We start from the raw sequence: 288,358 nt of genomic DNA on the forward strand, positions 1-288,358 counted from the left end.
AACTTATTGGTGGGATCTAAAACTCAAAACGATTGAACTCATGGTCATAGAGAGTAGAAGAATGGTTAGAAGGGTGAGAAGGGTGGTGGGGAGTTGGTGGGGGGAGGTGGGGATGGTTAGTGGGTAAAAAAATAGAATGAATAAGACCTACTATTTAACAGCACAATAGAGTGACTATAGTCAATAACTTAATTGTATATTTTTAAATACCTTAAAGAATGTAATTGGATTGTTTGTAATTCAAAGGATAAATTCTTGGGTACTCCATTCTCCACGATGTGATTAATATGCATTGCATGCCTATATCAAAACATGTCATGTACTCCATAAATATATACAACTACTATGTACCCACAAAAAAATTTACAAATAAATTTTTAAAAAAGAATACACTGATGAAATGAATGGAATTAATTAAAAGTTTCCTAGGATGTGGTAGCAAGTCTCTGAAAATGGTCCCCCAGTGAGCCACTGCTACTGGTACCAGAAAGGGAATGTAGTTCCTTCCCTTTGAATCTGGACTGGCCCTGTGACTCATTCTGCACCAGTAGGATATGATGAAAGTGATGCTATGTGACTTTCCATTCTGTGCAGCTTTAACCTGGTGTGAATGCTCACTTTAAGGCAAGGCAGCTGCTCTGTAAGAAGTCCAAATATGCTGAGATGCCATGTTTTGAGGAAGCCCAACCTAGCCAGGTACAAAGGTCATAGGGCAAAGGTGTAGAGAGAGGCCCAGTCAGCCCCTGTTCTTCCAGCTATTCCAGCTGAGGCATCAGATGTGTGGGTGAAGAAACCATCCTGGACATTCAGTCTTATCTGATGGCAACCATAAGAGAGATCAAAGTAGGGACCACCTAACTGAGCCCTGTCCACCACAGAATCAGGACAGATAATAAACTATTGTTTTAAGATACTAAGTGTTAGGATGGTTTGTTTTGCAGCAATGGATAACTGGAATATAGGATGATTTTGTTTCTTCATTTTCTTGTAAGGCTTTTTGAGTTAATTAGTATAGAATTTTATGAGATACCTAGGACAAAGTCACCGATCTATATCAGGAGCAATTTCAGTTGATTTTCTATTTCTTGCTAAACGTGCCTTGTTTCTAAAAAGTGCATTTCCAGGGGGCCCTGGGAAGAAAATGACTGGTGAATCAAATACCATAATAGAAAGTTAGAAGAGGAAAAACATCTTCTACTTTCTGGCTTTATTTTTATCACTCTCATAAATGACTGCTCTGGAAAAAAAATTACACAAGTTATATTAGTTTTTCAAAGCACAGACTTTTGAAATTTGTGGGGAATTTATTGAAATTCTCTTTATGGTTTAATTTATGGCTAACTAGAACTATCCTATTAATTCTTTTTTATTAAAGTCTTATTTATTTATTTAGAGACAGGGTTTCTCTAAATTTATTTATTTATTTAGAGACAGGTTGGAGTGCAGTGGCTCAATCACTGCTCACTGTAGCCTCCACCTTCTGGGCTCAAGCAATCCTCCCACCTCAGCCTCCCAAGTAGCTGGGACTACAGGTGCACCATACCTGGCTAATTTTTTTATGGTTTTTTTTTTTGTAGAGACAGGGTCTCCCTACATTGCCCAGGCTGGTCTCAAACTCCTGGGCTCAAGCGATCTTCCTGCCTTGGCCTCCCAAAGTACTGGGATTACAGGCATGAGCCACCGTGCTCCGCCTAAAAGTCACGTTTATTGAGGTATAATTTATATGTAGTAAAATTCACACTCTATAGGTGTACAGATTTATGAGATTTGACAAATGTGAAAGGTCGTATAAGCCCACCAGAGTCTTAGCAATCTCTTAATAGAGTGTTTCAATAGCCCCCAAAAGGGTCCTCCTGCCCCTCTGTCATCAATTCCTTCCTTCTGTCTCTTTTTCCTGGTAACCAGGGATCAGATTTGTGTCCCTATAGCTTTGTCTTCGCAATGTCATGTAAATGGAATCATACAGGATTGGTCATCTTGTGTCTGGCTTCTTTCACTTAGCATAATGCCTTTGAGATCCATCCATATTGTTTCAGATTTTTACCTTTAGTACTGTACCAATTATATCAACTTCTTTATGTGTATTCTAAGGGCCTGCAGAGTTTTGAATAAGCTAAATAAGCCATAGGGCCATGGCAATGTTTCTCAAAGCTCTGTCAGAGGAACACCTGCAGAATCACCTGGGGTCCTTGTTGGATTCTCAGATTGAGATCTTCTGAGTCAGTGTGTCTAAGCTACTACTCAGTAATGTGTGTTAACAAACACCCCCGTGTGACTTTTACACATGACTAAAGTAAGAGACCCTCAGCTATTCCAGAATGAACAAGAATATCAGATGGTCCTGAGTTAGAATGTGGCTTTGCCACTTATTAGCTGTATGAAGTTGGGCAAATTATTTAAGATCCCTCTGCACCTGTCTCTTCCTTTTTACTTGGAAACAGTTAATTTATTCACCAAATATTTTTTGAGCACCTATTTTTAATTCCAGGTACAGTTCTAAAAACTAAGCTTGCAGCAGCTGATAAGACAAAGTCCATGCCTTCGTGAAGCACATATTCTGTCACGGCAAGATAGACAAGCATTTTAGCACATAAATATATGAGATAATTTCAGATCATTGATAAATACTCTGTAGAAAATGAAACAATGTTTTGACATCGAGGGTACCTTAGTTAAGGTACAGCCTAGGCTACTTGTAACAAAGAGACTGGAAAATACATTTAAACAAGATGGAAGTGGGTTCCTCCTCTTTTCTCCTTAACTGTCTGAAGGAGGTGGTGAAATACACATGTAGAATGCCTCTGTCACCCACATCTCTACAACCTTTCATTTTTCTGTTGTCTAGTTGCTTCAATTCCTATCATCTTGCCTGTATTCCAACTAGGAGAAAGGAGAAAAAGGTTGTGGGGAATATGTGCCCATTTTTTTAAGGGCGCATCACTTCTGTTCACATTCTATTGATTAGAACTTCTAGTCCATGACACATCTATCTGCAAGGGAAGCTGGGCAATGTAGTCTCTATCTCTGTGGCCATGTGTTCAGCTAAAATTCCCGAAGAAGAGAATGGCTATAGGTGGACAACAGCAATCCCTGCCAGAGTGCAACTGGATGAGACTACATTAACCACAGTAGTCAAACGAAGCCTCTTTTATAAGAAAGTGATAGCTGAAGCAACCAAATGGTAGAGAAGGCTAAATTTCAATTCCTGCTTGTGACCCTCGGTCGGGCACTTTCACATAGTCACAGCCTATCTGCCCTCATGCAGCAGGGAGGTAATTTACTGTGTCTGCACTACCTTAGAGTAGATTAAGAACAGGGTAACTGGGACAAGATCTTCCCATAGAGAAAGTGTGAAATTGAGAAGGAAGTTTCCATCTCCTTTGTCAAGAGTTTTTAGGGTTTTTATTTTTATTTTTTCTGTTTTTTTATTATACTTTAAGTTTTAGGGTACATGTGCACAACATGCAGGTTTGTTACATATGTATACATGTGCCATGTTGGTGTGCTGCACCCATTAACTCGTCATTTAACATTAGGTATATTTCCTAATGCTATCCCTCCCCCCTCCCCCAACCCCACAACAGGCCCCAGTGTGCGATGTTCCCCTTCCTGTGTCCATGAGTTCTCATTGTTCAATTCCCACCTATGAGTGAGAACATGCGGTGTTTGGTTTTTTGTCCTTGCGATAGTTTGCTGAGAATGATGGTTTCCAGCTTCATCCATGTCCCTACAAAGGACATGAACTCATCCTTTTTTGTGGCTGCATAGTATTCCATAGTGTATATGTGCCACATTTTCTTAATCCAGTCTATCATTGTTGGACATTTCAGTTGGTTCCAAGTCTTTGCTGTTGTGAATAGTGCCGCAATAAACATACGTGTGCATGTGTCTTTATAGCAGTGTGATTTATAATCCTTTGGGTATATACCCAGTAATGGGATGGCTGGGTCAAATGTATTTCTAGTTCTAGATCCCTGAGGAATTGCCATACTGACTTCCACAATGGTTGAACTAGTTTACAGTCCCACCTACAGTGTAAAAGTGTTCCAATTTCTCCACATCCTCTCCAGCACCTGTTGTTTCCTGACTTTTTAATGATTGCCATTCTATCTGGTGTGAGATGGTATCTCATTGTGGTTTTGATTTGCATTTCTCTGATGGCCAGTGATGATGAGCATTTTTTCATGTGTCTTTTGGCTGCATAAATGTCTTCTTTTGAGAAGTGTCTGTTCATATCCTTTGCCCACTTGTTGATGGGGTTGTTTGTTTTTTTTTCTTGTAAATTTGTTTGAGTTCTTTGTAGATTCTGGATATTAGCCCTTTGTCAGATGAGTAGGTTGCAAAAATTTTCTCCCATTCAGTAGGTTTCCTGTTCACTCTGATGGTAGTTTCTTTTGCTGTGCAGAAGCTCTTTAGTTTCATTAGATCCCATTTGTCAATTTTGGCTTTTGTTGCCATTGCTTTTGGTGTTTTAGATATGAAGTCCTTGCCCATGCCTATGTCCTGAATGGTATTGCCTAGGTTTTCTTCTAGGGTTTTTATGGTTTTAGGTCTAACATTTAAGTCTTTAATCCATCTTGAATTAATTTTTGTATAAGGTGTAAGGAAGAGATCCAGTTTCAGCTTTCTACCTATGGCTAGCCAGTTTTCCCAGCACCATTTATTAAATAGGGAATCCTTTCCCCATTTCTTGTTTTTGTCAGGTTTGTCAAAGATCAGATGGTTGTAGATATGTGGCATTATTTCTGAGGCTCCGTTCTGTTTCATTGGTCTATATCTCTGTTTTGGTACCAGTACCATGCTGTTTTGGTTACTGTAGCCTTGTAGTATGGTTTGAAGTCAGGTAGCATCAAATAGATGCAATAAAAAATGATAAAGGGGATATCACCACCGATCCCACAGAAATACAAACTACCATCAGAGAATACTATAAACACCTCTATGCAAATAAACTAGAAAATCTAGAAGAAATGGATAAATTCCTCGACACATACACCCTCCCAAGACTAAACCGGGAAGAAGTTGAATCTCTGAATAGACCAGTAACAGGCTCTGAAATTGAGGCAATAATTAATAGCTTACCAACCAAAAAAAGTCCAGGACCAGATGGATTCACAGTCGAATTCTACCAGAGGTACAAGGAGGAGCTGGTACCATTCTTCTGAAATTATTCCAATCAATAGAAAAAAAGGGAATCCTCCCTAACTCATTTTATGAGGCCAACATCATCCTGATACCAAAGCCTGGCAGAGACACAACAAAAAAAGAGAATTTTAGACCAATATCTCCGATGAACATCGATGCAAAAATCCTCAATAAAATACTGGCAAACTGAATCCAGCAGCACATCAAAAAGCTTATCCACCGTGATCAAGTGGGCTTCATCCCTGGGATGCAAGGCTGGTTCAACATACGCAAATCAATAAACGTAATCCGGCATATAAACAGAACAAACTACAAAAACCATATGATTATCTCAATAGATGCAGAAAATGCCTTTAACAAAATTCAGCAACCCTTCATGTTAAAAACTGTCAATAAATTAGGTATTGATGGGACGTATCTCAAAATAATAAGAGCTATCTATGACAGACCCACAGCCAACATCATACTGAATGGGCAAAAACTGGAAGCATTCCCTTTGAAAACTGGCACAAGACAGGGATGCCCTCTCTCACCACTCCTATTCAACATAGTGTTGGAAGTTCTGGCCAGGGCAATCAGGCAGGAGAAGGAAATAAAGGGTATTCAATCAGGAAAAGGGGAAGTCCGATTGTCCCTGTTTGCAGATGACGTGATCGTATATCTAGAAAACCCCATCGTCTCAGCCCAAAATCTCCTTAAGCTGATAGGCAACTTCTGCAAAGTCTCAGGATACAAAATCAATGTGCAAAAATCACAAGCATTCTTATACACCAGTAACAGACAAACAGAGAGTCAAATCATGAGTGAAGTCCCATTCACAATTGCTTCAAAGAAAATAAAATACTTAGGAATCCAACTTACAAGGGACGTGAAGGACCTCTTCAAGGAGAACTACAAACCACTGCTCAATGAAATAAAAGAGGATACAAACAAATGGAAGAACATTCCATGCTCATGGGTAGGAAGAATTGATATCGTGAAAATGGCCATACTGCCCAAGGTAATTTATAGATTCAATGCCATCCCCATCAAGCTACCAAATGACTTTCTTCACAGAATTGGAAAAAACTACTTTAAACTTCATATGGAACCAAAAAAGAGCCCGCATCGCCAAGTCAATCCTAAACCAAAAGAACAAAGCTGGAAGCATCACACTACCTGACTTCAAATATACTAGGAGTTTTTAGGGTTTTTAAATACCCATTAGAAGGATATTATAAGAAATTGAAAAAAGATGAAGTAACTATTAAATGTGATCCAGATGGACTGCTTAGTGTACTCAAGAATGGATTTTCCACTGGGTATCAAGTGATATCAAGAAACGTGTGCCCTATTGCTAATATTATGTGTATCGATCCACGTGGCGGTTTATATGGGTGAATTAACTCTGTGATCATTCCTTAAACACATTTTTGGTTAGGTGCGGTGGCTCATGCCTGTAATCCCTGCACTTTGGGAGGATCACCTGAGGTCAGGAGTTCCGACCAGCCTGGCCAACATGGTGAAACCATGTCTCTACTAAAAATGTAAAAATTAGCCAGGCGTGGTGGCACATGCCTCCCAGCTACTTGGGAGGCTAGGGCAGGAGAATCGCTTGAACTTGGGAGGTGGAGGTTGCAGTGAGCTGAGATTGCACCATTGCACTCCAGCCTGGGTGACAGAGAAAGACTCCATCTCAAAAATAACAAAAATACATTTTCATCAACATATTTATAATTCATGTACTTTTCTGTATTGAAGTTGTTAAAGTTTATAGGAGGCCGTAGTCTTGGACAAGCTTCCTGTACTAGCCCGCAGCACACCAGACCAAAGAAGAATAGTCGCTTGTGCTGAATGCCAAGTAATCAAACTGAACTTTGAAATGGGGTGCAGTTTTCCAAAGGCAGGAGATTCACAGCACCAATCAGAGGGGGTCTAGTTTACCTGAGACAACACAACGATAAGTAAATCCCCTCTGTTTTAACCCTATAAGGAAGGTAACTTCGAAATGACCAATCTGATTTTTGTTCCCTGTTTCTATTTTCTTCAACTCTTTTGTGCCTATAAAGCCAAACCCCTCTGCTCAACTCACTAGAACACTCATTTTATTTTACCGAATGAGATGTTGCCCTATTCTAGAATCAAAAATTAAAGCCAATTAAACTAAATTTGCTGTAATTTTGTCTTTTGATGAAGTTACGCTTCAATTTTTTTTAGAAGTTTATATACAAGTAAAATAAAGTAAGCATCCCCAAGTGTACTGTGTAGAGCATTCAGTCACAAAGTTTCTATTAGTGTTAGTGGATCTCAGGAAGATCTGCTCAATGTAAGCTGTGTTTTAGCATCACAAAAGCTCACCTCCCCACCTTGATTATTTTTTGAGAGGACAGGAAATTGTTGATGTAAACTTGGGAATGCCTTTATGGAATTTTAGGCTAGTGGTTCCCATGTGTGCTATTAGCCAACATTTCCCACCAGATTTATTCTCATGCCCTTCCAAGTTTGGGAACCCCACATCTCTTCTGGGGTCATGGTTCCCCATTTCATGAAGGACAGGTAAAAGCGCACTTGTATCTTTTTTTTTTGAGACCAGGTCTCACTCTGTTGCTCAGGCTGTAGTGCAATGGTGAGATCTCAGCTCACTGCAGCCTCCACTTCCTGGGTTCAAGCGATTCTCCTGTCTCAGCCCCTCGAGTAGCTGGGATTATAGGCACTCGCCACCACGCCAGGCTAATTTTTGCATTTTTAATAGAGTTGGGGTTTCACCATGTTGGCCAGGCTGGTCTCGAACCCCTGGCCTCAAGTGATCCTCTCACCTTGGCTTCCCAAAGTGCTGGGATTACAGGCGTGAGCCACCGCGCACCGGCCTAAATTCTTATGTGTTTTTTTTTTCTTGAGTCTCACTCCGATAAGAGTCTCACTCTGTCGCCCAGGCTGAAGTGCAGTGGCACAATCTCGGCTCACTGCAGCCCCCACCTCCCAAGTTCAATTGATTATTCTGCCTCAGCCTCCTGAGCAGCTGGGATTACAGGCACCCGCCAGCACGCCTGGCTAATTTTTTTTGTGTTTTTTTAGTAGAGACGGGGTTTCACCATGTTGGCCAGGCTGGTCTCAAGCTCCTGACCTCAAGTGATCACCCGCCTCTGCCTCCTGAAGTGTTGGGATTACAGGCGTAAGCCACCGTGCCTGGCCATAAGGCCATTTTTGAAAAATGAAACCTATGTCTCATTTTGATTCTACATCAGTAATAAAGACTGAAAGGAAACACAGGTTTTTTTTTTTTTTTTTTTTTTTTTGAGACAGAGTCTCACTCTTTTGCCTAGTCTGGAGTGCAGTGGTGCGATCTCGGCTCACTGCAACCTCCGCCTCCAGGGTTTAAGTGATTCTCCTGCCTCAGCCTTCCGAGTAGCTGAGACTGCAGGCGTGCATCACCACACCTGGCTAATTTTTTGTACTTTTTGTAGAGACAGGGTTTCATTGTGTTAGCCAAGATGGTCTCGATCTCCTGACCTCGTGATCTCCCCGCCTCGGCCTCCCTCAGTGCTGGGATTACAGGCGTGAGCCACCGCGCCAGGCCAGGATTAAGTAACTACATAGCTACTGTAATGTGTTCCTCTGACCAGCAGCATTAGCATCGCCTGGGAGTTCGTTAGAAATGCAAATTTTCAAGTGTCTCCTGGACAAAACTGCTGAATTAGAATTCTTTGGTGGGAAATAATCTGTGTTTTTAGCAAGGAGCATAGATAATTTCTATGGGCCAGGTATGGTGGCTCTTGCCTTGTAATCCCAACACTTTGGGAGGTGGGTGGATCTCTTGAGCCTAGGAGTTTGAGACCAGCCTGGGCAACATGGTGAAACCCTGTCTCTACAAAAAATTAGTCCCAGTTACTCAGGAGGCTGAGGTGGGAGGATCACCTGAGCCTGGGGAGGTCAAGGCTGCAGTGAGCCGAGATCACACCACTGCACTCCAGCCTATTCGACAGAGTGAGACCCTGCCTCAAAGAAAAAAAAAATTCTATGCATAATTAAAGTTTGAGAAGCAGTGCTGTATCACATCAGCTTCATAAAGGCAGGGACAATGAAATTCTTACTAATATATTGTAAGTACCTAGTATAGTGCCCACCACAGAGTAGATAGTCACTATATTTAATGAATGATTTTTTAAATATATTATACCCTCTTACTGAAACTAACACATTCAGAGTTTTAAAAGTTCTTCAATAATCAAATACCAAAAGAGGTTTTTAACCCCACAGAATAAAATTGGGTAGTTGGATTACTTAGAATTAGGAGGTCTTTTGCATGAGTCTAATATAGATGTAATCATTTGTGTTGTTCTTTTTCATAAATGTATCTAATGAAGAAAGCAAAAATGACATTTCTAGCCATCGACTGTTCTGTTTCTGTTCCATTTTAGCTTACCTTACAAATGGTTATGGGTTACGTGGCATGTAGCTTGATGAGAATGTTGACCAGATTAGAATAAACACCCACTCAAAGCTTTTCTGAAATAATATTTTTTATTGATAGAAATTTATTTTGTATTGTTTAATTATAACTTTTAAAAGAGAATACTATGTTAAGAGCAAGGACTTGCAGTTAGTCAGATTTGGGTTTGAGAATAATAAATTGTCACTTATTAACCATGTCAGTGTTTTTCTACTGAATCCTGGGGTAAATGGAGGGAGGGAACAGACTTGGGAGTACCAGCACCCCCAGACCTCCCCTGGCCACCCCAAGGACCAGGCGATCAATATCTCAGCACACCTCTACTTATTTGTAGCACACAGTGTGTCTTAGTTCTTAGTGAGCTATGAGCTACATGACTTTGAGTAAGTTACTTCTCTTATTTTCATTTTCCTTATTTACAAAATGGAGACCTTAGGGAGTTAATGTGGGTATGAGAAACATACATAAAGTATATTGCACAAGATGAGGCATGTAGTGTATGCTAATAAATGGTAAGTTGCTGCTGTTATGATTGTTAACAATAATTATAAAAAGCAAATGGAAAGGGCTTGAATTGAAAAAAATTTTAGATACACAGTTTTTTACTTTATTAGCCTGCATTGTGTTTTTCATTTTTTTCTTTAATGCATCTTTCCAGGACAAAAAATAATATCTAAAGATATTTTGGCACTAACAGCGTGATCTGTAGCAAGAAAGATGAGCAGTCTGTTCAAACTGATGAGACTTTCAAGGAGACTTCAGAGAGCCAAGACAGTGTAAAGGAAAATATGAAAAAAGACTTGTTAAACATTATTAAGGGTATGAAATTTAATTAAGCACAGTAAATGTACAAACAGCAAAGCTCCCCAACAGAAGACCCCTTAAAAGTTTGCAAGCTACACTTGGCAGGCTTCAAAGAGCTACATAACGTGCTCCAAAGAAGAGGTAAATTTAACTGTAATTTGAATGTTGTTTGAAACTCCAGTAAGCTTTTTCTTTTGGTAAAAAATATTTTTAATATGAATACTTGGGAAATGTTGAATTAATGAAGAATAAATATCAGCTTGTAAACACAGGGACTCTAATAATTACTCAAGGCTGGACGTGGTGGCTCACACCTGTAATCCTGGCACTTTGGGAGGCTGAGGCGGGTGGATCACTTGAGGTCAGGAGTTTGAGACCGGCCTGACCAATATGGTGAAACCCCGTCTCTACTAAAAATACAAAAACTAGCTGGGCATGGTGGTGCATGCTTGTAATCCCAGCTACTTGGGAGGCTGAGGCAGGAGGACCTCTTGAACCCAGGAGGTGGAGGTTGCAGTGAGCCGAGATTGTGCCACTGCACTCCAGCCTGGGGGACAGAGCGAGACTCTGTCTCAAATAACAACAAGAACAACATAATTCCTTGAGAAATACTGTTATTGTATTATATTTAAATAACAAGAGGATATCGGTACACAATCCAGAGAAAGGAAAACAGAAGTGACCTCACTGAAAATTTCACGCTCTTACATCTTTATCAGTGTTATTAACTGCCACTTAATTCCCTCTTTAAGCTGTTAATTAACAATATCATTGACATCTTGATTTGAAGGTAGCTTCATGTCTGTAAAGGTCTTGCTTATTCAAAATTTTCAATTTTAAAGATTTCTGGAATAAAGTTTTAGCATGTTGATTACAACTGCTTTATATGACTTCTTTTGACCAATACCTATCAGTGCTGTCAGCTTTCTTGGTGGTTTCCTCAGAGTATTATAATTACTTGTGTTTGTCAAAACAGTATTATATTTAGTTTGAAGTGCAATCAGTGATATCTTGGCATTGTGCGCTAGGTTAAGTGGCAGTATTTTTTTTAGTGCTATGTAATGATGTATTTCAATGACGTCATTAATTCATAGTAGTAAGTTATGTGGCTTTAGGATAGCCATCACTGACTTCTTTTACCAGAACAAACAGATTTTAGTAGAGTCTTCTGTTTCCCAGAATGATTTAACATTTAAATGGAACTTCTTGGTTTCTACATTATATCAAAAATACCTCTAGAAAGTATGATTGGGTGGTAGAGTAGGCTAATTCAGATAATCAGTACCCATAATAGGTACTTCCTCCTCCTCCTGCTTCTAGAAACAAAATGGTTATATATGAATATATGGAAATAAATAATACAAACACATATAAATACTTATCAAGAATGGCATTTTAAAGCTCCTAGACCTGTTTATGACTCCTAATGCTCTTTATTATAATTATAATTGAATTAACTATTACATAAATGGTAAATTGAGTTGAATGCTTTGGAAAGAGTCAGTAATGGTCATTTAAAATTTTTCTTTCCAATTAGGCTTGAGTGAGGCAAAAATACATACGCAGGAGGATCATACACTTAGATTGCTTTGTAAGCTTTTTTACATTCTTGCTCCACTTTTCTACTTAAACCAAAATTGAAAATATTGGAGGATGGGTGTGATGTATATAAAAGATGTCTTGGAACCTCTATCAGTGGTCCTATGTTCAAAGAAGAGGCTTTGATCCTACATCAAAAGACTGGTGAATGAGGTACATTTGTTTTGAGGTTTTTTTTTTTTTTTTTTTTTGAGACGGAGTCTCCCTCGGTCGCCCAGGCTGGAGTGCAGGGGTGCGATCTCTGTTCACTACAAGCCCCGCCTCCTGGGTTCACGCCATTCTTCTGCCTCAGCCTCCCGAGTAGCTGGGACTACAGGGGCCCGCCACCACACCCGGCTAATTTTTTTGTATTTTTAGTAGAGACAGGATTTCACCGTGTTGGCCAGGATGGTCTCCATTTCCTGACCTTGTGATCCGCCCGCCTCGGCCTCCCAAAGTGCTGGGATTACAGGTGTGAGCCACCATGCCCAGCCTGTTTTGAGTTTTAAAAAGGTGTCTTTTAATGATTTTTGCCTCCCCTCCCCCTTTTTCAAGGACTCCAAGGTGGATTAGGTTAGTCATGATCTTTGCTTCATAAGGCACTGTCATCATTGCTTCACACATAGCCTGCTTTTCTTTCTTTGTATTATATATTGAACCTTCATTGATATGGTTTCCATAGCTACACTACCTCCCAAACATAGTGGCATGAAACATTCATTCATTATGCTCACAGATTCTGTGGGTTAGCAATTTGGCTAGAACACAGTGGGGAAGGCCAGTCTGTGCTCTGTGATGTCTGGGGCCTCAGCTGGAAGGCTTAGAAGTCTGAGGCTGGAATCATCTGAAGTTTGCTCACTCATAGGTCTGGCAGTTTTTGCTGGCTGTCAGCTGAGACCTTAGCTGAGGTCGTTAGCAGAAACACCTACATGTGGCTTTCCTTGTGGCCTGGGCTTTCTCACTACATGGTTGCTGGGTTCTGGAGCAGGTGTCTCAAGAGAAAGTGAGCCAAGAGAAAGTTGTATTTTCTTTTTAATGACCTAGCCTTGTAATAAGATTGGACATTACTGTGTTCACCCCTGTTCCACATTGATTTTCCTGGGATATTTGTTTTTATCACAACCACTCCCGAGAAGCCATCTTAACAAAGATATAATGTTATTGATAGGAATGGGGCAATATACAGTTGGCCCTCTGTATGTGCAGGTTCTGCATCCACAGATTCAACCAACATCGGATTGAAAATGTAAAAAAAAATACAGTATAAAAACTACTAACATAATTAGGTATTATAAGTAATCTAGAGATGATTTAAAAGTATTCAGGAGGATGTGTATTACTTATATGCAGGTACTCTGCCTTTTTATATAAGGGGCTTGTGCATCCATCCTGGGGGTGGCCAGAGCTGTTCCTGGAAATAATGCCCGTGTCCCACCTCCCCCAACCCCTGCAGATATGGACTGCTGTAATGTCACTGTGAACTGCTTAGTTCACATCATTATTGACAGACGTGGTTGTATTTTCCTGTGGTGCCCCAGAGTGCCTTAGGGCACAGTTTGGGAAGCAGGGTCCCAAGTGGAGAGCTTATGTCTTCTCCGCTCATCTTTAGCTAAGATAGATTCAAGGCTGGGATCTGGAATCGTCTGAAGGCACTTTTCCAGTAGTTGATACTGGTTGTTGGCTGAGGCTTTAGCTAGGGCTCTTGGCCAATACACTAATCCATGGCTTTTCAATGTGGCCTGGGCTTCTTGCCTGGTAGCTGGGTTTCAAAGACAAATGTCTTGAGGGATCAAACTGAAAGCTGTATCACATTATTTGATCTAGCCTCAGAAGTCACAGTATGTTACTTCTATCTGACAGTCACAAAGTTTCCCCTGGTTTTGAGGGAGGGAAGATAGAGTCTTTCTCAATGGATATGTGGCAATGTTTTGGAAGAGCCATGTGGGACCAGAAGTAATGCTGTCACTGTTTTCTGAAAGTATAATCTACTTTGATTATACATCTGGTACCTGATAACTGTAGAGTGTCAGCTATATTGTAGACAACATTTTCATGACAAAATTGACCCCTAATTGATAGACTGCATCTGGCCTGGGAGAACTATGGGTACCTGATGGGGATATCATATTTAGGACTTAATGCAGAGATTCTTCTTTTTTTTTTTTTTTGAGATGGAGTCTCGCTCTGTCACCCAGGCTGGAGTGCAGTGGTGCGATCTCATCTCACTGCAAGCTCTGCCTCATGGGTTCATGCGATTCTCCTGCCTCAGCCTCCCAGGTAGCTGGGACTACAGGCATGTGCCACCACACCTGGCTAATTTTTTGGTATTTTTTTTTTTTTAGTAGAGATGGTGTTTCACCGTGTTAGCCAGGCTGGTCTCGAACTCCTGACCTCAAGTGATCCACCCGCCTTGGCCTCCCAAAGTGCTGAGATTACAGGTGTGAGCCACCGTACCCGGCTAAAAGCTTTTTCTTATGAAAAATTTGAAACATATGCAAAGAACACAAAATGGTATAACCTCTTTCTACCATTGCCCAGCTTCAACAGTGATCAACATTTTGCCATTCTTGTATCATCTATGCCTTCACCCAGTTTCTATCTCCTGCTTGATAATGATTTATGGCCCTTTTTTTTCAGGTAAAATTTACATATATTAAAGTGTACAAATCTTAGCTGTAGGATTTTGACAAACGGTAAGCCCCTGTGACCCACATACTCACCAAGACACTATGTTTTTCATTTTCACCTTCCCAGGCAATAGCCATCTGTCCTGAGGCAATTGCTGTTTGGATTTTTTTTTTTTTCACCTCAGATTGGTGTTGCCTATTCTGGAACTTGATATAAAAGGAATCATACAGAATTTTATTTATTTATTTATTTTTAAGAGAGAGTCTAGCTCTGTCGCTCAGGCTGGAGTGCAGTGGTACAGTCTCGGCTTGCTGCAACCTCCATCTCCTAGGTTCAAGTGATTCTCATGTCTCCGGAGTAGCTGGGATTACAAGCACGTGCCACCACGCCCGGCTAATTTTTGTATTTTATATTCTTTGTGTCCAGCTTCTTTCACTTGATCTAATGTTTATGAAAGTCATTCATGTTGGCATGAGCTGAGTACTCTTCCATTGTATGGATATATCACAATTTGTTTTTCTATTCTAATGATAGACCTTTAGGTTGGTTCCAGTAAAGCTTCTGTGAACTGGTTAACCTGCCTTAATATTTGCTTGCAATATGTATTGCTTTTGAAATACAATAGCACTTAATTAAAAATTCCACTAATTTATAATTTTTGAGGCTGATCTGTCCCTTACCCCTCCACCTTAATATATTGTTCTGAGTTAGTGTTGTACTTCAGCAAATATCTATTAATTTTAACATTTAACATTTCAAAGTTTATTTCAAAGTTTATATAAAACCGGTACATAATAGTTGAGAATTCTTACTTTTGTCAGAAATTGAATTGAATACTTTTTTGAACACCAAAGTTTTCCCCCAAAAATCATTTTACCTTTCACTAAACTAATGAACTAATGGCATAATAAGCAATCTCTCTTTTTCTTTCTTTCTTTTTTTTTTTTTTTTTTTTTTGAGATGGAGTCTCGATCTGTCTCCCAGGCTAGAGTGCAGTGGCATGATCTTGGTTCACTGCAACTTCCACCTCCCGGGTTCAAGTAATTCTCTTGCCTCAGCCTCCCGAGTGAGTAGCTGTCACTACAGGTGCACACTACCACACCTGGCTAATTTTTGTATTTTTAGTAGAAACGAGGTTTCACCATGTTGGCCAGGCTGGTCTCGAACTCCTCACCTCAAGGGATCCACCTGCCTCAGCTTCCCAAAGTGCTGGGATTACAGGTGTGAGCCACCGTGCCTGGCCAATCTCTTTTTTTTATTTCTCATTTGTTTTCCATTTTATTTTTCAGAATTGAGCCCCTAAGTCCTGAGTTGGAGGCAGCTGCATCTGCTGTGGCAGATTCTCTCCCTTTTGACAAGCAAACAACCAAGTCAGAGTTGTTGAGGCAGCTCCAGCAGCATGAGGAAGAGTCAAGGGCACAGAGAGATGCAGAGAGACATAAAATTAGGTGAGTGAATCAAACCTTTAAGTCAGTAATGTTTATATCTCAAAATGGGCCATTTCTATGTGGCTAGTGGGTAATACACATAGTATATACTACATAAGTGGAATTTGTATATAAAATGTATGGCATAATTTTAGCAATTCAATTTTTTTTAAAACTTAAGACATAAGTATGACTATAGTTTTTAAGAAACCAATTGAATAAAGTTTCCTTTTAGGAAGTTACAGTTTCTTGTCCATGAAAATAGAAATGGTAAATTCAGTAATGTTATTAAAAATAAATAACAGAATAAGGTAGCTTCTCTGAGAAAAGTAATTTTTTTCAGTTAAGTAGCTTGTTGGTTTTATGCACAGTATGATAATCTTCAGGTCTGTTTCCTTCTCTTTTTCCTCCTATTCTTATGTACCAGCTGACATCTTTCCACTTATTCTCTTCGTCTCTCATTATTTTATGCCATGTTATACTACTTGCTGCCTACTTTATAGTAAGTGGTAACACTGCTTTATTTTGTAGAGTGATCTAAATCAGTTGTTCTCAATGAGCATGTGTACCAGATTTATTTCAAGAAGTGAAAAGAATTGGCCATATGCGCTGGCTCATGCCCATGATCCCAGCACTTTGGGAGGCTGAGGCAAGAGGATCACTTGAGGCCAGGAATTTGAGACCAGCCTGAGCAACAAAGCAAGACCCCATCTCTACAAAACATAAAAAATTAGCTGGGCACAGTGGCTTGTGCCTGTAGTTCTAGCTACTTTGGAGGCTGTGGCAGGAGGATCACTTAAGTCCAGGGTTTGAAGCTGCATTGAGCTGTGATCTCACCACTGCACTCCAGCCTGGGCGATAGAGTGAGACCCTATCTCTAAAAGAAACAGTACTTTTTTAAAAAAGGAAGACATAGATATCTGGACTGTCAGTTCAGTGACTCATTTTATTTGTGTTTGAACAAATACAAAGCAGCAAATAAATATGGTTAACTCTTGGTTTCAATTTAGTTATCAAATGTAGATGATAGGTATACAGATACTGATTTTACTTTCCTATCATTTTCTCTGAATAATTTTTCATGAGACACTTATGATTTAAATGAAGATTTCTGAAGAACGTCTTTAAAAGATGAAAGTAAACATGAATTGTAATGTTCTGTGTTATGTGAATGTTAATAGGTGACATTTTTTATTTAAACATTTTTATGCTGTATAATTAGTACATAAAAATGAAATAAGAATTAAATGATATCAGTCTCCTGTTGAAGAAAGTTTTTACTGTTCTGTAGCTAAGATTTCTAATACACTTGACCTTTTTATTATTTCAGTTTCAGTAACATAATATCAGATATGAATGTTGCCAGATCTGCTACAGCTAGAGTTCGTTCAAGACCAGAGCATCAGATTCAGTTTGACAAAGGCTATGACAATTATCCTGGCCAGGAGAAGACTGCTGATCTTACAAAAAGGTATCAGGCTTTGTAATCTTCTGGGTTTTGTTTGTGTAGTTTGTTTTTACCTTAACTGTAGACTTTTACCTTATTGCGTGTATTATTGCTGTTGGATATCTGAGTATTATGAATGCATTTACATCTGTGTTCTTACTCTCTGTATACCACTTCCTAGAGAGGGAACCATGTGCTGGATTTAGCCAGTCCTGCAGTTTTCCATACCTGAAATCAAAGTGGGCCATGCTTCACATCTACCCACGATGAATAGTGATCCTTTGATTTAGAATAAGAGGAGCTGACTGAATTCTGAACAAATAAGTATTTTGCGAGAAACACTATTTTCCATTTTGAATATAAGTGACTAATACTGTGTATTCATATCCCCTTTATATCTCAATACATGCTTATCTTTTGGTGTACCTTAGAGAAATAACCCACCATCAATGAAAAGAAGGAAAGGCAAGAGGAAAAAAGTTTATATAGTACCTTAAAGTGGTAGATTATTTGTGGCCATTTGAATTTACTGATTCGAAGTCCTTAAAGATGTTGAGCCATGCCTTACATAGTTATTTTAGAATCTAAAGTTGTTCTGTATTTGCATAAAGTTTCTGTTCTTTCTCACCTTTAAACCCTGAAAGTGATGGCTGGGAAGGAGGAACCTGATATTTGGCATGGTCTGCAAAAATTAACTTGTCTTTACAGCAGCATATGCTCACAATTGGAGTGTTTTTTTTTTGTTTTTTTTTGTTTTTTTTTTTGAGACAGAGTCTTGCTCTGTCGCCCAGGCTGGAGTGCAGTGGCGCAATCTCGGCTCACTGCAAGCTTCGCCTCCCGGGTTCACGCCATTCTCCTGCCTCAGCCTCTCCGAGTAGCTGGGACTACAGGCGCCTGCCACCACGCCTGGCTAATTTTTTTGTATTTTTAGTAGAGACGGGGTTTCACCGTGGTCTTGATCTCCTGACCTCGTGATCCACCCGCCTCGGCCTCCCAAAGTGCTGGGATTATAAGCGTGAGCCACCGCGCCCGGCCAATTGGAGTCTTTTCAATGCATTATGTATTCTGTGGATTTAAGTGAAATCAGAAACTTGAGTTAACTCCTTCCAGGTGTTAAATTACTGATTTATACAGGGAAGTTGGAAAAGGTGGTCAGCAGTTAACACAGGGAGTTCAAGAGGTAATGGTGACTTTGGAAGATTATTTGAATTACTAATTTAAAGTGATTTAGTATCTGTTACATATTATTGAATACAGGAGAGGTCTACTTGGAATTTTACTTAATAATATTTAACTGAGTCAGTTAATCCTTGAGAATATTTAACTGAATCATTCATCTTGGACATGATTCTGTGCAACTACATTAGGATGGTATATTATAATTTGATTTTTAATATTATATTTGATATTTAATATTTTTTTAAAAAATTAGAAGCTAAAATAGGAAAGGGGTTTCTGTGCCTTCAATGTGTTAAAAAGCCAGGGAGTAAGGGGAAGCGATGATGAGACACCAAGTTGTTCACCCTGCTGTGACTGGGGTAGGATCTTGGGTGTCAACCCCAGACAACCCAGGCCTGGACTGATTCCTTCTGTTGGAGATTGACAGTTCACACTGGCCTGCCTCAGAATGTTGGCACTGCCACTGACTATTCTGTGACTGGGCACCTTGTATAGCCTCCAGCAACCTGTTTCCCCAGCTATAAAATGCTGAAAGTGAAACCTAGCTTAAATGGCTTTCTTGAGGAATAGATCTGGTACACAGTAGGTGCTCAGCAAATGTCCATTCCCTTTCTTTATAGTGCATTACTCTTTTGAAATTCAATACTTTACCAAGACATTCCCCCTCTGCTGTGACTTGCTTTAATCCACCATCCTATTTGCCAGACATGCGGTTGAGGGAGAAGAAGGCAAGGCAGTGAAGAGAGTTCTGGAGCATAAAAGCCTTTGTTTATAAATAACTTGGGAACCTGCTAGAGGAAAGATTATATGTTTGAGCTCACGTTATTTAACGTTCATATGGTATTTGCATTTTTTCCAGTTATTTCTATTTAGTAGAGAGAAGTAATTTAGTTTATTAAAAAAACAAGAATTCGTTTTTTTTTTTTTTTAGACAGAGTCTTGCTCTGTTGCCCAGACTGGAGTGCAGTGGCGTGATCTTGGCTCACTGCAAACTCCACCTCCTGGGGTCAAGCGATTCTCCTGCCTCAGCCTCCCAAGTAGCTGGGACTCAGCTTCCCAAGTAGCTAGGATTACAGGCATGTGCCACCATGCCCAGCTAATTTTTTTGTGTGTTTTTAGTAGAGACAGGATTTCACCATGCTGGCCAGGCTGGTCTTGAACTCCTGACCTCGTGATCTGCCCGCCTTGGCCTCCCAAAGTGCTGGGATTACAGGCACGAGCCACCACGCCCAGCCTCAAAATTATTTTTAAAACTAACCCCCCACTTTATTTTATTTTTTATTTTTATTTTTTGAGATGGGGTTTCTCTCTTATTGCTCAGCCTGGAGTGCAGTGGCACAATCTCAGCTCACTGCAACCTCTGCCTCCTGGGTTCAAGGGATTCTCTTGCCTCAGCCTCCTGAGCAGCTGGAATTACAGGCACCTGCCATCACACCTGGCTAATTTTTTTGTATTTTTAGTAGAGATGGGGTTTTACCATGTTGGCCAGGCTGGTCTCAAACTCCTGACCTCAGGTGATCCACCCACGTCGGTCTCCCAAAGTGCTGGGATTATAGGCGTGAGCCACCTTGCCTGGCCAACCCTCCAGTTTATAAACTGGATTTTAACCTGCCAGTAAATTTATTCAAGTAAATATATGAACCGATGCATAAAGCAGTTGATTATCAAATGTGCAAGAAAATGTCACCTATTAACTCTCTGATATTAATTTCAATAGCTAATTAAAAATAGTCATGTAAAGAAAGTTAATAATTATTTTAAAATTACAGAATGATTGCTTTATGAAAGGGAATGTTGTGATTTGCCTATGCAATTTTTTATAATTATGATTTATAATTAAACATTGCAGTGTTTTCTGCCCTTAAAGACAAATGTTGACTTTAACAGCTTCTATTTTAGCATAGTTTTATAGTTTTTCACAACATGGAGTTTTTAAAACCTTAATATAAGTGGGAAAAAATAAAAATTATGGCAAATTAAGCTAATCTTTTCAATTAGGTATTTTGGAAATTAAATTGCTTTAACTAATTTGTTGTATATGAAGCAAAACTTCAAGTGCACATTTCTGTTTTTAGTTTATCGGTCCTAAAAATGTGGCAATTTAGCTAAAGATTTTTGATGTGGGTCAGTGGAATTATTTTTAATTTCTACACAGAATATTTCACTTAAGATATTTTCTCATAATTTTTGTTGACAGTTTAAAATATATTCATTAAAATGTTATTTTCTTTTTTTTTAGACTTAGGAAAAATATATTCGGGGGGAAAAGACAACATTTTTGACCTGACGGCAGTTACTAAAGACACACCTGAAAAAGGTTTGTTAAGAGTAACACTATTGGAGGTGTTGGGTTCGGGGCGCGGGCAGCTGGGTTCTCCCTGTCCCCTTGGGCAGGTGCAGGGTCGAGGGGGTTCAAAGCCTCCCGAACGCGTTTTGGCCTCAGTTGGGGAGCAGAGTGGGGAGGGACCTGTGGCTTGCGGCCCCGCCCCCTTCTCCGGCTCGCCTCAGACCGATAAGCCCGCCTCCTCCCTCAGCCGGCCCTGGGGCCGTGTCCCCCGGGCAACTCCAGCCGAGGCCTGGGCTTCTGCCTGTAGGTGTCTGCGGCGAGGCCTCTAGGGTACAGCCCGATTTGGCCTCATGGTGGGTTTCGGGGCCAACCGGCCGGCTGGCCGCCTGCCTTCTCTCGTGCTGGTGGTGCTGCTGGTAGTGACCGTCGTCCTCACCTTCAACTGCTGGAGCATCTCTTCCTGCCACGTCCTGCTTCAGGAGGAGGTGGCCGAGCTGCAGGGCCAGGTCCAGCGCATCGAAGTGGCCCGCGAGCGGCTGGAAAAGCGCAGTTCGGACCTCTTGCTGTTGGTGGACAAGCACAAGAAACATCACCAGAAGGAGGCTGACTACGGCCGCCTCAACAGCCGGCTGCAGGTCAGAGAGGGCCTGGGGAAGAGATGCGAGGATGACAAAGTTAAACTACAGAAAAACATATCATTATCAGATGGCAGACATACATCATTTAAAGGAGCACCTTGCCGAGCTTCGTCAGGAGTTTCTTCGACAAGAAGACCAGCTTCAGGACTATAGGAAGAACAATACTTACCTTGTGAAGAGGTTAGAATATGAAAGTTTTCAGTGTGGACAGCAGATCAAGGAATTGAGAGCACAGTATGAAGAAAATATTAAAAAGTTAGCAGACCAGTTTTTACAGTAACAAAAGGAAGAGGCCCTCAAGATTCAATCAAATGACGGAAAAGAACTGGGTGTAAACGATCAAGTAGTACCTAAAAATATTCCAAAAGTAGCTGAGAATGTTGCAGATAAGAATGAAGAACCCTCAAGCAATCATATTCTACATGGGAAAGAACAAATCAAGAGGTGGTGATGCAGGGATGCCTGGAATAGAAAAGAATGACCTAGCAAAAGTTGATGATCTTCCCCCTGCTTTAAGGAAGGCTCCTATTTCAGTTTCTCAACATGAAATTCATCAAGCCATCTCCCATCTTCCAACTGGACAACCTCTCTCCCCAGGTATGCCTCCAGATTCACACGTAAACCACAATGGAAACCCTGGTACTTCAAAACAGAAGCCTTCCGGTCCTCTTCAGCATTTAATTCCAGGCTCAAACTTGGACAGTGAACCTAGAATTCAAACAGATATACTAAAGCAGGCTTCCAAGGATAGAGTCAGTGAGTTACATAAATTGAAGCAAAGCCAATTCTTTGATGAGAATGAATCCCCTCTTGATCTGCAGCATGGCTCTAAACTGGCGGATTATAATGGGGATGATGGTAACGTAGGTGAGTATGAGGTAGACAAGCAGGCTGAGCTGGATTACAATGAGGAAGAAGATGATGATGGTGGAGCGAAAGATGTCCAAGATGATGAAGAACGAGAGCTTCAAATGGATCCTGCAGACTATGGAAAGCAACATTTCAATGATGTCCTTTAAGTCCTAAAGGAACACTTTAGAAAACCTAAAGTGCTGTAAAATGAAATCATTTTCTACTTTGTCCTTTCTGACTTTTGTTGTAAAGATGAGTTGTATCAGTTGTAAAAATACATTGAGATAGAATTAAGGAAAAACTTTAATGAATGAATGTACCCATGTACATATGTGAGCTTTTTCATATTGTATTATCAAGGCATAGACTTTTTTGGTTATGATACAGTTAAGCCAAAAACAGTTAATCTTTGCATGTAAAGCAAACTAATGTATATTTCACATTTTATTGAGCTGACTTATTTCCACAAATAAACAAGAAAAAATGGTTGTACAGGTTATATGTTGCACAGCATAACCATAGTAAGAACAGAACAGATATTCAGCAGAAAACTTTTTATACACTAATTCTTTTTTTTTTTTTTTGAGACGGAGTTTTAGTCTTGTTGCCTAGGCTGGAGTGCAATGGCACAATCTTGGCTCACTGCAACCTCTGCCTCCTGGGTTCAGGTGATTCTCCTGCCTCAGCCTCCCAAGTAACTGGGATTACAGGCACCCGCCACCACACCCAGCTAATTTTTGTATTTTTACTTTTGTATTTTTTTTTAGATGAGTCTCGCTCTGTCCCCCAGGCTGGAGTGCAGTGGTGCCATCTCGGCTCATTGCAAGCTCCGCCTCCCGGGTTCAAGCAGTTCTCTGCCTCAGCCTTCTGAGTGGCTGGGATTACAGGCGCCCGCCACCACGCCTGGCTAGTTTTTTTGTATTTTTAGTAGAGACGGGGTTTCAGCATCTTGGCCAGGCTGGTCTTGAACTCCTGACCTCGTGATCCACCTGCCTTGGCCTCCCAAAGTGCTGGGATTACAGGCATGAGCCACCGCGCCCAGCGTAATTTTTGTATTTTTAATAGAGAGCTAATAATTGTATATTTAATAGAGACATGGTTTCACCATGTTGGCTAGGCTGGTCTTGAACTCCTGACCTCAGGTGATCCTCCTGCCTTGGCCTCCCAAAGTGCTGGGACTACACGGGTGAGCAACTGCGCCCAGTCTACACACTAATTCTTGTTAGCCCAACAGCTGTGCTGTTCTATCTACCCCCTCATTTCATGCTCAAGGAGTCATACCTCGAATAGTTACACACAAGAGGGAAACTGGAAGCCAAACACTGGACAATATGTGTACAAAGTCACCTCCCTACTCCTTTTATTTTACATGAGTGCTGATGCGTTTTGGCAGATGAGCTTTCAGCTGAGGCCTGATGGAAGTTGAGATAACCTGCAAAGACATAACAATATTTATAGTTACATATCTTAGTTGTTTTGTTTTGTTTTGTTTTTTTGAGACAGAGCCTCGCTCTGTCGCCCAGGCTGGAGTGCAGTGGCGCGATCTCGGCTCACTGCAAGCTCCGCCTCCCGGGTTCACGCCATTCTCCTGCCTCAGCATCCCGAGTAGCTGGGACTACAGGTGCCCGCCACCACGCCCAGCTTTTTTTTTTTTTTTTTTTTTTTTGTATTTTTAGTAGAGACAAGGTTTCACCGTGTTAGCCAGGATGGTCTCGATTTCCTGACCTCGTGATCCGCCCACCTCGGCCTGCTGGGATTACCGGCGTGAGCCACCGCTTCCGGCCACTTAGTTCTTGAAATTGTCGAATGCGGCGGCAGGGAGGCGGGCGGGGCGGGCTGCAGGCGGGGTCCGGCTCTGGGGCCAGTCTGGGCCACGGTCTGGACCCAGTCGAGGGCCGGACTGGTCAGGGTTCAGGCGGGATCCGGCGTCCGAGTCCTGGTGGGCCGGCCTGGGGCAGGATCTGGCTCTGGCTGCGGGTCCTGGCCCGGGTCAGGGTTGGGCCTCCGATCCAGCCCGCCCCGGGGCAGGGTTCAATCCCGCCCTTGCCGAAGTCCCTGGGGTGGGCCTGGGTGGAAGACGCGGAGGGCTCTATGTCGGGGAAGGGGGTCTGAAGACCACGTGGGGGCGTTCCAAGGGGCCTGGGGCCACCCTCCTCTCTGGGTCAAAGGTCACCGCAATGGCCGGGGAGAACTTCCTCTTCCTTGGCTCATCCCACTTACTGCCTGATGACCTGGTAGAGCTCTCCGCGGGCTTCGAGGCTGGGGGGAGGCGTAGCAACTTTAGGCAACTTCCCAAAGATGTGCGCAGGTTGAGGGGCGGGGGGCGGCGCCCCGGAGGTGGCGGCCTCTGCGACAGCGGAAGTATAAGAGCGGACCTGCAGGCCGGTCGCGAGGAGGTGGAGCGGGCGGCGCCCGCCGTGTGCCTGGGATCCGCATGCTGGGCCAGGAGGGCAGCCGCGTGTCAGGTGACCAGCGCCATGTCCAGCCAGGTTGTGGGCAGTGAGCCTCTGTACATCATGGCAGAGCCGGCCAGGCCTGACAGTCCAAAGGGTTCCTCGGAGACGGAGACCCGAGCCTCCTGTGGCCCTGGTCTCTGGTCCAGCTCCCACCCACTGCCTCCCAGGCCACAAGGAATAGGAGGATGGGGAGGGGCTGGGCCTGGCGAGCAGGGCGGTGGGAAGCTTGTGCTCAGCTCCCTGCCCAAGCGCCTCTGCCTGGTCTGTGGGGACGTGGCTTCCGGCTACCACAACGGTGTGGCATCCTGTGAGGACTGCAAAACCTTCTTCAAGAGGACCATCCAGGGGAGCATCAAGTACAGCTGTCTGGCCTGCAACGAGTGAGAGATCACCAAGCGGAGACGCAAGGCCTGTCAGGCCTGCCTTCACCAAGTGCCTGCGGGAGTGCGCCTGGATTGCCTCCGGGGTGGGCGGCAGAAGTACAAGCGGCGCCAGAGGGTGGACCCGCTGCCCTTCCCGGGCCCCTTCCCTAATGGGGCCCCTGGCAGTCGCTGGAGGCCCCCGGAAGACAGCCCCAGTGAATGCACTGGTGTCTCATCTAATGGTGGTTGAGCCTGAGAAGCTGTATGCCTTGCCCGACCCTCCTGGCCCTGATGGGCACCTTCCAGCCGTGGCTACCCTCTGTGACCTCTTTAATCGAGAGATCGTGGTCACCATCAGCTGGGCCAAGAGCATCCCAGGCTTCTCATCGCTGTCGCTGTCTGACCAGATGTCAGTACTGCAGAGCGTGTGGATGGAGGTGCTGGTGCCGGGTGTGGCCCAGCGCTCACTGCCACTGCAGGATGAGCTGGCCTTCGCCGAGGACTGAGTCCTGGATGAAGAGGGGGCACCGGCAGCTGGCCTGGGGGAACGGGGGGGTTGCCCTGCTGCAACTGGTGCGGCGGCTGCAGGCCCTGCGGCTGGAGCGAGGGGAGTACGTTCTACTGAAGGTCCTGGCCCTTGCCAGTTCAGACTGTGCACATTGAAGATGCCGAGGCTGTGGAGCAGCTGCCAGAAGCTCCGCACGAGGCCCTGCTGGAGTATGAAGCCGCCCGGGCTGGCCCTGGAGGGGGTGCTGAGCAGCTGCCAGGCAGGCTGCTGCTCACGCTACCGCTCCTCTGCCAGACAGCGGGCAAAGTGCTGGCCCATTTCTATGGGGTGAAGCTGGAGGGCAAGGTGCCCATGCACAAGCTGTTCTTGGAGATGCTCGAGGCCATGATGGACTGAGGCAAGGGGTGGGACTGGTGGGGGTTCTGGCAGGACCTGCCCAGCATGGGGTCAGCCCCAAGGGCTGGGGCGGAGCTGGGGTCTGGGCAGTGCCACAGCCTGCTGACAGGGCCAGGGCAATGCCATCAGTCCCTGGGAGCAGGCCCCACACCCTCCCCTTTCCCCCGTCCTAGGGGGTGTCAGAAGCTGGGAACCTGTATCCAGGCTCTGGGCACAGTGTTGCCGCTTGCAAGCCATAACGTGTCCCCAGAGTGTAGGGGGCATGCCGAAGCCATAGGGGGCTGCAGGGGATGTGTGGGAGGCAGAAGCCTATCTCAGGGAGGGAAGGGGATGCAGGCCACAGTCTCCCAGTGGTTGATGCTTTTGCTGCTACTTAATCCTGCCGCGTCTTCAGAGCCGAGTGGGACTTGGAGAGCAAAGGCCCATGCCCCCTTTGCTCCTCCTCTGATCATTTGCATTGGGCATTAGTTCCCCCCCTTGAAGCAATAACTCCAAGCAGGCTCCAGCCCCTGGACCCCTGGGGTGGCCAGGGCTTCCCCATCAGCTCCCACCCAGCCTCCTCAGGGGGTAGGAGAGCACTGCCTCTATGCCATTCAGAACAATAACACTATATTTATTTTTGGGTTTGGCCAGGGAGGCGCAGGGACATGGGGCAAGCCAGGGCCCAGAGCCCTTGGCTGTATGGAGACTCTATTTTAATGTATATTTGCTGCAAAGAGAAACCGCTTTTGGTTTTGAATCTTTAATGAGAAAAAATATATATACTATTGAGCTCAAAAAAAAAAAAAAGAAATTGTGGAATGCATGATTGACAATATATTTTTTCTTTTTTCTTTTTCTTTTTTTTTTTTTTTTGAGACGGAGTCTCGCTCTGTCGCCCAGGCTGGAGTGCAGTGGCGCAATCTCGGCTCACTGCAAGCTCTGCCTCCCGGGTTCACGCCATTCTCCTGCCTCAGCCTCTCCGAGTAGCTGGGACTACAGGCACCCGCCACTACGCCTGGCTAATTTTTTGTATTTTTAGTAGAGACGGGGTTTCACCGTGGTCTCGATCTCCTGACTTCGTGATCCGCCCGCCTCGGCCTCCCAAAGTGTTGGGATTACAAGCGTGAGCCACCGCGCCCGGCCTTATTTTTTATTTTTTCAAGTAATGCCAGTACTGTTATAGCCAGCACTGGCTAAAATTTTTATATTTTCAGAGTTGACGCTGGTGAAGACATTCATGATTTAAACACCAGATCCTGAAATGGGTTAAATCTACTTTGAAATGAATCTGCAATCAGTATTTCAAAGCTTTTCTGGTAATTTTAGTGATCTTATTTGACTAGACTTTTTCAGAAGTACTAAATAAGGAATTTTAACAGGTTTTTATTAATGCACAGATAAATAGAAGTACAGTGAAGTCTATAGCCATTTTATTAAAATAGTTTAAAAGTTTGTAAAAAAATGAATCTTTGTAATTACTTAATATGTTAGTTAAGAACCCATCAAGCTTATATTTGCTGGACTTACAAGTTATTTTAAATGCATTTATCTTTTTTGACATTATTCAGTGGAATGTGTAAGCTAGCTAATTCTTGTTTTCTGATTTAAAGCACTTTTAAATCTTATGCTGCTCCCTAAAAACAAAAGGTTTGGATCACAAGGGGAAATGTAAGATTGTTAACCCTGTTTTTCAGAAGGGCTACTGTTAATTGCACATAAACATGAAATATGTTTTCCCACTGTCTCACAGAATGCAATATTCCACAGGAGAAACCTGACCAAAACTAGCAATATTGACAACTCTAACAGATTCTAGTCAAAATTCAAACTTAATAGTGGTAAAGAAGCAGGTTGTTCACTTGTCGAGGTGCAACAATTCTTAAGACTTCTGTTTGAAATTGCTTAATGACTAGGAAAAGATGCAGTAGTTTACCAAAATTGTTCTTCCACCATATCAAAGTAAACAATTCATGCCTTTATAGGGTCAGGCCTACAATGAATAGGTATGGTGGTTCACAGAATTTTAAAAATAGAGTTAAAGGGAAGTGATGTACATTCTGGGTGCATTAGGATAGGGAGATGAATCAAAAAATACCCCTAGTAATACTTTAATACTGTAAAAGCTTTACAAATAGAAACCATGTAATTACCTGCCTTAGTTCTTTTGTCATAAAAAAAAATCACTTGGTTGGTTGGATTGTAGCTATTACTTATACAGCAACACTTCTTCAATTAGTAGTCTAGACATTTTATAAACAAATATTGGACCAATTGATAATATTTCTGACTATTAGTATTTTAGTGCTATAAAATACTATGTGAATCTCTTAAAAATATGACATTTTACAGTCTGTATTAGACATACTGTTTTCATAATGTTTTACTTCTGCCTTAAGATTTAGGTTTTTTAAGTGTACTTTTGCCATGAATTAGGTGTTAATTTGATGGAAACTCTGCTTTTAAAATCATTATTTGCTGGGTTCTAATAAATTAATAATTAAACTTGAAAAAAAAGAGAATAAGTATTTGTCAGGTGGAGAAACATGCCATCTTTCCAAGATGTCCTTCCTTAGTGTTCTGATGGTATCATAGTTGAATATTTTAATATTCCATCCTGTCATTGGCCTGGATCCTGCTTACGAATGTGGTGGTCGTTATAAGGAAAACTTGGCACTGTAACATCCCCGCAAACTGGGAAGGCATCGAGAGACCAAAGAATAATTTGGGCAAGTCCAGCTTGATGAATAGACGAGTTTACTAGGACTTACATACTGGACATTCCTGAGCAGCTCTAGAGTCACCCTGCCTCCCATCTCTAAGCTGCCTTTCAGCTGATGTTCTGACTGTCTACTCTGTGTGCACAATGACAGTGTTTTCTTCGACATGTTCTCAGGTATGCCCTGGGATGTCTGGGTTCTCAGGGATCCGTGCTCCTCTGCTGGGCACCAGGGCCTTGGCTCCCTGCCCAGCCTTCAGGATCCAAGCAACACACATACACTCTTAAGTAACCTGGTGGGGGACATATCACACTACAGTTGTCGATATTGCTAGTTTTTGTCAGGTTTCCCCCATGAAATGTTGCATTCTGTGAGACTGTGGGAGGTAAGTACCGAATCCAGAGGTTCAGATTAGCTACTAATTTGGGTTAGAACATTAATAATCAGCTACCATTTACAGTGTATCTCTATGCTATTACATAAAGTATACTGGTTCCTGCCCTTAGGCAGCTTACTGCCTAGAAGAGGAGATAGCATTTATAAAAAAACTCACTGAAGTGACTTAGTGATTGTTCAGGAGATGGGAAGAACATTCAAGGAATATATTTAACAGACTTGTAGTGTTTTCTTTGGGTAAGAAATTTGCCATTTTAAGTCTAAAAGAGAAATAAGAGTGTCCTCTTGCTTGACATTAAATTTGGTTTACTAGTAAAATCAATGAAGAAACTCAATACAAATGGTCTCCAGCGTATTAAGTGATGAGCATTTCTAAAGAATGGAAGTTAGTTTTATGGATCTTATAGAAATAATGTTGTATATGGACTTGGGAGGCTGAGACAACAGGATGGCTTGCGACTAGGAGTTCAAGAGCAGCCTGGGCAACATAGTGAGCCCCTTTCTCTAAAAATAGAAAAAAATTATCCAGGCATGGTGGTACATGCCTGTAATCCTAGCGACTTGGGAGGTTGAGGTGGCAGGATCACTGGAGCCCAGAATTTGAGGCTGCAGTGAGCCACGATTATGCCATAACACTCCATCCTAAGCAACAGAGTGAGATTCCATCTCAAAGGTTGGGGAAAAAAGAATGTTGTTTATGATAGATGAGTTCCTAGGCTGGCCTCCGAGGGCTCATTTAATCTTTCTACCAGTTACTTATACAAACTTTTGATTTTCCCCCTATTTAATGTACCATTAGGGGCTATATCTCATTCATGTAGCACCTACTCATGTGGCTTACAGATCATAGGAACTAGTTATCTTAAATCTTAAATTCTTTTTTTGAACAAATTGTACTATAAAATATGCATCTGTAGAGGAAAGAAGTTAATTCAGTGTTTGTTCATTTGAACTGAAAGTGAAGCTGAAAGAACAACCCCCTTCTTGTATTGCAAAAACTACATTCTCTTGTGTATGATAAAAAGGACGTGCAAAATGCATAGGGACAATGAATCGCCTCTCCCCAGCTCAAATGGTTAAGCATGCATCGGAAAGGAATTTGTTGGCTGGGCGCGGTGGCTCATGCCTGTAATCCCAGCACTTTGGGAGGCTGAGGTAGGTAGATCACCTGAGGTCAAGAGTTCAAGACCAGCCTGACCAACATGGTGAAACCCCGTCTCTATTAAAAATACAAAAATTGGCTGCGCATGGTGGTGGGCGCCTGTAATCCCAGCTACTCGGGAGGCTGAGGCAGAAGAATCACTTAAACCCAGGAGGCGGAGGTTGCAGTGAGCCAAAATTGCACCATTACACTCCAGCCTGGGCAACCAGCAAAACTCCGTCTCAAAAAAAAAAGAAAGAAAGAAAGAAAGAAATTTGTTGTTGTCAAGGCAGCTGCTATTGTCCAGCCAAAACAGACGCTTGAAGATAATTGAGATTCTTGAAGGAGCCAGCTTACTTTTTAAAATAAAAAAATCTTATTTCTAAAACTGAAGTTAGTTGGCAAGGAAGCATTGAAGTTTTATGTATTCTATCAAACAGTATCGAATGATTATACTCTAGTATTTCCTCTAGTGAGGAAAATAGCATACAAGTTTATGTAATAATTTACTCTAATGAAGGTACTGTTTGAATATGCTACACTTGCATGAGTCTGAAGAATGGTTTTTGTTCCCAATGAAGTACAAGAATAGCAAAATGTGGAAATGTAAATTTAGCGATTGTTCACTGTTGTTTTCCCACCACATCAAATAATGCTGGAAATATAGTTGGCATTCAGTAATTTTTTTTAATTGATTGATTGAATGAGTTATTCTGTTCCATGATTCCCACGTCTTGTTCCACACTAAGTTCTTACCACTGCTACAGAGGATATAGTCATAGGCCCTACTGGTTATCTTAGAGTCGACAGGTAATATAGCTTAACAGAAAGAGTGTTGGTGTTGTGTAGAACTGGATTCAAATTCAGATTCTGCCACACTAACTTTTCCCCACCTATAAAATGAGGGCCAGTACATACATCTCAAGGATTAAATGAGGTAATCTGAGAAAGCGTCAGGCGTAGTGCTTGGAACATAGTACATATTTAATAAATGCTTGAGGTGCCTAGAACATAGTACATATTTAATAAATGCTTGCAACTATTAGCAAGTGTAAAAATATAGTGAGGATCCTAATGATGGTGGAAAAGGCATAGGTCAGTCAGTGACCACCAAGTAGAAGATAACTGAGACAATTAAGTTATTTTAGTGGTGTGATTGCTCTGGAAATGTGGCTAGTTAAGGCTAACAACTGATTGTTTCCCAGTATCAGATGATCTAGGCCAAAATACTAAAATCTAGCAGTGAGTGTGTGGTTAGACACATTTCTGCACATAAAGGCTCAGAAACAGATTCAGAAAAGCAAAATAGATAAAATAAGGCTTACACAGTTAGAAGAATAAATGAGCAATTTGTTGATATGCTTTAGTGGGCTTGGCAAGAGTGAGTAAAGAGGTAAGCTGGAGGACAGATCATATGCAATCTATGCCTCTAACCCAGAAATTGTGTTCCTAGGAATTTGTTCTAAGGAAATATTACAGATATTACAGATATGCACAAAAGTGTAACTACAAAGTTACTTGTCATTATAGTATTTAAAAGAGAAAATATAAATGATCAAAATATTCAACAGTAGGGGATTGTGAGATATATATATATATATATATATAAAAATATATATATATAAATATAAATATATATATATATAAAATGGGATACTGATGCAAGCATTCAGTGAAAAAAGTATATTACCAAACCATACAATCCTCATTTATTTTATTTTACTTTTTATATTTATTTATTTATTTTTTGAGACAGAATCTTGCTCTGTCACCTAGGTTGGAGTGCAGTGGCATGATCTCAGCTCACTGCAAGCTCTGCCTCCTGGGTTCACGCCATTCTCCTGCCTCAGCCTCCCGAGTAGCTGGGACTACAGGCGCCTGCCACCATGCCTGGCTAATTTTTTGTATTTTTAGTAGAGACGGGTTTTCACCGTGTTAGCCAGGATGGTCTCGATCTCCTGACCTTGTGATGCACCCGCCTCAGCCTCCCAAAGGGCTGGGATTACAGGCGTGAGCCACCACGCCCGGCCGATCCTCATTTATTTTAAAAAGTGAGATCACAGAAAAAAATAAGAAAGATCAAAAATGTTGGTAAAAATAACTAAAGAATAAAAATATAGGGAAAAAGGTAGCCAATGGATAGATATTGTTATTCATTTTCTTTTTACAACTTTATTAAGGTATAATTTGTGTGCAACAAACTGCACATATTTAAAGTATATAAATTGACTAGTTTTGACAAATATATACACCCATGAAACTGCCAGTTATAATTTTGAACATTTTCATGACCCTCCAAAGTTTCCTTGTGTCTATTTGCAATACACACACACACACACACACACACACACACACACACACACACACACACACACAGTATGCAGGCAACCATTGATCTACTGTTACAATAGATTAGTTTGCATCTTTTAGAATTGTACATAACTGAAATCACACAGTATGTACTCCTTTGCATCTGGCTTCTTTCACTCAGCATAATGATTTGAGATTCATCCATGCTGTTACATGTACTAGTAACACATTTTTATTACTGAGTAGTATACAATTGTATGAATGTGTCACATTTTTGTACCTATTCACCTGTTAGTGGACATTTGGGTTGTTTCCCAGATTACAACCCACATTTGGCTATTACAAAGAAAGCTGCCATTAACTTTTGTGTACAAATCTCTGTGTGGACATGTATTATCTCTTGGGTGAATATCCAGGAGTGAAATGGCTATGTTGAATAATAGATATATTTTTAACTTTTTAAGAAGCCATCAAACTGTTTTCCAAGGTGATAGTACCATTTTACATTCCCAGCAGCAGTAACTGGTGGGAATATGGCTCATTCTCAAAAGATGATCTGAAGTTTCAAAAGTAAATAAGTTATTGAAACACGTAATATGATGGTGGTAATTAGCCAACATGATAATGCGTTACTCATAGGGTTGGTTGTGAGAATGACATGCACTAATGCATAAAAAGCACTTAAGCACAGAGGAAGTACTCGGTATTCATTAGCAGTTTTATCATCATTCTGTTAATTTAACTTCTTTGGTTGTTAGCAGTAGTACATTAGTGACTAATTTTGATAGACTAAAAATAAAGATGAACAGGCTAGACTTTAAAAACCAGAGTCACATATTGTACAACAAACATTCACATTCATAAAAATACCCTGAAAGAAAATACAAATTTATTTTTTTCTTTCCAGTAGAGGGGGCAGTGATTACCTGGCATTGTTGTAAAACAAAAGTTAAGCTTGCCATTATTGTAGTTACAATTTTTAATATAATTTTTGCAGTTATCTCTTAGTAACTTTTTATTATATACCATTTAATTATGAGTGTCAAGGTCTGAAAAATATGTGATCAATTCAGGATTGGTTATAACTTTTTTAAGAAAGATATTTACATTGACTTGTTCTTACTTAAAATTCTTTATTATACAGACACATCACCTTCACTTTGGGATGTGGAATTTGCTAAGCAGTTAGCCACAGTAAATGAACAACCCCTTCAGAATGGGTTTGAAGAGCTGATCCCGTGGACAAAAGAGGGGAAACCGTGGGAGTTCCCAATTAACAATGAAGCAGGTAAGTGTTAATTTCAGGGGGTTATAAAATTTATTGATTGAAATTATTTCTGCCAGATATTCACTTTCAGAGTGTAGATACTTACATGAATTTCAAAACACTTCGTAGATATCTTCATGGTGTCCTAAAAGAAATCTGACAAGGTTTTTTAAAAAAGATGTTAGAATTTCACTTATTTTTAGATGCTCGATAAGGAAAATGAAGAAGTAAAACTATATGGCAAAAATGCATCATGAATTTCTATGACATAAAAGGACTGAGAACTGCAGATGATTGCAGTTTTCTCATCGCTCCACAGGATATTAGTTGGTGAATCTTCTATATATTAAATAAGGGGTATGAGATTATACTTCAATTTTGGAGAATATTACAACTCTTAAAGTCTCACGCTGGTGTCCTTTAGTCATAAAACCATTGCATTAATGAGATGCAGGGAACTTGTATGAGCCACTCAAAGCAAAAACATTAGTAGGCTTTGGAAATCTTTGCCTGCATAATATAGAGGCTTTGAACTGGTAACAGAATATCATCTATTTTACTGGGTAGTTGTTGGAGATGTTACCTCTTCCTAAATCAAAAGGAAAACAGTATTACTATGCTATTTATTTTTTATGATACCCATGTTCTCATCAGTTAAACATTTTAATTGAATTTATAGAAGTATTTTGAATTAGAAAAGATTGATTTACTTTTAGGGTAAGATTAGCTAGAAGTTAGAAGAGCCTGAAGAAGTCTTAGGAAAATGTAGTCCATATTTTAACCTTTATAATGTTGTGGTATCATTGTAATTATCTTAATTTTTGATAATCTTTTATTTGTTGGATGAATAGGTGGAACAGAAGCTTAAATATCAGAAATATTTAGTCTTATATGTAAATAATATAATTAACATAAAGTGTTGCTTTTTATAGGAAAACTTTAGAGACACAGATTCTTTTAGCAAATTCTTAATATTTTGTATATTCATATATTTTTGCTTTTGTTTTTTGAGAGGGATTCTCTCTCTGTCTCCCAGGCTGGAGTGCAGTGGCATGATCTCAGCTCACTGCAACCTTCGCCTCCTGGGTTCAAGCAATTCTCATCCCCCAGCCAAGTAGCTGGGATTACAGGCGTGTGTCACTACACCCAGCTAATTTTTGTATTTTTAGTAGAGACGGGGTTTCGCAGTGTTGGCCAGGCTGGTCTCAAACTCCTGACCTCAGGTAATCTGCCTGCCTTGGCCTCCCAAAGTGCTGGGATTACAGGCGTGAACCACCATACCCGGCCTGTATATTCGTATTGCACCTGCAATAATACAGCATACTGTGTTTCATGTATTATATAACGTATGTAGTGCTTAAAGTATGGTTCTGTGTTCTGGAAGGTATCAGGGTAAGGTAAAAAGACCAACACCTTTTTAAGTTGTACCAACGTGAGTACCAACTCTTTCCATTATTGGCCATTTGCCTTTGAGGAAATTATTTAAGCTCCTAGGCCTCAGTTTCCTCTTCTGCAAAATAATATCTGATATTAAGGAAAGATTTGGTCTACTCTTACAACATGTTTGGATTTCATTATTTGAAGAAACTTGGATGTTCCAAGTCCTCATGGTTAAAAACTTGATTTGAAAACCCAGTATTAGGCCGGGCACAGTGGCTCAGGCCTGTAATCATAGTTACTTGGGAGGCTGAGGCAGGAGAATCACTTGAACCCAGGAGGCAGAGGTTGCAGCCAAAATTGCGCCACTGCGCTCTAGCCAGGGCAACAGAGTGAAACTCTGTCTCAAGAAAAAATAAAAAAAAAAAAAAAAAGGAAGAAAGAAAAAAAAATAGTATTTAGGTATAATAATGTGACTTTATTCAGGAGAGTCAGTGAAGCATAGTGGTTAGAAGTTCAAGATCCTGAGTGAGTTACAGAATTGATCTCTCCAAGCCTCACTTCCTTCATCTCTAAAATGATGGGAATAATAATAATAGGACTTATTATATGAGATTGGTGTGAGGAGTAAGTGACGTTAACCAGTAAAGCATCATCACCATCATCATCCCTGTTTCTACAGCAACAACATTGTGAGGGGGTTTGCTTCTGTTAACTATTTTCTGTTGTATACAGTAACATTTTATTTTTCAAAATTTTACTTTATAGTGTAACATTTTAAATCTTAGAATATTAACAAGGATAGTATGTATTATCTGGGAACCACCAAACAGGGTGCTAGGAAAGCACGAACTCGTGGTATATTGTCATCAGCAGTGAAACACTTAAGAGCATCAAAATCATGAGTGATCAAACTCCAATGGAATTTATCTTAAATTTGACCTGGTTTCTGAGAAAATTTAATTTCTAAATAGCTAAATTTTCACTTTTTAATTTATGTCTTCTTTTTAAAACTCTCATTTATTTGTGTCTCTAATTTTTGTTTTCTTCCTATTTTTTTTATTTCCAACTTTCAGGTTCAGGGGTACATGTGCAAGTTTGTTACATGGATAACTTGAGTGTCATGGGGGTTTGGTGTACAGATAATTTTGTCACCCAGGTAATCAGCATAATACCTGATAGGTAGTTTCCCAATATTCATTCTCCTCCCACCCTCCACCCTCAAATAGGCCCCAGTGCCTGTTGTTCCTTTGTGTCTGTACGTACTCCGTGTTTAGCTCCCACTTATAAGTGAGGACATGGAGTATTTGGTTTTCTGTTTCTGCATTAATTCACTTAGGATAATGACCTCCAGCTCCATCCATGTTGCAGCAAAGGCCATGATCTCATTATTTTTGTAGCTGCATAGTATTCCATGGTGTATATATACCCCATTTTCCTTATCCAATCTACCATTCATGGGCACCTAGATTGATTCCATGTCTTTGTTATTGTGAATAGTGCTGCAATGAACATACATATGCATGTATCTTTATGATAGAATAATTTATATTCATTTGGGCATATACCCAGTAATGGGGTTGCTGGGTCGAATGGTAGTCCTGTTTTAAGTTCTTTGAGAAATCTCCAGACTGCTTTCCACAGTGCCTGAACTAATTTACATTTCCACCAACAGTGTATAAGCATTCCCCTTCCTCTGCAACCTCACCAGCATCTGTTGTTTTCGATTTTTTAGTAATAGTCATTCAGACTGGTGTGAATTCACAGTGGTATCTTGTTGTGGTTTTGATTTGCATTTCCTGGATGATTCATGACATTGAGCATTTTTCATGTTTGCTGACCATGTGTATGTCTTTTTTTGAGAAGTGTCTGTTCATGTCCTTTGCCCACTTTTTAATAGGGTTGATTGTTTTTTGCTTCTTCAGTTGTTTTGAGTTATAGATTCTGGATATTAGACCTTTGTTGGTTGCATAGTTTGCAGATATTTTCTCTCATTCTGTAGGTTATCTTTATTGAAATTTCTTTTGTTGTGCAGAAGCTCATTAGTTTTATTAGATTGCATTTGTCAATTTTTATTTTTGTTACAGTTGCTTTTTTATTTTGAGACAGAGTTTTCGCTCTTTTTGTGGAGGGGAGTGCAGTGGGGCGATCTCAGCTCACTGCAACCTCTGCCTCCCGGGCTTAAGTGATTCTCCTGCCTCAGCCTCCCAAGTAGCTGGGATACAGGTGCCCGCCACCATGCCCAGCTAATTTTTTTGTATTTTTCATGTAGACGGGGTTTTGCCATGTTGGCCAGGCTGGTCTTGAACTCCTGATCTCAGGTGATTTGCCGGCCTTGGCCTCCCAAAGTGCTGGGATTACAGGAGTAAGTCACCCCACCTGGCCTACAGTTGCTTTTTGACTTTGTCATGAAGTCCTTGCCTGGGCTGTTGTCTAGAATGGTATTTCCTAGATCTTCTTGTAGGGTTTTTATAGTTTTAGGTTTCACATTTAAGCCTTTAATCCATCTCGAGTTGATTTTTGTATATGGTCAAAGGTGGGGATCCAATTTCAGTCTTCTGCATATGGTTAGTCTAAGGCTGTTTTCGATATGCTTTCCTAGAGTAACTCTCAATTTAGAGGCTTCAGTGGCGAAAGAAGGTCAGGATGGATGTTAATCATACTTTTGTTTCTATTCTTTAGTTGGTTTAAACCTTTTCACTTCTTACATGTCCTCTCTGGTATCTGGAATATATACTATAATGTGAGCCAAGAAGAACAGTGAGATAAGTTCAAATTACCATAAAACCCTAAAGAAGGGCACTGTTATTTGGGTAAGTATAGTGTGGAGAAAATTAGGGGAAGTGTAAAGATTATTAGGTATGTGCTAACTGAAAGGTAGCAGGATCTGTTTGTTGTTTTAGATGAGATTATGGCCTGTGAACAAGAGCCTTAAAGTACTGACAGAAAAAGAAATAATAGTTTTGATAATACATAGAAGTGGAAACAACAATTCAAAGTGAAAATGACTGAATTTGGTTCACTGCTCTACTATGCCCTTCTCAAAAAGAATTGGTCATTGCTATTAACTGCAATTCACCCTTTATTTGTTGTACCGTATTTTAAAAGTGTATTCAATATTTAAAGCAGAATTAGACACAATTAACCTGTCACCTTATTTGATTGTGCATCATATAGAATTTCCTTCTTACGTTTAATGTTTCACTATCTCTTATGTTTTCTTTACTGTATTGTGCTTCTTTGGTTTATTAAACATATTTTAAATTACATAAATAATAATGAAAGTTTACTTGCAAAAAAGTCAAATGGTGTAAAAGAATATTATATTTTACCCCGCATTTCTCTTCTTTTTTCCTGAAATAACCATTGTCGATAGTTTGATATATATTCTCTCAATCCACATTAAATGGCAGTTACACATTTATCTGCTGTTTTATTTGACTTGTATGGGACCATACTATACATATATTGTCCTGCAGTGTGCATATATATATATATATATATATATATATGTATATTTATTACTTAGCAGTATGTCTTGAAAGCATTTCCTTGTCAGTACATAGAGATAGACCTTATTCATTTTATAGTTCTGTATGTCCCATTGTTATGAACGCAGACCATAATTTCTGTTACCATTTTCCTTTTGAATAATGGAGCTATAGTAGATCCTTTTACACATGTTCTTGTGTACATGTTTGAATAGTTTCAATTCCTAGAAGGGTCAAAGAATAGGTGTATTTTAAATTGCCATAAATACTTACAAATTCTCTTCTGAAATGGTAGCCAGTTGACCCACTCCAACCAATTATGTACAAATCCTATTTTTCCACAGTCTAACTAGTACTGGATATTGTTAATCTTTCAATGTTCTGGATAAAAACTGATATCAATGGTGTTTTCATTTGCATTTCGCCGATTGATAACCAGATTACACGTCTTTTCATATGTTTTTTTTTTTTTTTTGAGACAGGGTCTCGCTCTTTCACCCAGACCGGAGTGCAGTGGCACAATCTCGGCTCACTGCAAGCTCCGCCTCCCGGTTCACGCCATTCTCCTGCCTCAGCCTCTCCGAGTAGCTGGAACTACAGGCGCCCGCCACCACGCCTGGCTAATTTTTTTGTATTTTTAGTAGAGACGGGGTTTCACCGTGGTCTCGATCTCCTGACCTCGTGATCCGCCCGCCTTGGCCTCCCAAAGTGCTGGGATTACAAGCGTGAGCCACCGCACCAGGCCGTCTTTTCATGTGTTTATTGGCTATTTGTACTTCCTCTGTGACTTATCTTTTTACATCCTTTGACTGTTTCTGTTGGGATCTTTGTTAATTGTGTTTGTAGGAACTCAATATATTATGGGCTTTAATTCTTAAACTCTTACATGTGTTGGAAATATGTTTCCCAGTCTGTCTCTTTGCCTTCTTTTAAAATAATTGGACTTTAAAAATCATAGTAAGCATTTGGTTTAATATAAAAGGTGATAATATAAAGCACAAGCCTTATGAAGCAGTTCTTTTTATCACCTATTAGGCCTGTTCTCAGAGGCCAACGTCTTTTAATCTTTTAGATATATTTTACTTTTTATATTTCTAAATTATATGCTTCTATCTATTTTAGATATCATCTAGTGTATATATCTTCTCCTCATCCTTCCAATATAGATACATCACGATTTTTTGTTAGACCTGTATTCATTGTTTATACTAATATGACTATGGACAAATGTGTGGGTGTTTTTTTTGTTTTGTTTTTTGGTGTTTTTTGAGACAGAGTCTCACTCTGTCACCTGGGCTCCAGCCTACGTGCAGTGGCAGGATCATGGCTCACTGCAGCCTTGAATTCCTGGGCTCAAGTGATCTTCCCATGTCATCCTTTCTAGTAAGGAGGACCACAGGCACTTTGTTTTTTTTTTTTTTTGGAGACGAGGTCTCACTATGTTGCCCAGGCTGGCCTCAAACTCCTGGGCTCAAGTGATCTTCCTACCTTGGCCTCCCAAAGTGCTGGGATTACAGGTGTGAGAGCCAGTGTGCCCAGCCTGGAAAATTGTTTAATGGTAAGACAAAAAATATTCTATGAGTATATATTCTTTTTTCTTTCTTTTCTTTTTTTGAGATGGAGTCTGCTCTGTCACCCAGGCTAGAGTGTAGTGGCATGATCTTGGCTCACTGCAACCTCCGCTTCCTGGGTTCAAGCAATTCTCCTGCCTCAGCCTCCTAAGTAGCTGGGATTATAGGTGCCCACCACTATGCCCAGCTAATTTTTGTATTTTTAGTAGAGATGGGGTTTTCCCATCTTGGCCAGGCTGTTCTCGAACTCTTGACCTTGTGATCCACCCACCTTGGCCTCCCAAAATGCTGGGATTACAGGCGTGAGCCACTGCACCTGGCTGAGTATATTTTCTTTCCTGTTCCCCTGTTCCCACCCAAAGTTAACAATTGCTTTATTTTTTTTCCTATTTGTTTTTCCTACATTTCATACAGCCTCTCAAATTCACATACACAAAAATATTGGATTACCTGTTAATTCGTTTTTTGTCCATGGGTACCAGGAGCTCTCTGTCTGTAGCTGTCACCTATACCTAGGTTTTCTGGCACAACTCTCTTCTTATCATTTTGCCCTCCTCTTGGGACTTCTTTCTCTTCTATGTTGGATACCCTTTCTTTTTGGACCACATATTTTCTTCTCTATCTCATTTTGTTGGAGCACATGCTGTGAGATCCTTGTCTATAAAAACATCTTTCTTCTGTCTTGTTACTTTTTTAATGGTTTACTTGAGGATAAAATTCAAGATTGGAAATAGTTTTATTTCACATTAAGCCTTTGCTCCATGGTCTTTCTTGCTCTGTCACCCAGGCTGGAGTGCAGTGGCGCGATCTCAGCTCACTGCAACACTCACCTCTCGGGTTCAGGTGATTCTCCTGCCTCATCCTCCCAAGTAGCTGGAATTACAGATGTGAGCCACTGTGCTTGGCCATTTTTGTTTTTTTTAGACAGAGTCTCACTCTGGTTGTCCAGGCTGGAGTGCGGTGGTGCGTTCTCGGCTCACTGCAGCCTCGACCTCCCAGGCTCATGTGATTCTCCCACCTTGGCCTCCCGTACAGGCGCTCGCCACCACGCCTGGCTAATTTTTTACATTTTTATTAGGGATAGGATTTCTCTATGTTGCCCAGGCTGGTCTTGAACTCCTGGACTCAAGCAATCCACCCGCCTCAGCCTCCCAGAGTGTTGGGATTACAGGCGTGAGCCATGTTCCTGGCTACTCCACTGTCTTATGTTGTTGAGAATGCTTTTGCCATTTTTTTTCCGTTCTTATCCTAGATTCATTGTATGTGATCTCTCTTCTTTTTTTTTTTTGGTAACTTTTAGCATCTTCTCTTCATAATATTAATAAGTTTCAGGAGGGCTATCCTTGGTAAGGGATTTTATTTGTTTACAATCATTGTTCTAGGCATTATTAGGTAATTTTAAGTAACTTCATTTTTCGATTCTGGCTACATTTTCTTGTTTTATTTGATAATTTCAGCCTCCCATTTTTTTTCTTTTTCTCCTATTGTTCTGTGCTCTGGGGACATTCCTTAACTATCATCTTACAACCTCTCCATTGGGTTTTTTGTTTCTGATGCGATATTTTTAACTTCCACATGCTTCGTTGGGCTGGGTGTGGTGGCTCATGCCTGTAGTCCCAGCACTTTGGGAGGCTGAGGCGAGTAGATCACCTGAGGTCAGGAGCTCAAGACCAGCCTGGCCAACATGTCGAAACCCCATCTCTACTAAAAATACAAAAATTAGCCGGGTGTGGTGGTGCATGCCTGTAATCCCAGCTAGCTGGGAGGCTGAGGCAGGATAATTGCTTGAACTGAGGAGGCAGAGGTTGCAGTGAGCCGAGATTGTGCTATTGCACTCCAGCCTGGGCAACGAGAGTGAAACTCCCTCTCAAAAAAAAAAAAAAAAAAAAAAAAAGGAAAAAAAGAAAAGAAAAAAAAAACCCAAAAAACTAACTAACTAAATGCTTTGTTGTTGTTCTTCTTTTTAGTATTTTTTTTTTTCCCCCAAAGTGTTGGGATTACAGGCATGAGCTACTGTGCCTGGCCCAGTAGCCCCAGCTCTGGGCTATAAATGTCACACATCACCTCTGTTTAGGTTCTGCTGGTGATAATTTAAACATATGCCCATGCCTAACCCAGTAGGGGCTGGGAAATGTAATGTTGCTGAACAGCCGTGCACAGGTTTTTTTTCTTTTCTTTTAAGAGGTGTGGTGTCACTCTGTCTTCCAGGCTGGAGTGCAGTGGTGTGATCACAGCTTATTGCAGCCTCAAACTCCTGGGCTCAAGTGATTGATCCTCCTGCCCCCAGCCTTCCAGGTACTAAGGCTACAGGTGCATGCCACAACACCTCGCTACTTTTTAAATGTTCTGTAGAGATGGGGTCTCACTTTGTTGCTCAGGCTGATCTTAAACTCCTGGCTTCAAACTATCCTCCTGCCTCAGCCTCCCAAAGTGCTGAGATAACAGGCATGAGCCACCATCCCCTGCCCATGGACAGATTTTTAATTCATTTACCAAGATAAAAAGCAAGAGTGGATTTTGAGAGATAGGTATGAGTTCCTGCCAAGGAGTCTGTCACTTGTGTTAGACACTTTCTTAAAATGTCTACTGTTCTTTGAATGTTTATTTATACTTGAGAGGAAGGCCATGAAAAGCTGTTTGTTAGATGCATGAATGGACGGGACTAGTTAACCGGCGGCTTCATTTAAGAGGAATCGGGAAAGAATCTCTTCATGTAGGGACTTCTGTAACTCCCTACTTATAATTTTTCTCACGAGTTTCTCCAATGAGAGCTCTTCCAACCACCTGACTTGAGGCTATAGGCTTTGGCTGCATGCTGAGAACTGGGTGGGGGAAAAGGATTGGGGTGACGGGGCTGTCTCACCATTCAGCATACAGACTTTCACTTAATTCTCCTCTTATAAATCCAACAACTTATTTCCTCTTTCCATTTTAATTTCTCCAAAAAGCAAACTGCCCATCTTCTTCAGGAATGGAGGAGGATACACATCTAGAAGTACATGTGGGAGGTGGGACACGGGAGATGTAACTGTTCCCTAAACCTATTTTCAATTAATCCTCCTGTTTTTTGTTCCTTATCCCCACTCATAACTTCAATGGTACCTGATTCCTCTATTCTTAAGACTTTTTGAAGCCTTTTTGCTTCTTGTCTTCCCCTTTTACAGATAGTTTTAGTATCTTCTCCTCTGCTAAGTCAGTTACTACTCATTTGTGCACTTTTCATCTTTTACAGTTTTACTCCCATCTCTTGTCTGTTCTTTTTCTTTTCATCTTTGTGCTTTTGTACTTTTTCCTCTTTTCTGGCCATTTGGTGGGTGTTACAAGGGAGCAGAGATTTAAGCATGGATTCAATTTGCCACAGTTTAAGTCCTTGCTGCCTATCGTGTGTGTGTGTGTGTTTGTGTGCGTGTGCATGTGTGTGTTTTGTTTTTTGTTTTTGAGACAGAGTCTCACTCTATCACCTGGGCTGGACTGCAGTAGCACAATCACAGTTCACCACAGCCTTGAAGTCCAGGCTTAAATGATCCTGCCACCTCAGCCTCTTAAGTATGATAGCGGGGTGACAGGCGCATGCCACCATGCCCGATTAATTTTTTTGCATATTTGGTAGAGATGGGGTTTCGTCAGGTTCCCCAGGCTAGTCTTGAACTCCTGGGCTCAAGCAGTCTATCTTCCTTGGCCTCCCAAATTGCTGGAATTACAGGCATGAGCCACCGTGCCTGGCCTGGCTGCTTATCTTTTAATATGATAACTTAGAATGTTTAGAATGTTTTTAATGAATAGAGATTTAATTTGTACATAGCTCCATAGCCTTTTTCTATTTAATCCATCTAGAACTTATTTTTGTATATAGTATACCCTCTTTATTGCTCTCTTTTTTTCCTTTGCATTATATGTGCCAGTACCACTTGGCTGTCATTCATTCATTGATTCATTCCAGAAGGATCTATTCATTCTGCCCTCCTGGAGCATTCTAAGTTAAAAAGACTGTTGATCTATGTTATCTTATATTCATATAGCCAATTATACTTTTGAAAAAAATATAATGTTACCAAGATAACAATAACCATCCTTTTCACTTTCAATCTACCTGTGTTGTGTTTAAGGTGAATTTCTTAAGAACAGCACATAGTTGTTTCATGTTTTTGTATCCACTGTGCCAATCTCTGTCTTTTAATTGGTATACTTAGATTATTTACATTTAAAGTATTATTTTCTGTTCATTTTCTCTGCTTCTCATTTCTCTGTCTTTTCTTGGCTTTTTTTTTTTTTTTTTTTTTTTGAGACAGGTTCTCACTCTTCACCCAGGCTGGAGTGCAGTGGTGTGATCACAGCTCACTACAGCTTCGATCTCCCAGGCTCAGGTGATCCTCCCACCTCGCCTTTCAAGTAGCCGGGCCTACGGGCATTGCCATCACACCTAGCTAAATGTTGTATATTTTGTAGAGACAGGGTTTCGCCATATTGCCCGGTCTGGTCTTGAACTCCTGGGCTCAAGCAATCCTCCTGTCTCAGCCTCCCAAAGTGCTGGGATTATAGGTGTGAGCCATGGCGCCTGGCCTCTTGGCTTCTTGTGAGCTGCCTGAACGTTTTTCACAATTCCATCTTGTTTCATTTATATATTTAAAAATATAATTTGTATAGTATTCTTGATGGTTGCGATTATTTGTGAAAATATTCATTAGTGGCTGGGCGTGGTGGCTTATGCCTGTAATCCCAGCGCTTTGGGAGGCTGAGGCAGGTGGATTACCTGAGGTCAGGAGTTCGAGACCAGCCTGACCAACATGGTGAAACCCTGTCTCTACTAAAAATACAAAAATTAGCCAGAGTGCTGGCAGGTACTTACAGTCCCAGCTACACGGTGGCCTGAGGCAGGAGATCACTTGAACCCAGGTGCAGAGGTTGCAGTGAGCCTAGATGGCCCATTGCACTCTAGCCTAGAAGACAAGAGTGAAACTTTCTCTCAAGAAAAAAAAAAAAAAAAGAGGCTGGGTGTGGTGGTTTATGCCTGTAATCCCAGCACTTTGGGAGGCTGAGGCAGGCAGATCACCTGAGATCAGGAGTTTGAGACTAGCCTGGCCAATGTGGTGAAACCTTGTCTCTACTAAAAATTACAAAAATTAGCCAGGTGTGATGGCACACTCCTATAGTCCCAGCTACTTGGGAGGTGGGACAATCGCTGGAACCCAGAAGGTGGAGGTTGCAGTGAGCTGAGATCGTGCCACTGCACTCCAGCCTGGGTGACAGAGCAAGACTCTGTCTTAATTTAAAAAAAAAAGAAAAAGAATGAAAGACTGAAAATCAATGAAGTAAATTTATAATCCTAAGATATGAGAAAAGCAACAAGTGTTTTTTTTGTTGTTGTTGTTGTTTTTTGAGACAGAGTCTTGCCCAGACTAGAGTACAGTGGCACGTAGCTCACTGCTGCCTTGACCTCCTGGGCTCAAGTGATCCTCCCACCACAGCCTTCCATGTAGCTGGGACCACAGGCTCACACCACTATGCCTAGCTAATGTTTTTATTTGTAGAGACAGGGTCTCACCATGTTGCCCAGGCTGGTCTTGAACTCCTGGGCTCAAACTATTTTCCTACTCAGCCCCCCAAAGTGTTGGGATTACAGGCATGAACCACCATGCCTGGCCTACATGAAATATATGCTTATTTGGTTTTGATTTTTATGCTTTTATGAGGCCAAGATGAACCCCCATTACCCCCCAAAAAGGAACATCCTACTAGCTTCACATTAGAGATGGAATATTTACACAATATAAACAGAGAAAACTGAGATGGGGTGATTAGGAGATTTAATAAGTCAGAGTAAATCTTAAAGGGAAATAGAATGAAATGTCTGAGGTAAAGGCAGAAATTAATAGAAATAGTATAATAGGATCCATAAAGTCAAACACTAATTCATTTAAAAAAACTGATAAATTTCTGTCCAGATTTATTTTTTAAAAAAGCTAAGTTTTGAAAAGGACCACGGTATGGCTGTCACCTTGATTACAGCCTTGTGAGACCCTGAGCAGGAGACTCTCAGAAACTGTGAGGGTTGCTCATGTCTGTAATCCCAGTGACTTTGGAGGGAAATGGAAGGATTGCCTAAGCCCAGGAATTGGAGGCTGCAGTGAGCTATGATCGTGCCACTGTACTCCATCCTGAGTGACAGAGAAAGACCCGTATCTAAAAAAATATTTAAAATGTGAATAACTATTGATGTTGTAAAGATTAAGAGATTTATTTTTAAAGAAGCTATTATGAACAATTTCATGGCTACAAATTTGAAAATTTCATGGGCAAATTACTCAAAACTATGTTATCAAAATAATTTTAAGGAAAAACTGAATAATCATTAAACAAATTGGTATTTTAAAATCTTCCCAGAAAACAAACCCTAAACTCAGAGAAGTTTTCATGAATGTTCAACTGAACATTCAGGAAAAAAATAATTCCAATCTTATATAAATTATTCCAAAACATAGAAAAAGAGGAAGCACTCACCAATTAATCTCAATCATGGAGACAAATTTGAAAAATCCAAAGCAAGATAGTAAAGCAAATTCAGCAATGACTGGAAATCATTATCAAGTTGAGTTTGTTCCACAATGTCAGGGCAATTTAACAGTGGAGGAAAAAGATCACACATTATCTCAAAAGATGCAGAAAAAAAAGCTTGGTAAACCTTGGCAGCCATTTATATTTTTTTAAAAAATAAATCTTAGAAAACTTGGAGTAGAAGAGAACTTTTTAAACCTGATAAGTGGCATTTACAAAAAGCCTACAGCAAATATCTTACTTTATGCTGAATTACTAAATGATTTCCTTTAAGATTATAAATAAGAGCAGGATAATCACTATCATGATTTCAGCATTGTACTGGGGGCCTAGCCTATGCAGTATAGCAATAAAAAAAGTGATTAGGATTGGAAATCCACTCTATAGTAACTCCAAGTAAATCACAACCTCTCTTTGAGTGTGGATGAGACCTGAGACTTGCCTCCAACAACAGAATATGGCTAAGGTGATGGGGGTGGTCACTCCTTTGATTGGTTCATGTTATATGGCAAAAGTAATGGAATAGTTACTCTTGTGATTATGTTGTGTTATAGAAGACTGCTTGTTAGCAGACTAGAGTGCGCTTTCATGTTGTAAGAAGGCCTGTGAATGAGCTACCTGGCAAGAAACCTTGGGGACCACTAGGAGCTGATGGAAACCCCCAGCTGACAGCCAGAACAAGGCAGGGACCTCCATCCTACGGCTTCAGATAACTGAATCCTGCCAACAACCACCTGAGCTTAGAAGAGGACGCTAAGTTTTAAAAAGGACCACAGTCTGGCTGTCACCTTGATTATAGCCTTGTGAGACCCTGAGCAGGAGACTCTCAGAAACTGTGAGAAAATAAGTGCATGTTTTAAGCCACTAAGTGTGAGGTTATTCATTATGCACCAGTAGATAGCTAATAAAGGCAGAAAGAAACAAACCTGTTATTAGGGACTAGATTACATAGAAAACAAAAGAATCTATGGCTAAATCATAAGAATTAACAGAATTTATTTGGCACTTTTACAGTTGCATTTCTATATGCCAGCAACAAAAGTAAAAATATAATTTATAAAAAGTTAACATTTACAATAGCATCAAAAATATAAATAAATAAAATCTTAATAAAATATATGCAAGAAGATTTTGAGTGAGATGTTTTAAAACTTTAATGAAACACAGATTAGTAATAAAAATAATAAAGAGATATAGGCTGGGTGCAGTGGCTCACGACTGTAATCCCAGCACTTTGGAAAGCTGAAGCCAACAGATCACCTGAGGTCAGGAGTTCAAGACCAGACTGGCCAACATGGCGACACCCCATCTCTACTAAAAATACAAAAGTTAGTTGGGTGTGGTGGCACACGCCTGTAGTCATAGCTACTTGAGAGGCCGGGGTGGGAGGATCGCTTGAACCTGGGAGGTTGAGGTTGCAATGAGCTGAGATTATGCCACTGCACTGCAGCCTGGCTGACAGAGCTAGACTTTGTCTCAAAAAAAAAAACCAAACCATAATAATAATAATAATAAAGAGATTTAATTGGGTAGATAAGTTCTAGAATAAAGAGGCTCAATATCTTGAAGATGTTAATTCTTTCCATATTAATCTCTAGATTTAATGCAGTTTCATACAAAATTCCAATAGGATTTATTTTATTTTATTTTTTGAGATGGTGTTTTGCTCTTGCTGCTCAGGCTGTAGTGCAATGGCACAAGCTCAGCTCACTGCAACCTCCATCTCCTGGGTTCAAGCAATTCTCCTGCCTCAGCCTCCCGAGTAGCTGGGATTACAGGTACTTGCCACCACACCCGGCTAATTTTGCACTTTTAGTAGAGGTGGGGTTTCAGCATGTTGGTCAGGCTGGTCTTGAACTCCTGACCTCAGGTGATTCACCCACTTTGGCTTCCCAAACTGCTGGGATTACAGGCGTGAGCCACCATGCCTGGCCCCAATAGGGTTTGTCATGGAACTTCATAAATGTATTGTAAAATCATCATAGGGAGAAGCAAAGAACCAAGAAGAGCCAAAATACTCTTGAAAAAGAGGACAAAGTGAAGGAGTTTCCCTAATTTGGAAGCTATCAAGATTTATTATAAAGCTATAATAATTAGACATGTTACACACAGATAGTTAAATGGACTGATGGAACAGAATAGAGAACACAGAAATAGAACATTAGTATATGGAAATTTGACACGTGATAAAGTCAGTGCTATGGTTTTGTATTAGTCCATTTTCATACTGCTATGAAGAAATACCCAAGACTGGGTAATTTATAAAGAAAAAGAGGTTTAATGGACTCACAGTTCCACATGGCTGGGGAGGCCTCACAATCAGAAAGCAAAGGAGAAGCAAAGGCACATCTTACACAGTGGCAGGCAAGAGAGCGTGTGCAGGGGAACTGCCCTTTATAAAACCATCAGATCTCGTAAGACTTACTCACTATCACAAGAATAGCATGGGAAAAACCCACCCCCATGATTCAGTTACCTCCCATCAGGTCCCTCCTACTTCATGTGGAGATTATGGGAGCTACAACTCAAAGGTGAGATTTGGATGGGGACACAGCCAAACCATATCAAGTTTGAATGTCCCCTCCAAAACTCATGTTGACCCTTAATCCCCAATGTGGCAGTATTGAGAGGTGGGGCATTTAAGAGTTCATTGGATCATGAGTGCTGTGCCCTCAATGGATTAATCCACACATGGATTAATGGATTAATGGGCTATCATGGGAGGGCACTTGTGGCTTTATAAGAGGGAGAATCTAGCATAGCACCTGAGCATGCTCAGCCACTTCAGAACTCTGTAGAGAGTCCCTACCAGTAAGAAGTCTCTCACCAGACGTGGCCCCTTGACCTTGACATCTCAGCTTCCATAACTAAGAAATAAGTTCATTTCTTTATAAGTTCTCTGCTTCATACCATACATACAAAAAATCCAATTCTGTCGGATTTATGATTTAAATGACAAACAAAATTTAAAATGTTTGAAGCAGGCTGGGTGCATTGGCTCATACCTGTAATCCCAGCACTTTGGGAGGTCGAGGTGGGTGGATCACTTGAGGTCAGGAGTTCAAGACCAGCTTAGCCAACATGGTGAAACCCTGTCTCCACTAAAAATACAAAAAATTAGCCAGGTGTGGTGGCGCACACCTGTAATCCCAGTTATTTGGGAGGCTGTGGCAGGAGAATCACTTGAACCTGCGAGGTGGAGGTTGCAGTTAGCCAAGATTGCGCCACTGCACTCCATCCTGGGCAACAGAGGGAGACTCCATCTAAAAAAATAAAAAAGAAAAAAAATGGCTGGGCGCAGTGGCTCACACCTGTAATCTCAGCACTTTGGGAGGCCCAGGCGGGCACGTCACGAGGTCAGGAGACTGAGACCATCCTGGCTAACATGGTGAAACCCTGTCTCTACTAAAAACACAACAAATTAGCCAGGCGTGGTGGCGGGCGCCTGTAGTCCCAGCTACTCAGGAGGCTGAGGCAGGAGAATGGCGTGAACCCGGGAGGCAGAGCTTGCAGTGAGCTGAGCTGGTGCCACTGCACTCCAGCCTGGGTGACAGAGTGAGACTCCGTCTCAAAAAAAAAAAAACAAAAGTTTGAAGCAAAATATAGAAGAATATCTTTATGGCTCTGGTGTAGGCAAGGATTTAAGATATCAAAAGCATAATCTCTGAATAAATTTGACTATGTTAAAATTGAGAACTTCTTTTAAGCAAAAAGGCAAAACCAAGAGTGAAAAGATAAGCATTGAACTTGGAGAAATATTCACATATAATTGCTAAATGGTTAGTATTCAGAAAATATAAAGAACTTCTGTAGCCAAAAGTATCATTTATGAATCTACTTATTGATGGATGTTTTCTGAAGGTCTTTTGCCCAGAGAAAAAATAGTGCATTAAAAAGCTTCTGTCCGGCCGGGTGTGGCGGCTCACACCTGTAATTCCAGCACTTCGGGAGGCCGAGATGGGTGGATCACCTGAGGTCAGGAGTTCGAGACCAGCCTGGCCAACATGGTGAAACCCCATCTCTACTAAAAATATTAAAAACCTAGCTGGGCGTGGTGGTGGGCACCTGTAATCCCAGTTACTCGGAAGGCTGAGGCAGGAGAATTGCTTGAACCCAGGAGACAGAGGTTGCAGTGAGCTAACACAGTGCCACTGCACTCCAGCCTCGGCAACAGAGTGAGACTCTGTCTAAAAAAAAAAAAAAAAAAAAAAAAAAAGCTTCTGTCCCAAACAAGCAAACTTCTCAAAATCAAATAGAAGGCCTGGGCACAGTGGCTCACGCCTGTAATCCCAGCACTTTGGGAGGCTGAGGTGGGCAGATCACCTGAGGTCAGAAGTTTGAGACCAGCCTGGCCAAAAAGGTGAAACCCTGTCTCTACTAAAAATCAAAATTTAGCTGGGCATGGTGGCAGGTGCCTGTAATCCCAGCTACTTGGGAGGCTGAGGCAGGAGAATAGCTTGAACCTGGCAAGTGGAGGTTGCAGTGAGCCAAGATCACACCACTGCACTCCAGCCTGGGTGGCAAGAGCAAAACTTCATCTCAAAAAAAAAAAATCAAGTAGAAGACAACCCCCAACAATAGTGGGCAAATGCCATAGCATTTCATACATTTCATAGAAGAAAAAATATAAGTGGCTAATAAAGATATGAAAGAATGCTCAGGGAAATGCAAATTAAAACCATATTGAAGTAGCATTTGTACCCCTTAGATGGCCAAAAAATTAAAAGTTAGGTGGTATTACTTTCACACTGTTGGTGGCAGTGTAAATTGGCAACCCCTTTTTGGAATTACATAATTATATTTATAATATATGTTCTATATAATTATATAACATTTATTTCATATTCATATTAAACAAGTATATGAATACATAATTGTGTATACGTATTATATATATTTATATATGTTATTACATAATTTATGAAAATCAATCCTATTCCTGGAGAACCTACCCCCCAAGAAAACCTCTTGCAGATAAGGACTGGGAAGCAAGTACAGAAATGATCGAAACAGTACAGATCAGGGGAGAACGTGCCCAAGACCTGGAGAACTGATACTAAATTGTGGTTTATCCTTGCAATGGAACACTATATGGAAGTGAAAATGATTGAAATAGAGCTGTACACATCATCATAGATGAATTTCAGAAACAACGCTGAGTGAAAAAGTAAGTTGCAGCAGAATACATGCAATATAATAGTATTTTATAAAATTCAGAAGCCAAATTTTGAATATACTTTCTTAGCTATAAATGTGATAAAACTATAAAGAAAGGCACAGGAATGATCAACATAACACGGTGACTGAGGAGGGACACTCAGGGGCGTCGACAGTACTGTCATTCTGTTCCTCAAGTTGGATGGCAGGTTCACAGGTGGCCATTTCCTCATGCTTTCATGTTATACTCATTACATGATGACTATGTTATAATCATACTATAATATATGTTATGCATATTATACATTATATTATACATATTTTATATGTAACAGTGTTTCATAATATTTTAAGGAATGAGAGGAAATGGGCACATAATGTAGATATGCAGTGCCTAGCCATTAGTAGAGTCTCAGAATTATCAGATTCCAAGATAATTCCTACACAAAACAAGCAAACAAAGGGCATATTATCTAGAATGAAAAGACCATCCATATTCTAATAAACTGAGACAATCAAATAGAGAATCCCTCTTTTAAGGTTGGCATTTGTTATATGTTTGGAAGTGATTTGAAGCAGAAACTGGTTGTGAATAAATCTTCTCCTTATTAATAAAACAGAAGCTTGTTTTTAATGTCATATTATCCCTGCTGAGAAATTAAAAATCCTGGAGGTAGGCTGGGCATGGTGGCTCACACCTGTAATCCCAGCACTTTGGGAGGCCAAGGCAGGCAGATCACTTGAGGCCAGGAGTTCGAGACCAACCTGGCCAACATAGCGAAACCTCGTCTCTACTAAAAATACAAAAAATAGCTGGGCATGATGGCAGGCACCTGTATGTAGTCCCAGCTACTTGGGAGGCTGAGGCAGGAGAATCACTTGAACCTGGTAGGTGGAAGTTGCAGTGAGCTGAGGTCACATCATTGCACTCCAGCCTGGGCAACAGAGTGAGACTCCATCTCAAAATAAAAAAATAATAAATAAATAAATAAAAAATATTAAAATCCTGGAGATAGTATTACTTATAACCTCAATCATTTATTAATAAACCTAAATTTAATCCTTGATTTTATAATATCTTTCTATAGAGTTTCGTTTTGGTTTTGCTTTGTTTTTAGAAAAGACAGGTGCATTTACCCTCTTAGGGGATGACCATTGGTATTTTAAAAAAGACATTTGCTGAGAATTCCTTAAATTTTTCTAATTTTCACTAGCTAGTGATGACATTGTCCCTTTTTTGCAGATAGCTTTGGAAGATGACAATACCTCCACAGTTGGCACCGTGTTGTTAAAAACATCCTTCGTTTGACCATTTATACATTTGGTTCTAAAGAAGGTGTTACCCTTAGATTCTTGGATCTAAGGAATATATTTTATTCCTTAAAATACATTACAAAATACATTATTCCTACGTTAAAATTTAAATTATGTAAATACAGTTAACAAAACTCTCTTAATCCTAAAGGTGCTTTTAAAATTCATGCATTTATACATGGCATGCAAATTGGCTACAAATTGGGAAGATTTTATTCTAAGTAACCAAATCTTAAGGCGCTAAAGCAAACCTGCTTTATAAAATACATTAATTCAAGGACTAAGCAATTCCTGAAAACAGACTGATTTACTGTGCTTCTTAATGTTTCCTCAAACTAGAATATGAGTGATGGTGGTAGAAGGAGGAAGTAGCTCATACTTGGAGGAACAAACAGTTGCTGGAATATGCTTGTGGTTTAGAGCTTCTTTCAAAAATCCTGTTAACTGCAAAAGAAAGGAAGGACTAATATTTTCCATGATTTCAGTAACATCTTTATGAAGATGCTCCTTTTGAATGTGGTGCAGAAAGTTAGAAAACACTTAGGCATGGTATCCGGCATAGTGCCCCCAAGGGAGCGTTTCATATACAGGCGGTCTGGGGCTTATGATGCTTTGACTTAAAATTTCTCAACTTTATGATGGTTCCAAAGGCGATGCACATTCAGTAGAAACCGTACTTCAAGTCCCCATACAACCATTCTGTTTTTCATGTTCAGGATGTTGTTCCCATAAATTACATGAGCTATTCAACACTTCATAATAAAATAGGATTTATGTTAGATGATTTTGCCCAACTGTAGGCTGATGTAGTGTTCTGAGTATGTTTAAGGTATGCTAGGCTGAGCTCTGATGTTCAGTAGGTTAGGTGTATTAAAGGCACTTGACTTATGGTATTTTCCCTTCCTAATAAACCCATCGTAAGTCAAGAAGCACCTGTTTCTGATAGAGGTCTACCTTTACCAATTTAAATGGACAAATTTAATGTTCCTGTCTTGTTTTTAAATTGAAGAGCAACAGCAGATCTGAAATAAATACCACAGTTAGCTTTGCATTCTTCACTATTTATTGAACAGTTCAGAGGGCAAGGAAGCAAAGAGAAACGCTCTCAGTGTGTCTTTGCTTGCCAGCTTCTTAATTGTCAACAGTTCTACAGTGGCTTTCCTGTATTTTTCTGTGCTTTTTTCTGTTCCCTTCTCTGCTTTGGAGTCAGAAACTTCAGTTCAAATCCCTGCCATGACAACATAACAATCTATCAGCCTGTTTCCTTCTTCATAAATGATGGATATAATTTCCATCTCACAGGTTTTGTAAGCGTTAGAATTGATGTAATGAGGTAATGTATTAATACATACCACTTGCTTCAAAAATAATATGTGTCTCTTTCCACATGCTTCTCAGAACTCCAGTGCCACGATGGACAGAGTGAGCCACTTTCTTCACTGTCCAATATCAATTTGGGAATGGCAGCTTGCTGCGTTTGTATTTTCAGATTTAGTTAACATTACCTTCCATCAGTGAAACAGAATACTTAATCTTTATTATGTATTTCTCTCATTTTCCAATATCTTTAAAGTCATTTTATCACTATTTTAAAAATCAATTTTGTGACCTCTTGCTTTTGCATGGAGGAAAATGGGATTGGTCAAACATTGAAATGGGATGATTGGTTCTCTAATTTCTCTGTATTTAGTCCTACAGCTAATAGCTTCAAGCTCTCTCCTAGGAAGACAGGACTCTGGGTATGTCCAAATGAGTAGACACTCTTAATGAGTTTTCTCTGTTGTATGCTATAATATCTTTTTGAGTGTTCCAGAGAACTGAATAAAAGTAGAGCTCTCCATATTAACTAAATGATAATGGCTAACATCTATGTGGTACTTTGCATATAAAGTGTTTTCACATATAACACTCATTCATTAATTTGTTAAGCATTTACTGAGCTCTGCTACATGCTATGCCTCTACTAGACATCAGAGTATAGTATACTGAAGTACTCCTTGACCTTGAGGTGTCATCATAAATTGACTTCCCAAGAAAGCCTTCTCCTCCTGCTTTGTTAAGTCACTCCACCCTTCTTATTGTCTAGTACCATACTCTGTCTCCTTTACGATATTTTCTGTCCTGATTTCCTTAAAGGTAGGGGTTGTGTCAGTTTCTGCCACTTCTGTGAGGTCCTGACTGTAAGACCTAGCAATTGCTACGCCTCAAATGGGCACTCAATAAAACCAGCTGAGTCAGTGGAAGAATGGATGAAGGCAACATGCTCATAGGAAAGAGATAGGCTACAGATTCATTGCTACAGAATGTGATGGGTACTAAGGCAGAGAGGTGGGTTGAGGGCATTGTGTTCATCTGTTTTGAGCTGCTGTAACAGAATACCACAGACTGGGTAATGTATAAAGAACAGGAATTTGTTTTCTCACAGGTCTGGACGCTAGGAAGTCCGAGATGAAGGCACTCGCAGGTCCATTTATCTGGTGAGGGTCTAGTCTCTGCTTCCAAGATGGCGCCTTGACTGTTGCATCCTTGAGGAGGGGGGGAAGAACGCTGTGTCCTCATAACAGAAGGCAGAAGAAAAAAGAGGGATGAACTCCCTCTTTCAAGCCCTTTTATAAGGGCATCTAATCCCATTCACAAGATAGGAGCCCTCGTGGCCTAATCACCTTTTAAAGGTCCCACCTCTTAATACCATCACATTAGCAACACCTAAATTTTGGAGGAGACACATTCAAACCATAGCAGGTATAAAAGACAAGCATTTAATCAGACTGTTTGTCAGTTGATAATTTTTCCTTCCCTGCAGGAGACCTGTCTATGAGTAGCTGGGAGACCTGTTTAATTCTGGGGTTTAGAATTAAAATGGCCATCTGCCTGCAAGTAGAGATAAGCTGCATTCTCCCAAATCAGCTTTGTTCATAATAAAAGTAGCATTTTGGCCTCCATATTCTATACTCTTTATTGTCTGTTTCTTAAACAGTTCACAACTTGGTTAGAAAGAGGCAGGCTATCTATTGCCCCATCCTCTACTTTTTTTTTTTCTTTTTTTGAGATAGAGTCTTGCTCTGTCACCCAGGCTGGAGTGCAGTGGTGTGATCTTGGCTCACTGCAACCTCTGCCTCCCAGGTTCAAGCAATTCTTCTGCCTCAGCCTCCCAAGTAGCTGGGATTACAGGTGTGTGCCACCATGCCTGGCTAATTTTTGTATTTTTAGTAGAGAGGGGGTTTCACCATGTTGGCTAGGCTGGTCTTGAACTCCTGACCTCAGGTGATCTGTCTGCCTTGGCCTCCCAAAGTGCTGGGATTACAGGCGTGAGCCACTGCACCTGGCTTACTTTTTTTTTAACTAAATACCTAATCGTTATGTTATTATTTTGTCTATTATTGCTTTCCTTAACACATGTAAAAATAGACCAAACTGACATGATCATATTTTAGAAAAATACTATTTTCTTTCTTTGAAAAGGAAACAGAAAAAAAAGATAAATGACTTAAATTGTCTACTTATAACAGAATTAGAAATCCCAGTCTTTGTGGCTGCCAAAAAAAGGATAAATGACCAAAAAATGAAATCAAATAAAAACCTTTCATGACTCTTTTCCTATGAGTATTAATATGAGGAAACTTAATAGTTCTGAAAATAAAGATGTAAATTGCTGCAGAATGTAAAACAGGATAAAGTCACAATAGCCAAAATGTGGAAACAACCCAAATGTTCATCCATGGATGAATGGATAAACAAAATGAGGTATAGATGTACAATGGAATATGATTCAGCCTTGAAAGAAGTGCAATTCTTATATATGCTACAACATAGATGAACCTTGAGGACATTATACTGAGTGAAATAAGCCAGTCACAGAAGAACCAATATTATATGATTCCACTTATGTGAGACAGCTAGAATAGGCAAATTCATAGAGACAGAAAGTAGTTTCCCGGGGGTGGGGGTAGGGGAGAGTAGAGAGTTAGTGTTTAATGGGTATAGACTTTCGTTTGGGATGATTTTTTTTGAAGTTCAGAGGATGGATAGTAGTGATAGCTACATAACAATGTGAATGTACTTCACACCACTGAATTGCACACTTAAACATGGTTAAGATGGTACATTTTTTGGTATTTTACCATAAGAAAAAAAAATTGAAGGCCAGGCAAGGTGGCCTACATCTGTAATCTCAACACATTGGGATGCCGAGGCGGGAGAATCACTTGAGCCCAGGAGTTTGAGACCAGCCTGGGCAACATAGTGAGACCCCATCTCTTAAAAACAAATGGTGTGTGCCTATGGTCCCAGCTACTCAGGGGGCTGAGGTGGGAGGATCACGTGAGCCCATGAGTTCAGGTTGCAGTGATCTGTGATCATGCCACTGCACTCCAACCTGGACAACAGAGTGAGACCCTGCCTCAAAAAAAAATTAGTATGATAAAGCACAGACCATGTATATAATAAAGACACTTCAACCATTTGAAGGAGTGTTCTGTTCTCAAGCCAGAGAGAAGCACATATTATCCCCAAAAAATGCACAGTTAGCAAAGCATCCAGGGAAGCTGAAAGGGTTGGTGTTTGGTGGCTGAGGTCAGTAGATGTGACTGCTCTGTTCATGGCACCCCATGGGTACTTATCATCATCTTCTTAGCCACCACTGACAGGGTCCTGCTTGACAGACTGACCCTGTGATGTGTATATCACATACATTATCACTGGATTTTTGAAACACCTTATAAAGTAGACATTATTCCAATTTATATGAATTTAATACCTTTCTGAAATTTGCTAAGTAAGTGGTGCAGCCAGCACGTAAACCCTAGATCAGCAGATTCCAATAGTGAAGTACTTTTCTCAGTATATCCCAAGGATAGCTTTTAAGAATAATTGTGTGGATAATCTGGAGTAAAAGGAATAAGAATTTCTTCATTTAGGTTCAGTGAGATGCACTGACAAGATGACCACAAATGCAGGAATGTGGGAGTGGTAGTTAATATGTAGATGAGAAACCATTAAAGAGTGGAATAGCAATGTGAGTTTCTGGGGCTACTTCAGTAGGGCTTTTGGAGCTGATTGAGGGGGCAAAAATTAAAGCCAGAAAGCTCAGTGGAGCAAATTTCATAGTGGCCACAGAGAAACAAAGTTTCAACATGAGATGTTAAGTGAGAAACAGCAACTGAGGAGAGAAGTAATGTTTCCAGGATCACGAAGGGCGTAAGGAGAATTGTTCCTTTAGACTCTAGGTGAGCTTGCAGTAATCCAAGGATTGGTGATTTAGGCTACTGAATTCTGGCTCTGAGTACATCTCTAATCCCTAAACCTTCCCCAAGAGGGATCAGGAGAAGAAAGGGGAGGAAGGGAGTCAGATGTGCCACATATCTGCTACTGAAAAATGCCTAGATGGGAAAGGAGTTTGAAATGTTGTCCTAAAATGAAGTTTCTGAGTTAGATGGGCTGAATTTTACCATGTGTTCACTGTTACTACTGTGTAAAATCAAGAGATTTAAATGAGATTAAGATCTAATTGGCTTTCTGAGATATCGAAAACTAAGAACCCGGCTGGGCATGGTGGCTGACACCTGTAATCTCAGCACTTTGGGAGGCTGAGGCGGGCGGATGACCTGAGGTCAGGAGTTCGAGACCAGCCTGGCTAACATGGTGAAACTCTGTCTCTCTTATCAGTGAGAACCAAACCTGAGTCTGCAGGCTTAGGGCAGGGGCCCAGACAATGAGAGGGGCTCTTCTCTTTGAGACTTGTCATCTAGAACTCATTGTCACTGGAAGCCAGAGCCTAAATGAGCCTATCAGTTGCCTTGGGTTACAAGAACAAGTTTTCCTTAATTAATTAATTAATTATTTATTTTGAGACAGACTCTTGCTGTGTTGCCTAGGGGCTGGAGTACAGTGGCACGATCTTGGCTCACTGCAACCTCCGCCTCTGGGTTCAAGTGATTCTCCTGCCTCAGCCTCCCGAGTAGCTGGTACTATAGGCACATGCCACCACACCTGGCTAATTTTTTAATTTTTAGTAGAGACAGGGTTTCGCCATGTTTCCAGGCTGGTCTTGAACTCCTGACCTCAGGTGATCTGCCCACCTCAGCCTCCCAAAGTGCTGGGATTACAGGCATGAGCCACCACGCCTGACCAAATCTTTTTACTGGGGAAGCCAAGTAGCAGTTCAGGGACTTGTGGCCACCAACCGTCTCTGAAATTCAAGGTCTGTTCTTTCTACTGGGGACAGAGATGGGCGGATAACCATGCAGACTTAAGGAGGAGCCATATCGATGGTTCAGCCTGGGAGGAAGTCTGAGCTAGCAGGAACTGGAGGAATACTTTCTCTCTGTAGGAATTCCTGCTCTACCTACTTACTATAGGAGTAAAGTGCTCATGATTTAAACCGTCTTGTCTGTACCTGTTATGTTATAAGGATGTGTTCATGGCCCTATCTGCTAAGAGTGAGTTGTTCTTATAAATAAAATAAAAATTAGTAAATTTATACACACACTATTTGTTATGCAAATCCTAAGAGTGATGTTCCAAAAAAAACAAATTTTGGAAGTAAATAAGTATATAAATAGGCTTTTTTTTTTTTTTTTTGAGATGGAGTTTCGCTCTTGTTGCCTAGGCTGGAGTGCAGTCATGCAATCTTGGCTCACTGCAACCTCTGCCTCTTGGGTTCAAGTGATTCTGTTACCTCAGCCTCCTCAGTAGCTGGGATTACAGGTGTCTGTCACCACGCCCAGCTAATTTTTTGTATTTTTTTTTTTTTAGTAGAGAAGGGGTTTCACCACGTAGGCTAGGCTGGTCTTGAACTCCTGACCTCAGGTAATCCACCTGCCTCAGCCTCCCAAAGTGCTGAGATTACAGGCGTGAGCCACCACACCCAGCCAAGAAAGGTACTTTAGATAGTGCCAGAGTTGAGGATTTGGCCTGTGACTTACTGCAGTTGCCACACTGCAGTTTTCACACTGTGGCCTTAGAACAGTCTTATCCAGTCCTGAAACCCCAGTGCCTTGGAAACATCAGGACTGGTCAGAAGGACAGTAAGTCCTCAAGGCGCCAGCCTCTGCTCCTCCCCACAGATTGAGGGGTAAGTATTCCAAGCTCTCTGCAGGACCCATAACCTGGATGTGGACACCAAGTCCTGCTAGGACCTGCTCCCAGAAGAGTTGATCCCAGTCATGAAACTGCCCTGATGCCTTCATCCTGTATCAGCCTCGTGAGTAGCCGGTAGCTGGGACCACAGGGGCGCACCAACACACCTGCCTAATTTTTTTTGTTGAGACGGGTTTTGTCATGTTGCCCAGGCTGGTCTGGAACTCTTGAGCTCAAGTGATGTGCCTGCCTTGGTCTCCCAAAGTGCTGGGATTACAGGCGTGAGCCACCACATGCAGCCCAATTTGTGATCTTTTATGCATTGTTTCTCTCATGTGGCGTGTTTTCAAGGTTTATCCAACTTGCAGTGTATTAATGCTGAATAATACTCCATTGTGTAGATATACTGTATTTTTGTTTTTAAAATTTTATTTTTAATTGGTACACAACAAATATTTGTACATATTTATGGGGTACAGATGATATGTTGTTACATGCATAGAATGTGTAATGACCAATCAGGGTATTAAAGGTATCTGCCACTTTGAGTATTTGTCATTTTTGTATGTTGGGAACATTTCAAGACCTCTCTTAGAGCCATTTTGAAATACGCAATACATTGTTGTTAACTGTAGTCACCCTACTCTGCTGTAGAACATTAGAACTTATTCCTTCTGTCTAACTGTATTAACCAACCACTCTTCCCTGCCACACTTCCCAGCCTCTGGTATCTGGTATTTTTGTAGAGATGGGGTTTTGCCATGTTGGCCAGGCTGGTCCTGAACTCCCGACCTCAGGTGATCCGCCTGCTTTAGCCTCCCAAAGTGCTGGGATTACAGGCATGAGCCACCACGCCCGGCCTTTTTTTAATGTTTATTCCACATTGTGTCAGTCCTTGCATGTCTCCTGGGATCCATCTGACATGTAATCTGTTAGTTTTCCAGCAGTAATAATTTCACGTAAAATCTTAAATCTGACCTGAAATATTTTCTCTTCTCTTATTGATTATCTTTACATCAATATTAACCATTTTGATATACTGAGATATAATTCAGTTGGTTCATGACTGTGCCAATAGCTCCATTTTTATATACAAATAGACATGCCTAAATCCAGTTTTTTTTTTGTAGGCACATTTTATTTAATTAATTTTTAACTTTTAGGTTCAAGGTTGTATGTGCAGGTTTGTTATATATGTAAATTTTGTGTCATGGGGGTTTGATGTACGGATTGTTTTGTCACTCAGATGATAAGCATAGTACCTGATAGGTAGCTTTTTGATACCCTCCTCCCAGCCTCCAACCCTCAAGTAGGCCCCAATGTCTGTTGTTCCCATATTTGTGCCCATGTGTACTCAATGTTTAACTCCCACTTATAAGTGAGAACATGAGGTATTTGGTTTCCTGTTCCTGTGTTAATTTGCTTAGAATAATTTTTAAGCTGGAACTGGATGGCCTCCAGGCTTTTAGGCTTTTAGGCTGGATTGCTGCAAAGGACATGATCTTGTTTTTATTTTATGGCTGCATAGTATTCCATGGTGTATGTATGCCACATTTTTTTAATTCATTTCACCATTGATGGGCACCTAGGTCAATTCTGTGTCTTTGCTACTGTGCATAGTGCTGCGATGAACATATGCGTGTGTGTGTCTTCATGGTAGAATGATATTTATATTCCTGTGGGTATATACTCAGTAATAGGATTGCTGGGTCACAGGGTAATTCTCAAGTTCTTTGAGAAATCACCAAACTACTTTCCATAATGGCTGAACTAATTTACATATCCACCAGTAGTGTGTAAGCATTCCCTTTCCTCTGCAACTTTGTCAGCATCTATTTTTTGGCTTTTTAATAATAGCTATTCTGACTGGTATGAGATGGTATCTCATTGTAGTTTTGATTTGCATTTCTCTAGGATTAGTGATGTTGAGCATTTTTTCATGTTTGTTAGCTGTGTGTATGTCTTTTGAGAAGTCTGTTCATGTCCTTTGCCCCTCCCTTTTTTTTTTAGTGAGGTTGTTTGTTTTTTGCTTGTAAATTTGTTTCAGTTCCTTATAGATTCTGGATATTAGACTGTTGTCAGATGCATAATCTGTAAATATTTTTTCTCATTCTGTAGGCTGTCCAGTCTGTTGATAGTTTCTTTTGCTGTGCAGAAGCTCTTTAATTAGGTTCTACTTGTCTGTTTTTGTTTTTGTTGCAATTGCTTTTGGCATCTTCGTCATGAAATCTTCACAAGGTCCTATGTCAGAATGGTATTTCCTAGCTTATCTTCCGGGGATTTTATAGTTTTAGGTTTTACATTTAAGCCTTTTATCCATCATGGGTTGATTTTTGTTTGTGGTGAAAGGAAGGGGTCCAGTTTCAATCTTCTGCATATGGCTGGTCAGTTATGCCAGCACCATTTGTTGAGTAGGAAGTCCTTTCTCCATTGCTTGTTTTCGTTGGCTTTGTTGAAGATCAGATGGCTGTAGCTGTGCAGCTTTATTTCTGGGTTCTTTAACCTGTTCCATTGGCCTGTGTGTCTGTTTTTGTACCAGTGCCATGCTGTTTTGCTCACTGTAGCCTTGTAGATGGTTTGAAGTCGGGTAGTGTGGCATCTCCAGCTTCATTCTTTTTGTGCAGGATTTCTTTGGCTGTCCTCCACATAGCTAGTCAATCACAAGTTGTGCTAATTTTTTCTGCTGTTTCTCAAATCTGCCTCTCCTCTCAATTCTTACTACCACCCTGGTTTTTCAGGCCCTCAACATCTCTCACCTAAGCTGTGTAGTAGCCTCCTGACTGATCCCTGAGACTTCAGTGTTGCCCTCCCTCCTCACCACTGAAAGAAAGACCACCTAGAACAAAATTATCAGGAGACTTCCCTTCTTAAAATCCCTTTTTCACTCTCTATTGCCTATTAAATAATGCCTGTACTTCTTAATATACTGTACAGGCATCTCCTGTTACTCCCTGCTCTACATTTGTTACTGCAGTAATAGGTAAATGTTTATAATTTCCCCTGAAGTCCCTCTGCTATTCAATGCTTCCATGTATTTATACATTATGATCTTTTTCTCTGAAACTCGCTCACCACTTTTTCTCCTGGTTTATTATTTATTGTCCTTCACGCCCAAGCTCAAGCATCGTCTTTTTCAGAAAACCTACTTTGAAGTTCCAGAGTGGACCAAGGGCCACTTTTAATTCTCCCTACAGTGTTGATCTCTATCTTTTCACTTTAAACATACTTTTAAACCTGCTTCCTGAGTATAAAGTTTGTTATAATTTTAATATTTGTATTTTTCTATGTCTTTTTCTTCTCTTTATGGTTTCTGTTGACTCCTGCTTATGGTCTTCAACTCTGTTAAATTTTAGAAATACCTCATATTTGTCTAAACTTTAACTTTGGGTATCCTGAGAGACTGGAATCGAGATGATTTGCCTGGTTTGTGCTTGGTTTTGGAAGTAGTACCAATCAGGAACCATTCCAGTTAGATTTATTGGTTTGAGGTTTCTTGGACTATGAATGTGGCGTAAATTCACATTCCAGCCTAAGAGTAAAGCTGGTTAGAAAACATTGGGGAAGACTTAAAATTATTAATGTTTTAAAATCCAGTGCCTGCAGACTGATTTGCTTATTGGTTCACTTGTCATATCCTTCCAACTTTGTCTTTTCTACTAAATATATAGCCGATTTTGGTCCCTGGATTTATATGGAGGTCTCAGACTCAGTTCCCTGCTTTGTCAGGTTTAAATCCTATGAGTCAGTTAACCAGAAAAATTCTAGATCCCAGCATTGCTGAACAGATTCCCAGGAATGTGTCAGAGTATTTCAAAGTCCCCTATTGACATCTCATTCCCAGCTTTTTAAAAAAGAAAGTATTTTGACGTTCCTATTGATTGCCCCAATTCCTATTTACTACCTCAGGCGGCCACAATGTTAACTAACAAAGCTCTAGGTTTTTGGTTTTGGCACACTTCCAGGGCATCTCTGGCTTCTATGTTGACTGATGACTTTAGTTTCACCTCTAGACTGTGTGTGCATGTGTGTAATCATTTTGTACTTCCTTCACATTTTGCGAGTTCAGAAATATATTTAAAAGTGTATTTGGGGCTAGGCATGGTAGTTCATGCCTGTAATCCCTTTGGGAGGCTGAGGTGGGAGGATAACCTGAGGTCAGGAGTTTGAGACCAGCCTGACCAACATGGTGAAACCCCGTCTCTACTAAAAATACAAAAGTTAGCTGGGCATGGTGGCATGCACCTGTGATCCCAGCTACTAGGGAGGCTGAGGCAGGAGAATCACTTGAATTTGGGAGGCAGAGGTTGCAGTGAGCCAAGATTGCACCACTGCACTCCAGCCTGGGCAACACAGCGAGACTCTGTTTCAAAAAAATAAATAAAAAATAAAAATAAAAATAAAAATAAAAGTTATTTGGAAGTGATGTCACTAAAAATGGCAAGCTAGGAACCTTCAAAAATTCCTTTATTCATAAAAGCAGCTGGGAAAAATAAAAGCAACTTTTTCAGATCTCTGGAAAATATCCAAAGGCTTCCTGCAATCTTGGGAGCATTTATTCAAGAATGTAAGCTGAATTTTGGTGGGAATAGTGAGCTTTGTAGTGTTCTTACTTTATGCTTATTATATCCTCCCAGCTCCATGGTAGCCTTGAAAACCAACATCCTACAATCTTGGTGAAAAACAAGCTCCTGGGAGCCATAGAAAGGAACAAAAGGGGGTTGGGACTCATTCAAAGCCTTATTCCCAGAGAAATGTCATTATGTGACCTGACTAGGAGGTCCAAGGAAGACCCCACGCACAAGGCTATGTTTATTTGGCCTGACTTAGAGCTCCCCCAGCCTTTGTTCATATTTGTTGAAGACAATCAGAGGCAATTGCTGAACATAATGGCTACCTGGGTATAGATAAGTTGAGATACACAATATGCTAACAAAAAATGTAAACAAAGGCTGGGCGCAGTGGCTCATGCCTGTAATGTCAGCACTTTGGGAGGCCGAGGCAGGCAGATCATGAGGTCAGGAGATCGATACCATCCTGGCTAACGTGGTGAAACCCCGTCTCTACTAAAAAAAATACAAAAAAATTAGCTGGACGTGGTGGCGGGTGCCTGCAGTCCTAGCTACTTGGGAGGCTGAGGCAGGAGAATGGCGTGAACCTGGGAGGCAGAGCTTGTAGTGAGCCGAGATCACACCACTGCACTCTAGCCTGGGTGACGGAGCGAGACTCCGTCTAAAAAAAAAAAAAAAAGTAAGCAAAACAAAACAAAGAAAAAAACAAATGCTGAGAGTACTAAACCTGCTTGCTGTCAGAAGACATTTCTGTTCATGTCTTCCACCTACAAATTTAATGTCTTTTCCATCTCAACTAAGTACTTATGCACTGTAGCTGTAACTTTTGCAGCTTTTGACAGCAAAACTGGCACAAATTTCTTTGTTCTTCTTCACAATTTTATGAGTAGAGGATTTTTCCTTACTGTAAATCTTAGCAACCTCAGCCTATAATATTTTTCTTTTCTTATGATGTCAGAGACTTTCACCTTTTCACTTGAAGGAAGCACAACTGTGGCTTCTCTGGCATATCCAAATTGCCAGGATAATTACCATTGCATATTGGGCCAATTATGAAGTGAAATAAGGGTTACGTGTATACCACCCCTGTGATGCCATGACAGTTGGTGTGATAATCAAGATGGCTACTAAGGGTCTAATGAGACTTATTAATCAAGAATTCTGTATGTAGCAAAAATATCCTTCAACATTGAAGGAGAAACATAAGGCATTAAGTATCTTAGGACATTTAAGACATTCCTTGGTAAACAAAACTAAAAAAATTTGTTGCTTGAAGACATCTCTATAAGAAATACTAATGGGAGTCATTTAGGCTGAAAGGAAAGAATACTAGGTAGTAACTCAAATCCACATGAGGAAATAAAGAGCTGAGAAAGATAACTATATGAGTAAATATAAAAGGCAGTATAAGCATAAAGCGGTTCTCATAAATGGGTTGATGAACATAGAGCATATGAAGATATGGTTTATAAGGCATTAACAGCACAATGGAAGAGAGAGGGAATGGAGCTACATAGGAAAAAGTTTATGTATACTCTTGTAATTAAGTTGGTATTAATATGAACTACATAGTTATAAATCAACATGTTAATTGCAATATCCAGGGCAACCACTAAGAAAACAACTCAAAAATGTAGTAAAAGAAATGACAAAGAAATAAAAATTGTACACTACAAAACTATTTAGCATAAATCTTACTTTATCAATTATTGTATTAAATGGAAATTTCTCTCCATTTAAAAGGAAGAAATTTGCAGAATGAATTAAAGGACACGATCCTACTATATGCTGTCTATAAGAGACATGTTTTAGACCAAAACTCAAATAGGTTAAAAGTAAAAGTATAGAAAAAGATATAACAAGCAAACAGTAACCAAGAAACTAACTAACTAAATAAAGAGATGGAATCATGATAAAAAATCAGAAAAAGAAGACTTAAAGGCAAAAATTTTTATTAAAAACAAAGAACATTTTATAATAATAAGAGGATCAATCCATCAAAAACATATAACAGAGCCCCAAAGTACATGAAGAAAGAATTGACAGAATTGAAGGGAGAAACAATTCAGCAATAATAGTTGAGGACTTCAATTCCCCACTTTCATTAATAGCTAGACAATTGGGCAGAAAATCAATAAGAAAATGTAAGACTTGAATAATACTGTAAACCAACTAGATTTAACAGATATCTATAGCATTCTCCATCCCCCAGCAACAACAGCGTATACAGTCTTTATAAGTGCACATGGAACATTCCCTAGGAAAGACCATATGCTAGGCAATAAAAGAACTCTCAATAAATTTTAAAAGATTTAAATCATACAAAGCATGTTCTCAACTGCAATAAAATGAAGTTAGAATAGTAAGAGAAGGAAATTTGGGAAGTTCACAAATATATGGAAATGAAACAATGTACTCTTAAATAATCAATTGGTCATAGAAGAAATCCAAGAGAAATCAGAATATATTTTGAGATAAATGAAAACAAAAATTCCACATCTCAAAACTTATGGAATGCAGCTAATGCCATGCTTAAAGGGAAATTTATAGGTGTAAATTCTTACATTAGAACGGAAGAAAGATCTCAATCAATAATTTAACTTTCCACCTAAAGAAACTAGAAGAGCAAACTGAAACCAAAGCAAGTAAAGCAAGGGTATAATAAATGTTAGAGTGAAAATAAATAAAATAGCAAGCAGAAAAACAATAGAGAAAATAAACAAAACCAAAAGTTATTTGAAAAGATCAACAAAATTGATAGCTTAGCTAGCCTGAAAAAGAAAAAAAAAGAACTCAAAAATGTGGTAAATAACTTAGGTAAATAACAACAACAACAACAAAAAACCTAAACCCTTAGATAATCTGGTAAAGATTATGAAAAACCAACAGCTAACATTAAACTTAGTGGTGAAAGTCTTAAATCTTTTCTCCTAAGACGAGGAACAAGACAAGGATACCTGCTTGCTTTTTCTGTTCAACATTGTACTGGAGATTCTAAACAGGATAATTAGACAAAAAACAAAACAAAACAAAACCAGCTACAAAAAAGAAATAAAAAGCATCTAGATTGGAATGGAAAAAGTGAAACTCTATTTTTTGCTGATAAATAATGTTGTATATAGAAAATCAAAGGAACCCACAACAACAACAAACCTGCTGGAGCAACAATTGAGTTCACAAAAGATATAAGATCAATGTGCAAAAAATTAGTTATATTTAGAAACATTAGCAATGAGTAGGCTCAAAATGAAATTAAGAAAGTAATTTTATTTACAATAGCATTAAAAAATAAGACTAAAACAAAAGAAATGTAAGACTACAAAACGTTATTGAAAGTGATTAAGACCTAAATAAATGGATACACATTCTGTATTTATTGAATGGAAGACATTACTATTAAGATGACAGCACTCCACAAATTGATCTACATATTCAACTCAGTTCCTATCAAAATCCTAGCTTCTCTTTTTGCAGAAATTGACTTGCTGATCTAAGATTCATTTGAAAATGCAAGGGACTCTGAATAACCAAAACAATCTTGAAGAAGAACAATGAAGTTGCAGAGTCCACACTTGATTATTTCAAAACTTACTATAAAGCTATAGTGGTTAAAATTGTGTAGTACTGGAATAAGGACAGATATGTAGATCAATGGAATAGAATTGAGAGTCCAGAAGTAAATCCATACATTTAAGGTCAATTGATTTTCCACAAGGGTACCAAGACTATTCAGTGGACATGAACATCTCTTCAGCAAGTGGTGCTGGAACAACGGGATATCCACATACAAATGAATGAAGTTAGAACTTTTTGTCATGTCATACAGAAAAATTAACCTCAAATGGAAGAAATATCTAAATGTAAGATCCCAAACTATGCTCTTAGACAAAAACATAGGTGTACATTTTTTATGATATTGAATTAGTTATGATTTCTTTTTTTGCCTTTCCGTTTATGTGGAACAGGAAAGCTAGAGGGGTTTAGAGTTGTCTTACTGCTTTTCCCCTATGTCAGACAAGGCCCTGATAAAGAAGTTTTTCTCTAGAGCAGGTCTTTCACACAGAGAATAGAATGCTCTGGGCATATTTCAAAATGGTTGCTGTACCCACTCACTCTCCCTATCCTCCAATTAGGGTATATTTTGAAATGGTTGCTTTTCCCTTTTCCTTGTGTAAAGAGCCTGAGGAAATTTTCTTCAGCCTTCATCATGAGAACCTGGTGGGGTTTCTGGAAGTAAAATTCATGAAAGTATAAGGGGCCCCCAAGACGGGACTCCAACAAGTTTTTAACTCTCAAGAGAGTTCACACTCAGCCACCAGTAAATTTATTGATTACCATTGAAGTGTTCTCACCAATTACTGGCTCTGTGGCTTCTGCTCTCAGGTAAACTGTGATTTTCTATAGTCACCCATCTCTCTAGTTTTTGAGGAAGTGGTTTCCCTGTGACCTCTATTCTCGGACAGATCTAAGAAAAGTTGTTGATTTTCAGTTTGACTATCTTTTTTTCTGTTGTAAAGATGGGAGTGATGACTTCCAAGTTCTCTACATGTTGGAGTGGGAAGACCTAATTAACTTCTTAAGAAACTGTCAAACTATTTTCCAAAGTGGATCTAGCACTATACATTCCTGGCATTGTATGAGAGTTTCAGTTTCTCTCTATCTTTGTCAACACGCCATCTTTCTAATTGTAGATATTCTAATAGTATCTAGTGGTTTCTTATTGTAGTTTTAATCTGCATTTCTCTAATAGCTAGTGATGATGACCATTTTTTCATTTGCTTATTTGCCAGTTGCAAATCTTTATTAGTGAAGTATCTGTTCACATATTTTGCCCATTTTTTAAAAGTTGGGTTGTTTTCTTACAATTGAAGTTTATTTTTTCTTATACTCAAAATTTTAATTGACACATAATGAATTGTACATATTTATGAGGTACAATGTGATGTTTCAGTACGTTTTACATTGCATAATGATCAAATCATGGTAATTAGCATATCCATTGCCTTAAACATTTACTATTTCTTTGATATAAGAATATTCAAAATCCTCTCTTCTAGCTAGAATATAAGTGTATTTTAAATGTACAACTATTTGTTTTCTCACAGTCCTATAAAATGATAGCTTGAGTCAATGAGGTATCCCCCCAAGTCCTATCAACCTCGTCTATTTTAGTGAAATTGAATATTGTCTAGAAAACACTAAACATAGTTATTCAGAGAGGATAACTGAGCCCTCTGGTTATTCTCTCTAACCCACAAAGGAAGCTAAACACTTGATGTAAACTTCTTCATCAGAGTAAATAAGAAGAATCCCCTCCATTACATACAAAAGAAAAAATAACTGGAGAGATAGTCTCTGCTGTGAGGTTATTATCCTGTGGTCTTTGGTTTTGGTACATTATCCCCCACCCCATGCCCTTCTCCCTCATCTTTAATGAATATCTGTATATATGGCAGAACAGCATGTTTTTAAGTCTCTGCAGTCTTGGACCAAGCTCCTTCTATTCCCTACTCTACAAGAATCACAAGAGCACCAGGATTCTGTTTGGGGTTGCCATGGACACAGAGTTCGTATTACATAACTGACTTATTCTCAATACGAGGTAAAGACCTAGAGGTGAGGTCTCTGAGCAAGGGAGTCCCATCCCATCCTCTGGCCTCTCTGTTGGCTAATGCTGTCCTCTCATCCTCATCAGGAGAATTAAAATCATGTAAAGTTTTGGTGGGGGAACTAGATGGTGGTCTCTGGGGCCTATAGACAGGAAAGTTTGCTTATACCCCGCTGGGGGGACCACTAATTGACATTCCTTTCCCCTCCCAGGGACCTTACAGAGTCCTCTTACCCTCAGGGTACTGGGGGACAACCAGTGAGTGTAAGGCCAAATAGCAATAACCTTGTTACTTGCCAGGAATTGGATCAAGATTTGATTTAACAAGCTTGGTTTTGGGAACTAAAAAATGAAAAAAGGAAAAGCCATAATCTTGAAAGTCAACAAGAGAGAAAACTGCTAACAGGATCTTGATTAAATTTCTCCCTCTTAGAGAATGTTGTACTGAAGACACAAGACCTCAGACTTGTGTTATTCTAGCAGCTGAACTGACCCCAGGCTCTTCTGACTGGCAATGGCGCTGGAAGCAGTCTGATCTATAGGTAAGCAGGTCCAGGGCTTACAGGGAGAAACTCCCAGAAATCCAGCTCTGCCTTGGGTTGCCCTGGTTCACATCCAAAGATGTGCTTGGGACACGTCTCTGGAGCACAAGGTGGTAGACTGAGAGCTTTGATATTTCTGCTCCTACTGCAGGTGAGCTGGTATAACTCTGAAGGTATGGAATTTGCTGTTGTCTGTGACCCAGCAAATAAAAATAGAAAAATAATTAGATAGAAAAATAATAGAAATAGAAAAAATTTAGAAAACAAACCAAGTCTCATTCTATGCCTGTTAATGTCCTTAAAAATATGACATTTTAGGCAGTGTGATAATATGCATATACTGGTCACTTTAATCTTTCCTACAGGGGCGGCTGGTTGCCCTAATGGTGGATGCTTTGTTCAAGGATGGTGAGCTAGTGTTCAGCTCAGGAAGCCACTCCATAGAGATGGCCACCAAAAGGGCTTCTGTGGTCCCATCTCAATTAACCCCTGAAACATTGTCAGTTATTACCGTGACGGTCACAAATGGGTTTTTATTAGTGAGATTGGTGGCTTACAAAGCAGCATGATGGATGTTACAATTATATGACATTTTAAGATCTGTGAATCAACTAAAGTGTTTTGGAGACAGCCCACCCTCACATAAACAGGATAAAGGTGTATGAGGGTGGCCTGTAGTGTATATTTAGAGACGACACCCAAGGCTTGATCCTCATATGGTCCTATCTCCAGGAAGGTTTAGGAAGATTTTGACCTCTGGAACATTAGGAATCTGTTGAGAATGAAGCTTTCATGCTTGGAGCACCTAAAGTACAGAAAGCTTACAGAAGCTTATGTACTGTGCCTGCTTGCTACTGAATGTTTTGTTAAATGAATATCTGTATGTGTGGCAGATTTGATCGGAGACCTACTTTTCATTATAACCTGGTAGCATGATTATAAAGGTGTAGCTAACCTTCACCTAACTCAGACTTCTGTGGTTGCTCCTATCTACCAAAAAGCGTTTAAGAATTCTGCATGACCACTTCAGTTTAGGACAGTTTGCAATTCTCACCTTCCTTAGAGGGTAATTTAGCTAGCTACTTATTCATGTCCCATGAGGGGAGTAATTCTGTGCCCCAAAGCAGCTTATCAAAGTATTATTTCATACCATTTGACCCAGCCATCCCATTACTGGGTATATACCCAAAGGACTATAAATCATGCTGCTATAAAGACACATGCACACGTATGTTTATTGCGGCACTATTCACAATAGCAAAGAGTTGGAACCAACCCAAATGTCCAACAACGATAGACTGGATTAAGAAAATGTGGCACATATACACCATGGAATACTATGCAGCCATAAAAAATGATGAGTTCGTGTCCTTTGTAGGGACATGGATGAAACTGGAAAACATCATGCTCAGTAAACTATCGCAAGGACAAAAAACCAAACACCGCATGTTCTCACTCATAGGTGGGAATTGAACAGTGAGAACTCATGGACACAGGAAGGGGAACATCACATTCCAGGGACTGTTGTGGGTTGGGGGGAGGGGGGAGGGACAGCATTAGGAGATATACCTAATGCTAAATGACGAGTTAATGGGTGCAGGAAATCAACATGGCACATGGATACATATGTAACAAACCTGCACATTGTGCACATGTACCCTAAAACCTAAAGTATAATAAAAAAAAAAGAAAGACTAAAAAAAAAAAAAACAAAGTATTATTTCAGACTTCATGCAATACTCTCCCTGAAAGGAGTTCGGGTAACATCTGTGGATGTCTCGTGCCCTTTTTGGAGATTAGTTTCCCAAGGAACTTGCTTAGCAATCCTGGCTTGTCACCTGAATCTGGAATAATTTGAGTATCTTCCAGTTCTTTTCCTCAGTAGAGGATGTCTGAAAAACCCAGTAATCATTTAATAAGGCTGCTTATGTCAGAAACTCAAATTCTTACCTTTTTGGTGTTTTGAACATTTTCCCCTGTTATGATTTATTAGTGTATTCTGCATAGACAATCCAATTATTCATCCTGCTGAAAAATAGCGGATGCCTATAGATGCCTTTCTTTTTGTAAAAGGTATTGTTTTTCCTGAGACCTGGATGAATTTCCATGAGCCATTCAAGGACATGAGAACACCCACTTAGAACTTAAAAGGTTCCCCTCATGGCCCTCAGACCAGGCTAACGAGATTTGGTAATTTGAACTCTGGCACTCCTTTCCTCACAGGCTGAAAGATGAGCACAATATTAGTGTCTATCTATGCTTAAAGGTTTGAGCTATTGATCAGAGTCCAAAATTAGTTTGTGTAGGAGAACTTTTCTTAAAGACATAAAAAGATACCATTTAATATATTGTTTCCAAAATGTGTTTCTCACACATTTCCACTGTGAGAAAGAGGTTCTGTGGTCAAATAAGAAACCTTAGCACACTCTTAGAGAATCCCAGTTTTTATCAGCAGCAAAAAAAGGTATGTGATCAGTTTCTTAAACTTATTTAAACATTTGAAAAGTTAGAAAATTGTGGTGAAGAGCATTAATTCTTGAGTCTTGGGAGTGTATTACCTTGATGAGAATGTTTGTATATTTGAAACTAAAAATATGTATCAGTTTATATTGCCACATACTGATTTTTATGGCATAATATATGGTGTAGAGAGCAGGTTGTCTAAAAACCAATATTTGCAAAATGCTGAATATTCAGCATGGTTTTATGAAGTTGACAGAAGTGGAGTGTATTTTGCATGTGTCTTAACTAACAGATGAGGAAATGAAGTTGCAGAGAGATTAAATCAGCCAAGCCAGGGGTTTCAGTGCTAGGAAGTCTTGATATTGGAAAATATAGCCATATAACTTTAAAAAAATGAATCCAGGCAAAAAGAAAACAAAATCATTGTAAACATATAATCCACTTTAAGTTCATAAAATGTTTTAAACATAATTAAGGCTATGCTTGACTTACCTACTTGTTTATTTCCTACCAAGGGTGACCAGGAACTAGCCATTGATATCGAAACATTCATTATTCTTACATTTTCTTTCTTTTTTCTGTGTCCTCTCTCTCTCTCTCTCTCTCCTCACACACACACACACACACACACACACACACACACACACAGTCTCAGAAGTACTAGTGCTGTATCCTGAAATTGTTTCTTTAGTTCTTGTCAAAATTCCTCCGATTTTATTTTTTGTGTCCTGAAATACTGTTGAGATTAACATCCTGATTGCCTTCCAAAATATCTGACTTTATTTTTTGTATGTGCTTTTTTACTCTTTGGTAGAGTTATGGATTCACTAACAGATTCTACTGTATACTCTGACAACTGTGACCACAATGGGTGAGTTGACTGATCTAAGTAGTGAAAAATACTGGGAGCATCAATGGCAATAACAGCTTTCTATCAGAGACTTTAAGCATCTTTGGTAACATTGTTTTTGAACCAGAGTGGAAAAAATAAGATTAGGTCAGAAGAGGGATGCTTGGTACTCAAAGATTGTTTGTGACCCCAAGTAATTAGCAGCCAAAACCTTAGGAAACTATCAGAATGCCTGTGTATGAGACTCTCTCAAGGGTGATCCAAGAGAGGAGAGAATCCTACTTGGAGAAAGAGGGTGGTAGCATTGGACAGGCAGCAGAGGAGCCCTCAGCAGAAAGAAAGGAGCTAAGAGACCCTGTAGCTGTCCCTCACCCTTCAGAGCTGGTGCCCCAAACTCAAAGCCATCATCACATTGGATGGAGCCCCTGCCTCAGGTTTAGTCACTTGGTCCTATTTGATGGAAAGCAAAGATATCTGTGACTCATGAAGAGCATGAAGGTGGTGGAGGGACTTGATAATTAGGAAATCAAAATAGGCAAGAATAATGTGTGCCTACAAATGGGACATGAATTTGAAGCAAATTTAAGTTAAATTTGCTGTCACACGTGATGATCAGGTTCAGTAATAAAGAATTGTATTTAAATCTTGATTCATTAAACTTTTTTGAGAGAGCTGAACAATTTTTATTACCAACACATAAAGACGTCTTTCTAGAGAAAAATGAAGTACCAGGTGCCAAATAACGGATTTACATGAGAATTTTTAGGGACATTGTAATTTGTAGCACAATCATAGCCAATGTGAACCCAAAAAAAAGTCATGTATGCATTTATGTTGTTTCCTACTATTTACCTTTCAATCCTTTGCACTGACTCCAATGAATTGACATCAGAAATCTGTGCTGGAGTCAACAATGAAAGGTGATGTCATCATATATATTGGAGATGGGAGGAATTCAGGTTTGTGAAATTCAGTCTCAGAATTATTCATGGGAAAATAGTTTTCTGGACACTGATTCTAAAATTCTTTCTAAAAAGTTAGGTCTTAAATAAGCTAAGTCATATTTACCATATCTTTTAGATTCAAGGAATTTTGTTGTTCAAATAAATTGGTCATATCACCGCTCCATGTGGCAAATCTCTAATATATTTTTGCATTTGATGTTTGAAGTAAAATACAGCAACCTTACATAGAGCTTCATAATAAGCTTCATGTGTTCAAATATAATTGGTACTTTTATAACTGATGCTGTTTGTGTTATACTCAGAAAGTTATTTCTTATCATAAGATTACCAATATAGTCACCAAAATATTTTTTTATATTTTGAATTAATTTTCTACATTTAAATAAAACAAGCGCTGCTGCTGTTGTTACTATTCCCTTTTAATGTCTCCCCAAATTAGTGTTTTATTCTGTACACTTTATGAGATGCCAGCTTAACAATACCCTTAATATGGCCCAAGGATTCTACAAAAGGAAATGCTGATGTGTTTGTCAAAAGTGTTTTCTGGCTGGGCATCGTGGCTCAAGCCTGTAATCCCAGCACTTTGGGAGGCTGAGGCAGGTGGACCACGAGGTCAGGAGTTTGAGATCAGCCTGGCCAATATGGTAAAACCCCGTCTCTACTAAAAATACAAAAATTAGCTGGGCGTGGTGGTGCACCCCTGTGGTCCCAGCTACTCGGGAGGCTGAGGCAGAAGAGTCACTTGAATCCGGGAGGCAGAGGTTGCAGTGAGCTGAGACAGCGCCACTGCACTGCAGCCTGGGTGACAGAGTGAAACTCTGTCTCACAAAAAAAAGAGAAAAAGTGTTTCCTGTGCAGATTATCTATTCACCACTTGCAGATTTGAAGTTTACTAAGCATGTGTGATATCCAAAAGTTCATTTGAAGCATAATTTTCAATGCCAACAATGTTTAAAAGTGGGATATAGGAAGATGATGCAAAGATGGAATCTCCAAACATTTCCGTTTTCACCAGGAGGACTTAATAGAATGTCTAACAGCTACTTTTAGATATTTTTGAAATGTGAGAGGGGTGAGTTACTTAACAAAAAGTAGACTATGAGATTAAAATGTCTATTCACTCTAAAATCTCAGCATTCACTTTCTTATTGTCAAGTTATTCATCAGACTCTTTTCAGAGACAACCTAAATGCAAGCTCTTAGAATATTACAACGTCTTTTATATGGGATGACAGGAAATAATTTCATGGCCTTTTAAAGGATAGATGAGGGATTTGAATACCACTTTCAGATTAAGTAACTCCTCTATTGAATATTACACTGTTTTTTGATTCATATCTCTATTGTGTTTGAGAGGTATTGCCAGATTTATTCACTGACAAGTAAATATTATTCAGTTTATAATTAATATCCACTTTTGGGGGGAGATACTTTCAGTCTATGTTAAAACTATCTTCAATATTCAGTATCCTGTTCCACATAAAACTTTCATGCACTAGTTTTAGCATTCACTGACTTTTATGTAAATCAGTTATAACTGTGATCATTACAAAATGGTGATTTTTTTTTAAAAATGTAGTTTTTCTCTGTTTAGTAAGTATCATTCTAAGAAGAGCTGTTCCTACCCCTATTTATTCACTATTACCATGAACTTATAAATTCTTACATTATTTCAATGAATTACAATCCTTTCTGTCATTATTTATTTTGATGTTTAAATGGTCCCATATTTGGCCACTGGGACTCCCTAAAAGCTAGCCCCTGTGTCCTTTTGACTCGACATGTTCCCATCACTTTTTGAGCATTTCCCCAGCCCTGGAATCAACCATTTACCCAAAGAACCTGATGCCCTTTAGAAACCAATATTTTGCATTTGGTATGCTCATTGCCATTGGCTCATTGCTACTTATAGGCCTTTTTAATATATAGATGAGAGTACAGATATACATACTGACATATACAGATATATGCATATATGCAACAATTTTAATATGTTTAATATACAGTATATACATTTATATGTGTTCCGTAAACTATGTATTATTGTTTTGCCTATATGTTTTTAAATTTACTTCAATGGTATTAAGTTGTATCTCATTTTGTTAGTTTTTTGCTTAGTAACATAAGATTCTTCTTCTTTTTTTTTTTATTATTATACTTCAGGTTTTAGGGTACATGTACACAATGTGCAGGTTTGTTACATATGTATCCATGTGCCGTGTTGGTTTGCTGCACCCATTAACTCGTCATTTAGCATTAGGTATATCCCCTAATGCTGCCCCTCCCCCCTCCCCCCAACCCACAACAGTCCCCGGAGTGTGATGTTCCCCTTGCTGTGTCCATGAGTTCTCATTGTTCAATTCCCACCTATGAGTGAGAACATGCGGTGTTTGGTTTTTTGTCCTTGCGATAGTTTACTGAGAATGATGTTTTCCAGTTTCATCCATGTCCCTACAAAGGACATGAACTCATCATTTTTTATGGCTGCATAGTATTCCATGGTGTATATGTGCCACATTTTCTTAATCCAGTCTATTGTTGTTGGACATTTGGGTTGGTTCCAAGTCTTTGCTATTGTGAATAGTGCCGCAACAAACATACGTGTGCATGTGTCTTTACAGCAGCATGATTTATAGTCCTTTGGGTATATACCCAGTAATGGGATGGCTGGGTCAAATGGTATTTCTAGTTCTAGATCCCTGAGGAATCGCCACACTGACTTCCACAATGGTTGAACTAGTTTACAGTCCCACCAACAGTGTAAAAGTGTTCCTATTTCTCCACATCGTCTCCAGCACCTGTTGTTTCCTGACTTTTTAATGATGGCCATTCCAACTGCTGTGAGATGGTATCACATTGTGGTTTTGATTTGCATTTCTCTGATGGCCAGTGATGATGAGCATTTTTTCATGTGTTTTTTGGCTGCATAAATGTCTTCTTTTGAGAAGTGTCTGTTCATGTCCTTCACCCACTTTTTGATGGGGTTGTTTGTTTTTTTCTTGTAAATTTGTTTGAGTTCATTGTAGATTCTGGATATTAGCCCTTTGTCAGATGAGTAGGATGCAAAAATTTTCTCCCATTCTGTAGGTTTCCTGTTCACTCTGATGGTAGTTTCTTTTGCTGTGCAGAAGCTCTTTAGTTTAATTAGATCCCATTTGTCAATTTTAGCTTTTGTTGCCATTGCTTTTGGTGTTTTAGACATGAAGTCTTTGCCCACGCCTATGTCCTGAATGGTATTGCCTAGGCTTTCTTCTAGGGTTTTTATGGTTTTAGGTCTAACATGTAAGTCTTTAATCCACCTTGAATTAATTTTTGTATAAGGTGTAAGGAAGGGATCCAGTTTCAGCTTTCTACATATGGCTAGCCAGTTTTCCCAGCACCATTTATTAAATAGGGAATCCTTTCCCCATTTCTTGTCTTTGTCAGGTTTGTCAAAGATCAGATAGTTGTAGATATGCGGCATCATTTCTGAGGGCTCTGTTCTGTTCCGTTGATCTATGTCTCTGTTGTGGTACCAGTACCATGCTGTTTTGATTACTGTAGCCTTGTAGTATAGTTTGAAGTCAGGTAGCGTGTTGCCTCCAGCTTTGTTCTTTTGGCTTAGGATTGACTTGGTGATGCGGGCTCTTTTTTGGTTCCATATGAACTTTAAAGTAGTTTTTTCCAATTCTGTGAAGAAAGTCATTGGTAGCTTGATGGGGATGGCATTGAATCTATAAATTACCTTGGGCAGTATGGCCATTTTCACGATATTGATTCTTCCAACCCATGAGCATGGAATGTTCTTCCATTTGTTTGTATCCTCTTTTATTTCATTGAGAAGTGGTTTGTAGTTCTCCTTGAAGAGGTCCTTCATGTCCCTTGTAAGTTGGATTCCCAGGTATTTTATTCTCTTTGAAGCAATTGTGAATGGGAGTTCACTCATGATATGGCTCTCTGTTTGTCTGTTATTGGTGTATAAGAATGCTTGTGATTTTTGTACATTGATTTTGTATCCTGAGACTTTGCTGAAGTTGCTAATCAGCTTAAGGAGGTTTTGGGCTGAGACAATGGGGTTTTCTAGATATACAATCATGTCATCTGCAAACAGGGACAATTTGACTTCCTCTTTTCCTAATTGAATAGCCTTTATTTCCTTCTCCTGCCTGATTGCCCTGGCCAGAACTTCCAGCACTATGTTGAATAGGAGTGGTGAGAGAGGTCATCCCTGTCTTGTGCCAGTTTTCAAAGTGAATGCTTCCAGTTTTTGCCCATTCAGTATGATATTGGCTGTGGGTTTGTCATAGATAGCTCTTATTATTTCAAGATACATCCCATCAATACCTAATTTATTGAGAGTTTTTAGCATGAAGGGTTGTTGAATTTTGTCAAAGGCCTTTTCTGCATCTATTGAGATAATCATGTGGTTTTTGTCTTTGGTTCTGTTTATATACTGGATTACATTTATTGATTTGCGTATGTTGAACCAGCCTTGCATCCCAGGGATGAAGCCCACTTGATCATGGTGTATAAGCTTTTTGATGTGCTGCTGGATTCGGTTTGCCAGTATTTTATTGAGGATTTTTGCATCAATGTTCATCAAGGATATTGGTCTGAAATTCTCTTTTTTGGTTATGTCTCTGCGAGGCTTTGGTATCAGGATGATGCTGGCCTCATCAAATGTGTTAGGGAGGATTCCCTCTCTTTCTATCAATTGGAATAGTTTCAGAAGGAATGGTACCAGTTCCTCCTTGTACCTCTGGTAGAATTCGGCTGTGAATCCATCAGGTCCTGGACTCTTTTTGGTTGGTAAGCTATTGATTACTGCCACAATTTCAGAGCCTGTTATTGGTCTATTCAGAGATTCAACTTCTTCCTGGTTTAGTCTTGGGAGGGTGTATTTGTCGAGGAATTTATCCATTTCTTCTAGATTTTCTAGTTTATTTGCATAGAGGTGTTTGTAGTATTCTCTGATGGTAGATTGTATTTCTGTGGGATCGGTTGTGATACCCCCTTTTTCATTTTTTATTGCATCTATTTGATTCTTCTCTCTTTTCTTCTTTATTAGTCTTGCTAGCGGTCTATCAATTTTGTTGATCTTTTCAAAAAATCAGCTCCTGGATTCATTAATTTTTTGAAGCGTTTTTTGTGTCTCTATTTCCTTCAGTTCTGCTCTGATTTTAGCTATTTCTAGCCTTCTGCTAGCTTTTGAATGTGTTTGCTCTTGCTTTTCTAGTTCTTTTAATTGTGATATTAGGGTGTCAATTTTGGATCTTTCCTGCTTTATCTGGTGGGCATTTAGTGCTATAAATTTCCCTCTACACACTGCTTTGAATGTGTCCCAGAGATTCTGGTATGTTGTGTCTTTGTTCTTGTTGGTTTCAAAGAACATCTGTATTTCTGCCTTCATTTCATTATGTACCCAGTAGTCATTCAGGAGCAGGTTGTTCAGTTTCCATGTAGTTGAGTGGTTTTGAGTGAGTTTCTGAATCCAGAGTTCTAGTTTGATTGCACTGTGGTCTGAGAGACAGTTTGTTATAATTTCTGTTCTTTTACATTTGCTGAGGAGAGCTTTACTTCCAACTATGTGGTCAATTTTGGAATAGGTGTGGTGTGGTGCTGAAAAAAATGTATATTCTGTTGATTTGGGGTGGAGAGTTCTGTAGATGTCTATTAGGTGCACTTTGTGCAGAGCTGAGTTCAATTCCTGGATATCCTTGTTAACTTTCTGTCTCGTTGATCTGTCTAATGTTGACAGTGGGGTGTTAAAATCTCCCATTATTATTGTGTGGGAGTTTAAGTCCCTTTGTAGGTCACTGAGGACTTGCTTTATGAATCTGGGTGCTCCTGTGTTAGGTGCATATATATTTAGGATAGTTAGCTCTTCTTGTTGAATTGATCCCTTTACCATTATGTAATGGCCTTCTTTGTCTCTTTTGATCTTTGTTGGTTTAAAGTCTGTTTTATCAGAGACTAGGATTGCAACCCCTGCCTTTTTTTGTTTTCCATTTGCTTGATAGATCTTTCCTCCATCCCTTTATTTTGAGTCTATGCGTGTCTCTGCACGTGAGATGGGTTTCCTGAATACAGCACACTGATGGGTCTTGACTCCTTATCCAGTTTGCCAGTCTGTGTCTTTTAATTGGAGCATTTAGCCCATTTACATTTAAAGTTAATATTGTTATGTGTGAATTTGATCCTGTCATTATGATGTTAGTTGGTTATTTTGCTTGTTAGTTGATGCAGTTTCTTCCTAGCCTCAATGGTCTTTACAATTTGGCATGTATTTGCAGGGGCTGGTACCGGTTGTTCCTTTCCATGTTTAGTGCTTCCTTCAGGAGCTCTTTTAGGGCAGGCCTGGTGGTGACAAAATCACTCAGCATTTGCTTTTCTGTAAAGGATTTTATTTCTCCTTCACTTATGAAGCTTAGTTTGGCTGGATATGAAATTCTGGGTTGAAAATTCTTTTCTTTAAGAATGTTGAATATCGGCCCCCACTCTCTTCTGGCTTGTAGAGTTTCTGCTGAGAGATCAGCTGTTAGTCTGATGGGCTTCCCTTTGTGGGTAACCCGACCTTTCTCTCTGGCTGCCCTTAACATTTTTTCCTTCATTTCAACTTTGGTGAATCTGACAATTATGTGTCTTGGAGTTGCTCTTCTCGAATAGTATCTTTGTGGCGTTCTCTGTATTTCCTGAATCTGAATATTGGCCTGCCTTGCTAGATTGGGTAAGTTCTCCTGGATAATATCTTGCAGAGTGTTTTCCAACTTGGTTCCATTCTCCCCGTCATTTTCAGGTACACCAATCAGACGTAGGTTTGGTCTTTTCACGTAGTCCCAAATTTCTTGGAGGCTTTGTTTGTTTCTTTTTATTCTTTTTTCTCTAAACTTCCCTTCTTGCTTCATTTCATTCATTTCATCTTCCATCACTGGTACCCTTTCTTCCAGTTGATCGTATCAGCTCCCGAGGCTTCTGCGATCTTCGTGTAGTTCTCGATACTTGGCTTTCAGCTCCATCAGCTCCTTTAAGCCCTTCTCTCCATTGGTTATTCTAGTTATTGATTCGTCTAATTTTTTTTTCAAAGTTTTTAACTTCTTTGCTATTGTTTTGGATTTCCTCCCATAGCTCGGAGTAGTTTGATCGTCTGAAGCCTTCTTCTCTCAACTCGTCAAAGCCGTCCTCCATTCAGCTTTGTTCCCTTGCTGGTGAGGAACTGCGTTCCTTTGGAGGAGGAGAGGTGCTCTGCTTTTTAGAGTTTCCAGTTTTTCTGCTCTGTTTTTTCCCCATCTTTGTAGTTTTATCTACTTTTGGTCTTTGATGATGATGATGTACAGATGGGTTTTTGGTGTAGATGTCCTTTCTGTTTGTTAGTTTTCCTTCTACCGGACAGGACCTTCAGCTGCAGGTCTGTTGGAGTTTGCTAGAGGTCTACTCCAGACCCTGTTTGGCTGAGTGTCAGCAGCGGTGGCTGCAGAACAGTGGATTTTTGTGAGACCACAAATTCAGCTGTCTGATAGTTCCTCTGGAAGTTTTGTCTCAGAGGAGTACCTGGCTGAGTGAGGTGTCAGTCTGTCCCTACTGGGGGGGTGCCTCCCAGTTAGGCTGCTCGGGGGTCAGGGACCCACTTTAGGAGGCAGTCTGTCCATTCTCAAATATCCAGCTGCATGCTGGGAGAACCACTACTCTCTTCAAAGCTGTCAGATAAGGACATTTAAGTCTGCAGAGGTTCCTGCTGAATTTTGGTTGTCTGTGCCCTGCCCCCAGAGGTGGAGCCTACAGAGGCAGGCAGGCTTCCTTGAGCTGTGGTGGGCTCCACCCAGTTTGAGGTTCCTGGCTGCTTTGTTTTCCTAAGCAAGCCTGGGCAATGGTGGGCGCCCCTCCCCCAGCCTCGCTGCCGCTTTGCAGTTTGATCTCAGACTGCCGTGCTAGCAATCAGCAAGATTCCGTGGGCATAGGACCCTCCGAGCCAGGTGCGGGACACAATCTCCTGGTGTGCCGCTTTCCAAGCCCATTGGAAAAGCGCAGTGTTAGGGTGGGACTGATCAGATTTTCCAGGTGCTGTCTGTTACCCCTTTCTTTGACTAGGAAGGGGAACTCCCTGACCCCTTGCACTTCCCGAGTGAGGCAATGCCTCGCCCTGCTTTGGGTCGCGCACAGTGTGCTGCAGCAACTGTCCTGCACCCACTGTTTGGCACTCCCTAGTGAGATGAACCCGGTACCTCAAATGGAAATGCAGAAATCACCCGTCTTCTGTGCCGCTCACGCTGGGAGCTGTAGACAGGAGCTGTTCCTATTCGGCCATCTTGGCTCCACCCCCCAGATTATTCTTCTTGTGCATACCTTTTGTTGTTGCTTTTAACTGGTATGAAAAATTCCATGACATGCATTCCCTAGTGAGGAACACATATATTGCTTCCTACCATTTGCCTTCACAAAGATAGCCACCAAATGATTATCCTTATGCCAGACCCCTATAGACCTGTTTGAGTATTTCTGTAGGAATATGAAACAGGACTTGATGGGCCATGGGATTGCATATTTTGAATTTGACTGAATACTGCCTATTGCTCTCACAATGGTTATACCAGTCTGCATCTCATCAACAATGCATGATTGTGCCTACACATACACATTCACAACAACACTTGACATAATCAAACTTTCTAATTTATATAATCAATCTAATAGATGGTAACATATTACATTATGTTTTACTTTGAATTTATGTGATAACTGATGAATTTGAGCATCATTTTATGTTCTTACAGCATTTGGGATTTCTTCTGTAATGGTCCATTCATGAACTTAGCCCATTTTTCCACTAGTGTTCCTATCTTTGTCTTGTTAATTTACATGGGCTGTTTTTGAGTATTTTATATTTTAGAATAAGTTAATCAAATTTCCTTTAAAATTATGTTTAATTTTCAAAGTGATTATGTTACATTTGTAAACAATATAGCAAGAATTTACTCTTTGTAGTAACATTAAAAACATGGTGCTATTGTTTAGAGGTTTGTACCCCCAAACCTCATGTTGAAATTTGATCCCCAGTGTTGGAGGTGGGGCCTAATGGAAGGTGTTTGGAAGATGAATAGATTAATTTCCTCCCTGGGGTGAGGGTGAGTGAGTACTCACTCTATTAGTTCTTGCAAGAGCTGGTGGTTTAAAAAGAGACCGGCAGCTTCCCCCACGTTGCTTCCCCTCTTGCCATTTGATCTCTGCACGTGTCAGTTCCCCTTCATCTTCCACTATAAATGGGAGCAGCCTCAGAAGCAGATGTTGGCATCAGGCTTCTTGTGCAGCACACAACTGTGAGCCAAATAAACCTTTCTTCTTTATAAATTACCCAGCCTCAGGTATCCCTTATGGCAACACTAAACAGACTCAGATGCATGGAATCCCATTCAAAAGTTTTGACTATCGCTTTATGTATTCAAATCATGCTTCATGTCAGTTTTAGACATTGAAGTTATGTTCTCCAGTAGGTCATCTGCCTGTTAGCTTTGGCATTGTTGTTCTTCATTCTCTTCATGACAGAACTTTTTGCCTTATTGTTTTACTTTTGAAGTTTGAAATTTTCCCACTTTCAGTCTACAAAGGTAATTTCTAATCCTCATAGTTTTAATTTACACATTTAATGCTTCAATCTACTTAGAGTTTACCCTTAAATATGGTGTTAGGTAGGGATTTGGTTTCATTTCTCTCCCAATGGTAGGCTGATTTTCCAAATACCATCTATGAAACAGTTCATCCTTTTTCCTTGTTTATATAATCATCATCCATGACATATATCTACATAGGTTTATCTCTGAGCTCAATATTTTGCTCCATTGATACTTATGGCATCCCTACACCTTTTTTTATTACTATGATTAGTTGTTATTAATGGAGCCTTTATATGTTGACATAGATTTTGTAGTAAGTATGTCAGTATTCTAAAAAATTTTGACAAATACCTATGTGGGCCCCGTGGTGTTTGGGAGAGGGAAGGGCTTTAAATACTAGGTTGATTTCTTTGTTACTTGAGTATTCTATTTCTATATAAATAAAGTTTCTTGCACTAATGTTAGTGTTTTATATTTGTCTAGGAATTTTTCCATTCCATCTAAGTTTTCACATTTATTAGCATATAATTGAATAATCTCATTTTAAAAAATTTTAGTTGTGTTATAGTTATGCTCCCTTCTGGTACATTTTATTTGGATATTCACTCTGTTTGTTCTTGATTATTATTGCCACAGGTCTATTGTAATAATCTTTTCAAAAAGACACACTTTTGTTTTGTTAATCTTCTCCACGGTTTTTTCTTCTCCAGTTCAGTGACTTACGCTTACCTCCTTATGTTTTGCTTCCTTATTACTCCATAGACTTTGCCCTGTGCTCCTTTTCCAGCCTCTCTACTTAAATGTGTACTCTTTGCTTTTAACCGTCTTGACTTCTTATTAATGCTTATATATCAGTAAATTTTCTTCCAAGTATTGCTTCATTGTATCCTACAAACTTTGTCATGTTATTATCAATCAGTTCTTAGTATTTAAAATATTTCGTGATTTCCCTTTTAACATAAGAGGTATTCAGTAATGTGTAATTTAGTTTCAAATGTGGGCTTTTTAAAAAAAGCGAATCATATTACAATATATTCAGAGAACAGCAATATGATATTGATCCTGTGGACTTTATCCTGTGGAAGCTTTCTTTATGATACAGAGAGCTATGATGTTGGTCTGTCCTTGTGCCCTCATAGGTCTTTTGGTCTTTCTAGAAGGTGTTAGAATTTTCTCTTTGTCTCCATTAGATACTTAAAGCTGATTTATTTCTTCTTTCTTGAATTCTGGGAAATTTATCATCGTAAATTTTCACGTTTTATTTTGCATTTTTAGTTTTCATTTCTTCTTAGATTTCCATATTCTAGATGTTAGATAGCTGTTTTTATCCTCCATAACTTTCGTCTTTTCTTTAGTATGTTCTGTTTATTCTTCTCTACTATTTTCTGGGTAAGTTCTGTTAGTTAACACACTAGATTAGGTTGCAGTTTGTTGCATAAGGACTCAAGTACAGAGGCAACCTCAGGGAAAATTTCGTTTAATTAAACAACTATATCACCTTGAAGCTCCTGAACAAAGCAGCATTGGAGGAGACAATCTCTCTGGTTTGTAACCTGGGCTTTGGAGATGGAGGCGGGTGGAGGAGTGAAGGCCCAAGGATTGCTCTTCAGCCCTTCCCTGTTTTCATCAGCTGGTCTAATGCGCTCCTAATTTTACCGTAACTACTCCTGGGTAGTTGCTGTTGTTGTCTATGGAGACAGGCAAGGATGGTCACTATTGTTTCCAAATGGCTAAATTGCATGTGTTTTTTTTTTTTTTTTAGAACAGCTAGTTTATTAGTTGTAAGGTTATTGTAGCTAATTTGAATAAAAATTAAGCCTACAAATTCACATGGTATTTGATTATGTACAATTTAGTTTAATTCTTTAGCTCTGACCCAAATGAAGTGATATCACTAACCCATGATGAAGTCCTCAGTGAAAGTGAAGTGATATCACTAGCCTATAATGGAGTCATCAGTAAAAGATGATGTGTGTGTGTATGTTCATAAAGATACACACAAATGTTAACTATAGAGTTTCTTGGACACTGTTTCTAAAGTACTGGTAGTTTCAGCTTCTGTATGTAACATCCTTTTCTTTTTGGGTCTAGTTGGATACAAGATAAATAGATCACAAGAAGTCTACTTCTTCCTAGCTGAGTTGACTAGTAGCCAAAACTTTTAGAAAACTGTTGGATTGCCTGTGTATGAGATTCTACCAGGTTGGGCTATATTAGTTTCTAGGGCTGCTTTAACAAAGTATCACAAACCAAGTGGTTTAAACAAAAATTAATCATCTCATAGCCCTAGAGACTAGAAATCTGAAATTGAGGTTGTCAGTAGGGTTGGCTTTTTATGAAGGCTATAAAGAAGAATCTGCTTGATACCTCTTTGCTAGCTTTTGCTGGTTGCTGGCAATCTTTGGCATTCCTTGGCAGGTAGACTCATGTCTAGAGTAACTGCAGCTATTTGACCAAAAGTGTAAGTCCAAATTATGTTTGTATCTGAATAACATGCTTTTATAATTCCTCAGCCCACAGCCAATTGAGTTGAGAGTAGTAACCTATGATAGAGCCACCCATGAAATGTGAGTTAAAAACAAAGATTTATATACACGTAAGTGTATATCTACATATATACACATAACATACACGCATGCCTACACATACACACACAGAAACATAAAACAATGAAAGAGAAAGAGAAGTTGATATTTGTAAAATTCACTGTCAGGCATATCCTTGGAAATACAGAGTATCTTTGACACTATGTCTAAATCTTCTCTATGACACTATGTCTAAATCCTAAATCTGTAGGATCTATAGATAACTTTCTATTGTTTTTTTCAGACCAAATTGGATAAAAGAGGACGAAGTCATGAAAGGGGTGCTTCTTCCTCTTAGTATATTTGTCACTCTAAGTTAGTAGTATCCAATCCCTTAGGAACCTCTGAGGTTTTCCATTTATGGGACTCTCCTACTACCACAGTGGGCCAAAGGGAGAGAGAATCCTATTTGGAGCAATGGGGAGGTAACAGGTGACAGGGAGGAGTGAAGCACTCAGCAAAAATAACAGAGTTCATGAAACCTTAATGGGTTCCTCACCCTCTAGAGTTCTACACCATGTGAGGCTGGTGCCCCAAACCAAACCCAAACCCACAATCATTTTGTAGGGAGTTCCTGACTCAGGCCTACAGCTACATGGTCATATCTTCTGGGCAGGAAAGACAGCCATGATGGGTGAAAGTAAAGAAGTGACAGAAGGACTTAGGAATCAAGAATTTAGATGGGGTAAGAGGCATGTTTCCTTACAGACTGCAGTTACATTAGAAATAAATGCCACTGGCCAGGCATGGTGGCTCATATCTGTAATCCCTGCACTTTGGGAGGCCAAGACAGCTAGATCACTTGAGGCCAGGAATTTGAGACCAGCCTGACCAACATGGCAAAACCCTGTCTCTACTAAAAATACAAAAATTAGCCAGGTGTGGTGGTTCATGCCTGTAATCCCATCTACTCAGGAGGCTGAGGAAGGAGAATTGCTCGAACCTGGGAGGTGGAGGTTGCAGTGAGCCAAGATCACACCATTGCACTCCAGCCTCGGTGAGAGTGAGACTCCGCCTAAAAAAAAAGATACTCCTAGTTCAAATTAGTGATATACACATGAATATTTAAATATCAACCAGATGGTACATTATAGAGTAACTGTAGCTGTTTCATCCAAAAAGTAAGTTTAGGATTACATGTGTGTCCAACTATCTACTCTTATATTCCTTTAGCCTGCATACAGATAAATTGACATCAATAACCTATGATAGAACCACCAATGAAATGTGAATTATAAAACATATACACAAATATGGAAAGAAATATATATGCAGATATACTACTTCTGTCTATCTAGACACACAAACACAGGGAGAGAGAGAAAGGGAGAGAAAGAGAAAAGAGAGAGAGAAACAACAGAGAGAAAGATGAAGATTATGTGCTTTACTGTCAGGATCATCCATGGCCATACAGGATGTCTTTTACACTGTTTATAAATCTCCTCACTACAGGCCCTGCAGGTCCCTTATCCAACTTTTTGATTAAATTGGATAAAAAAGGAACAGGGCAAAAAAGCGAAACTTCTTGTTATTGTCTTGTCCCCCTTCGTAGCCGGCACGTACTTAGGAAAGTCAGGTTTCCTGTGTATGAGACACACTAGAGTGTGCAAGAGAAGAAAATGCCATGCGGAGCAATGAGTGAGAAGCAGTGGGCAGGGAGCAGCGCAGCCCTTAGGAAAAACAACACAAAACAGAGCGAATGGCCCCGGCAGGGCTCCTCACACCCAGAGTTCCACCACCACGTGAGCCTAGCACTACAAGCCCACACCGTCATCACACTGTACGGAGCAGTTTCTTGACCCTGTGTGAGAGCAGAGAAGACACCTATGATGGTGAAAAGAAGGCACTGATGAAGGGATTTTAGTATCAGGAAATGAGATGAGGTCAAGGTGATTTGTACATAGAAACTGCAGCTGAATTTGAAATAAAGTAAACCACCAAACGCTTAGTTTGTGCTTCATTCAATTGTAAAGAACTAAACATCACTTGTGAGTAATTCAAACCAGAAAGTGAAGTCCAGGATGTCATATTGGTGTTGGACGATACATATATATATTTAAATTCTGTAGCACTGCCAAGTCTAAATTCAAATCAGTACCCTGCAATGGAGCTATCAGTGAACTGTGAGACAGAAATAAATCAATATAGAGGCCAGGCACGGTGGCTCACGCCTGTAATCCCAGCACTTTGGGAGGCTGAGGTGGGTGGATCACGAGGTCAGGAGATCGAGACCATCCTGGCTAACACAATGAAACCCCGTCTCTACTAAAAATAGAAAAAATTAACCGGGCGTGGTGGTGGGCGCCTGTAGTCCCAGCTACTCGGGAGGCTGAGGCAGGAGAATGGCGTGAACCCGGGAGGCAGAGCTTGCAGTGAGCTGAGATCGCACCACTGCACTCCAGCCTGGGCAACAGAGCGAGACTCCGTCTCAAAAAAAAAAAAAGAAAGAAATCAATATAGATACAAGGATATATGAACAAGGGAGGAAACAATTATATACCATTTATATATACCTATATGCATTCATATTAAATCAAGGCATGCACCCACATGTACTGCAGAGAAATATAAAGGTTGAGATTAGGGAAGTTCCCATTCAAGGGCATTAATGGAAAAACAAAAAACTTTGACACATGTGTCTACGTGACCTCACTATAGGATATGAAGGTGACTTTATGTCTTGTTGAATGAATTTAGATAAAAGATGACCACATAAAAAGAAGAATGATTTTTCTTACCAGTCTGTTTGATACTCTGAGTAAAAATAAAAAATAATTTTCAGACTGCCTATATGTGAGTCCTTACCATAATGGCTGAGGACAGCAGAGAATCCTCTTTGGAAACAGGAAAGGACAGCAGGGACAGAGATTAGTGAAGACCTCAGAGAAGAGAAAAAAGCTAACAACCCTAGAAATGTTTTCAACCCTGCAGAACTCTGCCACAATACAGGGTGGTACTCCAAACCCCAAATACCATCATATTGGATTGTGTCCTTGACTCAGACCTGCAGTGACTTTGCCCTACTGTGGACCAAGAGAGACAATCAAGTGAAGAAGTAATGGAGGACTTTCGAGGCAGCACATTTAGTGCAATAAGAGGGCTGACTACCTCCACACAAAAGTTTAGTTTGAAATAACTGCCACCACAAAGGCTGTCACGCATTGGGACTGAGGTCATAATAAAGAGGTTTATTTAAATCTGAAAGCATTACTATTTTCCCCAGCCTAAGATGTTGGTTGCCATCATATAAATCCTCCTTTCTAATAAAAAAATGACATTTCAGAACCAAATAGTGCTATACACACAAATAGTCAGAACTTAACTGGTTTATGTGCAGAGTAATGAAAGCTAGTTTTACCAGAAAAGTAAATTTTGAATTGTGTCTCCTGTCTGACTGTATTCTTTTGTCATCCTCTAGCCCACCCACAAATGAATTACCAGGAGTGAACCCAGGGGCACGTATGAATGAAAGGTGAGTTACGCATACGTGTGTCTTTATTTATCTAATTATAACTGAGCATAGAAGTATTCACACACACAGGCACATAAACAAATATATCCATCCATCCATCCATACACACTTCTCTGAAACACATCCGCTAACAAACCCATGCACACAGTGGAAACATACAACAAGGAGACAGATGGACGGACATTTGTGGAGTTTATTCTGAGAAGCCTGTGTGGCCATAGAGAGTGGTTTTTAACAGGGTTTCCAATTCTTCTCATCGCAGCCTTTGTAGGTAACATTGCATCCTTTTGTAATGGAGTCATATAAAAAGGAGCAGGTCATAGGAGAGCTGCTGCTTCCTGTTAGTGTATTTGTCACGTTAGTTCCTAGTAAGCAGCTTCTTAAAGGACTCAGATTTCCTGAGTTTGAGAGCCTACCAGATTGACAGAAGGGAGGAGAAAATCCTATTTGCAACATGGAGGAGATAGCAGCTGACAAGGAGCAGTGAAGCCCTGGGCAGAAAAGAACAGAGCTAATGGAACATAGACTTGTCCCTCACTCTCCAGAGCTCTGTCAACATATGAGGTTGGTGCTAAAACACAAACACAAGCACACCACCTCATTGGATGCAGCCCTTCCTTAGGCCCACAGCTACTTGCCTGTGTCCCATGGACAGGAAAGACTAGCATGATGGGTGAAAGGAAAGACATGATGGAGAGACCCAGGAAGTGGGCCATAGATGGGATTAGAGGGAGGAATGTCTACACAGTAGAGTTGAATTTAAAAGAAATTCACCCACAAAAGGCTGTCGTGCATTGGCCAGCTCCAGTGGTAGAGAGTTTTGGTGAACTCTTGAGTCAGTGAGTCTTAGATAGGTGTAAAGTATGTGCTGCAATCATATAAAGTATGATGTGTAGGGTAAATGGCATGGCAGATTCCAAAGAACCAAATACACACATGACTTCTGTAAGGGTAAGGCAATTTACAGGTTGAAAAGTAGTTGGAAGGTCGGGTGCGGTGGCTCAGGCCTGCAGTCCCAGCACTTTGGGAGGCCAGGGCGAGTGGATAACGAGATCAGTAGTTCAAGGCCAGCCTGGCCAACATGGTGAAACCCCATCTCTACTAAAAATACAGAATTAGTCAGGTGTGGTGGCGGGCGCCTGTAGTCCCTGCTACTCGGAAGGCTGAGGCAGGAGAATTGCTTGAACCTGGGAGGCAGAGGTTGCAGTGAGCCGAGATCATGCCACTGCACTCCAGCTTGGGTGACAGAGTGAGACTCTGTCTCAAAAAACAACAACAACAACAAACAAAAACAAAAAAACAAAACAAAAGCAATTGGAATTATTTTGAACGGAAAATCTTAAGTCTAGGAAGTTACATGTTGTCTTACTATGTACATGTTAAGTTCTTTGGCACTGCCCTGTGTGTGAATTGAGAGTATCTTCTAGTAGGCTGGCCAATGCACTGTGTGATATCAAGGAATACAGTTGTACATGTATCTATGCATATACAAACACATACATACATGCATTCATACACACAAGAGAGACTGAGTAGGGCTATTGAGTGTGACAAGCATCCACGGGAACAAGGAGTTCCCTTGAAACTATTTCTAGAGTCCTCTCAGAATGAGCTTTGTATGGGATATTCTTTTGTTTTTTGGATGGAGGTAGGAAAATGGGGAGGAACTCATAGAGGGAGGCTTTTTATGTTAGTGTTTGTCACATTACCTTTCTGTGAGAATGAGACTGTGCTAGTAGTGTGGACCAAGGGAGAAGTGAATCCTGCTTGGAGTGAGAAGGAGTTAGGAGTGGACAAAGATCAGAGAAATCCCAGCCAAAACAAAGAACAGAGCTAATAACCCTGGAATTATTTCACCCCCTCCAGAGCTCTGCCACTATGTGAGGCTGACTGCTTTGCCCATACCCACCCTCACACGGGGTGGAGCCCTTGCTTGAGGCCTCCAGCTACTTGGCTGCAACTCTTGGGCAGGAAAGACAACTAGGATGGGTGAAAAGTGAGGAGGTGATTGGAGGTGATAGAGAATGAGGAACTCAGATGGGATTATAAGAAGGGGGACTCAAACTAAATTTGAAGTAGAATTAAATGCTCTCCAAAAATGCTGGTACACATTGAGGTGTAGATACCCTTACTTAATCTGGATTCATTGCTATGTTCACAGCCTAAGATATTCACTGTTGGCATATAAAACCTCGTTTCTAATTAAAAAAAGTCATACCAGGTCAATTTAGTGATATAAGTACATGTGAATATTTAAAGTGTAACCAGAGAATAACTCATAGAGTAACTGTAGCTATTTGGTGCAAAACATTTAGAATTAGGCATCGTGTCTGTTTCTGACCATAATTGTTCTTTAGTCCCCATCCAGATGAGCTGACGGCAGTCATCATTGATGGAGGCATCAAGGACATGTGAGTTATAAAAGATGTACACACAAACACACACACAAACATAACTATGACAGAGAGAGAGAGAAACAGACAGAGAGAGAGGTTGAGATTAGTGGGATTTAGTCTGAGGAGTGTCCACAGCAATACAGAGTGTCTTTGACACAGTTTTTTTATCTTCTCACTGTAGCAGGTGTAGGTAAACTTCCACATTTTTACAGTTGTTTTGGAAAAAAGAGAAACAGACTACAGAGGGAGGCTTCTGTCTGTTAGTGTCTTGTCACCCTTAGTAAGTAGCAGGCAAACACCTTGGAAAGACAGATTTCTGTGTATGAGACATACCAGAGCAGGCCGAGGGAAGAGAGAATCCTGTTTGGAGTGAGGAGGAGGTAGGAGTACTTGGGGAACTGTGCAGCCTTCAGCAGAAAGCAACAGAGCTAAGAGCCTTGGAGGTGTTCTCCACCCTCCAGAACTCTGTCACCATGGAGGCTGGTGCTCCAAACCTCAAATCACCATCCTGTTGGATTGTGCCCCTGTGTCAGACCTCTAGTTACCTGACCCTTTTTGTGGGGTAAGAGGAACCACTGTGCTGGGTGAACGTAAGGAGCTAATGGAGGGCCTTTTAAGCAGGACATTGAATGGAGTAAGAGGGCTGACTACCTGCAAACTGGAGTTGAGTTTGAAATAACTGCCACCACAAAGTCTGTCACACATTGGGACTGAGGTCATAATAAAGAGGTTTACTTAAATCGGGAAGCATTACTATTTTCCCCAGCCTAAGATTTTAGTTGTCGCCATAGAAATCCTCATTCCTAAGAAAGAAAAAAAGACATTCCAGGTTCCAATAGTGCTATACACATGAATAGTCAGAAATTAATTGGTTTCTGTCTAGAGTAATGAAAGGTAATTTTTCCAAAATATAAATTCAGAATTATGTCTCCTCTCTGACTGTATTCTCTTATCATCCGCTAGTCCACAGACAAATGAATTTAAAGGAGCAACCGAGGAGGCACCTGGGAAAGAAAGGTGAGTAATAAATAGTTAAATAAAGTCACCCATCAGCATAAGTGTGCATAGAACTATACACACACACAGGCACATGAGCAAATGTATCCATCCATCCATCCATCCATCCATCCATCCATCCATCCATCCACACTTCTCTTCAACACGGGTACACAAACTAATCCATGCACGTGATGGAAACATAGACCAAGGAGAAAGGAGACTGATGGACGTTTGTGGAATTTACTCTCAGGAGCCTGCATGGCCATATAGATTTTTTTTTTTTAACAGAGTTTCCAATGCGTCTCACTGTAGCATTTGTTAGTAACTTTGCATCCTTCTTTGATGGAGTTGTATAAAGAGGAGCAGGTCATAGGAGAGTTGCTTCTTCCTGTTAGTGTATTTGCCACGCTTAGTTCCTACTAAGCAGTTTTTTTATGGGACTGAGATTTCTGACAAATTAATCAGTTTCTGTCTACAGTAATAAAAGCTAATTTTCCAAAAAAGTAAGTTTAGAATCGTGTCTCCTATCTGACTGTATTCTTTTATCATCCTCTAGCCCATACACAAGTGAATTTAAAGGAGCAGCCCTGGTGTCACCTATCAGTGAAAGGTGAGTTGTAAATACATGAAGACACATGTATGCATAAGAGTGCATGGAGCTATACACACACCAAGCACATACACAAATATATCCATCCATCTTCATCCATACACACTTTTGTCAACACATTTACACAAACAAACCCATGCACAAAATGGAAACACAAAACAGGAGACAGATGGACATTTGTGGAATTTACTCTCAGGAGCCTGCATGGCCATACAGAGTGTTTCTTAACAGGGTTTGCAATTCTTCTCATTGTAGCATTTGTAGGTAACTTTGCATCCTTTTTTGATGGAGTTGTATAAGGAGGTCAGTTCGTAGGAGAGCTGCTTCTTCCTGTTAGTGTATTTGTCACCCTCAATTTCTAGTAGGCAATTTTTTAAGGGATTCAGGTTTCCTAAGTTTGAGACCCTACCATAGTGTTCCAAGAAAGGAGAGAATCCTATTTGCAACATGGAGGAGATAGCAGCCAATAAGGAGTAGTGAAGCCCTGGGAAAAAAAGAACGGAGCTAATGGAACGTGGACTTGTCCCACACCATCCAGAGCTCTGTCCACATGTGAGGTTGGTGCCTAGACCCAGCGCAAACCCACCACCTCATTGGATGCTGCTTTCCTCAGGTGCGCGGGTACTTCACTGTGTCTCATGGGCAGGAGAGACTAGCATGAGCAGTGAAAGGAAGGAGGTGGTGGAGGGTTTTCCCAGTCATGTGAAAACCTCTCCTGGAAATAAATCCTAAAGGTGTAAGTAATATGGAAAACCTGATTCAAGTTAATTATAGTGTAATGCTCAAGAAACCTTGCAAAGTGAATGAGATTTTACAGAAGGAATAAAAGGATTTTGTTTAATCAGTGACTGATTAAAGAAACATCTAGGTGAGAATTCTGTAGTTGCTCATTAAGCAATAGCATGTGAGTTTTGTATGTAGTATTGATTTTTAAGCCAATAAATAAATTTTTAAAAGAATTTATTTTATAGGACGCTGGAGGCATGGGCAAATTAAAATGTATTTCTATTATTAATATTATTTTTTGAGATGAAGTCTCGCTGTTGCCCAAGCTGGAGTTCAGTGGCGCGATCTTGGCTCACTGTAACCTCCATCTCCCGGGTTCAAGCGATTTTCCTGCCTCAGCCTCATGAGTAGCTGGGACTGCAGTCACGTGCCACCATGCCCGACTAATTTTTTGTATTTTTGGTAGTGGGGGGGTTTCACTATATTGGCCAGGCTGGTCTTGAACTCCTGCCCTTGTGATCCACCCACCTCAGCCTCCCAAACTGCTGGGTTTATAGTCATGAGCCACTGTGCCTGGCTAAAATGTATTTCTAATATGTACATAGGTTTAATTTATATATAATTTAATTAATCTCTGATTAACTGACCATTGATAAATGAGTCTTTGTTAATTGTTGGGCTTTACTTACTGGGCTTATGTGGTAGGATTTGCATACCCTCACTTATATATGTATGTATATCATATTTATGGAAAATCTACTCCTTTTGGTGCAAAAAATGTATTTGCCAATAGTGTCAAAAAAGAGAAATTCATTATATGTCTATGTACCTTTTTACTCCATCAGCACTGCCTTCATTGAAATGACAACAATAACACATGAAGGGACCTTCCACAAAATTTGAGGTTTAAGTAAATAAAAAGCTAGATGTAAACATATATATGTAAATACACACATAGACACACACAAAAGTATACATGTAGAAAAGAGAGGTTCAGATTTGGGAAGTTCATTGTCTGGAGCATCCATAACAATACAGAGTGTTTTAGACACTGTTTTCTAAAGTCTTATTACTGTAGTATCTGCAGGTATGTTTCTTTCTTCGATCTAGTTGGATAAAAGAGGAATAGGTCTTAAGAGGAATGCTTCTTATTCCTATTCCATTGGTCAATCTTATTTAGCAGCAGCACCCTGAAACCTTAGGAAAACATGAGAACGTGTGTATTGTATGACACTCTACTAGAGTGAGCCAAAAGAGGCAACAGTCCTATTTGGAGCAAGGAGGAGGTAACAGTGGGCAGGGAGCTGAGGAGCTCTCAATAGAAAAGAGCAAAGCTAACAGACCCCGGTCTCTTCGTCTGTTACCACATGAGGCTACTGCCCCAAAGGTAAACCCACCATCAGATTGTATGGAGGCCCTGCTTTTGGTCTGTAGTTACTTAACCCTATCTGAGGGGCAAGAAAGACATCCATGATTGGTGAAGAGTTACTGGTGGTATTTGAACGTGAGAAGGCAGAAAATTACAAGGGCAAGCAAGGTGGATATTTACAAACTGAAGTTGATTTTATGTAAATTTTGCCAGAAACAGTAACTTGGGGATTAGGTGTAGGAGTAAAGAAATGTATATAAACTTGATTCAGTAAGTTTTTTTCACAGGCTGAAAAATTTCCTTACAAACATTTAAAACCTCATTTCCAGAGAAAAATTAAATACCATGTTTCAAATAAATAACTGATTAATATCCATTTTTCAGGGTAACTAGATTATAAATTGTAGAATAATTATTGCTAATTTGTATCAGAAAATTAAGTCTAGGATAACATGTGGAGTCTTGCTATGTTCATTTTTAATCCTTTAGCTATTACCCCATTGAATTAAAAAGAGTAATGTGTGGTAGAGTCATCGATGATGGGTGAGATTTCAAAATACGGAGAGAAAGAAGAGAGGGATATATTAAGATTGGTAAAATTCACCCACGAAGTAATAAAGAACTGCAGTTAAATTGTGATTCATTAGATTGTTTGTTAAGTACCAAGAGCACCTTTACATAATATAAGGTTTTCTTCTAGGAAAAAATGATATATTAATAGTAGATTACAAATCATTGATATATACATTTTCAGAGTTCAGCCAGTTTATAAATGTAGAGCAATTGTACATAACTTCAACCAGCAAAGTATGTCTCTGAAGTCACTTGACCTGATGTGTACATTTTTTTTTTTTTTTTTTTTTTTTTTTGAGACGGAGTCTCGCCCTGTCGCCCAGGCTGGAGTGCAGTGGCGCAATCTCGGCTCACTGCAAGCTCCGCCTCCCGGGTTCACGCCATTCTCCTGCCTCAGCCTCTCCAAGTAGCTGGGACTACAGGCGTCCGCCACCACGCCCGGCTAATTTTTTGTATTTTTTTTAGTAGAGACGGGGTTTCACTGTGTTAGCCAGGATGGCCTCGATCTCCTGACCTCGTGATCTGCCCGCCTCGGCCTCCCAAAGTGCTGGGATTATAAGCGTGAGCCACCGTGCCTGGCCGATGTGTACATTTTTAATCCTTAGCACTGGCCCGGATAAAATGACATCAGTAGTCTTTCACTACTTTGATATATCTTTGATATAACTCACCTTTCAATGGTGGTGTCATTGAAAACTACTGATGTTATTAATTTGGGTCAGTGCTAAAGGATATATCTACACACACACACACACACACACATATAACACACATGTAAATATGTGTGTGTGTATATATATATACAGATATATCTTTTAGCTATATATAGTATATATAGATAAATAAATATGTATTTGTGTATATATAGATATACACATATCTATATACGTATGTCTACATATGTGCATATTTAAATGTGTGTATATATATCTATATATACATATCTATATATAGATATATTCTTTAGCACTGACCCAAATTAATAACATCAGTAGTCATATATATATCCTTTAATATATATATGAGCATATGTAAACATATATGTATATATCCTTTAGCATATATATGTATATATACACATATAATTTATGTATACATATATGTGTGTGTATATGCAGGTATATCTTGTTATATTGTGCTTTACTTTATTGCCCCTCAGATATTACTTTTTTATAAACTGAAGGTTTGTAGCAACCCTGCATTGAGCAAGACTCCTGGTTTTATTTTTCCAACAGCATGTTCTCACTTTGTGTCTCTGTCACATTTTAATAATTCTTGCAATATTCCAAACTTTTTATTATCATATCTGTTATGGTGATCTGTGATCAGTGATCTTTGATGTTACTATTGTAATTGTTTTGGGGCAACACAAACCATGCCCATATTAAGATGACAAGCCTAATCAATGACATGTTTGTTCCGACTGCTCCACTGACTAGCCGTTCCCCCATCTCTCTCCTTCTCCTTGGGCCTCCCTATTCCCTGAGACACAACAATATTGAAAGTAGCCATTTAATAAGCCTATGATGGTCTCTGAGTGTCCTAGTGAAAGGAAGAGTCACATGGCTCTCACTTTAAACCAAAAGCTAGAAATGATTGTGAGGAAGGCTAGACTTCTTGCACCAGTTCAGCCAAGTTGTGAATGTAAAACAAAAACAAAAACAAAACAAAACAAAACAGAAAAGCCAAAAAACTTCTTGAAGAAAATTAAGACTGCTACTTCAGTGAACATACAAATGATGAGAAAGCAAAGCAGTCTGATTGCTAATATGGAGAATGTTTTAGTGGTCTGGATAAAGGATCAAACCAGCCACAGCATTCCCTTAAGCCAAAGCCTAATCCAGGACAAGGCCCTCACTCTCTTCGATTCAATGAAGCCTGGGAGAGGTAAGGAAGGTGCAGAAGAAAAGCTTGAAGCTAAAAGGTTGGTTCATGAGGTTTAAGGAAAGAAGCCATCTCCATAACATAAAAGTGTGAGGTAAACAGCAAGTGCCAATGCAGAAGCAGCAGCAAGTTATCCAGAAGATCTAGCTGAGATAACTGATGAAGGTGGCCAAACTAAACAACAGATTTTCAGTGTAGACAAGATAGCCTTTTATTGGAAGAAGACGCCATCTAGCACTTTTATATTTAGAGAGGAGATGTCAATGCATGGTTTCAAATCTTCAAAGCACAGGCCAATTCTTTTCTTAGGGGCTAATGAAGCTGGTGACTTTAAGTTGAAGCCAACAATCATTGACTATTCTGAAAATCCTAGGGCCCTTACAAATTATGCTAAATCAAGCAAGATGGGTGACTAGAGATGCCTGGTGCTCATCTCCCCTACAAGAAAGAACCTAGGCAAGAAATACATATCTAAGATTTGATTAGAGTGTCAAAGGGATAGTCCTGGAGTGCAGCAAAGGAGTGGAGACACATCTGTGGTGACTGGAAGTCGCGACAGCATGGAAGCACTCAGCCTGTGCAGCCCCTTCTCCCCCATCTGGATTGAATTGGCCCAGAGACAGGAGGGACTTCTCATTGCAGGGTGAAGGTAAGCAGAAGATCCCTATCACCCCACTGCCATCACAAACACAAAGTCTTTACAACAGGAGAATCTCACAGTCTTTGCAAGCCCTGAGGCCAGTTTGGAGTACTGCCAAGAATTGACACAGCTGCATGTCCTGGACTAGGAGTACAAGGTGAAGACTTCCCACCCCCAGAGACTTAAGCTGCAGCAACACAGCACCATCTTGAGACCAGAGTCATCTCTTGAGTGTGCCCTTCTCTGGGGGCCAGTAGCCACTGTGCCTCTCCAGCACTGGAGCTTTATCTTCAGTACACCAAGCCCACATGGGTGGGTTAAAGCCACAATCCCAGCTGTGTGGAGGTTGGTCCCAGGACTGGCTGTAACTCAAGTAATGCAGAGCAGGGAGATCAACCCCCACCACCACACTTCCAGACAGAGGAATAATCTGCAGTCCCATCCAGGGTAAACTCACTCTTAAGACAGCCAAACCACTACATGCCCTCTCCCAAGTGGGAGAGGCCCCTAAGCCTCTGAGCAGCTGATACACCCCCAGGTCAACAGAGTGACTATGAGCTCATGCCCAGGACCTGAGAAACAGCCTTGCAGGCCCCATCCACCACAGACATGCCCCTGGCCTGCCCAGGAACCCTCTGCCTTTAATAAGGGCCTGAGAAATAGTCCCACAGTCTGCCCCCAGCAGGCACACCGCCGAGTGGGGCTTGCACCTGTGTCTCAGACCTGAGAGACAAGCAGCTGTGTATGCCCAAGTCTCAGGGCCGAGAAACAACCCTGGGAGCTTACTCTGGCCAGCATACCCTCAGGCCAACTAAGCAGCCACATACCTATGTCCCAGGTGGAGGAACATCCCTTTAGGCCACCCCCCACAGAAACACTCCCAGGCCAACTAAGCAGCTGTGCAACCTTGCATGAGCCTGAGAAATAGTCCTGTATCCATTCCCAGCAGATGCATCTCCAGACCAGCCAATCAGCCATGAATGCCCATGTCCTGGACCTAAGAAAGAGATCCATGGACTACTCCCAGAAGACATGCCCCTAGGCCAGCTGAGCAGCCTCGTGTCCACATCCTGGGTCATAGAAGCAGTTCCCTGGGTTTCCCCTGGCAGGCACCATCCAGGCCAGCTGAGCAGCAGTGTGCCCCCATCTTGAGCTAGAATAGCTCTATGGAGTACCCCCAGCAGACACACATCCAGGACAGCTGAGAAGTCATTCGACTGTATCCCAGGCCTGAGAAACACCCCCTCTTGGCCAGCCCTGGCAAAGATACCTTCAGTCCAGCTTAGCAGCTATGCAGCTCTGTATTTGGCCCATGAGTTTTCCCCAGCAGACTGGCCCCAGGCCAGATGAGCAGCTGTGTACCCACATACCAGGTTTGGGAAACAGCCCTTCAGGCCACTCCTGGAGTGCATGCTTCCAGGCCAGGCAAACAGCTGTGTGCCTGCATCCTGGGCCTGAGAAACTGTCCTGTGAAGCACATCTGGCAGTCATGCCCTGGTTGAGCAACTGCATCCCCATGCTGCTGGCTAGAGTGACAGCACCATGGCCAGCTGCATAAAGCCATACTCCACGTTTTCTGACCCACTGTATGCCTGCACACACCCCTCCCCTGAGAAACAGTCCAGTGAGCCCACCCCTGGCAAGGCTGCACCACCATCACCACAAACTTCCTTAGCCTAGGCCACTGAGTAACTTGCAAATGTTACTAGTGTGGATCACAGCTGAATAAACTACATGGAGACTACACTTACTGCATCCATGTAGAACCAAGGCCAGTATACCCCAATGAACTGACATCCAAGACCCATTCATAGAAATAAATTCATACAAGTAAACCTACTCCATAAAACTGGAAAAGGTGACTTTTTCACCAGATGCATGGAAATCAATTTAGAAACACAGCAACCATGAAAATGCAAGAAAACATGTCACCTACAAAGGGAAATAATAATTATCCAGTAATAGAACCCAATCATAAACATATGAAATGACAGAAAAAAGAATAATCTTAAGGAAAACTCCGTGAGATATAAGGTAATACAGACAAACAAGTCAATGAAATCAGGAAAACATGATTTGAAAGAGAAATTCAGTAAAGATACAGATATCATAAAAATAACCAAACAGAAGCCCTAAGAGCTAAACAGTTCAATGGATGAAATGAAAAAATACAATCAATGGCTTTACAGACAAGAACAAGCAGAAGAAATAATTTCTGAACTTGAAGACAAGTCTTTTGAAATAACACAGGCAGGCAAAAAAGGATAAAAAAGGATGAAAAAAGCCTACAGGACTTATGGGACACCATTAATTTGATCAAATATTCATATTATGGGCATTCCAGAAGGAAAAGTGAAAAGAAAATATGAGGAAAACATATTTAATAAAATGAGAGCATAAAACTTCCTACCTCTTGAGAGAGAGCTAGACATCTAGTTCCAGGAACATCAAAGAACCCCAAATACATTCAACCCAGACATTATAGTCAAATTGTGAAAAATCAAAGACAAAGATTTTTTAAAATAGCAAGAGAAAAGTAACACACTTATAATGGAATCCCCATTAGACTAACAGCTGATTTCCCAGCAGAAACCTTGGGCTAGAAGAGAATGGGATGATATATTCGAAGTTCTGAAAGAAAAAAAATCTTTTAGTCAAGAATATTATACCCAGCACAGCTATCCTTTACAAATGAAGAAGACATAAAATCTGTCATAGATAAACAAAAACCAAGATAATTCATCACCACTAGACCAGCCTTACAAGAAATGCCCAAGGGAGTCTTACATCTGGAAGTAAAAAGATGATAACCACCATCACAAAAACATGCAAAACTTTAAAAGTCACTGTTAGAGTCAATACATAAAGGAGAAAGAGAAAGGAATGAAACCTTATCACTACAGAAAACTACCCAACTTCAAAAGTAAACAGGAAGAAAGGAATAAAACATATACAAAACAACCAGAAAACAATGAAACGCTGGAAGTAACTCCTCACCTACCAATAATAACTTTGAATGTTAATAGATTAAATACCCCATGAAGGATATAGACTTACTGAGTGGATTAAAAAATAAGACCCAACTATATTTTATCTAAAAGAAACTCACTTTACTGGTAAAGAAACACATAGACTGATAATGAAGGGATGGAAAAAGATATTCTATGCAAATGAAAGGCAAAAGTGAGCAGGAATAGCTATACTTGTATCAGACAAAACAGAGTTCAAGTTAAAAACCATAAAAATTGACAAACAAGATTATTATGTAATAATTAAGGGTTCAATTCAGCAAGAAATATAATTGTAATATGTGTATAATTGTAAATATATATGCACTCAAACACCAGCGCACCTAGATATATAAAGCAAATATTACTAGATCTAAAGAGGGAGATAGACCCCATTACAGTATGAGTTGGGCACTTCCATATCCCACCCTCGGCATTGGACAAATCATCTAGACAGAAAATCAACAAAGAAACATCAGACTTAAACTCCACCGTAGACCAAATGGACGTAAATAACAAACATATACAGAACATCTCACCTAACAGCTGCAGAATACACATTCTTTTCATCAGCACATGAAACATTATCCAAGATAGACCATATGTTAGGCTGCAAAACAAGTCTCAACAAATTTTTAAAAATTGAAATTCTATCAGGTATCTTATCTTACCACAATGGAATAAAACTAGACATTCACAACAAGAGGAACATTCAAAACTATACAGACATATGGAAATTAAACAACATGCCCTTGAGTTACAATGAGTGAAGAAAGAAATTAAGAATGAAATTTAAGAATTCCTTGAAACAAATGTAACTAGAAACACAATATACCAAAACAGGGGACACATCAAAAGCAGTTATTAAGAAGTATGTTTTTAGCTTCACCCATGTCCCTACAAAGGACATGAACTCATCATTTTTTCAGCAAACTATTGCAAGGACAAAACACCAAACATCGCATGTTCTCACTCATAGGTGGGAATTGAACAATGAGAACACTTGGACACAGCATCTGATACTATGATTATAGTATCATACAGAGTATCTGATAGATCTGAATCATAGGTTCACTCTGATCAGTCAGCAGCCATGAACATGGAGGCAACGCCCTCCACCAGCAAAAAGACTATGACTTTTACTTGCTAAAAGCTCAGGTGATCATTAGCATTTTTTAGCCAATAAAGTAGTTTTTAATTAAGGTATGTACATAAGTTTTTTGAACATAACGCCATTGCAAACTTAACAGGCTACAGTGTAGGGTAAGCATAACTTTTATATGCACAGGGGAACCAAAACATTTGTGTGAGTTGCTTAATGCAGTTTTTGCTTTATTGCAGTGGTCTGGAATGAAACCCACAATGTCTTTGAGATATGTCTATACACATATTATTTATATATTATATATCTGTATACATATTCTTTTATATATCTTTATATACATATATATAGAAAGAGACAGAGAAAAGAAGATAAAAATATGCAAAATTCAGTGTTGGGAGTATCCATGAGGAAAGAGTTTCTGGTTAATGATTGTAATTTTCTTTCTTAAATATTAGGTCTTCCAGTGAGCTAAGTCATGTTTACTATATCCTTTAGATTCATGGGATTCTTGTTATTCAAATATATTTTTCATCACTATTTTGTGTAGCAAATATCTAATGATATATTTTTGCATTTTTTTTTGGTGGCTAAAGTATGTTAGAACGACTTTCCAAGTTTGAAGTCGAAGATGCTGAAAATGTTGCTTCATATGAGTAAGTCAGTTTGCAGTTTGAAAGGAGGGAGCCATTGCTGGATCTCTTACCTTTAGTGAAACAGGGCTTCCGCTGAGGCAAGAAGGAAAAAGGGAAACTATGGAAAGATATCAAAATGTATGGGTGGGAGGGTACACCGTATGTACTCCAGTTGAATTCTTAGACAAGTATTATTTTGAAAAAAAATTCCATCCATTCAGAAATAAATGTTCTTCTAGCTTGCAAATGTAAAAAGTATTCTTAGAGGAAATTAATTCCATTAAAAGTTTTTTTTTAAAAAAAAACAGGAATGCAGAATGCTACTTAATTCATCAATAGTGAATGTTTCTCATTTTTACTGGATATGGTGTGATTCCCAATTTTGTAGATTTTGCCTATGAGCAAATGGTATTGATAGCAAAAGCAAACATGTTTTGCTGACTAAAGACCTCTTTATGCTCATTGGGATTTTATTCTTATTTGTTTCTAATCTCACTAGACTATTTCCTGTTGCACTGACCTGAAGGCATTTTATCATGTACTCACTGAAATGAAACAATACATTCTTAAACTGGCTTGTGTCTGAACTGCAGACATATTCAGGAGATTTTTCTTCTGCTTCTTTCTTGCCCAGTTGTATAACCATTCACCAGCTTGTGTCAATGCTGGAGAGGAAGTTAACTCACCACGGTTGTAAGCTGTTGGTGTCTAAACAAAGACTGGAAACAAAGAGGGCAAATACGAATAGTTCTTCAAATTACCCTGAATTTGCCACTGAATTAAACTGTGTGTCTGCAAATTAGCTATACATTTTCTGTAATGGAGCTGCCCAGGGCTGAAACAAAATTAGATTAAGCAAGGCAAGCATTTCCTTCTTTCCCCACTCCAAACAAAATAAAGCAGGTTTTCATTTTATTTTATTTTTAAATTACAAAGTCTCATTACATAGATATAGGAGGAATTTTCAGTAGCCCCTGTGAGAAATGCTGGTGTTTCATACCTGGGGGATGATACTGGATTTATAGTAAAAGCTGGAATCAGTGCTTGGCTTTGACACCATATATTCATTCACCTGATACTCAGCAAGTCACTAACCCTCTTTAACTTTCAGATTATTCAAATGTAAACTGGCTATAATGCAATCTATGTACTGGATATTGTATTGTAAAAAATTAGTAATAAAACAAAAATAACATGCAAAAATACTTTGAAAACTTTGTAGTTCTGTAAATAGGTTTTATTCTAAAAACTGAAAATAACGTAAGAGTTCATTAAAGGAAAATCAGAAAATACAATCAACAAATCTACCCACATATAGTCATTCTTAAACTTTGATGCATGCACTTCTAAGTTCTTTAAGCATATACTTTTTTATTTACAGATATGAGACCATACTTATTCTTTTGTAAATAACCTTATTACTTAATGACATCATGACTATATTTTTTTGTTAATATATATTCATGTGCACTTACAACATTATTTGTAACAGTTGTGTAATATTTCATGGTATAGATGTGCTATAATTCATTTAATAGTCAGATATTGCTGAACAATTAAGTTTCTTACAAGTTTTTAACTGTTACAAAAATGAATATATTTGAGGCTAAATCTCTGTATATTGTTGGTTATTTGCTTGTTATAAATTCTCAGAAGTGGAAATTCTGTGTCAAAGGGAATGATTGTGACGCTATTGATATTGATGTGTGCTTTAACATCAAGATGCAAAGTGTACATTTCTCCCTTCCCACACTTAACACTAGCCATCATTGATTTCTCTGATATTAGTAAATATATTTGTTCTAATGCACATTCTTTGACACACCTTCATTTATCCTTTTCTGTCTTTGGACTGAAAAGTTAAATCTATTGATCCTTTTTCTATTTTATGTAAGATAAGCAATTTCTCCCAGGTCGTCTTGCTTTTCACTATATAAAAGCATTTAATCCTCATGTAATCAAATGTATCTATACTTTTCTTTGTGATTTTGCCTTTAATGTTATTCTCAGAAAGTCCTTCTTACCCCAAGATTTTAAATATATTCACCAAAATTTCTGTTTTGAATTTATTTTCTTCATTTAAATAAAATATCTGCCCTGAATTTACTTTGTCTTAAGGTATAAAGTGTAGAAATTTACTTTTCTCCTAAGTGACTCGTAGTTTTCTCAGCATGAAAGTGTCATCCCCCTGTATTGTCCTTACCCTGTTTTAGTGATCTAGAGTGAGCAGGAAGACCAGAGTCACTGCAGTGTTTTTCGTGCTTTACATCGTGGCCATCTCGCTACCCCCCGAGTCTGTACCAGAGAAAAATGTGTCCAGTGGGAGAGATAGCACCTGCCTTCAATACAAATCCCATTTCATTAAACATGGTCTTGTTAGTGTCATGCAGCTTCCACCTTCTATTGATAAAAAATGAGGCATGTTCATAGTTAATATTTGTGCTTTTAATTCAACTTTGATATTAATATTGGAACTTTTAGTGTTTTAAGGTTTAGTATCTCATATCTTTTTCTATCTCTTTTTTTTTTTTTTTTTGAGCTGGAATCTCGCCCTGTCACCAGGCTGGAGTACAGTGGCGCCACTCAGCTCACTGCAACCTGCGCCTCCCAGGTTCAAGCGATTCTCCTGCCTCAGCCTCTGGAGTAGCTGGGACTACAGTCACGCACCACCACGCCCAGCTAATTTTTTGTATTTTTAGTAGAGATGGAGTTTCACCATGTTGGCCAGGATGGTCTCGATCTCTTGACCTCATGATCCGCCCACCTTGGCCACCCAAAGTGCTGGGATTACAGGCGTGAGCCACTGTGCCTGGCCTCTATCTCTTTATTTTTGAATTCTCATTTAAATTTAGTTTTTGTCTCTCGTGTATAGCATGTAATGCCTTTAATTTCAAAGTTATCTGAGATTATTTCTCAATATGCAATATGAGAGTAATATGTATTTATGATTTCTGGTATGTTTGGTTTTATTTATCATCTTTCTCTTTATTAGAGATACTTTGATATTTTCTTTGTAAATTTGTATATATTTTGCTATTAATTGATTTGTTTTCATCCCTTGCATTTTTTATTGATATGCAAGTCAGAAGCCCATTTCTAGTCTATCAATGTTTATATTTAAATGTTTAGAAAACATAATTATACCATTTTTTCCATCAATATCGAGAATAAAACTGGACTTGTACTTGTGAAAGATAAGAAATGCAACCTGCCTTTACTTCTATCTTCTTCCACACCTTGAATCCTAGTGTAAGAATGCCTAAAAATTCAAATCAATACTATTATTCATGATTTTATATTATTTATCTCTTAGAATCATTTATTTACATTTTCACCTGCTACTTTTTTTTATTATTATACTTTAAGTTCTAGGGTACATGTGCACAACGTGCAGGTTTGTTACATATGTATGCATGTGCCATGTTGGTGTGCTGTACCCATTAATTCATCATTTACATTAGGTATATCTCTTAATGCTATCCCTCCCCCATCCCCCCACCCCATGACAGGCCCCAGTGTGTGATGTTCCCCTTCCTGTGTCCAAGGGTTCTCATTGTTCAATTCCCACCTATGAGTGAGAACATGCAGTGTTTGGTTTTCTGACCTTGTGATAGTTTGCTGATAACGATGGTTTCCAGCTTCATCCATGTCCTTACAAAGAACATGAACTCATCCTTTTTTATGGCTGCATAGTATTCCATGGTGTATATGTGCCATATTTTCTTAATCCAGTGAACATTCATATGCATATATCTTTATAGTAGAATGATTTATATTCCTCTGGGTATCTACTCAGTAATGGGATTGCTCAGTCAAATAGTTCTGCTTTTAGCTCTTCAAGGTATTGCCATACTGCTTTTTACAGTGGTTGAACTAATTTACACTCCCACCAACAATGTGTAAGTGTTCCCTTTTCTCTGCAACCTTGCCAGCATCTGTTATTTTTTGGCTTTTTAGTAGTAGCCATTCTGACTGGTGTGAAATGGTATCTCATTGTGGTTTTGATTTGCATTTCTCTAATCTGTGATATTGAGCTTTTCTTCATATGCTTGTTGGCCACATTGATGGCCATTTGGGTTGGTTCCAAGTCTTTGCTATTGTGAATAGTGCCTCAATAAACATACATGTGCATGTGTCTTTATAGCAGCATGATTTATAATCCTCTGGGTATATACACAGTAATGGGATGGCTGGGTCAAATGGTATTTCTAGTTTTAGATCCTTGAGGAATTGCCACACTGTCTTCCACAATGGTTGAACTAGTTTACAGTCCCACCAACAGTGTAAAAGTGTTCAATTTCTCCACATCCTCTCCAGCACCTGTTGTTTCTTGACTTTTTAATGATCACCATTCTAACTGGTGTGAGATGGTATGTCATTGTTGTTTTGATTTGCATTTCTCTGATGGCCAGTGAGGATGAGCATTTTTTCATGTGTCTGTTGGCTGCATAAAGGTCTTCTTTTCAGAAGTGTCTGTTCATATCCTTTGCCCACTTTTTGATGGGGTTGTTTGTTTTTTCTTGTAAATTTGTTTGAGTTCTTTGTAGATTCCGGATATTAGCCCTTTGTCAGATGAGTAGATTGCAAAAATTTTCTCCCATTCTGTAGGTTGCCTGTTCACTCTGATGGTAGTTTCTTTTGCCGTGCAGAAGCTCTTTAGTTTAATTAGATTCTGTTTGTCAATTTTGGTTTTTGTTGCCATTGCTTTTGTTCACCTGCTACATTTTTATGCTGCATTAACAATTATTATTTAGACTTACCTAATTTTGAGTTTATATTATTTACCATCTTTTCTCTGTAAGTCATCTTCCCTATTTCTGTGTTCTTCATTTTGATTCATTGCTCAGCTGACTCAAGCACTTTGAGTAATTGTTTTTAGGAAAGGTACACGGAGGCTGTGCTTCGTGTTGCTTCATGTTGGAGTGTCTGCTGCTCCCGAGTGTGAACAGTACTTGTCCTGGATATGCATTTACTGAGTCATAGTTATTTCCCTGCAAACTCTGCACGTAACTGCTTGAAGCTGCATTTACATAGTGCACTTTTTTTAACCAAAAAAGTCTCAATTGTGTATTTACTTGGTATAATTTCAGGGGACACTGAAACAGATTCAGGGGCTAAAGCCACCCAAGCCACTTCTTCATGCCTTTGTAATCTGTCAGACTTGGTTCTGTATAGTGACATTGTCAAGTGAGTTCAGATTTATGACATTTCCTTGATACCCAGAAATCCAGTAGACTGTGTGGGATCAGAGGTTCTTGTAGTAAGGGAATGGCAACTTGAGGAGAGAATTCATCTCTTTTGGCCAATTGATCCTCCATCTACATCAGCCTTAACTCTCCAAGCCTGGGTGGAGGTGGTGGGTCCAGGTGGAGAGGGGAAGATTAGAAGGATTGGGGATTTCCTTTATCTCAGGTTAACCTAATAACATTCATCAAAGGCCAATTTTGTTTTTTTTAACTTTTATTTTAGGTTTGGAGGTACACGTGAGGTTTGTTACATAGGTAAACTTGTGTCAGGGAGGTTTTTTTTTTTTTACATATTATTTCATCATCCAGGTATTAAGCTTAGTACCCAAATAGTTATCTTTTCTGCTCCTCTCTCTCCTCCTACCCTCCCCCTTAAGTAGACCCCAGTGTCTATTTCCTTCTTTGTGCTCATAAGTCCTTATGATTTAGCTACCACTGATAGGTGAGAACATTCAGTATTTGGTTTTCTGTTTCTGCACTAGTTTGCTAAGGATAAGAGCCTCCAGCTCCATCCATGTTCCCACAAAATACATGATCTCATTCTTTTATTATGGCTGCATAGCATTCCATGGTATATATGTACCACATTTTCTTTATCCAATCTGTCATTGATGGGTACCTAGGTTTATTCCATGTCTTTGCTATTGTAAATAGTGCTGCAGTGAACATTCATATGCATATATCTTTATAGTAGAATGATTTATATTCCTCTGGGTATCTACTCAGTAATGGGATTGCTCAGTCAAATAGTTCTGCTTTTAGCTCTTCAAGGTATTGCCATACTGCTTTTTACAGTGGTTGAACTAATTTACACTCCCACCAACAATGTGTAAGTGTTCCCTTTTCTCTGCAACCTTGCCAGCATCTGTTATTTTTTGGCTTTTTAGTACTAGCCATTCTGACTGGTGTGAAATGGTATCTCATTGTGGTTTTGATTTGCATTTCTCTAATCTGTGATATTGAGCTTTTCTTCGTATGCTTGTTGGCCACATGTATGTCTTCTTTTGAGAAATGTCTGTTCATGTCAAAGGCCAATTTTGTCAGTGCCCCTGTTCTGCTCAGTATCTGCCCTCTTTGTTCTCCAGTCTTAGGCACAGGCTGTGAGCATTGTCTTAGGATTCATGGCTCTCGGGATGGAATTTGAGTCCTGTGTTGGAGGCTTCAGTATGACAGAAACTTCCTGAAGACTTCTCCTACTGAAGCCTCCTGTGTTGGAGGCTTCTCGTCCTGAAGAGCCTCCAACACAGGAGGCTTCAGTAGGACAAAAAAAATTGTTCTTCATCAGCTACCTTGTCTCCAGCCATTAAGTAAAATGAGGCATTATTGGAGGCTCCATCAAACAGGTTCTCCTTCCTCTGATTAATGGAAGGAGCCCAGTCTTTCGGGTGTTTGTCCTTTGAAGTATATCTTACTAAAATGTCTTACCTCTGAAGTTCATTTGCAACCTCATATGCGACTCTTGCTAATGTGTATCTGTTCACTAGATGTCTAGTTTGAGGAGATGACAAGAGCATCATTTACTCCCTATGCTCATTCCTGAAACACCTTATTTTATTGCAGTGGAAACTGAGATCTGGCCAAAGTTTGATGACTTGCCCAGGCTGGCATTAAAATACAGTTCTCTTCTACCACCCTTTTCTGTCTTCATGCTGTACTCCTTGAGTTGATGACCACAAGTTTAAGTTTAGTATTGCCATAAAGTTGGGGTTGGGGCTTTGCGTGCAATGGAAATGTTACTAAACATCCAAAGTTTACTGTCTTCTGGATAGCAGAGTAAACAAGTAAAATACTCATGGAGCAGGAAGAATAAAATTTTAGCTATTAGTAAAAAGCATTTTGTTATACAACTTCTGAATAATTTTCTTTTAAAATTATATTTATAAAGCCCTTTGTTTTTTGGTTAAATTTACAATATGTTAGAAGAAATCTGATTAATTTTATTTTTACTTCTTTTTGCAGCAGCAAGATTAAGAAAATTGTGCGTTCAATTGTATCATCCTTTGCATTTGGGTATGTGAGACATAGAAAACACCATGTATTAAATATATCTGAGACTTGGCTGGGCGTGGTGGCTCACACCTGTAATCCCAGCACTCTGGGAGGCCGAGGTGGGCAGATCACATGAAGTCAGGAGTTCAAGACCAGCCTGGCTAACATGGTGAAACCCCATCTCTACTAAAAATACAAAAATTAGCCAAGCATAATGGCAGGTGCCTGTAATCCCAGCTACTCAGGAGGCTGAGGCAGAAGAATCGCTTGAACCGAGGAGGCATAGATTGCAGTGAGCTGAAATTGCACCATTGCACTGCAGCCTTGGCGACACAGCAAGACTCCATGTAAAAAAAAAAAAAAGAAAAAATATATGAGTCTCATATATATCTATACATATATATAATATATATAAGACTTAATACTTCAATGAGAAACACTGAAGTAAAATAACCAAAAAGCATTTCCACTGTCCATCAGTTGCTAAATAGCCATGTGCCCCATCTAATGTAATCTAATTTATCATGGAATTTTGGTTTAAGCTGGACATTAAGAATTGCAAATAAATGGCTTTTGCCTAAGATTAATAGTAATGTATTAATAGTGTTTTTCTTCCATCTGCAAAAGTAACATTAATGAAAATCAAATGTTAAAATTCTATAATTATTAGTAAAGTGTTTTATTAAGTACCTTATACATCTAGAATTACTCTTTAATTCTGGAAACAATTTACTTAGACTCTTCTCTACATAATAGTAAGATTTCATACTATGATAATAGATTTATGCAATAGTTTCCTTTTGAATTAGTAATATTTGAATTTGAGCTGCAAGTTTTTAAAAAAGTACTTCAAAGACTAATTCGTCTTCATAGATTAGGCAAATAGTCTAATCAATTTATGAAGAATATATTTAGAATATGTAACAGCAAGTGGCAGGAGGTACTTTAGAGTTCAAGACTCATGTGCCCATCACTATGCTAGAATTATCCAGATTAATGAGGGTTTATTTTTTATGAGAAATTGGTATAAACTTCTTATGAAATTCTCAAATTTTAAGAAGAGTTTGTAAACAGACACAGGTGATTTTAATTCAGTTTTACTTTTCTCTCTTGAGGTGTTGGTCTGATGTGTCTACTATAAAAGGCCATGATAATATCTTGTGAAGTGGTTTGGTGAGAATTTTGTTTATTAAGAACGGCTTCTATTGGGTGAAAACAGTGATTTTTCTGAGATTCGAAGGCATTACAGTTTTTCCTGCCACTGGGCAGCTTAATACTAAATAATAACATTTTGGTACCTGATCAGTGGCTTAAATATAGTATAGCTATAGGGACAAATGCCCCTTTATCTTTGTATTTATTTATTTATTTATTTATTTTAGAATATTTGGAGTTTTCCTGGTCTTACTGGATGTCACTCTCCTCCTTGCCGACCTAATTTTCACTGATAGCAAACTTTATATTCCTTTGGAGTATTGTTCTATTTCTCTAGCTATTGCCTTATTTTTTCTCATGGATGTTCTTCTTCGAGTATTTGTAGAAGGGTAAGTTTGATTATTTTTATAATGCATTAAGCTATTTTGTACTTTTATAAGAAGCACTTTGGGAGGCTGAGGTGGGAGGATCCCAAGGTCAGGAGTTTGAGACAATCCTGGCCAACATGGTGAAACCCCGTCACTACTAAAAATACAAAAATTAGCTGGGCATGGTGGTGGTTGCCTGTAATCCCAGCTGCTTGGGAGGCTGAGGCAGGAGAATCATTTGAACCTGGGAGGCAGAAGTTGCATTGAGCCGAGATCACGCCATTGCACTCTAGCCTGGGTGACAGGGTGCACAGGGCGAGACTCCATCTCAAAAAAAATAAAAAAAAATTTAAAAAAAGAAGCATTTTAAAATAATTAACAGGAGCATTCACCACAAACTGACTTAAGAGCCTTTGGGCCTTATGAGAACATTGGTGGTAGTCTGGCAGTACCCCCCCATGGCCTGTGTTTGAGGTGGCCATGGATTGCTGCTCCTCTGCCTTTGGACAGGGGTGGAAAGAGTGGGAGGGACTGCATGTTGTGGTTTGAGTGACAGCTCAGCCATAGCACAATAAAACACTAGGTAGACTTTTAAAGTTTTTGATCTAGGCCCTGATTCCCAGATAGCACCTTTGGATCCACCTGGAGGCTAGGAGAACTTGCCATCCTGAAGGGAAGGACACAGGCCTGGCTATTTTTACCATGTGATGACTGTAGAGCCCCAAGGCCTTCAGCAAAGTTCTGCAATAGCCAAGGAGTGGTTATAGCAGGTCTTGGGCAAGACCCAGTGCTGTGCTGGCCTCAGGTCTGACCCAATGCAGTCACAGTAGTGGTGGCCACAGGGGTGCTTGTGTCACTCAACCCCAAGCTTTAGGTGCCTCAGAACAGAGAGAGAGAGACTCTGTTTGTTTGGGAGAAAGTAAGGGAAGAAAACAAGAGTCTCTTTTTGGTAATGCAGAGAATTATCCTGGATCTTGTCCAAGACCATTAAGACAGTACCACTGTGAGTCTGCAAGAACCACAGAGTTTAGGAGGCTTGGGGTGCCCCCTAAAGCAGATACAGCTTAGATCACAATATCCAAGTTCTTTCAAATATCTGGAAAGCCTTCCCAAGAAAGGTGGGTACAAACAAGCCCTGACAGTGAAAACTACAATAAATACAGTGAAAACTACAATAAATACCTAACTCTTCAATGCTCAGACACCAAAGAACATCTGCTAGCATCAACACTATCCAGGAAAACATGACCTCACCAAATGAACTAAATAAGACACCAGGGGCCAATCCTGTAGAAACAGAGATATGTGACCTTTTAGACAAAGAAATCAAAATAGCTGTGTTGAGGAAACTCAAAGAAATTCAAGATAACACAGAGAAGGAATTCATAATTCTATTAGATAAGTTTAACAAAGAGATTGAAATAATTTAAAAGAATCAAGCAGAAATTCTGGAGCCAAAAAATGTAATTGGCACGCCAAAGAATGCATTAGAGTCTTTTCATAGCAGAATTGATAAACCAGAAGAAAGAATTAATGAGCCTGAAGACAGGCTATTTCAAAATACATAGAGGAGACAAAGGAAAGAATAAAAAACAATGACGCATGCCTACAGGATCTAGAAAGTAGCCTCAAAAGGACAAATCTAAGTGGTATTGGCCTTAAAGAGGAGGTGGGGAGTGTAGAAAGTTTATTCAAAGGGATAGTAACAGAACGTCCCAAACCTACAGAAAGATATCAATATCCAAGTACAAGAAAGTTATAAAACACTGAGCAGATGTAACTCAAAGAAGACCACCTCAAGGAATTTAATAATCACAGTCCCAAAGATCAAGGATAAAGAAAGGATCTTAAAAGCAGCAAGAGAAAAGAAACCAATAATATACAATGGAGCTACAATATATCTGGCAGCAGACTCTTCAGTAGAAACGTTTCAGGCCAGGAGAGAGTGACATGACATACTGAAAGTGCTGAATGAAAAAAACATTTACCCTAGAACAGTGTATCCAGTGAAAATATCCTTCAAAGTGAAGGGGAAATAAAGACTTTTCCACACAAAAGCTGAGGGATTTTGTCAACACCAGACCTGTCCTAGAAGAAATGCTAAAGGGAGTATTTCAATCAGAAAGATAAGGACATTAATGAGCAATAAGTAACAACCTGAAGGTATAAAACTCACTGGTAATAGTAGGTATACAGAAAAATGCAGAATGTTATAACACTGTAGCTATGATGTATAAGCTACTCTTATTCTAAGTAGAGAGACTAAACTATGAGCCAATCAAAAATATTAACTACAACTTTTCAAGACATAGATGGCATAATAAGATATAAATAGAAATAACAAAAAGTTAAAAAATAGGGAAACAAAGTTAAGTTGTAGAGTTTTTATTAGTTTTCTTTTTACTTGTTTATGAAAACTGTTATTATAAGATTAAAATAATGGATTATAAGATAGTATTTACAAGCCTCATGGTAACCTCAGACCAAAAAACATAACAATGGACACATGAAAAATAAAAAACAAGAAACTAAATCATATCACCAGAGAAAATTACCTTCACTAACGGAAGACAGGAAGGAAAGAAGGAAGGAAGAGAAGACCCCAAAACAACCAGAAAACAAATAACAAAATGGCAGGAGTAAGTCCTTACTTATCAATAATAACATTGAATGTCAGTAGACTCAACTTTTCAATCAAAAGACAGAGTGGATGAATGGATGAAACAACAAGACCCATCCAGGTGTGGTGGTGGCTCATGCCTGCAATCCCAGCAGTTTGGGAGGCCAAGGCAGGCAGATCACGAGGTCAAGAGCTAGAGACCATCCTGGCAAACATGGTGAAACCCTGTCTCTACTAAAAATACAAAAATTAGCAGGGTGTGGTGGTGTGCACCTGTAGTCCCAGCTACTCAGGAGGCTGAGGCAAGAGAATCACTTGAACCTGGGAGGCAGAGGTTGCAGTGAGCTGAGATGGTGCCACTGCACTCCAGCCTGGTGACAGAGCAAGAATCCATCTCAAAAATAAATAAATAAATAAATAAAATAAAAAGACCCATTGATCTGTTGCCTACAGGAAACACTCTTGTCCCATAAAGACACATGTAGGCTGGAAGTGGTGGCTCACTCCTATAATCCCAGCACTTTGGGAGGCAGAGGCAGGTGGTTTACTGGAGGTCAGGAGTTCAAGACCAGCCTGGCCAATATGGTGAAACCACGTCTTTACTAAAAATACAAAAATTAGCTGGGTGTGGTGCCAGGTGCCTGTAATTTCAGCTACTCATGAGGCCGAGGCAGGAGAATCACTTGAACCTGGGAGGCAGACATTGCAATGAGCTGAGATCACACCACTGCACTCCAGCCTGTGTGACAGAGTGAGACTCAGTCTCAAAAATAAATAAATAAATAAATAAAACAAGCAAACAAACAAACCCAAAAACCAAAACCGAAACCAAAAACATGCTAATATATCTGATAAATATTGATGCAAAAATCCTCAACAAGACACTAGAAAACTGAATTCAACAATAAATGGGAAAGATCATTCATCATGACAAGTGGGATGTGTCTCTGGGATGCAAGGATGGTTCAACATTTGCAAATCAATCAATGCGATACATTATATCTACACAATAAAGGATAAAAACCATAAGATCATTTCAGTTGATGCTGAAAAAGCATTTGATAAAATTCAACATCCCTTCATGGTAAACACCCTAAAAAAACTGGGTATAGAAGTAACACACCTCAACATAATAAAAACCATATATGACAGACCCACAGTCAGTACCGTACTGAATGGGGAAAAAATGAAAAGCTTTTTTATGTGATCTAGAACACAATGAGGATGCCCACTTTTACCACTGTTGTTCAACATAGTACCGGAAGTCCTAGCTAGAGCCATTATAGAAGAGAAAGAAAGGGAATAAAAAAAGAAATCCAAATTGGGATGGAAGAAGTAAAATTATCCTTGTGTTTGCAGATGATACATTTTATTTGGAAAATACTAAAGACTCCACAAAAAAAACTATTAGAATTGATATATTCAGTAAAGTTGCAGGATACAAAATCAATATACAAAAATCAGTAGCATTTCTATATGTCAACAGTGAACCATTTGGAAAGGACATTTAAAAAGTGGTCCTATATACAATAGCCACAAATAAAATTAAATACCTAGAAATTAACCTAACCAAAGACGTATAAGATCTTTATAATGAAAATGATAAAACACTGATGAAAGAAATTGAAGAGGACACCAAAAAATGGAAAGAGATTCCATGTTCATGGATTGGAAGAATCAATATTGTTAAAATGTCCATACTATCCAAAGCAATTTACAGATTCAATGCACTCCCTGTCTAAATATGAATGACATTCTTCACAGAAGTAGAAGAAAGAATCTTAAAATTTATATGGAGCCACAAAAGACCCAGAATAGCCAAAGCTATTTTAAGCAAAAAGAACAAAGCTGTAGGAATCACATTACCTGACTTCAAATTATACTACAGAACTATATAATCAAAACACCATGGCACTGGCATAAAAACAGACACATAGACCACTGGAACAGAATAGAGAACCCAGAAACAAATCCACACACACTTACAGTGAACTCATTTTTAATAAATGTGCCAAGAACATACATTGAACAAAAGACGTCTCTTCAACAAATGGTTCTGGGAAAACTAGATATACACATACAGAAGAATGCACCTAGACCCCTACCTCTCACCATATACAAAAATCAAATCAACATGGATTAAAGATTTAAATCTAAGAATTCAGTGAAACTACTATACTACAAGAGAACATTGGGAAGAATCTCCAGGACATTGGTCTGAGCAAAAATTACTTGGGCTATACCTGACAAGCACAGGCAACCAAAGCAAAAATGGGCAAATGGGATCACATCAAGTTAAAAAGCTGCTTCATAGCAGAGGAAACAATTAGCAAAGTGAAGAGACAGCCCACAGAATGGGAGAAAATATTTGCAAACTACCCATCTGAAAAGGGATTAATAACCAGAATATGTAAGGAGCTCAAACAACTCGCTAGGAAAAAATCTAATAATCTAATTTTTTAAATGAGCATAAGATTTGAACAGGCTATTCTCAAAAGAAAACATACAGATGGTAAACAGGCATATCAAGAGATGCTTAACATCATTGATCATTAGAGAAATTGGCAGTGTAGAAAACTACCATGAGATATCATCTCACCCCAGCTAAAATGGTTTATATCCAAAAGTCAGGCAATAACAAATCCCGACAAAGATGTGAAGAGAACCCTCATACACTGTTCATGGAAATGTAAATTAGTAGAACCAATTGGAGAACAGTTTGGAGGTTACTCAAAAAACTAAAAATAGAACTACCATATGATCCAGCAATCCCACTGCTGGGTAGATACCCACAAGAAAGGAAATCAGTATATAGAAGAGATATCTGCATTCCCTTTTTGTTGCAGCACTGTTAATAATGGCTAAGATTTGGAAGCAACCTAAGTATCCATCAACAGATGAATGGATAAAGAAAATATAGTACATATACATAAGAAGAGTATTATTTAGCCATAAAAAACAATAAGATCTTGGCCAAGTACAGTGGCTCATGCCTGTAATCCCAGCACTTTGGGAGGCTGAGGTGGGCAGATCACCTGAAGTCGGGAGTTTGAGACCAGCCTGACCAACATAGAGAAACCCCATCTCTACTAAAAATACAAAAATTAGCTGGGTGTGGTGCCGGTCACCTGTAATCCCAACTACTCGTGAGGCTGAGGTAGGAGAATCACTTGAACCTGGGAGGTGGAGGTTGCAGTGAGCCGAGATCACGCCATTGCACTCCAGCCTGGGCAACAAGAGTGAAACTCCATCTCAAAAAAAAAAAAAAAAAAAAAAAAAGAGATCCTGTCATTTGGAACAACATGGATGGAACTGGAGATCACTATGTTTGTTAAGTGAAATAAGCCAGGCACAGAAGGATAAACATCACATGTTCTCACTTATTATGGGGCTCTAAAAAAAAACACAAAAAACAATTGAACTCATAGACCTAGAGAGTAGAAGGATGGTCATCAGAGGCTGGGAATGGTAGTAGGGGCTTGGGGGTGGGGAGGTGGGGATGGTTAATGGGTACAAAAAAATAGAATGAGTAACGCCTACTATTTGATAGCACAACAGATTGACCATAGTCGACAATAACTTGATTGTATATTTTTAAATGACTGAAAGAGTGTAATTGGATTGTTTGTAACATGAATGATAAATGCTTGAGGGGATAGATACCCCATTGTCCACAATAAGGGTGATTATTATGCATTTAGTTATATCTCTTATTATGTTTGAATTGCCATGTTGGTGTTTTAGTCACATATAAGTGTCAAATGATGAATATAATTTCATTGTTTGAAACTTCCCATGAATATTATATTTTTCCCTTAGTCTACTCTAGAAAATACATCTTAAATAATTCATGATAGTAGAATTCTTAATGGGGATGAGTCAATAGTTTGTGGTCTTTAAATATTCCTATCTCTTCTGGCAGGGGAGAATGAACTTTTTTTTTTTGTTTTATATTACAGGAGACAGCAGTATTTTTCTGACTTATTTAACATTTTAGATACTGCCATTATTGTGATTCCTTTGCTGGTTGATGTCGTTTACATTTTTTTTGACATTAAGTTTCTTAGGAATATTCCCAGGTATGAAACATAAGACTTACCTCTCTTAAAGTTTTTCATTAACTTTAGCATTTTCTGTGGCTTTTATTCTATGTAATCTTTTCAACTTCAAATATTCTCATTCTATACCAAATACATTGCTTTAAAATGAAATGTTTAGGTAAATTCCCACATACTTTGAAACTAAAAGATTGTGATATTTAGGGACCAGTGAAGAGTATACACACTAAGTACCATTAACTGAATAAAGAAGATGCAGTACCCAAAGAAGGACTTTTACTCTTGTACTAACTTTAACTTCTCTACATTTTGAAGTTCTCATCAAATTCCCATTTGTATCATTTTTTGGCCTTTTGGCTAAGATCAAGTATAATATTCTTATCAGTTTAATATCTGGTATATAAAAAAAATTTATATTGAAAATAATTCCCCTCTGTGCTTCAACTACAAATCCCTTACACATAATGTTCTGTCTGGATTTTTCCTACAGCCAAGAGGGAATTTATTTGAGCAAACGCAAAATTTGAGTGACTTCAATCATGAGTTTCTAAAAAATAGCAAACAGAACAGAAACTAGGAGATGACACATGTAACAACACAATAGTAGAGTTTTGCAGTATAGTTGTGGTAGAAACAAAGAAAGCTTAGCAAAGTTAGAACTGTTAGGGGTTAGGAAACTAAAGAGTGTATGAGGCCCTGGTGACTCTCTTTCTTTTTTTACTGTGACAATGAGGAAAATGAAAGAGCAAATGTATACTGGGATGTAGATGGTGGCTTCCTAAGCTTGTTCATGGGTCAAATAGCTGATTTCTTTTTGTACCCTAGCTTCCCTGGACTGCAGCTCAGGCCCCAACTAAAAGCATGTTAAGTGATAGGCTTTTGGAGTTATTTGAAAATAACCTCAGCCAATGTGGTCCTCTGACTAGAAACCTCAGCATCACTTGACAGCTTGCTAGAAATGTAAGAAGAAAAATACCTTAGGCCCCACCCTGGACCCACCGAATCAGTATCTCTGGTAACCAGCAATCTGCAGCTTAACAAGCTTTTCCAGGTGGCTCTTATTGACATGTGCCCAAATCAGAGAAGCACTAGTCCAGACATCAGTTCTCTGCTTCGGTGGTTCTGATGGTAGGAGAGATACCAGCTAGAACACTTTGGAAGTATCTCAATCTGTTGCCTGCCTGATGTGCATTAGCAGCTGTAGTGAACATCTGTTACTCATGGGAATAACAAAGATGAACAAGAATAATCGATTTGTTTTGATGTGGAAAAATTGAAAATGCTAGTCTTAAATCCCAAAATTAAATTTACAAATGCTAAGAGTCTATCGTATCACTATTTCTCTAGACCAGAATTTCTCAGCCTCAGCATTACTGACATTTTGGGCCAGATCATTGTCATAAGAGGGTGGTGAGCAGTTATATTAATTGTAGGGTGTTTAGCAAAATTCCTGGCCTCTATTCACTAGATGTAAGTAACACAGACACACACACACACACGCACACCAGTTGTGAAAACCTAAATGCCTCCAGACATTGCCAAATATCCCCCAGGTAGGTAATTGGGGAGAGGAGGGAAAATTGCCTCTGGTTAACAACTGCTGCTCTAGACATAGTTTATATTGATAAAATTCTGTTTCTGAAGCAAAAATGGATCTTTTAAATTTATTGCTAGATGGACACATTTAGTTCAGCTTCTACGACTGATTATTCTGATAAGAATTTTTCATCTGGTTCATCAAAAAAGACAACTTGAAAAGCTGATGAGAAGGCTGGTAAGTGGGCAAAACATGCTTATGATTCAGAAAAATATTTTGTGTTTTGGGACTCATTGGCAAGGGTTGATATCTATACTGTATAATGTTTTTTATTTTTATGTTGATGAATGTTTCACAAACTAATGATGATTTTAAACTCTCAGGTTTCAGAAAACAAAAGGCGATACACAAGTGATGGATTTGACCTGGACCTCACTTACATTACAGGTTTGTGACACTTAACTGTTGATTTACTTGTATTACTTCACTTTTTCTTGTAATTGTATTTTTTTTTGCCTCATCTAAGACACATTCATTCAAAATATTCTTTATTCATGAGGATATATGCCACTGTGATAGTGTGACATATTTGTGGTTTAGCCCTGGCAATGGAAGATCTGCACGTCTTCTCAATTCAGGACTACTCAGTTGCAGCATAGGAACTTGAATGGACTTTCAGCTGACTCCATTTGAGTTTCAATTTATTAACCTCTAGTAGTTATTTCTGAGTCCCAAGAATCCCACAGAGACCTCTTCTCATCCTAGAACCCCAGAGAATGAGGTCAGTGCTTTGTAGATCTCAGGTTTTCTGAGTGAGAGGGCTGCAAAGCACCTTGGGAGTTCCCACCATCACTGGTGCCCAGAACTCTTGGATTTTCTCTGGTATTTAAGATAAGAAATAAATTCTAAGAACAAGGAGAACTTCAGACTGAGGCCATCATAAGTACATGGCATACAGTTAGAACTAGTGGAGACTTAAGAACTCCATGCCAGTTTAATGATCATTGTGTTGGATAATTTAATATGTTATTTGATTATCCTGAGTATTAGCTCTTTTCTGTCAACCTCAATCTTAAAAGGTTTTTTTCTGTGAAAATGGAGTCTGATCATGTATAAATTAATTTTTTGTATGTTATATGAAATCTATAATAATGTTTGTAATAGTGATGATTTTGACTTTCAGAGTGTATTATTGCTATGTCATTTCCATCTTCTGGAAGGCAGTCTTTCTATAGAAATCCAATCGAGGTAAGGGTCTTTATCTGACAAATACTCATTTCTCAGTGAATGTAGACTGTGTAGTCATAAGTTTAATATTAACCCAGATATGGCAGTATTCTTTTAAAAATGTACTCTTTCAAGTAAAAAAATCATAATGGATTGATACCAATTACAATTGTGCCAGTGATTACAAACCACCCCAAAACTTACTGGCTTACAACAGCAACTATTTATTTGGCTCATGATACTATGGTTTGTGAATTTGGTATGGGCTTAACTGTCCAATTCAGGTGCTTGCAGAAAGGATTTCCTGTCTCAACTAAGCTCATTCATGTATCTGTGGGCAGCTACTGGGTCATCTGAGGACTGGCTAGTCTAAAATGACTTGGCTTCCCTCAACTGACAGAGCCACTGCATGCTACATGCACCCCTCAAGGCCCAAGGCCCATCCCATCTGGCACCCACTGCTGCCAACAGCCCCACCCCCTTCACCAGCAGAGCCACCATATGCTGCATGCACTTCTAAGGCACTGAGGACTGGCCTGCCTGGTGCCCACCCTGCTGTTGGCAATACCCCACAACTAGCAAAGCCACTGCAGCTAGCATGCATATGCCTAAGGCCTGAGAACTAATCTGAATGATGGCTCTCACACCAAGAAAAGCCACACCACTGTCTCCACAAACACTCACCATCAGGCCACTGAGGCACTCACAGACACCACTGAATGCTGATTACAGCCAAAAAAGTCACCTGAAGACTATATTACTGCACCCACCCAGAACCAAAGTCAAAGCACCCTACTCAATGGACACTATAGGAGACAACTATTGGAAAAAGTATTTCTCTATGAAAGCTCCCTAACACTGGAAGAGGCAACGGTTCCCCCAGATGTGCAAAAATCAGTTTAGGGCCACAAGAAACATGAAAAGCAAGGAAACATTACACCTCCAAAGAAACACAATAATTCCCCATTAACAGACCCTAAATTTAAAGAGTATGTCAAATGGCTAAGAAGGAATTCAAAATAATGATCTTAAGGAAACTATGAAATACAGAGAATACAGATAGATCAATGAAATTAGAAAAACAATTTATGATCTTATGAGAAATTCGACAGGGATATATATGTCATTAAAAACCAGACAGAAATTGTGGAGCTGAAGAATTTAAGGAATAAAATAAAAATACAATCAAGAGTCCAGGTGCAGTGGTTCCCACCTGTTATCCCAGCACTTTGGGAGGCCAAGGCAGTGGATCGCTTGAGGCCAGGAGTTCAAGACAAGCCTGATGAACATGGCGAAATCCTGTCTCTAAAAAATACAAAAATTAGTTGGGTTTGGTGGCGCATGCCTGCAATCCAAGCTACTTGGGAGGCTGAGACATGAGAATTGCTTGAATCCAGGAGGTGGAGTTTGCAGTGAGCCAAGATTGTGCCACTGCACTCCAGCCTGGGTGGCACAGTGATACCCTGTCTCAAAAAAAAAAAAAATACAATCAAGAGCTTTAAAAACAGACATGGGAGAGATATGGCCAAAATCTAGGAAGCTCAAAGGTTCTCAAATAGATTCAACCCAAAAAGGTCTTCTCTGAGGTGCATAGTAGTCAAACTGTCAAAAGTCAGAAAGAGGGGATATTCGTCAGGTGTGGTGGCTCACACCTGTAATCCCAGCACTTTGGGAGGCTGAGGCAGGTGGATCACTTGAGGCCAGGAGTTCAAGGCGAGCATGGTCAACGTGAAGAAACCACATTTCTACTAATAATACAAAAAAATTAACTGGGTGTGGTGGCGTGAACCTGCAGTTCCAGTTACTTGGGAGGCTCAATCATGAGAATTGCTTAAACCCAGGAGGTGGAGGTTGCAGTGGGCCAAGATCACACCACTGCACTACAGCCTGGGTGACAGAGCGAGACTGTATCCAAAAAAAATAAAAAAAAACAAAACAAAGAAATGTTAAAAACAGCAAGAAAAAAGCATCAAGTCACATATAAGGGAAACTCCATTTGATTAACAGTGGATTTCCCAGTGGAAAATTTACAGGTCAGTAGACAATAAGATGGGATGATATATTCAAGGTACTGAAGGAAAAAAAAAACTGTCAACCAAGAATACTATACCTAGTAGAGCTATCCCCTAGAAATGAGGGAGAAATAAAGTATTTCCTAGACAAGCAGAAACTGAAGAAATTCATTCCCACTAGACTGACCTTACAAGGACTGCTTAAGGTGGTTCTACATCTGGAAGCAAGAGGATGATTACCATTGTCAAAACACACAAAAGTATAAAACTCACTGGTAGTGCAGATATACACATGAGAAAGAGAAAGGAATCAAACTTTGTCACTACAGAAAATTACCAAACCACAAAGATTAAAAAAAAATAGGTGAAGAACAAAGGATATACAAAACAACCAGAAAAAAATGAACAAAATGACAGGATAAAGCTTCATCTATTAATAGTAATCTTGAATGTAATGTAAACAGATCAAATTCCCAATTAAAAAATATAGAGTTGGCTGCCTAGATTTAAAAAAAAAAAAAAAAAAAAAAAAAAAAAAGACCCAACTGTATGCTGCCTACAAGAAACTAACTTCACCTTTAAAGGTTCATACAGACTGGAAGTGAAGGGATAGAAGAAAATATTCCAGGCAAACAGAAACCAAAAGCGAGCAGAGGTAGCCATACTTATCAGATAAAAACAGACTTTAAGTCAAACTGTGTGAAGAGACAAAGAACGTCATTTTACAATAATAAAGAGATCAACTTAGCAATAAGATACAATAATTGTCAATATATATATATACCCAAAACTAGAGCACTCAGATAAACAAGGCAAATATTTTTAGGTCTAAAGGGAAAGATAGGCTCCAATGCAGTAACAGTTGGGGCCTTTAACATCCCACTCTTACCATTGGACAGATCATCTAGACAGAAAATCAACAAAAAAATATCAGATTTAAGCTTACAGATATGAATAAGTTCTGGTGTTCTGTAGTGCTGCAGGGTGTCTACAGTTAACAACAATTTATTGTATATTTTTAAATAGAGAGGATGTTGAGTGTTCCCAACACAAGAATGATAAATATTTGAGGTGATAGATATGCTGATTATCCTGATTTGATCATTACACATTGTATACAAGTATTGAGATATCCCTCTCTACCTTATAAATATGAATAAATATTATATGTCAATTAAAAATATTTTTAAAGAATGAAGGGAACAGATTTTTTAAGTGAAAGAAAATTACCTGACTTGGCTGAATGGCCCCATGCGGTCTCTCATTCTCCAGTAGGCTACTTCAGGCCTGTTCACATGATGGCAGAGGCAAGAGTCCCAGGAGCGGCAACAAAACAATGCAAATCCTCTTAAGGCCCAGGCTCAAAATTATATATTACTTCTACCCCATTTTATTGGACAATGCAAATTACACTACCAGTCTGGATTCAAGGAGTAGAAAATAAACTCCAACTCTTGATGGAAGGAATTATAAAGAATTGTGGCCGTTTTTGATAGTCTACCATAGGGAAGAAAGATGGGGATGCTATAACCCAAAATGTGTATTCTTAGGTTGAGATCCTAAATTATAGTCAGGGCATATTGCTTTAGGCTCTGTGGATGACTAAATTAATTTCAAACATATAATGCTGTTTACTGTGAAATGCCAGCTGAAAGGATAATTGTTTAATTTTATGTAATTTACAATACTTATTATACCTCAATAAAAATATAACTATCGAGGGCTGGCATCAGTTGCCGAGAGGTGAAAGGAGTACCTCTCTGCAGTGTGTTAGCTCAGTTCCGAACAGGATAGAACTGCAAGTTCAGCTACTTCCCAGAAAATGCCCTGGATCCCTGGCCTGAGCCATCATCCCATGACTAGAGAACATGGACGGATTATTTTATCAAGAAACTGGTGATAAACCAAGGGCTATAGGAATTAAGAACTAGGGCTAAAAAAGAAATGTTTAGAGTGATGCAAGATGGCCAATTAGAAGCAGCTGCACTCTGCAGCGCTCACAAAGAGGAATGAAAAGGGCGAGGGAATTCAGCACCTTCAACTGAGATAACCAGGTTCTCACATTGGGACTGACTGGACGAACAGGTCGACCAATGGAGAATGAAGACAAGCAGGCAGAGGGTGCGATGGCCCAGCCGGGGGTGGCATGGAGCCAAAGGAACCCCCACTCCCAGCCAAGGGAAGCAGTGAATGTGCAGTCCTGCCCAGGAAACCGTGCTTCTCCCATGGATCTTTGCAAGCCATGGATCAAGAGATGCCCTTGTGAGCCCATGCCACCAGGGCTGTGGGCCTGATACACAGACCTGTATGGAGTCTCGGCACTTCAGCTGCTCAGGCACACACAGAAACCCAGGAGTTTTACACACTAGCCCCGGGGATCTTCAGCACAGTGGGAAATCTGTCCATACATATCTCTGGGAAGGGGGCTGAATCCAGCGAGCCAGGCAGCATCATTCTGCAGGGCCCATTTCCATGGCACCTCACAAGTTAAGACCCACTGGCTTGGAATCCTAGCCTGTCAACAGCAGCAGGTTGGAATCCACCTCAGATGGGTCTGAGTTCCCGGGGAGGTGGGGAGAGGCAGCCAGCATCACTGTGGTTCATAGACTCAGCCACTCCAGCCTGCCAGCTATGGAGAATACAGCCAGTCTGGACAAGGAAGAGTTCCCACAACACAGCACAGCTGGCTTGCCAGATCATGACCAGACTGCTTCTTTAAGCAGGACCCCAATCCATTCCTCCTCACTGGGCAGGAATCTCTGCAGGGGCTTTAACCACTCCAGCAATGGTTCTATGGACAGAGCTTTGATCTCTCCCTGAAATGGAGCTCCTGGCAGGAGGGGCAGCTGCCATCTCTGCAGTTTGGTCAGCTCAGCCACTCCAACCTGCTGGCTTTGGAGAATACAGGTGGTCCACAGGAGGAAGGATCCCCCACAGTGCAGCACACCTGCTCTACCCCAAAGCAGCCAGACTGCTTCTTTGGGTGGGTCCCTGATCCCATGCCTCCTGACTGGTGAGAATGCCCAGCAGGGGTCTCCAGCCACCTCCTGCAGGTATGTGCGGGCTGGCTACAGGTCAGTATCCCCCTGGGATGGAGCTTCCAAAGGAAGGAGCTGGCTGCCATCTTTGCTGTTTCTCAGCCTTCACTGGTAATACCTCATTCAGAGTCTATGAGGAACTTAAATTTACAAGAAAAAAACAACCCCATTAAAAAGTGGGCAAAGGATCTGAACAGACACTCCCCAAAAGAGACATGCATGCAGTCAACAAAAATATGAAAAAAAAGCTCAACATCACTAATCATTAAAGAAATGCAAACAAAACCACAATGAGATACCATCTCATGCCAGTCAGAATGGCTTTTATTAAAAAGCCAAAAAATAACAGATGCTGGGAAGGTTGCGGAGAAAAAGGAATGCTTTTACACTGTTGGTGGGTGTGTACATTAGTTCAACCCATGTGGAAGACAGTGTGGCAATTCCTCAAAGACCTAGAGGCAGAAATACCATCAGATCCAGCAATCCCATTATGGGGTATATACCCAAAGGAATATAAATCATTGTCTTATAAAGATACATGCATGCACACATATGTTCATTGCAGCAGTATTCACAATAGCAAAGACATGGAATCAACCTAAATGCCAGTCAATGATAGATTGGATAAAGAAAATATGGTACATAGAGCAGGACATCTGGCTTCTGAGCGGGAACCTTTGTAATGCCAGTGATGAAAGAGAGAATTAAATATGGGTGATGTTGAGAAAGGCAAGAAAATTTTTGTTCAGAAGTGTGCCCAGTGCCACACCGTGGAAAAGGGAGGCAAGCACAAGACTGGGCCTAATCTCCGTGGTCTCTTCAGGTGGAAGACAGGTCAGGCCATTGGATTAGAGACTGATAAGAACAAAGGCATCACCTGGGGAGAGGATACACTGATAGAGTATTTTGAGAATCCCAGGAAGTACATTCCTGGAAAAAAATGATCTTTGCTGGCATTAAGAACAATGCAGAAAGGGCAGACTTGATAGCTTATCTCAAAAAAGCTACTAGTCAGGAGATCGAGACCATCCTGGCTAACACGATGAAACCCTGTCTCTACTAAAAAATACAAAAAATTAGCTGGGCGTGGTGGCGGCTGCCTGTAGTCCCAGCTACTTGGGAGGCTGAGGCAGGAGAATGGCGTGAACCCGGAAGGCGGAGCTTGCAGTGAGCTGAGATCGCGCCACTGCACTCCAGCCTGGGCGACAGAGCGAGACTCTGTCTCAAAAAAAAAAAAAGATACTAGTGAGTAATAATTGGCCACTGCCTTATATTACAAAACAGAAATGTCTCATGACTTTTTTATGTGTACCATAATTTAATAGATCTCATACACCAGAATTCAGATTATGAATGACTGTCAGAATATTTTGTTGGGCAGTCCTGATTTAAAACTAAGACTGGCTTGTGGTTAAATGAATAAGTTTGGTTTTTGAATATTAATAGTAATTCCAATTCAGTAAATGCTATCACTGTTTACTCCTTCTAAAGATATGATTAGACTTTGTTAATAATGTTCAACTTTTCACAAAGATGGTGAGTACCATCTTAAAACTTATTGAAGATTGGTTTTATATTTATATTTATATTGGTTTATATTTAGATTTATATGACTGGTTATGTGAATATATTTAAATACTGGGGAAATTCCTTCACTGTCTCAGAACCAAGCACGATTCACCTGTATTTTGTGTTTATTTGCCTCTTAAAGGCAAGGGTTGAAGATAAGGTAGCAATGTCTTCTTTGTATTTTTGGCCTTAACTATGCCAATGTAATTAGAATTCCCTGTATTTAAGATGGTTCCTTTTACTTATTCAAAGGCATTTTGTGCGGTTTATGTGTAATATCAAATAAAGATTATTTACACTTAAAAAAACAACAACAAAAAAAGAAAATGTGGTACATAAATGCCATGGAAAACTGTGCAGCCATAAAAAGGAACAAGATTACATCCTTTGCAGGGACATAGATGGAGCTGGAAGCTGATATCCTCAGCAAACTAACACAGGAACAGAAAACCAAACACCACATGTTCTCACTTATATGTGGGAGCTGACAATGAGAACACATGGGCACACGATGGGGAACAACACACACTGGGGCCTGTGGGGAGGGAGGGGATGGGGAAGGTGAGCATCAGCAAGAATAGCTAATGGATGCTGGGCTTAATACCTAGGGATGGGATGATCTGTGCAGCAAACCACCATGGCACACATTTACCTGTGTAACAACACACCTGCGCATCCTCCACATGTACCCCTGAACCTAAAATAAAAGTTGAAGTAAATTATCTGTATATACATATGCCGCGATGTAAGTATACATTATATATGCATGCATCTATAACCACATTTTTACTGAGGTATGACACATATGGTAGGTTGCACTAATCAAGTATATATCTTGATGATATTATACCTAAGTATATATGCATGTAACCAACACCTCTATCAATATATTGGTCTATGACTGACCTCCAGTTAATTGTTGTAAAGATATACAGTATCAAGGTTCATGTTTTTCACACAGCTCTCAATTCCTCCTGTACCATCTATTGTAAAGAGCATGATTTCCCCCAATGAATTGCAGAGGTGCGTTTATTGCAAACAAAGTGAACATATATGTATAGGTCTGTTTCTGGGCTTTTTGTCCTTTCATTATGACTATCTATACTTAAGTCCAGACCATAGTTTTAATTATTATGGCTTTATAGTGACTCTTGAGAACTTGTGTATAAGTCCTCCAACTTTGTACTTCTTTGTTTAAAAACTATCTTGGCTCTCCTAGATTCTTTGAATTTCCATATAAATTTTAGAATCATCTTGGCAATTTACATACACACACACACACTCAAACCCACACAAACACACCCCCACACCCTGTTAGTATTTTGACTTGGGCATTGACTACACAGCTTAATTTGGAGAGAATTGACATCTAAAAATATTGAGATTTCCAACTCACGAACATAATACAATTCTCTACTGATGTCTTCTTTGATTTCTTTTAGCAAAGTTTGTAGTGTACAGGTTTTACACCTTTTGTTAGTTTTATTTCTACATAGTTGATAAGTTTTTGTGCTATTTTAAATATTTGAAGATCTTCATTTTGTAAATATTTGCTATTGGTATGTAGGAACATAACTAATTTTTGTATATTGACTTTTGTTTATTTGTTTGTCTTAAGACAGGGCCTTGCTCTGTCACCACAGGCTGGAGTGCAGTGGCACCTGGGCTCAAGCATTTCTCCCACCTCAGTCTCCCACATAGCTGGGACTGCAGGCAGGCATCACCACACTTGGCTAATTTTTTAAATTAATTTTTGTAGAGAAGGAGTCTCTCTGGTCTCACTGACCCAAGCTGGCCTTGAATTCCTGGATTCAAGCAACCCTCCCATCTCAGCCTCCCAAGGTGCTGGGATTACAGATGTGAGCCACCACACCTGGCCTTGTATGTTGACTTTACATCTAGCATCCTTCATAAATTCACATATTCATTTTAATAATGAATGTGTAGATTCCCTGGGATTTTTTAAATGTATACGATCATATAAAGTTACTACTTTCTTCCCACTTTTTATACTTTTTTGTTTCTTTATTGAATTATCTAGGACTTTCATGATAATATTGAATAGAAATGGTAAGAGGAGGCAGCCTTGCCCTGTTCCCAAACTCAGGTGGAAAGAATTTCATGCTTCACTATTTGAAATGATGTTTGCTATAGGCTTTTGTAGTCATTCTTTACTAGATTAAGACAGTCCATTTTATTTCTAGTTTGCTAAAAGTTTTGAATCATGAATTGGTGTTGAATATATCAGATATTTTTTTCTGCATCTATCAAGGTAATCAAAATGTTTTTCTGTTATTCCATTAATGAGATTTTCAAATGTTAAACCAACTTTTTTATTTTTGGAATAAACTCCTTTTGGTCTTAATGTATTATCTTTTTTATGTATCACTAGATTCTATTTGCTAATATTTTATTTAGAACTTTTCATCTGTGTTCATGAGGGATATGTTGTTTTCTTTCCTTGAAATGTCTTTATCAGCTGTTCTACAATTACCTTAGCTTAGGTGTCTTGGGTAGTTCCTGTTTGCTCAACTCATCTTCATCCTCCATCAGGATGAATATGATGGGTATGTTTCTAGGTAATGGCAAAAGGAAAGAGCTAGAGTGGAATCTTACAAATGCTTTTGCAAGCCTCTCCTTTGTGGCATCCCAGTGACCAAATCAACTCACATAAATGGAACACAAAATTAGAGTGAAAGGGCACTACGAGGTGAAACGTGAGGGCTTGGATTCAGGAAAAGTTGATGAATTGAGACCGTTGATGGAATGATTCTACCTTATTCTCAGGCAGGGAAGCATTTTTATACACGCAGATAGTTCACAAGAAATAACTACTATATAGTCAGAGACTCAAGACTTCAGCAATTGTATAAAAATACATTTGTAAATACCTAAAGACCTTGAAGAGAAGGGTCTGAACCACATCTCACCCAGGTTATGCTATTCATGGCTAAGACATGACTCTACCACTCCCTTGGCCAATTTTGAAAATTGTTTCAAACTATTTGAGGTGGAAGTACTTTTTGTCGCTCCTAATGGGCACAGTCATGGAGTAATGTGACCAGGGTCCACTGGATGGGTCATGGCACTTGAGGGCAGCCATCCCAAAATTTCCAAATTCCATCTTTATGGGGAAAACATCTCTTGATTGCTAATATTGTTTTTTAAAGCAGGTTAAGTTAATAACTGTGAGTTAATTATAGCATGTCTAAATTGAGCCATTTTCTTTTAGTAGATTTGGTGGTGACTAATATAAATTTGGCAACACTTAATATTAGCTGGGATGTTTTTAAAAAGCCAAAAACATGTAGCATGCAAATCAAAACAAAGACATTACTATTTTTTTCTGGGGTGATCTCTAGACTGTTGGTTTCTATCAGTTATTAAACTGTTATCTCCTTGGGGCATTGACAAAGTACTAATAAGTCATTGATTCCTTTACCATTTTTAATCGGAGTATCCCAAAAGGAGGTAATCATGTGTTTTAATAAATTTCATAAATCATAAACCACCCAAAAGGCAAATCTACCATCCATATTAATATTTAGTCTTTCATCTTTGCCAGAGTGCAGCCCCAAATCTAAGCTACTAGTTCAGCTACCTGGGCAGGCTGGGAATCAGGCCATGGAGCCTTTCAGTGATTGCATGTTCAGTGATAACAGCATGTCCTGCACTGGGAGTGTCTCTGTCATATTTGAGAAGAATCTACAAAGTATATTAAATCAAGGTTGACTAAAAGGGAGAAGATTCAAATCCAGGCATACTTAACTCCTGAGAGGATGCTGAACAGTCATGTGATTCCCCTTTATTCTTAAAAGGGAATAAAGTTGCAGGGTTACATTTTGAACAACAGTGAATAAGCAAAGCAGACATTACAATTTCATAAGTGGTAAATTTGCTAGTGGAGAAATGTCAGATGCTGCCTTGAAGTAGCAAAAACTTTAGAGATGCAGGACCCATAGAGTTAGTGGAGAAACAAGCACTATGGTGGAAGCATCAACAAGTTTGGCCACTGCTACCACCTCATGCAAGTGCAGAAGGTATACATTTGCCTCCAAAGCAAGGAATGTACTAAGATAGGCAGAGAGAAGAGTTTGGTAGATTTAGAAAAACCTGAAGGTGGGGGTTGTTGCAAGAGGCTTTCAAAGAGGAGACAGCATTTTCCACTTTTGCATCACAAGGAAGAGTTTCAGAAATTATAAACTTAGTAAGCCCATGCAAAGGCTGAGCTATTGAGAAAAATCAGGTATACAATTACCTACATTCCTACAAGCTTCTTAACCATCTTTTAATTTCTGTTCTTGGTAGCATTGAATGCACTTTATTCTGGCTGAAAACAGAAACTGTCCATCTGGTGACAGATTGTGACCAGAAAAATGTAGATTCTTGGCAGAGTTGAATTTTTTCTAGATTCTTTATGTCCTTTTTCACCTAATTTGGATAAGAGGTATTTGGAGTCTTCGGTAAACTACTTAGATCAGAAAACACAGCAGTAAATCATCTAAATGTTGAGTTGCTATATATATATATATGTATATATATGATTATAAAAATGATATATATATATATATCATTTTTTAGACATTGAGAGAACTAGGAAATAGATTTGGAAAAATCCCTAAAGCTTAACTGTCCAGGTATATTTGTTTTCCCATGAAAAAGCAAATATTGACTGTTTTTCTATATATGTATACTAAGGAAGGCTGCACATAAATTACCAGTGTGAGATAGTTACTTGTTGAGAGAATGAAGGACAGGGATGGGCACGGTGGCTCAGACCTGTAATTCCAGCACTTTGGGAGGCCGAGGAGGGTGGATCACCTGAGGTCAGGAGTTCAAAACCAGCCTGGCCAGCATGGTGAAACTCCGTCTCCACTAAAAATACAAAAAATTATCCAGGCGTGGTGGCAGGCGCCTGTAATCCCAGCTACTCAGAAGGCTGAGGCAGGAGAATTGCTTGAACCTGGGAGGCAGAGGTTGCAGTGAGCTGATATCGCACCATTGCACTCCAGCCTGGGCAACAAGAGTGAAACTCCATCTCAAAATAAAATAAAATAAAATAAATAAAATAAAATGTGAAGGACAGGACAGTATTCTAATGGTTGCATGATATTTCATTAGTGCTATGATTAACCTCTAATGTTGGACATTTAAGTGTCGCTATAATCAATAATACAGCAACAGACATCTTTGCGCACGAGGCTTTTTCTGTATAGATTGCTAGGAGTGAAATTACCTAGCTAAGAGTATGAATAATTTTAGGGTTCTTAATATATATTGCCAAATCCAAGAGCAATTGTATTCTTGTATCAACAATAAATCAAAGTTTTAAATTTCATGCCTTATTTTGCCAGCATTGGATTTTCTCATTAAAAGAGAAAGGGCTAATTTCATGGGTGCAAATGGCATTTCATTGTTGTTTGACTTCATTATTGGTGACACTGAATGTTTACGTAGGTTGTTAATCAGTTAGATTTTCTCTTTTATGGATTGTTTATGTCCTTGGCCCATTTATCTATAAGGTGAGTGAGTAATATTTAAGTTGTTGTCAATGAATTATTAATTTATCATACTAGGCATAGTCCCCATTCAGTCAATTTTTCTGAAAAATCATTTCCCCTGTTATTCATTATAGCATTTTTAAGCAGAAATTTCAGATTTTTATGAAGTCAAACCTAAGCCTATTGATCTTCCATTGATTCAACACCTTTAGTTCTTCCTCATCCAAAGAATTGATTAAAATTTGCTTAAATTTCTCATAGACATTTATAGTTTTTATATGTGATTTCTAAACCCATATGGGTTTTATGTAAGAAATTCCATGAATTCTGAAGTATATAAAACTATTTATCCTTGCCTCCCCCACTATGCAGATTCAGGGTGTTCATCTTTTTGACTTATTTCCTCCTAACAGAGATAGCCAGTTTAATAAATCGATGACTTTGATACCTTCATTTTATTTTTCTCAATATTAAGCCAGTAAACATTGCTCTGAGGGTAACATACTAATCAGTTTTGAAATTTTTTGTCATTTTTGTTGTTGCACAGAGATATATACATATGTGTGTGTATGTTTCAGAAAGATATATTTACTGAAAGTTGGATTCATATAGTGGTATTGATTGTATTTTAAATAATAACTACTATTTGTTTTTCATTTTAAAGGTTACACATATATACATATATATATATATACACACTTATAGGTACACATATATCTTCATTTAAAAAAATAAAGAGAACAAATGAGCCAAAAAAGTCTCCATATTGTTACCAGTTATTTAAAAGTTGATATGTTTATCTTTTTCTATCACACATACACACAATCATACTATATACTTTTCGCATTTATTTGTTTACATAGTGCTTAGATAGACTGTAATATGCAGATCACTCTCTAAAGATGTATCCATTCAGAATTAAATTTAAATAAGAACCAATATGAATTAGATTTAAACAAGAACCACATTAACTGTGAATTAATGATTTAGAACAAATTACTTAAAGTTAGTTAACCAGCTAATTTACTTATCTGATAGCTTTAAACAGTGTGTATTTACAATAGAGACTCATCTGAGTAGCCAAACCACTTTGTGGACTATTTGAAAAATCACAGTGGATTAGAACTTGAAATTTGCATACCCTCTTATTCCCTGAACCTCCCCTAGAAGATGCTAGTGAGAGACAAATTAATGAAAGTAATAACCATTTTAGGTTCCCCCTGGGAAATAGCTTATGTTGGTGCCATGTAAATATGTAAGATATGTGCTTGTCTTTTTTAGGAAGTTGTGCGGTTTCTAGACGAAAAGCATCCAAGCCACTATCGAGTCTACAATCTATGCAGTATGTACTCTATATTTTGCTGCTGTAGATAGAAAACAGATTACTGCACGTAAGAAGATGATTTTGTTTTTTAGATTGCATTTAATCATAAGTATTTGGTAGTGGCAAGGGATGAATTTAAAAATCCCCATCTTGGACTGGCCCCATTTAGTAGAAGGAGTTAGCCCAGCAGCATACAGTACCCTATGAAGGATGCGGCTTTGGCAGGACCAATGAGGCTGGAGTGGAAGCAAACCATTTTAGGGAAGATCTGTTCTAGCAATATTAGGTTTAGGAAAATCTTTCTGTTTTTCCTGCCAGATTGTGTTATGAGGACATAGACAATTTAACAAATGAGTCTTCTGACCCATCAGCAGTGGCATGTGATGAGAGCAAGTCTCTAGATGGGAAAAAAGCAAAAAACTCTGTAGAAAATAGGTTGTAACCCAGTTTAATACTCTGTCTCTCTTGATTTTTTCCTCTACTTGTACACTCAATAGACATTTTCAGGGGGCAAACATTTTGGTCCAGCTACATTTGCCTCTTGTGTGGTTTCTAACTACCCTGCAATAATAAAATGAATAGTCTGCTAGAAAGGTAAAAATTATACCTATTAAACAAAAATAAGTTGAGTTTAGGTTACATGAGATGGATAAACCACTACCATCCTTATGTTTTTGAAACGCTTGCGTTTATTTTAGAGCGGCAGGAGCAACTTGGAAAGCTCTTTTTGAAGATAGATAAGGAATTCTAATAAGATGTGTTAACTTATTCATAACTCCATCATTTATTATGTTATTCCCTGTAGAGGTATGACATACATATTATTTATTTTAGGTGAAAGAGCTTATGATCCTAAGCACTTCCATAATAGGGTCGGTAGAATCATGATTGATGATCATAATGTCCCCACTCTACAGTAAGTTTTATGCTAAGTTGACTATCAGAAGAGAGCTAAATATATTGGGCTTGATTTTTTGAAAATATTTTAACTAAAAATCTTAAACTTGAAATCAGTGAGATGGTGTTTTTCACCAAGGAAGTAAATGAGTGGATGGCTCAAGATCTTGCAAACATCGTAGCGATTCACTGCAATGGAGGCAAAGGTAATAACATTTTCCTTTTTATTTCTCCCTTTCTAAAGACATGTAAATATAGATAAAGTACAAGAACAAGATACGTATTGCTATTAATATGTATTAATAATTGTTAGCATTTTTAAATATTAGCTCCAAGACTGAAAGAAGGGAAGGAGAAAGGAAAGAGGAGAGGAGGATGGGTAGGAGATAGGGAGAGGATAAGGAAGGGAAGAAAGTAGGAAAAAAGAACTAAGGAAGGTTGAGCATATTTTCCCTCGTTTTCCTAGTATTTGGATTTCTTTATTTTCGGTTTGCCAGTTTATATCTCTCAAAATACAGTCTTTAATTTTAGAATATCAGAGTACTTTTATTTTATTTAAGGCTGATCTTTTTTATTTTTAAATTAACGAATAAAAAATCAATATATTTATGGTGTACAACATGATGTTTTGATATACGTAAACATTGTGAAATGTCTAAATCAAGCGAATTAACATATGCATTACTCCACATATTTTTGTGTGAAAACAGTTAAAATCTACTGTCTCAGCAATTTTCAAGTATACATTATTATTAACTGTGGTCACTGTGTTGTACAATAAATTTCCTGAACTTATTCTTCCTAACTGAAATTTTGCATCCTTTAATCAACATCTCAGGCTGGGCACAGTGGCTCACACCTGTAATCCCAGCACTTTGGGAGGCTGAGGCAGGTAGATCACATGGTGAAGCCCCATCTCTACTAAAAATACAAAAAATTAGTCGGGTGTGGTGGCATGCACTTGTAATCCTAGCTACTTGGGAGGCTGAGGCAGAAGAATCGCTTGAACCTGGGAGGCAGAGGTTGCAGTGAGCCGAGATCGCACCACTGCACTCCAGCCTGAGCAACAAGAACAAAACTCTATCTAAAAAATTAATAGTAATAAAGTAAAAACCAACATCTCCACAGTCCCCCCAGTTTTGTCCCCCCAGCCCCTGGTAACCACCATTCTACTCTCTGCTTCTATGAATTTGACTTTTTTAGATTCCACAAATAAGCGAGACATGCAGTATTTGTCTTTCTATGCCTGGCTTATTTCACTTAGCATAATGTGCTCCAGGTTCATCCATATTATCTCAAGTGACAGGTTATCCTCTAAGGCTGAATTGTATGCCTTTATTTATATGTACCACATATTCTTTATCCATTCATCCATTGATGACATTTAGATTGACTCCAGAGCTTGGGTATTACGAATAATGCTGCAGTGAACACGGGAGTGCAGATTTCATGTCTTTGGATGTATACCCAGAAGTGGAATCTCCAAATCATATGGTAGTTCTATTTTTGGTTTTTTGAGGAATCTCAGTGCTGTTTTCCACAATAACTACTAATTTACATTCACACCGACAGTGTACAAGGGGGATCCCTTTTCTCTTCATCCTCACCAACTCTTCTTTTGTGTTTTTGTTAATGACCATCCTAACAGGTGTGAGGATATCTCTTTGTGGTTTTAATTTGCTTTCCCCTGATGATTAATGATGTTTAGCATTTTCTCATTATACCTCTTGGCCATTTGTGTGTCTTCTGTTGGGAAATATCTTTTCAGGTTTTTTGCCCATTTTCTAGAGAAGTAACTTGTTCTCTTGCTATTGTATTTTCTGAGTTCCTTTTTTAAAAAATCTGTTAACCTATTATCGAATGTATGCTTTGTAGATATTTTCTCCCATTCTGTAGGTTGTCTCTTTACTCAATAAATGTTTCCTTTGCTGTGCAAAAGCATTTTAGTTTGATACAGTATCATTTGTGTACTTTTTCTTTTGTTGCCTATGCTTTTCAGTCATATCCAAAAATATCTTGGCCCAGACCAATGTCAAGAAGATTTTCACCTATCTTTTCTTCTAGTAGTTTTCCAATTTCACGTTTCACAGTTAAGCATTTACTTTGAGTTGATTTTTGTATATTGGGTGAGATAGGTTGCAATTTCATTCTTCTGCAAGTGGATATTCAGTTTCCCCAGTATCGTTTATTGAAGAGACTGTCCTTTCCCCATCTTGGATTCTTGGCACCTTTGTTGAACATCAGCTGAGTATAAATGCATGGATTTTTTCTGGGCTTTCTATTCTGTTCCATTGGTCTGTTTTTGTTCCAGTAATACTTAAGGTTGTTCTTAAACTTTGTGAGAACCTTTTAGATTAAGGGAGCCAACAGAGATGCTATTTCAGAAATTATACTGGAATTTTTATAGTGTAATGATACGAAGAAGTTGACATTGGTGGGGTTAAAATGGGGGAAAAAAGCCATTTGTAAATCCAACCAATTTAAGTTTAGTTAGATTTTCTCTCATTCAGGTTTAGGCTTTAAATAATCATCTAAGCATATTTCACAAATTTTGACAAACATAAATAATTACATTTTTAGTGGGCTCTAAATCAATTTTTATATCAAATTCCAGGAAAACATAACACCATAAATTGACTTATATAATTCAGTAAAATCAAGTTTTAGTCTTATTGACTAGTTTCAAGCCCATTAGTTAATATACAGGTTCTGTGTTTAGCTGTGTATTAGTTAATATACAGGTTCTGTGTTTAGCTCTACAGCTTGGAATATTGTATATAAACTGGCAATTTACAATACCATAGTTAAGAATATAGACGTTGAATCATTTGAAATTGCCAGTTTTTAACCATCCTTTGCTTTAAAAATGGCCATTTCACTTTGCCCAACCTAAAATGTTATTATTAAAGAAGTTAGCATCAGTTTTCTATTAACTAATGCTAATTCCGTGCTTGAAGGAAAACATTCATTTCAAATTTGACTTTTTTCATTTTTGCTGAGAGGGGGTTTACATTATTCTGTGTTCACATAATATTTTGTTGATTTTGTTAAAGGTTGTTTAGAGGGCCAATATTCAGCTGGTATGTACCAAAGCAGCCTCTTCTTTATATGTTCATTCATATTAGTCTTGCTGTCTTCTGGTTGGTTGCTGCCTGCAGGTTACCAGTAGTATCATGATAGTAAAAATATTTTATATTGATTTATAGGAGTTCTTTAAAGAATCTGAATGCCAATTTTTCTTAGTATTGTAATTATATTCTCCCCACATGTTGTCTTTTAAATTTGATTGTGATTTATTTTGTTGTACAAAAGTTTGTAAATTTTTGTTTTGTTTTGAGACATGATCTCGCTCTGTCACTCAGCTGGAGTGCAGTGGCACGATCTCAGCTCATTGCAGCCTGAACCTCCTGGGGCTCAAGCGATCCTCCCATCTCAGCCCCTCTGAGTAAGTGGGACTACAGGTGAGCATCACCATGCCTGGCTAATTTTTGTATTTTTTATAGAGACAGGGTCTCACTGTGTTGCCCAAACTGGTCTCGAACTCCTGGACTCAAGTGATCCACCCATCTCAGCTTCCCAAAGTGCTGGGATTACAGGCATGAGCCATCATGCCCGGAGAGAAATTTGTAATTTTTTTCTTTTCTTTTTTTTTTTATTATTATTATACTTTAAGTTTTAGGGTACATGTGCACAATGTGCAGGTTTGTTACATATGTATCCATGTAATTTTGAATATAGTAAAATTTGTTTTTCTGTGTGTGTGTATATATTTCATGCTTTTCTGTCATGTTCATGAAATTCACCCCTATACTGATGTAGTAAAGATATTCCACATTTCTTCAAAAATATTCAAGTTCCATTTTTAATATTTGGGTCTTTAATCTAATTGGAAGTTGGAGGAAGTATTTTTTTTCATATAGATAGCCAATTGTCCTAACACCATCAATTGCATGCTGTTTTGTTCTCCATTAATTTGTAATCCCTCTCACTAATATACCAAGTTTCTATAAATATTCAAAACTGTTCCTAAGTTCTCTCTACCACACTTTTGTAATTATTGTGGCTTTATAATGTGGTTTGATAAAGGCAGAATTGTCTTGCTCTTCTTGGAACTTTATTATTACATTCAATTTTAAAATCATTTTGTGAAGTGCCATAATAAAACACTTTAGGATTTTTATTGGAACTACATTGAATTTATAGATTAACTTGAGAGAACTGACAACTTTGCGATATTGAGTTGTACATGTGAATCATCTTGTTCATTCTTTAATAATATTTTATACTTTTTTTCATCATGTCTTTGCACATCTTTTCAAAAATTCATTCCTACACAAATTGTGACTGAAAATGGAATCTCTTCTTTTCTATTACATTTGGGTTGTTTCCAATTTTTATTGTGATAAATTATGTTTTTTGTTTTGAGATAAGGTCTCACTCTGTCACCCAGGCTGGGGTGCAGTGACATGATCTCAGTTCATTGCAACCTCCGCCTTCTGGGTTCAAGCAATTCTCGTGCCTGAGCCTCCAGAGTAGCTGGGATTACAGGTGTCCACCACCACACCCAGCTAATTTTGTATTTTTAGTAGAGATGGGGTTTTGCCATGTTGTCCAGGCTGATCTCAAATTCCTGACCTCAAGTGATGCGCCTGCCTCTGCCTCCCAAAGTGCTGGGATTACAGGCATGAGCCACCGCACCTAGCCCAATAATACTGCTTTTAAAAATACATGTTTCTTGTTGCACATGTGGCCACATTTTTGTTGAGTGTATACCTCACACTAAAATTGTTCTGTCTTAGGGTAATGAATCTTGAACTTTCCTTGATAATGTCACCTGTTTTCTAAAACAGTTGTACCAATTTTTACTCCACTGGTATTGTACACTTCAAGCATTCCATATCTTCCCCAATACTTGCAATTCTGAGTATTTTTATTTTTAGTCTTTGGGTGTTTGTGTGATGGCATCTTATGGTGGTGATCATTTGCATTTCTATAATTACTAATAAGATTGAGGAAGTTTTTTTAAGATTATTATTTGGATATCCTTTTTTGTAAAGTAACTTTTTAATTTTCTTAACCATTTTTCTCCTGGATTATTCATCTTTTTTCTCCTGATTGTAGGAGTTCTTTATGTATTCTGATTTCAATTCTGTTATTGGTCATAAATGTATTTCAAGAAGGCTTTTGTGCTCTGTGATTTGCCTTTTCTCTCTCTCAGGAGTATCTTTTGGTTAACAGAAGTTCTTAGTTGAATTACTATCATATGTCTCATGCTTTCCCTTTATAAAGTTTGTGTTTTTGTGTCCTGATTAAGAAAATTTTCCTTGAGTTTAAAGGACATTTTACTGCTATATTTTCTTCGAGAAGGTTCATTCCTTTTAAAATTGATTTATGTGTGTGGTGTGAGGAAGGCATCAGGTTTCATCTTTTTCCATGTATGGCTATCCAGTTATTCCAGCACACTGGTTCAGAAGATTTTCATTTCTTTACTACCCTGAAGAACATGAATCTGTTTCTGATCTTTCTATTCTGTTCATTGATTTTTCATCTGTGTGCCAATAGCACAACTACCTTACTGTAGCTTTCTAATACGTCCTCATCATCTTCTTCTTTTTCTTCACAATTGTTTGGGTATTTTAGGTCATCTATATTTCCATATAAATTTGGGAATCAACTAGTCAAATTTCACACACTGGATAGAAATTTGTTTGGAATTGCATTGAGTTTATAGACTGGGGAGAATTGAATCTTTACAATATTGACTCATCCAACCCATGAACAGAGGTATTCTCTCATTTAGTTAGGTCCTCTTCAATTTCTCTTTACAATGCCTTCTCATTTTCTATATAGAAAGCTTGCATATTTTTGGTGAGATTTATTCTTAGATTTTTTTTGTGGTTATTTAAGTGATATCCCTTTAAAATGTTTATTTTCTAAATGTTTTCTGTTGTTTTAAATGCAGTTCATCTTATTTATTAATCTTGCAATTAGCAACTTTCCTAAACTCACTTTTTTTTTTTTTTTGAGGTAGGGTCTCATTCTGTCACCCAGGCTGGAGTGCAGTGGCATGATCATGGCTCACTACAGCCTCAACCTCCCTGGGCTCAGGTGATCCTCCTATATCAGCCTCTTGAGTAGCTAGCACTGCAGGCAGGTGCCACCATGCCCAGCTAATTTTTTCACTTTTTTTGTAGAGATGGGGTTTTGCTATGCTGCCCAGGTTGGTCTCAAACTCCTGCGCTCAGGTGATCTGCCAGCCTCAGCCTCCACCTCCCAAAGTGCTAGGACTGCAGGCCTGAGCTACCATGCCCAGCCTAAACTCGCTTATTAGTTCTACTAATTTATCTATAGATTCTTTTGGATTTTATGGTACATGATTACATCATATGAAAATAATAAATTGTATTTTTTCCATTTCAGCATTTATCTCCCCTAGCACTGGCTAGAACCTTCAGTACAGTGTAGAATTAGAAGTGGCAATAGCAGCCATCAACGTACAGTTCCATTCTCAAAGGAAAAGCTTTCAACATCTCTCCAATTGCTTTATGATGGTGTGTGTCTGTGTATTAGCTACCATTTATCGATTAAGAAATTCCTTGGCTGGGCGCCCTGGCTTACACCTGTAATCCCAGCACTTTCGGCGGCCCAGTGGGGGCAGATCACTTGAGGCCAGGAGTTTAAGACCAGCCTAGGCAACATGGTGAAACCCTGTCTCTACTAAAAAATACAAAAATTTGCCAGGTGTGGTGGCACATGCCTGTAATGCCAGCTACTCCGGCTGAGGCACGAGAATCACTTGAAACCAGGAGGCAGAGGTTGCAGTGAGCCAAGATCGCACCACTGCTCTCCAGCCTGGATGACAGAGTGAGACTCTGTCTCAAAAAACAACAACAAAAAAAAAACAAAAAAAAAAAAGAAAGAAAAAAGAAATTCCTTTAGCTTGCTAAGAGATTTTTTTTTAAAAATCATGAATGAATGTTGAATTCTTAAAGATTTTTCTGAATCTTTGAGATGATAATTTTTCTACTTTATCCTATAAATAAATGTGGTTAATTACATTGATTAAGTGGTAAACCAACATGTTTCTGGAATAAACGTAATTTAGTTGTGCTGTATTATTTTGTTAAATACTTACTAAATTATTTTATTATTAAATTGCCAGATTCTGTCTGTTAATATTTTGTTTAGGATTTTCAAATTCATGTCATCTGGGCGATTGGTTATAATTTTCCTTTCTCATAGTTTTTTCAAATCTTGGCTTCGTAAAATGAGTTAGATTTCATTTTCTCTGTTTTTATTCTCTGGGTAAATTTATGCATGCTGATTTTTTTCCTTCTTAAGTGTAAAGTGAAATTCACCAGTGAACGCACATTGGCCTAGAGTTTTCTCTGGAGAGAAGTCTTTAAATTATGGCTCAATTCCCTATATAGAATGTTTTTATAATTTTATTTCTTTTGCCCATTTTGGTAGATTATAGTTTTCCCAGCATTTGTTCATTCAATCTAACTTTGCAAATGTCTTGACATCAAATTTTTCACAATATCATTTTACCACTTTAATGTCTGCAGAGATATTCCCTTTTTTATTCCTGACATTGCTTTCTTGGTGCCTTATCCCCTTTTTTCTTTTGATTAGTCTCACCAGGGATTTATGAATTTTACTAGTCTTTTAAAAGTACTGAATTTTTGGCCTTATTGGTGGTCTTTATTTTTTACTTATTTTTTATTTCATCAGTTACTATTATATTTAGCATTTTCTTCTATACTCCTTGGGTTAATTTGTTCTTTTCCTGACTTCTTGACATGGATAATTCTTAGAGTGTCGACCACTCTCTTTTCTATTTACCATTTAAGGCTACAAGTTTTCCTCTAAGAATTGCTTTAGCTTCGTCCCATAAATTTTTATTTGTAGTGTTTTTATTTTACTTAGTTCAAACTATTTTCCAACTTTGTGCTTGTTTTTCTTTTTTTGACCCATGAGTTATGTAGAAGTATACTTCCTTATTTCCAAACATATGAGAATTTTGTATTTATCTTTAAATTTTTGATTTCTGATTATATTGTGTTGTGGACACAGAACATACTATGTATTTTTTTCTTTTTTAGTTCTTTGAAATTTGTTTAGACTTGCTTTATGGCCCAGAATTTGGTCGATATTGTCAAATGTTTTCTGTACATTTGAAAAGAACATGTATTATGCATTGTTGAGAACAGCGTTCTATGTACATCTATTTTATTTAACTCTTCTATTTTCCTACTGACATTCTGTTTTCGTTTGATTGAATTTTAATAATATAATTCTTTCCTTCTCACCCTCTGTCATTACCTTGGAGGTCATACACTCCCTTTCTATGTTTTTAGTAATTACTGTAAAGATTTCAACCTGCATCCTTGACTTAGCTATTAATTTTTGTCTATGTTGAGCCTGCATCTAGAAATCTTCCTAAACTCTCTCATTAGATTAAGGAGTTATTCTATAGATTTACTTACTACACTGACTTTCTACACTGGTTAGGCTCTGCAGTATACTGTTAAATGGAAGCAGTGAAGAGAGGGCATTTTTGTTTAATCCCAGGCTTTAAAGAAAATGCTGTCAATATTATGTCATTAATATGATGTTCCTGGTAGGTATTTTGGTAGATTCTCTTTGTTGAGTTAAGGAAGTTTCCTAGTTGTTGTTAATTTTTAAAGTCACAGGTGCAGGCTGAATTTTAGTGAATGCTTTTTCCTGCATTAATTGAGATAATTGTAAGGTGTGTCTTTTTTAATCAATGAATATGATCAATTGCATTAATATAGATTTCTGATATAGGATGATTCTTGTATTTTTTATTATTTGTTTTTTAATGGGCAAAAGACTTTTTTTTTCTTTTTGAGCTTAGATTTTTGGTATAAATTAACTTTTAGATGTGGAAGTACATATGCAGGTTTATTGGTAATATTGTGTGATGCTGAGGTTTGGGGTATGATTGATCGCATCACCCAGGTACGGAGCACAGGACCCAATAGTTAGTTTTTCAACCTGTGCCCTTTTCTGCTGTGCCCCCTCTAGAACTCCCCAGTGTCCATTATTGCCACCTTGATGTCCATGAGCACCCATTGTTTAGCTTTCACTTATGAGTGAGAACATATGGTATTTGGTTTTTTGTTCCTGCATTAATTTGCTCAGGATAATGACTTCAGCAGCATCCATGATGCTGCAAAGGAAATGATTTCTTTTTTTTTTTTTTTTTTGAGATGGAGTTTCGCTCTTGTTGCCCAGGCTAGAGTGCAATGGCGCAGTCTTGGCTCACTGCAACCTCCACCTCCCAGGTTCAAGTGATTCTCCTGCCTCAGCCTCCCAAGTAGCTGGGATTACAAGCGCCTGCGACCACGCCCAGCTAATTTTTGTATTTAGTAGAGATAGGGTTTCACCAAGTTGGCCAGGCTGCTCTCGAATCCCTGACCTCAGGTGATCCACCCACCTCAGCCTCCCAAAGTGCTGGGATTACAGGCATGAGCCACCGCGCCCAGCCTGTTTTTTTTTTTTTTGAGATGGAGTCTTGCTCTGTCACCCAGGCTGGAATGCAGTGGTGCAATCTCGGTCACTGCAACCTCCGCCTCCTGGGTTCAAGCGATTCTCCTGCCTCAGCCTTCTGAGTCACTGGGATTACAGGTGTGCACCACCATGCCCGGCTAATTTTTGTATTTTTAGTAAAGACGGAGTTCCACTATGTTGGCCAGGCTGGTCTTGAACTCTTGACCTCAAGTGATCTGCCTGCCTTGGCCTCCCAAAGTGCTGGGATTACAGATGAGAGCCACTGCACCTGGCCCATGGCTCTATTTTGAAGTATGTTCCTTTGATTCCTAGTTTCTTGAGTATTTTTTTTTAATCAAGAAAGATGTTGAATTTTATCAAAAGCTTTTTTTTCTGCATCTATTGAGATGATCATGTGGTTTCTGTTTAATTCTGTTTGTGTGGTGAATCACATTTATTGGTTTGCATATGCTGAACCTTGTATTCTTGAAATGAAGCTTACTTGATTGTGAACTTTTTGATGTGCTGTTGGATTTGGCTGTTATCCTGATAGGGCTACCTTTGTATGTGATCTGGCCTTTTTCTCCAGTGCCTTTAGGGCTTTTTCTTTGACAGTGGCCTTGGACAGTCTGGTGAGTATATGCCTTGGTAATGTTCATTTTTTACAGTATCTTGCAGGTGCTGTCTGGCTTTATTGTACTTAGATGTCTATCTAGCAAGATTCAAGGAATTTTCTTGAATTATTCCATCAAATATGTTTTCCAGGTTGTTTTCTTTTTCTCTTTCTCTCTAGGGCATGCCAGTAATTCATAGGTTTGGTCACTTTACATCTCCTATTTCTGACTTTCTTCACTTTTAAAAAACCTTTTTTCTTTATTTTTGTCTGACTGGATTAGTTCAAAAGACCCGTCTTCAAGCTCTGAAATTATGTTTTCTACTTTGTCCAGTCTATTGATAAAGCTTTCAGTTGTATTTTGAAATTCCTTAAGTGAGTTTTTTTAATTCCAGAAGTTCTGATTGATTTCTTATTAAGATGTTTATCTCTTCCTTCATTTTCTGGACTGATGTAGAAGTTTCTTTCTGTTGATTTCAACCTTGAATCTCATTGAGCTTCCTTGCAACCCAAGCTTTGAATTGTTTATTGTCATCTCTGAGTTTTCATTTTGGTAGGAAGCATTGCCAGAGAGCTAGTGTGATCCTTTGGTAGTGTCACTACATTCAGATTTCTCATGGAGCCAGAATTCTTGCGTGGGTCCTCATCTGGAGATGCTAGCACTTCTAATTTGTGTAATTATTTTTGTTTGGGTAGGATTTTTTTCTTTTTCTTTCCTTTCCTATAATATTATTGTTATTTTTTTTTCTTTCCCTTTCCCTCCTCCCTAGGGGGTGTGACTGTAGAGCATGCTAGGTAGGGTCTTTTGGCTTTGCTTCTGTAGAGCTATGCACTTCTGTCAGCAGGTTTTATATTGGGTGTGTGGTTTGACCTACAAGCCAGTAGATGGCGCCATGGGTAAGAGCTGGCTGTTGCCAGAGCTGCTGGCTATATACTTGATCCTTGTTTATTGGGAGGAGCTCTCTGTTGCCCCAGGCAATGGGCTGATTTCCTGAGTACACATTAATCTGAGCTCCCTCAGCCCTAGGGGTAGGGGGATTGGGGGCACAAGATGGGTGGAGCCGGATAGGAAAGATCCCCCAGTGTTGGCCTTCTCCCAGTCCAGGTTTGGGAAAATGCCGGCAGCGTTTCCCTGTGTCTTTCCCCCACAAAGTCTCCAAGTCTCTCCTCAAGTGAGCTCCAAGGCTTGGGAGAAACAATCTCTTCCTCTGCCCGGGTTGCGTGGATCTCCAGTGGAAAGGTGAGACAGAGGCATGCTGTCTGCCTCTCTCACAGACTGAGGCTTCACTCACTTTTATCAGCCGAATGCTTCCTGAGGGCTGCTTGCCTGCATTGTCCTCCCCAGGATCTGAGATGTCCTTCATAATTCCGGGGAATTGCCATTTTCTTTCTTGAATTAAAGCTCGCAGAGTTGGTCTTTATGTACTTGCTTGCTATTTCCAAATGACTGAGGCATGCTAAAAGCCTGTAATCTGCCATCTTGGAAAAAACATCCTTGCATCCTTAAGAGAAATGGCACTTGGTGTTGATACATGGTGTTTCTACATTGCTGAATTCACTTTGAAAATATATGTATATTTTAAAATCTACATTTATATGTGAGACTGGTGTAAAAATATCTTTTCTTCTACTGTATATGTGCAATTTTGGAATCAGTTGTATTAATGTACTAAATGAGTTGGGAATTTTTCTTTTTTACTATTATCCAAAAAAAATTATAAAAGACATGAATTGTTGCTTTCTTATAGATTTAGTAAAAACCTCATCGTGTCCTTTTGTGGAGAGATGGTGAGAGATAATTTTACTGTAAATGTAATTTGCGTATTTTTCACCTGTGAGGCGGAGGTTGCAATGAGCCAAGATTGTGCCACTGCACTCCAGTCTGCATGACACAACAAGACCCTGTCTCAAAAAAAAGAAAGAAAATCAACTTAAAATGTACTCCTTGAATATTTCTGAGTGTATTTGTATACCATGTATGTTCCTCGAACTAACTTCTTTTCTTTTCTAGGAAGAACCGGCACTATGGTTTGCGCTTTCCTTATTGCCTCTGAAATATTTTTAACTGCAGAGGTATGAAAGATGTTCTACAAACTTTGTCTTATGATGATTGAGTTTGCTAGTTCTGAAACATCACTGGTAGGACATTAAGTGATTAGTTTAGTCACGGTGCTTAGTAAAATTGTAATTAGAGAAGCAGTCTTTAGTAAGTCTGTTTTTGATACTTTCTTGTTTAACGTGCACTAGTTAGCAGCTGACTTCAGAATCTCTTTGGGCCAGGACTAGAGTGAGGTCAATAAGGTGCAAAATTTAAGGGAATGCTAAAAAGTGTAATAATTAAAATAAATAATTTTAATGCAATATTTTAATAAAAATAAATGCAAAAAATCTATGATGTATACAATATCAACATTTTAAATAAAGACAAGACCTGATGGGGCAGGATTAAGGTGAGGGGAGTAAAGCCATGTTACACAGATAAAAAAAATTCAGTGATCAAGATGCTTCCCTCACTTCACCTGGCCCTGCTGTTACTCCTGCCAGTCCCATGACTTCTTCCTTCCTCGTGAGAATAGTATCAAGCTTAATTAGATAAATTCTCCAGAGCCTTGCCCAACCTCCCAACTCTTAGGTAGATAAAAAGCAACATTTCACAACTCAAAACAAAGCCTCTCCTGAATGTAAATATCTTTGCTTAGTCAATACATGTGGAGTCTGTGACCTCTAGAAATTTCTGATAAGACAAGGTGGGCTGTTTCTACTTAAAGCAGAGTTCTCATTCATTTTTCTTTCTGCCATTTTCTTGCTGAGATGCTACCATTTCCAGCAGCTCTGCTTGAGTTGTTTGGCCTACAGTCTAGGGAAGAGGTGGTGGTTATGCACAGTGCCCAGCACTCCAATTCCACCACCTTTGGTTTCTCTAATTTGAGATACACAGATTTTGAAAATGGATGTTCTAGGATAGTGTTTTTCAAGCTATGGATCATGATTTATCAGTGAGTTGTAAAATAAAGTTACTGGGTTGTAACTGACATCTTTTAAAAATAAAATGGAATAGAGCAGAATAGAAAATATCAAAAGGTTTAAATATTGTGTGTGTGTGTGTGTGTGTGTGTGTGTGTGTGTGTCCTAGGTTTATTAATGTGGACTGCAGCTTAAAAAACAAAAGGTTTGAAAGTCATTGACAGCCATTGATCCAGAGACCTAGACTGAGACCCAGGGACCTGTATGCCAGGCCTGTGCCGCTTCTAACTGGCTGCAGCATTTCCATGGCAGATTGCTTGGTTTTCTTTTGGTCTCAGTGTTGTCATTTGTAATATGGAAAGAAGGGTTGGACCAGATGCTTTCTAAGGTTTTTCCAGCTCTAAAATTTTATGAATGTATGAATCCTTGAATGAGAGAAGTCCTAATTTTTTTATTTTCCGTAGCCTCTGCCCAAAGATCACTGCGGCCAGGCACGGGTGGCTCACGCCTGTAATCCCAGCACTTTGGGAGGCTGAGGCAGGCGGATCTCTTGAGGTCAGGAGTTTGAGAGCAGCCTGGCCAACATGGTGAAACCCCTATCTCTACTAAAAATACAAAAAATTAGCTGGGCATGATGGTACATACCTGTAGTTCCAGCTACTCAGAAGGCTGAGGCAGTAGAATCACTTGAACCCAGGAGGCAGAGGTTGCAGTGAGCTTAGATCCTGCCACTGTACTCCAGTCTGGGTTGCAGAGCAAGACTCTACCAAAAAACAAACAAACAAACAAAATCACTGACTTTAGGAAAGAAGGTGGGCATAGAAACACTAAGGGTACCTAATAGAGGAAAGGAAAGAGTGCAGATGAACCGTGGTTGGATTGTACTCTTTTTTGTAGGAAAGCCTGTATTATTTTGGAGAAAGGCGAACAGATAAAACCCACAGCAGTAAATTTCAGGGAGTAGAAACTCCTTCTCAGGTAAGTTTTCTTTTTAAAAATGGGAGTTTTTTTAGGGGAGTGGGTTAAGATTGCCACCTGTTACTTGGTTTCATTTTAGACTCTTCTCCTTTGGTGATCAGGCAGCAGCAGTTGGGTGCCCTGCAACAGGCCTTGGTCCCTCCCTGAGTCTGAGGGTCACGCTTCAGGTGCTGCCCACATGCTGGGGACTCTGGCTTCTCCTCAGAGAATCCTGCTTTCTATTCTGTACTGGTTATTGTTTACGGAGCTCAGGAGTTGATTATTTTCCCGAAGTAGGAAGGTCCAGTACCCAAGGCTCCAGGACCCTGAAGTGTGTCTAAAATCACCAGCCTTTGATTTCAATGTAAAAAAGATCCAAGTCTTTCACAAACCCTTACTAGGGCAATTCAACCCTTGCCAAACATCACAAAGACTGTTTTTGGATGACTCCTGGTGTGTGTGTGTGTGTGTGTGTATGTGTGTGTGTGTGTGTCTTTTCTGTGTGTTGTGGGGGAGGTGTATTTTAAAAGAGAAAATAAAAGGGGAAATAAACTTTTCAAAACCCCTTCTGTATACCAGACAGTATTGCACTTTTACATATCTCATTTAATACCCATAATACCTATATGAAATATACACTGTTACTGTTTTTTCTTTTAGAAACATTTTGTTATGGAAAATTTTAATCAAAAGTCCAGAGAATCATACAATATATCCTCATATAGTCATCACATTGCTGCAACAGTCATTTCAGCCTGTAGCCAGCCATGTTTCATCCATTCTTTTCCCACTCCACTCACACCCCCCAACCCCACTCTCCACTCTTGCTTTCCCTAAATCTGAGTTATTTTAAAGGAAATTTCAGTCGTCAGATCATTTTATCTCACAGCATTTTAGTATGACATCTAAGTACTCTTAAAACAACAACAGAAAACCTTAACACTTTTTATCATATCTAAAAATATTATACCTTAAAAATCCTTAATATCAAATTCGTGGTCCATGTTTGTTTCCAAAATTGTCTTAAAATCTTTGAAAATTTAGTTTGTTTAATCAGAATTCAAACAAAGTCCACACATTTAATTTGGTTGCTGTGTCTCCTAAGTCTCTTTTAAGAATCTAAGTTCATAGATTTCTCACCATTTTTTTTACTTGTAATTTGTTTATTGCAGAAACCAGGATGTTTATCCTATAGCATTTACAACATTCTAGACGTTGCTGAACTATTCTGAGTTCTATATTCACTATTTTATTTAATATTCTCAGTAACTCTATGAGTAGGCACTACTATGATTCTCATCTTACAAATTAGAAAATTGAGGTTCAGAGAAAGTAACTTTTGAACCAAGGACTGAAATCTAGATGTGAGTCTCTGAAGCCCTTGCTGTGCACGTTTTCTCATTTATATTGCCTTTTCTATATTGCCCCTGAAACTGAAGTGAGAGCGGGTTGGGAATTCCTAAATGGATTCGGATGTGGCTGCAAATGAGTTTTTCTTTAAGTGGTGGGAGCTGAGTAAGTACTCTTGGCCCCGTTAGAAGAACACTCTAACTACTGGCCCTAAACCTTTAGTTTGGGCCAGAAGAACTCAGCCTTATCCACTGATACTTTTCTCCCACACCCAAGCCCAAAACAAAACAAAACAAAACAAAACGAAGATAGTCATAGACCCTAAGCTAAAAGTGATAGGTGAATTTACTGAAGTGCAGCCCTAATCATGCCGTTCCCATGCTCAAAATCCATACTTCGTCCCCACTGCCAATGGCAATAAACTAAACGTTTCAACCTGGCACTCAAGAGCCACATTTTGACTTTTCCAACCTTCTCTTCTGCTATGTGCATGCACACATCCCATACTCCAACACATTTAGACTGTGTGCTCTTTCCCAGCCTGTGGACACTTGATACCCTATGCCATTGCTCATGCCCCTTTTCCTAGAGTCCCTTTCCCTTCTCAGCCTGAAGTAGTCTCTTGCTTTTTCAATTCTTAGAGCCCTTTGTGTTTCTTTTAGGGACTACGTCACTTTGCATTATTCTCTAGTTATTTGAAGTGGTGACTTCCGTATCCCCTTTAAAGGCAAAGCCCATGGCTTACCCATCTTTCCACCCTTTTCTCATGATATCTTTTTGTTTGTAGTGAGTGCCTCCTATGTGTTGGTTGTATTAATTTCTACTACGAGTCCATGTTGTTATAAGTTGTAGGAGAAGGAAGCGTGGGAGCACAAGCAGCTTGAGGGCCCTGGTGGTTTACAGCCCTTAGGGAAAGGTGGAGAATCTAGTGGCAGAAGCTAAGGGGATGCTAGATGGAGCTCCTTCAACAACTCTCCCCACAAATCTCCCCATCCCCATTCCTTCTGCAGTCGTGCAGTTTCCCTAACTTTAGTCCAGAACTAGCACACCAAAGGCTGCAGCTGAATCTCTTCTGATTCCCCGAAAAAGCAACACAGGGACTCAGCTGCACGTTTGAGAGCTGTGTTGGCGAGACCTCAGGACAGAGTGCCCTCTGTGTCTGGTGGCGATTCTCAGACACCATCACATTCTGATCCTGCGTTGTGGGCCATTCTACTGACTACATCTACTCCTAAGTTAAGAACTTTCATGAGCCTGTCTCATGACTGGCCCTTTCTAAAGGGAAGTATGGCAGTTAGTTACTTTAATGAACATTTCCCAATGGGTAAGGAACAGTCTGTGAACTTATGAGTTTTGTTTTGTTTTTAATTTTTGAGACAGAGTCTCGCTCTGTTGCCCAGACTAGAGTGCAGTGGTGCAATCTCAGCTCACTGTAACCTCGACCTCTTGGGTTCAAGCGATTCTCCTGCCTCAGCCTCCCGAGTGGCTGGGATTATAGGTGCCCATCACCACGCATGGCCTATTTTTGTAATTTTAGTAGAGACAGGGTTTCACCCTGTTGGCGAGGCTGGTCTCAAACTCCTGATGCCTGGTGATCTGCCCACCTCAGCCTCTTGAAGTGCTGGGATTACAGGGGGGAGCCATCATGATGGCCAACTTTTGAATTCTGAACCAGTTGATTCAGTACCAGAGCTCTTCAATACCCTGAAGAAAGATTCAGGGGAGAGCCGTTGTGAACAGTTTGCCCCAGGGAAAGGACAAGGCTAAGAGAATTCCAGGGCTTCCTTGAGAAAACAGAATTGAGGAAATGCAAAGTGAAGAAATTCTAGCTGTCAGGAACAAGAGAAGAATGCCGGGAAAGCTGCTACTGAGGTTTGGAGGTATTCCTCTGGAGTTTTCACTTACACCATTCTCTCATGCCCAGGAAGCTGCTCTTCACCAAACCACAAGCCTTCCCCTAACTCAGTCACAACTAAGCTTCTATCTGGACACTGATGATGCTGTAACTGTTTTGTTGTGCTTCTGATTAGTTGCCCTCTCAACCATAAGCAGCCTATAAACAGGGCCTGGCTCCATCCTTGTTACTTCCCCATTGCACTGAATTCAGTGTTTTTCCCTCAAGGTAGATAGTTGTGGGGCAGCATCCCTAAAAATGTCTAGTTATATAATGGCATCCAGTAAATGTTTTCTTAATTACTTACCTCCATTAACAAGCTTTATGCAAAAAAAAACCAAAAAAAAAACAACAAAAAGGAATGCTGACTTTAGACATTTCATCTCCACTTGAAGATTTCTGTTGCTTTTCAGAATAGATATGTTGGATATTTTGCACAAGTGAAACATCTTTACAACTGGAATCTCCCTCCAAGACGGATACTCTTTGTAAAAAGATTCATTATTTATTCGATTCACGGTAAGTGCTTTATGTATAATTGAAGAACTGGGCAGGAGGGCCAATGTCCCCACTCTGGGAGGGTTTTGCTCATAGTTATATATACAGATGAGCCTAACTCATCCCTGTCTTTTTACATATCCTCACACAGGAACTGCTCCTTACGTATGCCCCTCCTCCTGCAATTGCCCATTGATTGCCAGCCCTTAGATATTCTTCACTTTTTCTTTTCCATCACCAATTTGGGGGACTTCCTCCCCTTCCCATCTCTCCTGTTCTCATTGCTCCTCTGGTCTCAACCCAGGGTGGACTTTTCCAGGCAGAGGGAGCCTCTGATGAGGGAGGAGGAGGACCCGTGTGCCCTCAAGCCTGCTTATTTCTCAGAACCACCTCTAGTTCAGAGTTTGCCTTGGTGGAGGTGTCTCCGTATTGTATCATTTTCTCACCTTCTTTTAGAGGCATATTTTTTTCTCCTCAGCCTGGGCTGCCCTTTCCCCTCTCTCCTCCATCTGTAACCCTCTCACTCCCAGCTTACACTCAGGGGAGGCGGGAAAGCAGGATGTGTCTGTGTGGAAGGGATGGGGCCTCACCACTCCCACTGCCAGAGAGGTAGCAGGGAGGCGATGCTTCAGAACCCCTAAAGCAAACCTCTTCTAGCAGCCAGCTTGTGGACCTGAGATGGTGCCAGTGCTGGGTGCTATAGGTGCCCTGAGGCCAGGATGCTGGTGTCCACAGAGACAGCCTACTATTTTTAGCCTTCTGAGTTTAGTTCTACATTTCACTGATTTCTGGTAGACATCAATAGAAAGAAGTTCTGCACCTGGAATGGGAAAGAGAGAACTGAGGCAAGAAACTGTGATTTCTAATGACAAATGAATATCATGGTGTTAGGGAAAACAAAATTAAATGAAAAGAAAATGAACAGCATATGAGATGAGCAATCAAAGATAATTAATACTCATTTATTAAAATGTTTTAATTCTCTACCTTTAGTTTTGTGCATATTTAAATTAAAATTAAGGTAGAGTTGAGAGGAAAGCAATAAAAAAATTAATTGGCTGAGAAACCAAGTCTTTGAGGAAACGCTAAGGGAAGTGGGTCATTTGAATTGGAAGAAAAGGAACAAAAGAGCCTTTGTCTGTAAATATATACTGAACACCACGGGAATTTTTGGATATAACTATCCTGTACTTTTATAGAGATTGCATCAGGAACTGGCCTTAAAGTAGGGCCCAAGTAGTTAGACTACAGTATTTATTATTAAGAATCATTATGATTAGAAGTCTGAAGAAAGCAACATGTTAGCAAGAAAGATTGCAAGTCGCCTTCCCTGAATTTTCTTTTTCTTTTTTTTTTTGGAGACAAGAGTCTTGTTTTGTCACCCAGGCTGGGGTGCAGTGGTGTGATCTCGGCTCACTGCAGCCTCTGCCTCCTGGGTTCAAGCAATTCTCCCGTCTCAGCCTCCTGAGTAGCTAGGATTACAGGCATGTGCCATCATGCCTGGCTAATTTTTGTATTTTTAGTAGAGATGGGGCTTCACCATCTTGGCCATGCTGGCTTAGAACTCCTGACCTCAAGTAATCCACCCACCTCGCCCTCCCAAAGTGCTAGGATTACAGGTGTGAGCCACCATGCCCGGCCTAGCTTCCCTAAATATTTTTTCTGGAAAGATAAAGTGATGGGATTCTAAGTCTTTGAAGCTGAACTATATGTATTTTTTTTTCTCTTCTCTAGTCTTATAAAATCTGCTTTAGGAGACAGAACTAGGCTTGAAGCCTTGTCTTTCAAAGACAAAATCCATGCAAGACCAAATAAGTAACTACTGATACATTGTTAGCTTGGATAATTTTTTCTCTTTTTAATCCATGATGTTAATTGGTGAGACATATTGATCTTCACGCTAACCAACCTAACTTTTTAATTTCATTTTGTTGGAACAGGTGATGTATGTGATCTAAAAGTCCAAATAGTAATGGAGAAAAAGGTTGTCTTTTCCAGTACTTCATCAAGATATTGTTGGGTAAGAGAAAACATGTGAATTGAAAAAATCTGATGTTTGTTTTAAGGCTGAATGTCAAACCAGCAATGTTCACCTCCCTAAACTATCACTCACCATAAAGAGATTCCATAACGCTTTCTGGTTACCATCCAACTTGGTGTCACTGGATTTGGATGCAAACCAGAGACAAATTAACCTGTTTGTTCAAAACAGTTTTTTCAGGGTGCTTTCCAGAATTTATTTCTGGTCAGTGTTGCTTTGCCTTTCACACTTCTGCAAACGCTGAGCGTGTTCCCACGAATGTATTAAGGATTTTAATTTACATATCTGGTCATTTTTAGCCATATTCTCTTCTTCTCAGTCATTTGATCTTTTATTTCATAGCACTGATTCTAAAAGTTTAGTGTGCATGAAAACCACTGAGGAGCTTGTAAAGATTTACATTCCTAGGTTGTACCCCCAAAGTATGATTCGGGAAATCTGGAATGGGGCCCAGGAATCTATAGACTTAGCAATGTCCCAAGTGATTCTAAGGCAGGGATTCTGTGGGATGACCCTGTGAGAAACAATACAAGAGTGGATGAACTGGGGAGGAACCTCTTTATCCAAAGCAAAAGGGACCTGGTAGTCAGTGTTTTGCTAAAATGAAGAAATGCCTAAAACTATATACCTTTTCTGAAACAGTAAGAAAGCATCCTTCATAGTCTAATAACCATAAACTTTTAGAATTCCTACCCTAGACCTTTGTCTCAAATTCTCCTATTACTAACCCTATTCCCCACCACTCCCTCCCCGCCGACCCCCGCTTTTTTGGCCTCTCCCGACTGAGGGCATTCACCCAGGCCTGACCCTTGGCTTTCCGTTCTTAGCAAATGCTTTACTCTTAGTTAAAGAATGACCCATTCCCCTTACTTCAACTATGATTTGTTCATTTGCTGAGCAGCTATTTATGAGCACCCACTGAGTGGTAGATGCAGGAGCTGCGACATGAACAATTTCCTCTCCAACTCAAAGGCATTAGCCAGTCTGAGTTATCAAGGAGCTTTCTCTCTGCTTCTGCAAATGGCACCAGCATTCTTCCACTCACGCCTTGGGCTTTGATTCTCTTTGCCTCGGCCCCCTAAATCCAGTTAGTCATCAATCTCTGTTGATTATGCCTTTGACAGTTTTCTATGTTCTCCTTCCTTTCTGTTCTCACTGCCACTAATTGTCCAGAATCTCCTTTGCTCATGCCTAGATTTCTGCAGTGGTCTCCTTACCCTTTCTTTCTCCTTATATAATGCAATGTATAGAATCCTGAAATATTGCTCTCATTGTGAAAAATTGTAGGTAGAGCAGAAGACACACTGTGTGCCCGTGGTCAGAGCCAGTTAACACCTTTGGCTCAATATCCTTATCTGTAAAATAAATATCACATCCAAGCGTAATGGGAATTAAATTAAATAATATATATAAAGTTTCTTTGTAAACTATAAATCACTAAGTAAGTGTCATATGTGATAATTATCAGGCCTCTTTGTCACATAGGAAATGCTCCACCATATTTTTCAACAACTTCTCTCTTATTTCCTTGGCTCTTGAGCTCTTAAGATATAATAGCCCTAACGTAATACCTGAGCTTTTTTCCATCAGTAGGTTGACCAGCAGACTTCATTCCAAATAAACTGGGTCATCTCTTTCGGCTCTTGGAACACAACTCTAATTTAGTTAGTTAGTTAGTTGCTTATTTCTTTCTTTCCTTCCTTTCTTCCTTTCCTTTTTTTTTTTTTCTTGAGCCAGGGTCTCATTCTGTCACCCAGGCTGTAGTGCAGTGGCACGATCATGGCTCAACCTCATGAGCTCAACCTCCTGAGCTCAAGCAATCACCCAATTTTTTTAATTTTTTGTAGAGGCTGGGACTTGCTATGTTGCCCAGGCTGGTCTCAGACTCCTGGGCTCAAGCAGCCTGTCTACCTCAGCCTTGCAACATGCTAGGATTATAAACATGAGCCACACTGCCTGACATTGTTTGTTGTTTTTCCATTTTTTTTTTTTTTTCTGAGACAGAGTTTTGCTCTTGTTGCCCAGGCTGGAGTGCCCTGGCGCAATCTCAGCTCACCACAACCTCTGCCTCCTGGGTTCAAGCGATTCTCCTGCCTCAGCCTCCCAAGTAGCTGGGATTACAGGCATGCGCTACCACACCTGGCTAATTTTGTATTATTAGTAGAGACGGGGTTTCTCCGTGTTGGTCAGGCTGGTCTGAAACTCCTGACCTCAGGTGATCTGCCCACCTCAGCCTCCCAAAGTGCTAGGATTACAGGCTCGAGCCACCGTGCCTGGCCCATTTTTCTAATTTCTACTTTGTGTTATTGCTGGTCTTTTTCCCTCCATTTGGACTAGATTCTATTTTCAGAGCTCTTCTTCCTTTTTCTAAACTGCTTCATGCCCAATTCAGTTTCTACCTCCTTAATGAAACTTTTGCATTCTGCACCTTCTGTTAACTAGCTCCCAGTAGTGCATAACAGCACACCCAGTCTTTATCATACAGATTGAGTTATGTACCATTCTACTGTTGTTTCTTAAGTGTACAGCTCCCTGAAGGGGCCAACTGAGTCTGCACCTCCTTTTGTGTTTTTCACAGGGCCTAGCATGGACCTTTCTTATTGTGGGTGCCATTATTTCTATGAGAGTGAGTCAAAGAACTAGTACAGCTTCAAAGTCATTCATTCCAAAACTTGAGCTATCTTTGATCACTCCATCCAGCAGCCTGCACTGGTCAAGTTCAAAGATCCCATTGGCAAACACAAGAGTTCTGATAAAACATGATGAGCAGGGGGACCCCACTCTCCCCCTTCCTTGGGAGGGACATGCAGGCCCAACGCCCCCAAGTGTTACAGACCCCCGTTGTTGTTTTTTTTATTTAGAAAATAAAAAACAATGATAAGTTATGCATTGCTTTTTGAATGTCAATGCTAGCTTTAAAATTGAGCTTCTCAATGTATTCTCAAAAAAAGGTCCTAACACATGAAAATCAAATGACACGTATTAAATAATAATATTTAATTGATTAAAGTCTAACAGAAAATTCAATACTTTTTAAAAGTGTGGCACTTTTGAAAAGTGCCTCATGGCCGGGCACGGTGGCTCACGCCTGTAATCCCAGCACTTTGGGAGGCCAGGGTGGGTGGATCATGAGGTCAAGAGATCGAGACCATCCTGGCCAACATGGTCTCTACTAAAAATACAAAAATTAGCTGGGCATGGTGGCACGTGCCTGTAGTCCAGCTACTTGGGAGGCTGAGGCTGGAGAATCAGTTGAACCTGGGAGGCAGAAGTTGCAGTGAGCCAAGATCATGCCACTGCACTCCAGCCTGGTGACAGAGTGAGACTCTGTCTCAAAAAAAAAAAAAAAAAAAGAAAAGTGGTTCATGATAACCCTCAAACATGTTGGCCTTTAAAAGACATAAACAACAGGCCAGGTGCAGTGGCTCATGCGTGTAATCCAGCATTTTGGGAGGCCCAGGCGGGCAGATCACTTGAAGCCAGGAGTTTGAGACCAGCCTGGCTAATACAGTGAAACCCCATCTCTACTAAAAATACAAAAATTAGCTGGGTGTGATGGCATGTGCCTATAGTCCCAGCTACTCGGGAGGCTGAGGCATAAGAATCACTTGAACCTGGGAGGCAGAGGTTGCACTGAGCCGAGATCACGCCACTACACTTCAGCCTGGGTGACAGTGAGAGTCTGTCTCAAAAAACAAAACACAGACGAAAACACACACACACACACAAACACACATGCACGCACACACATAAACAACAGTATTGCAACTAGAAAAGATTATTAATAATTATTTATGCACGTAATGATTGGGCTGTGAGACCAAAAGTACTTGATAAATACAGGAAGTCATGATAAATGAAAAGGAACTTCATTGTTATCATTATCTAGGTTTATAGTTCTCAATTCCGTGTGTTCATTCATAGATAATGCGTAACATTGAAACAGACAAGGTATTCATTGATGTATTCGACGGTCCACCTCTGTATGATGATGTGAAAGTGCAATTTTTCTCTTCGGTGAGTAATCACAAAATAGCCTCTGCCATTGTTCTTGTCTGGTCTAATGATTTTATTTAAGATTTGCTTTACTACAATTCCCAACAAGGGAGGGGGAGGGGGAGGAAAACAATAAATCAGATCTATAACAAATTTTTTTAAAAGAGCATATGTAATTTAAATAATTTTTGTTCATTGTTTTTTTCTAAATCGTAAATTTTCTAAATTTTTCTAAATTTACATGTATTCTCAAATACAAAAAATACAAAATAAACACAAAAAAAGTAAAAGCCAAGATGCTAAAAAAAAAGAAAAAACCCAAAGGTACGTTTTACTGCATAGCAATGGTTACATTTTGTTTTGCATCTTTTTTAAAAAATTAAGAAGTTGAGACAGGGTCTCGCTCTGTCACCCAGGCTGGAGTGCAGTGGCGTGATCATAGCTAACTGTAGCTTCAACCTCCTGGGCTCAAGCAGTCCTCCCACCTCAGCCTCCCGAGTAGCTGGGAGCACTGACTGGAAAGAGAGTTAGGTTTGGGTGACTCAGTTGGGTGAAACAGAGAAGGCAGCACAATACAACACATGAAATAACCAAAGCAGTTTTTTATTAATTCCAGAGAGAAGAGGGCAGCACACTTCGCAGGGCCAACTGGAAGGGGGAGCCATCCAGGAGACCTGTGCTCGACTGATGGGTGGGAGCAATAGCAAGAGGGAGGGATCTGAGAGTGGAAGCCTTCATTGGGATGTGCTACCTGAGCAGGTGTCCTGCGGGGAGGTCTAATTTGGTTTAACGCAAGCAGCCATGAGTCTCTGCTGTGACTGAGAGGTGGTCACTGAAACATCCACATGGTCCCTGCAGAGTATGGGGGTCTGTGGGGTGAGTCAAGTAGGTTATATCTAGCTGTCCCATAATGAAGTGGTCACCAGGAGAAGGTCGTATAAGGCAGATATCAGGATCAGTCACGTGGAGAAACTGGGAGGAGGTGAACTGGAAACTGCAGAGCGTGACTGAGCCCCACTTCTGATATCAGAGAGTCCAATTTATATTTAAAAGGGATGCTGAGGCAACAAAAGAATTATAAGAATTCACTACAATGTAGTTGGGTATATGTAGGCATAGGTCCTTAGTAGAGTCTGTTTGGCACTATCTAAACCAGATTCAAATAGCAGCATTTAAATTAAATACCTATCGTGGGAAAAATACTATTCCTTGAAAATTTTGATAGAAACAGCAAGAGAATGTACTAGCATTTTCTTAAAGCCTCCTCCTTTGTGTCTTGAGTGTATTGTTATAGATTGCAGAGTGCTATATATTTAATGGTTATAATTGTTGGATAAATATAAAAAGGAATAAAGGAGGAACTTTAATTTCTTTGGAATGATTAGTTCTTGGTATCAGTTTTACTTTGAAATTTTTTTTTTCTTTTTAGAATCTTCCTAAGTACTATGACAACTGTTCATTTTTCTTCTGGTTCAACACATCTTTTATTCAAAATAACAGGTATGAATATAAACCCGTAGAAACAGCCTAATCTTCAATGTCTATATATGAGGCGTAATGGCAAGTCTTTTGCTGGTTGTCATAAACTTAATTTATAGAAAAAGCAAAAAAATCCTTGAGCCAACATTGTTCCTTGCCTTATTCCTCTTACTTTGGTTATTTTAAAAATACATTTGTTCTTGAGACCCACTGTTGCAGTATCCTCAGGGTCCATGCCATAGGACTGTGTTATGAGTTCAAAAGTATTATCATCAGATCTTAAGTGTGGTAGTAAATTCCTCCCAGAGAAGTTCAATATGAGGCTGCTCAGCACCTTCAATATGTCAGGTCCCTGTCAGTAGGTGCTGATTTACCAATGACGAACCACCACCAACTTTTGTGCTAAAGTAAGGCAGGACCTAGGGAGGCTTCAGCTAGCTGAAAAGCTGACTGACACACTTATATCTAGGAGAAGTTACAAGACACAGTATTAAGGAATACAGCTAAAAAATATCATTAAGTAATGGTCTATTTAAATAGCCATTCAAATGTGGCTTTCTAATAACTGAATTGGGAAAACTTTCTGAAAAATTATTAATTGGGTTTGGAGATTATTGTTCCAAAAAAACCTTCTGCCATATTTGGAAACTCATTTCTCAGTCTAGAAGTTCTCCACTGTAAGTAGCATTTGTTTTGTGATGGTGGAAAATTTGAGACTTTTTTTGTATCAACCATACTCTTCAATACAAAAGGACAAAATGTTTTTTAAATGATTTAGGTCAGAGTTGGAGAAGTGGCTATGATTATATGTGGCATGAATTGATAGTTATTGTTACATCCAGTCCTAATCTTTTCTTCAAATGCGAACTGGATCGAATGACTCCTTAAGTCCAGCAAGGCAAAGGTAAATTAAACCTCTGGTCTACACACTTGGAATGCAAAACATTTAATGGATTTTGATAGAGTCAACTTTGGATTTGATGGAAATTTTTTACAAGTATTTTTTTTTTTTTGGATGCATACAAACAATAAGCTTTTTCTTCTAACATGAGCAAAGTCCCTCAAAAAGTGAGACCTCGGTGGAGCTTCATTTGATGCTGCTCCTCAAAAGTGGTTCTTGCTAAGGGATACCGTTTTTTTCCCTTTAAAACACTGTGTTCGTTTTGGAGAAGTGATAAGCTAGATCACTTTTATTCTTACTTTTATATAAATTTCTACACATTTCTGTAACATTTAAATTTACATACTACTTGGTAAAGCTGTTTTTGTTAGTTATGAGATTGTTGTTTAGCCAAAAATGCTAACTTCTATCATTTAGAACACTAGGCATAAATGGGTTGACCAATTTATGCCTAGTGTTACATTATTGGAACGCTCAGCATGTGGGAGTTATATCCTACTGCTCAAGGTCATTTCCAAGGTCTGATTGTAAAAATTCAAAAAATTGCAACCTCGCACATAAATTAAAAGAGATATAGTATTTTATTACTGGGTTTTCATTCATGTCTATCCCGATATCTGTCGCATAGAGAAATTTAGATATTTTATTAAACTTGGATGTCATTGATTTCATATAAAGCAATGCTAAGAGAGTCAGCATGTGTCACTGATGTGTTGCTGAAGATTAAGGTATTTTTAAGTCTCACTAAAAAGGTGGAAGGAGCCAACTGAGACACAAAAAAGGAGCTGGGGTTCTATTCATGGTGAGGTTCTTTTTTTGTTTCTTCCAGCTCTAACGTGGGTACCCAACTGCATGGCTTTTCAGTGAGCCCCAATATAAAATGTAATAATTTTTTTTCTATTCTTAGGCTTTATCTACCAAGAAATGAATTGGATAATCCACATAAACAAGAAGCATGGAGAATGTATCCACCAGAATTTGCTGTGGAGATACTTTTTGGCGAGAAATGACTTCCAATGACGTTGTAGCTGGATCCGATTAAGTATAGCTCCCCCTTCCCCTTCTGGGAAAGAATTATGTTCTTTCCAACCCTGCCACATGTTCATATGTCCTAAGTCTTCCTTGATGATGTATCTGTATTTATATATGTTTATATATGTTCTTCATAAATCTATTAAATATATATAGATAAAATGTCAGTGTTTTTCTTCTTTTTTGAAGGCACATACTTCACAGTTTCCATCTTGTATTTATGTAAGTTTGGAACACAGTATGCAGGAACATCAGGCATCATTTTGAAGAACTTTGAGATAGAACTTTCATATGAAAAACGTGAGATATTTAAAAATTGTGATTCCTCAGCACCCACTTACTTACATATTTTTGGTCAAGTATTTATTCCCTGCTTTGGTTCACATTTGTAATTTCAGATTTATTAGAAAGCTAATTTATATATTTTTATTCCCCTTCATTTACAAACTGTCTGTTAACAGATTGGCAACAAAGACTAAGTTTTAAATCCAGAAGAGAGAAATGTTTCACACAAGCAGTCCCCCAACTCCCAACACACACTTTCTCTCATTCCGAGCACTAAATAGGTAGCTTACTTGACAAGCTTCCTTTAATTACGCACAGACATGGGGGTTGGGGTAAGAAGATTGTGGTAAATATGAAGATAAGTAATCTTTGGTAACTTCTGCTTTTGTATAAAATTGTAAGTGAAGTCAAAAGAAATATTATTCTTAGAGTAATCTAGGTGTATCATTTTGAAATTCACTACTCCTGCTCCCAACCAACTTCACCTAAGCTTGGGGGAACTCTGAAGGGAGGTTATCTTTGCATTATAAACACTGGTTAGCCTTATGTCTACAGGAAATCATTATTGTTTCATCTTTGGTGCTGGGTGCTACTTTTTTTTTTTAACAAATTTTTTATTTGAATTTTTTATTTCTTGAGACAGCATCTCACTCTGGTTGTCGAGACTGGAGTGCAGTGGTGTGATCTTGGTTCACTGCAGCCTCAACCTCCCAGGCTCAGGTGATTCTCCCACCTCAGCCTCCCCAGTAGCTGGGACTATAGGCACATGACAGCACACCCGGCTAATTTTTTGTATTTTTAGTAGAGACGAGGTTTTGCCGTTGTTGCCCAGGCTGAGCTCAAATTCCTGAACTCAAGCAATCTGCCTGCCTCAGCCTCCCAAAGTGCTGGTATTAAGGCATGAGCCACCACGCCCAGTCCGTGGGTTACTTTATTCAAAATACCTTTATTGCCACTGTATCTTCAGGCCATAATTGTCCTTGAAAACGTTCTATCTTGGCCTTATTGAAATTATTCTTATTTGAATGATTTTCCTTTTATTGGCAAGGCCCTCAACAATCTAGACCAAGATGAGTTCATCAGGAAATGAAAGGTAACAACTAATAAGACAAGTGTCACTGCTAAAACACGATATACTCATTCCTGAAAAACCTGGCATTCTACAGAAAGGACTAAAAAAAGAAGCAGTTCATGAAAATACAGGGTTTGAGAGTCCAGGGCAAACCTGTCCGGCATAGCAACTTTCTAACCAACACACTAACTGCTCGGACCACCCACATCAGCAGCTCAATGTCGGGAATTTGCCATAGAGCTTCTTAATTTTTGAGTGGAAATAGAAAAATACTTGCTATAAGGGCTATGGGTACCAGAGTGGCACAGATGAGAGTAGAGCCGTGAGCCATGGTGGGCATGGAAGGCAGCAACCTGCCAGGAGCCAAGAGCCCCACTAGGCTGGTGAGCCGCCTCGCTGCAGGTGATTTTTTCTCCTCTAAATAGTCCAAAAAAGCTTCCAACTGCCAGTGCAGCAGCCCAACTAAAGGCCTTTTTCCTTTACTCCCCCGATCTGGCTCCCTCTTTGAGGAAAAGATCATAGAACATGCTTTCAAATTCCTTTCGTGTTAATATTATGCCCTGCCATTCATATGACAGAAACGTGTAGGCACAACATAGTTTATACTATTTCCTTTAGAATTCACACAGCAATAATCTACAGAGGGCAGATTGTGTCCTGGGTTTAGGTGAATAGGGAGGAAAATACTTAGCTGGCTCAGTGAAGATTACGATCTGTCTTTTTCAATACTAGAAACACAGGAAGGAAGGAAACCCCCTTTTTATTTTAAGAATTTCCCTTTTTGAAATAAGGAGATTACCATTAAGGTTTCTCTTCCCCAGACCTCCAAGACCCACCAAAATTTCTGGAAATTATGAGTTGTCACAGTATTCTGCTTTTGCTTATTCAAAGAAAACTCATTTAAGGCCTCTTTGGGTATTGCTTTCTTAGAATGAAAATGAATGATTCTTTGAACAACTCAAGAAACTTAGATCAGAATGATACTCATGTCTTAAAATTTTAGCTTTAATTTTAAATATAGGGGGTATGTGTGCAAGTTGGTTACATCAGTATATTGCACCCCGGTAGTGAGCATAGTACCCAATAGGTAGTTTTTCAACCCGCACCCCTCTCCCTCCATCCCCCTCTAGTAGTCCACAGTGTCTATTGTTCCCATCCTTATGTCCAAGGGTACCTGTTGTTTAGCTCTTGTAAGTAAGAATATGTGGTATTTGGTTTTCTGTTCCTGCATTAATTTGCTTAGGATAATGGCCTCCAGCTCCATCTATGTTGCTGCAAAAGGCACGATTTCACTCATTTTTATGGCTGTGTAGAATTCCATCATGTATATGTACCACATTTTCTTTATCCAGTCCACCACTGATGGGCACCTAGGTTGATTCCATATCTTTGCTATTGTGAATAGCACAGCAATGAACATATCAGTGTGTGTGTCTTTTGGTAGAATGGTCTTTTTTCCATTGGGTATATATCCAATAATGGGATTACTGGGTCAAATGGTAGCTCTGTTTTAAGTTCTTTGAGAAATCTCCAGATTGCTTTCCACAGTGGCTGAACTAATTTACACTCCCACCAACAATGTATAAACGTTCCCTTTTCTCTGTAGCCTGCCAGCATCTGTTGTTTTTGACTTTTTATTAATCGCCATTCTGACTAGTGTGAGAGGGTATCTCATTGTGGTTTTGATTTGCACTTCTCTGACAATCTATGATGTGAAGCATTTTTTCAGATGCTCATTGGTCACTTGTATGTCTTCTTTTGAGAAGTATGTGTCATGTTCTTTCCACATTTTTAATGGGGTTATTTGGTTTCTGCGTGTGGATTTGTGTAAGTTCCTTATAGATTCTGGATATTAGACCTTTGTTGGATGCATAGTTTGCAAATGTTTCCTTCTGTTCTGTGGGTTAGCTGTTTGCTCTGTCAATCATTTCTCTTGCTGTGCCAAAGCACTTTAGCTTTATTAGGTCCCACTTGTCAATCTTTGTTGTTATTGCAATTGCTTTTGGGGACTTAGTTAAAAATTCTTTCCCAAGGCCAATGTCAAGAAGGGTATTTCTGAGGTTTTCTTGTAGGATTTTTATCACTTGAGGTCTTACATTTAAATTTTTAAGCTGTCTCCAGTTAATTTTTGTATATGATGAAAAGTATGGGTCCAGTATCATTATTCTGCATATTGCTAGCCAGTACCCCAACACCATTTATTGAATAGGGAGTCCTTTCCCCATTGCTTGTTTTTGTCAGCCTTGCATTATCAGGTGGTTGTAAGTGTAAGGCTTTATTCTGGGTTTTCTATTCTGTTCCATTGGTCTATATGTCTGCTTTTGTACCAGTACCATGCTGTTTTGGATACTATAGCCTTATAGTTTGAAGCCTCTGCCTTTGCCCTTTTGCTTAGATTTGCTTAGGCTATTGAGGCCCTCTTTTGGTTTCATATGACTTTTAGAATACTTTTTTCTAATTCTGTGAAGAATGACATTGGTAGTTTGATAGAAACAGCACTGAATCTGTCAATTGCTTTGGGCAGTATGGCCATTTGAATGATACTGATTCTTCCAATCCATGAGCATGGAATGTTTTTCCATTTAATTGTGTTATCTCTGATTTCCTTCTGCAGTGTTTTGTAGTTCTTGTAGGGATCTTTCACATCCTTTGTTAGCTGTATTCCTAGTTACTTCATTTTCTTTGTCAGTACCGTAAATGGGATTCTGTTCTTGATTTAACTCTCAGCCTGGACATTATTGGTGTATAGAAATGCTGTTGATTTTTATACATTGATTTTTTATCCTGAAACTTTGCTAAAGTTGTTTATCAGTTCTAGTAGCCTTTTGGCAGAGTCTTTGGTTTTCTGGATATAGAATCATATCATCAGCAAAGAGAGATAGTTTGACTTCTTCTTTTCCTATTTGGATGCCTATTCTTTCTTTCTCCTGCCTGAGTTCTCTAATTAGGACTTCCAGTGCTATGTTGAATAGGAGTGGTGAGAGTGGGCATCATCTTGCTCCATTTCTCATGGGGATTGGTTCCAACTTTTGCCCATTCAGTAGGTTGGTGGCTGAGTTTGTCATAGATGGCTCTTATTATTTTGTGGTATGTTCCCTTGATGCCTAGTCTGTTGAGGTTTTTAATGTGAAGGGATGTTGGATTTTATCAAAAGCTGTTTCTGCATCTATTGAGATGACGATATGGTTTTTGCTTTCAGTTCTGTTTATGTGGTGAATCACATTTATTGATTTGTGTATGTTGAACCAGCCTTGCATCCCTGTACTGAAGCCTTCTTGATTGTGGTGTATTAACTTATCAATGTGCTGCTGGATTCTGTTTCCTAGTATTTGGTTAAGAATTTTTGTGTCTACGTTAATCAGAGCAATTGGCCTGAAGTTTTCTTTTTGTGTGTTTCTCTGCCAGATTTTGGTATTAGGCTGTTGCTGGCTTCACAGACTGAGTTAGGGAGGAGCCCCTCATCCTCAGTTTTTTGGAATAGTTTCAATACAACTAGTACCAGTTCTTTGTACATCTGGTAGAATTCAGCTGTTGCTTCATCTGGTCCAGGGCTTTTCCTCGTTGGTAGATTTTGTATTAATGATTTGATTTTGGAACTTGGTATTTGTCTATTTAAGGTTTCAATCTCTTTCTAGTTCAATCTTGGGAGACTGTATGTTTCCAGGAATTTATCCATTTCCTCTAGATTATCTAATTTGTGTGCATAGAGTTGTTTAGAGTATTCTCTGAGGATCTTTTGTATTTCTGTGGGATTGTTTGTAATGTCATCTTTGTCATTTATGATTGTACTTATTTGGCTCTTCTCTTTCTTTCTTTGTTTAGCTATCAGGCTATCCATCTTGTTTATTTTTTGAAAAACTGATTATTGGTTTCATTGATCTTTTGTGTGGATTTTTGCATCTAGTCTAAAAAAAAACACAGCATTTCAAAAAGCACTTCATTCAGTGCTTCTCTAATTTTAGTTATTTCTCCTCTGCCAGCTTTGGAGTTAGTTTATTCTTTTTTTCTAGTTCCCTTAAGTGCAAAGTAGGAATGTTAATTTGAGATATTTCTAACTTCCCGATGAAGGCATTTAGTGCTATAAACTTTCCTCTTAACACTGTTTTAGCTGCATCCCAGAGATTCTGGTATGTTGTGTCCCTATTTTCATTAATTGCAAAGAATTTTTTTATTTCTGCCTTAATGTAGATTTTCACCCAGGAGTTATTCAGGAGCAAATTATGTAATTACCATCTATTTATGTAGTTTTGAGAGATCTTCTTGATACTGATTTCTATTTTTGTCTCACTGTGGTCAGAGTGTGTGCTTGGTATGATTTCAAACTTTTTGAATTTATTGAGGCTTGCTTTATGGCCAAGCATGTGGTTGATTTTAGAATATGTTCTGTGTGCACATGAGAATGTATCTTCTTTGTTTGTTGGGCAAAGTGTTCTGTAGATATCTATCAGGTCCAATTGGTCAACTGTCAAGTGCAAGTACAGAGTTTGTTAGTTTTCTGTCTCAATGATCTGTCTATTTCTGTCAGTGGGTTGTTGAAGTCTCCTGCTGTTAGTGTGTGTCTAAATCTTTTTGTAGGCCAAGAAAAACTTGTTTTATGAATTTGGGTGCTCCAATGTTGGGTGTGTACATATGTAGGCTAAGTCTTCTGGTTGAATTGTGCCCTTTATCATTCTATAAGGAATGCTCTTATTTGTCCTTAATTTTCATTGGTTAAAAATATGTTTTATTTGGCTAGGTGTAGTGGTTCATGCCTGTAATCCCAGCACTTTGGGAGGCTGAAGCGGTTGGATCACGAGGTCAGGAGTTCGAGGCCAGCCTGACCAACATGGTGAAACCCTGTCTGTACTAAAATACAAAAATTAGCCAGGTGTGGTAGTGCACCCCTGTAATCCCACTTACTTGGGAGGCTAAGGCAGGAGAATTGCTTGAACCCAGGAGGCTGAGGTTGCAGTGAGCCGAGACTGCGCCACTGCACTCCAGACTGGGCAAGAGAGTGAGACTCCATATTAAAAAAAAAAAATCAACCACTTAGAATAGTACACACATTAAGCAGATCCTACATCTAGAATGGGTTAAGCAACCATTTGTAGGCATCTTCATGAGAAATGATCACCTCTGGGTTTTTCTGGTAATATTTGAAATAAACATGGAACCAAACTGTATTTCCTTCAACACGTAACTGTCCAAATTGCATGTGCAAGTAGAGGTTTATGTAAAAGCCCTGACAGAACTGTACTCAGTCTTTTGAATTAGGTGCATAAGGCTACTGACCACTCTCTATTTTACCAAGGGAAAGAGCAGTGACTTCTCTATTTCAGTACAATTATGGGCAGAAATGACATGATGCAAAATAGGGGTTCTTCCATACAATTTAAGATGTAGGGTATAAGGGAAGACAAAAAAGCAAAATTCCCAAGAAATCAGAATAACTTCATGCTGGTCTTGTACTACAAGAAACCCTGAGATGAACTGTAGTCCTCAAACACCTGTGCTTGGCTCAGGCCCTCCAAGACACTTCAGTATGCTTCCAGCTGGCTCATCATCAACTTCCTGGTATATTTATTCATAGGCCAAAAAGAGTGCTCCATTGTCAGGGAATGCTCGAATCATAGTAGGTTTCAGTCCAGAATATAAGGCCATTATTCTTAGAAGACAAAAGGGCAATCAAAGACTGCAACAATCCCTCCTTTGGGGACACCCACGCAGCTGCATAGCACAGGTATACTTACACATGCAAATCCAGACAAGAGTGCTAAAAACCAACAAGTCATGGAAGGACGCATTCCCAACTTTCCCTAAATAGACCAACAGAAACAAGGACAAGCATCAGGTCTCCTGGCGAAACTGACTGATGCTCAGGTAAGATACCCCAATTCCATGCTTGGTTAACTCTTAGTATATGGATGGGGCAGAGTTGAGGCCTGAGACGGCCAGACAGATGCAACCATGGAGACAGAGGTGGCCACAGCTTTGCAGCTTCACCTGGTCAGTGGCAAGAGCACCAACCTTGAGGTTGGAGACTGGTTGATAATATTAGTACTGCCCAGGGTGGTTATGAAGATTGAATTAGATAAGGGAGGTATAAGTACTTTGTAAAACTTTACATGTTACACAAATTTAAGGGAGGATTACTATGAGTAATAGACAGGGTATCTGTGCTCTATTTGGGACACAAAGTTTCTGTGTTACTGTTCTCTTTTTACAATCAAAATGGAGAAGTTCATATCTCAGATTTTAAGATGTATACTAGATGCTGGAAAAACAGGTGTTGATTCACCTTCATTTTTCACAACATTTATAAAGGTTCTGATAAATCCTGCCTGTTTTCCAGACATGGAAAGAACTTGAATTCTGGATTTGATACAATCCACTGGTTATACCGCAAGCCAGAGGCAAATCCCGCCAACTCCCTCCACCACTTAACATCAAAGGGACAGGGCCTAGAGAAAAAAAAATAGCAAATGGTATTTTATCTCGAGAACAGCTGATGTGACATTTCCAGAGGTCAATGTAGTAATGGCTGCAGGCAGGTAAAAATAGAAATGCTAATGCTGCGGAATAGAGTTCTTTGCGGAAACTGTCAAAGCTCTTGTTCCCAGGCTCTAAGAACACAAGGTTTTGTTTGGTAGCCCAGGTCTACCCCTGGGTTTTGCCAAGTACAAGAAGCCCTAGTGAGGGTTGTATTTCGTTTGGTCACTGAGGTGTCGAGGGCTGGCCCACACGAACCAGCAGGTCTCCAGCTGAGTGGCAACCCCTTACAGTGGGGAGAAGACAGGCCAAACACAATCTATGTCTTTTTTTCTTCTTTCAACTTTCTCATTCTGAAGTATTTTAATAGCCCCGATTCTTCCTTTACCATGTTTTCATTAAACATAGCAGGTAAGTCTGGGAGCTTGTCTAACCCCAGAATAGATTCAACATGCTGAGAGAGATGGTAAGAATAGGTAAATGCATTTGCATTCACAGCAGTGGGGTGTGATGGTGTTTGCTCCCTGCAGGTATGGTTTCTGTGGATTCTCTGCTCTGTGCTCTCCTCCCCACATTGGTGGCTCCATCTGGGACAGGGAAGCTTCTGGATGCCAGAAGGTAACACAGTGGCAGGCAGTTGATAGCACCCCACCCTCCAGGCTTGTAATTTCCTTAGGACAGGGGCTGAAGCAGTACATCCCAAACTTTCTTACTGGAATAAAGTTTGTTAATTTTTCTAGATCTATTTTAGAAGAGAAGAAATTCAGAAATGACTTTCCCAGTTGGGGAATCACCTATAAATAATCTTGAAATAAGCTTAAAACTTGGTAATCTCAATAGTGTTTTGAGAGCAGCGAAAACCATAGTTCTTTGTAGCTTATCATGTTTAGTTGGTTGGTACGACTGCATGCGATGTTTGCCTCACATAAGTGAATGACTTTTTCTTCCCTGATTCCCTGTCTTCTCTCCCCATTTTGTCCTTTGCTAAGGAAACTGAACCGAACTGAAGTCCAGGTCTTCTGTAGTAGAGTGTCTCTCCTTCAACAGGGAACAGCACTACAGTCGCCTATGGTTTTGCTTCGGTTCAGTCTCCATCGTGGCATGCCACACTCTCCTGGTTTGGGCCCTGCTCGTTTCTTTACTGCCTTCTTGCCTGCCCTTTTTGTGCTGGTAGGTCATCCCATTCATGCTCAGCCCTCCTCGCTGTCTAAACTGTCTTCTTGGGCAATCGTATCCAGTCCCAAGCCTTTTAAAAAAAACAAGCTATACCCATCCTGGTGGAATTCCTGCCTATAAAAGGGCACACCTTCAGACCTCCAGGCATCTCCAGCGAACAATGCTATGCACAAGGAGCTGAATTCAGTTGTGCGGGACCTGCAGCTGCAATTGGGTTTCAAACTCCCATTGCTGATGATCAAGTTAAAATATGAATGTGCTGGATTAAATGCTTTATTCAGCTTATCTGCATCTAGGTTATCTAAATTATGCACCCACTTAAAACATTCTCTTGGAATAATTAATTATTTTAATGTAATTCAGATCTCATTTTATCCTAGCCCAGCAGTACCTGGGAGAGAATGACTCAATCATGGTAAAATCATGTTAAATTATACTCCACTGATTCAGAATTGGAGATAATTTGGCAATTAAAGGGAGAAGTGTGTCATTCCTCTCCTGGAAGAAATGAACAGTAATGATGGATCACAGAGATTGTACATATAAGGGCCCAATACATGTTCAAAACATGCCCACCAGCAAATGGCTTACACACCTGGCTCCCAACCATAAATAGGAAAAGGTAAACTCTTTTTTTTTTTAGATGGATTCTCGCTCTGTCACCCAGGCTGGAGTGTAATGGCACAATCTTCGCTCACTTCAACCTCTGCCTTCTGGGTTCGAGCAATTCTGCCTCAGCCTCCTGAGTAACTGGGATTACAGGCGTGTACCACCACATCTGGCTAATTTTTGTATTTTTAGTAGAGACGAGGTTTCACCATATTGGCCAGGCTGGTCTTGAACTCCTGACCTCAAGTGATCCACCCGCCTCCGCCTCCCAAAGTGCTGAGATTACAGGCTTGAGCAACCTTGCCCAGCCAAAAGTAAACTTTTTAATTCTATCACAATATGTTCTAGAACTTTGACAGACTGAAAGACATAAAATGTCAAAAGGTAAGACTCTCTCATGTGGCTAAACACCCTCCTACTGCAGAGACAGAACTGAGCCCAAGAGCATTCACATGCTGGTGAGAGGTGGCCAGGGGCAGGCAGATGGTTGCACCATTCTCAGGGTCAGCATCCTCCCCATTGTGGCACAGGGCGGGGAGGGGGAACGGGGCCTGGGAGGCTGTAGCCTAAAGGCACATAGTGGGCAAGAGACTACTGGGTGGGCCCCTGCCAGCTTTCAGTTCCCTGAGCATCTGGTGCCAGGATGCTCCTTGTGGGCTCTGCCCTGGGAGAAGTGCCCTTGCCCAGTGCTCCTTATCAGTGTCTGTGACGTGCTGTCTCCAGTCCTCCTCATTAGCATACCTTGGCCGACCTTTGGCTCATGGAAAAACACTTTTCTCTGAACAATTTCTTTTTCACAATTGAGCAAATGACTGATGAGGTGACCACACTCATGACCATACTCATCTGTTGGTTGTGGATGGGCGTGGACTGGATAAGGACAGCATTGGGCAACACTCCTTCTGGCCTCCCCACTGCAGGGAGCCGCAATTACTATGAGGGTCCTGTGGGAGGCCAGGGTGGTCCAGGGTTTCCCTTTGGGCAATCAGCATTCCAACCTCTCCTCCTACTTCTGGACTCTGGAGAACTAAATTACCACCATGCACTTCCCCTTCCGCCTGTGCCTCAGCCCGAGGGTCCTGCCCTTTCTGCATGTTCAAGCAGGAGGAGCAGGCAGTAGCCTGCACTGTGCCAGCACTACCCCCTTGTCACAGGCAGCACCTCCCTGTGCTGGGGGAGCCTCAGTCTGCCCTTGGGCTCAGGCCCCTAGGCTCAGGTTAGCTGACATTCCCAGGAAATCCTACAACTTCTCCTTTTCTTTCATGGCTCTAAGACACAGTCTATTATCAATCTCATTGTAAAAGACATTTCTAAAGAGTGTCCTCCTTTCTTTCCCAACACTAGCCGGGACAGTAAGTGATGTTTCCTGGGAGATGCTATGGTGTTATTTTTGCACTACAAGGGCTCTGACGACTGCCAGGCTTGAAGTGAAGAACCACGTCACCTGCCTATCCCAGCCAGGTGACAATGGACAAGGGGCTTCACCTCTGAGCTGTTTTCCAGCTGTACTGGGCACATTCCTCCCCTCACCCTGACTCACAAGGTGTTAGCAATAATGGACACTCCTCTACCTTCTGCCACACTCTGAACAATACCACACTTCCATCAAATGGATTCATCCCAAAGGTAAAGCCCATCGCTTCTGGAGGGAGAAAGGTAATGTTTTCATACCACTTTCATTTGATCTCATTTAGAAGGTACTTGAGGAAGAGAGAAGACTGGGTTTTCTCTGGGATTATACTTAGGCATTTCTTAATGACTGGGATGTGTTCTGAAAAATGTGTCATTACACAATGTCATCATTGTGCTATCATAGAGCATACACACCCGACCCTAGATGGCATAGCCTACTCCACACCTAGGCTGTACAGTATGGCCTGTTGCTCAAGGCTACACACCTATACAGCATGTTACTGTACTGGATACTATAGACAACTGTAACACAGTGGTATTGGTGTATCTAAACATATATAAACACAGAAAAGGTATAGTTAAAGATGGTATAATCTCATGGGACCACCATCAGATACACTGTCCATCACCAACAGAAACATGGTTATGAGGCATAGGACTGTACCTGCAGCCCCTGCCATGAGGTCAATGGCAGCCTGGATAGTGGGATTGGACTTCATATTTATCCACTCTTCTGCTGGTCTCATGGAAGGCAGCTCTCTGGAGCTTCTGACAGGCACCACATATCCCTGGGGGGAGGAAAGAGTTCACCATTAGTCCAAGTCTGCAGCCTCCCGTTCTCTCCGCCTGCAGCCAAATTACTGGACCTAAACTTCTGGGAGCCATGAACTGGGCTTTACATTGTTGCAAAGGAAAGGGGCTCAAGGTATCAGTGCGGCTTAGCAATTGTCCCTTAGAAAGCTCACAGATCAAAAACCTCCCCTGCGCATCAATGCTATGGCCACCAGCAGCACTTCAACAGACCTTTCTGAAAGCTGAAAAAATGAACACCAAATAAGTAAGCCAACCACAGAGGTACCAACCCACATCAGGCTTGCTTTTTTAGAGGCCTGCGCTGAGCCATCAACTGAACAGGCTCAGTTCTAAATCAGACAGCAACCTGTGCTGGGTGCCCAAGGGGATGTCACAAGACAGTTGGTCTGGAAAGAAGCACCCAGGCAGCCAAGGGTGGGAGCTGCCCCCCAGGATCACAAATACCTTGGTGAATGCCTGCTCTACCTGCAGTGTGGCCCCTTTGGCCTCTACAGCTGGAAGTCTTCATCTGTACAAGGTGAATAATAAAAATATTATAAAACAAAGGCAGTCACAAATAGCCACATTGGTGTTGGGGTGATCAAACCCAACACCAGGCCGTGGGGGCTACAAAGTCCGGCGGAGTCAAAGGAATGAGACAAGACAAGCTAATAGTACACAAAGTGGGTCCAGGGGGCCAACGCTAGTATAGAGGCTGTGAAGGCCCTGAACTCTGGGAGCCCACACCATTTATTGGTGATTAAACAAAGAAGCAGGTGGTGAGGACGTGCTGGTCGAAAGGAAGCAGTCACATCAAGTGTTTAGTTTATAGCTATGTCGGTCTAGCATTTTCTTTGAAGCATATGGAACATGTGCTGCTACTCGAGATAATGTTGAACATTTCCTTCTACCTCAAGATACAATCAATTTATGATCCTGGGAGAGCAAGAAGCAAGGAGTCAGCAAGTCTGGACACATACCAGAGGCCATGAGGGGTTTTATGTCCTGAGTCCTGGATTCCATCCAAGCCATGAGGGGTTTTATGCCCCGGACTTAGGTTGTAGTACAACGGGGCAGCCTTCCACCCTTAAGCACAGAGCCTGGTGTTCCATAGGCCACAAGAAGTTTTAAACTCTGGAACCAGGACATGTTCCAAGGATCTTTTCATATTATGTCAGACTAGCAAGTCTTGCCTCAGCTTTCCTCCCAACAATTGGACTGATGGGATGCTCCACTGGGCACAAGCATCGAAGGTTCTTAAAACAAGGCTCTGAACAAGCACCAAATATGTTCCTGTCACCACATTCCACTAGCCCTTCAACTATAAACCTGCACAGGAGTTACCTGGGGGCCTTGCTAAATAAAATGCAGCTTCTGATTCAATAGTCTCAAACAGGACCAGAGATTCTGCCTCTCTTGATGAGTTCCCGAGTGAGGCAGACAATGCCAGTCCACAGACTCACACTTTGAGATACAGCACCTGGGCCATTGTGTTCTAATGTGCTTGATAACCTGGAGCACCTATCAAATATCCAAGTTGCCAGGACTTTCTTCTGGAAATCTTGATTCAGTATGTTTTGTTTGGAGCCTTGGATGTTTGGGAAAACTAGAATTTCTTTCTCTCCCTTTAGACAAAAGTCAACTACTGCTGAGGCATGGGCTTAATAAATGTTGACTAAAATATCCAACTCAACAACCGATCCTGTATAATTTTCAAAGTGTGTCAATAACTTGCTGGGTCCAACCTGCAGACCCTGGCTGTGTGACAGATGAAGAAATGCACTCAGACACACGTATCACATGAAAGAGTGGGGTAGGGGACCAGGCAGCTCCCAGACACTGAGGAGGGTGCTGTAAAGAGTCAGCAGGCACAACCCTGTCAGGCTGGGGCTCCAGGCATTTATTCAGTACAGATTTAATGACAAAGGTCTCAAGTAAACACCACACCACTAGAGGGTAATTAACATTGCTGACCTCCTGAGTAGAGAGCAGTCATGCGCCCGCAAATGATCAGAGGTCTGTTTTAGGACCACATGAGTAAACAAGCTATTTAGATAAACTCCTCTACATTCCTATGTATCTACGCCCTAAGCTTTTAAGAGAATTCAGCTGCCTCAGCCAAATCTTTTACTGAAACTATGCAAACCTCCCAGCCTTCCAAGAAGTTTTGTGTCTATTTCCTACAACTTAATTTTTATAATTTCTCCCACCACCCTGACAGATCCCCTACAAAAGACTATGTTTCTTCTCAGCTTGCTCAGTCCAGCTGAGCCAGCTTTCCACTGGACTCCTGAATGTGAGAAGGACACAGGCTCCCAGGACCATCCAGAAGCATGTCTCATCACCATAAAGCTCTGAAACACTGGCTGGGTGCAGAGGCTTATGCCCGTAATCCCAACACATTCAGAGGCTGAGGTGGGAGGATTGCTTGAGGCCAGGAATTCAAGACCAGACTAGGCAGCATAGCAAGACCCATCTCTACAAAAAGTACACCCCAAAATTAGCTGGGTGTGGTGGCACACGCCTGTAGTCTCAATTAATTGGGAGGCTGAGGCGGGACTATCCTTTGAGCCCAGGAGTTTGAGGCTGCAGTGAGGTATGATCTCACCACCACACTCCAGCCTGGGAGATAGACTGAGACCATCTCTAAAACAACAACAGGCCAGGTGCAGTGGCTCATGCCTGTAATCCCAGCAATTTGGGAGGCCGAGGCAGGTGGATCACCTGAGATCAGGAGTTCAAGACCAGCCTGGGCAACCTGGTGAAATCCTGTCTCTACTAAAAATACAAAAAATTAGCAGGGCATGGTGGCACGCACCTGTAACCCCAGCTACTCAGGAGGCCGAGGCAGGAGCATTGCTTGTACCCAGGAGGCAGAGATTGCAGTGAGCTGAGATCACGCCATTGCACTCCAGTCTGAGCAACAAGAGCAAAACTTCGTCTCAAAAAATTAAAAAATATAAAAAATAAAACAACAACAACAACAACAAATGAGACAGAAAACGGAAATATTTTAAGTTTCATTATTGCTTGTTAGTTGATTAAAGTAATTCGGCTTCCACTTTATTTTTAAAGACACTAATTGCTACACTGAATAAAACCTTAATCCAGTTTCATTATAAGTATCTATTATCATTTGATTATTTTCTACATAGAAGCATGCAAAAAGTTTAAAATTCAGTTTCATTTGACTTAGCCTTGACTGTAATGGAGGACTCTATGAAGAGGGGACACAGTGTTTATGGGCTGGAGTCCCAGCAACTGCTTGGTGGCAGAGTCCCAGTCATTCCCCAGTTCAAGCTGTGGGCAGATAGATGGGTACTGTCCTTCAGTTCTTCTTACCCATTCACTTGCTTTCTTTATTGCCTCAAAAGCCCAGGGAATATTCCTAGATTAAAAAAAAATAAATGTTTCAGATTTCAGAATATAACATGTGAAATGTAATGTGGTACTAAACCCATCACATTATATCAGACAAAATGATTCTGCCAAAAATTGAGATATTTAATAAAAGCAGTTTTCCTTGACATCTTACGGAAGTTCTTCTACCCGTCTGACCTTGAGCTTATGCACTGCATTGTCAAGTGTCCTGTGCCCACCACTTCCTGGCTTCCACGTGCCTCCAGGAATCCCTGCTGCCTACAGGACAGCTCAGGTTCCAGTCTCTCTACTGCTGTTTATGGTTGTCCCCTTTCCACACTTCTCAATCTAAATCCTATCCATTCTTCATGCACAAACTCAAGTACTATTTCACAAACGAGGCTTCTGTTTCTCTCTCCTTCCCACTGTACCGACTTGATTAGGTACCTTCAGAATATCTGAGAGTCCCCCATGAAACCGGCATATGTTCAGCTGTGTCACATAAACCAGGAACAACTTGGTAGAATAAGCATATCAAGTCTGTGTCCACTAAATGGTGTCAAATATTTGAGACTGTTGAATATTCAAGTCTATTCAACACTCAGAAAAATTCTGAGGTTGTTCATTAATATTAATTAGCTACTTCCTCATTTGTTCTGTCATCTGCTAGAACTTGTTAGTGAACAAGTAGCAACATACACCAAAGTTCTTCAGAAAATTCTATGGGAGAAACTTGGTATTTTGAAAATTCTCTCCCTGTTCCTGATTTTTCCCGTGAACTGGGAAAGGGCCGTCAGTATAGCGTGGTGGTGAAGAGCTGGGTTTGAGTCCTGACTCTGCAATCACATGATATTGGCCATGTGATGCTGTGTGGCTTTCATTCAACACTGGGAATCTCAGATTCCTCAGTTATGAGAAAAACACGAGTTCCTATGGGTTTGTGGTGGAAATCAACAAAGCTTATAAATTTAACGTGCTTACTAATCCCTGGTACACAGTAGGCACTCAATAAATGTTCACTGAATGTCATGATAGAATGAACATACTAAATAAGAAGCATGCCCAAAGTGTTTAAAAGACCAACATTTCCTGGTAAATGTTCATCTACTGATACTTACTGACTGCTAAAAACAACAAAACTGGCTTTGAATATTTTCACTGATTCAGCTGGCCTCCTTTAGTCCAGTGGCCTCTACACTTTTTGGTTCACACTCCACCAGTAAGAAAATCTTGTGTCTATACCCCCATGTAATGTGCTCCTGCATCAATGTTATGTACATCTTGAAATAGAAAATACAGAAAAAAGTTTCAAACATGCAATAAACAGGAAGTAAAAAATATTTAATTTTTTTTTTGAGACAGAGTCTCACTTTGTTGCCAGGCTGGAGTGCAGTAGCACAATCTCAGCTCACTGCAACCTTGTGATCCGCCCGCCTCAGCCTCCCAAAGTGCTGGGATTATAGGCGTGAGCCACCGCACCTGGCCTAAAATCGTATTGTCTTATGTATTCAAGTGCCAACAAACCATTTTGCTAGCACAATAGCATAATGTAGTAAGAGCTATATGCTTGAATATACTTGATCAATTTTGAAAATCTTGCTTTAATACTTTGTGATATTACAGTTCAAAAGCAGGTTCAAAGTTTATACTTGTTCTAACAGCTATAATATTACTAATTAGGAACAATATAAATAGAATAAATACCTCTTTGGATGTGCCTATTAAGTCAAATACTAATTTTTTAGTCCCATCTCCTAGCTGTTCAAAGTGTTTTTTCTTTGATATTTATTTAGTTAATTCTCTTGGCAAGTGGCACTGGTTTATTTTCACTTGAGGCCAGGAGTTTGAGACCAGCCTGGCCACCATGGCGAAACCTCATCTCTACTAAAAATACAAAAATTAGCTGGGCACAGTGGCGCGCACCTGTAATCCCAGCTACTCGGAAGGCTGAGGCGTGAGAATTGCTGGTCTTAAACTCCTGGGCTTGATCTTGCTGGGCTCAAGTGATCAACCTGGGAGGCAGAGGTTGCAGTGAGCTGAGATCGTGCCACTGCATTCCAGCTTGGGCAACAGAATGAGACCCTGCCTCAATAAATAAATAAATAAATAAATAAATAAATAAATAAATAAATAAAAACAAAAAAAGAAAACCCCCAAAATAGAAAAAAGAATAAATTCTCATCTCTCTTGGCAAACTAATGAGAAGGTATTGCTTTTTAAAAAATGGAAGTATAAATTACATATAGTAAATTATGATTCTCCTTTTTTTTTTAGACAGGGTCTCGCTTTGTTGCCCCAGCTGGAGTGCAGTGGCACGATCACAACTCACAGCAGCCTCGGCCTCCTGGGCTCAAGCAATCCCCCCACCCCACCTCAGCTTCCTGAGTAGTCACACACTACCACACTCGGCTAATTTTTACTTTTGTTTGTAGAGACAGGGTCTTGCTATGTTGTCAAGGCTGGTCTTGAACTCCTGGAAGCAAGCAATCCTCCTGCCTTGGCCTCCCAAAGTGCTGGGATTACAGGTGTGAGCCGCTGTGCCCAGCAATGCCTGGGTAATTTAAAAAAGTTTTTTTGTAGAGATGGGGGTCTCATTGGTTACCTAGGCTGGTCTTAAACTCCTAGGCTTGATCTTGCTGGGCTCAAGTGGTCCTCCCGTCTCAGCCTCCCAAAGTGCGTGCATTACAGGCATGAGCCAATGTGCCTAGCCCAGAACTTCCTGAACACCTGTTTTGTGTTCAAGAACTTTTTCTTAATCATTACACTTAAAAAAAAGTTATCAGGCTGGGCGCAGTGGATTACGCCTGTAATCCCAGCACTTTGGGAGGTCGAGGTGAGCAGATCATGAGGTCAGGCAATTGAGACCATCCTGGCTAACACGGTGAAACCCCGTCTCTACTAAACATACAAAAAAATAAGTCAGGCATGGTGGCAGATGCCTGTAGTCCCAGCTACTTGGGAGGCTGAGGCAGGAGAATGGTGTGAACCTGGGAGGCAGAGCTTGCAGTGAGCCAAAATTGTGCCACTGCACTCCAGCCTGGGCAACAGAGCGAGACTCCGTCTCAAAAAAAAAAAAAGTTATCAATATTTCTTTACATATCATAAAATATCCAGGTAGTGTTTAATTTTCCCTGTCTCATTTTTTTTAAATGCAGTGGGTTTTGTTCAAACCAGGATCTAAACAAGGTCTACCCTTGCTTTTGGTTGACATGTCTCTAAAGATTTATTTACAGGTTCTGCTCCTCAACCCTTTTTTTCTCTTGCCATTTATTTCCCCACATTCCAGACTTTGCTGACTGTGTTTGCATGGTGTCACGTAACATGTTCCTCTATTCTCTGATCTAATTCAAGTTTAGAAATCAAGCGGTTTTGTTTAACTTATTTGATTTTATACATATTAGTTTCTAACAATATTAGTATCTACCTTCCAAAATAACAAATCAAAAGTGTTATTAACACCATGGCTACTCCCAGTGAGATTTCTTTGTAATATTTTTTAATCCTTAGACACTATCCCACTAGGGGATTTGACATAATTTGACACAGTCAAATTATTTACTATGTTTTAAAGTCACCTTAAATTAATTCCCAGGCTGGGCATGGTGGCTCACGTCTGTAATCCCAGCACTTCGGGAGGCTGAGGCAGGAGGATTGCTTGAGTTCAGGAGTTCGAGACCAGCCTGGGTAACATGGCGAAGCCCTGTCTTTACAAAAAATACAAAAATTAGCAGGGCATGGCTGTGCATGCCTGTAGTCCCAGTTACTTAGGAGGCTGAGGTGGCAGGATGGCTTGAGCCCAGGAGGCGGAGGTTGCAGTGAGCTGAGATTGCACCACTGCACTCCAGCCTGGGCACTAGAGCCAGACTTTGTCTCAACAAATAAATAAATAAATATCAATCTTATCCATTATTATGTAAGCTATTTACATAGTTCCAAAGTCAAAACTGCAAAACAAAGCACACTAGGAGAAACCTAGCTTCCATCCTTTGTCCTCTCTACCAAACCTCCCTCGCAATAGTATTTTTATTAGTTTGATTAGTTTTCCCCTTATCTTGCCTTTAAAAGAACATAAGCCAATTACATGTGTATGTATATGTGTATATGTGTATGTATGTGCATATGTGTATGTATATATTTATATATATACATGTGTATGTGTGTATGTATGTGCATATGTGTATGTATATACTTATATATATGCATGTGTATATGTGTATGTATGTGCATATGTGTATGTATATGTGTATATGTGTGTGTATGTGCATATGTGTATGTATATACATATATATGTATGTCAGAGGGATCCTACTCTGGTCATGCCCCTCTCGCCATGGGGTGGAGGGTCTGTAGGGACAAGAGAATGTGCCCACCCCGGAGCCCATATCCTCCTTTTTAGACCCTGCAACTCCAGCGTCCCTGACCACATGGCCCTGAGTCCACTTCCAGGGTCTTCCCTGGTCTGTCATCCTGAGTTTGAACAGTGCTGCCATCTCACTGGTGCTGCAAGGTGGCTGGGGTGAGGGGCACTGGCATGGGGTCTGGATGGCATTTTAATGGGTGGGATATTCATGTGTGCATGCAAGCCCTCTTAGGGTGCTAGGGGTCAGCCACGGGCTGAATTTGAACCTGGCCTTCCAGGTGGTTATGAAGTTGTATTTATAAGCCAACTTGGCAAATTCTTGGTTATGAAGCCAAGGGAGGAGATTAGGACACACTTAATCTAATAGTTTGCTAGTTTGATTTATAACTTTTAAAATACTTGTATTGTTATAAACTATAAAGTTATAAACTTTAAATACTTGTATTGTATTCTTGTCCCAGGCCCTGCCGTTTTTGGGAACAGGGCTGGGCCCAACAGTCACACTGTGGGTCTTCTGGAGGCACCCAGGATCAGTACACTGCAGTGAAGAGTACACATCCAGAGCCAGAAGAGCCGGGCTCCAGGGGGAGCTGCACTGAAACTCTTTGAGCCCGTTTCCTGTGCAGCCCAAGACACAAATACCACATCAGCCCTGCCCACCATAGGAGACTGGGCAAGCTGTCACCTGCAAACAAATTATCTTCCTACATACTTATAAAGTAGTCTACACATGTAAGATAATTCCCTATAGCTTGTTTGTAAGGTTTATTAAATAAATAGTTGAAAATATAAATAAGTTGCATAATACTATAGTTAAAGCCACCTGGAAATAGAAGCGTCATCCAGTTCCATCAGTGATTTGAACACTATTCCCTTTTTTTCCAACCAGGTGCGAATAAACTATAGTACCAGCATTGTGGCAATTAGGTCCAGGAGACGTTCTCTTCCTTTTACACCTAAAGAGGAAAAAACTCCGTTAAGTCTGTTGGAAACTCTGCATCTCAAACTGCCTGTTTATAAAATTCCCATCAAAGAATTATAATACGGTTAAATCACAGGACGTGAGCAGATTGTGAAACTCTCTAATACTCTTCAATGTCCTTAATTAGCTTGCTATTTAAATAAATGAGGACGGTTGGAACCGTGTGCCTATCATACTATCCTGATGGTTGTCAGGAAACTGACCTGTATCCAGAGTGCCCCTCGCTTGCCATCTTCAATAACCAGAGAGCCATGAAGTTCAATTAAAAAAACCGAATTTTTAGGCTCCTGTTACAAATAGCTTAGAAGAGTAAACCTAAATATTAAACAGATAAACAACAGTTATGACCAGTTACACTGGTGTATCAAATTATTTCTAGTGGTTAGTACCTACAGGTATCCTAATCAAGATATTTTACTATATTATGAAATATCAAAATTGAAAAATGAATGTTTACATGTGTTGAACTCAGAATTAACAACAAAATGACAGTGCACTGGGTGATGCAAGACCATGTTCAAAAATGACACTTAGTGCTAGAAGCAAAAGCAATGGACTCATTGAAATCATCAGCCATACTAGCGCTCTCTGTACTGAAGGCCATTACTTAATCAAATAAGCCCTTTACCTGATCAAGTAAGTAGTCTAGGGTTCTTGGGAAAAGGGAAGCAGCTGAAGAGGAAAGGAGAGGAGGAATAGAGAAATAATGGGCTCCCTACTAATAATGACAAATGAGTACTGGAAAGACTATGTGAAAAATTTAAATAAATTATGTATACTTTGAGCTGATAAAATAAGCTATAAGAGAATGTATGTATTTAAAACATTACAAATCTATAGGGAAATGATGGTTTCATTTCATAAATTTGATGTTGTTAAACTTATTTTGGGGAGAAAAAAATAATTTCAGAGTTAGGGAAGGTTTTAAGACTTACTGAATTCTGGATTTTGAAAGGCCTACTTTGAGATTATTTCAGAATTTCAGACCTCTTAAAGGGTTCTGGGGTGATAGAGAAGGGGATTCTTTGTATAACCTCAGATGATTGGAGATTCAATCATACCCCTTTTAAGCTGAGAGTGTTTTCTGTCTCATCTGAGATGTAATTTATGAAGGCATTTTAAGCACATTTAATTCTTAAGAGTTAGGTTGTATTAGCCAGGCATGGTGGAGCGCGCCTCTAGTCCCAGCTACTGGGGAGCCTGAGGCAGAAGAATCGTTTGAACCTGGGAAGTAAATGTTGCAGTGAGCTGAGATCGCACCACTGCACTCCAGCCTGGGCGACAGGGCGAGACTCCATCAACAACAACAACAACAACAATGAGTAAAGTTGGGAGCCTAATAAAGGAAACCACAGGTTTGACTGCTAGGACCCAATGCATATTGAAGGAAAAGTCCAATGGAAGTGTTTCTTATTTCCTTCTAGATTGACCAGTCCAGTCCATTTTATCTGAGTATAAATGTTGACAGGCACATAAAGGAGAAGTTCTCAACAGAAAAATGGATGGTAGGTTCAGCTGGAATAGCCTTTGTGCTATTTCTTTCAAACCAGAATATGGAAGAAATGGAGACGAAACTAGAGAAATACATAATAAAACTTAATTACTTTTACTAAACAAATTTCAGAATGCAAAGAATAGTTGATATTTTCTATCATATTTTCAGAGATTTAAAGAGAGGTAATAAAAAGATTAAACATTTTTAAACCTACTAATCATAACATGCTATGAGATGTTTCTTACATACAAAGCTAAAATGATTATACAATGCCATGCTAATAGATACAGTAGAACATCAACTTAATGCAACACAGTGCTAATAGAATATTATTGAGAGAGAGAGAGTACACTGCTCAATGAACTCTCTAATAAGCTTAAAAGCTATAATAGATTCTTACCCTGCTTAAACTTCTACTGATAACTGAGCCAGTTGTGGGTATTTTATCTAGATTACCACATGTGTAAAACTTAGTGTCCTCGGAATTTGGGTATTGTATAAGTCTAATAAAATGAAAAACAGATTACATTGCACTATAGTGGCTGAATGTGATAAGCAGAATTCTGAGAACGTTCCTCAAAAAATTAAAAATAGGCTGGGCATGGTGGCTCACACTTGTAATCCCAGCACTTTGGGAGGCTGAGGCAGGCGGATCACGAGGTCAGGAGATCGAGACCACGGTGAAACCCCGTCTCTACTAAAAATACAAAAAATTAGCCGGGCGTGGTGGCGGGCGCCTGTAGTCCCAGCTACTCGGAGAGGCTGAGGCAGGAGAATGGCGTGAACCCGGGAGGCGGAGCTTGCAGTGAGCCGAGATTGCGCCACTGCACTTCAGCCTGGGCGACAGAGCGAGACTCCGTCTCAAAAAAAAAAAAAAAAAAAAAAATTTAAAATAGAACTACCATATGATCCAGTAATCTCAAAGGAAATGAAATCAGTATCTCAGAGATCTGCGCTCCTATGTTTATTGCAGCAATATTCACAATAGCCAGATTATAAAAGTGTCCATTGATGGATGAGTGGATAAATAAATTGTGATGTATGTATACACAATAGACTATTATTCATTCATACAAAAGAAGAAAATCCTGCCCTTTGCAAAAAAAAAAAAAAAATAGTTGAACCTAGAGGACATTATTGTAAGTAAAATAAGCCGGACACTGAAAGACAATTACTGTATAATCTCACTCATGTGGAATCTAAAAAGTCAAACTCATGGAAGCAGAGTGTAAGGCATTGTCTTCTAGGGGCTTGGGAGTGGGGGAAATGAGATGTTGACCAAAGAGTACAAACTTTCAATTATAAGATGAAAAGTTTCTGGGGATCTAATGTACAACATGGGTGATGATGGATATGTTAAGTAATTTCATTGTGGCAATCATTACACAATGTATATATACATCAAATCCTCACATTGTACACCTTGAATATATACCAACTTTGTCAATTAAATAATGTAACATTCAAAAATGAGATTAATAAAATTGCATTATTTATGATTATTCAAATTAAAAGAAATAACAAATAATCTAAATTTCTTTATACATAATAAAACAATTTAATATATGAAGGATAAATTGAAAACATAACCACAAATATAGGAGAAAAGATCTTACTTGGACAGAAACTTATGGAAACATTATACTTTTCATTTGGTCGTAGAATCCCATTCAGTACACTGAACTTGAATGTGCCATCTTTGAAAAGTTTGCCAGTATTACTAAGATCCAAAGTCCATGTCACATGGTGTTTGGTAATATTATATAAAACAAGATTCTGCTCACACACACAAAAAGACAAAAAAAGTTAAAAATTATAGCATGCAATATAAAGTTTAGTTGTATTACCATCTCAATTTGATGAGCCTATGTATAAATTCAAATGATTAATCATAGATAAAATGCTTTAAAATGACATTAGACAAACAAAGGGGTTTTTAGTCTGATGAAACTGTTCTCTATGGCACTGAAGAGGTAGACACATTATTCCATGCATTTTTCAAAACCCAAAGATCTTATGTGAACTTAAATGTATGTAAATCGAAAACACTCAACCCAGCTGTAATACAGTGCATCACAGTCTGTAATCCATCTTGGAATGTTGATACACTGTCTTACAAATGTGTGAAATAACCTCATTGAATGTAGTTAGGGTAGGGAGAAATTGACCTCAGTAACTTTGAAAAATTGTGTTTTTGACTGAAAGCTACAAGTCTAAAGAGTAAGAATTGTGTATGAATAATGCACTCTAGGTGATAAACGTGTCAGCAATTTTAATAGGCTACAGGTTAGAAATTCTGAAACTTCTTTATTTGAAATTAGGATTAAAAAAATAAGTAAACGTAAAAAATGAGAGGCAGATTTCTCATTGTCAGAGAAATTAGTCAAAAATGAGCCAAGAGAGAAAGATGGGAATGGACATTGTGGTGCTAGATTAGAGGTATCAATCTGAGCTGGTGTTAGATGGATAGAGAGAGAGAGAGAGACATATATAAATAATTAAAGGTATATGTGTATATGTGGATTAGTATATATACACATATTTCCTGACTCTATTTGTTGAAAAGGCCTAGAACCTGTGAGGTTTCTAAATATCATTCTACAATAAAAAGTACTAGGGGATCTTGGAGAAATGTTGATTTTAGAGCTGGAGCAAGTAAAATAAAAGATGAGCCTGGAACATTTGGTAGTACCACTAACTAAGAAAATACTTCAAAATCACAATGATGGGCGCCTGTCAAAGGACCAACGTAAAAGAGCTTATAATGGCCAAAGCAGAAACAATTTTAGCAACAAAATAAATAATGTAATACTAAATTATAACTGAAAGTATAAAAATATATGTGTGTTCATGCTGACATGTAATAAAATAAATAAATAGGGAGAGGAAATAATCTTTTTTAAAGAAAATTTCCAAGTAATATATGCAATATATAAGTAGAGCTTAACCTCCTACCACTTCATTGTAGGCTAAAATTGATCACACGCTTCCAAAGGACAGAGTATGGAAAGTGAAAAACAGTAACTTCACAGTGGAGAAACCTAGCAGATATCACCAGTAATTAGTTATTTTCATATTATGTATTCCTTCATACGACGTGATAAAAAAATTATTTCACCTCAGTAATATTCTTCTCCAAAACCCATGGAAAACAAAAACTCAGTCTAATCAGGTGAAAAACACCAATCTCAAATTAAAAGACATTTTCAAAAAACGCTGGACAAATACTCTTTAAAATCGTGAAGATAATAAAAAATAAGGAAGATTGCGAGCCTGTCACAGGTTGGATGAGACTAAATGCAATGTGTTATCCTGGTTGGACCCTGGGACGGTAAATGGACATTAGTGAATAACCATTGATTTCTGAATAGAGTCTGTTGTTTAGTCAATAATGTTGTACTAATGTTGATTTCTCATTTTAAAAAAAGTGCCCTATGGTAGTGTAAGGTAATGTTAGGTAAAGTTGGGTGAAGGCTATCAGAAATTCTCTGCACTACTTTGAAACATTTTAGTAAATCTGAACATTATAGGCCTGACTTGCATGCAGACTCATCTTTCCAATGTAACCTGCTATGAAAATAAAACTGTCAACCAGGTTTTTTCATTAACTTTACTCTTCAAATATTTGAAGACTATAGAATGAGTCGTACAATTATCACCACAACAAAATACATACCTCATTTCTTTCTAAAGCATGATTGATTTAAAACATATAGGATAAACAATGAGCCGATTTTTTTCCCAAGCCTTGAAGTACTCAGGCATCTATTTAGCTTTAATATTGGTATATCCTAACTATAAAAGGTTAATTTACACATTCTAAAGAAAACAACATGTTTCAATACAGAAGGTGAGCGCAAAATCATACCAGCCATTTGAAGCTTAATTTTTGTCATTTTAAAATGAGGAAAAGTTATTATACTTCCAAAATACTATCTACCTTCTATATCTTATAATTCTGAGGAATGAACTGATACAGTTATCTATAAAGAAATATTGGTTAATTTGTTCAGTATGCTTAGTGTTATTTTTTCTTTATATTTTTGTCAAAATGATATATGTATGCAGCTTACACAAAAAGTTCAAAATGCTTGTTTAAAAGCAGTTGTCCCACCCAAATTCCTCTTCATCCAAAGTTCTGCTTCCCAGAAGCAACCAATTTTAGCCAATTGTGATTTGAGTTTTTATCTAAATGTGACGCCAATATGGCTTATGTTAGTTTTTTATTGCTGCCATAAGAGTTTAGCGCAAACACAGGGACTTAAGAAAACACAAATATATTATTATATATCACAGTTCTGTAGATTAGAAGTCCAACACAAATATCATTTGGCGAAGATTAAGGTGTTAGCAGGAACTGTGCTCCTTTCTGAAAGCTCTAGGGAAGAGCCCATTTCATTGCCTTTTCTAGTTTCTAGAGGCCAGCCGCATTCCTCAGTTGGTGGCCTTCTTCCTCTATGTTGAACACTGCATCACTCTGACCCTTCTGTCATCACATCTACCCCTGAGCACAGTTAGAAAAGGTTCTCTGCTTTTAACCACTCATGTTATTAGATTGGGGCCACCTAGATAATTCAGGAAAATCTTCCCTTCTCCAAGTCCTTTACCATAATTACATCAGCAAAGTATCTTTTGTGATATAAGGTCACCTATTCACAAATTTTGGAGATTAATACTTAAGCATCTTTGGGGCCATTATCTGCCTGCAGCATGAGTATTTTATGGTTTATCAGCTTCAGATATTGTCTTTTGACTGCCCACTAGGAAAGATGAAGACTCAGCTCATTGGTACTACCTATACTCCTCGCTCCACTTCCTATTTTTGGATATTCATATTTTTAAAAATTCTTCCATTAGTCAACTTGGTAACTTCAAGCAAAATATATATACCTCTTGTTTTTCTTTTTCTCTGTACTTTAGACAATACCCTTTAATTACCCACTATGTAAAATGAATTTTATTCTTTATTCCAAAATCCTTAAACCTTCTGTCAAATTAACCTTCCATAAACATATTAAGTCTTCTCTGTACCACATATCTTACATATTATGATTGCAAATATCATTCATGGGAAGTTTAAGTAGAAGATTAGAGTCACATTTTTTTTTTTCTCCATGGGGCCAATGTCCCTCTTTCTTCTCAAAAGAGAGAATGCTATTGATGTCTAGATCTTCTTTGCTTACATCGATTGAACAAAATTTCAATGATATAAAATAATCTCACATTTACAAAGGTATTGTTTTTATCTGAAATCCATTAAATTCAGTTAATTAAAGTTGCCTTTCTAGCCCCACACATAAGGTCTTTGTATCTTTGAAGTTCTATTCGAAGTAGTTTTCTTGACTTTTGATACTTTAAACAGTCACATTTTAATTTCAGTAGATCATTTATTGATCTCTAACTATAATTTTATACAGCACTCTGCTTTTTTTATTAATGCAATGCTAAATATTCTCTCCATATAATTTTTCTTCAATGCTATAAAGGTTCAAAATTGGTTACAGGTATAGCAATATATAAGACGAAAAGGGGCAGTGCAAATACAAATTTCTATAATGTGTGCTGAGCTTCTTTTTTATGCATGTCTCTCTGTTTTCCTTCCTAATTAGAAGAGAGGCAGAGATATCCTGTAAGAAAAAATAGTAACTTAATATAGAAGCTACTTTATTATTATTATTATTATTATTCAGATTTATTATTGCCTTCTAGCACATTTTCTTTTATCTACGGGATATATTTCATATTAATTTAAATCATAGCTTCCATTTGTATAAGGAGAATTGAATAATTTAATTATATTAAAATTATTTTAATATTCTTATTATATGCATGTATGTATTTATAAATAGCTGTATATGTATTTGCATATTTTGAAAATTACTCTTGAGAAATTTTATATGTAAGTTTTCTAAAAATGCCAGTATTCTTGCTCCAAATGGCATAAACAATTGGGGAGAAATTAATCATAGGGAATAGTTCATATCACTCTTGCTTATGAATAATCAACTTAACAAACTAAAATTCATAATCATGAAAATAATTGTAAACTGTATCACTTCTTTATACATACCTGAGTTTTTGTGACCTTGTTATTAGGATTCATCTTATGTAAAGGGATTTCAAATACAAACTTAGTACTAGATAAGTTCAATGGTGATTGCAACGCTGTGAGAGGAACATAAATATACTGATAAAATGTCAACAGATATAAGCCCATAGGTACTTCTTAGTATACTTTAAAACATAAAACAATAAGAAAATAAGATTTGTTTCTATATATTTTTATATTCCCAATCAGAAAAGAAAATAACATTTAAAAACATTTCAAAAATATCTTAGTTTATTGAATTAACAAAGTTCCCTTTTGTGGAATTTTTTTAATGGTAATGAATTATAATAAGTAAAATAGGAAAATTATCCTTGAGATAATAAAAAAGATGATATTGAGCTAAGAAAAAAGTAAACAAAGCTAAAATTATCTCCATTCTAGAGTTTGAACAACACAGAAGTGAACAGAAATGCAGAAGGAAAATTTATTGGAATACAGAGAAAATATATAGCTGGCATAGCACGTAACATTTCCTAGATAAAACAAGAAAACTCTGGGAGTAAATGGCTGTTCTGTGGAAGATTAAGAAAAGGGGTATCTGTAAAAATAATCACTGCATTAGAGAAGATATTATAATCTACTGGAAAAAACCTATACTTCTTGAAACTTACCTCTAAGACATTTGTAATTCTTAATGAAAACTAAAGGGTATCACCAGCTTTTGAAAAAATAAGTAAATAGATGATTCGAGGCTTGGAGCCAAGATGGCCGAATAGGAACAGCTCCGGTCTCCAGCTCCCAGCCCGAGCGACACAGAAGACTGGTGATTTCTGCATTCCTGCTTGAGGTACCGGTTTCATCTCACTAGGGAGTGCCAAACAGTGGGTGCAGGACAGTCGGTGAAGCGCACCGTGCGCGAGCTGAAGCAGGGCGAGGCACTGCCTCACTCGGGAAGCGCAAGGGGTCAGGGAGTTCCCTTTCCTAGTCAAAGAAAGGGGTAACAGACGGCACCTGGAAAATCGGGTCAGTCCCACCCTCATACTGCGCTTTCCCAACGGGCCTGGAAAACGGCACGCTAGGAGATTGTGTCCCGCACCTGGCTCGGAGGGTCCTATGCCCACGGAGTCTCACTGATTGCTAGCACAGCAGTCTGAGATCAAGCTGCAAGGCGGCAGCGAGGCTGGGGGAGGGGCGCCCGCCATTGCCCAGGCTTGCTTAGGTAAACAAAGCAGCCAGGAAGCTCGAACTGGGTGGAGCCCACCACAGCTCAAGGAGGCCTGTCTGCCTCTGTAGGCTCCACCTCTGGGGGCAGGGCACAGACAAACAAAAAGTCAGCAGGAAATTCCAGAGACTTAAATGTCCCTGTCGGACTGACAGCTTTGAAGAGAGTAGTGGTTCTCCCAGCACGCAGCTGGAGATCTGAGAATGGACAGACTGCCTCCTAAAGTGGGTTCCTCACCCCTGAGCAGCCTAACTGGGAGGCACCCCCCCAGTAGGGACAGACTGACACCTCACTCAGCCAGGTACTCCTCTGAGACAAAACTTCCAGAGGAACTATCAGACAGCTGAATTTGTGGTCTCACGAAAATCTGCTGTTCTGCAGCCACCGCTGCTGACACCCAGCCAAACAGGGTCTGCAGTGGACCTCTAGTAAACTCCAACAGACCTGCAGCTGAAGGTCCTGTCTGGTAGAAGGAAAACTAACAAACAGAAAGGACATCCACACAAAAATCCCATCTGTACATCACCATCATCAAAGACCAAAAGTAGATAAAACCACAAAGATGGGGAAAAAACAGAGCAGAAAAACTGGAAACTCTAAAAAGCAGAGCACCTCTCCTCCTCCAAAGGAACGCAGTTCCTCACCAGCAATGGAACAAAGCTGGATGGAGGATGACTTTGAAGAGTTGAGAGAAGAAGGCGTCAGACGATCAAACTACTCTGAGCTACGGGAGGAAATTCAAAACAATAGCAAAGAAGTTAAAAACTTTGAAAAAAAATTAGAAGAATGGATAACTAGAATAACCAATGGAGAGAAGGGCTTAAAGGAGATGATGGAGCTGAAAGCCAAGTTTTGAGAACTACGTGAAGATTGCAGAAGCCTCAGTAGCAGATGCGATCAACTGGAAGAAAAGGTATCGCTGATGGAAGATGAAATGAATGAAATGAAGCGAGAAGGGAAGTTTAGAGAAAAAAGAATAAAAAGAAATGAACAAAGCCTCCAAGAAATTTGGGACTACGTGAAACGACCAAACCTATGTCTGATTGGTGTACCTGAAAATGACGGGGAGAATGGAACCAAGTTGGAAAACACTCTGCAAGATATTATCCAGGAGAACTTCCCCAATCTAGCAAGGCAGGCCAACATTCAGATTCAGGAAATACAGAGAACGCCACAAAGATACTCCTCGAGAAGAGCAACTCCAAGACACATAATTGTCAGATTCACCAAAGTTGAAATGAAGGAAAAAATGTTAAGGGCAGCCAGAGAGAAAGGTCGGGTTACCCACAAAGGGAAGCCCATCAGACTAACAGCTGATCTCTCAGCAGAAACTACAAGCCAGAAGAGAGTGGGGTCCGATATTCAACATTCTTAAAGAAAAGAATTTTCAACCCAGAATTTCCTATCCAGCCAAACTAAGCTTCATAAGTGAAGGAGAAATAAAATACTTTACAGACAAGCAAACGCTGAGTGATTTTGTCACCACCAGGCCTGCCCTAAAAGAGCTCCTGAAGGAAGCACTAAACATGGAAAGGAACAACCGGTACCAGCCCCTGCAAATACATGCCAAATTGTAAAGACCATCAAGGCTAGGAGGAAACTGCATCAACTAATGAGCAAAATAACCAACTAACATCATAATGACAGGATCAGATTCACACATAACAATATTAACGTTAAATGTAAATGGGCTAAATGCTCCAATTAAAAGACACAGACTGGCAAACTGGATAAGGAGTCAGGACCCATCAGTGTGCTGTATTCAGGAAACCCATCTCACGTGCAGAGACACACATAGACTCAAAATAAAGGGATGGAGGAAGATCTATCAAGCAAATGGAAAACAAAAAAAGGCAGGGGTTGCAATCCTAGTCTCTGATAAAATAATAGACTTTAAACCAACAAAGATCAAAAGAGACAAAGAAGGCCATTACATAATGGTAAAGGGATCAATTCAACAAGAAGAGCTAACTATCCTAAATATATATGCACCCAACACAGGAGCACCCAGATTCATAAAGCAAGTCCTCAGTGACCTACAAAGGGACTTAAACTCCCACACAATAATAATGGGAGATTTTAACACCCCACTGTCAACATTAGACAGATCAACGAGACAGAAAGTTAACAAGGATATCCAGGAATGGAACTCAGCTCTAAACAAAGTGGACCTAATAGACATCTGCAGAACTCTCCATCCCAAATCAACAGAATATACATTTTTTTCAGCACCACACCACACCTATTCCAAAATTGACCACATAGTTGGAAGTAAAGCTCTCCTCAGCAAATGTAAAAGAACAGAAATTATAACAAACTGTCTCTCAGACCACAGTGCAATCAAACTAGAACTCAGGATTAAAAAACTCACTCAAAACCGCTCAACTACATGGAAACTGAACAACCTGCTCCTGAATGACTATTGGGTACATAATGAAATGAAGGCAGAAATAAAGATGTTTTTTGAAACCAACGAGAACAAAGACACAACATACCAGAATCTCTGGGACACATTCAAAGCAATGTGTAGAGGGAAATTTATAGCACTAAATGCCCACAAGAGAAAGCAGGAAAGATCCAAAATTGACACCCTAACATCACAATTAAAAGAACTAGAAAAGCAAGAGCAAACACATTCAAAATCTAGCAGAAGGCTAGAAATAACTAAAATCAGAGCAGAACTGAAGGAAATAGAGACACAAAAAACCCTTCAAAAAATTAATGAATCCAGGAGCTGGTTTTTTGAGAAGATCAACAAAATTGATAGACCGCTAGCAAGACTAATAAAGAAGAAAAGAGAGAAGAATCAAATAGATGCAATAAAAAATGAAAAGGGGTATCACCACCGATCCCACAGAAATACAATCTACCATCAGAGAATACTACAAACACCTCTATGCAAATAAACTAGAAAATTTAGAAGAGATGGATAAATTCCTCGACAAATACATCCTCCCAAGACTAAATCAGGAAGAAGTTGAATCTCTGAATAGACCAATAACAGGCTCTGAAATTGTGGCAATAATCAATAGCTTACCAACCAAAAAGAGTCCAGGACCTGATGGATTCACAGCTGAATTCTACCAGAGGTACAAGGAGGAACTGGTACCATTCCTTCTGAAACTATTCCAATCCATAGAAAAAGAGGGAATCCTCCCTAACACATTTTATGAAGCCAGCATCATCCTGATACCAAAGCCAGGCAGAGACACAACCAAAAAAGAGAATTTTAGACCAATATCCTTGATGAACATTGATGCAAAAATCCTCAATAAAATACTGGCAAACCGAATCCAGCAGCACATCAAAAAGCTTATACACCACGATCAAGTGGGCTTCATCCCTGGGATGCAAGGCTGGTTCAACATACGCAAATCAATAAATGTAATCCAGCATATAAACAGAACCAAAGACAAAAACCACATGATTATCTCAATAGATGCAGAAAAGGCCTTTGACAAAATTCAACAACCCTTCATGCTAAAAACTCTCAATAAATTAGGGATTGATGGGACGTATCTCAAAATAATAAGAGCTATCTATGACAAACCCACAGCCAATATCATACTGAATGGGCAAAAACTGGAAGCATTCCCTCTGAAAACTGGCACAAGACAGGGATGCCCTCTCTCACCACTCCTATTCAACATAGTGCTGGAAGTTCTGGCCAGAGCAATCAGGCAGGAGAAGGAAATAAAGGGTATTCAATTAGGAAAAGAGGAAGTCAAACTGTCCCTGTTTGCAGATGACATGATTGTATATCTAGAAAATCCCATTGTCTCAGCTCAAAATCTCCTTAAGCTGATTAGCAACTTCAGCAAAGTCTCAGGATACAAAATCAATGTACAAAAATCACAAGCATTCTTGTATACCAATCACAGACAAACAGAGAGCCAAATCATGAGTGAACTCCCATTCACAATTGCTTCAAAGAGAATAAAATACCTAGGAATCCAACTTACAAGGGATGTGAAGGACCTCTTCAAGGAGAACTACAAACCACTGCCCAATGAAATAAAAGAGGATACAAACAAATGGAAGAATATTCCATGCTCATGGGTTGGAAGAATCAATATCGTGAAAATGGCCATACTGCTCAAAGTAATTTATAGATTCAATGCCATCCCCATCAAGCTACCAATGACTTTCTTCACAGAATTGGAAAAAACTACTTTAAAGTTCATATGGAACCAAAAAAGAGCCTGCATCACCAAGTCAATCCTAAGCCAAAAGAACAAAGCTGGAGGCATCACGCTACCTGACTTCAAACTATACTACAAGGCTACAGCAACCAAAACAGCATGGTACTGGTACCACAACAGAGATATAGATCAATGGAACAGAACAGAGCCCTCAGAAACGATGCTGCATATCTACAACTATCTGATCTTTGACAAACCTGACAAAAACAAGAAATGGGGAAAGGATTCCCTATTTAATAAATGGTGCTGGGAAAACTAGCTAGCCATATGTAGAAAGCTGAAACTGGATCCCTTCCTTACACCTTATACAAAAATTAATTCAAGATGGATTAAAGACTTAAATGTTAGACCTAAAACCATTAAAATCCTACAAGAAAACCTAGGCAATACCATTCAGGATATAGGCGTGGGCAAGGACTTCATGTCTAAAACACCAAAAGCAATGGCAACAAAAGCCAAAATTGACAAATGGGATCTAATTAAACTAAAGAGCTTCTGCACAGCAAAAGAAACTACCATCAGAGTGAACAGGCAACCTACAGAATGGGAGAAAATTTTTGCAACCTACTCATCTGACAAAGGGCTAATATCCAGAATCTACAATGAACTCAAACAAATTTACAAGAAAAAAACAAACAACCCCATCAAAAGGTGGGCAAAGGACATGAACAGACACTTCTCAAAAGAAGACATTTATGCAGCCAAAAAACACATGAAGAAATGCTCGTCATCACTGGCCATCAGAGAAATGCAAATCAAAACCACAGTGAGATACCATCTCACACCAGTTAGAATGGCCATCATTGAAAAATCAGGAAAGAACAGGTGCTGGAGAGGATGTGGAGAAATAGGAACACTTTTACACTGTTGGTGGGACTGTAAACTAGTTCAACCATTGTGGAAGTCAGTGTGGCAATTCCTCAGGGATCTAGAACTAGAAATACCATTTGACCCAGCCATCCCATTACTGGGTATATACCCAAAGGACTATAAATCATGCTGCTATAAAGACACATGCACACGTATGTTTATTGTGGCACTATTCACAATAGCAAAGAGTTGGAACCAACCCAAATGTCCAACAACGATAGACTGGATTAAGAAAATGTGGCACATATACACCATGGAATACTATGCAGCCATAAAAAATGATGAGTTCGTGTCCTTTGTAGGGACATGGATGAAACTGGAAAACATCATTCTCAGTAAACTATCGCAAGGACAAAAAACCAAACACCGCATGTTCTCACTCACAGGTGGGAATTGAACAATGAGAACTCATGGACACAGGAAGGGGAACATCACATTCCGGGGACTGTTGTGGGGTGGGGGGAGGGGGGAGGGACAGCATTAGGAGATATACCTAATGCTAAATGACGAGTTAATGGGTGCAGGAAATCAACATGGCACATGGATACATATGTAACAAACCTGCACATTGTGCACATGTACCCTAAAACCGAAAGTATAATAAAAAAAAAAGAAAAAATAAGTAAATAAAATAAAAACAATTTCTGATCTTAAAAATGTACGTATCTCTTTTTTTTTTTTTGAGATGGAGTCTCGCTCTGTCGCCCAGGCTGGAGTGCAGCCCAAAGTGCTGGGATTACAGGCGTGAGCCACCGTGCCTGGCCAAAAACGTATGTATCTTACATGTGTTTTTATTATGCCACTGAAATTAATGGATGATTTGACAGGGGGCCAGGACATGTGGGATAGGAGAAAGTTGTGGACATTGTTCATCCTTGTGTTATTCCCAAAACCGGTCATGTGAAATCCTAAAAGAGACAATGTTACCAAAGATATATAAAAAGTGGCACATGTAATATTGTCTTTCCATTTACAAATTGGCAACTAGGAATAACCAGTGAAAATAATATGTTGACTACAACTTTAAAAACAAAGCATTGTTTTGGCATATTACTTCACCATTTAGAGAGCCTTATTTCATTAAAACAAATAAGTTATACTCTGCCTATCACAAATTTTTATAGAATCATTTTCTGAAGAAACCAAACCACCTAAGATTAAAGATCACAGACTAATTTCCCAGACATACTTCCTAAAATTAAAACATTCATTAGCATCCTGATTGCCAGTGATATAATATTTAATGATAGAGCCAGCCTTTTGAGAGGTATTAATAAACATGAGCAAACAGGCAAGGGTCAATAGATATTAAAGAACTATTCCACATAAAAGAGAGACAGACATAAAGGAAGAAATAATCCAGTAAAAATAGTGAAAATGTAGTCAACAGAAAAAAGTCAGTGAAATCATATTATAATTAGAAATAAAAGGTATTATTTTCCAAAAATAACAGGCTATAAGTAAAGAAATAATTAGTAAATACTAAGAACTCTCGCTAGTTTAAAACTGCCAAAATAATATTTTAAGATTTAGAAAAGTCAAGTAAGAAAAATATTGGGAAATACAATAAAAAGATGAGGAAAATGGCAATAAGACAGACTGCCAAAGATAATAAATAAATATATATATGCATATATATACACATATATGACATAATCCATAAAGTTTAAAATCCAACCAATAGTAATCTGAGAATATAGAACACGATGATAGAAAATTTTCAAGGAAATAATTTATGAACGCTTTGTAGAACTAAAGGACATGAGTTCCCCATTTGAAAGAACACAAAAATGTAACACAATAGTAAAGTTCAAAACCTGTGGGTTATAGCAAAAGCAGTGCTAAGAAGGAAGTTTGCAGCATTAAGTGCCTACATCAAAAAAGAAGAAAGATCACAAATTAACAACCTAATGTCACACCTTAAGGAACTAGGAAAACAAGAACAAACCAAAGCCAAAATTAGCAGAAGAAAAGAAAGATCAGAGCAGAGCTAAATAAAATAGAAACCAAAAAGCAACAAAAAGGATTAACAAAAAGAAAAGCTGGTTCTCAGAAAGTGTTTAAAAAATGGATAAGCTATTATACCAGCTAGACTAACCAAGAAGAGAGAAGATTCAAATAGATACAGTTATGAAAACAGAGACATTACAACTAATATGACAGACATGCAAAAGATCATCAGAGAGTATTATGAGCAACTGTACATTCACAAACTAGAAAATCTAGGGGTAATGGACAAATTCCTGGAAACATACAACCTCTAAGATTGAACCAGGAAGAAATAAAACTCCTGAACAGACCAATAATGAGTAATGAGATTGAATCAGTAATAAAAAAAAAATCTAGCACCCAAAAGAGCCCACGACCAGTGAATTCATAGCTGAATTCTACCAAACATACAAAGAATTATACCAATCCTCCTGAAACTATTTCCTGTAAGAACTGGAACAAGACAAGGATGCCAGCTTTCATACTCCTATTCCACATATACTGGAGTCCTCACCAGAGCAATGAAGCAAGAGAAAAAAATAAATAAATAAAAGGCACCCAAACTGAAAAAGAGGAGGTCAAACTATCCCTGCTCATTGATAAAATCTTACATCTAGAAACCTTTAAAGACTCTACCAAAAACCTCTGAGATTTGATAAATGAATTCTGTAAAGATTCAGCATACAAAATTAACATACAAAAATCAGCAGTGTTTCTATATACAAACAATAACCTAGCTGGGGATCAAATAATGACAGCAATCTCATTTACAATAGCTTAAAAAATAAATAAAATACTAACCAAGGAAGTAAAAGATATCCATAAGGAGAGCTACAAAACACTGATGAAAGAAATCACAGATGACACAACAAATGGGAAAACATTTAACGCTCATGGATTAGAAGAATCAATTATCATTAAATGGCCATGCTGCCCAAAGCAATCTAGAGATTCAACACAATTTCTGCCAAAGTACAATGTCATTTTTCACAGAATTAGAAAAAACAATCCTAAAATTCACATGAGAATAATGAAACTGGACCCATACCTCTCACCATATACAAAAATTAATTAAAAATGGATTAAAGACCTAAATATAAAACCGTAATCTAGAATGATCCTAGAAGAAAACATAGAAAAACCTCTTCTGGACATTGACCTAGGCAAAGAATTCATGATCAAGTCCTCAACACCGAAAACAACAAAAATAAAAATGGACAAATGGGACTTATTGAAACTACAAAGCCTCTGCACAGCAAAATAAACAATAGAAAGAGTCAACAGACACCATGCAAAATGGGAGGAAATATTAACTATGCATCTGACAAAGGACTAACATCCAGAATCTGTAAGGAACTTAAATCAAGAAGAAAAAAACAAATAACCCCATTAAAAAGTGGGCAAAGGACATGAACAGAAACTTCTCAAAAAAAAGAGAAACATGCAGCCAACAAACATGAAACACATTTCAACATCACTAATTATCAGCGAAGTGCAAATTAAAACCACAATCAGATACTATCTTACACTAGTCAGAAAGGCTGTTATTAAAAACTTAAAAAACAACAGATGTTAGTGAGGCTGCGGAAAAAAGTGAACACTTATATACTGTTGATGGGAATATAAGTTAGTACAACATTTATGGAAATAGTGTGGAGATTTCCCAAAGAACTAAAAATTGCACTACCATTTGACCTAGCTATCCCACTACTGGGCATAAACCCAAAAAGAAAGAAATCATGACATCAGAAAGACACCTGCACATATTGGATAAAGAAAATGTGATACACACATACGCACATGTGCGTGCACACACACACACACACATGCACACCATGGAATAGTACTCATCCATGAAAAAGAATGAAATCATGTATTCTGCAGCAACATGGATGGAAGTGGAAGCCATTATCCTCAATGCAATCACTCAGAAGCAGAGTCAAATACTGCATGTTCTTACTTTTAAGTGGGAGGTAAACGATGGAGACACATGGACATACCCCGTGGAGTAGTAGACATTGGAGACTACAAAAGGTGGGATGGTGTGAGATGGTGAGGGTTGAAAACTTACCTATTGGCTACAATGCTCACTATTTGGATGACGGGTAACCGTTAAAGCCTAGACTTCACCACTATGCAACATATGCATGTAAGACATCTGCATTTGTAACCCTTAAATATATTTTTAGGTGTCTATATATAGTGATATATATATAATCACATATATAATCATATATATATGATGAGAGATTCACATGAAAGTTATCAGTATAAAATAATGGAACACCAGGAAAAAAGAGAAGTTTCTAAAAGCTTCAAAGAGGAAACACTGAGTAGCATATAATGGATGTAGAAGAAAAATAACAGATTTCTAAATACAAAAGCAGATAGAAGACAATAATCATAGTTTCAAAATTTTGAAGAAAAATTATTTGAATATAAAATTATATATTCAACCGAATTATATCATTCAAATGTGGGAGGAAAAATGGTATTTTCAGACATGAAAATTCTCAAAAAATTAACTCCTTTGAAGTTAATGATGGACTTAATCAGAGGTTTTTGTTAACATTGAAATGGTATTCACCAGTGGACTTATAAGAAGAAGGCCTTTGACATACCTGCCTAGAAAGCTTATCAAAAATACATAGAATTTATGAATTTATGGAGCATGGATGACAAAGAGTAGAAATTTATCATATAGGCATTTCGTATCTATGTAACTATTAAGAGTACAAAAATAAGGAGCATCAAACAAAAATGGCATTCTTTGGGAACAAGGTTTATATAAATGTCATTCAAAATGATCTAATAAACAGCATGAGGACTAATGTTAATTATATTATATTGTGTGCTGGAAATTTCCTAAGAGAGCAGATTTTAAGTAATTTTGCCACCAAAAAATGTAACCGTGTGGGATGATGGATATGATGGATATGTTAATTTGCTTGACTATAGAAATCATTTCACTATGTGTATGTATATCAAAACATCATGTTGGACATCTTAAACATACACAATAAAAATTTAAAAACTCACTTGTTAATTCAAAACGAAAAGGAATCCTAGGGAGGGAGAAAAGAACAATTTGGAAGATGTGTCTGACAGATCTCATCTTCTTGAAGAAGAAATGCTACATCTTTGCCTAATTTTTCTTGTATCATTTGAATCATTAGTGAACTTTGGTTTTGGTTAAGTTATATAACACAAGTAAGTCTGATTTTACATCTCAAATCTTTGTGGAAGGACAAAAATATCTGTAAATGCGTTACATATGTACTTTTTGGAAGTACAAAATGTCTAATAAAGTGTTACATATTTAACAACCCTCTAGCTGACAAAGACATTCTAAATTTTCAAGCATTGTTAGACGTCATGAACAAGAGAGATTTTCCATAAAGTTAACAAAGAGATCTATCAGAAAATGAATAATACTAAAGGCAAATAACAAACCTTGGAAGACATTCACATTAAATATAAAAATAGTATGAGCAGCTCACCCAAATCTACCAGACAAATACAAAAACTTAAAAAGCAAAGGTACTTTACTTACAGGTGAAGTATATGAACAGACAAGTTACATAAAAATATACAATTAAAAGCAAAGGCAGGAAATTTTCATCCTCATGAGCAATCAAAGTGAACACTGAAATAATGTATTTTTAATCACAGAGAAAGATATACAAATTCTTTTATTTTTAAAAAACACCATCATACTTTATCGCCCAGGCTGGAGTGCAGTAGCAGGATCATAGCTCACTACTAGGTTCAAGGGATACTCGCGCCCCAGCCTCCTGAGTAGCTGGGTCTAAGGATGTGCATCACCACATTCGACTTCCTTTTTTTTTTTTCATTTTTATTTAGAGAAAGGGTCTCACTATGCTACCCAGGTTGGTCTCGAATTTCTAGCTTCAAGGGACCCTCTAGCCTTAACCTCCCAAAGTGCTAGGATTATAGGTGTGAGCCGAAATTACCAGTCAAGATAGCCAATTTCTTTAAGTCAACATTAATAAGAGTTTACACCAGGGAGGGAGTAAAATGGTACAACCCTTTAGAAATGTTCTGTGACAACATTCATCTAGTACCTTTAACATGTATGCACTTTAGAAATAACAAAATCCATTTTGAGAATCTCTCCAAAAAATTCTAAATAAGAAAAAAAGTATTATACAAAAAATGTTCACTACCACAATATTTATATTAACAAGACAGTAAAAGGAAGAAACAACCTAAATGCTTATGATGATGTTTAGGTCACCTAGAAGAGACACTTACAGGATGAATTTTTTTTGCACTAGCTCTCAGGGTTAATTTAAATAATTAATAAGGAACCACAATATCCAAGTAAAACATTCTATTAAGATTAAACAGAGAGAGAATGAGTGCAGCAAAATGTTGAAATAGAAGGCCCTCCCTGCAAGGTCACCATTTAACAAGTATCTACACAAAAAAAGGAACTACATAAGAAACAAAAATCAAGTGAGCACTAACAGTACCTGGTTTCAACTTCATAACACTGAAAGAGGCTGAAGAAGTAGGTAAAACAGTCATGAATCACTGACATCACCCGTTCCAAATACCCCGGCAGTGGCAGTACGGTACTGCCCTGTTAGAGCAGAAAGTCAAACTGGACCAAACACAACTGACATCTACTCATGGAGGGAGTGTTTAGACCAGCCGTAGCCAGAAGTGAATCACTGATCCCAGTAGTCGGAAACTGAGTTCCCACAAGCCTCGCCACCTCAAAATAAAGTGCTGTGGAACCCTAGATAAAATTGAAAGGCAGTCTAGCCCACAGGGACAGCAATTCCTAGGTGAGTCCTAGTGGCCGAGCTGGGCCCAGAGCCAGTGTTCTGGGGAGGCACGTGACCTAATAAGACACCAGCTGGGGGAGCTAAGTAAGTGCTGGCATCACACATCCTCTAACTCAAGGCTGCAGAGCACACAGCTCCAAAGAGATCCCTCTCTTTTACACTTGAGGAGAAGAGAGGCAAAAGCGGGAAGGACTTTGTCTTTCCTTTTGGATAAGAGCTCAGCTGCAGCAGGATAGGGCACCAGTCAGGGTCCTGAGCTCCTTTGCCAGACCCTAGCTTTCAGATGACATTTCTAGAAACACCATGGGCCAGAAGTACACCCTCTGCCTTGAAGGGGAGAACTCAGTCCTGGCAGTATTCATCACCTGTTAAGAGCCTGTGGGTCCTGAATAATCAGCAGTGACACCCAAGTTCTACATCAATGGCCTTGGGTGAGACTCTGAGACTTGATGGCTTCAGGTGAGACTCAGCACATTAAGAGCTGTGGTGGATATAGGGTGAGAAAAGCAGAGGGAAAAGTAATGGGGACTTGGTCTTGCACCTTAGGTACCAGGTCAGCAACAGTGGGGGAGAGCACCCAGTGGGCTCTTGGGATTCCCAATTCCAGAACTTGGCTCTTGGGTGACATTTCTAGACATGTCCTGGGCCAGGGGGGAGCCCACTACTCTGAAGGCTGAGTCCCAGAACAGGCAGCATTCACCACAAGCTGACTGAAGAGCCCTTGTGCCTTAGGAAACAGCAGCAGTAGCCTGGCAGCACTTCCTGTGGGCCTGTGGTGGTAGTGGCCACGTGATGAGGCTCCTCTGCCTTTGGAATGGGGAAGAAAGAGTGGGAAGAACTGCATCTTGTGGTTTGTGTGCTAGCTCAGCTGCAGTACAACAGAACATCAGAGAAACATGTAAGGTTTTTGACTCTAGTCCCTAGCTCCAGGACAACACCTCTGGACCCACCCGGGGCTTGGGGGAATTTGCTGTCCTGAAGGAAAAGACACAAGACTGGTTGGTTTTGCCACCATCTGATTGTACAGCCCTAGGGCCTTGAGTGAACATAGGTGGTAGCCAGGGAGTGGCTCTAGGAGGCATTGGGTGAAACCGAGTGCTGTGCTTCAGGTCTGACACAGCACAGTCCTAGTGGTGGTGGCCACAGAAGTACTTGTATCACTCCACTTCCATCTCCATGTGTCTCAGAACAGAGAGAGAGACTCTGTTCATTTGGGAGAAAGTAATGAAAAGATCAAGTCTCTGCCTGATAATTCAGAGAATTCTTCTGGATCTTGTCCAAAATCATCAAGGTGGTCCCTCTCTGATTCTGCAAGAATCACAGTGTTATTGGGCAGATACAGCTTAGATCACAAAACCGAAGTCCTTTCAAATATCTGGAAAGCCTACCCAAGGAGGACACGTACAAACAATCTCAGAATGTGAACACTACAATAAGTACATCACTCTTGAATGCCCAGACACAGACAAACATCTACAAGTATCAGGACCACCCAGGAAAACAATGGCCTCATCAAATGAACTACATAAGACACAAGCGACTAATCCTGGAGAATCAGAAACATGTGACTGTTCAGAAAGAGGATTCAAAATAGTTGTTTTGAGGAAACTCAAAGACATTCAAGATAATAAAGAAAAGGAATTCACAATTCTATAGATAAGATTAACAAAGAGACTGAAATAATTTTTAAAAATCAAGCAGAAATTCTGGAGCTGAAAAATGCAATTTGCATACTGAAGAATGCATCAGAGTTCTAATGGTAGAATTGATCAAGCAGAATAAAGAACCAGTGAGCTCAAAGACAGTCTATTTAAAAATACAGTCAGAGGAGATAAAATAAAAAAATAAAAAAAATTAAGCATGCTTACAGAATCTGGAAAATAGCCTCAGAAGGACAAATCTAAGAGTTACTGCCCTTAAAGAGGCAATAGAGAGAGGTAGGGGTAGAAAGTTGCTTCGAAAGGATAATAACAAAGAACTTCCCAAATTTAGAGAAAGATATATAAATATCCAAGTTATGGAACACCAAGCAGATTTAACCCAAAGAAGACTACCTCAAGGGATTTAATAATCAAAATTCCAAGATCAAGGATAAAGAAAGAATCCTAAAAGCAGACAAAAGAGCAGAAACAAATAAGATACATAGGAGCTCCAACATGTCTAGCAGCAGATCTTTCAGTGAAAACCTTACAGGCCAGGTTAGAGTGGTATGAAATATTTAAAGTACAGAAGAAAAAAAAACTTTTAGCCTAGAATAGTATGTCTGGCAAAATTATCCTTCAAACATGAAGGAGAAATGAAGACTTTCTCAGACAAACAAAAGCTGAGAGATTTGATCAACACCGGAATTGTCCTACAAGGAATGCGTGGAGTACTTCAATCAGAAAGCAAATGGTGTTAATGGGCAATAAGAAGTCATCTGAAGGTACAAAACTCACTGGGAATAAGAAGTACACACATAAGTGCTCACCTCGGAGGCACATATTCTAAAATTGGAACGATACAGAGAAGATTAGCATGGCCCCTGCAAAAGGATGACACGCAAATTCATGAAGTGTTCCATACTTTTTTTTGGAACCAACCCAAATGCCCATCAATGATATACTGGATAAAGAAAATGTGGCACATATACACTATGGAATACTATGCAGCCATAAAAAAAGTTCATGTTCTTTGCAGTGACATGGATGAAGCTGGAAACCATCATCCTCAGCAAACTAACACAGGAACAGAAAACCAAACACTGCATGTTCTCACTCATTAGTGAGAGTTGAACAGTGAGAACACACGGACATAGGGAGGGGAACATCACACACCGGGGCCTGTCGGTGGGTGGGGGGAAAGGGGAGGGATAGCATTAGAACAAATACCTAATGCATGTGGGGCTTAAAACCTAGATGATGGGTTGATGGGTGCAGCAAACCACCATGGCACATGTATACCTATGTAACAAACCTGCACATTCTGCGCATGTATCCCAGAACTTAAAGTATGGTAAAATGAGTAGATAAAAAATTAAAAAAATAAGAACACAAAAAATTAGTCAGGCATGGTGGTGCATGCCTGTAGTCCCAGCTACTCGGAAGGCTGAGGCAGGAGAATCACTTGAACCCGGGAGGTTGAGGGTTGCAGGGCCAAGATCACACCACTGCACTCCAGCAAGACACCATCTCAAAAAATAGAAAAATTAAAAAAAGGACACACAAAAAACAAATATTATAGCACTGTAACTATGGTGTGTAAAATACTCTTACATAGAAAGACTAAATGATGATCCAATCAAAAATAATAATTACAACACCTTTTCAAGACATAGTACCATAAGTTACAAATAGAGACAACAAAAAGTTAAAAAGCAGAGGGATGAAGTTAAGGCATAAAGTTTTTATTAGTTTTCTTTTTGCTCTTTTATCTGTTTTTCATGCAAATAGTGTTACCTTGTTATTCGCTTAAAAGGAAAGGTTATCAGATACTATTTGCAAACCTCATGGTAACCTCAAACCAAAAAAATACAACAGATACACTAAACATCAAAAGTGAGAGACTAAATTATATCACCAAAGAAAATCAACATCCCTAAGAGGAAGACAGGAAGGAAACAAAGAAGAAAACAAAGACCACAAAACAAGCAGAAAAGGAGTAACAAAATTCAAGGAGTAAGTCCTTACTTAACAATAATAACATTAAATGTAAATGGACTGGCTGAATGGATAAAAGTACAAGACCCAGTGACCTGTTGCCTATAAGCAACACGCTTCGTCTATTAATATAAAGACCCACATAGACTGAAAACAAAGTGATGGAAAAGATACTTCATTCCAACAGAAACCAAAAAAGAGCAGGAGTAGCTACACTTTTATCAGACAAAATAGGTTTCAAGGCAAAAACTATAACAAGAGACAAAGAAGGTCGCTATATAATGATAAAGGAGTCAATTCAGCAAGAAGATATAACAATTATAAATGTATATGAACCCAACACTGGAGCACTCAGATATACAAAGCAAATATTATTAGACCTAAAGAAACAAATAGATCTGAATGCAATAATAGCTAGAGTCTTCAACACTCCACTTTCAGCACTGGACAGATCTCCCAAACAGAAAATCCAAAAAGAAGCACTTGACTTAATCTACACTATAGACCAAAAGGATTTAATAGATATATACAGAACATTTCATTCAATGGCTACAGAATACCTATTCTTCTCAGCACATGGATCATTCTCAATGAAGAATCATATGTCAGGTCCCAAAATAAGTCTTAAAACATTCAAAATTTGAAATTATATCAAGCATCTTCTCTGACTACAACTGAACAAAACAAGAAATCAATAATAAGAGGAATTTTGGAAACTATACAAATTCACAGAAAGAAAACATAACATATCCAAACCTATGGGATACAGCAACAGCAGTACTAAAAGCAAAGTTTATAGCTGTGTCTACATCAGAAAAAAAGGGACATCTTCAAATAACCTAATGATGCATCTTAAAAAACTATAAAAACAAGAACAAACCAGAATTAGTAGAAAAAAAGAAATAAGATCTGAGCAGAAATTTTAAAAAATGAAATGGAGTACAAAAGATCAATGAAACGAAAAGTTGTTGTTTTGAAGAGTTAAACAAAATTGGCAAACCTTTAGCCAGACTAACTAAAAAACAAGAGAGAAGATCCAAATAAATAAAATCAGAGATTTTAAAAAAGGCTTATTACAACTGATACTGCAGAAATTCAAAGGGTCATTAGTGGCTACTATGAGCAACTATATACCAATAAATTGGAAAAATCTAGGAGAAATTGATAAATTCCTAGGCACATACAATGCACCAAGATTGAACCATGTTGGGGTTCAGTCAGGCTGGTGGGAAAAATATTAAAGATAGTTATAGTAATAGCGACAAACTCTCTTGGAAGGCCTGAGAGTTTGCACAGCTTCACATTGCTTGGCTGAATGCAGCCAGGGTCTCTTTGCAGGAGCCAGAAAGATTAGGGTGCAAGTACAAAGGAATGTGTGGAGTTTATCTTACCAACCTGTTTACTTATATGCGCCTAAGACTAACCTTTGTCCTACCACAGGTGCTTAATTGCCTCCTACTCAGGGGAGGAGGTTGGCAGAAGTTTATTACCTGCAAATGGTGCTTGCTTGAGGCCTAGGAACCTGGCCTTGAATCTTTACCCTCTAGTGATGTTTACTCATGACCTTTTAATCTTTACTAAATAAATGCAAATCTTACTGACTGATTGAGGCCACAGTCTCAACTGTTTACAGGACTCTGCTGGAGTCCGTAAGTGGCTCAGACACTCAGCTGGACTGGCAAAGCAGAATATCTGTGTGTCGGTGTACTTCATTCATCTGTCACTGGGTCAGGGGTCTGCAAGGGACAGACCCCCCACAACTGGTGCCCCCGTGTGAGGAGCACTACCGCAGAACCAGGGGGAAATTCCAAACTTCAACAGACCAATAACAAGTAATGAGATTCAAGACATAATAAAAAGTCTCTTAGTAAGGAAAACCTGGTATCATCACTGTTGTATTCCACCAAACATTTAAAGAACTAATACCAATCTTCCTCAAACTATTCTGAAAAATAGAAGACAATGGAATACTTCCAAATTCATTCTATGAGGCCAGTATTCCTCTGATACCAAAACCAGACAATGACACATTAAAAAAAAAAAAGATAGGACAGGCCAATATCGCTGATGAATATTGAGGCAAAAATCCTCAACAAAGTACTAGCAAATCAAATTCAGCAATACATTAAAATGATCATTCATCATGACCAAGTGGGATTTATCCCTGGGATGCAAGAATGGAACAACATATGTAAATCAATCAATGTGATACATCATATCAACAGAATGAAGGACAAAACCATGTGATCATTTCCATTAATGCTGAAAGAACACTTGATAAGATTCAACATCCTTTCATGATAAAAAGCCCTCAAAAAACTGGGGATAGAAGGACAATTCCTCAACGTAATAAAAGTCATACATGACAGACCCACAGATAGTATCAAACTGAAAGCCTTCCTCTAAGATATGAAACACGACAAGGATACTCACTTTCTCCACTGTTATTCAACATAGTACTGGAAATCCTAGCCAGAGCAGTCAAACAAGAGAAAGAAATAAAGGCATACAGATTGGAAAGGAAGAGGTAAAATTAACCTTGTTTGCAGAGCAACATTATCTTGTATTTGGAAAAATCTAAAGACTACATCAAAAAATATTATAAATGACAAATTCAGTAGAGTTACAAGATACAAAATCGACAGAAAAACCAGATTTCTATATGCCAATAGCAAACAGCATGAAAAAGCAATTTTAAAAGTATTCCCATTTACGATAGCCATAAATAAAATTAAGTACCTAGAAATTAACTTCATCAAAGAAGTGAAAGATCTCTACAATGAAAATTATGAAACATTAATGAAAGAAATTGAAGAGGGCGCCAAAAAAAATGGGATGATATTTCATGTTCTCGGTTTGGAAGAGTCACTATTGTAAAAATATCCATATTACCCAAAGCAATCTACAGATTCAATCTAATCTCTATCAAAATACCAATGACATTCTTCACAGAAATTGAAAAATCAATCCTAAAATTTATATGGAACCACAAAAGATCCACTATCTTAGGCAAAAGTTCAAAACTAGAGGAATAACACTACCTGCCTTTATACTATCTAGCTATAATAAAACAGCACAGTACTGGCAGAAAAACAGACACATAGACAAACGCAATGAAATAGACAAACCAGAAACAAATCCACACACCTACTGTGAAGTCATTTTCAACAAAAAAGCCAAGAAAACACAATGGGGAAAAGACTCGTTTCAATAAATGGCACAGGAAAGCTGGATATCCGTATGCAGAAGAATGAAACTACACCGCTATCTCTCACCATATACAAAAATAAAATAAAAAGTAATTAAAGACTTAAATCCAAGACCTCAAACTATGAAACTTCTACAAGGAAATATTGGGGAAACCCTCCAGGACATTGGTCCAGGCAAAAATTTCTGAATAATACTCATAAGCACAGGCAACCGAAGCAAAACTGGACAAATGATATCACATCAAATTAAAAAAGCTTCTGTGCAGCAAAGTAAACAATCGACAAAGTGAAGAGACAATCCCCGAATGGGATAAAATATTTGCAAACTGCCCATCTGACAAGGGTGTACCTGTACCACATTTTCTTTATCCAGTAATCTGTTGATGGAACCCTAGGTTGCTTCCTAATTTGGCTATCGTGAACAATGCTGCAACAAACATGTGAGTGCAGATATCTCTTTGACACACTGATTTCCTTTCTTGTCGGGATATGCCCAGCAGTGGGATTGCTGGATCTCATGCTAGCTTTATTTGTGTTTTTTTTAGGAAACTTCAAACTTCAAATGGGTTAATAACCAGAATATGTAAGGACCTCAAACAACTCTATGAGAAAAAATATAATAATCTGATTTAAAATTGAGCAAAAGAATAGACATTTCTCAGAAGAAAACATACAAATGGCAAACAGACACATGAAAACGTGCTCAACATCATCGATCATCAGAGAAATGCAAATCAAAACTACATGAGATATCATCTCCCCTCAGTTAAAATGGTTTTTGTCCAAAAGATAGGCAAAAACAAATGCTGGTGAGGATATGGAGAAAAGGGAAGGAACCCTTGTACACTGTTGGTTGATGGGAATGTAAATTAGTAGAACCACCATGGAGAAAAGTTTGAAGTTTCCTAAAAAAAAGAAAAAAAAAAAGACTAGCATGAGATCCAGCAATCCCACTGCTGGGCATATACCCAAAAGAAAGGAAATCAGTGTGTCAAAGAGATATCTGCACTCAGATGTTTGCTGCAGCACTGTTCGCGATAGCCAAATTAGAAAGCAACCTAAGGTTCCATCAACAGATTACTGGATAAAGAAAATGTGGCACAGATACATAATGGAGTACTATTTATCCATAAAAAGAATGAGATCCTGTCATTAGCAACAATATGAATGGAACTGGAGGTCATTATGTTAAATGAAATAAGCCAAGCACAGAAAAACATCACGTGTTCTCAGTTATTTGTGGGATCTACAAATGAAAATGATTGAACTCATGGAGAGAGAGACTAGAAGGATGGTTACTATAGGCTGTGAAGGGTAGTAGGTGGATGAGGGGCAGGATGAGGGGATGGTTAATGGGTACAAAAGCATAATCAGAAAGAATGAATAAGACTTAGTATTAGCTAGCACAACGGGGTGACTACAGTCAAGAAGAATTTAATTATACACTTAAAAATAACCAAAAGAGTATCATTGAATTGTTTGTAACACAAAAAATAAATGCTTGATGGGATGGATACCCCATATTCCATGATGTGATTATTAACCATTGCATGCCAGTATCAAAACATCTCATGTACCCCATAAAGATATACACCTACTATGTGCCCCCAGAAATTAAAAATTAAAAAATAAAATGAAACCGAGCTGGTTTCAACTTATCATAAGCAGTAAGATCACAAGCATATTAAAAAAATACATTAACAAAAGCGATGTATGGAGCAAAAAAGATATCAAAATACTAAGAACACTTTAAATATTTGAATTTCAGATATTTTTGTTTCTATATTTTCCAATTTCCTTTAACAATGCTATCTTAATTTTTGATTTTCAAACAAGTAAATGTTTTGAAAGCTTATCTACCTAATTCAGGAAGCAATATTAGATTATGATTACTTTCCAAAAGAAATTCTTAATTCAAAGGGAAAAACTTTAACTTCATTGAGCCTCCATATCAGCTGTGGAATTCCTAATTCTGGAGTTTAAATGAGAGTAAAATATTTTTATCACGTGCATGCTATTTTTGTGAGACCTCTCTTTCTAGTTACCAAATGCAATTATTAACTGATATGATACTCCCTACTATTTTATAATTAATGACAATTTAACTTAATATCAGAACTATAAAAACAAAATATAGACTTCTTTTCTTTTCATGAAAAATACACATATATAATTGAAAGCAAAGCCAACTTACAAAAATGTAATTTGCAGAGTACATCAGTTTTTATCTTTTAATATTTGAAGAAAATGAGTAGATAAATATTCAGCAAAACTTTCAAATTTGTAAAATACTTCATCTTTTCATGTACTTAGTCTTTTAGTAACCCATCCGTTTGGAATAGAGATATGTTCTTAAACAAAATTCTTATAATTTTATTTTATATTAAATGCATTTTGTAATATTTTAATGATTTATATTTTGTCTTAATTATTTAAAATTGACCACACAATAATGTACTTAATTTGCCTGATTTTAATTCTATTCTCTTTTTTTAGCAAGTTGCTTGCCAGATATTATATCTGTGCTGTTTATCAACTCATAGACTCAATTTAAGTGACACACAAAGGAATCCTCTTAAAATTTTATTTTCTAATATTTCCATTTATGAAAAATAAATAGCATATTCTATTTTTTATCTTTTAGACACTTAAGTGTAAATCTTTGGGCTACCCACACCAATTGATTATTTTACATTACATACCAGTAGCTTGAACGTAACATGGTCGGATAAGTGGTACTGTTTTTGGATTCGAAGGAGAACTGGACAAATATTTAGTGTAGAGCTTTGAAGACTCAAAGAAATTAATCTGAACTTGAATGATAAATTCAACTACTGTCACCTGATAGAAAAAAAAATACATTATACTTGTTAATTTTTGCTTTGGGAAATATGGGATACTATTTATTTAGCCAAACAGCAGTTTTTAAAAAGCAGTTTTAAAAAATAAAATTATCCTGAGACATTGAACTACATTTTTAAAAAAAAGATGGTTCATTTTTAATGAGTTCAAAAATAATACAAAAAAATAAAAATAAGTTTTTAAAATAATTCTTATTCATTCAAAATGAACCAGATTTTAAATATAAAATCCAAAGCAGTAAATATTTAGGAAGAAATCATAGGAAAAAAAATCCTTGTAATCCTTGGGTAAGCAAAGATTCTTAAACACAAAAGCAACCATCTATTAAGCCATCTATTAAAAAGCAATTAAATTGTACAGTATCAGTTGTTTAATCTGTTATTTTAAAAGATATTATTAAGAAAATAAAAGTGTAAGTCAAAAACCCATTTCTCACAAAAAATCTATCTTGTATCCAAAGTACATAAAGAACACTCAAAGTTCAATTTAAGAAAATGAACTAATGAAAAAAGTTGGTGAAATATTTGAAAAGACACTTCAGAAAAGAAGCTATACAAATTACACATTAGCACATGGAAAGATGTTTCATACTAAGGAAATGCAAATTGAAACCATATGATATCACTTCACACCTATCACAATTGCTTAAACAAAAATAACATGTGAACACGTAAAACACATACATTGCTGATGAGAACGCAAAATTTTATAGTTACTTTGAAAAACAAATTTCTTCATTATTAGAAAGTTAACTATATATTTCACATAAAGCTCAGGACTCCCAAATTTAGGTGTTTACCCAAGAGAAGTGAAACTTATTCATACAACTTATTCATTATTGCCAAAAACTGAAAATAATCCAAATGCTCTCCAAATGGTGAATGAATAACAAACTTACTTTTCAACAATAAAAGAATGAACTACTGTTGCACACAATAATGTGGATGAATTTCAAATTTATTATGCTAAGTGAGAGAAGTCAGACTGAAAACCTCATGATTACCTTATGAATACCTTATGATTTCACTTATATGGCATTCTATAAAAGGCAAAATTATGGGGTCAAATTCAGTTTAGTGTTTGCCACGGACTGGAGGTGGAGGAGAGGATGAATACTAGGTCTTAATTCATTCTTTTTAACTATGTTTTTGTACCATTAACCATCGATACCTCCCCCTCATTCACCTAGTACCCTTCACAGCCTATAGTAATACACACAAGAAAAATGTACAGAAGGTGATGCAATTGTTCTCTATATTGATTTTGGTATTTTTTGCCCAATTGTATACATTTGTTAATTGTTCATATATCAGAAAGAGACTTTTAGTGTATGCACATTTTTTAAAAAGTTAAAGCGAATTCCTTGGCTCTGATTTTTATACATCTGGATTCAAAACCCGAAATGGACTGACAATATCGGCACCTAGGCAGGTGAATCATAAAACAATTAACACTCAGAGTTACAAAATATATTTGCAATTATATAGTGCTAGCCCCTCATTTTGAAAAAAAGAATATGTGGTCTAGTCTAGATGAAAACAGAATCTGCATCAAAGAGAAAATAAACAGTCGAACTTCATGTTTGGGGGTTGTATCAAAACTAAAAAGGTTGGCTTCAGCCAAATGGTAAACAGGCAGCTCCAAATGTCCATGGCCCCACAGAAACATCAAAAACACGTAAAAACTGTCAGGAACCATGTTGTCAGAACTGGAAAAAAGTCAAAAGTTTACAGCAATCAAGTGAACACTGAATAAAAAAAAAAAGACAACTTAAAAATAGTAGGAAAGCTTTGTGGCACTTTTACTCGCCCTTGTTCCACTCTCTCTGATTCAGCAGTTGTCTTGAGGCTAGCAGCCTTCATTCCCCAGTGCAAGACCCTGGTACCTGTTTTCTTTATTTTTTTAACTTAATTTAAGTTTTTATTTTAAGTTCCGGGATGCATGCGCAGAATGTGCAGATTTGTTACGTAGGTATACGTGTGCCATGGTGGTTTGCTGGACCTAACAACCCGTCATCTAGGTTTTCAGCCCCGCATGCATTAGGTATTTGTCCTAATGTTCTCCCTCCCCATGCCCCCCAACCACCAACAGGCCCCACTGGGTGTTGTCCCCCTCCCTGTGTCCATGTGTTCTCATTGTTCAACTCCCACTTATGAGGGAGAACATGTGGTGTTTGTTTTCTATTCCTGTGTTAGTTTGCTGAGGATGATGGCTTCCAGCTTCATCCATGTCCCTGCAAAGGGCATGCTCTCATTCTTTTTTATGGCTGCATAGTATTCCATGGTGTATATGTGTCACGTTTTCTTTATCCAGTCTATCATTCATGGGCATTTGGGTTGGTTCCGAGTCTTTGCTATTGTAAATAGTGCTGCAATAAACATACGTGTGCATGTGTCTTTATAGTAGAAAGATTTATAATCCTTTGGGTATATGCCCAGTAATGGAATTGCTGGGTCAAATGGTATTTCTGGTTCTAGATCCTTAAGAAATCGTCACACTGTCTTCCACAATGGTTGAACTAATTTACACTCCCACCAACAGTGTAAAAGCATTCCTATTTCTCCACAGCCTCACTGGCATCTATTGTTTCCTGACTTTTTAATAATTGCCATTCTGACTGGCGTCAGAGAGTATCTCATTGTAATTTTGATTTGCATTTCTCTACTAACCAGTGATGATGAGGTTTTTTTAATGCTTGCCTGCCACATAAATGTCTTAAGTGTCTGCTCATATCTTTTGATGGATTAAAAACTTAAATGTAAAACCCAAAACCATAAAAACCCTAGAAGAAAACCTAGGCAATACCATTCAGGACACAGGCATGGGCAAAGACTTCATGACTAAAACACCAAAAGCAGTTGCAACAAAAGCCAACATTGATAAATGGGATCTAATTAAACTAAAGAGCTTCTGCACAGCAAAAGAAACTAGCATCAGAGTGAACACGCAACCTACAATATGGGAGAAAATTTTTGCAATCTACCCATCTGACAAAGGTCTAATACCCACAATCTACAAGGAACTTAAACAAAGGTACCTGGTTTTTGACGAAACAGAACAGACTTCATTCAGAAATTATTGTGTAGGCCCAGGCGGGCAGATCACTTTAGGTCAGGAGTTCGAGACCAGCCTGACCAACATGGCAAAACCCCATCTCTACCAAAAATACAAAAATTAGCTCGGTGTGGTGGTGCATGCCTGTAATCCCAGCTACTCAGGAGGCTGAGGAAGAAGAATCGCTTGAACCCGGGAGGAGGAGGTAGAGTTACCCGAGATTGCTCCACTGCATTCCAGCCTGAGCGACAGAGCCAGACTGTCTCCAAAAAAAAAAAAAAGAAAGCTGTTTGTGTTAATATGCAATAGGCTGATTATTGTTATTTTAAATGAATTAATGTTTAAGTTTTGTTTTAAATTCAAATATAGTAACATTTTGAAAGTGGTCCACTTGTCCCGTTAAAAAAAAAAAAAAAAAAAAGAAATTATTGTGTTTGTCTCTTCTAACCTTCTTGGGGTTACATGAAGGACTGATGCAAGGTGCTTGCCATGTTTTGCCTATCTTTGAACTCACTCAAGGCAGAAAAGCAGTAAAATTGTTCAAAAATATTGTAAGATAAACAAAAAACCCAAAGCCACCTGACAGAATATTATTGTTGAGACATGCAAACACTACCTAAAGGCTGGAAATAAAAGTAGGGGAGCTTTCGGAGAAATTAAGGCATTTCAAAGTGCCCTGGAGAATTTAGAAAGCATCAAGGATACTCAGAGTGGGACATGTGCTCAGAAAATACCTGAGAAGATGCTAAACTTTCATCTTTGTCTGACTCTAGGCTAAGTGCAAGCGGTAAATAAAAACTAAGAAATTGTTGTAAACAACCTCACTAACTGCTGAAGAAGTGCCTCAGGACACTCTATCCAAAAAGACTATGATAGGTGTTTTTGTTTATGTGTCTGATTATTTTAGTTCCTGGCAGTCAAGGAAATACATCTCAAAACACTACTCAACACCAGCTAAAGGAAGAGACACTTCGGTGACCATGCATAGCAAAGAATGTATTCTTTGCAATAATAGTTTTGAAACGTCAATAAACAAATGGATGGCTACAGCCTTCAATAAGCAAGAAGAGTAAACCCAGGCAAAGGAGGATAATCTGATGTACAGAGTTACCATATTATAATATTCAAATGTCCAGTTTTTGATAACCAAAAACAAAATAAAACAAAGATTATGAAGAAATCCCAGCCATAGGACTTACTAGAAAAAGACTTTAAAGCCACTGTCTTAAATATGTTCATAGAACTAAAGGAAACCGTAGAAAAGAACAAAAGAATATCATGAAAATAATGTATACACAAAATGAGAATATCAACAGAGAAATCATAACAGTCAATAAAACAAAAAGTTGGTTGTTTAAAAATATTTTAAAATGACAAAACACTTTGGGAGGCTGAGATGGGTGAATCACGAGGTCAGGAGATCGAGACCATCCTGGTTAACACGGTGAAACACCGTCTCTACTAAAAATACAAAAAAATTATCCAGGCGTGGTGGCGGGCACCTGTAGTCCCAGCTACTCAGGAGGCTGAGGCAGGAGAATGGCGTGAACCTGGGAGGCAGAGCTTGCAGTGAGCCGAGATTGTGCCACTGCACAACAGCCTGGGCAACAGAGCGAGAATCCGTCTCAAAAAAAAAAAAAAAAAAAGACAAAACTTTAAACTAGTCTGACAGTAAACAAATGAGAGGAGACATGAATAACTAAAATAAAAAATGAGATTATAGACATTACTATCAACCATATAAAAAAGGGTTAATTCAAAGAGAATACTATTATTATCGCTCTGGATCCAAATCTCAATTTTGAAAATCAAATTATAAATTACATAATTTATTAGAAATTTAAATTGATAAAAATAAAATTGATCTATACTAAAGGTGAAAATGCTATGAAAGTAATATCAATGCTAAAATATTTACATATGTATGAGAAAATTCTTACTGCATTTCAAGTTACATTACAGATAATTTAAAATAAAAATTCATTTTTTTTAATGACATGTTTTTAAACTTTGTGTTGATTTTTTTTTTATTAAAACCTTACATTATTTATGTTTAAAAAATATTAAGATGGTCAACCCTGTTACTCCATGGTACCTTGGTAAACTCCTAGAGGTGGGAGGTAGAAAACAGGCAAGAATGTGAATATTTTAAATGTGAAAAGGGAAGAATAGTAGTACTTCTCACATGCCAAAACCTCCAAGATCATGACAACAAGCATTGATGGGTTCAGAGGTACATATATCTAGTGCTGTGCTATACTCATAAACTCAGTGCTGACAATCTAAACAGTTTTAAATAAAATGAGGAGCTGAATATTATAAAGTGCATATGTTCAGCTCTAGTCATTCATATTGCCCTAATAGGCAAAACACTTGGGTTTCTATTTATATTTAACTTTAACTGGCCATACCACTGCCAATTCCATTTTCTGTCATAGAATCTTATGTACAGTCCATTCTTATAACCAAATTATAGAAGCCTAAAATACTGCTCATGTTCTTTTCCTGGAGGTTTCAACTCTTTTGTCAAAACAGCAAGCAACTCATTCCCATGATAATCTATTTCTGCAGTGGCACTAGCATGCAGACATCAAGGAATAAATTGCATAAAGATGTAGTATTTCACGTTCAAATACAACCTGTTTTGATATTTCATAGATAAGAAAAAACAACAACTTTGCTTGATCTTATTTCCCTGGAATCTTAGCATTTAATCATTAGCAGCTGGTTATATTTTGTGTCTCATTTTTATTTTTCCACTTCTGGTTCATCTGCTTTGTTTCTTAATTTGATTATTAATATCACACATATTATAATATTACCATTATTTTAGGCTATTATTTTATTTTTAAGGCTTTTTTATATATTAATAATATGGACTCATATTTTGAAGTCAAATACTGCTAAAGAGTATGTTTCCCAAACTGTCATCTTCATCTGATTGCTGGATGGACATTAGTCTTTAACAGAAGCTGAGGGGACTGGAAATGTGAAGAAAAGGAAAATTAGAATGATAGGACTCATCTTTTCTTTCAATGTGTCACTTAGTTTCTTCCACATCAATAGAAATGTGAAGAAAAAGGAAGTGCGAGGCCAGGGTTCTGGATAAACCTCCATGTGGATACTGAAATCACTCAGAAAATGAGATGAGTAGGGTACCGGATATACTATGAGTCTGGCTGCCAGTGACCAGGAGCATGTCTGGAGATGACTATTCACAAGAGACCACCCACCAGAGATTTCACAGATGGGAACTGGCAAACTCACACAATACAAAGTTCAAAGAAGCAGGCTTTTTAAAATTATTTATTTTATTTATTTATTTTATTTTTTTTTTTTTGAGACAGAGTCTCCCTCTGTTGCTCAGGCTGGAGTGCAGTGGTGTGATCTCGGCTCACTGCAGCCTCCTCGTCCTGGGTTCAAGCGATTCTCCTGCCTCAGCCTCCCTAGTAGCTGAGATTACAGGTGAGCGTCACCATGCCCGGCTATTTTTTGTATTTTTAGTAGAGACAGGGTTTCACCACGTTGGCCAGGCTAGTCTCGAACTCCTGACCTCAGGTAATCTGCCCACCTCGACCTCCCAAAGTGCTAGGATTACAGGCATGAGCCACCACACCCAGCCAGAAGCAGGCATTTTTAACAGATAAGGATCCTCTAGAAAAATCACCCCAGGGAACAAGGCCTCCAGAAAGGATCACTTCTAGATCCACAGCAAGATTCATAGGAAATGCTATTTTAAAAAACAGTGCTATTGAGATAGCCAGGTTCCCAATAAGAAGAAATCATGAAGAAAAAGGAAGCCCAGAAAAACACAGAGGACTTACAGAAGCATAGGGACACTAGAGGGCAGAGAAAAAGGGAAGGGAAGCTAAGTGTGGGGGGAATCAGAGCTGACAGGGAAGAGAAGCTATTCACAGGATGCTCCAATTTTGGAGAATGACTGAAATAAAGAGGAATCTGAGTCATGATGAATTGAGTCGACAGTTAGTGGGGCTTGAGTCTTCACTGTCTGTCTTCGAGTCTAGTGCTGGGTCCCAAAGTTAGGGATGATAGGAGTGGAAAGCTGAAGTTATGGGATAGGTTTAACACAGGAACAGACTGAGGGCTCTATTTTAAAATGTCTGATGCTGTCTTTGTTGATGATTGTTGGTGACTGTCAATGATAATGACTGTTGGTAATTATCGAGATAATTCAATGTACTCATCTCAGCCTTTAACTATCTCTTTTAAGTATGAAGCCTTTCTCCCTCCTGAAACATACAATTTTTCTAAAACTGTGTGGTGAATTCACAAGGCTAAGGGTTAATCCCTGCCTTCTCTGATTATCAAGTATGTATAGGTGAAAAGTCATACTGGACTTGTCTTCTCTTAACTGACATCTTCACACACAATTTGCATAAAATATGTTTTTATCCAAAGTAGGTCTATAATTACACAGAATGCCAAATTAGGAGGTTCTATGATTCCTTCGCCCATGGAAGTCTTCTCCTTTCAACAAAACTGCAAGAATACAAGACTTATCTTTTACCCAGAAACTAAGTGACATATTGAAAGAAAAGACGAGCCCTATCATTATAAAATCACTGAGGTATTCAATGAGGAAGGAAAACTTTGAACGTTTTGTGATGTGTGCTATTTTAAGTGATTTCCCAGATGTTGTCATTCAAAGACAGGAATACCTCAAATTGAAAAGGATATTCTAATGAAATCAGATTTCAGTACCCAGTCCAGTGTTGGTAGACAGATATGTTTATGAATTGAAAAGGAGCAGGTGTCATTCAAATGTCCTTTCCTTTAATCCTTGAGGAATTATTCTTAGCTTCCTGTAAGAATGATTGTAAATCTAGAATAACCATTATGAAAGGTTTACCCAAGGTTCTGCATATCCTTAAATTGCAGATCAAAGCTAGTGGGAAAAATAAAAAGCATGAACAATTCTCCCTCACATTCAAAAACTGCAGGGAAACTACAGAGCAACAAAGATGAAAGTTGCAAAGAGCTGCAGAGTAACTAAGGCACTGAAGATGAACCAGCCTGTGCTTCAGGGCAGAACCTGGGCCATAGCAGCAGGAAAAATAAGAGTAATAATAGGGAAAGATCTATACTAGTGCTGTCCAGTGAAACTTTGTCACGAAGAAAATGCTCTGCATTGTACAATAGCCACGTGTGAATCTATAGAATGTGAAATGTAGGTATTGTGATAAAGAAACAACATTTCTGTTGGGCTTAATTTTAATAAATTTAAGCTTTAATTCAAACAGCCACATGTAGGTAGTGACTACCATATAGGAAGCACAACTCTATATAATGGCCAAGAAGACACGTTAGTAGCCCACAAGAAAAGGAGGAGCGTGAGTGACTTACAGAAAATAAACAAATCCATTTGAAAATGCCAAATACAACTGCAATTGACTACTGGCACTTCAGGTTGTGCTCAAACCTGATGCAGTGTAGGAAAGGAAGATTTACAACTAACAATAAATCAATTGTGTATTGTTGATTTCACATTTTCCTGCTACATAGGTCAACCAAGAGAACATCAATTTGCTATTTACATTTTGACACATGCACAAAGATACACAACTTATACCTAGCAATAAATATAGTGAAGGACATTTGAAATGACTGGAAACCAGATAATCAATCTGCCTTACTGGCACAGATTTATAGAACAAATTCTCAAAGGGTGTGCTGTCTCTGCAGGATTTTATATGTTCTTCTCACTGTTGAAGTGAATTACACTCCAATACACTAAGTAAATCTTCTTTTAAAATACCCAGTTAATGTAGAATGACTCAGAGTCTAAGCAAAGTGTGGCACTACACAGAAATTTAAATATATATAATTAATTTTAATTTTATAATCAATTTCTAGAATCCTAAACATTAAGAAATACTTAGAACTTTTTAAATTGCTGACAGTGTTAGCGAACTCTTGTCTAAATATATTATATATAATACATTCTCCAAAAAAGTCATGTAAGATACTTAAATTGCATTATAGATTTTTCTAATTCTCAATGATCCTTAAGTAAAACGTTTTATATACATTTCAATTATATGAAAATATAAAATCATAATATAGACTTATTAGAATAATATATAAACTTGGCCTTAACATAATTTTAAAAACCTATAAATTACTGCAGAACATTTAGGTTTTTTTCTTGTTGAAAGTGTGTGCGTGTGTGTGTGTGTGTGCGTGTGTATGTCTGCATACTTCTATGTACATGTGAGATATAAACATTATATAGGTGAATGACATACCTTAATTTATCAGAATATTAACTTGTGAGCAAAGAATTACTTAGTTTCTTTTTATTTAGAGGGTTTTTAAAAATCAGAATAATAAGAATACATGTTTGAAAAAATACTCTTACAAAGTTTATTTTAAAAATAATGAGCATTCCCCTTTCACCATTGCACCCTTGTGCACACACACAAACATACACATACACATCCAGATGTAATCATTGGTTGTTTTAGACTTACTGCAACATAGTTAAATAACCTACAGAGTGTCATGAAACAAGCTGCAATAAATTTAAAGTGATTTAAATGAATTAAAGTGTGTTCTCTAACTATAAGGGAATTATATTAGAAATCAACAAGAGAAACAAACTAGGTAAATGCACAAATATGTGGAAATTAAACAAGACATACCAAATAACTAATAGGTGAAAAATAAATTATGTGAGAAATTGCAAAACATTTTGAAGAGTAAAAATGAAAATAAAACATATCAAAACTTTTGGGGTAAATGTAAAACAGTATTTAGAGGAAAGTGTGTAGCTGTAAAACCTATAATTAAAAAGTGAAATATCTCAAATCAATGCCCTAACATTTCACACTTAAAAATAAGAATAGAAGATCAAATCAAACAGAAAAAAATGAATAATAAAGGATAAAGTGGAAATAAATGAAATAAAGAATCAAAAAATAATACAGCAAATCAGAAATACCAAAAGTTGGAACTTGAAAATATCATCAAAACAGACAAACCTTTAGATATGCTGACCAAGATAAAAAGAGAGATGGCTCAATTTTATAAAATCAGGAATGAAAGAAGGAACTAAATTATTACCTACCTTATAGAAACAAAAAGAATTACACCATTAACACATGTATGGCAATAAATTAGGCAACTTAGATGAAATTTCTCAAGAAGAAACAGAACATTTTATAAATACAGACCTATAACAGCAAACAGATTACATTAATAATTTTTTACACTTCTAACAGCTGTATTGAGATATATTTCACCAAAAGGGTACAGTTCAATGGTTTTTAGTAAATTTATAGAATTGTGCAACCATCACCATAATTAAGTTTTCAAATGTTTCCATCAACCCCAAGAGCTTCTTCATGCCAATTTGCTTAACTCCAGGTAACCACTGATGTACTCTATAGATTGTCTCTTCTGGAAATTTCACACAAATGGAATCATACAAAATGTACTCTCTTATATCTCGTTGCATTCACTTAAAATAACATTTTAGTGGTTTATTCATCTAGCAGGACTTATCAGCAATTTGTTCCTTTATGCTGCCAAATAATATTCTAGTGTATGGATGTACCACATTGTGTTCATCCATTTATCAGGTGATGGACATTTGGGTTGTTTCTACTTTTAAGCTATTGTGAATAATGCTGCTAAGAGCATTCACATAAAAGTCTTTGTATGGACATGAATACACATTTCCCTTCTTTTGGGAAGAAATATACCTCCCTGGTTAACTATATTCTTAGATATTTTATTCTTTTGTAGCAATTGTGAATTAAATTGCACTCTTGATTTGGCTCTTGGCTTGGTTGTTGGTGTATAAAAATTCTAGTGGTTTTTGGCCTGGTGCAGTGGCTCATGCCTGTAATCCCAACATTTTGGGAGGCCATGGTGGGCGGATTACCTGAGGTCAGGAATTCGAGACCAGCCTGGCTAATATGGCAAAACCCCATCTCTACTAAAAAAATATACAAAAATTAGCCTGGCGTGGTGGCACACATCTGTACTCCCAGCTACTCGGGAAGCTGAGGAAGGAGAATCACTTGAATCGGGGAGGTGGAGTTTGCAGGAGCTGGAGTTTGCATCTCAGCAGTGAGCTGAGATTGCACCACTGCACTCCAACCTGGATGACAGTGAGACTCCATCTAAAAAAAAAAAAAAAAAAAAAAAAAAAAGAAATGCTAGTGATTTATACACTGATTTTGTATCCTGCAGCTTTGCTAAAGTTGTTTATCAGCTTAAGGAGCTTTTGGGCTGAGACTATGGGATTTTCTATATATAGAATCATGTCGTCTGAAAACAGGGATAATTTGACTTCCTATTTAGATGCCCTTTATTTTTTTCTCTTGCCTGATTGCTCTGGCCAGGACTTACAATACTAAGTTGAATAGGAGTAGTGAGAGAGAACATCCTTGTCTTTGCTGGTTGTCAAGGGGCACACTTCCAGCTTTTGCCCATTCAGTATGATGTTGGCTGTGGGTTTGTCACAGATGGCTCTTATTATTTTGAGGTATGTTCCTTCAATAACTAGTTTAAAATTAATATATATTTTTTAAAAATGCTGAGGACTAGATGACTTCAATGATGAAATATAACACCAATTTAAATAATTCAGTCCTTCACAAATTCTGCCAAAATAGAAGTGGAGACACCACTCTATAATTCATTCTAAGAAGCCAATATTAGCCTGATATTCAAAACAAAGGTATCAGAAGAAAAAAAACAATAAGGCTAACAAACTATAGACCAATGTTCCTTACAAGTATAGATGCAAAAGCCTTCATCAAAATACTAGGGAATTGAATTCAGCAATATATAAAAAGAATTATATCTTATGATCTAGTGAGATTTATTCCACAATGCAAGGTTGGTTTAACATTAAAAAATCAATCAATATACTATATTAATAGAATAAAAGACAAAAACATGACCATCAAAGTGGATAATAAAATTAACAAAATCCAGGTCTTTCAAAATCAAAATACTCAATAAACTATAAAAGGAAACTTCCTCGACCTAATAAAAGAAATTTTTTAAAAAAGATAACTGTTGCTAACCTTATATTTAAAGGTGTAAGATATATGCTCTCAGGAACAAGACAAAGATGGTTTTCTATTCAACATTATCTTATCCCAACTGAAGTACTGAACTTCAAAATAGCAAAATTAATCTTTATCATTTTCCAATATTCAAACTCATCCTCAAACTATTTTTTCCACCTGAAAGCCAAATAACAGCTTACATTGTTCCTGAAATAAAATTTAATCTCAGTAAAAATAACATTACCAAAAATTAGATTATTCAAGATAGTATTTAGTAACATTCAATACAATTTTATTGTATTATTAGTTATTTTCTCTTAATTCTAATCTATACCTATTGGGTAGAATCAATCTAGCTATGTTGGAGTATTAAAAAAAGTTTTGACATAAGAATCTTATACTCTGATTGCCATATAGAAGTGTGATTCTTGCTTGGAAGGATACACCAATATGCAGTTTTTTGTTTTTTTGTTTGTTGGTTGGTTGGTTTGTTTTTTGAGACAAAATCTCGCTCTTGTTACCCAGGCTGGAGTGCAATGGTGCAATCTTGGCTCATTGCAACCTCTGCCTCCCGGGTTCAAGCGATTCTCCTGCCTCGGCTTCCTGAGTAGCTGGGATTACAGGCGCCCGCCACCACACTAATTTTTGTACTTTTAGTAGAGACGGGGTTTTGCCATGTTGGCTAGACTGGTCTCAAACTCTTGACCTCAGGTGATCCGCCAGCCTCGGCCTCCCAGAGTGCTGGGATTACGGGACTATATGCACTTTCATATCATGTGTAGAGAGAAGCTCTCTCCTTGGGCGCTTCTGTTAGAGAATCTATGAAGCAAAAGCCTACCAGAGTTGGCTCCTGAAACCTGACCAGTGGTCTCCCTTCCTTCTGGGCACATTTCAGAGTAGGTTTTTTGTCTTTTTGTTTGCTCTTGTTTTTAAATCACTAAACATCAAGGGGCACAATATAAAAGGAGCCAATATCATAGCAACTCCTCTTAAATCTTCACAATATGTCTTTGACAATTTCAGATAGTGGTCCACAGAGCATACACAACTCAATGTAAGTTCAAAGCACCAACTGCCTGGAATATAACTTTCCTCTCCTTCAAAATGTGTAATATCTTGAATTTTCTAGATAGTACAACAAAGACCACACAATGATAGGTCCCCTGTACATGACCTCCGCTCCTCTTCAGGCACCCTGCAGCATGAGCCAAACCCTCCAGCAATGTTTTACTGAATTAAGGTATACCCAGGCATGCTTATAAGTCAGAAAGAAAAACCCTCTACAGATAGATCTTGGGTGATCTTTAATAGGTTATTGGTTAGGAATACCCATAATTGCAGTAATATGAGGAATAGAAAACTGAACTTACTTCTTTGGGAGAAAATGTTATGCTACATTCCAGAGATGTATTTTCCTCTAATTCCAAAGAATATATATAAGGAACTGCAGGGTCTTTAAATTCTTCTGTAAGAGGTGAAAAAGTACATATATTCATAACAATCAAAAATCAATTTCTAAAATATATGTGCAGGGCTATGTGAAGATGCTCAGTAAAAAATTGTTCTAAATACCAAGATTCTAATTAGCAAAATTGATATCTATACATGGAACAAATATGCATTCAATTGGCAAAACAGTGACAGTAAACTCATTAAAAAATAACTCCAAAGTTCAAGAAGCGTGTTATAGTCATATTCAGATGAATATAAATAGTAATAAAGGGCAAGGTCGAGTAATTAACTAAATCTTAGGTCCCAGAACAGCTAGGAGACTCCCTTTCCGGTGAAAATTGATCAGGGAAGAGTCAGATCTCCTTTGATGTCTCAAAGAGTCCGTAAATAATACAAATGCTTATCCATTACCTCACTGATATACTTACTTTTCACTTTTTGAGGATATGTAAGATGTCTTACTTATTTTTATGGACTCAAACGCTACTATCTTACCTGTAATTGGGATTCAACAAATATTTAATGAATAACAAATGACTAAACCAATGATTAGGAAACTTTCTGTAAGAATCCAGATAGTAAATATTTTAAGCTTTGTGAGACATATGGTTCCTATCACAGCTATTTAGCTCTGCCAATATAGCATAAAAGCAGCCATAAGCATTATACAAACAAGTGGGTCTGTGCATGTTCTAATAAAACCTTATTTATAAAAACAGGTGATGGCTCATATCTGGTTCATAGGTCTTATTTTGACAACCTGTGGAGTAAACAGATAAAATGCACTTATAAAAATGCATATTTTGTTTAAATCTAATTTAATATCAAGATATCTAATACATGAGTAAACATATAGAGATAGCTCCCCAAAGACATTTATCTAAAATTATTGAGCAATTAAAACAAACGATTCATAATTTTATGTTCATTTAAGGCATATACTTATATATAACATACTTAACTTACCATATTTAACACACTAATAAGAATGGTTACATTTCATGTATTACCAAAGTGTTTTGATATTAATAATGATGTATTTCTACAAATAAAACCATGATGAGTTACAGAGTGTAAGAAAAACATGCAGTGGTCATTAAAAACATTTAAGAAGAATTTCCCTTGATTGAATAGTTTTAGAAATTATACCACAGGGCAATTTAAAACTGTTTTCCTTTTACAATAATACCATTATATACAAAATATATATCTGATTTGTCTTTAAGATCCATTGAAAAATCTGGAAAGTCTTTTAGATTAAACTCCACTCTGGCACGTGTTATACCTTTGTTTTTTATTACAAATGGAATAATCTGGGTACCACCAATATAGGCGCCACTGAAATTAAATACATCCTAAAATTTAAAAAATAAAAATAATTAGAAAATAGAATAGTAGTTTATGAAAATGTAAACTAAAACTTGCAATGTTATGTTTATCAAGGAAATTATTAACTGCAAAGCAGAACCCTATAAAAATTAGTCACATTTTCCTTCCTCTCCCCCACCTCCTCTATGCCTCCTATATGTAATAAGTTAATAAATCCTATTAATTCTTCCCCTTTCTTCACCTCTTGTCCATATTGTAACTGTGTGAAATTAGTAAATCGTCACTTTTCATTTAGTTTCCAGATTTTTACTTTTCTCAAACTCTCCCCTTCATAGTGAAGCCATATTTAAACTAATTAAGAATTTGATCATATCACTTTTGTTTTAAAATTTGATGGTTTCTCACGATCTACAGGACCATGTCCAAGCTCATTAGCAGGGCTTGTAAAGCTCACCATGGCCTTCTGCTGCCTCATGTTCCAGCTTCAACTAGCTCCACTCTCACCCTGTCACTTAATATTTCAGCAAGCTGTGTGACTTGGTATTTCCAACCAACACCTCATGCTTCACCCTTCTGTGTCTTCACTCTTTTGGTGCCCCTTCTATCAGGAAAGCCTTTTTATAACTTGAAATTGCCTAATAAAATATTACACATCCTTCAAACCCCAGTTGGATAAACCACAATTAATCATGCTGTGCTCAGGACCTATTCTGGTTCTTATATTTACTTATATTATGATATCACATAATTTCTTTATGTGTTTATTTACTTATCTGTCTCTTCTACTGGACCTTAGCGTGATTCATTTTTGTATCCCTAGCACCTATCTGACATCTACCTTAAATACACAAGGAAGGTTTATTAAGTGTATCTGAGCTGTAGCTCACACACAAGGCACATGCTTATATCACAAAACTCTGTAGAATTCCTCCTTGTAGTAGAGTTATTAAAATACCATGGAGTTTCTTAGTGAAAGAATTACATACAACATTTAAAGGAGGTCGAGACCACAGCATCCTAGTATTGAGGAGAATTCTGTATGAAGGTAGACTGGCTACTATTTGTTTCATTTAAAATGTCAATGCAGTTGTATATGTAAAATTTGTAAAATCCAAAATGGAAAATGAAAGTTTGATGTCTTGTATATGTAAACATAATCACTCTTCTTATGCCATTCAAATGAGCATATATGCAAATGAGCATTGTATATGTGCTCATTGGAGTAAAATGTCCTAATCGTTATTAAGACACACAGTCAATGCCTTAGCCATTACTGTATAGTTAATAAATGTATAGCTAAAAATATCTAGTGATGTGTGAACAATAGCAGCAGAGTGTCTTACAATTCCCCAACCAACAGAGAAAGGCCACGCAGACCCAGTATTCTTTGCCTGCTGACCTAGTTAGAATCATTCTTTTTCTGGATCAAACAGGAGCCCCCCTGAACACACCAGGTGAGCCAGACAATGCCAGCCTGGGGATCAGTTAAGAGGTATACCAATCATAAGTGACAAGGGGAAGCACTCTCCTTCTACTCTAGGCCTGAGAGCCTGCAAAAGAGGAGTTCTCTTTCTCAGGAGTTCACCTCCTGAGAAAAGGAGTTTTCTGTCCAAAGACACCAAGGTAGTTTGGGGAAACCAGGAAAAAAAAAAAAAAAAACAACAACAGCAATTGCAAGCAGCTATATCGGAAAAGCCTCTTTGTCACTGCTGGCTCAAACCTCTCCTTTTTCACTCGCGGACACCTGGAAAGGTGAGTAGGACCTGCAAGACATCTAGATACAGCAACTGGCCCAGTACAACAAAATTCTTTGCCCCATAAGTCAGATTTCTCCCTCTATCTGCTCAGAAGACCTGGGCAGCCAGGCAGGTACTTGTATAGGGTTCTCACCACATTTCTCCCCTATCAAGAGACATGTGGCAGCCAGGCCTGGGAAAAAAAAAATGCCTCCACTCCTTCAGGAAGCACCAGCAGAAGACAGTGGGAGCAGTAGTGATAACATATAAATAAAATGGATCAAAATAATACCACAAACATAATGAAAACTAAATTGTCATCACAACCACAACATACAAAATAGGCTAAGAAAAACATGCTGAACATAAATGGGGTGTGTGCCTGTTAAAATAACAGATTTAAATAAGACCCAGAGTCTCCTAACAGAAAAAAAAAATTAGCATTCAATCGAATATCACCTGTCATACCAGGAACAAAAATAATAATGATTTTGATGAGAGCAGACAATCAACAGATGTCAACCAAGATGAACCTCAGGTTGAAATTATCTGGCAAGGATTTTAAAGCAACTGACAAAAAAAAATGCTGCAACAAGCAATTTCAAGGTTTTTTTGAAACTAATGAATAAATAGAAAATCTCAGCAAATAAATACAAGTTATAAAAAAGAATCAAATGGAAATTACAGAATTGAATAATACAATAACCAAAGTAAAAACATAGTGATGAACACAATACCAGGATGGAGATAACAGAAGATAAAATGAGTGAAATGGAAGCTCAATTAATAGAATTCACCCAGACTTGACACAGACTGAGAGAGAAAGAGAAAAAAATGAGCAAAGTCTCAGGGGCCTGTGGGACAATAACAAATGATCGAATATTTGCATCATTAAAGTCTCAGAAGAAGAGAAGAAAGAGAATGGGGCTGAAATAATAGTTAAATGCAAAGAATGTCTAAAACTTCCAAAACTTGGCAACAGACACTGACATACAAATTCAAAAAGCTGAGTGAACCCAAACCTGATAAACTCAAAGAAAATCATGTAAAGGCATATCATAATTAAACTTTTGAAAACAAAAGATAAAAACAAAAATCATGAAATCGGCCAGAGAGAAAGAATGTGTTCCATATAGAGAAACACCAAATTAAATGAATGCACGTTTCACATCTGACTCCATGGAGTCCAGAAGGAAGTGTCACAATATTTTTCAAGTACTGAAAAAGAAAACTATCAACTGAAAACTCGATATCTGTTAAAACTATGTTTGATAATGAAGGGGAAATACAGACATTAGACAAAGAAAAACTAAAAGAAGTTGTCAGTAGCAAACACACCCTTAAAGATCATCTAAAAAATTCTTCAAGTGGGCAGAACAAGAAGGCTGAATAGAAGGCTCCACCTGTCATTCCTCCTACAAGGACACCAATTTAACAACTATCTATACAAAAAAAAAGCAACTTCGTAGGAACCAAAAATCAGGTGAGCACTCATAGTACCTGGTTTTAACTTCATATCACCGAAAGAGGCATTTAAGAGTGTAGGAAACACAGTTTTGAATCACCTTTGTCAATCCTCCCCAACCCCCAGCAGTGGCAGCATGGCATGGAGAATCTGTGCATTTGAGGGAGGAAGAGCACAGCAATTGTGAGACATTGCATTGAACTCAGTGCTGCCCTGTCACAGCAGAAAGTAAGACAGGGGAACTAAGCTGATGCCTGCCTATGGGGGGAACATTTAAACCAGCCCTAGCCAGACAGGAATCACCCATCCCAGTGATCACGACTTGAGTTCTACAAGCCTTGCCACCATGAGCTAACATGCTCTAGGACCATAGATGAACTTGAAAGGCAGTCTAGGCCACAAGGACTGCAACTTCTAGATGAGTTCTAGTGTTAAACTGGGGTCAAAGTCAGTGGACATGGGGAGACACACAACCTACTAAGACACCAGCTGGTGTGGCTAGGGGAGTGCTTGTGCCAACCCTTCCCAACCCCAGGCTGCACAGCTCATAGCTCCAAAAGAGACCAGTTCCTTCTACTTGAGGAGAGAAGAGGCAAGAATAAACAGGACTTTGTCTTGAATCTTGGATACCAGCTCAGCCACAGTAGGAGAGAGCGCCAATCCCAGGTGTGAGGCCCCCTTTCCAGGCCCTAGCTCACACATAACGTTTCTAAGCACACCCTGGGCCAGAAGGAAACCTATTGCCTTGAAGGGAAAGATCCAGTCCTGGCAAGATTCATCACCTGCTGACTAAAGAGCCCTTGGGCCCTGAGTAACCTGCAGTGATACCTAAGTAGTGTGCCATGGGCCTTGGGTGACACTTGGAAACTTGCTGGCTTCAGGTGAGATTCAGCACATTCCCAGCTGTGATGGGTACAGGGCAAGACCCCTTCCACCTGACATAAGTGGAGGGAAAAGTAAAAGGGTTTTATCTAGTACCTTAGGTATCAGCTTGGCCACAGAGGTATAGAACACCAAGCAGGCCTTTGGGGACCCTGATTCTAGGCCTTAACTCTTGGATGGCATTTCTGGACCTGCCCTGGGCCATAAGGGAGTTCACTGCCCTGAAGGATGAGTCCCAGGCCAAACAACATTCACCACAAGCTGACTAAAGAGACCTTGGGCCTTAAGAGAACATCAGTAGTAAGCTTGGCAGTACTCCCTGTGGGCCAGTGGTGGTGGCGGCCATAGGGTGAGGCGCCTGTGCCTCTGGAAAGGGGAGGAAAGACTGGGAAGAACAGTATCTTGTGGTTTGAGTACCAGCTTAGCCACGGTACAATAGGTAGACTTCTAAGGTACTTTACCCCAGTCCCTTGTTCCTGCATGGTACCCCTGGACCCACCCAGAAAACTCTCCAGAACATTAGACTGAGCAAAGATTTCTTGAGTAGCATCCCACAAGCACAGGCAACCAAAGCAAAAATTGGCAAACAGGATCACATCAAGTAAAAAAGCTTGTGCACAGCAAAGGCAACAATCAACAAAGTGAAGAGACAACCCACAGTATGGGAAATATATTTGCGAACTACACATCTGACAAAGGATTAATAACCAGAATATATAAGGACCTCAAACGACTCTCTAGGAAAAAATCAATAGTTAAATTTAAAAATGGGCAGAAAATTTGAATAGACATTTCTCGAAAGAAGACATACAAATGGCAAACAATCACACGAAAAAGTGCTCAATATCACTGATCAGGGAAATGCAAATCAAAACTACAATGAGATATCATCTCACCCCAATTAAAATGGCTTTTATCCAAAGGTTAGGAAATAACAAACGCTAGCAAGGATGTGGAATAAAGGTAACCCTCATACACTGTTGGTGGGAATGCAAATTAGTACAACCACAAAGCAAAGGAGAACAGTTTGGAGGCTCCTCAAAAAACTATAAATAGAGCTACCATAAGATCCAGTGATCCCACTGCTCAGTATATACCCAAAGAAAGGAAATCAGTGTATTGAAGGGATATCTGCACTCTCGTGTTTATTGTAGCATTACTCACAGTAGCCAAGAATTGGAAGCAACCCAAGTGTCCACCAACAGATGAAATGATAAAGAAAATGTGCTACATATACACAATGAAGTACTATTTAGCCATAAAAAATGAGATCCAGTCATTTACAACAACATAGATGTAACTGGAGGTCATTATGTTAAGTGAAATAAGCCAGGCATAGAAAGACAAGCATTCTATTTCTCACTTATTTGTGTGATCTAAAAATTAAAGCAATTGAACTCATGAAGATAGAGAGTAGATGGATGGTTACCAGAGGCTAGGAAGGGTAGTTGGGGGTGGGGAAGAAGGTGGAGGGTTAATGCCTGCAAAAATATAGTTAGAAAGAATACATAATAAGACCTAGTATTTACTATCACAGCAAGGTGACCATAGTAAAAAATAATTTAATTGTACATTTTAAAATAACTAAAAGACTGTAACTGGATTATTTGTAACACAGGGATAAATGCTTGAGGTGATGGATACCTCATTTATCTTGATGTGATTATTAGTCATTGAATGCCTGTATCAAAATATCTCATGTAAACCTTATATATATACACATACTATGTACCCATCAATATTAAATATGGCCAGGTATGGTGGCTCACACCTGTAATGCCAGCACTTTGGGAGGCCAAAGCGGGCAGATCACAAAGTCAAGAGACCGAGACCATCCTGGCCAACCTGGTGAAACTTCATCTCTACTAAAAATACAAAAATTAGCTGGGCGTGGTGGCATGTGCCTGTAATCCCAACTACTCAGGAGGCTGAGGGAGGCAGGAGGCTGAGGAGGCTGAGGCAGGGCTGAGGCAGGAGCAGGCTGAGCATGGTGGCTCACACCTGTAATCTCAGCATTTGGGGAGGCCAAGGTGGGAGGACTGCTTGAGCCCAAAAGTTTCAGACTAGCCTGCACAACATAGTGAAACCCCACCTCTACAAAAAATTATAAGTGCCTGGTGGCGGGTGCCTGTAATCCCAGCTACTCAGGAAGCTGAGGCAGGAGAATCGCTTGAACCCGGGAGGTGGAGGTTTCGGTGAGCCGAGATTGTGCCATCGCACTCCAGCCTGGGCGACAGAGGGAGACTCCATCTCAAAAAAAAAAAAAAAAAAAAAAAAAAGAAAAAAGAAAGAAAAGAAAAGAAAAGAAAAAAAAGAAAGAAAGAAAAATTAGCCAGGCTTGGTGGTGCATGTTTGTAGTCCAAGCAACTTCGGGGGCTGAGGTGGGAGGATCATTAGAGCCCAGAAGGTTGAGGTTGCAGTAAGCCATGTTGACACCACTGAACTCCAATCTGGGCAACAGAGGAAGACCCTGCCTCAAAAAAGAGAAAGGAGGGAAGCAAGGAAGGAAGAAAGGAAAGGAGGGAGGGAGGGAGGAAGCCAAGAAGGAAGGAAAGGAGGGAGGGAGGGAGGTAGAGAGGAAGGAGCAATGGAAATAGCAAAACACTAGCTACATACAATCAGCTATATTTTTCCTCGTAAGTTTTATAAATTATATTTGATGATGAAAACAAGAATCATAACACCCTTAGATACTCAAGACAGTAATATTTAAAAGTAGGGAAAGAAAAAAAGGCTCGAATGGAAATGAAGCTTCTACACTTCACTTAAAGTGACAAAATGTTTATGCCACTAGAATATTATATCACGCATGTATACTGAAGTATCCAGAAAAACCACTACAATAATTATGCAAAGAGATGCACACAAAACAGTATAAATATATCAAGATGCAATCCTAAAATAACCTTCAATTAACCTACAGGAATGCAAAAATGATAAACAGAAGTATGAGAAACAGAAGTATGAGAAACAAAGAGAACAATGAGAAAACAAATAATAAACAAGCAGACAGCTTACAGCATATACAAATTAACTTAAATATAAATAGCCTAGATACAACAATCAAAAGACAGAGGTCGAAAATATGGGGAAGGGAACCATTGCCCAACTGTATGCTGCTGCTTAGAAGAAACTCGGTTTACATTCAATTCCATAGTAGGGTGAAAGTAAATGAATAGGAAAAAACATAGTATTCAGATTTTACTTAGAAAGAAAAGCGCAAAAAGCTACATTAATATCTAATAGCGGCTTCAGCGCAAGAAAATCACCATGCACAAAGAGGGATATTATATATAATAAAAGGATCAATCTACCAGAAAGGAATAACGATCATAAATATGTCCATAATAAACCTGTGGAAATTAACACACTTCTAAATAATCCAGGAGTCAAAGAGAAACTTTAAAAAAAATTAAATACATAGAACTGAGTCAAAATAAAAATATAACATATAAAAATTTGTAGGACACAGCTCAAGCAGTGCTGAGGGTCATTTATAACGTTACGTGCTTACATTAGAAATGAGAAATTTTCTCAAACTTATTATCTAATTTCCAATATCAAAAACTAGAACAAGAGCAATATTAATTCAAATCAAGCAGAAGAAAAGAAATAATAGAGAGCAGCAATCAACAGAATTTAAAATAAAATGAAAGGCAAGTCAATGATAGAAAGCTGATTCTTTGGGAAAAAAATCAATAAAGTTGATAAACCACTAGCAGTACTTTTAAAAAGGACAAAATACACACATGTTCAACATCAGAAATTAAAGAAAGGATATCACTACAGATGCAGCAGCTTATTGTTTATTTAAAAATAATCAGAAAACATTTCTAAGAGCTCTAAAATCATAAATTTGACAACTTAGAATTGGAACAATTCCGTGGAAATCAGAAACTACAGTAACTCAACCAACATAATCATATAGGCAGTATAAATAGCCCTATAAGCATCAAAAAACTAAATTCATAATTTAAAACATTCTGAAAGAAAAATCTCCAGGCCAGACAGTTCCACTAGAGAATTCTACCATTTCAATAATTGCTATCAATATTAAATAAGCTCTTCTAGAATATAGAAGAGGGAGCATTTCCAAATTCATTTTATGAGGCTGGCACTATCCTGATAGCTAAACCATACAATGACAATTAAAAAAAGCAAACAAATCAATCAATCAAACGAACTATAAACCAATATCACTAATAAACTGGGACACAATAATCCCTAATAAAATATGAGCAAATCAAATTGCAGAATATATAAAAAGAATGATACATGATGACTAAAATGGATTTATTTCATGTATACAAGGGCATGACGGATTCAACACTAAGAAATTAACCAATGTAATTCATCATATCACTAAGTTATGGAAAAAAATATGATCATGTAAATTGACACAGAAAATGCATCTGACAAAATTTAACACTCCTTTATAATAAAAACTCTGAGTAATTTAGAATAGATGGGAATTACTTCAACTTGATAAAGGCCATCCAAAAATACTGACAGCTAAAATTGAGGAAAGGATGTCCCACTGTTTTTTTTTTTTATTTGTTTTGTTTTTTTTGAGACAGAGTCTCACTCTGTCACCCAGGCTGAAGTACATTGGCATGATTTCAGCTCACTGCAACCCCCACCTCCCAGGCTCAGGTGATTCTCGTGCCTCAGCCTTACAAGTAGCTGATATTACAAGTGTGCACCACCACACCCAGCTAATTTTTGTATTTCTAGTAGAGACAAGGTTTCTCCATGTTGGCCAGGCTGGTCTCGAACTCCTGGCCTCAAGTGATCCACCTGCCTCAGCCTCCTGAAGTGCTGGGATTACAAGTGTGAGCCACCAAGCCCAGCTTCACCACTCTTACACAACATAATACTGAAAGTTCTAGCCATGGAAATAAAGAAAGAAAAAAAGGTAAAAAGCATATGCTTTTGAATGGGAAAAAACACACAAACGAACTATCCCTGTCTACAGATGACATGATTATCTACCTGTAAGATGGCAAGGAATCTAAAAAACATACAAAAACCTCCTAAAAAGGGAGTTCAGCAAGGTCAGAGGATACAGTGTCAACAAACAAAAATCAATCACTTCTCTGTGTATAGATAGCAACAAGGAATATGCAGTAACCAAAATTAAAAACACAGTATTATTTGCAATCACTCCAAAGAAAATGAAATAGTTATACACTTAACAACACATGTAGAGAATCTCTGGGCTGAAAATTACAAAATAGTGATAAAAGAAATCAAAGAAGACCCAAATAAATGGAAAGACATAGCACATTCATGTTTGGGGAGAATTACCATAGTAAAGATGTCTATTTCCCTCAAATTGATCTATAAGCTAAGCTCAATTATTCTCAAAAGCCCAGCAAGTTTTTTTTTTTTTTGCAGGCTCAGAAAGATTATTCTAAAATTTACATGGAAAGGTAGAGATATTTTGATAACTAAACTAATGGTGACAAAGAAGAATAACACGTGAGGAATTATTCTACATGATATTAAGAATTACTATATAGCAAAGGTAATTAAGGTAGCATGATGTTGGCAAGCGTATGGATACACACATGAATGGAAAAAAATGTAGAACACAGAAATAGACCAAGGCAGATTACGTTGAAGTGATCTTTTTCAAGGGTACACAATTCAACGGAGGAAAATAGCTTTTTCAACAAATTTGGTCAGAGCAATTGAACATCTATAGGCAATAATTAGAACCGCAATGTAAATCACACTTTATACAAAAATTAACTCAAAATATATCATAGACTCAAAAGTAGAACTTTAAAAGTTAAAAATAGAAGAAAATCTTCAACCATTATGATCAAGGATTAGGCAAAGAGTTCTTAGACTTAACACTAAAAGCAGTACTAATTAAAGGAAAATTGATAAATTGGACATCATTGAACATTTAAAAAAAACCCTTCTGTTCTACAAAATACCCTGTTAAAAGGATGAAAAGTCAAACCTCAGACTGGGAGAACACATTCGCAAGCTACATAACCATCAAAAGACTTGTATCCAGAATATACAAAGAAATTGCAAAACTCAATAATAAAGAGCAATGTAATCAGAAAATGAGAAAAACACATTAACAGAGATTTCACTAGAGAGGGTACTCAGATGGCAAAGAAGGACCTGAAAATATGTTGTCAACATCATTAGGCATCAGGGAAATGCAAATTAAAACTATGGAGAGATTCCATTAAATATCTATCAGAATAGCTAAAATTTTTAAATAGTGATAAAAGCAAAAAATACTGGCACACATATCGTAAAAGTGGATTACTCATGTATCACTCTTTGAAATGTAAAATGGTCCAGGCGTTCTGAAAAGCAATTTGGGATTTTCTATTAAACAAAATACTTAATTACCATATGACCCTACAATTACACTCATGAGCATTTGTCCCAGAAAAAATAAAAACTTATGCCCACACAAAACTTGTACAAGAATATTAAAGCAGCTTATTTGTGACAGCTAAAAACTGGAATCTGTCCCTTTGCTCTTCAACAGGTCGATTGCTAAACAAATCGATATATATATATATATATATATATATATATAAAATAGAATACTACTCAGCAATAAAAAGGAACAAAATATTGATACATTCAACAACTTGGCTGAATGGCCTGCAAGATTTTGCTGCAAGAAATTTTGCTGCAAGAAAAAAACAGAAGGCTACATAGTGTGTGATTCAATTTATGTAATATATTTGAGATGACAAAAATTTTAGACATAGAAGACAGATTAGCGTATCCACAGTTTAGGGTTCATGGGTGTGAGGCAGAACGCAAGTAGATACAGTTGTAATAAAGCAACAGGAGGGATTTTCTTGTGGTATTGGAACTGTTCACTGTCTTGACTGTGGTGGTGGATACAAGAACATACACAGGTGATAAAAAATGTGTAGAAATTAATAACACACATGCACACACACACACACACACACACCCCTTCAACCCTGTCCATCACATCAAAAGAAGGGCAGTGCTCTCCTTATATTGCAACCATGGTGAGAAATAGACTTCTGATGAGAGAGGGCGTATACTCTGGAAACAAGAAAAAAATCTCTGTTTTCAAGGACAGAAGCATCTTCAACCTGTCTCTCCATACATACCACAAACAAGCAAATCTGAGTGCCAGTCATAGATACGTCAAAGTGCAGAATGCATCCAAAATGGTTCTACTTAAATTGCAAAACACAAATTAAATATTTATACTGGGTTAATAGCTTGTTTTTTTCCTACCATGTGTCTACTGTTTGATTCCTATGCAAAATGGGATGATGTGCTAAATCAGAACTTCTCAACAACACAAAGAAACAAAATAATTGAGGATCTAAATTTAGTTTATAGAAATGAAAAAGAAAGGGATTTTTTTTTTTTCTGAGACAGGGTCTCACTTTGTCACCCAGGCTGGAGTGCAGTGGCGTGATCTCAGCTCGCTGTAGCCTTTACCTCTTGGGTTCAAGTGGTCCTCTTGCCTCAGCCCTACAAGTAGCTGGGACTACAGGCATGTGCCACCACTGCCAGGTATTTTTTTTTTTTTTTGTATTTTTTGTAGAGGTGGGGTTTCACCATGTTGCCCGGGCTGGTCTCCAACTCCTGAGCTCAAGTGATCCACCCGCCTTGGCCTCCCAAAGTGCTACGTGCTAGGATTACAGGCATGAGCCAGCCTGAATAAAAGGGAATTTTTTAAAAGGTATATATCTAATACCATGTAATCTGCAGAAAATATTCCAAATTAATTCTGTAGGTGGTGGGCAAATACAGGCAAAAGAAAACACCTATGGAAACCACATTCTGCTGGGGAAAAGGAGGATCATACATGTGTGTATATAAATAAACACTTTAAATTTTAACACTAACTTTGATAGATAAATTTATGATGAACAGAAATATATTTTTTAATATTAAAAAACAACAAATGAATCATCATTCATCCTGGTTAAATAAATAACTTGTAACAACCAAGTCAGTCACTTAGCTCTTTTTTAAACTTACATCCATCCATATTTTTCAACCAGTCTCAGAAGAACAGCATTTTGATTTTTTTTGACACCAAACATTTGCCTAATTTAAAATTTAGTGAAGTGAACCTGACAATACTTTAAAATTAAATTAAAATGTGAATACAAGTTTGCAAAAATTCAATTATTAATACATTCAACTGTGGAACGTTGTTGTTTTAATAAAAATAACAGAGAATGAGGTTTCATTTCTTACAAACACTACAATTTTCTAAAAATGTGTCCTTTAAGTTCAACTGTAAGGAAACTATGTCAGAAAAAATACAGAATATTCCTTTGACCCTCATTTTTATTTAAAGAGTATTCAAAATGTCAGCAAGAACTATGAAGATTACATACCCAATTAGAGGAATTTCTGTTGTTTTATTTTCTATTGAAATAAGCAGTCGGTCAAAATGTCTTCGTCTTTATCAGGATGATATTCCACCATAGCTGTCATCTGAAGGCCAGAAGCAAGTTCTTTATCCAGACTGGTCAACATCAGTTTGAACTTCAGTGGGAGAAAGAGAATCAAATTATACATCTTAACTCCTAGCCGGGCGCGGTGGCTCACGCCTGTAATCCCAGCACTTTGGGAAGCCGAGGTGGGCGGATCACGAGGTCAGGAGATTGAGACCATGGTGAAACCCCGTCTCTACTAAAAATACAAAAAATTAGCCGGGCGTGGCGGCGGGCGCCTGTAGTCCCAGCTACTCGGAGAGGCTGAGGCAGGAGAATGGCGTGAACCCGGGAGGCGGAGCTTGCAGTGAGCCAAGATTGTACCACTGCACTCCAGCCTGGGCGACAGAGCGAGGCTCCGTCTCAAAAAAAAAACAAACAAACATTTATTGGGTACCTAGTAGGCTCCAGCTCTATTCTTGATAGGGATATAGAAGTGAATGAAACAGAAGCTAACCCTTAATTTCCTGAAGAACACATTCCAAATGAAGGAGAAAGATAATAAACAATATGACTAAATTAAATCTGTAGTATGCTAGGTAGCCATGAGTTCTAAGATAAAATCTGAAGCTGAGAAATTTGTTAATAAGTGTGATATTGAGAGTTTATATAAGGGGAGATAGTAAAACTGTTGGACAGAGTGGTCTGGGAAGTTCTCACTAAGTAGTTAACATATTCGAATAAATACCTGAAGGAAGTGAGGGAAAGTCAAATGGATAACTTGGGAAGAGCATCCCGGTCTAAGGAATGGCAAAGGCAAAGGCCTTGCTGACATCTTCTGAAATGAGCACAGAAGTTCGCCTGCAACCGAGTGAGAGCAGAGGTGAGAATGGAAGGCCCTGAAGTTGGGGAGAAAGCTGGAGTCCACAATACATAGGAACTTTTAGGGCATACGAATGCCATTTCACTACAAGTGGTATCAGATGAATTTGAGCAAGAAAACACCAAGACTGTTGTATCCTTACATCTTAATGGTATTGCCCTGGACCTTGTGTGGAGGACAGTTGAAGGTGGGCAAATATAGACACAGGGAGATCAGTTAGGTTATAATTCAGGAGAAAGATGATGGACCAAAAAGGTAGCTCACAAAGTCCTACCACTGTTTGGACAGGAAATGGATAGGCAGTATTTATTGGAGAATTCAATAAGGATTGGTAAAGGAAGAGAGAAGCTGAAGATAATTCCAAACATTTTTGACCTGGGAAACTAGAAGGTTGAAGTAAGCATCAGGCAAAAAAAGCAAAACAAAACAAAACAAAAACCATATGGGACAAGCAGGTTACAAAAGCAACCCACACATTTACCTCACCTATTTTAGGAAGACTTCTGAGCTTTAAGTGGTGAGAATGCATGTCAAACTTACTTGGAATAACTCTCTCTCTCTCTTTCACTCTCTCTCTCTCTCTCTCTCTCTCTCTCTTTTTTTCTATATATATATATATATATCCACATGTATGTGTGTGCACATATATATGTCATACACATAATAATATGCCATGTATAAGGAGATAAATATGCTATTTTTTGCATTAGCATGAGAGAGGCTATACATTTAGATTATATCCAGATTTATAGCAGAGATCTGGGACTCCACTTCCAGGTTTTAGGTCTTCCATTGTCAATTCATTTAATATGTCAGTACATCAGTTTCTTAATTGTTGTGAGGATTAAATAAATTAATATAGAGTTCTGAAAGTGGTGATTTGCACCTAATGGTAGGTGTGCATGTGTTGCTGTCATTCATGTTGAAACACTAGATGCATGTAAGAGCCTTGCGATAGTAGTGATGTGATTAAAAATATATAACAAAAAATGACAAAGAACTAGAGAGTGTGCTAAAAACACATTTCCATAAAAAATATTTCCTGATATAATACAGAAATTCTTTCTTACAAGGCTGATAATCTACTTCTTTCAATAAAGCATTCCTTTTAGAATTTTAAATACTAAGTCAAAGAAAATTATATTGATATTTTGGGATAAGCAATTAAAATGTTATATAGTATTTTAGAGATTGATAACTGATATATTACCAACTTTCAGGCGTAAATTTTTATTAAAATATGAGATTAATTGAAGATATTACAGATCTTATTGTCGCACAGTAGGTTTGCAGAGATGAAAAAAATCCTGTGCCTTATTACATATTTTGTACACCAATATAAATTTGTATCCATGTAATTGGAGGTGCCATTTCAGACTTAGTCTGTGAACTCTGATCCTTATGTATCCTTAGTATATAATAGTTACATTTCAGACAACAAAATTATTAGTTTTCTTTTCTGAAATGTAACTATTATATACTAACAGAAACAAGACATACTAAAAGACATCAGCTATTAGTTATGAATATTTTGTGCTCTCTTTGTCTATTTTTAAACTTTCCATAGTGAACTTCTATTTATTTTATGTTCAGGGACAAATAAATATGTTTTGAAATAAAACAATGGAAAAGAAAGTTTTGAAATAAGAATAAAAGCAACTTGCAACATAATAGAATGGAATGATGAAGTTAGTAAAAAATGTATCTGTATTCAGCTTTACTAAATTAAAATGTCATTTTAGTTAAATGGAAAGAGCTATTATTGTACTTTATTTTCTAAGGTAATAGGTAGGAAACTCTACTTGAGAAAAATAATGACCATCTACCATCAGAGCATGAATTTTTGTACCAACCTATCGTAGACAACACACAATAATTTATTGCGGACTGTGTATTTACCTTTGATACACTGAGTGAAAATTGTAGAACGTGTGATAGAAATACTAAGATACATAAAATTTTTTGTCACATAATATGTGGCCTTGAGCAAGTAACTTCTCTGTGTGTCTCCATTTTATCATCTATAAAATAAAATAAATGTTCTGGAGTATCTCTCTTATTATCTAACCAGTTTAGGTTAATGGCAGTTCTTAGAGTTTATCAAGTATAATCTCAAACATAGGTCAACCAACATTTTTCCCTGGTTGTGTAGACATATGTTAGAAACCCAGTAAATAAAATGTGTAAAGAATAATTTAGAGCTGTCGAGAACACACACACATGCACATGTACACATCATCCTCTGTGCAAACTAACCTAAATTTATTTAGGTTTACGGATTTAAGATGACTATACAATGACTCAGAATAGAAAGGAGGTACCGTTACAAATGAATTACTAAGTGATACATCAACCTGCAGCAGGAAAATCAAATGCAATTTTTCTTTTCTATTCATTGTATTTGCATACAGTACAATTTATAGGGGGAAAAAAGAAATTCTTTCACTCCAAACAAGCCCCGGCTGCTTCCTGGACAGATAGGTTATACTAGCTAACGATTCTTATGCACGACAGTGTGCTTATACCTGTGATGTTTTCGTCTTTTAAAAATATACACAGAAAATTAAAGGATTCTTTGGCTATCAGCTTCCATGTCTCAGTTTAGAGGTACTTGCGGATTATTCTTATGAAAGAAGTAGCGTCTTCCTGTTTAAACAGAAGAATAGACAGAGTGCTTTGGAGTTCATATTCGCGTTTTTTTTTAGGCACCGCCTATCATGCCTGGAGGGCTAGCAATGCACACTGGGTACCTTCTGTAGGTCTGTTCTCAAAGGCCGCCTGTCCTTCCACTGACTTGGAAATCTAACTCTAACAGTGGCTTCCATAGATAAGACAACAAAGGTAAATTTGTTTTCTTCCTTTTTTTTTTTTCCGGAAGACCTTAGAGATTATGAGTAAGTCATTTTTGTGAAGAATGAATGGTAGTAAGAAGAAAAGGAGGACAAGATAGTAAAAACAGGAAGAATAAAAACCATAGGGATCGGGAGAGAAAATAAAGGGGGATAATAAGGGAGAAAAGTCACTGAGAGAAGAAATGTTGAATAAAGTTAGTAAATAAGAAATTAAGAGGAATTGAAAAAAATTAAAGTGACAACATATTATATAGCTCTCCTACCTTCCCCTATATTCAATTTATTTTTTCCTACTAGTTTTTGTTCTCAAAATTTTTTAATTTTTCTTTTTAAATTTTTTTTTACAAATATCTCCTAGAATAAAAATACAATTACTTGTTTTGATAGAGAGTGACTACATTTTTACCCGAATTATTATTTTTATTTCTTACCAAAAAATTAGACTGTATTTTTTGGCTTCCCTTACAGTTAGTAGTGACATGTGACTGGATTCTATCCAATGGGAGGGTGGAGGAAATGATGGCTGCCACATCGCCACATCTGAGCTGAAATGGTTAAGAAATGAATGTGATTTCTAATACAGAAGGCGGAACTGAGTCTAAGACCGTAAGGCATACGAGCCCCAAAATGGAAGGAAAACGGGTTCCTGGAACACTACAAGACTACAAATAAATACCTAAGGTGGATTGTTATGTGAGTAAGATATAAATTTCATCTCTATTAAGATGTGGGTATTTATACAAAATAATGCAGAAGCAAACTCCTTCCTGGACGCTAGTAACAGTCCTATTGCTCTGCTCAGTTTCTCACTTGAGAGAGTTATCTACAGATGTGTCTTCTATTAATTAATTATTATTTTATTCTCCAGCTTCCAAAGTCAGTTTTATTCCCTCTGTCATCTAATTGTGTTTTCCTAGTGACAAACACTTTAATTTTTGTCTAGTTGAAAGAGTTTGAGCCTTTATTTTATGTAACTTGAAAACAATTTATTTATGATATTCTTGACCAACAATCACTTTTTGAAACTCTCAACACTATAATTTGTTCAAATGTTTTAATCTTATTTTCTTCCTAACTGGATACTCTACAATCTCCCTGATAACTATTTATTTTTGGCCACCATCCCTATCAACGTCTCTGCTATTGTTGGACGTAACTTCAAACTGCCTCCTCTCCCTGCCTAGATTCCAATCCACTTTCATACCTTCAAATAAAAGTTATATAAATGATTTTATATATCTACATCTCTATATCTCTATCTACTTTTCTATATATAGAGGTCTATATCTATAGTTCTATATCTATATGTTTATATTCATATCTACATGTCAATTCATATAGATATAGAAATATAGATATATAAAATAAAAATTTTGATAATTGCCAGACTTATACACCTATCTAACCAGATGTCGCTAGTTGTATGTTACATAAACATGTTGATTTTACTGTAATCAAACTTATTTTTTGGTCTCCTACACCAAGCCTGCTTATCTCCTTTGTCTCAGTCAATGGAAAAGTTCTCTAACTCTATTCAGTAACAAGACAAGAACAATAAAACTGGAATCTATTCTTGACATTTTATTTTTTGTATTCAGTTCATCCAACAGTAGGCTCAATTGACTCTCCTTTAATAATTATGACCTGACCCATCTCAACCATTACATTCTTAGCTTGGGCACTCTTTTTTTTTTTTTTTTTTTTTTTTGAGACAGAGTCTCGCTCTGTCGCCCAGGCTGGAGTGCAGTGGCGCAATCTCGGCTCACTGCAAGCTCCGCCTCCCGGGTTCTTGCCATTCTCCTGCCTCAGCCTCTCCGAGTAGCTGGGACTACAGGCGCCCGCCACCACGCCCGGCTAATTTTTTGTATTTTTAGTAGAGACGGGGTTTCACCGTGGTCTCGATCTCCTGACCTCGTGATCCGCCCGCCTCGGCCTCCCAAAGTGCTGGGATTACAAGCATGAGCCACCGCGCCCGGCCCATTTTTTTTTTATAGGTATAAGTGCAGCTGTTTTCAGAAATGTAAAAAAAAAAAAAGTTCATATTAGTTTTTTTTTAATCACAGCTATAATAAATACCACAAATTCAGTGGCTTAAAACAACAAAACTTCATAATTTTATAACTCTTTCCATGGAACCATACAGCACTAAAATCCAGGTTTCAATATGTTGAATTCTTTTCCAGAAGGAGCAAAAATAATCTGTTTTCTGCCCATGTGTATGGTTAGGATAATTCAATTGTTTCTGAGTGTAGGAATGATCCATTTTATTATTGACTGTAAACTGAAGGCCATTCTCAGCACTTAGAGGCTTCCATAGGCTTTGATCATGACCTTCTTCCTCCATCACCAAAGCAAGCACAATTGGTGAAATATTTCTCATGCTGCCATCTTTCTGACCTACATATCCTTTTCCTCTTTTATGTATTCATATTTTATTTCTTTAGTTATTTATTTTTATGTATTTTTTTATTATGCTTTAAGTTCTGGGATACATGTGCAGAATGTGCAAGTTTGTTACATAGGTATACATGTGCCATAGTGGTTTGCTGCACCCATCAACCTGTCATCTAGGTCTTAACCCCTGCATGCATTAGGTATTTCTCCTAATGCTATCCTTCCTCTTGCCCCCAACACCCCAACAGGCCCTGGTGTGTGATGTTCCCCTCCCTATGTCGGTGTGTTCTTATTGTTCAACTCCCACTTATGAGGGAGAACATTCAATGTTTGGTTTTCTGTTCCTGTGTTAGTTTGCTGAGAATGATGGTTTCCAGCTTCACCCATGTCCCTGAAAAAGACATGAACTCATTTTTTTTAATGGCTGCATAGTATTTCATTGTACATATGTGCCAAATTTTCTTTATCCAGTCTATCATTGATGGTCACTTGGGTTGGTTCCAGGTCTTTGCTATTGTAAATAGCACTGCAATAAACAAATGTGTACATGTGTCTTTAAGTAGAATGATTTATAATCCTTTGGGTATATACCCAGTAATGGAATTGCTGGGTCAAATGGTATTTCTGGTTCTAGATCCTTGAGGAATCGCCACACTGTCTTCCACAATGGTTGAACTAATTTACACTCCCACCACCAGTGAAAAAGCATTCCTATTTCAGCACCTCCTCTCCAGCATTCGTTGTTTCCTGACATTTTTAATGATCGCCATTATAACTGGCATAAGATAGTATCTCATTGTGGTTTTGATTTGCATTTCTCTAATGACCAGTGATGATGAGCTTTTCTTTCATATGTTTTTCGGCCACATAAATGTCTTCTTTTGAGAAGTGTCTGTTTATATCCTTTGCTCACTTTTTGATGGGGTTGTTTTATTATTGTAAATTTGTTTTCATTCCGTGTAGATTCTGGATATTAGAGCTTTTTAGATGGATAGAGTGCAAAAATGTTCTCCCATTCTGTAGGTTGCCTGTTCACTCTGATGTTAGCTTTTTTTTGTTTGTTTTTGTTTTTTTGCTGTGCAGATGCTCTTTAGTTTAATTAGATTGCATTTGTCAATTTTGGCTTTTGTTGTCATTGCTTTTGGTGTTATAGTTATGAAGTCTTTGTCCATACCTATGTCCTGAATGGTATTGCCTAAGTTTTCTTCTAGGGTTTTTATGGTTTTAGGTCTTATGTTTAAATCTTTAATCCATCTTGAGTTAATTTTTGTATAAGGTGTAAGGAAGGGGCCCAGTTTCAGTTTTCTGCATATGGCTAGCCAGGTTTCCCAACACCATTCGTTGATTAGGGAATCCTTTCCCAGTTGCTTGTTTTTGTCAGGTTTATCAAAGATCAGACAGTTGTAGATGTGTGGTGTTATTTCTGAGGGCTCTGTTCTGTTGCATTAGTCTATATATTTCTGTTTTGGTACCAGTACCTTGCTGTTTTGGTTACTGTAGTCTTGTAGTATAGTTTGAAGTCAAGTAGCATGATGCCTCCAGCTTTGTTCTTTTTGCTTAGTATTGTCTTAGCTATATGGGCTCTTTCTTGATTCCGTATGTAATTTAAAGTAGTTTTTTTTTAATTCTGTGAAGAAATTCAATGTTAGCTTGATGGGAATAGCATTGAATCTATAAATTACTTTGGGCAGTATGGCCATTTTCATGATACTGATTCCTCCTATCCATTAGCATGGAATGTTTTTCCATTTGTTTGTGTCCTCTCTTATTTCCTTGAGCAGTGGTTTGTAGTTCTCCTTGAAGAGATCCTTCACGTCCCTTGTAAGTTGTATTCCTAGGTATTTTATTCTCTTTGAAGCAATTGTGAATGGGAGTTCACTCATGATTTGGCTCTCTGTTTGTCTATTATTGGTGTATAGGATTATTTATAATTTTTGCACATTTATTTTGTATCCTGAGACTTTGCTGAAGTTGCTTATCAGCTTAAGGAGTTTTTGGGTTGAGACAACGAGGTTTTCTAAATATACAATCATGTCATCTGCAAACAGAGACAATTTGACTTCCTCTCTTCCTATTTGAATACCCTTTATTTCTTTCTCTTGCCTGATTTCCCTGGCTAGAACTTCCAATAGTATGTTCAATAAAAGTGGTGAGAGAGGGCATCCTTGTTTTGTTCTGGTTTTCAAATGGAATGCCTCCAGCTTTTGCCCATTTAGTATAACATTGAAAAATAGAAAGTCAAAGTATCTCTGTTCACTGATGGTACAACTCTATAATGAGAAAACTCTAAAAATTTCTCCAAAAGACTCCTAGAACTGATAAACCACTTTGGTAAAGTTTCAGGGTACAAAATCAATGTACACAAATCAGTTGCATTTCTGTATATTAACAACATTCAATCTGAGAACCAAATCAAGAACAAATTCCATTTGAAATAGCCACACGCACAAAATAAAATACCTAACAATACATCCAACAATGAAAGTGAAAGATCTCTGTAAAGAGAACTACAAAACACTACTGAAAGAAATCACAGATGATACAAACAAATGGAAAACATTCTATGCTCATGGATTGGAAAAATCAATATAATCTTTTAATATTACCCAAAGCAATCTAGAGATTCAACAAAATTCAAATTACCAAAGTCATTTTTCATAGAACTAAAAAAAAATTCTAAAATGTATAGAGGGCCAAAAATGAGCCCAGATAGCCAAAGCATCCTAAACAAAAATAACAAAGCTGGAGTAATCACGTTATCTGACTTCAAACTATACTATTACACCAGGCTACAGTAACCAAAACAGCATGGTACTGGCACAAAAATTAGATATAAACCAATAAGACAAAATAGCCAGAATTAAAGCTAGACACTTATAACTACGTGATTTTCCAGAAAGTTGACAAAAACAATGAGGAAAAGACACGCTATTCGAAAAATGGTGCTGGAAAAACTGGCTAATCATATGCAGAAGAATGAAAGTAAACCCATACCTCTCACCATATGCAAAACTTAACTCATGAGGGATTAAACACTTAAATGCAAGACCTAATGCTATAAAAATTCTAGAAGAAAACTTGGGGAAAACTTTTCTGGACATTGGCCTAGGGAAATAATTTATGACTAAGGCCTTAAAAGCAAATGAAACAAAAACAAAAATTGTCAAGTGGGAGCTAATTAAACTAAAGAGCTTGGGCACAGCAAAAGAAACTATTGGCAGAGTATACAACCCATAGAATGGGAGAAAATATTTGCAAACTATGCATCTGACAAAAGACTAACAATCAGAGTCTATAAAGAACTTGGATAAATCAACAAGAAAAATAAGCAACTTCATTTTAAAAACTGGGCAAAACATACGAACAGATACTTCTCAAAAGAAGGCATACAAACAGCTAACACAAATATGAAAAAATGCTCAACATCACCAATAATTAGAGAAGTGCAAATCAAAAACACAATAAGATACCATCTTACACTAGTCAGAATGGCTGTTATCAAAAAGTTTTTAAAAAAGATATTGGAGAGGTTGCAAAGAAAAAAGAATGATTTTACACTGTTAGTGAGAATGTAAATTATTTCAGCCCCTGTGGAAAGTAGTTTGACCCCGCAATTCCATTACTGGGTATATACCACCCCCTGACAAAAAAAAATGCACTATCAAAAGGACACCTACACTCATATCTTTATTGCATCACTATTCACAATAGAAAAGAGATAAAATCAGCCTGGGTGTTCATCAGTTGTGGACTGGATAAAGAAAATTTGGTATATATAAACCATTAAATACTATGCAGCCATAAAAAATTATGTTCTTTGCAGCAATATAGATGTAGCTGGAGGCCATTATCCTTAGGTGCATTAACGTAGAAACAGAAAATCAAGTATCACATGTTTACTCTTATAAGGGGAAGATGAATATTGAGTCCACATGGACATAAAGATGGAAATCATAGACACTGGGGACTTCAAAAGATGGAAGAGAAGAAGAGGGCAAATGTTGAAAAACTGCCTATAAGCTACTACGTTCACTATTTGGGCGAGAGGTTCAAATAGAAGTCGAAACCTCAGCATTGTCACACAATATACCCAGGTAGCAAACCTACACATGTACCCCCTGAATCTAAAATAATGTAAAAATAAAATTAAAAAGTAATTATGATAAAAAAAGATGACATTTACCAAAGGCATAGTATTTAGACATGCTATTCCTGCAATGCAAAACCTCCTCAACCTTCTTCCCAATTTAATATTTGTTGGATAAAATATCTTAATTATGCAAAATCTTAATTATCACCACTTTTCCCACATAAACTCAGTTACTGAAGCATTCAGCTTGAGCTAGATGCTCCCAAAATATTCCTTGAAATTCATTATGCTTTTTGTGTCCTACATGTTATATATTATAGCCTGATTAACCTTTTTGATTGAGTAATGGGGAGACAAAGTACATTATTTTTATTTTTAATCACTTCTTTTCTTTGCTGGCATATATATTAGGTTTAAAAATTAAAGGAAGAATAGCAGAAGCCAATAGCATGCCAACCTGTTATGAAAGTAACTCATGAGAAAGGGATAGAGTGAGTCTGGAGATTAGAAACTATTGCAGGAAAGAGTGGTGAATAGAAGAGCAAAAGAGAAAAAGTGAGCATATGATGATTTTCCGTGAGCATGGGTACTTAGTGAAGAAGTGATGTGTAAAGAGGAATTTTTAGAAAGACTGTTATGTACTGTGGATTCCATTTCATTATTCCTACAGCTGGATGATAACCTATAGTAAATATGTGAGCATTGTGCTTAAATTACACTGGTAGTAGATATGCAACCTAAAGTGTAAGAATAAATGCATATTTCATGTCACTTGTGCTCATCTGTTCTTTTCACTAGGCCAAGAACTCTAGGAAAGCAGAGAGGGCTTGTTATTTATCTTCATATGCACAGATTTTAGTTCCACTTAGGTAATTAGAGCATGTTTGAAAACACAAACGAAGCTGTAGCTCTATAACTTTTCTTCATCTTTCCTTTCTGATTTATCCTATCTCTGTTGACAGAATCTCTAATATGTTTTCTTACTTAGCTGCATTTTGTCTTATAGAAAGCATAGAAAACAGAACTTGTAAGTGAGACACTTGGATATTTAGCTGAGAAGATTTCCAAGCAAATTGTTGATGAAGCATCCTTGTTATTTCTTATTTTTTTATAGTAATGTGACAGAAGAAAGATAAAAATTGAAGGAAAAAGTATTAAATACACAGGAATATGGACTAAATGATTTAGGAATTTCTCAGCACGTCCAGATTGCAGAAAATGCTAAAATTAAGAAATTCACTCACAGGAAATTATGATCACAAGAGGAAGTAAAAGGGATGGCTGGAAAACCTTAGGTTATTACTTTGAAAATATAAAAAAGTAAGAGTGTTCTGTCACACAGAGGGCTCTTTGAAGACATTAGGTGTACGATTCATGGATCCTTCAGCCAATTAAGCAGAAGTAAAAAAAAAAACTAGAGATAAAATAATTTAGGAAAGATCTGTGGAGAATCTTCTTGTCTAATAGAGTACATTTCTGTGAAATGCATGAGAAAACCATAATATTTTTGAGAAATTTATACCAGCAGAAACACTGCCAGCTGAGACCGAAAGAGTCAGAGAAGAAACAGAATGAAAGAAGCCTATAGGAATCCCACAGTTCTATAGGCAGAAAATAGGCTGATAAAACTACTCAGCTGCAAACATTTGCTACCTTTCAATAAAAAGGAATATGTCTCCAAGGCCAGCTCTGTGAGCCCAGAGGGCAGAGAAACAAGTCACAGCGGATTATTCCCATGCTTTGAAATCTATTGGAGTTTTGCCCTGTTAGATTTCAATATTTCTTGTAGTGACTTCTTTCATGTTCTATTTCTCCCCTTTTGACTGGGAATTTCTGTGACTGTTCTCTTATGCCTCTTTTACCATTGTATTTTGGGAATAGATAACTTGTTTTCTACTTCCACAGGTCGATAAAGAGAGAGTAATTATACTAAGCATATTTTACATGTGTGAAGAATGTAAATCTTTAAAGGCTAGAATGTATTCTATGGTAGACTGAATAATTGCCCATGAAAATGTTTACACCCCTGTAACTGGTGAATGTGTTACCTTACATGGCAAAGGACAGTTGCAGATGTGATTAACAGTTCTGAGAAGGAGGAATTAGCCTGGATTATCTGGATTGGCCCAATATAATCACAAACACTCTTATAAGAGGGAGGTAAGAGTGTCAAAGTAGCAAAGAATATCCTGTAACAGTGGAGAAGAGGTTATAGTGATTTGGTCATGGGTCAAGGAATGCTGGTATCCTTTAGAAGCTGAAAGAGGCAAGGGAGGTATTTTAATTTAGAGGATCCAGAAAGAACCAGTCCTGCTGACATCCTGATTTTAGTCCTGCAACACTAAATTTGGACTTGTGACATATAAATCTGTAAGAAAATGTATTTTGTTATTTTAAGACAAACTTTGTGGTAATTTGTTACAGAACTCATAGGAATTTTTTTAAAAAACAAAACAGTCTTTTTTTTCCCCTTTTGGAAATAATGTTTTATTTCTTTCAATTATCAATGTTCAGATTAATGCCTACCTTATACCCTAAACCTCTCCAGATACCTATCTTTCTTCTCTAATCATTCTTTTCAACTTAGCTTGCATTCTTATGTGTGTGCATATGTGTGTGAGAGAGAGAAATAGAGAGAGAGAGAGAGACAGAGAGATAGAGAGAAGGTGCTTTTTAGGTATATGTGTCTTGTATGTCGATGATATGGTTTGGCTGTGTCCACACCCAAATCTCATCTTGAATTGTAGTTCCCATAATCCCTGCATGTCCTGGGAGGGACCTGGTGGGAGATAATTTAATCATGGGGGTAGTTTCCCCAACACTATTCTCATGATAGTGAGTCAGTTCTCAGGAGATCTGATGGTTTTATAAGAGGCTTCCCCCTTTGCTTAGCTCTCATTCTTCTTTCTCCTGCCCCCTTGTGAAGAAGGATGTGTTTACGTCCCCCTCTGCCATGATTGTAAGTTTTTTTTTCTTTTATTATTATACTTTAGGTTTTAGGGTACATGTGCACAATGTGCAGGTTTGTTACATATGTATCCATGTAAGTTTTTTGAGGCCTCCCTAGCCCTGCAGAACTGTGAGTTAATTAAACTTCTTTCCTTTATAAATTACCCAGTCCTGGGTATGTCCTTATAACAGTGTGAGAATGGACTAATGCCTCCAGATTAGGATAGGGTAAAATTCTTAAGGTTAGTCACTTTGGATGGAGAAATCATATAATTTGTAACCACAGAATGGGAGATGTGTAACAGAACACAAAGTGCTAATAATCGTGAGAACAGGACGACAGGTATAAAACAGGATAGTCCCAAGCAAACTGGGTTGTATGATCACCCTAAGAATAGTAAAGTTTCCACTCCAAAAACGAGCAAAGGAAAACATGTGAAATAAATAAAATTCTTATGAAAACCCTAAATCACTGTGAAAAGCAACTTTGAGAAGACTAATAAGAAGAGGAAATGGGGAAACATCATTCAGAAAGATGAGGAATAAAAGCAATGAGACGGTCTGTTTTCTTGATGGATTCTAACACCTGTGCTTGCTTACACCCTGCATTTATGAGGTCTCAGGCTGAGAGAAATTAGCTTAAGGGGTTACAAGCAGGCTAGATCTATGATGTTTTCCCATCTGCCTATTGAGTTTCATACTAGTTGACTTCTGTTTGAGTCTCCCTTTTAAAAAAAAATCTATCAATAGTGATTTTATTGCTTTAATTGACTAAATTAGAGTTGGTTAACTTGTCCAAGTTACCATTTGCCATGGTGCCAGAGAAAGCTAAACATTTGTTGTTATTGTTGTTTATGTTTATTCGATGGGACTTTAGCACATTTATAGCAGAAATTCAACAAGAAAATTCTATTATGTAAATATATACCCATTCCACAAAATTCTGATTATGAGATTAATACATCAGAAGTTCAGTTGGAAATATCCATTTTTATGCAATATAACTGTAAAAGAAATATAATAATGTATCTCGGTAAAAACATGAAAAAAAATTAGACCATTCTAGATTTTTACCGCATCCACTTAATATTACATTTGTGCTATTTGTAGATATGTAGTAATGTTTGTTATAAAAGAAATTATAATTATTTACAATTATTGCATAGCAAAATAACCTTAAGCAAATTAATATTTTGGAATATTTAAATAGAGATATGTTTAATAAGAATAAATAAAAGACTAAATGTATAAAATTATATTTATTTCAACAGTCAAAGTGAGTGACCTACTATAGGCCAATATTTGGTATTGGAATTTCAGTTTACATAAAAGAGCATTTCTATATTAAAAGTTTATAAACGTGGGAAAGAAGGACAGGTTAGTAGTTAAATTATATATAATATGGACACTATAAAGAATAATAGAGTTTTAAAGAATTACCTTAAGAATAATAATAAAAAATAACTATCAGAGTTCACCACAAATTTGGTCACATAAATAAATTAAAAATATAATTTTTTTCTTTCACTATTTGTTCCAGTCTTCAGACTAATATCTGCTCTTGGTTTGATTTTTAGTGAAAGATGCTTGACTGATAGTCTAATTGATGTTAAAAATAATTACTGATGTCACACACAGTTAATTTATACAAGGATATTTCCTAAGGGCTATATCACAAGGCTGGATAGTATGCTTTGCCACCAAATGCTTTGTTACACATGGCATAGAAAATTACTATGAAAATGAGACCTTTGTTTCTTGAGAGTTTATTTTCTCCTCCTGCTTCTTTCAGTCCTCATGTTGTAATAAGTAAAGAATCCTAATAAATGGTGGGTATTATTAATATAATTCTCTTTTGCCATGATGATATGGGTAAAATATAATTGTAAATTTTCCTCTTTTTTTTCCAAGCTTTAGCCCAGTTTCGAGTAGAGAAAAAAATGAGCAAAAGTCATGACCTAAAACTATGCTATTTAGAAAATGTTTGTGTTGATAGCCCCAACAGGTATTTACCAATAAGCATTATAAAACCATTATAGTCATATATTGTTTGATAAAATAAAAATAAAGCATCATCATTATAGTCATGCTAAAAAGCTATAACGTCAGATTTTAAGTCCATTGAAAAAATCATCTGAGAATAGCAAAAATCAAGCAAAATGTAATCCGATTCTTCCTGCATTTTAATTTCCCACCTAAATGTATTAAACTTAATATATCGAAGAAAAAAATCTCTGAGGTGTCAAGTAGGAGTCTTGCTGAATTTATACTATGCAATCAATCAATAACTATTTGTTCAGCTCTGGCAAGGTATGAGGCCTAGTACTAGTTGCAAGAAGGCAAAAAAAAAGGTTTATTTTAAGAAAATTCCCCAGTATTATAAGCAAAGATGTTTTAAAGAATGAAGACAGATATCATCTCTATATGACTGATATGGTTTGGCTCTCTGTCCCCACCCAAATCTCATCTTGCATTGTAATCCTCACCTGTTGAGGCAGGGACCTGGTGGGAGGTGATTGGATCATGGGGGCAGTTTACCCCATGCTGTTCTCATGAGAGTGAATTGTCACTAGAGCTGATGGTATTCAAGTGTGGCACTTCGTCACTCTCTTGCTCTGTCTCTCCTGCTGCCATGTAAGATGTGCCTGGCTTTTCCTTTGCCTTCTGCCATGATTGTAAGTTTCCTGATGCTTCCCAGCCATGTGGAACTGTGAGTCAATTAAAGCTCTTTCCTTTATAAATTACCCATTCTCAGGTAGTACCTTTATAGCAACGTGAAAACAGACTAATACAGAAAATTGGTACCAAGGTAGTGGGGCGCTGCTATAAAGATAACCTGAAAATGTGTTGGCAACTTTGGAACTGGGTAACAGGCAGAGGTTTGAACAGTTAGGAGGGCTCAGAAGAAAACAGGAAGATGTGGGAAAATTCAGAACATCCCAGAGACTTGCTGAATGGTTTTGACCAAAATGCTGACAGTGATTGGGACAATGAAGTCCAGGCTAAGGTGGTCTCAGATGGAGAGGAGGAACTTACTGGGAACTGGAGCAAAGGTCACCCTTGCTATTCTTTAGCAAAGAGAAGAGCGGCATTTTGCTCCTTCCCTAGAGATCTGCAGAACTTTGAACTTGAGAGAGATGATTTAGGGTATCTGGCAGAAGAAATTTCTAACTAGCAAAGCATTCAAGATGTGACCTGGTTGATTCTGAAAGCATTTTAGTTATATGTGTTCACAAAGAGATGGTTTGAAATTGGAACTTACGTTTAAAAGGAAAGCAGAGCATAAAGATATGGCAAATTTGCAGGCTGACCAAGTGTTAGAAAAGAAAAACCCATTTTCTGGGGAGAAATTGAAGCCAGCTGCAGAAATTTGCATAAGTAGCCAGGAGCCGAATGTTAATATCCAAGACAATGGAGAAAATAGCTCCAGGGCATTTCAGAAATCTTCAAGGCAACCCCTTCCATCAAAGGCTGGAAGGCCTAGGAGAGAAAAAATAATGGTCTTTTTGGGTTGGACCCAGGGCCCTGCTGCTCTGTGCAGTATCAGGACTTGGTGCTCTGCATCCCATAGCTCCAGCTTTGGCTAAAAGCGGCCAAGTTACAGCTAGTGCTTTTGCTTCAGAGGGTGCAAGCCTCAAGACTTGGTGTCTTCCATGTGGTATTGGGCCTGGGGTGCGCAGAAGACAAGAGTTGAGGTTTGGAAACCTCCACCTAGATTTCAGAGGAAATGCCTTGATGTCCAGCCAGAAGTCTGCTGCAGGGACAGAGCCCTCATGGAGAACCTCTACTAGGGCAGAATGGAAAGGAAATGTGGGGTTGGATCCCCCACAGAGTCCCCGCTAAGGCACTGCCTAGTCGAGCTGTGAGAAGAGAGCCACCATCCTCTAGACCTCAGAAAGGTAGATCCACCAACAGCTTGGACCATGTGCCTGGAAAAGCAGCAGGCACCCAATGAAATAAAAAAGCAGCCGAAAGCAGCTGCAGGGGCCGTGACCTGCAGAACCACAGAGGTGGAGCTGCCCAAGGCCATGGGATCCCACCGCTTGCATCAACGTGCCCTGGATGTGAGACATGGAGTCAAAGGAGATTTTGGAGCTTTAAGATTTAACAACTGCCCGGCCAGGTTTTTGTATTTGCGTAGAGCCTGTGGCCCCTTAGCTTCGGCCTATTTCTTCCATTTGGAATAGGTGATTTATCCAATGCCTGTACCCCCATTGCATCTTGGAAGTAACTAACCTGCTTTTTATTTCACAGGTTTGTAAGCAGAAGGGACTTGCCTTGTCTCAGATGAGACTTAGGACTTGGACTTTTGAGTCAATGCTGGAATGAGTTAAGACATTGTGGGACTGTTGGGAAGGCATGATTGGTTTTGAAATGTGAAAAGGACATGAGATATGGGAGGGGTCAAGGGCAGAATGATATGGTTGGGCTCTGTGTTCCCACCCAAATCTCATCTGGATTTGTAATACCCATATGTCAAGTGTTGAGGGAGGATCTTGGTGGGAGGTGACTGGATCATGGGGGAGGTTTCCCCCATGCTGTTCTTGTGATAATGAGTGAGTTCTCACTAGAGCTGATGGTTTTAGTGTGGCGCTTCTCTCACTTTCTCTTTCCTGCTGCTGTGTTAGATGTGCCTTGCTTCCACTTCACCTTCCACCATGATTATAAGTTTCCTGAGGCCTCTCCAGCCATATAGAACTGTGAGTTAATTAAACCCCCTTTATAACGTACCCAATCTCAGGTAATATATTTTTAGCAGTGTGAAAACAAACTAATACAATGACCAACATAGATACTCTGTATGAACCATTAAGGGACACACTCAAAAATATCTTACATAGAATGAGGGGTTATGCTTGAACTCAAACCCAGTTTTCTGACTCTGAAATTTGTCCTCTTAATTTTACTATCCACATGTCAGATATAGAGCAAAAATGTCTAACCTAAAAAAGTTCATAACCTAGTAGGTAAGATAAGTTAACTACATTTAGGAAAAGGATAACTAGCATCACTAAGTGCCAAAGGAATGCCTTTGACACCTGAGAAATTTCAGAGGAAGAGAAACAGATTATTTTAAGCCCAGGTGAATGGGTAAGGCTTTGTAAATTGAGTATTGAAGTCTGTGTAGAATTTTTCATTGGCTGAGAATGTGGGGAATTTGGAGGCATTTTAGGTAGGAAGGGTGGTTTGAGAAATGAGGCTGAGGAAAGCATGGGATGTGTTTCAGTAGACAGTGAATAGAGCAATTTGATTGTAACAGCCCTTTAAGTTGGAGACCTAGTAAGAAACAAGCCTGGAAACAAAAGCTGTGACCATAATGTTTCTATTTTAATTTTAGGCCTTCTTGGGATATTTTTCACTGACTTATAAAATATGATCTGAGTCTTTAATTAGTGTATACATTTTTCAGAAATCAAGTATGACAGAAACGTGTGTCACAAATACAAAGCAGTGGATGATTTGTATCTGGTTATACAAACAGACAAATCCTGGCAACACAAGGACAGATGGAACATTTGTTCCTCTTTGTAACTACCTACAAATCCATTGCACATGATGGTCATGTGACTCAGGACAGGCTAATTATAATATCCCTTCCTGGTGTGCGTACAGAAAAGAAGTAAGTTCAATAAGAGGACTTCCCTGAAACTGCCTCATGGAAAAGGGAGATGCTGTATCCACTAGGCCTTCTATTGGTCATTAATAGACTCCCGTTGGTAATTGTAGGAGCAGAAGATGAGGCCAAATCGAGGAAAAAGGGACTGCACAGTCAAGTAATAACAAAAATGAGGGAAGGGGAGGGGAGCTAGCAGAGGTAGAGAGAAATGCTTTTAGTGTCCCTGGATCAAGCAGTGCTTAAAACAAAAAAATTCAAACTACTAACATAAACATATTAATTTTATCTTTTCACCTTCATGTGAGTTGAATTAGGTTTCTGTAGTTTTAAACTAATAGCTAAGAAAGTCCTATTTCATTAGAACATATGAGTTCCAATTGTGTGGCCCAAGTATGTATTTTAAAACACTTGGAGAAAAAAAAATTAGAGTAGTCTAGGAATTCTACAAAATGGGAGGGTGAGCATCATGTAATTCTCTAACTCTAAACATAGAACAAAAGGTAAAATATTTTTAAATATACTTGACAGAATGCATAACCATAGTTTAAAAGGAGAGAGAAACAATTGGCAGCACTTCTGCCTTTTAGCCATGAGGAATAATATGTTCTGAAATAATCCTCTTTCCACAACCACTAGACAACAAGAAAACAGAGGAAATCACTATTTTCAGATATTGTACTACAGGCAGCACAGAACTGTAATTCCTAAGAAAGGGAAACAAATAGATGAGCTAAACCACTGCCTAGTGTTTCTGCCTAGAGGTAATTTCTGTGCTGCAACCCAGTCAGGAGAATTCAAACCATGCTGGGGAATCTCAGTAAGTTGAGAAAACAGAGCTTGGAATTTGCAGAGTCTGAGAAAGCTAGAAGTTGTTATTCAGGGAATTAGAGAGAACTAGAGAACTAAATCTACAAAACTATAAAGCCCAGAAAATCTGTGCAAGGGCCCATGAGTCTTTCTCTGAATGCCAATATGCATAGTGTGAAATCCCACAAGAGTAAACAAAAATCAATTATATGAAGGAAAAAATCATTATATGAAGCTATAATATGAACAATCCTCAAAGGTCACAGAAAACCAGGAATTGTTTGAGTTTCAGCGAGTACAGAGACTTCCCTGAATACAACAGGCTTTCAGTCCATGAAACTAGCTGTATAAAGACTACTATAATTGTACTCAAAACAAACTCAAAAACAAACTTCAAAAGGATCAGTCTAATTCAAAAGTAGTTAGCTGACTGTTGGAAAACAAATTCACCATTCTTTTACTCTTTAGAGGCATATAAAAATATAAATAAATCAACATACAGAATTCAAAAAGATAAAATTCCAGATGTCCAACACCCAATTCAAAAGTACTAGAGTAATGAACAGTTAAAATTATCACTAATAACTAGAAGAAAAATCAATCAAAAGAAACTGACTCAGAAACGACAGAGATGACAGAATTAGCAGAAAAGGACAGTAAAACAGCTATTGTGAAAATGATCCATCTGTTTAATCATGTACAAAATATGAACATGAAGTGAATACAAAACAAATGATATGAAAAGAAATGTATGAGACTTCTAGAGAATAAAACACAATATCAGAAATTTTTAAATCACTGGAAGGGATTAATAGCATATTGAACACGGCAGAGGGAAAGAATGATGAACCATGAGTATACAACCCTACAAACTAAAAGAAGCCTCGAGAAAAACAGACTGAAGGGAATAAAAACAAAAACACAGCATTATTGATCTGTGGGACATTAAATATAGGTGGCATAACATAGCTAGCATATGTATAGTTGGAGTCCCAGAAAGAGGAGGCAATATAGGAGATTACAAATACATACGTAAGGTAATGAATGTAACTTTTCCAAATATGATATAAATATAGAACTCATAAATATGAGAAAATGCAACAAACCACAAGTAGGAAAGAACAATGTAATCAACACCAAGGTGCACATCACAATCAAATCTCTAGAAACTTGTGAAAAACAGAATGTCTCAAAATATAAGGACAAATTACTTTCACAAAACATAAACTAACAAATGGAAAAATCAGATAATAAGAATATGAGTCAAGGAGAGAAATTTGTTGGATATAATGCAATGAAATTATAAATAGTAAAAGAGAAACTAAATTTGCCATAATATTTGAAAAATAATACCAGTCTAAATACTTTATGAATTACTGAAGAACTCACAATAAAATTAATAGATTTAGAGTAGGATAACTATGAAATTTATGCATTAAGACAGTCTCACATAGATAAATTACCTTTTGAAGTAAATTTATAGCTTTAAATATACACAGGGTAGAATAAGAAAGACTGAAATTAAATGACTTAAAAATATCATCCCAAATAATAGCTTAGAGAGAAAATTTTAACCCTTGATTAAAGAAAATACAGTATCTTGCTATAACCAATGTTTATTAATAGACACATGGGAATTATCTTCAAATAAATCTATCAAATCCATATAATGCCATTTATTCAAACTTCCAACAAAATTTTGAATATTCAAGAATAGCAAAACAATTCTGAATACTAAGAAAACAGAAAGGGACCAACCTAATACCCAGACTATAAAGATAGAGTAATTTAAATCAACACAACAAGGGAAGATACCTCATAAACAGATAATGTTCTCTGTTTTTGTGGAGGGGAGGGTGGGAAATAAGTGAGTTCTCCTTCTATTAGTTCTCTTGAGAGCTGGTCATTAAAAAGGACCTGGCAACTTCCATCTCTCTCTGGCTTTTTCTCTTACCTTGTGATGTCTGCACATGCCATTCCCCTTCCCCTTCCACCATAAATGGAAGCATCTTGAGGCCCTCACCAGAAGGAGATGCTGGTGCCATGCTTTTTGTGCAGCCTGCAGAGCCATGAGCCAAAGAAATCTCTTTTCTTTATAAACAAATAAATAAACAAACATACCATTGACATAAGAATAGGTCAAGAGAATAAATCGCTCTCTGTAAAGAAATTAAAAAATCTGTGGGGCTACAGGTGTTTTAGGGACCTCATTGAAGACAAAAAAAAAAGTCCAAAATCATCTCCCATTGTTGATTTGAATACAATTGAGAAGTACCACAATGAACCTAGAGAGATATACATCAAAATGCCAGTATAGTTGCTTCAGAGCTAATTAAAAAACAGAATTTAGCATGATTATATAGGAGAGCAATGTGTCAGCTCTAGCAAAATAGAAAATATGGAAACCATACCAACAATCCAATTTCTACCCCAGAAAAACTCTCACATATAGGCCCAAACATAGAAGAGTAAGAGGCTCCTGGCACTATAAAATGACAATCTAGACATGCTTTATAGCTGAGCCCAAATATTCCATATACACATCTGCATCTTCCAGAAACCCTTGCACCTATGTTTGGTCCATATGGCTAGTTTTTACCATCTAATCTGAGCAAAAGTGATTAAAATCAACAGTGTGAGTTCTCTATCCCTTTCTTGTCCTACCACAGCACAGTAGATACATCATCCAGATTGAGGACTCCCAAGACAGAGGAACACTCCTTGTCCTAGAGTTTAGGTGGACCCCAAATAAATCTCTGTTATATTAAGAAATGGTATTTCAATATTTACAATACTGTTGCAGAACAAAGATTACCTTTACTAATATGCACCTAAATGTCTGATTTTAAAAATATATAAATTAAACATAGTATGTTCATATACCAGAGATAAAATACAAAGACTGGTCTTTATCGATTTATATGTATAAATATTAAATGAATGGAAATATAATGGTGACCAAATAAATGCATACAATCAGTTCTAAATATGAAATTTCTGTATTTTCTTTTTCTTTTTTTGAGATGGAGTCTCGCTCTGTCACCCAGGCTGGAGTGCAGTGGCGCGATCTCGGCTCACTGCAAGCTCCATCTCCCGGGTTCACGCCATTCTCCTGCCTCAGCCTCCGGAGTAGCTGGGACTACAGGCGCCCACCACCACGCTCGGCTAATTTTTTGTATTTTTAGTAGAGACGGGGTTTCACCGTGGTCTCGATCTCCTGACCTCATGATCCACCCGCCTTGGCCTCCCAAAGTGCTGGGATTACAGGCGTGAGCCACCGCGCCTGGCCTGTATTTTCTTGAGTTTTATTTTATTTCTCAAAAGAGAGTATATTAAAGGGAAAATGTAATGTTGAAAAGCCTTAAAAAAAAAAGAAAAAAAAAAACCAGGGCTGTGCATGGTGGCTTCTGTCTGTAATCCCGATACTTTGGAAGGTTGAGGTGGGAGGTGGGAGCATCCCTTGAGGCCAGGAGTTCAAGACCAGCCTGTTCAACATATTGAGACCCCCCCCACCTCTAAAAAGTAAAACTAAACAAAAAATGTTTGAAAGGGTCTAGCAAATAGATTTTTATTTATTGATTGACTTTCCCACCAACTACAATTTATCGAGCACTGTTTATAGGCTAAAGAGTAGCCAAACCCTTGGATCTTTATCCTCAAGCACTATCATATCTACTGGGGATCCAGGTTAGGTAAAATAAACTTTACAAATATGTCATTTGTGCTGTAATTGAGTTATTTACAGAATGTAGTGATGCGCAGAAAACCAGCATTGAATTAGGATTGGTGTGGTTCTCAAAAACTGTCCTAGAGGAGGTAATCTGTAATCTGGTTGTTAGAGGGAACTGGTTTCAGGATAGAAAAGCTTGAGGGTACATATTTTTTTTTTTTTAAATTTAGTTTATGCTCTGGGATACATGTGCAGAGCATGCAGGTTTGTTACATAGGTATATACATGCCATATGGTTTGCTGCACCCATCAACCCATCATCTAGGTTTTAAGGCCCACATGCATTAGGTTTTTGTCCTAATGCTCTCCCTCCCCTTGCATCCAAACCCCCTGGCAGGCCCAGGTGTGTGATATTCCCCTCCCTGTGTCCATGTATTCTCATTTTTCAACTCCCACGTATTTTTAAAGGTCTGAACCTATGTGGTAAATTACAGTAGTTCCCCCTTATCTGTGGTTTCACCTCCCTCTGTTTTTAGTTACCTGCAGTCAATGTGATCTGAGCATGTTAAATGGAAATATCCAGAAATCCACAATTCATAAGTTTTAAACTGCACACTCTTCTGAGTAACAAGATGAAATCTCATGCTGTCCCCAATCTGTCCCACCTTTTCTACAAGGTATCAACAGTGTAGAAGCTATTCACCTGTTAGTCTTTTAATGGCTGTCTTGGTTATCAGATCAACTGTGGAGTGTTTGTGTTCAAGTAACCCGTATTATACTTAATAATAGTCCTAAAGCACAAGAGTAGCTGCTGGCAATTTGGATACACCAAAGAGAAGCTGTAAAGTGCTTCCTTTAGGTGGAAATTCTCTAATTAATAAGGAAAGGAAAAAATCATGGTTTGCTAAAATTTTACAGTAAGAACCAACCTTTGATATGTGAAATTTTGAAGAAGGTAAAAGGAATTTGTGCTAGTTTTGTTGCCACACCTCAAATTGCAAAAGGTATAGCCACAGTGCTTGATAAATACCTGGTTAGGATAGAAAAAGCATGAAATTTGTAGGTAGAAGACATATACAGGAATATATTATTATTGGTAGCAACATGATGTGTCTGATTAACTAAATTAAACTTTATCACACGTTTGTATGTATAGTGAAAAACATAGTATATAGGGCTTAGTACTACCTCAGGATTCAGGCATCCAATAGGGATCTTGAATGTATCTCCCACAGATAACTAGGGACTACTGTGTTTAGAGAATTCCAAGGCATTCAGCATGGTCAGTGATGAGAGTACATACGGGGATTGGAAAGTTATTTGTCCCTAAAAGATGACATTGGACTGGGCATTCCCCCACCCAAATATTTACTTATAGATTTGGTTAATTTAGTTATAAAACCGCTTTTGCAAAATTATGACAGTGAGAGAAATCTGACATAGTTGACTCTATCTTGCTTATAACCTCCAAGCTGTCCTTCGTCACTCCTGGCCATAAGCCAAGCTAATGTTGGGAGGGATAACAGTCTAATTTTCAAGCAAGGATGACAGAAGTCCTTCCCCAAATGAAACCACTGTTGTAAAACTAGTGAAAGTTCTTAAAATTAGGATTATAAGAGAGAGGCCTGAACCCTGCTAAAATGTAGGCCCAGTTTCTATAATCACTTACTGCTCAAGAATCATGTGGGCAGAGGTCACAAGATTTGTGATTTTCCCAGTTGCATCCAACATCACCATTGTAGAACTTAAGATCACTGTTTTGAGATTTTTTTTTTTTTCAGATTGACCCCACTCAGACTTGTGACTCATGACTCAACTGGTTCTGTGGTCCCATCCAGAGGCAAAATCAGTGCACCAGGTCCTGAAGGGCTTTCCATATCCCTATTATTTCAGCCCCAACCAATCAGCACCACCCATTCCCTAGCCCCTGCCCACCAACTTGTCCATAAAAATCCTAACAACTGAGCCTTTGAGGAGACTGATTTGAGTGATAACTGCAGTTGTCTCATGTAGCTGGCCTTATGTCAATTAAACTATTTATCGTCTGCAACATGTTGGTCTCAAATTGATTTTGTCTGTGCAGCATGCAGGAAGGACCCATGGGGCAATTATACTTAGTACTAAATCAGCATAGGTTAAAATAAAAATGTCCAATCTAAGACTTATCCCATTTAATTGCAGTAATTTATTCCCACGCCTATATTTCCAGCTGGATGGCAAGCTTCTTTTGGAGGGAGTGCAGACGTTATTTAACAGATGCCTGTCCTCCATGTCTAGCACAAAATGTGGTGAATCCAAGGTGCTCTATAAATATTGTCTGGATACCCAATATAGAATTTATTTCAAAATGTCCTTCTCAGTAAAATTATTCAGTTATACATAAATGGAAATTATTTTAATGGTATTCATATGAGATATTCAACAATGTGACTTCACTGATGTGAGCATGCAAGGGTTAAGCTAAAAAAAGATGAATTTAGATATAAATCTTGCTTTGAACCACTTACTCTGTAGTATTGGGCAGGTTATTTAATTTTGGAATCTCAAATATGTGATCGATAAAATTTAGATTAATCATATCCACTTTTGTGTATTAATATAGTAATGGGATCCTTTGAAATAAGCTTTTACATTGGGTGTCTGGTAAATGAAGGAAATAAAAAATGTAAGCTAACTCATGGTAGTATACTCTCTCCAACATTTAGTGAAAGACTGGGCTGGGCGCGGTGGCTCACGCTTGCAATTCCAGCACTTTGGGAGGCCGAGGCGGGCGGATCACGAGGTCAGGAGATCGAGACCACAGTGAAACCTCGTCTCTACTAAAAATACAAAAAAATTAGCCGGGCGTGGTGGTGGGCACCTGTAGTCCCAGCTACTCGGAGAGGCAGAGGCAGAATGGCGTGAACCTGGGAGGCGGAGCTTGCAGCGAGCCGAGATTGCGCCACTGCACTCCAGCCTGGGCGACAGAGTGAGACTCCGTCTCAAAAAAAAAAAAAAAAAAAAGACTGAGCAATTCCTTTCAATAAGCGTAGAAAAAATTAACAATTGAAATGCGCAATGTTTCTGTTTGTTTGTTTGTTTTGAGAAGGAATATCGTGCTGTCACCCAGGCTGGAGTGCAGTGGCATGATCTCGGGATCTCGGTTCACTGTCACTGCAATCTCTGCCTCTCGGGTTCAAGTGATTCTCCTGCCTCAGCCTCCCGAGTAGCTGGGATTACAGGCGCCCACCACTAGGCCCGGCTAATTTTTCTATTTTTAGTAGAGACGGGGTTTCGCCATGTTGGCCAGGCTGGTCTCCAACTCCTGACCTCCGGAGATCCACCCGCCTCGGCCTCCCAAAGTGCTGGGACTATAGGAGTGGACCACCGCGCCCGGCCGAAATGCACAGTGTTTAGCTAGAGGCTGGTTAGAAAGTGTATCTGATCAAAGTAGAAAGTTATGAAGGAGAATGTAGGAAATAAAATGAAAACTATGAAATCACCGCTATTTATTAGCCTTGTGACCCAGAGAAACTATATAACCTTTGAGTTTGCCTCTTCACAAGTAAAGTGATGTGAAGATTGTTTCCTTAAGTTATTTAAAAATACGAGACAACACCAAAGAACCTCCCAGATTTTGTGTGTAATAATTGTTATTAGACCCAATTTAACGCTGAAAAAAGCAGCATTATTGTTGGTTGGTGTGCTTACTTACATGCCTGTTTTGTGATTTCATTTATGTAATCAGTTATTGGTTTTTGATTTAAAGCTAAGGAACAACTCTGTTTAAGGCTGTCTTTAAATGTTGTCTCTTGAGAAAACTTTCGCGTAGCTTGTCATTCTACAGTCTGATGCTATAAGAAGGTTATGTCTGTTTTTGACAGTTACTGATGCCAATGGAATAAATGACATCTTGTTTTCTAATTAATTAAACAAGCTCCGTGCACTTCCTCTCATTTCTGGTATCCATGAAAGCATGCTTTTTTTGGTTACTATGCTGATTAAACAAACAGACATTGATGGTTGGCTGCTCAAGTTCTGATGCCCTAGAGAGAAAAGGAATTGTTGTGCCAACAGAATTGAACTTTTGGCCTTGTTTATTCCTAGCAAAGTGTTACCTCCCTTGTGGAGGAAATGAGTTAAAACTTATTAGGAAAACTCAAAGAGATTTTTCAACATCTGATAACCTGCATACAGTTCTTTCGGGAAGAAAGTAGATTAACCCAATTTCTCTGGTATCAAATAGAAACAAATGGCTTAGAAAACCTAAAGCACATGCAGTCTACTTGCCTACTAAAGAGAAAAATCTGCAAGCTGGGGAAAAATGAAGAAGAAATATTGAGAAAGGTAAACTTATTTCAGGAGATGAGATGAAGGGGAAACTTAAAAAGTGGCTGTATAATTATTAGAACATTGGGAAAACTTGCTATTATGGCAATTGAATCACAATTCATTGTATTTCAGGAACTGAGAAGATGGAAAGAGATTCTAGAATGAGCTATCAAGCCACACAAAAGCATGAAGGAAACTTAAACGCTTATTGATCTGTAAAAGAAGCCAGTCTGAAAGGGATATATATTGTATCAGTCCAATTGTATGACATTCCAGAAAAGGCAAAACTATGGAGACAGTAAAAAGATCGGTGCTTTCCATGGGTTTGTAATGAAGGGAGAAGTGAGGGATAAAAAGCTAGAGCACGGTGTATTCTTAGGGCAGTGAGATTATTCCATAGGATAATGTAATGGCTGAAACATATTATTATACTTATGTCAAATTCCACAGAATATACAATATAAAGAGTGAACCCTAATACTAACTATGGATTTCTGTTAATAATAATGTATCAATATTGGTTCATCAGCAGTAATAAATATATTACAGTAATGCAAGATGTTAATATCGAGAAAGAGAGGAGGAAGAGGGAGTATAGAAGGGTACCGTACTTTGTGTTAAACTATTTTGTAAACTTAAAACTATTCCAAAAAGTTTGTTTGTTTATTTATTTTGAGATGGAGTTTTGCTCTTTCGCCCAGGCTGGAGTGAAGTGGTGCGATCTTGGCTCACTGCAACCTCCGCCCCCCGGGTTCAAGCCAGTCTCCTGCTGAGATTATAGGCGCCCACCACGAAGCCTAGGCAATTTTTTTTTTATTTTTAGTAGAGACGGGGTTTTGCCATGTTGGCCAGGCTGGTCTCTAACTCCTGACCTCAGGTGATCCACCTGCCTTGTCCTCCCAAAGTGCAAAGATTACAGGCATGAGTCACCTTGCCAGGCCAAAGTTTATTTTTTTTAAAGCACAAAAGATGCTGAAAGACTGCAGATTTACAAATGCTATGATGATGGTGATGATGGTGGTGGTGAAGATGATTTACAAAATAATTTCAGATACAGAGCTGTACATTTGATTTAAGGAAGGACAAAAACAAAGCAACATCAATAATTCAAATGGCAAGAGTTTAGAAAGTATAAAAATTCAGAAGGCAATTAATGTAAGAAACAAATTATAAAAGGGACAATATGAGCACCTGGAAGTTGAAAATTCTTATCAGGATACACAGTGACCAATGAAGAAGATCAAACAAAAAATAACAAATAAATTTCAATTAATTCTTTGATGGGTACCTAACATTATTAACTTGAGAGAAGCTGCCCCATGATATATTTTTGAATTTTATAAAATTTTATGTGTTCATCATAGATATAGATGCTCATTGTGTTTATAAAATGTATGATTATTTATTTTCAAGATTAGGAATTGGGTGGATTTATTATTCAACAGTGTCAACAATTGATGATTTTATAGTGAAGATACATGACAAATCTCTGACTTTAACTTTTTCATTCATAAAGTAAATGAAGAATGGCATAAACATATGGAGACATCAAATATACTAGATGATACACATTGATCTAAAAAGATTATGAAAGGTTAGTGTGATGAGATAAATCTAATAAAATAATATTCATCAGGGATAAAACCGAACTGTCACACCTGAATCCAAAACCCATCTTTATTAGCAGAAAATGGGAGAAGTAGACTCCACGGACACACCCATTAAAAAAAAAGAGGGTGTATGTGCGTGTAATATATGTCAATAATATACATTTCAATAATATATAAAATATACCAGAATAATGTCATTAGCTCACTCCCCCCAAAAAAACCAAAGGAATTTTTAGTTGATATTTATACGTATGTTTCTAGAAACAAAGACTAGAAGGGAGAAGTTCCGGAGAAACTAAAATTTCATTAAAATATTTAAGGGTGTTTGATAATAACAATATGTTCAACACACTAAAACTGTAATATGTCCGCCTATAGCTAATGTGATTATAGCTGTTATTAATGGCCATATTTTTTTTTTTTTTTTTTTGAGACGGAGTCTCGCTCTGTCACCCAGGCTGGAGTGCAGTGGCGCAATCTCGGCTCACTGCAAGCTCCGCCTCCCGGTTTCTCGCCATTCTCCTGCCTCAGCCTCTCCGAGTAGCTGGGACTACAGGCGCCTGCCACCACGCCCGGCTAATTTTTTGTATTTTTAGTAGAGACGGGGTTTCACCGTGGTCTCGATCTCCTGACCTCGTGATCCGCCCGCCTCGGCCTCCCAAAGTGCTGGGATTACAAGCGTGAGCCACGGCGCCCGGCCCATTAATGGCCATATTTCTAGAAAATGAGAGAGGAGCCTTTCTCTCATGTGACCTGTTTGCTCACGCTCTTGAAATTCTAACTTCTGTCTTGGTACTTATATTTTAAAAGAAATAGAGTGAAATTGGAATGTACTCAAGGCAAGTTAAATATGATATTGAAAGTGTTCATGATGTGTCAGAGCAAGAATGTTTACAGGAATTTGAGATGTTTACCCTTGTAGGAAATATTTCTGAGATGATATGTCTTCCAATATCTGTAGTTTTCACCTGGAATAAGGATTAACTAATCTTTATGATCCCAAATATGCCAACGAAATGAGAAATTTTAACTTTTGCCTCAATTAAAGTAATGGCATCTCACATTTAATAATGTAGCCTTAGTCACAAATATACAAAGGTGGCTTTCAGAGAATTTACCCACTATACCATCAAACACTCCATTTTCCTCAGTCTCCACCATAATATATTAAAGTCTTTCATTTTCCTCCTGTATCAAAATGAACTAGTAGTGTTAAAAATTACATATATGTTTCATATTGTTAAAGAAAATAATTATGATTCGTTGATAGTCAGAAAATATCCTGGTCCCAAGAATGGAAAATGGAGTAGGCTCTAGAAGGTATTATTACAAAGCTTCGATGGGTGGTCAGGACAGGAAAATAATTCTGTGACCAATAAGAGCAGTTAAAGGTTTGGTAACCGTGATAAATTATCAGATTTGTTGATGGGAGGCAGAAAAGGCAGGAGAATGGATATTGTAAAAGCTATCTAGCCTTCAATGTCTTATTAGATTTGAGTATCACATATCCTTATGGTTCATGTTAGGCCTCTGAAAGTTTAACTCATTAATATATCCACGCCTTTCACAATTAAAGCCTTCACTTTAATTGTGAAGGGCGTAGGCATATTCAAGGATGTGGAGTCCTATTGAGTCCTCTGCTTTTAAATCTGATTTCTGATGATGCCTTTCACTGGTTCTAGCACAGACCTACTTTAACTCTGTGGATCATCCCAGAAGGATAATGAAAGATAACTTTTCTCAAGGTCACTAACCTTACTAATAAAGTAAGCTTATTGTTGTGTTCTTCAATCACATGGCTCACCTAGGCTTCCAGCCATTAGGCCTATAAAATATCTACTGGGAGTTTAATATCTGTGAATAATTTTTAGATGACTGATAGGAAATTACTTCCCTCTTCCACACTCTCCCTAAAGCAACTTTAACATTGAGGCACTGCAACATTACATTTCAGTTTTATTTTATGAAGGGAACTCGTAGACCAAAGTATATGCCAGTGAATATGTGTGTGCCTGTGGGGGTGTGTGTGTGAGTGTGTGAATTTTTTCATGGATCTAAATCTAGAGGAAAAGAACACAATACTAATGATGTCTAAGAGATGTAAGTAAATGTAATCTTCCTAAATAGTTCACAATAAGCGTCTATGATGAACTCATCTATCCCAATGAGCATCTTATCACAATGAGCACAATGAAAAACATGGCATGGCTATTTTAAAAGTAAAATCACAGATGTATTTATGTGGATGTGTGTGTGTGTGTGATATAAATAACTTTAAATTGCTAACAGCAATAATTTTCAGGAATTAGAATTAGGGTTAATTTTTAACTCATTTCTAATTTTGCTAAAACGTGAGTATATTGCTATCATAATCTAAAATATACATTCAGCAACTGTAAATGAGCTGTAATTGTAGAGCAATTTTACAAATGCAGGTTATTATCAAGTTCAGGCTGTTTCTTCAAGATGACTATCTGAACAAAACACAAGCTTTCTAAATTACAGGACAGATTTTTTGACTTTTTACAAGTATCGGTGCTGACCATCGTAGGAGAGACAAATGAGTCATCTTTGGCATACTAAAGGAGAGACTAAAGTTAGAGGTTTAAAAGTGAGATTCAGCTGTATACATTTCTATTGAACATACTTTCAGTTAGCACCTGCTATGTGCTAGAAACTATGCCAGATACACAAAGAAAGAAAGCACCCTTTCCCTCCTGAGATTCTGATGGTAAGGAAGTCAGATAAGCCAATAGTAACACAATGTCATTGATGAGGTAATATCTATACACAGAGAGGTCTCTGCACAGAGAGAAACGCACTGTCTTACCAGTGATGGATAAACCAACAGAGTGACATTGATGGGTCTTTATGTATCCAGCAAGTACGCACAAGAATTGTGCCTCTATCAGGTGGGGAAACAACACATGCAAAATGCATGAACACTGAACAGATAACATAGAAAGAATATTATCTCTTTTCAAGATGGTTCAAGATAGTTCTATTTGTCTTTTTAAGACACACACATACACATACTCTTCAGAAGTGGAACTGGAGCAGTTACTTTTCTCTCATGCTGAATAAATATTTCTATGGAAACCCTTAGCATGAAAAAATATAACAAACAAAAAGCACACAAATATATACAAAGGCTGTCTTTTGTTTCACGCTAGAGGGTAGAGGAGAAGACAGGGAGACAGGGAACAGCATTAAGACTTTCAGATTCTCACATATTCCAGGCAGGTTCTAAAAGTGCTAAAGGTAGAGAAAGGGGTTCTTCAGAAGGCTGACCCCTTTCTCCTTGTGCCCAAAACTGGGCCAACACTTCCACTGGTGTATCCCAGCAGGGCAAACCAGCATTGACTCCTTGCATTTTCATTTGCCTAAGGCTTAACCAAATAATCGGCCTCAGGGGCCTGTCTTTATAGGGAGCCAGTTGGATTTATTGATATGTCCCAGACAGGCAGGACTGGACAGCCCAAAACCATTGAGGATATCAGATGTTCAGATAGTCTTACTAGACCATCACTGCCTTCATTTAATCACTACAAAGAATTTGCTTTGACCAACAATAAATCCAAAGCCTTTAGTCTCTACGTTATGACATATTCTAGTTAAAGGATGGGAATCTTAATATGAACTACCTCTTATTTGGCCCTGGGAAAGGGACATCACAGCAAGCAATTCTCACCAAAATAGAAAAGGGTACACAAAGGGCTGGGCACCCAAGTACAATAGAGGGATAGATATATAGAGAAATTGGATGCAGAGAAGGAAGGGGGGATGGGGGAGGGAGAGAAAGAGAGATTATAGATAGTTTTACCAATCTCCTCAAAGGTATAAGCTATGACTCATTTCCTTATCTTGTCCATCAAAGTATGTGATAGGGTATTAAAGGCCACAGAATTATATTCAGGATGGTTTGGATGTAGTCTTGGGTTCAAAGGATATTCTTGTATCAGACCATAACCCAATTCAAGTTCAGAAAATAAGATAATTATTCACCTGTATGCGTGCATTCTGGCAGAAGAGTGTTCATCTGAGAAGCAACATAGAGAAGTTTGGTTCTAGCAATAAATAGCACATGTAAACCACTTATTAAATGTCTTGCAATAGGAACGTCTCACAAAATGCTAACTTCTCATATTCAACAAGAGGAGGGTTAGATTTGCTACGTTAAATGCAGAGAAAAAAACAATTTAAGTGAAACAAAGCACATTATTTTACTACTTAATATTCTTGAGGAGTGTATGACTCTGCTGCAATAAGACAAGATTTTAAAAAATCCAATATATAAATCCTTCCATTCACTTACACACTCGTTAACTAAGGGATTAATTAATTAATCCCCCAAATTTTAGTATTTAGTAAATAAGCTCCAAAAGTATGGGAGAAGATAAACATTAAACAGACAAAAAATCCCAACAAATAAGTAATAGGAGAAAATATTAAGTATCTTCTGCTACATGCTGCAGACAGAAAAAAGAACATTTTAGAAACTTAACTTCTCTAGTATATTAAAATTAGAAAGTAGATTTTTTTCTATTTTTTTATATAGAACTATGACAAAAAGGAAAAAGTTTTTGTTTTGTTTTCATTTTTACCAGAGACAATTACTTTCAACAGTCAAACTGGGGTAAAAAGAGTTCTTTTCAAACACTTTACTCTCTCAAATAAAAGTGTTGCCAGGGGCTCATCGAGAGATCTCATAGTAGCAATCCTGTATTCACAAAAAACTTTTGTTTCCAAAGAGAAACGGAACATAAGTTTCAACGCATCCTTGTGATATGATTACCTCAAAGGTTTTCAAAAAGATTGAGGGTCTGCAAAAATTAAAGGCTCCTGGAAAAGTATATATAATGCTATTATGAAAGAAAAATCAGGACAAATGAGAGTAAGTGAAGATAATGATGTTCTGATTCTGTTGACATCATATCACTCCATGGTGACCACATTAATTTCTGTTGCTATTGTGACAAATCAATGCTAATTTAGTGGTTTGAATCAACACCAATTTACAACCTTAGAATTTTACATGTCAGAATGGCAACATCAGCTTTACTGGGCTAAGACGAAAGTGTCTGCCAGGACTGTGTTGCTTCTTGAGATTATAGAGAAAATCTTGCTCCCTCACCTACACCTGGTTCTAGAGGCTGCTTGCAGACCATGACTTAGGGTGCTGTTCCATCACCTTCAAAATCCGTCTTTATAATGCTGCTCTTTGCCCTCTCAAGGTTCACTGAAAAATCAACTGACAAAGGCAGATTATAAGGGAAATGGCATACCAATTTGTTAAATGTGCACATCGGGGAGAACCACAGTTATTAGCCCAGTGCCCCAGTGGAGTTTCAGAAGCTTATATGCCATCTTGTGGTGACAGAAAGAATGGGAACTTGGATCCTGGCAAAAACAGTTATGGGAAGGGGAGAAGAGGAGGACTGGCTAGCAAAGGTGGTCTTGACATGTAAATGAACCTTGACAGGTAGCAGCTCTCAGAGAAGGGATGGAAAATGTTTCCTTCAGACCTTTAGAGGTGTTAGACTCTCAGTCAATCTTCCCTAGTTCTGGACAAGGGAAGTCCTCAGAGAAAGCATGTCTGCATCAATGCATTCTCTGCAGAGGCAAATCTCCCCCACAAAAGACAGCTTAGCAGGGCTATTTCTGTCTGCAGGCCTTCCGAATAGTTATCACAAAATATGTCAAAGAAGTATATTTGGGTTAAAATATTTTGATTTCATTCAATGCTATCTCCATGAACCTGCTCTGTTGTCACATCTGTCTCTGATCAAGTCAGGAAAGGTTCTCGACTCTTACGGATTCTTGTGATTAGATTGGACCTACCCAGATAGCCCAGGATAACCTCCTCATCTCCAGCCCCTTCTGCTTACTCACATCTGTAAAGTCCGTTTTACCATATAAGGTAACATATTCACAAATGCCAGGGATTAGAACCTGGACATCTTTGGGGGTCATTATTCTCCCTACCACAGTGCCATCACCACCATATTTTTTAATTTAACCCCATATTGGTTTTACAACCTCCATTTATTATTATTTTTATTGTACATCAGGAGCTAAAGGGTAACCTTTTTTATGTAATTCAGACATACATTCACTTATGACACATATTTACTTATTAAACATTCAATAAATTATGTGTTCCAAAACTCCCTTTATACACTGCCACTGCACTAAGCAACTCTCATTCATTTATGTATTTATTTAATTGTAGCTGTCTCCCCAACTAGGATCTAGAGAGTACAATCTTTGTTTCTATCACTTAGTGTTTTATCCTCAGTGGCTAAAACAATATTTAGCATAAAATCTTTACATAAATATTTGTTAAAAAAATGAATGGATAAGCAAATGTTTATTGTATAGTAACTATTTGCCAGGGCTCAATGCTTGTGTACATAAAGGCATGCAGGTGGAAAGACCATCAGAGGAAGAGGCAGTATGGATATGCAGATGTTGCTGCTATAGAAGTTATGTTCAGAAAGTCAGCATGATCTATTCTTTCTGCCCACAGTCACTTCGTCACCACTGGGCAACAATCACCACATTCAATATAGGAGGGCAAAATTAACTCCTGGAACCCAAAAGTAAATGCAAAGAATTTTCAAGATTAGCAAATACAGGGTTCTAGTTCTAAGTTTGCCATTTAGCAGTCGTGTCACCTTGCATATGAGTTAGAGGCTAAGCATTCTGGAAATGGATGCAATCTGTAACCATAGAACTGGAACTATCTAAGAGATTCCTGACCTTTACTCCTTTTGAAGGATGGATTCTGTCACATGAGGCACAGTGAATCAGCTCTCTGATCAGCCCTGACATTGTCTCCTAGCAGAACACAGCAGTGAGGTCATTCTGCTTCGAGATCAGAAAGGCATAAATAGCCATGCCATGACCCAAGCCTGAGAGGAAAGAAGGTAAAGAATATGAGCTCAGGCAGATGATACAACAATTGCCATTCCCCCAGGGGCGTAATCTTTCTCTGGATTGTGCATCTGTCTCTGCACATAATTTATGTGTGTACCTGTATCCTGTGGATAATAGAACTTTATTTTGTATGACATCTCTCGTACTGCTCTCCTAAATATTTAATAGAGTTAAATAATGCAGTTACTGAGAAGAGTAATAGGAGGCAGCAGGGGAAAATTAAAAGGCAGCAACAAACATTAAGAGTTATGCTTTGGAAAGAGTCTAAGAATGATTTCTTCTTCCTTCCACTGACTTCCCAGAAAGCAATCCTGAAGCCAGGGTGAATCAAAATTAGTAATGATCTAAGAATATAAAGAGTATTTCTGCAGGGTCACTCTGTCTCTAACAACCCATATGACCTCGGATAGGACACTTAAGCCATCTGAGCCCTAATTCCCTCATCTGGAAAGTGGAACGATACATATCTCAGGAGCAGTTGTCAGGTTAAAAAACTGGCTAAGATATGTAAAATGACTATGAAGTGTGTATTACACTAAACAAATTTCTTTACTGGCAAAAGGAAATTAGATGAGGATTACACGATGAGATATACACGAAAGAGATATACATGAAAGATATGAAGAGACTAGAGTGACAGGTTTAGAGATTAGCAAGCAGCAGATTAAGATCAATTTATGTGACCACAAAGCAGAAATCCAGTTCCAAAGGACTTGAGAGTCACTTGGTGAAGCAAGTAGCTAGAAGGCAGGCCATCGGCCACCAGCATTTGCTGTGGTCAATCAGTGGATAAGCCCCCATTGTTCTCTGCAGCCATTCTTTTCTTTTTTTCTTTTTTTTTTCCAGATGAAGTTTTGCTCCTGTTGCCCAGGCTGGAGTACAATGGCATGATCTCGGCTCACTGCAACCTCGGCCTCCCGAGTAGCTGGGATTACAGGCATGCACCACCATGCCCAGCTAAATTTATCATTTTTATTAGAGACTGGGTTTCTCCATGTTGGTCAGGCTGGTCTTGAACTCCCGACCTCAGGTGATCCACCCACCTTGGCCTCCCAAAATGCTGGGATTACAGGCGTGAGCCACTGCGCCCGGCCATGCAGCCTTTATTTTCTACTATTGCCCAATGGCATTTTAATGATAGAATAATATATCTCTTTACTATTCTTATTGATTTTCCCACCAACCTAATTGATTCACATCATCTCAACTCTTAGCACGTAGCTTTTGACTGGCCGGCAGTCCTCTTATTCCAGTTGACCCTCTAAAAGCACAGGTTTGAATTGCAGGGATCCACCTATAGGTGGATTTTCTTTCATCTCTGCCACCCATGAGACCGTGAGACCAAACCCTCTTCTTCCTCCTCCTCCTCCAACAACTCGCCATGGAGATGGTGAGGATGAGGACCTTCATGATGAAATGAATAGTAAATATATTTTCTCTTCCTTATAATTTTCTTAATAACATTTTCTTCTCCCTAGCTTATGCTAGTGTAAGAATATAATACGTGTAACATACAAAATATGAATTAATTGACTATGTTGTCAGTAGGCTTCTGATCAACAGTAGGCTATTAGTAGTTCAGTTTTTGAAAAGTCAAAAGTTATAAGTGGATTTTTGACTGCAATAGTGAGGTGGTGGTTCCCCAACTTCTGCATTATTTAAAAGTCAACTGTAGATACTATTTCTTAAAAATAGAAATTACTACTTACATTCGTGGCTAAAACCTATCCCTTTTAGGCTCACATTGGTATCACCTCCTCTAGAAAGCTTCCCTTTCCTCATATAAAGACACTTTTTGTCCTTAATTATATAATCCTCAGTTTTCTGTGGTGTCTAGTCCAGCTGCAGCAGCATCTGATGGAATTTATTATAGTGTAAATACCTAAGGGCCACCTCAGACCTACATAAAATAATCAGATCCTAATCTTCTAGGATGGAACATAGATGAAGAGCCAAGAAGGAAGGTGCTGGATCTTGCAGCCATGAAAATGTTTTTTTCTGATCATACTCTTTCCCACTGAACACCGGTTTTCAAACTCACTTTACATCAGAATCAACTTGAAATATGTCGTAGAATCTTAGCTCTTATTTATACCAATTAGTCTATGCAAAAATTGGTTTCATTATACATCATTTTGCTTAAAGTCTCATTTTTCAAGAACTTATCAATGACATTAAGTGAGGACTTACTCTATTCAATATGAATGATATTATATCTTATGTATTCTATTGTGTTGGGCAGGCTCTTTAACCTAATACAGTATTTTTGATGTTAATGTTTTTGATTAATATGATAGACTTTTTCAAATCGCTATGAAGTATTCAATTGTATGGCTGTAACACAATTTGTTTATCCATTCACAAGTTGAAGGACTTTTTTTTCCAGCTGGAGGCTGTTATGATTAAACTTGCTAGAAAATTGGTATATATTTTTTAAATGTTTGAATCTTATGCTCCCGCTAGCAATGTATCAAGGCTCAAGTTTTCGCATCTCCTTAGACATGTTTTCATTAGTTATTTTTAATTTTAACCATTCTAGTGAGCATGAAGTGGAATATCGTTGTAACTATAATTTCCATTTCCCTGATTAATAGTGATGTCAAATATCTTTTCATGCCTTACAGACCATTTGTATGTCTCATTTTTTAAAGAGTCTATTCAATTATGTTACCTAGTAATTATTATATTGTTAAATATTGATTTATAAATATTCTTTATGTATTCTGGGTAGAGTTGCTTTTTCATATATTGCTGCAACTATTTTTCCTAGAGAGTAGCTTGCCTATTTGCGTCCTTAATGTTGTCATTTGATAAGTAAAATTTTTAATTTTGATAAAATCCAATTTTAGACTTTTTTATGGTTTGTGCTTATTTATCCTGTCCATGAAATCTGTACTTACCACAAAATTCTAAATTTTCTATTACAGTCTCCAGAAGCCTTATGATTCAGAATTTCATGTGTAGGCCTATGATCCATTTCAGAATACTTGTGTCTGAGGAGGAAAAGTGTCAATGGTCATACGAAAACACAAAACAGTTTTTGTGAAAACACTTGTAAATTTTTTTCTCATTAATTACTCTGGTATATTTGTTGAAAATAAACTGCCTACACACACACACACACACACACACATACACACACACATCTTATATATCACATATGACTTTCTATTCTGTTACACAGAAATATTTATGCAGCCTTTAATCAATGATTGATTAGTATAGCTTTCGAGAAAATCCTAAAATCAAGTAATATGTCTTCCAACTTAGTTCATTGTTTTCAAGATTTTTTTCTGCTGATTAACAGTCTTAACCTTTCCAAATAAATTTTAGAATTTATTTTAAATGAAAAGTCTGTTGGAAATTTGGTAGAAATTCCATTAAATCTTTAGATAAATGTAGAGAATGGGCAATAAACAATTTTAGGTCTTACAGGCCGGGCGCAGTGGCTCACGCTTGTAATCCCAGCACTTTGGGAGGCCGAGGCGGGCGGATCACGAGGTCAGGAGATCGAGACCACGGTGAAACCCTGTCTCTACTAAAAAATACAAAAAAATTAGCCGGGCGTGGTGGCGGGCGCCTGTAGTCCCAGCTACTCGGAGAGGCTGAGGCAGGAGAATGGCGTGAACCCGGGAGGCGGAGCTTGCAGTGAGCCGAGATTGCGCCACTGCACTCCAGCCTGGGCGACAGAGCGAGACTCTGTCTCATAAAAAACAAAAACGAAAACAAAAACACAATTTTAGGTCTTACAATCCCTGAACATAATGGATTTCACCATTTATTTAATTTCTCTCAATAGTTTTATAGTTGTTTGGTCTTACATGTCTGTATTTCCATTTAATCCTAGGTGTTTCGCAATTTTTTATGCCATTTATATTTTTATTAAATAAAAGTAAAATGCTGAATCCTCTTTTCAGTGTGCAATTCTAAGAGTTTTAACAAGATACACAGTCCTTTAGCAACCACCATAATTAAAGTGTAGAAGAGATCAAATGTCCTGTGCTCCTTTGCACAAGTGTAGAACAGACCAAAATTGTCTTGTGTTCCTTTGCAGTCTCTCATTCTTCCAACTCTTACCCCTAAATAGCCACTGATAGGTTTACCTTGATCAGAATCCTATATAAATAGAGTAATAGAGTTTACAGCCTTTTGAGTCTTATGTTTTTAACACAGAATGGTACATAGTTTGCTTATTTTTATTGCTGAGAAATAATCTATTGTATGAATGCATCACAGTTTATTTAACTATTTAGCAAATGAAAGATGTTTGTGCTTTTACCAGGTTTAGGTGATTTTTAATAAACTATTCATGAACAGGTTTTCTTCACAAGGGTAAATAACAAAAGTGATATTGCTGGGACATATGGTAATTAATAATAATAATAAACTTAATGAGAAATTGCTCAACTGATTTCAAAAATGGCTGTACTGTTTTGGATTTATGCCAGCAATGTATACAATTCCAGTGGTTCTGCATCCTCACCAGGACTTGGTATGGTCAGTTATTTGGATGTTTGTACTGTTGATTTTGAATAGGTCTTCATATAATGTAGAAACTACTCCTGTGTCAGATATGTCAGTTGCAAATATTTTCTCACATTTTTTAGTTTGTTTTTGTATCCTTTTCACATAGGCTTCCACACAGCAAAAGTTTTTATTTTGATGAAGTCCTATTTGCTAGTTTTTCCTTTTCTAGGTAATTCTTTCTTGTCAAGTTTAAGAACTCCTTGCCTTGCCTATATACTGAAAACTTTTCTTCTATTTCTGTTGTGCATTTTTTGGCAGGGGGCGTTAGGGAATTAAATGCTTTTCACCAAATGTTTTATAGTTTTATGTTTACATTTATTTCAATTTTTGTATTAGATTTAGTTCAAGGTTTCTTTCTTTTTTTTTTTCCTTGTGAACTTCCAGTTGTTCCAGTACCTTTAGTTGAAATTGAATTTTTTTGCTTCTTTGTCAAAAATCAGTTGAGCGTAAGTTTGTGAGTCCTTATCTGAGTTCATTAAGTTTCTTTGTCTCCACCAATATGCTACTACACTCTTCTGCAAATTAAGATGGTGGTATGCTTATGTAGTTATTGATATCTTCTTTGATTTCTATCATCAACATTTTAAAATACTTCATATACAGATATTTTGCATGTTTGTTAGTAGCGTACTGAAATATGTTACTGTATTTGGAACATTTGTAGATGGCATTGCGCTTTTAATTTTGTTGATTGCATGAGTGTTTTTAGTATATATAAATGTGATCAATTTTTTGTTGATCTTTTATCCTGTGTTCTTGCTTAACTTACATATAAATTCCAGGAAGAGTTATTAATATTATTAGATTTCTTGAGATTTTTTACATGGACAATTATGTCATGCCATCTGCAAATAGAGATCATTTTATTTATTTATTTCAAATCTGTATGTCTTATACATTACTTTTTTACCTTAATTACAGTGGCTAGAACTTCAATAACTTGTTGAATAGGCATAGTAAGAATGGGCATTCTTGCTTGTTCTCTATTTTAGGAGGAAAATAATCAGTCTTGTACCTATAAATATGCTGTCGTCTGTAAATTTTTTGTATTTAATAATTATTCTTTATCAAGTTGAGATAATTCCCCTCTATTTTTATTTTATAAGACTGTTTCATGACTGGATGTTACCTTCTGTCTAATATTTTTTCTGCATTAGTTGATAAATAATTGTTTCTTTAGGTTTTGATCTGGTAGGTTATATTGATTGACCAACCTTCAAACAGTAGGCCATCCTGACATTTGTGGAAGATTTCCTATTTGGTCATGGTGTATTAGTCAGGGTTCTGTTAGAGGGACAGAACCACAAGGTCCCACAATAGGCTGTCTGCAAGCTGAAGAGCAAGGAGAGCCAGTCTGAGTCCCAGAACTGAAGAACTTGGAGTCTGATGTTCAAGGGAAGGAAGCATCTAGCATGGGAGAAAGATGTAGTCTGGGAGGCTAGGCCTGTCTCTCCTTTTTATGTTTTTCTGCCTGCTTTATATTCTCTGGAATCTGATTAGATTGTGCTCACCAGGTTAAGGATGGGTCTGTCTTCCCCAGCCCACTGACTCAAATGTTAATATCTTTTGGCAACACCCACACAGACACACCCAGGATTAATACTTTGTATCCTTCAATCCAATCAAGTTGACACCCAGTGTTAACCATCACACGGTATATAATTTTTTATAAACATCACTTGATTACGTAAGCTAATATATTGAAGGGGATTTTATAGCTAAATTCATGAAAGATATTGGCCTTCATTATTAATACTATTTTATACTGTTTGGGGTATCAAAGTAATACTGGTTTCATAAAATGAGTTATAAAGTGTTCCCTCTATTTTTTTTTAAGATCCAGTGATAGACTAGAATGCAGTTTTTTCTAGTAGATATTGTCAAACTGATATTATTTAAATTGATGAAATTCTCCAGTGAAACAATTTAGTTTTAGATTTTTTTGGAAGGTGGAAAATTTTAATTATAAATTCAATTTCTCGAAGTTTATGAAGTTATGCAGATTATTTCATTTTGGTTGTGTTGGTAAATTTTAGAATTTATGGAATCCATTCAAGAATCCACTTCTTATAGGTTTTTAAATTCATGTTTGTAAAGTTGTTCATAATATGATATTATCTTTCTGATGCCTGCAGGATATATTTACCTATTTTATTCTTGATATTGATGATTTAGGTTGTCTTTCTTTTTATCTTTGTTAGTTTTTCTAGAGGCTTATCAATTTTATTGATTTATTCAGATAAATAAATACTTGTTCCACTGATTTTCTCAATATTCTGTCTTTTTCACTTTAATTTTTTAGTTCTGATATTTATTATTTTCTTCCTTCAGCTTGCTTTCAGTTTAATTTGCTCTTCCTTTTTCAGTGTCTTGAGGTAAGAACATCTATTTAGGACCTTTCTCCTTTGTAATGAAAGCATTTAGGGCTATAAATTGTCCTCTAAATTTTTCTCTAGCTGCTCCCTACAAATCATTATAAGTTGACTTTTCTATTTTATTCTTTTTTATATATTTTTACATTTCTTTTTGAACATTCTTTCTGACACATGGGTTATTTAAAAGTTCATTATTTAATTTTAAGGCTTAGAAATTTTTTTTATCATTATACTACTGATTTACTTTTTAAAAATTTTAAATTAATTTAAATACTTTATGTTTGTTTTATAGCCAGGGATATGGTACATCTTGGTGAATATTTCATGGGCTCATGAAGTGAAAAACAATATGTATTCTGCTGTAGTTGCACCTATGTAGTGTTTCGTATGTGTCAATAGATTCTGCTAGTTTGTTTAGTTATATTTCTGCCCAACTTGAAAAAAGATAGGCTGTTTTTAGTTATGTCTCTACTAAATGGTGAGGAAAACGCTTGGTCTGGATGTCCTCCCTCTGTTGGTACTTTTGGAATAACAGACACCCTGTCTTTCTTTTGTTCCTCCTGTCCTAGGACCCTTGATCCATTTTTTTCAATTACTTTTCAGAGTTCTTTTTTTGTCTCTTTTGTCACTTCCAGAATTTACAGTTGCATATAAGGGTTTGGAAGAGGGAAAACAGGGGTATGTCATTACATTAAAACAAAGTTGTTCCACATGTTTTTAGATGTTGTACCTTCATGTTTATTCATCTCTATGTATTTTTATTTTCATAAGATTCCTTGTTTGACCAATAAATCTTTTAGAAATTTTTTGTTTAATTTCCATGTGTTGTGATTTTCCTGTTGTCATTCTTCTATTTATTTCTAATTTGATTCTATTATTGTAGATGACATTATATTCATACATTAAGAACCGAGATGAAGTGGACAAATTAAGAGGCAAATTATCAATTCTTACTTAAAAATAAATAATCAGAATGATATTGTATTTATGGAAATAAATTGGACTTGTAGTTTACATCCTTTCAACTAGGAAATTTGCAAGGCTTAAATGACTTCACTGGGCATTTCTATCAAACAGTTAAGAAAGAAGTAATACCAATGTACAAAAACGCTTCCAGAAGATAGATGCAACCGGCATGACTTTAATACCAAAAGTAGATGAAAATATGAAACTGTCATGAGAAAAGGTGTAAAGTCTTAACAAAATATTAGCAAACTGTATTCAGTAATATATAAAAATAGATAATGCATCATAACTGAATGAGATTTATCTCAAGAAGGCAAAGCTTATTTAACATTCAAAAATCAATAAGTGATAAACATTCACCAAGATCGACCATCCTTAGCCATGATACAAATCTCGGCCTTTTTAAAATAATTGAAATTACACAATGTGTGTTTCATGACAATAATGGAATTTTAACAATCTATTTTGTCACTTTTCTGAGTTTTGCTGTTGGGATGAGCAAGTTTGTCTTTGCAAATGTCTATGTCTGAAAAAGAAATGAGGCCATTACATTATGTGAAATTATTTGTTTACCAACCAATTACCTCTACAGCAGACTCTGAAATCCTTCAGATCAGAGACTGCGTGTTTTCCTTTTTGTGTCTTCAGCAACTAGTAGATGCAAGGGATTGAGAAGATAAATAAATACTTGACAAATAAATGAAGGAATATGCAGATGAGATCCACACTTAGATGAGCTCCCACAGAAGACAAATACTATGGTCTTAAAGGATATTTGTTCAAAGTCCATTAAGAGTTCTTTGTAAAATTTCTAATTATTTTTAGAGCATGCAAAACTACATAATGTAAATTTAAAGGACAAGATCAGGACTAGTTTCACTGATGATATTCAAAAGTTTTCATCTACATCATCCATGTTTGAGAACAAATAATTCCCACTATGCAAACTTTTTTTTAGAATAAATAATTTCCACTATGCAGCCATAAAAAAGAACAAGATCACATCCTTTGCAGAGACTTGGATGGAGCTGGAGGACATTATCCTTAGCAAACTAACTCAGGAACAGAAAACCAAATACCAATTGTTCTCACTTATAAGTGGAAGCTAAATGATGAGAACACATGGACACACAGAGGGGAACAACACACACTGGGGCCTACTACCAGAGGGTGGAAGTGGGAAGAGGGAGAGGATCAGGAAAAATAGCAAATGGATACTAGGCTTAATACCTGAAATAATCTGTATAGCAAACCCCCATAACACGTTTACCTA

General features: G+C 38.4%; 1 protein-coding gene, 2 long non-coding RNA genes, 1 other non-coding gene and 5 pseudogenes across 8 annotated transcripts; 8 read left to right on the forward strand and 1 right to left on the reverse strand.

The window, feature by feature from the left end:
- Positions 1-7,654: 7,654 nt before the first annotated feature.
- LOC100599100 lies at positions 7,655-53,406 on the forward strand (annotated as a pseudogene).
- LOC101179109 lies at positions 21,275-22,600 on the forward strand (annotated as a pseudogene).
- TPTE2 (transmembrane phosphoinositide 3-phosphatase and tensin homolog 2) lies at positions 24,574-165,011 on the forward strand. 5 transcript variants are annotated; one of them, XR_004030138.1, is made up of 24 exons: positions 24,574-24,648; positions 27,333-27,434; positions 33,868-33,970; positions 91,072-91,125; positions 94,485-94,538; positions 95,077-95,130; positions 105,029-105,088; positions 112,273-112,323; positions 113,685-113,846; positions 120,405-120,524; positions 122,178-122,277; positions 122,424-122,487; positions 123,224-123,288; positions 136,669-136,729; positions 137,546-137,627; positions 137,726-137,814; positions 149,749-149,810; positions 151,599-151,679; positions 155,316-155,421; positions 157,341-157,420; positions 161,366-161,458; positions 162,054-162,181; positions 162,867-162,937; positions 164,725-165,011. XR_004030138.1 is itself a non-coding variant. In XM_030813293.1 (20 exons), the coding sequence occupies exons 1-20, from the start codon at positions 91,115-91,117 to the stop codon at positions 164,825-164,827; spliced, it is 1,542 nt and encodes a 513-aa protein (XP_030669153.1). In that variant the 5' UTR covers positions 91,090-91,114; the 3' UTR covers positions 164,828-165,011. The 5 variants fall into 5 exon arrangements, 4 of the variants coding, with proteins under 4 accessions (XP_030669150.1, XP_030669153.1, XP_030669152.1 ...); XM_030813293.1 differs by lacking the exons at positions 24,574-24,648; positions 27,333-27,434; positions 33,868-33,970; positions 151,599-151,679; positions 162,054-162,181 and adding an exon at positions 93,483-93,536 and having other exon boundaries at positions 91,090-91,125; XM_030813290.1 differs by lacking the exons at positions 24,574-24,648; positions 27,333-27,434; positions 33,868-33,970; ... (2 more) ...; positions 120,405-120,524; positions 162,054-162,181 and adding an exon at positions 87,898-88,085.
- LOC105739754 lies at positions 24,883-26,136 on the forward strand (annotated as a pseudogene).
- Positions 120,841-120,952, forward strand: LOC115835352 (annotated as a pseudogene).
- LOC115835143 lies at positions 129,028-129,674 on the forward strand (annotated as a pseudogene).
- A 10,879-nt stretch (positions 165,012-175,890) lies between the features above and the next one.
- On the forward strand, positions 175,891-179,780 carry LOC105739757. Its single transcript, XR_001115711.2, has 3 exons — positions 175,891-175,920; positions 178,296-178,457; positions 178,886-179,780. It is a non-coding gene; the product is annotated as an uncharacterized LOC105739757 (long non-coding RNA).
- Positions 179,674-185,346, reverse strand: LOC100586898. Its single transcript, XR_001115710.2, has 2 exons — positions 185,208-185,346; positions 179,674-180,052 (listed from the first exon to the last, which is right to left on the reverse strand). It is a non-coding gene; the product is annotated as an uncharacterized LOC100586898 (long non-coding RNA).
- Positions 185,347-208,469: 23,123 nt separating this feature from the next.
- LOC115835240 lies at positions 208,470-208,576 on the forward strand. The gene has a single exon (XR_004030233.1). It is a non-coding gene; the product is annotated as a U6 spliceosomal RNA (small nuclear RNA).
- Positions 208,577-288,358: the final 79,782 nt, after the last annotated feature.

The sequence above is a fragment of the Nomascus leucogenys genome, chromosome 5, assembly GCF_006542625.1.
Source record: "Nomascus leucogenys isolate Asia chromosome 5, Asia_NLE_v1, whole genome shotgun sequence".
Taxonomy (NCBI): domain Eukaryota; kingdom Metazoa; phylum Chordata; class Mammalia; order Primates; family Hylobatidae; genus Nomascus; species Nomascus leucogenys.

Excerpts from the sequence above, each read along its gene's own strand:
- TPTE2 (XM_030813293.1), top strand. Across the intron at positions 93,537-94,484 it reads GATGGAGGCATCAAGGACAT|TCCACAGACAAATGAATTTA; the intron begins GTGAGTTATAAA and ends ATCATCCGCTAG. Across the intron at positions 149,811-155,315 it reads AAATATTTTTAACTGCAGAG|AATAGATATGTTGGATATTT; the intron begins GTATGAAAGATG and ends GTTGCTTTTCAG.